Source organism: Macaca fascicularis, chromosome 15 (genome assembly GCF_037993035.2).
Source record: "Macaca fascicularis isolate 582-1 chromosome 15, T2T-MFA8v1.1".
NCBI classification, from domain to species: domain Eukaryota; kingdom Metazoa; phylum Chordata; class Mammalia; order Primates; family Cercopithecidae; genus Macaca; species Macaca fascicularis.
The window spans coordinates 85,569,176-85,839,485 of record NC_088389.1 but is presented as its reverse complement, the minus strand read 5'-3'; the positions used below and the strand labels follow the sequence as shown (position 1 = coordinate 85,839,485).

The window sequence follows — 270,310 nt, the reverse complement described above, 5'->3', positions numbered from 1 at the left end:
ATCTTTGTTTAATTCATGTCACTAGGAGAAAGCCTACTCGATATTTAATTTTAATCTAAAGTGTCACATTTTTTCCATGCCCACAAATAGCCTGCCAGTTATGCATAATTCATTGTAGTGGACAAGACCTACATCAGTTTTAGAGAAAATGCTGTTGAGAGATACGGTGTAGCAGCCAACATAGTCACCTCCCCAGGAACATTGGATTAAGGTATTTTCAAGCCGATCAATGTAGATGGTTTATGTATAGACAGAAATTAGTTGGGGAGAAAAGGAAAAACACTAAAGTAGAGTAAAAACATGTAGATTTTGGAATACACCCTTCACGAGAAACCTAAATAAGTATAGCTTACAGCAAATCACAGACAATCTTTCTGTATTTCAGATTCTTCATCAGTGCCACTGGCCTTTCTTTCATAATGTGTGCGAAATGGCTTCTAGAACAATGAAAGAGAAAGAATCAGAACTGTGCATATACGTCCAAGATACTGCATTATTGCTGCATTTCACTTGCAAATATTAAGAAATTTGAGACAACATTGGCTTTTTAACTCTCATGATTTAAAAGTGTCAAATGATAAGGAATAACTAGAACCTATATTCAACCATGACAAATCCACTATCACCTGTTTTTGTCATCAATAAGCAACATCCTCCCCCTCCACAAAACCTAATCTAATTTCTCTGCTTAATGCTATTTTAATGCTACTTTGCCAATAAAAATTTTTTTAAACAAGTGGGGAAAAGTATCTATAGAAGTTACATTTCATGTATGTAAGCTAATAACATCTTGCAGGTAAACAGAGATTACTTATAAAGTCCAGGTTAACATATAATATTATTAAAATACTACCATTCCCTCAAGCTGTTCAACTGTACAATCCATCTGACACATTAACATACTGCATAGTTAAAAAGCTGCACTTGCTACATTTTTCCCAGATTTTTGTTTCATTTAAAATATTATGTACAAAAAAAGTCATGTTCAAGATACTGCTTATCCACAACACTCCTGAAGTGCTTTGACAGCTATATGATTTTTTTTTAAGTAACAGAGGCATGTATACATGCATTTGTTCCTCCTTAATAATTCTTTTTATCACTTACCAATGTTTTCTTTCACTTTTCCTTATGGTTAGCTCTTATGTTGTACATTTTTTCTTTGTGGTAACGAACCTTCCAAATGGATGCCACTCACCAGAAGCTACCTTTCTTACCTCTGACTATTTTACATGTGACACCTTCCTGACCCACAGTAAAATTTCTTTCATTAAAAAAGGAGAAAAGGAAAGGAAGAAAAAGTAACTCACAGATATTCTTGCTCCAATTTCTCATTTTCTTCATTTCCATGATGTGCAATTCTCAAGAATCTAATATTCCTTGGGCTGATCAGGATTCTCTTTCAGTAAAACCACAGGAGGTAGCTGTTGGGCACAGAAACTAAATGTCATGAATTCAGTGCCCTGCTCCTTGGCAGGAAATTCTGGCTGCATGGTTTTTATGTAATTTTTTTTACCTCCACTGCCTTATTGTGCTAACAGAAGTTAGACGTAATAACTAGTATATTTTCACACTGCAGTTAATGATTGTAATAGTATAAGGTAAGAGGATAAATACTTATTAACACAAAAAAGTACAGTATAACCAACCCTACAATGAATAGAAAAAATTATTTCAGCAGTTAATGAAAACATGGATACATTTGACAGAATTACTTAGGGGAAGAAAATCGCTTGCAGGCCTCCTGAAGGCAAATTAACTGGGTGTGTCCACATTTAATCCTTTCAAGACCGTAAGTCTAATTGCTGTAAACTGCCACCTTTCTTGCCTCCTATCCAAGTTTGAGTAGGCACCCACTGGTTCTATCTTACCTTTTGGTAGCTAATTTGAGTTTCTCTTCCCAAGATACACCACAATGTCTGCGTGAGAAAGGAGGCTAATAATGCCTTCCTAGGAAATTCTAGATTCTGTTTCCTGGGGTTAATTGTTGATCATATAATGGACAATCAGAGAAGTAGCCATTTGGATTAAGAGGGACAGAGGGAGCAGCTATAGATAAAACAGGAAAAAAAGACACTTTCAGCAGATATTCCACAGATTATCTAAATTCATTTTTTATTCTAAATTAACACTTTCACTTAACGTCTTTTGATGCAACATTGTCATATTAACTTGCTGGCTAGGCTTGTTAAATAAAACTATCCATCTATCTGTCTGTCTGTCTGTCTATCTATCTATCTATCTATCTTTTAATGAGATTTCCATGATCATCTTCTTCCTTGCTGATCTAGCCATTGACAGCTTTCTCTGGAATATATAGAATATATTATCACAAGGAGAAGGCACTCATGATATTTAGGGAACTAATCCATCAAACCTCAGAAGGGTAAAGTAATCTTAGTTAGATGCATTAGAAGTAATTCAATAAGATTAGTAAATTGGCAGTCTAGGGCTCGAATCTGAAACTATTTTATGAGAAATGTCATGAAAGCAAAGAAATTCTCGTGAGACAATTGACTTATGAAGGAGATTAATTTTATAGTTCTTGCAATTTGAGATGAATCACTTAACTACTCTAGCCCTCAGCTAAATCATAGCATCAATAAAAGAAGAGAACAGGGTTTGCCAAGGTGACTAAAACTCTAGAATTATTAGATTTAGGTTAAATTTAAACTTGTGATTATTATTGAAGAAGGAACAGAAAGACTTAAGAAAATGAGAGCATAGATATATAATTTTGGAGTCTGTGATAATATAGACTTTAGCAAAGTAGATTTCAGTAAGTTCAGAGTAGAAATATGCAGGATTCTATGGCCAGAGAATTTAAAAATTTCACAGGAAAGATGGGAGAAGTTAATATTTCCAAGCAATCACAGAAAGGAAGAAAAAGGAAAGCATGTAAGGAGCTATGTCACTTGGAAGCAGACATGAAAACAATATTTGTATAGCAGGGAGCTTATTGGGTATATAAGGGGTGATGCTGCCTGTGAAAGACAGCAGGAGAAGGAAGCAGATTTGAGCAAGAAAAACCATCAGATCACAATGCAGATATGACCCTTGTGAAAAGAAACCAAAAGGTGCAGGATTGGGCAGGGGGCCTCCAACAAACTCTCAGCCGGCCCAACCAGAGCTGCAAACAGAAGACTGCTAACGGGAGGTGTCCTCCAAAAATGGCCACGTCCTAGGACTGGCTGGGAATACAGGTTCAGTCATTGGCTGGGGACTTCCCAGAAAGTGGCCTTGACTGAAAAGCTGAGGTGGATCCCGGAGGCACCAACAGTAGAGACTGTCAGGTAATTATCCTCCTTGCCACTAAATGACAAGTATTTCTTTGCCTGCTGCAAGAATTTCCTTTTAGTACAGATGTCTCTTTGCACGTTATGCGAGTATTCTACACACTGCATGTACAAGCTAGATGTTTAAAAACCCATAAAATAACACTAAAATAAGAATATATTTAAAAGATGGAAGGAACATTATTAACAAAGGACCAACAATGAATGGCACAGGCTTATAAGAATCACACCAAGAAGACTGAAGAGAAAGGCTTGTAGAAAATATTAAACAAACAAAAAGAAGGGCCTTTAACAATGTTCTGCTAAAAACAAGAAAGAAAAACAAACAAAGAGCTTGTAATTTATGGAGTTATGTAACAAATGATGGACTCTGAATTAACTCCCTTTCTTATGGTGTCTTATTTACTAAAAAGCAAAAAAACTGACTGATGCTGTGTGCTGTGCCTCATGCCTGTAATCCCAGCACTGACAGAGAGAGAGAGGAAGAAGAAGAAGAAGAAAAAGAAGAAGAAGAAGAAGAAGAAGAAGAAGAAAAATAAGAAGAAGAAGAAGAAGAAGAAGAAGAAGAAAGAAGAAGAAGAAGAAGAAGAAGAAGAAGAAGAAGAAGAAGAAGAAGGAGGAGGAGGAGGAGGAGGAGGAGGAGGAGGAGGAGGAGGAGGAGGAGGAGGAGGAGGAGGAGGAGGGGGTAGGAGGAGGGGGAGGGGGAGGAGGAAGAGGAGGAGGAGGAGGGGGAGGAGGAGGGGGAGGGGGAGGGGGAGGAGGAGGAGGGAGGAAAGGGGAGGGGAGAGGAGAGGAAGGGAGGGGAGGGAAGGGAAGGGGAGGGAAGGGAAGAAAGGAGGAAGGAAGGGAGGAAAAGAGGAAGGCAGACCAAATGCTTAAGAATAGAAATGTAGAGGCAACTAAAGCAAAATATATAATAAAAAGGGCTACAAAATGACTCAAATGTTCTAAATAAATTCTGTCTCTGGATCCAGATTGTTGATGTTGAACAGAGGAATTTTTCAAATCATGATTAGTTATCTTAAAGGAATATTTTTAAAAGTGAGAGATACTAGAGGATAAGAGAAATCAATATTGCAGCATTATTTTCAAAAAAGAATAAAATATATTGTATATGTCAGTATCATCCAATAGAAATATACTGCCAGGCAAACCTGATTATAAATTTGTAGTAGCCACATTTTAAAAAGGAGGTAAAATTAATTTTAATACTATATTTTAATTAATCTAATATATTTAAAACATTTTTTCATGTAGTCAATAATGAGATTCTTTTACATTATTTTAATACAAAATCTTGAGAATTTGATGTATATGTTATTATAAGATATCTTAATTCAAATGCTAAATTTCCATTATATATAGTTGATCTCCATTTATAATTCATAAAATTTACAGTTGAAAAAGAAGATTCACAAACTCAAGTTGTTCCAAACATGCTTAAATGTTTTCCAATAAGGGAATCAAGTAGTGAAAAACCGTTTTCCTTTAATATGCACATCTTTATTGACAGCACTTGTCATCCTTAACCAAATTGATTTAACTGATAAGCAAAGCATATCAGTTTTGAAGTTAAATCTGTCCAAATTAATAAATACACTAACTCTTACATCGAGTCAGTATTATTAAGATTGATACATTAGAGAAATTAAAAAAACAACTCTATTATCAACATAAATAGAATTAATCAATTTTTTTCTTGTGGCTTTTAAACTATAATTTAATTAATCTTTGAGATTATTAACAAAAAATTGTATTATAGAGGCAATTATTTGGTGGCTATGGGCAATTTTTGTAAAATATCTTATCTTTTCCTCATCATTGTATAACAAAATTTCGATAACTAAAACACTAACTTTTTTGTTACCATATATACATCTAAAACTGTTTTTTTGTTTTTGTTCAAAAATTTAAGCCATTTTTTCACTGATTAAAGTTACAACCTTAGCTCCTATTAAAAATCATTTTACAATGTTTGGTTGGAAATTTAATTCTGATTTCAGGTGACTAAATTCAGCATTCATGTATGAATATTAAAAGGAAAGTCTTATGTAGTCCACTAAGTGTTTACCAACAATGACTCTTAACATTGCCCACTTTATTATCTGTAGTTATTTTTAATAAAATTTTTATTTTGGAGTAACTTAAGATTTACAGAAAAGTTGCCACATTACAGAGATTTCCTGCATACCCCTTGCTCAGCTTCTCCTAATGCCAACATCTTAGTAACCATGACATATTTGTCAAAACTAAGATATTAACATTAGTTTGATACTATCAACTAAACTACAGACTTTCCAGTTTTTCCATTAATGTTCTTTTTCTTCTCTAGGTTCCACCCAGATACCACATTGCATTTGGTCATCCTGTCTAGTCAGTCTACTCGGATCTGGGATGGTTTTTCAGTCTTTCCTTGTTTCTCATGACTTTGAAGGATACTTTGAAGTGTGCAAGGCAAGTATTTTGTAAAATGTCTCACAGTATGAGTTGCTCTGATATTTTCTCATGATTATATTTGGGTTATGGGTTTGGGAGAAAATACCACAGCATCCTCATTGCATCATATCAAGAAATATATATCAATATGACTTATTACTAGTTATTTTAAACTTGATTCTATAGTTAAGGTGGTGTCTGCTAGTCTTCACTGTAAATTTACTATTTTTCCCTCTCCATATTCTATGTTTTGGAAATAAATCACTACATCCAATTCACACTCAAGGGTGAGGGAATTAAGCACCACTTCCCAGGGAGGGAGTATCTACATATAACATCTGGAATTCTTTAAGGAAGATTTACTTCTTATGCTCCATTTATTTATTCAATCACTTAATATCAATATGGATTCATTGATATTTATTTTATTGTTTTGATTACAATCTAATATTATTGTATTTTCTTGCTCAAATTGCTCCAACTTCGGCCATTGAAAACTATTTTTAGGTTGACTTCTCTGTCCTTTTGACATACCCCCATTCTTTGTGTGTGTCTATTTCTTACTTTCTGGCACTACAATATGCTCCAGGCTCATCTTGTATTTTCCCTGTACAAGCCATAGAATCAGCTATTTTTCCAAGATCCCTAATTATGTTTATTGGAGAATGATATTTAGAAAGAAAATTTGGCTGGGCACGGTGGCTCACACCTGTAATCCCAACACTTTGGGACATCAAGGTGGGTGGATCTCCTGAGGTCAGGAGTTCAAGACTAACCTGGTCAACATGGTGAAACCCCGTCCCTACTAAAAATACAAAAATTAGCTAGGCATGGTGGTGAGCGGCTGTAATCCCAGTTACTCGGGAGGATGAGGCAGGAGAATTGTTTGAACCTGGGAGGCGGAGGTTCAAACAATTGGCTTGAACCTCCGCCTTGGCTCTCTTGCAGTGAGCCAAGATCGCACCACTGCACTGCAGCCTGGGCAGCAGAGAAAGACTCTGAAAAAAAAAAAAAAAGAAAGAGAGAGAGAGAAAGAAGGAAGGAGGAGGAGGAGAAGTAAGAGGAGGAGGAGGAGGAGAGAGAAGAAAGAAAGAAAGAAAAGAAAGAAGAAAGAAAAAAGAAAGAAAGAAAGAAAGAAAGAAAGAAAGAAAGAAAGAGAAAGAGAAAGAAAGAGAGAAAGAGAAAGAAAGAAAAAGAAAGAAAGAAAGAGAGAGAGGGAGGGAGGGAAGGAGAGAAAGAAAGAGAAAGAAAGGGAGAGAAAGAAAGAAAGAAAAAGAAAGGGAGAGAAAGAAAGAGAGAAAGAAAGAAAGGTTGGTTCTTGGTGCTTGGTATGCTCACTGCTCCTGGAGAGTCACTGGTTCAAGACCTTCTCAACAGACAGAGAGACATAGAAAATATGTGTGTAATACCAGTCCATGTATGTACATATATATCAAATCAGTTCTGTATCTATTATCTACCTACATACATATACAATTAAAATCAAAATAAGCCTGATGCAGATATCTCAGGATCTAGTCCAGAATCACAGTGTTTGGTCTAACCTGTCTCCACTGGCTATTCAATAAATGGTGCTGAGATAATATATGTAGAAGATTGAAACTGGACCCTTTCCTTATACCATATACGTTATACAAAAATCAGCTCAAGATGGATTAAATACTTAAAAGTAAAACCCCAAATCTATAAAAACTCTGGAAGACAACCTAGGCAACACCATCCTGGACACAAGAATGGGCAAGGATTTCATGACAAAGACCCCAAAAGCAATAGCAAGAAAAGCAAAATTTGACAGGTGGATCTAATTAAACTTAAGAGCTTCTGCACAATAAAAGGAACTATCAACAGAGTAAACAGACAACCTACAGAATGGGAGAAAATATTTGCAAACTATGCATCCAACAAAGGTCTAATAATCGACAAATTTATAAGAGAAAAACCAACAACCCAATTAAAACATGGGCAAAGGATATGAACAATCTAGTTTAAAAAGACATACTATGTGGCCAACACACATAGGAAAAAAGGCTCAATATCACTGAGCATTAGAAAAATGCAAATCTAAACCACAAGCAGATACCATCTCACACCAGTCAGAATGGGTATTATTAAAAAGTCAAAAAAATAACAGATACTGGAGAAGTTGTAGAGAAAAGGAAGCACTTATACACACTGATGGTCGAAGTGTAAATTAGTTCAACCATTGTGGAAAGCAGTATGGTGATTCCTCAAAGAGCTAGAAGCAGAACTACCATTTGACACAGCAATGCCAATACTGGGTATATACCCAGAGGAATATAAATCATTCTACCATAAAGATACACGCACGCGAATGTTCACTGCAGTGTTACTCCAAATAGAAAGACATGGAAGAAACCTAAATGCCCATCAATGACAGACTGGAAAAAGAAAATGTGATACACATACACCATGGAATACTATGCAGCCATAAAAAGAACAAGATCATTTCCTTTGTGGGAACATGGATGCAACTGGAGGGTCCTTAGCCAGCTAACACAGGAACAGAAAACTAAATACCACATGTTCTGACTTATTAGGGTGGGCTAAATAATGAGAACTTAAGGACACAAAAAAGAAAACAATAGACACTGGGGGTCTACTTGAGGGTGGAGGGTGGGAGGAGGGAGAGGTGCAGGAAAGATAACTATTGGGTCCTGGGCTTAGTACCTGGGTGATGAAATAATCTGTACAACAAGCCCCTATGACACAAGTTTACCTATGTAACAAACCTTCACATGTACCCCTAAAGCTAAAATAAAAGTTTTTTTAAAATAGAAAAAAAATCATTGGAACTGAATCAATTCATCGACACTGACAAGAACAGCGATACGCTTGTATACAGTACTAGAAAAGATGCGTGCATACCACATGCATAGTACTATACGCTACAAGATGCAATGGGTAGAGTGAAATGAAGGACTAAAATTGTATTACATTGAAAACTGTTATTTACACTGCTTCAGTGTTTAAAATTCAATTAAATTTAGTTCCCCAGCCACCTAAACTGTATTTCAAGTATTTGCTATAATGACAAATTATTTTAATGAGATATCTTCACAGGCACAAATGAAGGAACCCAGGGTGATGGTGTGTATGCCATGTCACTGTTAAACTCCCTCTCTCAACCTGGCGAACTGCGAGAACCCAAAGCTGGCTCTCAATAAGAGCTAAAACTGACTCCTTGTTTCCTTGAAGTGTAAGTTTCTGAATTCACTAAACACTCCCCCAAACATCAGAAACAGGCACCCCTCTCATTTTAGAACAAACAAATGCATTCGGGAAGAATAAATATCACTGCTTCTAAGAAGCAAAGATCATTTTTTCAGTGGATGTGGTAATGTGATAACTACTTAATTTGTGTAATTATACGGAAATCTTTATTTGACAGAAATTTATCTGTGAGTAGAGGATGGAGAAAATGTTCTGGCTGACCACAGACAGAGCCTGGGGCAGGGGGCAGGTGTGACCATGGACTCATGGATCTCAAATCCTTGGTCCAGACTGGCAGGAGCTGGTTGAAACAGGCTTCCTAGGAGCACGAAGTACATTGCCTCAGTTGCTCATCCAGGAACCTCACAGCTTTCTTGTGTTTTCTGACCCTGCCTGTGACTTGCATGTTGATGCTTAGAGCATTCGAACCCTCAGAGCCTGCTTGACTGTGAGATGTGGCCTGCAACCCTTTACTTTACTCAAGGAAGGAGGGAGCTCTGTCATCACAGGGAATTCTATATTTGTGGTCTGCTGAGCCCCTGAGTTACTCTTTGAGTGAACTTTGTTTTCTTGCACTAACTCCATGCACAAATGCACAAGTCCCAGTTTCTTTCTTAGGTCTGGCCAATGATGGTCTTGTTCTGCTAAGTTTCAGCTCAGAGTGTTTGGTTCAGTTCAGAGCTGAACGCTGTCTTGGCCATGGAGCTTCCTGCCCCTTCCCTTATTTCCATAGATGAGGCCTCTAAAACAAACACCTCATCCTTTTTTTTTTTTTTTTAATTTTACTCTTCAGTAGAATCTCTGACAGGAACTGGGTGTCTTTTTCCCAGATGTTTCTGCCAAACTGTTCCTCTCTTTGGGTGGGGCTCCCCTGTTCCTCTCTTTTGTTGGAATTCTCCAATCCTGTTTAATTTCTTCTTCAAGCCTCTCTCGAGTGTCTCATAAGCTCCTTGCTCCCTCTTGAATTAGAAAGACATTCTTGTCCTGTTTGCCATTCTCCCAGTCAGAGGGACCTCAGTAAGCCTTTGGGCAAAATTAGAGAGGGTCCCTTTCGTAGCAATTTGGCTTTCTCCAGTCAAAGGTGGGTGCAGGGAAAGAGCCAACCATATCAGGGGCTGAAATTTTTGTGACCACTTTTCTCCCTGATCTGCTTGAGGGATTCTTCCGGGAGCTTTGCATCATTGGCTACAGAGTTAATCCTTAAACTATAGGTAGCTGAACAATGAAGGAAAGAAAGTGGCCAGATTGCTCACCTTCAAAAGCCTTTTGGGATTGAAATGTAGGAACCCCACCTCTGGGGCTCCCAAAACTAAATAATATGGACTTCCAGAAATCATTGAGGACTCACATCAAGGCAGGTAAGCCCAAGAGAGGTATTGTGATATCCCTGATACAACCAGGGTGCCAAATGTATGATTTTCAAGTAGCTATGGGACTTCCCAGGGTGGGACAGTGTACAATGGGAAGAAATTTATGAGGAACACACAACCACGATGAACCTACATTGATTGAACTGCTCCATCTTTTTGCTCAATGTGTGTTCTGGGTGTTTTCAGGATCCTGCTTGTGTGGATTCTCCCTCAGTCCTGTTGATAAGTCACAAGTGAGTGAGGTGCCAAGCCACATTTTGTCTCCTCTTGGAGGTAGCCCCCAACCCATTCACTAGATAGCTTTCTAAGTCCTTTAGTAAGTTGTATTTTGAGCCCTTCCTGAAGCTATGCAGGAGGTCCTTGCCCAAGTCCTTCCATTGGTAGGATTTTGCTGGGTTACTCAAATGAAACATCAGTAGGATGGAAGAACATCAAATGAATCAGTGGCATCCATGGTTGGGTCAATGTAGATGAGAGGTTAAGATCCCAAGAGAATGTGAAGTCAGATAAGGACATAGAGTCCAAAGAAATGTAAAGTGAATGTGTGAAATAGGTTGCAGAATCTATGTTCTGGGTATAGAAGGGAAAAGGCAAGTGGTGGGCATGGAAGATGGACCAATGTAGAATCCAGTGTCAAATGGGGCTCTGGGGGAAGAAAGGCACTCAGTGGCAGTGGTGAACAAAAAGAAAGTCAGAGGATGGCTTGGTCAGAGATAGGGTGGAGACCAGAAGTAAGAAGGTCAGAGTGAAGGATGCCTCAGTGAAGCCCAAAGGTGACAGGGAGAGAGCAGCATCAGTCTCCAGCTCCCCACACAACAGAATGTCCACCTCCATGGCTGCTCCATCGCATCTTTCAGAACAAGGATTTTACTGTAACTGCTCTGGAAAGCAACCCTGGAAAGAAGCTTATGCGAGTTCCTCCAGGAAGGATAAATACAAAGATTATCCAGACATAGAACAGGTTCAGGCAAGCCTGACAGGTGTCACATCCTCTGTATGATGATATCCTTTTTTCCCTTGCCCCAAGTCTTGCTCTCATGTCTCCTTCCCTATGGATTCTCTCTCTCAGATCAATGCCAGGCTGTACTGGGTCCCTAGAATTACACAAGGCAAGCTTGGAAGAGAAATATAGGAAAAAATGTAAAATATCAATCACATTTTTTGTAGAGAAACATTCAGTGTCGCCATGGAGCCTTTCAAGAGAGTTCTTTAGCAGAGAAAGTAGGAGCATGTGTTATATCAGATGAAGGAAGGAGCAAGGGATCTTGTAGGCTGTAGAGTGAAATTTTCCACTGGAAATAGACTCTTTCAGGTTAGATTCTGAAAACCCAAGGAATCAAAATCAAAGAATCAATATCATCAATAGTGAGGCTCACATATGTACAGTGTGTTACAATTTACAAAGTGTTTCCACTCCTTATCCCAGGTGGTTCTCAAACAATCTTATGAGATTTTCAGGCAAGGTGCTCTTCTGGAAAAGGATCCTGAGACTCAGGGAAGTTAAATGACTTATCCAACAATAGCACACAGAATATCTGCCTCCAAATACTCATTCCACTTGGCTGGTCCACAGTGCCCAGATATTTGGTCAAACATTATTCAGAATGTTTCTATGAGAGATTTTTTGGTTGAGACTAACATTGAAATTGGAGGACTTTGAGTAAAGCAGATGATTGCTCTTCATAATGGGGACAGCCCTCATTCAATCAACTGAAGGCCTGAATATAACAAAAAGCTGACCTACTCCAAGAAAGGATTTCTCCAGAAAATGGCATTCAGACTCAAACTACCTCATCTTTCCCCTGAGTCTCCAGCCTCCCAGCCCACTGTGCAGATTTGGACTTGCCAGGCTTCATAATTGTGTGATCCAATCCTTTAAATAAACCTCTTTACATAGACACACACATCCCATTGGCTCCATTTCTCTGGAGAACGCTAACACACACTGCATCTCATGCCACCACCCAGTAAGCAAGCTGTGTTGTCCAAATCCACCATTCTCTCATTCCTATGGATAGTCAGAACAAGGAATCTAAGAATTCCCTGGGTTCTGCTTTTCTTCTTATGGACCCCTCTTCTGATGGATCCTGAGAAGGACTTTCTCTAAAAACTGAAATCGTCAGAGATTGTGAACATGGGTCTTCGTGGAATGGAGATTTTAAGGTTAACCCTTGGAAAGCGCAGAGTTGAATAGGCAGAACGTTAGTTGTTACTATTCCACCTTTGGTCCTTTTCCTGGCTTGCTGCATTGATGCTGAAAGACAAGAAAAGAATGAAGAATCTTGGACTTAATTCTCACTCCCCTCTCTTTTGGCAAGCTGTAGACATTCGTTATTCATGAATAATATGCCTTTCTGGATTGCATTAATTAAGATCAGTTTTCCTTCCTTGTTATTCAGTTTTTAAAGTGCATAAAATAATTTTCTATTGTTCCTTCTCTGGAAAAACTCAAATAACAAAGATATCCTGCATGAGGTTCTCACTTGATATTTCTACAAGCAGTCCTTTGCTGATGAGGGGCACAGACTTTCAGGTCTTTAAAAACATCTGTGCTCTATTTAACACAATTCTGCTCCCTGAGCAGAGATGGGGTAGCATCTGATCAAAGGCCCACCTGGAGAGGCCAGCCCTAACACGTGGAGGATCATCCGAAAGACACCTAAGATGGGAAGGCAGCTGGTGAACGATATTGAGGGACTGCTTTCAAGTGTCCCAAAATCCATTCATAAGCCAATCTGACACCCTTGAGTAAGATATTTGGGATCTACCCTACGAACCTTGCCCCACTTAGGTAGATGGTCTGTGGGTTTTGCATCAAAGTCCTGGTCCCTGCTCTAACTTCCTTCCTGCCCAAATTCTTCCCCTAGAATGTATTAAATAGAGCACAGATGTTCTGTTTACAGTATTAATACAATTAATACTAGTTGTATTAAATAGAGCACAGATGTTCAGAAAGTCTGAAGTGTACCCTAATTTTTGCTAATTCTCAGGCATTTATACTCCTGAAATCTTCTCCATCTTTTATGCCAGCTTCTCCACATAATCTATTTTGGCCCTGCGTTAACCCAGACACAGACCTCAACCTCCACTTCAAGCATCATGAAAGCATGCCACTTGCAAAAAAAAAAAAAAAGCAGCATTAACCTGCAAAACCAACTTTACTGAAGGTCCTACATGGGTGATAAATGGAGAGAGGTGTATAGCCCATCCCACTACAGTTTACATGATTTTCTATGTTATCACTTTCCATCCAAAGTCCTTTTGTACTGCTTTGTCCTTCAGGTTCTCAATTCCTCCTCTTCCACTGAAGCAGTGTCTTGCCCTGCAAGTCCCCCTCTCCTCTCTCCCAGGTCCTCACACCACCACTACCACGACTACCACAGTATTTCAAATTCTTCTCTCTTTCTTGTATAGAGCTTGTCAGCTCTTCAAACTCCCCACTGCAACCCGGATAGCGAGGTTCATACTGATTTGGAGGGTAAGTGAGGCCTAAATTTTTAAGACAGCATTGGGAGCCACATAGAACCATATTCGTGTGTGTGTGTGTGTGTGTGTGTGTGTGTGTGTGTGTGTGTGTGTTTTGAACACATATATCTGTAGGTTACATCTTCAGATGTAAATTAGGAAAAAACTTTCCTAATTTTTCCCATCTACTTGGTAACTTTGCTACAAAATCCTTTCAATTTTTATTAAAAATAATTAATGGACTCACATATATCCTGGAGTATATATTTACCTGTTTTATCTACCCATGTTAGCCAAACATTTCAGAGATTTATACTATGTACTTTTGGCCTAATTATTAAGATTTTAAGCTGGTGAATTCATGCACTGCATCATTTCTGTACTTTGATTTCTTCAATTCCTCTGCTGGTGCTAATATATCACCTTGCTCAGAACTGCCAAATCTTTCCGATCCATGGGATGAGGCTTCACCAGAGTTGGCAGCTCCTCTCTTTCGCAAATTGCTTTGGCACCAATAGCTTCTCCTGAGTTGCTAACCTCAAAGGGCTTTGTCTTACTTCATTTGGGCTGCCATAACAAAATGCTATAAACTGGGCAGCTCATAGACAACAAAAAATATATTTCTCGCGGCGCTGGAGGCTGCAAAGTTCAAGATTAAGGTGCCAACAGATATGGTGTCTGGTGGGGCCCACTTCCCCACAGATGGCGCCTTTTTGCAATGTCTCACATGCTGAAAGGGACAAGGCTACTCTTGGGCCTCAACAGGGGCACTAATCCCTTTCATGAAGGTGCTTCCCTCATGACCTGATCCACTCCCAAAGGCCCCACCTCCTAATACTATCATCTGGGGATGAGAATTTCAATGTACAAATTTGTGGGGACATAAACATTCGAACCGTAGAAAGCTTACACGTCTGTCTCTGCCACACTTTTATCTACCCTCTCTTTAGCGAAAGTTGCATTTCTGACAGAAGAGTCCCTGTGCACACCTTAGCATGCCTGGCATTGAATCTAAAGGCCAAAGGACTCTCATATCTAAAAACATTCTTTAAAGTTTTAGAAAAAGTCAACTCCAGAGAAACTATTTCCAGGTGAGTAATAACTCTAAAAATTACTCATCAACTGCATTCTTCAAAAATATCAAAGTTAAGGCTGGGCGCGGTGGCTCACACCTGTAATCCTGCACTTTGGGAGGCTGAGGGAGGCAGATTACTTGAGGTCAGGAGTTTGAGATCAGCCTGGCCAACATGGTGAAACCTCATATTTACAAAAATACAAAAAAGTTAACAGAGTGCGGTGGTGCACGCCTGTAATCCCAGCTACTTGGGAAGCTGACGCAGGAGAATCTCTTGAACTGGAGAGGCAGAGGTTGCAGTGAGCCAAGATTGCACCACTGCACTCCAGCCTGGGTGACAGAGTGAGACTCCATCTCAAAAAAAAAAAAAAAAAAAAAAAAAAAAAAAAAAAATATATATATATATATATATATATATATATATATATATGTCATAAAAGACAAAGAAATCTGGGAAACTGCTCCAGATTAAAGGAGATTCATGGGGCATGAGAAGTAAATAAGTAATATGTGATCCCTACTGGGTCCTGTACTAAAGGAAAAACATGCTGTAAAGGACATTGCTAGGTAGGCAAATTGACAAAATTAGAATATAGATGCTACATAAGATAGAAGCCCTGTGTTTACGTTAAATTTACCTAAATTGATAACCATACTGTGGATAGATAAGAGAATATTCTTTTTCTTAGGAAATACCCATTTAAGGATTTAGAGGGAAAGGAGCATGATGTATGCAACTGAATTTCAAAAGTTTGAAACAAAGAATGATGTTTGTATAGATAAAGAAAGCAAGTGGCACAAACCATGAACAATAAATGCATCTGGGCAAAGGGTATTGGAATGTTCTTTAGTGTTCTTGGAGCTTTTCTATGAGTTTCAAATTCTTTCCAAATAAAGGATTCTATGTAATGGCCTGTCCATCAGTCCTACTGAGTTTTAACTCCCTTTGAGATAGATAAAGCTTGGGCCCACAACTGTCACCATCATATCCAACTTTCCAAAGTGAGAAATTCCAACTTTTAGACATTCATATTAGGTTGTGTCTCAGGCAAAAATGCTGGTAACTTCTATTAAAATGGTATTTTTAATATTGTCAATAAAGGTTTTAAAATATATTGGAAAAAGAAAAAAGAGTAAATGAAATAAAAACACTACATATAAAGATATAAAAACAAAAAGAATCACATTTGCATCATAATTTGAGACTCTTGCCTTGTTACATACCAGCTGCATGACTTGGGAAATGTCATTTTGCCTGTTTGTTTTTTCAGTTTCTGTATCTGGAATGTGGAGCTAAAAATCCCCAGTCACATGATAAATGGTAATTATAATTAAGAACCTAAATAGAATCAGTAGAAGCTTACCTGGGCTTGAAATTTCTTTTTGCAGATGATCATAATTATTATGGTGGGATCAGGTACAGCACCTAGCCTAATAATCTGTGGGACACAATCCTACAAGCCTAGAGATGATAGGCTTATCATCTTCCTGCAAGATGTGGCACTTCAGTCTTCTTATTTTTGCATGTTAATAGCACCAACTCCACAGAGCTGATCTGCTGAAGACCAACTCCAAGACAGACCCCACCCCATTTCAGCCTTTTCAACATGATTCGTTCAGGCCACACTTTTTCACCAGAGTCTTGATTGAGACAATGGAAATTTCCAATTGGAAAACTTAAGACAATGAAACATACAGCTCTATTCTACAGTCCAGGGCTAAATGATACAAAATGACTTTATGTTTGAAAGGAAAGAATACAAAGGTTTTGACACATGGCATCTGTAATTGCAAGTACATATCAAAAGATACACATGTTTTTAGAGAATTCTTTTAAGCAATTTTTTTAGTCTCAAATCCAATTTTTCCAGGTGTTTCTTTTAAGAAATCATATTCAGACTTGGTGTTTTAGGGCTTTTGTATAATAAAATAACATTTGAGGAACAAGAAAACTTTTTCAAATGGTAACATAACTGAAAAATTGTATGATAATCAATATTTCTGCTGTCTAACTCCCTTTTTCACAGAGAAAATAATTAATCACCTTTATTTCCAGGATATCAGATAAGGGATTTCAAGAATGGAACACAGGAATTATAAAAATGTGCATCAGGCCCAAGAAACTAAGGAGGAAATGAGTTGAACTCCCTATTTTATGTAATAAGAAACAGAGGTCCACAGAAGGTTTATTGAGGACTACTCAGCTCATGACCACACATCTAAGTGAAGCTTCCTTGGTCTGCACGCTCTGGATGCTGTTCTGTTCAGCGGGCCTGTACATGCCACCAACTCTGCAGCCTTTTCCTCAATATCTCTTCCCCTCCTCATGGCCTCTTCAAGGCTTTCTAGACAGGCTGCTTCAGATGACATCCTGAAACTGTTCGTATTTCTATTCTAGGTGTCTTCTCACTGCGATATGAAGATTCCTCTCAACTCTAATGGAAAATACCATTCTTATTCACTGAAATGCAATTTGATAGCTTTTGCATCTAGGGGTTCTTCCTTTTTTTCTTTTTTTTTTTTTTTTTTTTTTTTACCTCCATTTATACAACATTTGTTGAACATCTCTGAGTGAGAAGAACTATTATAGGTGCTGAGGATATAAAGAAGAGTGAGACAAAGCTCCTGCCAGAAAGAACTCAGTCTTCCTTCTGTTGTCATTACAGAGACCATAACCCATCTACCAGCTTGCATTCTTTTGGTTCTTATTCTTGTCTATTGGACACGGACATGACCTAGCTAATATTAGATGATATTTGTTTACATGAGTTCTATTATGTCTGCCCATCTATCCATCAGTCCGTGCATCTATTTATCTCAACAGCTGAGGATACCATTCTTTTCCCTAGCATGTCAACTTGCCTGATTTATTAGTTAGCCTAGCATAGGCATGTTTAGTTATAATACTGTTTCTCACAATGAATGGTCTTTTGTCCACAGGGTAAATCATTTTGAGTTATGTAAAATGAGAATCTGACAGTGTCCCCTCAGGGATGTGGTACTTCCTCTGTTATTTTGTAAAGCCGTAAAATGACATTTAAAAACAGTACCATATAATCAAATCTTCCCAAAATACCAGAAAAGAATTAGTAAACTTCTAAAACTTGAGTCTTCTTGTTCTTAATGGTTAGTCTCTTAATTAACAGCTTAGAGATCCCACCTGCTGTCAAAATAATTGTGCCATCTTCTCACTTAATTTTAATATGACCTCAAAAGACTCCCAGTTTTTTTCTCTCTCTCTTAGAGATTTGTTTTACTTTCTACCACTCTTTTCTCAGAAAGTGTTTCAATACACATTTTAACTCAAGAGGAACTGAAATGAAGGCATGTTTTAGTTTTTAAAATACAGGAGCCTCTTTGACAGGGAGGGGATCTGAAATAAAGGGAGCAGCCTTATTAAAACTTGGAGCTGTGCTTGAACACATCCTAAAATGATTAAATTGTGTGTTCTGGTTAAAAATTATAAGCTGGGTAGTTTAAAGCCACTCCCATTGACTAATAAAATGGAAAATCTTGGGGTAGCCCAGATGCTAGTTTTCTGTGAGCTGCTTCTTTATGAATTGCAATGTGAAATGTTCAGTACAAGTGGCAGTAAACAAAAGTAAGATTAAAAAATGCCTGGAGGATATGTGAGTCACAATAATTATGGAGTCAATTTCTGCCTCCTGATAAAGACTAGTAATAAATTTTAAGTACTGGAGCTACTGATATAGTAATAAATATTGATGTAAAACAAAATTCAGACTCTTTTTTTTTTCCAGCCTGAATCTTCAGCCCAGCCTGGCAGCTATGATTACTCAGACTTTAATGAAGGGAAATTTCTTTATGTTTTTTTAGATTAAACCACAACGGAAAACTCTATGTCTATCTAATAATAATATATTACAATTTACATGAAATGTAAATAAGGCATTGCAGTTACAATGAATTATTGGTGACCCAAGATATTTTATAATACTAAGTCCTTATAAAGGTCAAACAATCTGCCCCTCTAAAATAATTATTATGTCATAACAACAAAAAAGAAAATGAGCTTGCTTGAATTCTTGGTGTTTCATGTGAGCCACAAAAATTAAGAATGTGCATCTACTTTTCTTCAAAAAATGATAATAATAAAAGCCCTTTATTTCCATCTGTTGATATACATTCCTGCTCTTTGCTTTTCTCCCCAAAGTACCTCCATTTGGAAAACCTTATGGGAAAGCAAACTCTTTGTAATTGGCTTTGCTTTTTCCTTTATGCCAAAAATCTAGAAAGTGGCATAGAATAAAAAGATCCCCAGTCTAGAAACTGGACAACCCGTCCTCTAGTTAAATTCCTGCCTTGGGGGTGCTGTGAGACCCTGGGAAATTCATTTACTGTCTTTGTACTTCTATGTTTTCATTTAAGAAATGAGAATATTGACCTGGATAAACCTGTACAGTCTTTGCTGGTACAATTGTATGATATAAAATATGACTTTGTAAGCTCCAACTTTGCACCTCTAAGAATATTGCATTTGAATCCATTATATCTTTGAATTTTTTTACGTTTGAATTATTTTCTGGGTGACTTCCCTGAGAACGCTAGCAATGGAGTAACATGTGCTCTAGCTAAATGAACTAGGTTTTCATTTGATCTTAGGAGTTAACCCAGTACAAAAAAGAAAGTTTTTAAGTCCATTTACAGACACCAGTCACTCTTTCTTCCATTCATCCTGAATTATGCCTGGCCATTTTTCTTTAACCTGGTTTTTATTTTTGCACTCTTTTCCATCCTGACTTCCCACAGCCCCTGTTCCTGCCTGGCTGAGGAGCCCCATACTGCGCCATCTTCGACTGCTCAGCTCACACACCTTATTTCATGACATGTTCCCATGCCCTAAGAAATGAGTTGCTTTTCCCTACTGCTGCTCATGCCTTTCCCACTGCCATGCCTTCACTTGTATTGTCCACTTTTCTCCTCTTCATTCATCTACAGTAATACTGTCCAATGGAACTTTTGGCAAAGATGGAAGTGTTCTGGGTTTTCCAACATGTCAACCATGAGCCATATGTGACTAGTGAGCACTAGAAATGGGGCTAAGTGACTGAGAACCTGAATTCTCATTTCATTTAATTTTCACTGATTTAAATTTAAATAGTCACATGTGGCTAGTGGCTAATATATTGGACAGTGCAACTCTAGATGATATCATCGTCAGGTGTCTAGTTCAAAAGCCACTCTTTACAGGATAGGGCTCATTAAAATCACCTCAAGAATTTTTTAAAAAGAGAGAAGCCCTCAGTTTCATTCACAGATTTTCTAGTAGAATTGGTCTGCCATGAGACCTGGGTATGCATATTTGTAAAAGGTTTCCCAAATGATTCTAACATGTAGCCAGAGTTGATAACGATTGTTCCAGAAAACATGTCAGGCTTCCCGTTTCTCAATACTCGCTTGATACTTCTGAACCTCCGCACAATATTCTGAATCATTGTATCTACCATCTCCTTTCACGACTAGCTTCAGTTCTCTTCATCAAATTGTAAACATCTTTTCTTGTTTTGTCCACTGACATGACACGTCCTGAATACGTTTTTAGTGACTGAATTTCTTTCGCTTATTGTACATATTCTTGAGTTGAAAAATATTCATGTCTTTCGATTTTATAAATCCTAAATGAGGTTAGGCATGCGTGGCTTTCTATCCTGTCTTTAAAACATCACTATTCATTGTAATTAGTCTATTAATGAAAGATGTCTATGCTAGGCTGTAAGTTCCAGGAGAGCAAGGGCCATCCCCGTTCACCATTGTATCCCTAGTACCTAATCTGACATATAGAGGCATTGAATAACTTATTGTCTAACGAATAATTTAATGAAAGAAGTACTTGAACAGATGCATTTAAGGTAAAACCCAGGTATTGCCTTGTTGATGAAAAGTGAGCATATTTTCAAAAGATCAAAATACAGACCATCTCCATCTTGAGGTTGTATGCATGTTTGTGCATGTGCATGATATGTGTGCGTGCATGCATGAGTGTCTGTGTGTGTGCATGGATGTTTTGTGTGTATGTTTGAGATGCATGATTATTATGAGCATCCTTAAGAGGATCCAAAACTTGCTGAGTATTCCAAAGAATCTCTCAGCACCTCTTGGTTCTGCACAGCTGGTAGCTGTGCTCTCCCTAGCTATAGTCCTGGGAGATATGGTATTAATACTGAGTGAACAGATGGTGTAGGGTGTGTTACTTAAGACAGTTTTGCCAGGAGGTAAATTTATGCTTTATAAATGTACTTCAAAACTATGCTATTTGATTTAATCACTTAATGCAAAGACAGCTGCATACTATATTTGCCTTAACTGCAGTTATATGGGTTATCTGCCAATCTGTTAATTATAGTATTTTGAAAGACTTCAGGAAAAAAACAGTAATTATACAGATTGGGGGTGGAGGGGAGGAACATTTTTGAAGCCTAAATTCAGACATTCATTCCCAGCTAACACAAACTTATTGAAGACTTAGAAAACCTGTTAGGAAAGTGGGAGTAGATGTGATGGTTTTCCTTTGAAAGGGACTTACGTGTGTGTTCTCACTTTGCATCAGTTTTCCTGGGTAGTAACTGCTGGAGAGATGGGAGTTGAGTGATATTTCAATAGGACAGAGCTCCAGTCTACTCACACTAAGGTCTTTTAGCAACTGTTCAAGCCCTTAAAATTAAAATAAATGAAAGGAGGAGGTTCAAACATGCCCTTGACTTTTTTCTACTTTCCCATAACCTGCTTGTTCACTGAGTCCTCTGTACCTAAATTTTCTCTGCAAAACTGTTGCAGCAATGATTAAGCATGTTTAATTAATACTATATGAGGGAAAGGGAGTATTTTAAGCTTAGACTGACAGCTTCCTTTTCTTGCCAAGGACTAAATGTCACAAACTTGTAGGAAAAGTCTGGCCCATTTCCCCTATCCCCTGGGAACTCATGTTAAATGAATTTCATTGTCATTTTGAGAACAAGATTTCCTGTCTGTGGGCAGTCCCAGGATTAAAGTGTTGAATGGGATCCAGGTGGTAAATCAAAGAATTCTGGAAAGAACATTAAAGACTCTTTGGTTGAAGTCTCTCATTTGATAGGTGAAGAAACTGAGGATGCAAATTCTTAAATGATTTGCCTTCTGAAACCAGTAAAGGAAACGGGGTGACTTTCACAAGGCATCCTTTTCCATTGGTGTAGGCATTTTTAACATGCATCCCCCTGCCAATGAAGACTACAGAGAGAGAAAAAAAAAAAACGGAGGGAGCAAAGAGTTCATTTTCTTGTGCTGGTTCAATACATGACTGGCTGGAGCTACATCTAGGCAAAGTAAGAAGACAGTCGTAATAGTAATAGCTCTTCTCATTGATTTCCCATGGCCTCCACATTCCACAGCAGCCAGGGCCATCCACTTTGAGAACAGTGCCCATGGGGTGTAGCATCGCAGCCTGAGTGGTCACCAGCTACCTACTGTGTGCTAGGCAATGTATTGTGTACTTTCCCAACATCATCTCAATTACAATATCTAGAAACCTACAATTCAAACATTATTTCATGCATTTCACAGAGAAGAAAACTAGCTTTCAGAGTTTCAATGATTTTACACAAAAAAAAAGAAGAGAAAGGAATCAAAGATTCTCACTACAGAAAATCACCAAACAGCAAAGGCAGACAACAGGACAGGAAGAAAGGAACAAAAGGTCTCCCTACAATAACCAGAGAGCAAAAAATTACAGCAGATGCAGAGGTTGAGTAATTTGCTTCAAGTCACGTAGGTAACTTCTAATGGAGTTCCATATTTAGATTTGGACTTACAGATTCGGAAGGGGTTGCCTTTCCAAGAAAATATTTTTTTCTTAATATCTTTTTTCCAAACCTGGCTAAAAATACTTCTTCCAATCCTCTGAGGTCCTATTACTGAGGCTGTTCAGTACCATCTTGCAGCCTGTTACTCCTAGGCTATCCTCTGCACAGCAGTCCATCTGATGGCTATCTCATCTTCATGGATGGGCTCTATGGAATGTTCAATAAACCTCAACTGATAACCTGATATGTGCTTAAACCAGGTCATCAAAGCTGCCATGTAGTCCCAACTCTTTCTCTGCAGGAAGCACCCATTTTGAGAATATCCTGGTCATGCTGATATGAAGCTGCTTATCTGACCAGAAGAGTAATTAATTTCTTCTTGCATTAGGCAGAAAAAATAATGCCGAAGTTGGCAAATGGAGGAAGAATTGGAGGTTCAGGCTTGGCTTTTGGTACTTCTCAAATCATACTTAAGTGACTGCCGTACTTAACTATGAAGGAGTGTGAAGGGTCTTACAACTGGTCCCTAGGATTTCCATTTCCTTACAGGCATTTAGATCAAAATTAGAACAATGGTCATCGCTTTGAGCCTTTGGATCTCTGCTTTGGACCTCTTTTTTAGAACAGAGGCAGATGTTTTATTAAATTTCTTAAATGCGTGCCTATGTGTGATCCCAATTTTCATGTTTTGTGGCAGCATTTTTGATCAATATTCCTTGGCTGCTATCTATTTTCTCTATTCATTTTCTAACTTTCTACAATATCTCTAATTAAATATATATTATGTAAACCTTATATATAATATATAATAAACTTTCTTTAACTAGTAGAGGATAAACCTGCTTCTGCTTTACTCAAAGATAACTATATATATATATTACATAATTTGCATCAGTTATCCTGGGTAGTAACTGCCAGAGAGATGGGAGTATACATATATATGTGTATATATATGTGTGTATATATAGTTATCTTTGAGTGAAGCAGGTTTATCCTCTACTAGTTAATTAAATGAAGTTCATGCATTGGAGGCAAGTATTCTAAGGAGAATTTTTTTCTGTTTTATACTAAAGTTAAAAGCTTATGGTATAGATATTTTATGGCACAGGGCTGTGTGTGTGTGTGTGTGTGTGCTTCTTTATGGTGTAAAATAACTTTCAGGGAAGATCTGTCACTAGTCCAATTACCCATTTCTGTTGTTCAAAAGCAGGCATTGCTCCTAGGAGGTATGTCAATTCTGGAGAATTCCAGCTGTTTAGTTTCACAGCCCCACATAGAAAATCTGGGTTCCTCTTGGCATCCTTATTTAACCAGTACTGCATTTGGCAATCCTTTCTTAGACACTGTGATTTAGGATTTTTTTAAAAAAAACAAAAAACAAGAAACCTTCCTACTGTCATCAGAGATAAAATCTGTGTCTGTATGCCATTATACTTGTTCCTTTGGGGTGATTTCTAAAACAAGGGAGGAATAAAAATGAACTTTACTCCATCATCTAATCCATGGAAGCCCCCTCTTTACAGATCATTTTTATTTTTATTTTATTTGTTTTTAAAAATCTTACTTTTTAAATAGAGAAAAAAATCATACCCACTCAAATATAGTCCATTGGTCTTTGACAAAGAAACAAAGAAAATTTAGTAGAGAAAGGATTTTCTTTGCAACAAGTGGGGCTGGAACAGTTGGACATTCATGTGTAAAAATATAGATCTAAACACAGACCTTATACCTTTCACAAAAAATAACTCAAAATGAATTATAATCCTAAATACAAAATGTAAAACAATAAAACTTCTAAGAAATAATATAGCAGAAAATATAGGAGACATTGGGTTTGGCAATAAGCTTTTAGATACAACACCAAAAAAATTTTTTTTAAATGCAAGAAAAAATGGTAAGATAGACTTTATCAAAAAAAAAAAAAACTGCTCTGTGAAAGACACTGTCAAGAAAAACATCTCAAGAAAAATCAAGACACAGACTGGGAGAAAGTATTTGCAAAACACACATCTGAAATGATTTATATCCAAAATATACAAAGAACGATTAATACTCAACAACAAAAAAAAAAACTTGAAAATAAGCAAAAGATCTGAACAGACATCTCATCAAAGAAGATGTACATATGTCAAACAAACACATGAAAATACTTTCAACATCACATCATTGGGAAAACTGTAAATTAAAACTACAGTGAGAGAGCCAGGCATGGTGGCTCATGCCTATAATCCCAGCACTTCAGGAAGCTAAGGTGGGAGGATCACTTGAGCCCAGGAGTTCAAGATCAGCCTGGGCAGCATGGTGAGATCCCTATCTCTACAAAAAATTTTAAAACTAGCCAGGTATGGTAGCTTATGTCTGTGGTCCCAGATACTCAGGAGGCTGAGGTGGAAGGATTGCTTGAATCCAGGAGGACGAGGCTGCGGTGAGCCATGCTTGTACCACTGCAATCCAGTCTGGCAGACAGAGCAAGAGCCTGTTTTTTAAACAAAAACAAAAACAAGAAACAATGAGATACCACCACAAACCCATTAGAATAGCTAAAATCTCAAACACTGACAACACTAAATGTTGGCAGGGACGGCGAGTAACAGAAACTCTCATCCATTGCTGGTAGGAATGCAAAATGGTAACAGCACTTGGAAGAAAGTTAGGCAGTTAGTTTCTCATAAAAGTGAACTTACTCTTACCCCATGATCCAGCATTCACACTTCCAGGCATATACTCAATTAGGTGGAAAACTTACCCACACACAAAAGTCCACACCTGAGCGTTTAGCAGATTTATTCAGAATTGCCAAAAACTGAAAGCAACCAAGACATCCCTCAACATATTAATAAATCAACAAACTATGGAACATCTTAACTGAGCTATCATGCCACCAAAAACCTAGAGAAACCTTAAATGCCTATTGTCAAATGAAAGAAGCCAATCTTTAAAAGCCACATGACATGATTCTAATTATATGACATTCTAGAAAAGTCAAAAAGCTACAGAAACAGCAGAAAGATCATGGTTACCAGGAGAAGGAGGAGAGATGAATAGAGGAAGCATGGGATATTTTTAAGGTGATGAAACTACTATTTATGATGCTGTAACGTGGGTAATTGCATTATGCATTTGTCAAAACCCATAGAACTGTCCAACATAGTGAATCTGCATGTAAACGATGGACTTCAGTTAATAATAATGCATCTATAAGATTTATTAATTATAAAAACATCACATAATGAATGATATTAATGCAGCCAGGCGCAGTGGCTCACGTCTGTAATCCCAGCAGTTTGGGAGGCCAAGGCGGGCGGATCACAAGGTCATGCGATCAAGACCATCCTGGCAAACATGGTGAAACCCCGTTTCTACTAAAAATACAAAAAAAAATTAGCCAGGCATGGTGGCGGGCGCCTGTAGTCCCAGCTACTCAGGAGGCTGAGGCAGGAGAATGGCGTGAACCCGGGAGGTGGAGCTTGCAGTGAGCTGAGATCACGCCACTGCACTCCAGCCTGGGTGACAGAGCGAGACTCCGTTTCAAAAAAAAAAGAAAGAAAAAATGAGAGACTTTGACAGAGGAGATAAAATGTCAAGAGAAGGAAAATGGGGAATAATAGTGGAAGTAAATAAGAGGGAAGTATTACCTGTTTGTTTATAAGGCGTTTTATGCCTGGTGAAATAACACTATTTCCAGGTTAAATTTAACTTTATAATATGCATGCTAACATTATTTCCTTGCAGAATATAAATGATGTTCTGAAACTGTAGGAAAATTAATTACATGTATGAAACAATTTTGGGATGATCCACCCCCTGCTTTAGTATGCCCTGAAGGCCAAACTTACATATCCGTCATTCACAAAAAAACTTCCCTTTTTCATAGATTCTGCTTTCACACAGCCACACCTTCTGTACTTTAAGCTGCCCTAGAGTGTCTTTTAAGTCTTCATGAAAAAGACTTCAGACAAATGATTTAGAAATGGATTAATCGAACAAAGGGTGTTACCCAGTGTATGCCTGTGGCTGTATGAAATGCAAGCTAGGACAGAGTTTAGGATGCAGTTTGTGTCTAAGTAACTTAGTCTCTCTTTGCTTAGGAATAGTAGAAAGAATATCACTGGGAAGAAAAATGCTCTTTTTTGAAAAAAGACAAGGCATTCAGCCATGAAGGCCTGTATCATATGTTGTGTTTCTTAGGCTCCAGAAAAAGGTCCCTAACACAGTTGAAACCCACTGGATTCTTGTGGCGGTGATGTATGTCAACAGTTTTGAGTTCTCTACAAACTACACAGACCAAGGTACACTATTAACACTTTCACTCATTAGGAATTACCTGCCTTTTTCTTCTGTCTTATTTCCCCAACTAGATAGTGAATTTCTTAAAGTTAGGAAACACTGTGTCTTTTTCTTTTTCTTTTTGGATCATAACACCATACTGTCTTAAACATCATATATGCTGAAAAAATGTTAATTTTTAATTATTATTTTAAATTTCACTTAGATTTCATTTAAATATATGTATTCAAAAGTGCATGTAGCACAGGTTATAAATTTGTCATGTTTCTCCTTCTGCTTCTTGAATGTATTTTTCTCATCTTAAATTCATTTCAAAACTATAGCTTATAATAAATATAACATTTTCTCTTTTCTATTTTCTTGTTAAAAACCCAGGGTATTCAGTATTGACCCTAAAAAATTATGCCTTTGTAATAGGGTTAAATCAGCTATAGAGTAAAAGCTATGCCAGAAGAACCTTAATAATGCTTAAAAGCAAAACTCTAAAAGCTGACGTGTAAGTTACTTAACCACCTGGCAGAACTAAGTTCACCACTTTTAAAGACAACAAAAATGGCCAGGCATGGTGGCTCATGTCTGTAACCCCAGCATTTTGGGAGGCCGAGGCGGGTGGGTCACCTGAGGTCAGGAAGTGAAGACCAGCCTGGCCAACATGGTGAAACTCATCTCTACTAAAAATACAAAAAAATTAGCTGGGCGTGGTGGCGAGTGCCTGTAGTCCCAGCTACTTGGGAGGCTGAGACAGGAGAATCGCTTGAACCTGGGAGGCAGAGGTCGCAGTGAGCTGAGATCGTGCCATTGCACTCCAGCCTGGGCAAAAAGAGTGAAACTCTGTCTCAAAAAAATAAATAAATAAGTAAATAAAAATAAAGACAACAAAAGCAAATATTTACCATGTGCAAAAAGTATATATTTTGAATTTTTAGAGATAGAAACCACAATGTTGAGACGTTCAGTACGCAATAAAAAATTACTAAGGAGTCAATGAAGTAAGACATTGCAGCCATTATCTAGGAAGAAAAAAATAATCGATCACTAGAAACAGATCCAGAAATGAATGGTAGAATTAGCAAAGTCTTTAAGTTATTATATATTCACTCAGTATCTTTTAAACATTAAACATCACAAAGAAAGAAATGTGAGATATAAAAAAATGGTATTTGTAGAACCAAAAAATAACATCTTAAATTTAAAACAAATTATTAGATATGGTTAATGACAGATAAAGCAGTGGAAAAGACCACCAAAATTAAAGACATAGTAACAGAAACTGAACAAACTAAAATACAGAGGAAAAAAAAGAAAAAAAAATAAACAGAGACTCAGTGACCTATGGTTCAATAGTAAGCAATCTAATGTGCATATCGTTGGAGTTCCAGACAAAATAAAAAAACAGTGGGTGTGGGTGATTAAAAATATTTCAATAATAATGTTCAATTTTTCCAAATTTGATGAAATCTATAAGCTTAACACATACTGCACAGTTTAAGTTCAAAGAAAACTACATCAAAGAAAACCATAATCTACTTGCTAAAAAACAGTCATAAAGAGAAATTCTTAAATGCAGCTAGAGAAAAAAAATGGATACACTACATATTGGACAATAAAGAGGGGAATAATTTTAGACTTCTTGACAGAAATTATGCAAAGCAGATGTATTAGTTTGCTAGAACTGCCATAACCAAGTACCACAGATTGGGTGGCTAAAAAGTAGAAATTTATTTCCTCATAGTTCTGGAGGCTAAAAATTATTCAGAAAGTTTTTCTCCCTGGTTTGTAATGACCGTTGTATTAGAGTTTTGCAGAGAAAGAGAACCAATAGGATACACTACATATGTATGTTATGATACATATTATTTGTATGTATAATATCTTATGAAAGTTGTAAGTAGTATGTATTCAATGTACATATCCTTAATTATATATTCTCTTCATTATATAAAAATGAGGAATTGGCTCATGCATGCTGGAGACTCAGGAAAGCCAATGTTGTTATTCAGTCCCAGTGAAAAAGTCTGGGAACCGGGAGAGCTGATGATGTAAACACAAGTTCAAGGGCAGGAGAAGATGAGATGAAATGTCCCAGCTCAAGCAGGGAGGCAGGAAAATGGGGAGAATTTCTCTTCGTCCACCATTTTTTTAATCAAGCCTTCAACAGATCGACTAATACCCAACCACACTGGAGAGGGCGGTCTACTTTACTGAGTCCACCAATTCAAATGCTAATCTAATCTGGAAATACACTCACAGACACACCCCAAAACAATGTTTAGTCTGGGCATCCCACATCCCATTGAAGTTGACACATACAATTAACCATCATAGTCATATTCTTCCAGTATCTTCACATGTCTTCTTTCTGTATCTGTATTTTCTTTTGTTTCCTCTTCTTGTAATGATGCCAGTCATATTGGATTAGGGCCTACGCATATGACTTCATTTTACCTTGCTTAGGTAAGGACGTATCTCCAATCACAGTCGCATTCTGAGCTATTGGGGGCTAAGACATCAACACATGAATTTTGGGAGGAAATAATTCAGCCCATAACACCAAATAACAATGAAAAGGCATATTTGAAATGATAAATGAAAACAAAAATTTTTTAATCTCTATTTGTAAAACCAGTAAAAACATCATTAAAAACGAAGGGAAATAAAAATGTTTTTATACAAACACAACCTAAGAGAATGCATTACCAGCAGGCCTGTACTACAGGAAGTTCTTCAAGTGTTAAGAAAATAAAACCAGATGGAAATTAAGATCCACAAAATTAAGGACATTTGCTTCTGGCAAAGATGGAGTAACAGACTGGATTTCTTCTCCCACATGAAATAACAAAAAATGGACAAAATATACAAAACACAGATTTGCAAGTCACTGTACATAAAGTAACAAAGGATAATAACCTTGAGATGGAAAACAAAGGAATGTTCCACACAATTCCTTCAGCTTACTGCTTTCAGAGCGTCTCCAGGCTGCAAGTCAGAGAGGGCAAACTCACATAGAGCACAGCAGACTCCCTGAATTGAGCAGATGGAGGTGAGAATCTGGAGATTCCAAGGTAGCTAGAACTTGCAGAACAGAGTACCTGAGAAGAGACAATTACACAGGAAGAGAACTCTGGCGTCTGCAGAGAGTTTCCCTCACGTATTTAGTTCAGTACTAACGAGTGTATATGTGTGAGAAAACTACTTGAGATTGTGAAGAAAAAAAAATTACACAAAAGAATGAAGGTATTAATGTATGGTAATCATGGGAAGAGTTCCTATTCCCACAAGCCATATGAAAGCCCTCACGATTCCTGGGGAATTGGGTAAAGTGCACAAAAAGAATAGTTAGCTTTAGAAGGATCACTCTTCCTATACCAGTTAGCAAATCTTAAGAAGCAAGACCTGAAGGGATTTAACTGTTTCCAAGTAACTTATTGTGTCCCAGACAGAAATCAATAGTAATTATAAAAATGCTTGTAAAAATCATCAAGCAGCTGGGCATGGTGGTGGGTGCCTGTAATCCCAGTTTCTTGGGAGGCTGAAGCAGAGAATTGCTTGAACTTGGGCGGCAGAGGTTGCAGTGAGCCAAGATCACACCACTGCACTCCAGCCTGGGCGACAGAGCGAGACTCCATCTCAAACAAACAAACAAACAAACAAATCATCCAGCACCTCACAAGGTAAAATTCAGTGTTTGATATCAAGCTAAAATTACTAGGCACACAAAAACGTAGGAAAATGGTCAGGCATGGTGGCTTACACCTGTAATCCCAGCACTTGCACTTTAGGAGACCAAATGGGATCATTTGAGGTCTAGAGTACAAGACCAGCCCAAGCAACACAGCAAGACCCCATCTCTACAAAAAATAAAATAAAACTTAGCCAGGTGTGGTGATGCATGCCTGTAATTCTAGCTATTCAGGAGCCTGAGAGGGGAAGATCACTTGAGAGCCCAGGAGTTCAAGGTTATAGTGCCATCATGCCACTGCACTCTAGCCTAGGCAACACAGTGAGACCCCTGCCTAAAGAAAAGGTGGGGGATGGGACAGAACAACATAAGCCATAATGAGGAGATTAATAATCAGTAGGAACAACTCAGAAGTGATATAAAGAAGAGATAATTTTAAAATATTGAAATAACATTAGTAAGCTGAGGGACCTACACCTATTATCAATAACCTAGGCAAAGCCCAAAGGAGAGGAAAGGGAGGGCAGGGGAGAACAAATACTTAAACAAGAAAGAACCGAAACATTATTAAACTTTGATTAAAACTATAAATTTACAGATCTAGGAACCCCTAGGTAAAGAAACAAACAAACCAAAAAAAAAATTGCTCAATACCAGTGGTAAAGAAAAAGTTTTAGAAGCAGGAGGATAAAAAAATCTGCCAATTTAGAATTCTATACCCAATACACATACCTTTCAAGAATGAAGGCCAAATAAGCATTTTTTAAGATTTACAAAAGTTGAAAGAATTAATTATAAGCAAATCCACATTACAAGAAATGTGAAATGAATTATTTAAACACGAGGTAAATGGCAAGAGAAAGAAATATAGATCTACAGAAATAATAAAGAGTAATGGAAATTATAACTATATGGGTAAATATGTGAGATTTATTTATCATTATTTAAGTCCAAATTGACAGCTTAACAAAAATAGTAACAATATACTATTGTGGAGCTTATGGCATATGTGAAAGCATTTGACAATGTTAGCAGAAAGATCAGGAGAGAAGAATTGGAAGAACACTATTGTACAAGTTTTATACTGAAAATAGACCGGGCGCGGTGGCTCAAGCCTGTAATCCCAGCACTTTGGGAGGCCGAGACGGGCGGATCACGAGGTCAGGAGATCGAGACCATCCTGGCTAACACGGTGAAACCCCGTCTCTACTAAAAAATACAAAAAACTAGCCGGGCGAGGTGGCGGGCGCCTCTAGTCCCAGCTACTCGGGAGGCTGAGGCAGGAGAATGGCGTGAACCCGGGAGGCGGAGCTTGCAGTGAGCTGAGATCCGGCCACTGCACTCCAGCCTGGGCGACAGAGCGAGATTCCGTCTCAAAAAAAAAAAAAAAAAAAAAAAAAAAAAAAAAAAAAATAGAGAGGTATAATATCATTTGAAAATAGAGTATGATAAGTTAAATATGAATGCTATACATTGCTGAAATAAAAAAAGTAAAGAACTATAATGAATAAATAATAAAGTAGCTTCTATGGTCTGAATATTAATACACCACAGCCCCAAATTCATATGTGGACACCTAATCTCCAATGCAATAGTATTAAGAAGTGGGGCCTTTAGGAGGTGATTAGGTCATGTTGACTCTTTGATCTTAGACTTCCCAGCCCCAGAACTCTGAAATATAAATTTCTGTTGTTATATAAATTACTCAGTCTAAGATATTTTGTTATAGCAGCCTGAATGGATAAGAAATAAAATATAATTGTAAGAAATATTTAACCAATGCAAAAAAGGCATAAGCAAAATAAAAGTGAACAAAGACCAGATGGGACAAATAGAAAAACAAATATTAAGGCAATAGAAAGCAAGATGATATATTTGAAACAAACCATATAATAACCATATTAAATGTAAATGTTCTAAATACCCCAATTAAAAATAAGGAATTATCAGATTTGATATAAAACTAAGATCAAATTATACGCTGCCTACAGGAAATTTACCTTAAATAAAAAGGTACAATTGGATTAAACATATGAAAAAAAAGTGCAATGCTAGAACTAATCAAAAAGATATGGAGTGACTATATTAATACAGACATAGTAGATTTCAGAGCACAGACTATTACCAGGGATTAAGGGTTTCATTTAATAGTGTTAAATGGGTTAAATCTTTAGGAGGACATAGCAATTTTAAATGTTAATGTACTAATAATACAACTTCAAAATACATGAAGTAAAAACTGATGGAAATATGGAGAAAAAATAGACAAATCCAAAGGTTCAGTAAGAGATTACATGTTTCTCCTAAAAATTAACAGAATATGTAAACAAAACATAAGTAAAGATATACGATATTTGAACATCAACCAACTTGACCTGACATGTTTAAACCATTTCACCCAACAAGAATGTAATGTACATTAATTTCAAGTGCACTCAGAACATTTACCAAGATAGGTTATACTCTGGGCCATAAAGCAAGCTTACAAAATTTAAAAGGATTCGAGTTATAAAAAGTACAGTCATAAAACATTTAGCAACAGGGATACATTCTGAGAAATGCATCATTAGGTGATTTCATTATGCAAATATCATGGAGTATTCTTAACACAAACCCAGGTAGTATAGCCTACTACATACCTAAGCTATATGGTGGTATAGCCTATTGCTCCTACACTAAAAACCTATACAACATGATACTGTGCTGATTACTGTAGGCAATGGTAACCCAGTGGTGAGTATTTGTGTATGTAAATACATCTAAACACAGAAAAGGTACAATAAAAGTACCTTATACAAAAAAATATAAGACAGTGGTCCCCAGCATTTTGGCACCAGGGATCAGTTTCATGAAAGACAATTTTTCCATGGACTGGGATTGAAGGCATGGTTTGGGGATGATTCAAGCACATGACATTTATTGTGCACTTTATTTCTATTATTATTACGCTATAATATACAATGAAATAATTATGCAACTCACCATAATGTAGAATCAGTGGAAGCCTGCGATTGTTTTCCTGCAACTAGAAACTAGATCATCCCTTTTGGGAGTGATAGGAGACAGTGACAGATCATCAGGCATTGGATTCTCATAAGAAGCGTGCAACCTAGATCTCTTACATGCACAGTTTATAATAGGGTTTGCACTCCTATGAGAATCTCATGCCACCACTGATCTGACAGGAGGTGGAGCTCAGGGGGTAATGCTCATTCACCTGCTGATCACCTGCCACTTACCTCCTGCTGTGTGGCCCAGTTCCTAATAGACCATGGACTGGTACCAAGCAGTTTGGGGACCCCTGGTATAAAAGATTAAAAAATGGTATCCATGTATCAGGCATTTACCATGAACAGAGCTTGCAGGACTGGAAGTTGCTTTGGGTGAGTCAGTGGGTGAGTGATGAGTGAATGTGAAGGCCTAGAACATCACTGTACACTACTATAGACTTTATAAATGCTGTACAGTTAGGGTATACTAAATTTATAAAAAATATTCCCTTCTTCAGTAATAAATGAACTTTAGCTTACCATAACTTTTTTACTCAATAAGCTTCTGAATGTTTAGCTTTTTGACTCTTTTGTAACAGCACATAGTTTAAAACACGAACACATTGTATAGCTTTACAAAAATATTTTCTTTATGTCTTTATTCTATAAGTGTTGGTATATTTTTATTTATTTATTTATTTTTTTACTTTTTAACTTTTTTGTCAAAAATGAAGACATAAACATACACATTTGCCTAGGCCTACACAGGGTCAAGATCATAAATATCACTGCCTTCCATCTCCACATCTTGTCCTACAGAAGGTCTTCATGGTCAATAACACACATGGACTTGTCATTTCCTACGATAATGCCTTCTTCTGGAATTCTCCTGAAGGATCTGCCTGAGGCCATTTTATAAACAGTTATTTTTTAAATAAGTAGAATGAGTATACTCTAAAATAATGATAAAATACAGTATAATGAATACATAAACCATTAATTATTTAGTATCATTATCAAGTATTATGTACTCTACATAATTGTATTGCTACACTGTTATGCAACCGACAGTGCAGTAGTTTTGTTTACGTCAGTATCACCGCAAACACATGAGTAATGCTTTGCACTATGATGTAATGACAATAGCTATGATGTCACTAGGTGGCAGGAATTTTTCAGCTCCGTTATCTTATGGGATCACTACCATATATGTGGCCCATCTTTGAATGAAACATTGTTGTGCAGTGTATGACTGTATGTACTCTCACCACATCAGAATTAAGTTGGAAATCAATAATAACATGATCCATGAAAATTTTTCAAATATTTTGAAACTAAATAATACACCCCTAAATAACACATTGGCAAATAAGAAAGCAAATGTAAACTGGCAATTATTTTGAACTAAAAAAAAAAGAAGAAAGCACAACATACCAAAATGTATGGCATAATGCTAGAGAAGTACTTAGGGAAAAATGTACAGCAAAAAAAAAAAAAAAAATGCCTATAGAGAAGAACAAAATATCAAATCAATGACTTCAGTTTCCTTTAAAAAGTAGGAAACTAAGGGGACACTAAAACCAGGTTAAGTAGAATAAAAGTATAATAAGGATTATGACATAAATTAATTTCAAAAAATAAAAATGTTATAAAATAAGCAAAACTTGGCTGAGCACGGTGGCTCACGCCTGTAATCCAGCACTTTGGGAGGCTGAGGCGGGTGGATCACAAGGTCAGGAGATCGAGACCATCCTGCCCAACATGGTGAAACCCCATCTCTACTAAAATACAAAAAAATTAGCTGGGTATGGTGGCAGGCGCCTGTAATCTCAATTACTCGGGAGGCAGAGGCAGGGGAATTGCTTGAACCCAGGAGGTTTCAGTGAGCTGAAAATGCACCACTGCACTCCAGCCTGGCAACAGAGAGAGATTCCGTCAAAAAAGAAAAAAAAATCAATAAAACTCAGAGTTGTTTTTTTTGAAAATATCAATAAAATCGATAAAACTTTAGGCAGACACACTAAGAAAAAAAGAGAGAAGATATTATCAACTTTAGGAATAAGGAGAATGATATTCCTACAGATTCTATAGATACTAAAAGGATAAGTGTAATTATGATCTTCATGTCAATAAATTTGACAACTAAATGAAATGCAGAATTTCTTTGAAAGATTTAAATGACCAAAGCCAACGTAAGAAGAAATGAACAACCTGAATAACACCATGTCTATTATATAAAATGGATTCATAGTTCAAAACCTTTCTACAAAGAAAGCCCCAGGCCCAGATGGCTTCACTGATAAATTCTACCAAACATATAAAGAAAAACTAATAGCAATTCTGTATAAACTCCTTCAGAAGATTTAAAAGAATAACCCCCACTCTATTTTATGAGGACTATATTATGTTGATATCAAAACCATACACAAACATTTATAAAAGAAAACTAGAAGCCAGACACAGTGGCTCATGCCTATAATCCCAGCATTTTGGGAGGCTGAGACAGGCAGATCATTTGAGCTCAGAAATTCGAGACCAGCCTGGGCAAAATAGTGAGACCTCATCTCTACAAAAACAAATAAAAAATAATTAGCCAGGCATGATGGCACATGCCTGTGGTCCCAGCTACTTGGGAGGCTGAGGTGGGAGGATCACTTGAACCCAGAAGGTTGGAAGGTTGAGGCTGCTGTGAGCTGTGATTGTGCCACTGCACTCCAGACTGGGCTACAAAGTAAGAATCTATCAAAAATAAAAAAAAAAGGAAAGAGAGAGAAAGAAAGAAAGAAAGAAAGAGAGAGAGAGAAAGAGGAAGGAAGGAAGGAAGGGAGGGAGGAAGAGAGAAAAGAGAGAAAGAGAAAGAAAGAAGGAAAGAAAGAAAGAAAGAGAACGAAAGAAAGGAAGGAAGGAAGAGAGAGAGAGAGGAAGGAAGGAAGGAAGGAAAAGAAAACTATAGACAGATATCTCTCGCAAACATAGATGGAAATGTCATAAACAAAATTTTAGCAAGTTGAATTGAACAATATATAAAAAGCACAATACTTTATAGCCGAGTCAGTTTTACTTCAGGATATGTTTGGTTAAACATTTGAAATCAATTAAGGTGCTTCACCTTTATATTAATAAACTTAAAAAATAATAAGCTCAATAGGCACAGAAAAGGTACTGCACAAAATCCAAGGCACCTGATAAATACTCTCAGCAGACTAGGAAAAGACGGGAACTTCCTCACTTGATAAGGAGGAGAAACAAAAAGCCTACAGCTAATTTCATACTAGACACTGAAAAACTAAACACTTTGGGACAAGACAAACATATAAGCTCTCATAACTTGTATTCAACATTATATCGGAGGTTCCAGCTAGTGCAATACACTGTGGGAAAAAAAGATTAAAATTATCCAAATTAGAAAAACAAAACTACCTTTATTATCAACTATATAGAAGATCTAATGGAATATATAAAAAAGCTATTAGAATTAATATGTATTTAATATGTTTGCAGGATACAAGACCAATGTACAAAATCAATTGTATTTTCACATTCCAGCAACAACCAGAAATTGAAATTTAGAAAATAATACCAATTACAGTAGTATAATAATATATTAAAAACCTAGGAGAAATAAATCTCACAAAAGATGCAAAAGACTATACTCTGAAAGCTACAAAAGATTATCTGGAGAAATTAAAGTCACCTAAATAAAAAAGACTTTGCTCATAGGTGAAAAGACTCAATATTGTTAAGAGGTCACTTTATTCCAAATTGATTTATACATTCAACATAATTCCATTCAAAATTCTCAAAGGCTTATTTTGAAAATAATTTGCAAATGGACTATAAAACTCAAATATAAATGAAAAGGGCCTAGTGTAGGCAAAAGTACTTCAAAAATTAAGACCAAATTTGGAAGATTAATGTTACTATATTTCAAGATTTATTTAAATCTAGAATAATCAAGACAGGGAGGTATTAACATCAATATAAACAAAAGTCAACAGAATAGAAATATCTCTACACATACATGGACAACTGATTTTCCACAAAGGCAAAGGCAATGCAGTGGAGAAAGGATAGTCTTTTCAACAAGCAATGCTAGTATGATTTAATATCCAAATGCCAAAAATTAACTTAGATATAGATCTCACACCTTATATAAAAAGTAACTCAAAATGAATCATAGACCAAAATGTAAGACTTAAAACTATTAAACATTTAGAAGAAAAGATAGAAGAACATATTTGTAACTTTGAAGTAGGTGAAGATTTTTTAGATACACAGCAAATGCATGATCCATAAAATAACAAATTAATATCGTCTTTATCAAAATTAAAACTTCTGCTCCTTTTAAGACTCTGATAGTAGAATGGAGAGAAAACCACAGATTAGGAGGAAAAAACAAAGGACCTGTATCCAGAATGTATATAAATACACACACACAACAACAACAACAGAAAAACAACCAAGTCAATTTTTAAAAGAATGGGCAAAAGAGATTTAGACAGATGCTTCATCCAAGAAGACATACAACTTGTAAATAAGAACATGAAAGTTGCTCAACATCATATTCATTAGGGAAATGCTAATTAAAATTGTAAAGTAAAAACTGCACACCTATTAGAATGACTAAAATTAAAAAGTCTGGCCATACCAAGTGTTGGTGAGGATATCCACAAACTGAAATTATCATACTTTGATACAGTTTTTTTGTAAAACCACATATATACTTTCCTAATGACCCAGTAATTCTATGCCTAGGTTTTACCTAAGTGCAATGAAAGTGTTATATCAACACAAAAACTTTTTTTATGAGCCTGTTTAGCATCTTTATTTATAATAGCTGAAAATTTGAAATATATGTTCATCTTATAGGTATGAATAAATAAATTGTGGATATAACAACAATGCAATACTACTCGGGAATGAACCATTAATACATAGAACAACACAGATGACCTCAAAAACACGCTGAGCAGAAGCAGCCAATACAAAAAGAATGCTTACTGTGATTTTATTAATATGCAATTCTAATAAAGAAAAACTAATCTGTAGTGACAGAAAACAGGTCAGCGGCTGCCTGTGAACAGGAGTGGTGACTGGGACAGGGGAACTTGACTGGGAAGGACACAATATCCCCAACTTTTGGGGATATTGGAAATGATTGATGTAAAGATTTGTTGAAATGTTTTAAAATCTACACTTAAATCTGGTACATTTTACTGAATATAAATTGTGCCTTATTCAAGGTGATGTTTAAAAAAATCATAGCTATAGATGGCTAACTTCGCAATATGTCCTAGCCATAATACCTATTCAATAGTGAGATCTACATCATTTTCTATACTTCATGTCGCTCAGATTTGTCTTTTACTTAAAAAAAAAGAGATTTAATGGGTATCAAAGGAAGAAAAAAAAAACTTTCTAAAGATGTGCCAGCTTGCTTTCAAAACAATCATTTATATAACTGAGATGAAAATGTAACCATCCTATTTCAGCATTCAGTCTTTTCAGCTGAAGCAGATAAAGATCTGGGTTGCTGAAACTTGTTTTGCTGCTCTATAAAATAGCTGCTATATCATTGACACTTAAAAGGCATGAATCATGGCACAACCTTTCTGTTTAAAGGCTGTATGTAGCACAACAGTTGCATTCTAAACTCTAACTATGTGGTTGAGGAAACCTTTAACTTGACCTGTCTTTAAAATTCTGATTGAGTCCAGTTTATACCACCTCCCCCCACTCCCTCGGGATGCAACTACAACTACAATTCTGGTAAAAAGAAGAGTGAATGTCAAGTCAAAAGGCGTGGCTTGGATTATCACTCTGTCCCTTTTTATACTGTGTGAATTTGGACCAACTATTTAAATATATTATATTTATTTTCCTTATCTGTAAACTGGAGATTGTTGTTTCCATCACATGAGCGTTTGGAGTACCCTGTTTCATAATGTATATGAGAGAATCAAGTCATTCTATGCCCTTAGTCAATAATGATTGAATGGAAAATCAGAGCCTTGTGCAAAAAAGCTCACATGTTGGAGGCCACCCAGAAATAATGCTACAAGTAAGAGAGTATGACTGGTATGACACTATGACACACTAGAAGAGAGTTAATTGGCTGTTATTCTCCAGGGCAGGCTGGCCTTCAAATATGACAGAGGAAATCTTGGCAAAGTAGTACAAGTTGGAACGATAGTTGAACTGGATTAAACATCGGGTTAACCAAGGCCATCTTTTTTCTGATATAATATATTCAAGCGTCTCTTTTAAGCATAATCTTATCCATAAAGGAGAAGAAAAGAATCCCTCTCACAGACTTCTCCCCTGCCGCCTCAAAAATAACCTTCCTTGGTAAAAGTTGCCAAATGAAAATATATTTTCCAAATTGGGCAATATTCGTGAGATAAGAAGGAGTTCTGACAGGTTTCCACTTCGGGAAAAGACACTTTACAAATGCAGGTCTTCATACCTGAAATGCCAATGACTGCTTCGAGGTCTAAAGATTTCTCTTCTGCTCTAAAAAAAATAAATGCAACATATTTGAGGTTAACTTTGAACATCAAAGTATTTTTTAAGAAAGAAGTGTCAGAATCCACTATGGCTGTCTCCCAAGGAGTCCTTTTTTAAATCGTTATTACTGGATTGCTTTGGATTGTAACACATTATCTCCTTAAGAGCATATCCTTGTAGTTCCCTAAGAAAAGTCAATGTAAATCGAACCACTGCATGAGTAATAGTAGATTTACTCACCAAGGAGAAAGTTGAACTGAGTCAGAACCATTTTTGTCTAAAAAGTTCCTATTACAAAGCCTTTCAGGAAGTTGCTTGTCAAGCCCCAGGCCACACCTAGAATTAAATCCCTTGCAAATCCAAAAAGTGAGTTTGTGCAAACAGGACAGAATATCAAAACTACTTGTGGGAGTTACAAAAGAATATGTTGGTGACAGCATTAGAGTTTTTGTAGAAAAGCCATCACCTAAGCCAGTAATTGTCAACATTGTCTCTGAGACACTGCAATTTGCTTGCAATAATCTCAGTTTGTTTAAAAATTCCCCAGGGCAATAATTTAGTTCAGTGTACAGGCATATTTTGCTTTATTCTTCTTCACTTTATTGAACATTACAAATACTGAATTTTTTACAAATTAAAGGTTTGTGACAACCCTGTGTCTATTAGTGCCGTTTTCAAACAGCACGTGCTTACTTCAGGTCTCTGTGCCATGTTTTGATAATTCTTGCATTATTTCACACCTTAAAAAATTATTATAATATCTGTTTTGGTGCTCTGTAATCAGTGATCTTTGATGTCACAACTGTAATTGTTTTAAGGCACCACAAACTGTGCCCATATAAGACAGCGAACTTAATCCATAAACGTTGTGTGTGTTCTGACTGCTCCACTGATCAGCTGTTCCTCCATCTCTCTCCCTCTCCTCAGGCTGTTCCATCCCTTGAGATAACACTATTGAAATTAGGCCAAATAGGAACTCTACAATGGCCTCTAAGTGTTCAAGTGAAAAGAAGAGTTGTGTGTCTTTCACTTTAAATAAAAAGCTATACAGGAGCAGTGGCACATCCTGTAGTCCCAGCTACTCAGAAGGCTGAGGAAGGAGGATCACTTGAGACCATGAGTCCAAGGCTGCAGTGTGCTATGATTGTGCTGTGAACAGCCACTGCGTGCCAGCTTGGGAAACATAGTGAGACCCTGTCTCTAAAAAAATTAAAAACAAATATAAATTAAAAAATCAAAAGCTAGAAATGATTAAGCTGAGTGAGGAAGTCATGTTGATAGCTAAGACAGGCCAAAAGCTAAGTCTCTTGCACCAGTTAGCCAAGTTGTGAATGCAAAGAAAAAGTTCTTGAAGGAAATTAAAATTGTTACTCCAGTGAACATGAATGATAAGAGAGCTAAACAGCTTTATTGCTAATATGGAGAAAGTTGTAGTGTTCTGGATAGAAGATCAAACCATTCTGTCAAGCCAAAGCCTAATTCGGAGCAAAACCCTAACTCGTCAATTCTGTGAAGGCTAAGACAGGCGAGGAAGCGTAAGAAGAAAACTTAGAAGCTAGCAGAAGTTGGTCCATGAGGTTTAAGGAAAGAACCCATCTCCATAACATAAAAGGGTGAGGTGAAGCAGCAAGTGCTGATGTAGAAGCTGCAGCGAATTATCCAGAAGATCTGAGATCAATGATGAAAGTGGCTACACTAAACAACAGATTTTTAATGTAGATGAAACAGCTTTATATTGGAACAAGAGGCCTTCAAGAACTTTCACTACAGAAAAGTCAATGCCTGGTTTCAAAGCTTCAAAAGACAGGCTGATTTTGTTCATAGGGGCTAATATAGCCAGTGACTTTTAAGTTGAACCCAATGCTCATTTACCATTCCAAGAATCCTACGGCTCTTATGAATTATACTAAATCTATTCTGTCTGTGCTCCATCAATGAAACAACAAAGTCTGAATGACAGCACATCTGTTGATAGCATGGTTTACTGAATATTTTAGGCCCACTGTTGAGCCCTGCTCAGAAAAAAAGTTTCTTTTCAAAATATTACTGCTCAGTGACAAGGCACTTGCTCACCCAAGAGCTCTACAAGGAGATGTTGTTTTCATGCCTGTTAACACAATAACCATTCTGTAGCCCATGGATCGAAGGGTGATTTTGACTTTCAAGTCTTATTGAAGAAATACATTTGTAAGGCTATAGTTGCCATAGACAGTGATTTCTTTCTTTCTTTCTCTTTTTCTTTTTTTTTTTTTTTTTTTGAGACAGTCTCGCACTGTCACCAGGGCTGGAGGGCAGTGGCACGAATTCAGGTCACTGCAACCTCCGCCTCCCAGATTCAAGCGATTCTCCTGCCTCAGCCTCCCAAGAAACTGGGAATACAGGTGCATACAGATAGTGATTTCTCTGATGGATCTGGGAAAAGTAAATAGAAAACCTTCTGGAAAAGATCCACCATTCTAGTTGCCCTTAAGAACATCTGTGCTTCATGGCAGAAAGTCAAAATATGACCATTTAGAGTTTCTTCCAAAGTCCAATTTCTTTTGGAAGATGTTGATTTCAATCCTCATGTATGACTTTAAGGAATTCAAGACTTCAGTGGAGGAAGTCACTGCAGATGTGGTGGGAATAGTGAGAAAAGTAGAATTAGAAGTGAAGCCTGAAGATGGGAGTGAATTGCTGCAATCTTTAAAGCTTGAATGAATGAGGAGTTGCTTCTTATGGATGAGCAAAGAAAGCAGTTTCTTGAGATGGAATCTACTCCTGGTGAAGATACTGAGAACACTGTTAAAATGACAACAAAGGATTTAGAATATTATGTACACTTAGTTGATAAAGCAGCGACAGAGTTTGAGAGGATTGACTCCAATTCTGAAAGAAGTTCTACTGTGGGTAAAATGCTATCCAACAGTATCACATGCTACAGAGAAGTCTTTCATGAAAGGAGTAGTCAATCAATAAGGCAAACTTCATTGTTGTCTTAAGAAATTGACACAGCCATCCCAGGCTTTAGCAACCACCACCCTGATCAGTCAGCAGCCGTCAGTATTGAAGCAAGACCTTCCACCAGAAAAAGATTAGAGCTCACTCAACGCTCAAATGATTGTTAGCATTTTTTAGCAATTGCATATTTTAAAATTAAGGTATATACATGTTTTAGATACAATGCTCTTGCACACTCAATAGACTACAGTACAATGTAAAGGTAACTTATATGTACTGGGAAACCAAAAAATTGTGTGACTCACTTTATTGCAATATTCCCTTTATTGTGGTTGTCTAGAACCAAACCTGCAACGTCTCTGAGGTATGCCTGTTATTGAAAGAAAATAAGTATGTGTCAGGCAGGACTTTTGTCAGGACAGTGGAGATCTTACAAAAAAATAGCCAAATACCATCAGAGTATTAAACTTAATTTATCTTAGAGTTAGCAATAGTATTTATTAACTTAGAGATTTTTAGCCCTTATCAGGCAGGGATAAGTGTACCTAGCATAGTTTTTGGAATTTGGATATGCTCAATAGATGTTCACGTTGTTCAAAAATTGAGAATCTACTCTATGAAGAGCACTGTTCTTGGGAATAGATAATTATTCAAAAATATAGGTTAAGGCCTAACCATGTCTAATTGAGTTTTCTAAGGAAATCTCATTATGAGGCCTCATAGTTCTTCGAGATGTCTCCAGAGCATTCCATTCTTCAGTAAGTAAAAGTTACACTTCTATAAGTACGTTTATAGAAAAAATTCATTCTGAGTGTTTCAAGGCCAAAGATACCAGCTAAGGTTACTGTTTATTCTTCAGGGGAAAATTTATGCACAAAATGCTGAAGGTTGCAGTGACAGTCACAGAGTTGGAAAGGGGAACTTGAAAACTGATTTTACTTTTATCAGTGAAGTGTTACAACATAACTTTATTGAATAAAACACAAAATAAGCACTCTTAAAATCCATTTAAACTCACATAAAAAAAACCTCAACCAAATATTTCATTTAATCAGAAATGAAAACTGATTAGAAAGAAAAAGGAATGGGGGAGGGGGGGAAATGTATTTTAAAATGTCATTATTATCTTCCAAATTCCAGCAATGACACTAAATAGTAATGTCAATGAATAGCCAGGCTTCTAAATGTTGAGTACTTCCTGTGGCAATTATTTTAAGTTCTTCATATATAATTCATTTTCTTTTTGTTCTGAATACAAAGAGCCTGGCTTTTTCACTTTTATATTTTCCCACCTTAAGTTGGATTTTTACAAATGGAGGCATTCCTTAAGAGTTGACTTAAGAATTCATTGATTTAGTGCTTGATATTAATTTTTGCAATAACCACTAAAGCCTGTGCGATACCCTTCTTTTTGCCCAAAACATGTACTTTAAGAAACAGCTAATTTTCATGGAAGCAAACAGAATATAACCATATCCTCAAATCTGGAAAAAGTTGTATCTTACTTTCTACTTTTGTACAAGTTTCTGAGAAAATGTAATGCTCCAGTACTTTGGAAGTAAAAGTACTGCAATTTTACTTTTTCTGAAAAGTTCTTAGAGCCACTCAGAAGAAATGTGAAAGATGCGGAGTCAGTGGGAGGACAGGGTGGGAGCTGGCGGGGCGGGTTGAGCGGGGGAGGGTAACGGATACGGGAGAACACAGCAGAAGTAGCATGGACTCTACTGCCCTCTAGTGCTTGGATTCCAGAAGAGGATTAAGGTGTTTCCTGGCTTTCACGTGTTCTCTTGTGGGTTTATTTTTCCTTGGAGAATTTTAACCAAATGGGAAGGTCTTTAACCAAGTGACAACATTGCCTGAAGTATCAGGAACAGCCATCATTTACTTCGTCAGTCATAATGATCATCGAATTTTTTCTGTATTTACTCAGGTCAATGAGGAAAACACATCAAAAACAGAACCAGCACTTTAAAAGTATTGCTGGAAAGATTCCCCGAATAATTTAAAAGCAGAGTTTCATAATCGTCTGCACATTTTCCCCAAACTCTTGCATTTCTTGTAAGCATCTAGCTTCTTTTAGCACGTTGAAAAGCCCCAGAAGTCTGAGAAAGCTGGCCCGGTGGTGTCACTGTTGCACTGTGCGTGCACAGACGAGCATGGGTTGTTGAAACCTAAATGGCTGATGCTCCCGGGGTGTTCCACATGTTTTAATGTGGGTGTAAGCTATTTCATCTGCTACACTTACTTCTCTAAAACGTGTAGGGTAATCCTTAATTTTTTATTACTAAAATTTCCTTATAAATGGAACTTGCATCTTCTTATAAAAACATTTTAATGATGTTCATCACTAATCTAAATTTATCCATTTGTAATGCACTTCCATTTACTGAATGTGCTTCAAAAGCATATATATGTCAATTGACTACACAACATACACATGCTTTTCTAAATGCACAAAATATTAAATTAGCCACAAAATGGCTCTGCCTGGTAACTTGATATGACAGTCACTATTATACAAACATAAACATTTAATCAAGCTTGTATAGAGAACTTGTATCAATAGTAAACACAATAGTAATCAAAATATCATTTTTGTTTAGTCTTGTTTCTATGTAGTTGTCTCAAGATTTAGTAACTGGCACAATAATAAACCGATATGGTAATTTGCCTGATATTGCTATGGGGAGAACAGATAAAACTTAACTGAGCTCCAAATCACAGATATGATGTAATAATCGGTGAACTTTAATACTTGCTAAGCAAATTGTTCATCCACACTTTCCTACTCTGTTAAGGAAAGAGTTGAAGCTAAAAAATCTTTCAGGTAGCTTCTTGCTAGAAATTTGTATACCTTAGAATATATATATATATACACCCATGTACAAGTTGTAGGTGCTTCTAGTACTAAGTAAAATGTGGACTTGTTTTTCTAAGCAGTGGGGTGCCTAATATATAAATATATATTCTAATGGTTTAATGTCTGAACTTTGGGAGTACAGCTCAATAAATTAATAATAATAATTAGCTACTATTCATCTCCTTTACACCAACTTCAAGTGTGCAAGACTAATGCTTGCTTAATTTCCTTCAATTAAGCTAACACGATAAGATACTATTATAAATTATTTAAGTATTGGATTCTTGAAAAAAACATCATTTTCAAACACTTGTCTTAAATTAAAAGTCACTTATTATCAGAGAACCTGAGTTTTAGTCCCAGTTTCACCATAGATTATTGGTACCATTAAAGATGGCTCATGTATAAAATTAGGGGGTTGTATTAAATTCTTCAGTAATATAAATTTTTAAATCGTATTGAAAATCAAAACTTCTTAAGCCTGTTATTGAGTTTGGAATGATAGCATTCTTGACTCGAAGCATGTATAATCGACGCTTTGGTCAAATTTAACAAGCTAGAAAGATAATAGGTAATTGGAATATAAAAATACACCCATGTACAAGAACTTAATGAGTAAGAACAACCAACTGAGAAACATATTTGACCATGAGAGGACTGGCTTGTACTTTACACTCTAACCTTCCAATATCAACTACATTATTTTGTTGTAACTTAGTGGATTTGCCAAAAGCTGACCCAATATTTCCCTCTCCAGGTCCATGCTTCCTTCATGTTGGACAATACACAGAGGTTTTTCTTTTCACCACTCGAAGTTCAGTTAATTCCTCAAAAATAATAAACACATCCTCTCGACCCTTTCTGGCTTTCAACTCCTGTCCAGTTTCCATAGGAAAAATCTACTACACAATATGCTATCTGAAACAGAAAAAAGAAGTAGTAAAGCCTGCTACGTGACACATCTGTTACACATTATGGAGGTCAAAAGCGGAAGGAGCCCCAGGCCTTCTGGGGCTAAATCACTCTATCAGTTTAAAATTGGTGTGGTATAGGTGTGCTTCCCACAAATGTATTCCTTGGAACTTGAATCTCTCTCGATATTTTTGGTCCCCAGTGAAGATTTATGATATATTGCTATCTTTGACATTCTGATAAGTCTGTCAAAACAAATTTCTTTAACTGTGTTTAAACCAACGTTCCAACATTTTATTTTTGGAGCATAGATTTTTGTGTTTTAATAAGTAATATATAACATTTGAAAAAGACTGTTCCAGAGATAAAAATTTATGAGCGCAAAAAGAAAGATGAGCTCTGATTAATAATAGCTACGAGTTTTAAATGTTCATTATATTCTAGGTACTTTCGACAAGACACACCTTAACACATGTTAGCTCATTTGACATAAAACTTTCTGAAGGATAAGGGATTTGAGGCCGGCCTTAAAGAGTGAATAAGCCAGGAACATGTTGAGGAAAAGGTCATCCCAGAAAAAGGTAAGTTTAAATAAAAACATGAGGCCAGTATATGCCAATCATGTTTGGAAAATGGCAACATGAGTGAAGGAGCTAGAGCTTCATTAGAACCAAAATGGGGAATTAGACTGGAACATTAGAAGCTAAGTTGTAGGTGCCTCTAGTACTAAGTAAAGTGTGGACTTGTTTTTCTATGCAGTGGGGTGCCTAAGACACATTTGAGCCAGGAGCGGCATGATTAAACAACTGGTTCAAGTGACTTTTGTCAGTGATACATGGAGCCCAAAGGAAATAAAAACCACATATTTGGAAGTAAAATCAGGATGCATAAAGGACCCGTACTTTAAATTTCTAAAGCATCTGAACATGGCCAACAGTTTTCTTCAAAATCTCCACAAGTGTTTTGCTCATCACCCTGCTCTAATGAAGCCTAGCTTTCCTCAAACACTAGCATCTAGCACATCCCACACACTAGTTTTTCGATGTAACTTCATTTTATCAGAATACATTAGTAGTGCTTAATTGTTTCATTCAACTATAAAATTTTAACCCATGTTGGGAGTTAAATATTTAGGAGTGATAGAACCTATCTTATAAAGCACCGAAGAGGTGTGGCCAGTGAAACAGGAGGGACCCATCAGGAAAGAGGGGCAGCTTGGTCAGTGGAAAGCACAGGGCGCCATGGCAAACTGCCTGCCAAATCCAGACAAAGACTTTGCAAGCAGGAGGGGAAACTCAGATAAATCCCAAGTGCATTTCACTCAAAGCGTGGGCAGACGACAGTGACAAATGCAGGACAGGCAGACCACACTTGAAAATGTAAAGCATGTAGGCCAGGCATGGTGGCTCACACCTGTAATCCCAGCACTTTGTGAGGCCGAGGCAGGTGGATCACTTAAGGTCAGGAGTTCGAGACCAGCCTGGCCAACATGGTGAAACCTGGTCTTTACTAAAAATACAAAAATTAGCTGGGTATGGTGGTACACACCTGTAATCCCAGCTACTCGGGAGGCTGCGGCAGGAGAATCGCTTGAAACTGGGAGGCAGAGGTTACGGTGAGCTCAGATTGTGCCACTGAACTCGAACCTGGGTGACAGAGTGAGACTCCATCTCAAAAAAAAAAAAAAAAAAAAAAAAAAGAAAAGAAAGAAAGAAAAAGTAAAAAGAAACTGTAAGGCATGCAGTGTGCAGTAATTGGGCACTAGGTGAGACTTGGTGTTTTGGATATGGAAGGGAGGAAAAATATCTTTTCCTTCTGTCCTTGTGTGTTCTCAGCTGGGGTCCCTGTAACAAAAGGCAAATAAACAAAGAAATGCCTACACATTTATTTAATATAAGCTCTGTGTGACACAACAGCTAGATTTGATTATAGTAGGTCTGACGAACAAGAGGAGAGTTACAGGAAACTGTGATAGGACATAAAGCGGGTATGAGCTAAGATTAGTAAACTGGGGGAAACTTAGCAAGGCCTGTTCATTTAGATTCCTCTTGGCGATGCTCTGTCTTTGGAAATAAGGATTCTCATTTCCTCCAGATAAAAGGAGAAAACCTTTCACATGAGGGTCCTATATGACCTGCTTCAGAGGAAAGTCAGAAAGTCTTCCCCACACCTGCTGTTTCTCAAATGCTTTCAGCTTAAAATATTCAATATGCCATATATAGGGTAGCATGTCCTGAACACCATCAGACGGATGTGCCAGCCCTGAAGAGGGAACCCAAAAAGCATGAAGATGACAATCAAGGCAATCAAGGACAAGGACAAGAAAAATAAAAAATCTAAGTAAAAGAGATGTGAAACATGAAAGAAGTGCCTCTTTGTTTGATTCAAGGTAAGCCTGGTAGTCAAGACCACCATGCTGACCTGCAGATTGCATGGTGAGAGTAAACTCTTTCCCTTCTTGACCCTGCTCGGGGCACATACTGAGAAACAGGGCTTGCCCTCTGACAGTGACCACATAACACTGCCTTGGGGAGGGGGGAACTACTGAACTCTCTTCACAGTTTAGAGGAGGAAGATTCTCTCCTTAATAAAACAGTCTGGATCTAGAGAGCCTAACGGTTAGCAAAAACAGTGGTAAAATGGATTCTAAGTTCTCTCCTCAACCACTATACACTCCATCCCCAATTACTGCCAAATACATGTCTCCACTTGGGAGTCGGGGACATCTTCTGTATAAGGATTTAAATACCTATATGTGGAAAACAGAAGCACCATGGTTCTTGCTGCCCTGGCTCTTACAGAACTTTCCAACTGGTAATGAAATGTTTCTCCTCTCACTGCAGCTCCTGCGTCAGAAAATTTCTCTCCATGTCACCAAAGCCATCCAAGTCCTCCAATGCCCCCACTCCTGCTGGGGGACTTACAGGTCACTAGTCCTGTGAGATGGCAGGTTACCCACAGGCAATGGGGTGGGAAAGGGGCACAGTCAGGGCACTATGGGTCAATTGCAAAGGAGATGGCAACTGGGGATTATCATTCGAGGACAATTTGGCACTCAGTCCTCTCCCCAAGGCTCCTTGGTCCTAACAATGGAGGATTGATTCTTCTCTTCCTTCCCACTTGAAGGTTCCCATGTTCTCACTCCTTCCATTCGTTCTCCCTCGCCAGCCCTATTATGATATAGTTTTGAGGAGTAAGAACACTAAGGCACCCCCACTTTTTTTCCTAACGCTTTTGCCAGCAGCTATTTTGAGACTTTGCTTAGGTTTCAGTGTGGGCTGGGGAGGTGGGGGAAAAATGGCCCTTTGATAAAGGGAGAGAAAGACAGAGAATATACATGGAAAATAAACATATTTGTACTTAAAAAAAGGATTTTTTTGCTTGCTATTATCTACTTATATGCTGAATCCAGGTAATGGAATGACTTGTCAAGAAAAGGGGTCAGAGTTAGTGATGAACTGTATTTCCTAGGGGACTATTGTGTGCTTCTGTCCATGACAGGTGAGAAGTATATAAAGTTTCTGGGTCATTGAGCAGTCCTGGGTCAGCCTAACACGCCTGGCAGGCAGAAGTGGTCATTACTGTTAGAAGACAGAGGAAAGGAATGGAGCAGTACAAAATGTGAAAGAAAAAGTGCTGAGGAATGAGCCAGGAGGGGGAGGGAAGGTAACTTTAAATCCATTTTTTGAATGTGAAAAATTAGGACAAAACAGAAGTAAAAAGATTTTTAAGGTTAATGGACAAAACAACTAACATTTTGTCAATGAAATGAATGTTTAGACTACTTTAGTTATATTTTTTGGTTGCCAGACTGTGCTGCTTTGAATATGCTGTACTTATAATTGTGTTACATATAAATTATGGTGTAATCAATGATCATGCCTTTATGAAAACTAGCCTTAGATTTCAACGTTACAATATAAATGGAATACGTATGAAGGATTTGGAAAGGGCCCAGAGGAAAGCAGAAGCAATTGAGAAGTTGCTGAGTAAGCCACGGGTAGAAAGGGCTTCATCATCAGGGAAGTCACGTTCAGCTATGGAAGATGGAAGACTAGGGCATGGGGAAAACAGACTTCTTAGAACTCTCCACCCGCTTACCTCTCATAGGCTTTGGCTTCTTCTTTTGTCAAGGAAGGGTTGAAAACATGAAGTTTAGATAACATTTGGGAAATTCTGAGAATGCCTGTGGTGCTTCAGTCTCTCTAGTAAAACAACGGGTTGGAATTTAAGGCTTCCCCTTCCCCTGGTTCTTCCATCAAGTTGCCTCTTCCTACTTACCTTTGCCTTACTTTCTCAGCTTAGCCTCAGGCCATGGGCTTTCTGTCTACTCATCTTAACTGAGGTAACTAATGCTGTGATTCTTCTTGAGTAAATGCCATCACTGCCGCTTGCTCCTTATTTTTATCCAATGCAAAGACTACATCCTTTCATTTCAAAGAATTTAGCTTTTATCTATTTCTACAAAAGATGCAAGGAATCATTCTACAGTCCTGAGCAAGAGTGAAGATAATCACATAAAGAACATGGGAACTGCAAGGGAACTGCTACGACAGTGTGAATAACAGACAAATACCTTTGGTACAGGGAGAGAGTAGTTTGGCGGAGGGGGAGAAGGAGAAATAGGGGAAGATACTACCAAGGATGTCCCTATAGCCACTGGGATTGTAATCAATTATCTGTTTCTAGAAAACAATCTGTCTACAGTGTTCATGCAGGATACAGGTAAAAAAAAAATTCTCAAACCAAAGAGCACCCTGGTTATCAATTCAGAAATAAAATTCATTGTTGTCCTATGTGTTGTTTTTGGTTTATACTTATTTTGATTATACTTCAAGTCAAATCTATACTAGAGAAATATTTGGATATTGGGCCAACTTAATAATTTAATTCAGAAAACCCATTTCATCTGGAGTATCTAAAATTTGGCATTACTTCACATCTCCATCTCTAGCCATCTGTTATGATGTCTCTCAAGGGACTTTAAGATGGCTCATAAAGGACAGAGGAAATATTCTTTCTCCTTGCATGACACTAAATGGTACCACTGGACTAAACTATGTTGATTATCACTAATATTACCTAAGGAAAAAGTCAAGTAGATAAACAAAGTCTAAGTACTAATTTATATGAAGAGTTTTTGTTTGTCCAATAAATGCTGCACCCAGTTTGTAAAGTGGGTTTGATTAAATAAGATATACATCATATAATATTTTCTTTTTTATAACACAGACTATCTTGAGATTAGTTGTGATTGATGGAGAAGAATTCACATTCTAGAAAGGTTGAGATCATATTGCTTGCATCCACTTAGATACCATGCTCTCTCATGGATACCAGTCACCGGATCAGAGTTTTGGTAATGTCTGCAGAAAGCAACAGCAGTTGCTTCATACACTGGAAACCTTGAACATTTTTTTCCCCCTGGCTTCCTTAGTGTGTGAAAAATATCCGTAACTTACCACCATTCTCTGTCCCATTTTCCCAAACCCAAAAATTAAAAAAAAAAAAAATCATAAAGAAATGAGAGATAGAAGATGCAAACTAGCATTGGCCCACATTTGCATTCTTCTTGGTTTCTCTTTTTAATTGTCCAAGTCCGTCCCAAAATGATTCTTTCATTTACTTATAATTATTAACTCATATTTGTTTAGCAGACAGTTATGAAGCTTAGTCAATGTATGCAATATGTAAGATTTTACAAATTCTGGCTTTTTTCAAAATTAGAATTATAAAATTGCCCCTGCTCTTTTGTTTTCCACTAGACTCTGAAGACGTCCACATTTAACTTTCACATCGGATGGCAGAAATCTCATCAGAATAGACTGGAGGCTAATGATCTTCCCCTTTCCTTTCAACAAACTTTTCTTCTTATTTCCCTGCCTTCTTCCTTCCTTCCTTCATCCCTGCTTCCCACTTCTGAGCAAAATTCTGGTATTAACATTGTTTCCAGGATAGTAACAGAGTTCATAATGTAAATACAACAATACACTGGAACTATCTGTTACAAAACGGATATGTCCAAGACACAATGATGATAACAATGGCAGAAAGTTTATGCTAGGGGTGGGTAAGGGCTTGTTCTTTAATGGATCTATTTTGATTAAAAAAAAATATATATATATACACATATATATATTTGCAAAATTTAAAATTATATGCCACCCCATATTTTTAGGAAATTGTGGGATATATGTTATTCATTAACAACGTAACATATCACCAGAAAGGTTTCATTTCCAGGGCTACATAACAGGAAGTAGAATGCATGTTTAGACAGTATCTTGTCAATATGGTAACTTTTAACCTAAATGTGTAGTTAAGCTAATATACAATAACAATGATCAATGTTTATATAGCACTTTAAAGACTTTCACATCCTTTATATATTGTGACTTTCAAAACCCTGGGAAGGAAGATATTATCCTCATGAATAAATAGATTTAGAGAAACAAAATTTCAAACTGGGGACTCTAATCCTATTTTTCCCCTTCAAAATTTTTTGAGCAACCAGAGTTTCTAATCTGTCTAGTATTCAGAATTCCTATATGTAAAGTTCTGTTAACTTTTTCCAGTAACTTTTCTTTTTCATTTGAAAGTTGAAACATAGATAAGCCTCCTATGTATCATGGGAAGTACAGCACATCAAAAAATATGGTCCATGGTTCATAAAGGAAAAGTTACCAATGATTTTCACACTTCCGAACTTCCCATCACAATTTTGACATGGACACATATATCTTAGCATAGGAAATGATAACGTCCACACAGGTGGCTCCGCACATATATTCTTTTGGATCTCAATTCCTTAATGTTTCAAAGTGATTCTTGGCCCTTCACTGTCTTCCAATATTTGGAATGTATGATTTTTAAAATAAATATTCATAAAACACTTTACTAGCAAGTGGAGATGGAGACTGGTTTAGAAACTTAACTCATCCAGTGTGCAAACCTAAAAATTAGGCTTATGTGTACCAGTTGTCTGCCGTCCAGTTCAGAGAGGCACCACCCCTGCTTGACACCCAAAGGAAAGCATGCTACAGTATCTTAAATAGAAGCTCTATTTTCCCAGATCTTAGACAGTATGAACTTTCAGAGCCAGGTCTTTGTAGAGCATGAGGCTTATTTTATGGTCACATGTGATCATCCCTTGGCAGAAGTCCTCTTTAGAAGCAAATTTCCTTTACTTGACTGCTTAAAATAATGTAAAAACTTAACCATTAGAGGTATATACAATTTCCACCTTACATTTCTCCAATTTATTTAGTATCAACCATTTGAGAAATAATAACTAATATGAAGGAAAACAAGCATTTTGCCAATAGTATGATCTCACCAACTTCCTTCTAGAATGCTGTTTAGTCTACCAAGCTAAGTTCTTCTTTTTCCCTCCTTTTGAAGAGGAACTGTACATAAAAAGGGAATTAAAGTGGAATCTACTTATCCTAATTAACACAGATGACTGGAGAGGAGGGATTATATGAGTGATGGATATTTTGCATTTTCCCATTATCTTGTAAATTATATACTTGGCTTATTATACAAGCGCTGGGGCTTTAATTGATAAAACTTCTCACTAGGTTTAAATATCTCCCATCCAAAACATCTCTTATTTAAAATGTTAAGGAGTGGAACATTGACTTCACCAATCAATGAGACCTTGCAGTTCTCAATTCTCCTAGAATCATTTTTGTTTTTAGCTTCCTTTTCTGGCAGAAATTATGAGGAAATCTCTAGGATAAGAAAGTAGGAAGGCACTTTATAAGATTATTTTGAAGGTCGGGATACAAATTCATAGTAGTGTTAGTACACTCTTTGAGATGGCCCCCACAATTCCACTATATGTATCACCACAGCTCTTAAGTTACACTGACTTTTGTAATCCTAACAATATTTCTAGCATTTATCAGGTGCTATCATAAGCAACCACCTCATCTCATTTGATACTAAGAGTGCTGTGAGGAAAGATGTTATTATTCCCATTTTGCCAACAAAGCAGGCAGAGGCTCACAGAAGTCAGCTGCCTGCTAACCAGGAGCCCAGCCAGGTTATGAAGTCAGGGCCCTGAGCTCTGGAGGCCCAGGCCCTTCACATTACATTTCAGAGAAATCTGGAGTTCCTTCCATATACAACATTTATCAGCTATGATTTACATTAAATGCAAGAGCAAGACAGGTAAAGTGAAGGATAAAACATTGATAACTTTGTTATATGAATAACTGTAATGTACAGAAAGGAAAAGCTTTAGAAAAAATTAACTACTGTAAACCAAAAAAATGAAATTCTAAGGTCCCCCAAACATCTGAATGGACTCCTCTTCTCAGTCAAGAGCCTTCCAGAGTTAACCTGAATAATGAGTTCAGGCCATGATGAGAAGGGGGAGCCAGACATGCCTTATTATACCCTCCTCCCTTTTGGAATTACTGATAGAACACACTAGGTCTGATAAGAAACATTTACAATCTATTCTCTCTGAAGCCTGCTACCTAGAAACTTCATCTTTAAGAGAAAACCCTGGCCTACACAACCCCTTATCATAACCTAGACATGCCTTTCTGTTAATAACTCTTTCTACCAGTGTCTAATGACAAAATCTTTGAATTTGCCTATGGACTTAGAAGCTCCAGCTTCCAGTTGTCCCACCTTTCCAGACCAAACCAACATACATCTTACATGTATTCATTTATATGTCATGTCTCCCTAAAATGTATAAAACCAAACTGTATCTTGACCCCCTTGGGCACATGTTCTCAGGGTCTCCTGAGGGCTATGTCATGAGCCATGGTCACTCATATTTGGCTCAGAATAAATCTCAAATATTTTACAGAGGTTGACTCTTTTCATCAACACCGCTGAACAGAAGCAATAATAAGCAGACACTTACAAATAAATGTGGCTTACAACGATTACAAATGTAAATTTTAAATGTGAAACTTTTCTCACAGTACTTTGGGAGGCAAAGGCAGGTGGACTGCTTGAGCCCAGGAGGAGTTCGAGACCAGCCTGGGCAAATGGTGAAACCCTGTCTCTGCCAAAAAAAAAAAAAAAAAAAAAAAAAAAAAAAGCAAAAGTTAGCCTGGTATGGTGGCTTGCACCTGTAGTCCTAGTTAGCTACTCGGGAGGCTGAGGTGCGAGAACTGCATGGGAGGTGGAGGTTGCAGTGAGCCATGATTGCACCACTGCACTTCAGCCTGAGTGAGAATGCGAGACCCTGTCTCAAAAACAAAAACAAATATACATTTTCTTTATTAACGCTAGGATTAAACAGTAAAAGATAAGGAAACTACATGCTCTTTAGGCTAAAAATAAACCACTTGTTCTTAAAAATTAACTAGCATCCTTTATTATAAACACCTGACACCCGCTCTCCTATTTTGATGAAAACTCTGCCTGAAAAGTAATCATAGTTTACTGGTCCTTTATTTAAAAAAAATGGATGTAATAAATACATGTGTAATTATAAGAAATATAATAGGAATGTGTAACAAATATTAGAAATAGGATTTTAAAAATCATTCTGAAGCTAACAGCAGTAGTTGCTGGTTGTACTTTTAATTGCATATGTATCCAAATGCAACAAAATGAAGTTCACGGGAATACATTCCTTAAGTGAAGAGAACTCACAGAAAGGTTTTTAAAGCTCAGTCACGTTACTGAAATATCTGTAGCAAAATATCTATATTTTTAACTAAAGCAAAATATTTTCTAGAGAAGTTACTTCTTAAAGAATTGAACAAGTTTATAAATATCTCAGCAATGATTAACCAATCCAATTTATACCTAAAGAAAACAAATCAACTTATTTAGAATTCCACTAGTAAATTATTCTCTTTAATTCATGTGCAGCATGTGTAAATATAAACTTACACTTAAGTACTTCCTTGCTAGTTTGAGAACAATCTTTTTCTAATGGGAATGACAGACATATATTTTGATATTCACAGAAAGAACAAATCCAACAGTAATAATAACTTGTTTTAAAAATAAGTATTCAATTGTTTCATTTAACTTATAGAATTATATTTCTTTCCACTAAAAAATAAGTATGTTAGGCTTTCTGTGGATTGTGTTGCCTTACTCAAACTTTTCTGGAGCCAGCGAATGAACATATTTCATACTCAGTTGAGAGATTTTTATCAGTACACTTAAAGGCAGCAGGGTGCATAATTAGGTATGCCTGCCATCTGCATAGCCCTCCAGGTGCAAAAGGCATTAGCTTTATTTAATATTACCACAACATTAATTTTACTCCATTAATTTATGTCATTTGTCCTTCATTTCAAACTCAGATTGCCAAAACTAAAGCATTGGGCACGATGACCCAATTCTGATTTTGGTGAAAGGCTCATAAACAAAATCTTAAGCAACCTCCCTAGCTAAGAATATACTTAAGAACAGGAATTGACTGGCTAGCTTTCACATCTTAAAAAAAGGAGTCCTATAAACAAAATGTTCTTGATTTTAGTATTAATATTTTAGAGTTTTTTTCCAGAGAGGAAGAACATCATAAGATCATGATTTTAAGTGGCAATGACAAGGCACTAGGAAATATTGAATCACATCATTAGAAAGGTATGAAAATACCATTCAGTTCCTTTAAGCCCAGAAAAGAGTTTCCATGGAGTTTCTGACACTATTCTAACATTTGTGATTCTCTCTTTCTAACAGAAAGCAGGGTGCAGACCTACAGTTTTGACTCTTGGTGGACAACAGTATCTTGGTAAAATTTTGTTCCTTTGCTTTATGAACTTTTCCTTAGAGTTATTATGGCAAATGATACTGGTTTTCCATTGAAAGTAATGAGATACTATTTCTTTTGAGCAAATTTAACTTAAAAAAAATCAGTTTCCTTTAAAGAAAAATGTTTTGTAATTCATAGTACAGTTACACAAAAATATAGGAAACATCACGAAGGTTGTATATAAAACTGAAACTTTGGAAAGTTTTGTGTAAGTTGATTTGCATCCAACTTCCAAAGAACAAGACATGATTACACAAAAATAAAAATTGAAGGTTAAAGAAAGTACTGAACTTATACGATTCTATGTCTTATAAGTACAACTGCGCCAATCATTTCTTAAAAGCTTATTCTGTGCAAGGTATTAGTACTTCACATGCAGTTATCTCATTTAATTTTCCAAAACAAGATAAATCTTTAAAGTTTTGCTGAATGGAATAAAGTACATTTAGGTGAATGAAGTTCAGTGTAGTGGAACTGTGAATGCTAAATATTTTAAGATAGACTCAGGTCAAAAATTGTAATTTCCAGTACATCAATAAGAAAATATGTAAGAAGAAAAATTATGTTTTCTGAGGATAACTGTGTGTGTTTCTGTAAATATGGATGTAAAGAGGAGGAGGGTGGGGGGAGAAAGGATCACAAAATACTCAACACTTGACATAACTTTCCAAAAAGTGTCTAAAGTTAAGTGAACAAGTTGAAGTTTCCTCCTAGAAGCAGCCTAAGGCAGTCTTTTGATGGTGCTATCCTTTTGGAAATTTCATATAACTTCAGGGAGACAGTTCTGAGATCCTTACCATACATTTGCCTCCTGCTTGACAGAATGCCTTTTAAGGGCCTATTATTGAACTTTCAGTACTTGGCTGACAACAAAAATTCTTACACAGATAATATCATTTTTTTTTTCTAAATTACATTGAAATGAATATGGAATACTTGTATTTTGAGGAAAAGGAAATTTCAATGCCAAGCATATAAAAATCACCTTAAGAACATTTGCTTTCCCGTGTTCATGCTCTTAGTTAGAACTTTTCTTGACACCAACTTTTGCCTCTTAAGGTATTGGAGGCCAATCCTGCCTTACAAATAACTCTCTTTAGAAAAGCACAAAGTTAAACATGAATTCCTAGTAGTCAAAGTTGAGAAACATCTTTGTGCAAATCAAATGCATTCCAGAATATCTGTCACTGACATGAAACAACACACCAGGGCCGCTGAAAGCAAGTGATGATAGTTTTGACATTCCCACACCTAGACAAAAAATAAATAAATAAATAAATAAATAAATAAAAGCCTATTTATTACTTGTCTCCCTGAACACATCTTTTCAACCTCTCTATTTACTCTGGGATCTCAAGAGGGGCACCAAATCATTGTATGGCATTCTCAGACAATCAAGTAGCTGACCAAATCTAAGGCAGTTTAGTATTGTGTATCTCAGAGCAGGGAAGAGCTCCCTTTGCTTCTTCATATCTATCAGAATCTGCTTTGTCAAGATTCATAAAATGGAAAAAAAAACCCTCTCCTCCTTTGTCTAATCTTTCACAAATTTTAATTTTTTTATGCTTCTAACTCCATCACTGTCCTATCAATTTTGATTTGCTACATTACCTTGCTATTCCTGCTAATATATATGTGTGTGTGTGTGTATATATGTGTGTGTATATATATATATGAAATACTTTATTACTGTTATTATTATCCTTTTGGAGTGGTATGAAGAATACCAGAAATCTGTGATATTTCCAGTTTGATTTAATCAAATATTATTATATTTATAGAACCTATTACGGGCAATCCACTGTTTTGGGTGGTACGTTGGCACTAACATTGTAATATTCAAGTCTTTACTTAAACTCTTTGTTCAAGCACTTTCTTCTTTCACCACAGACAACTACTGTATTTCCAGAAAGAAATAATATAGCAAGCATAAGGCTTCGTTACTTATCCCCAGTACTTATGAATCTATATTTTTTCCTCTCAAACTTTACTTTCCTTCCTCCCTCCCTCCTTCCAGTTTCTCTTTAATGTGCTTTGTCTTTGTTAATTAATAGCTACTCATAGAGTTTCTCCTGTTAGCCAGACATAATGACAGTAGCTCAGCACACATAAACTTTTTTTTTTTTTTGAGACAAGGTTTTATTCCCATCGCCAACTGGAGTACAATGGTGTGATCTTGGCTCACTGCAACTGCTGCCTCTCAGGCTCAAGTGATTCTCCTGCCTCAGCCTTCCGAGTAGCTGTCTGGTTAATTATTTTATTTCTTTTCTGTACTTTTTGTAGCGATGGGGTTTTACCATGTTGCTCAGGCTGGTCTCAAAATCCTGAGCTCAAGGATCAGCTCACCTCGGCCTCTTGAAGTGCTGGAATTGCAGGTATGAGCCACCACGTGCAACCAACATTTAAGATACTCTATCAGTTTCCCAGTGCTTAAACAAACTGTAGCTTAAAAAAACAGAAATTTATTTTCTCACAGTATGGAGGCCAGAAGCCTGAAATCAAGGTGCCAATAAGGCCAACTTCCTTCTGAAGGCCTGAGGGAAAAAACATGCCTTGTCTCTTCCAGCTTTTGAGGGCCCCCTAGGTATTCCTTAGCTTGTTTGTCTGTTTGGTTTTATTTTGCCTCCATCTTCATGGGGCCTTCTTCCCTATGTCTGTGCCTTCACAATGCCTACTTAAATGGAAACCACAGTCATAGGATACAGCACATCCTAAACCAGCATGAACTTAACTCACTACATCTGCAAAGACCCCATTTCCAAAGGTCACGTTCTGAGGTTTCAGATGGACATGAATCATGAGGAGACACTATTTAACCTGGGCTGTTCTTGTTGGGAGCACTTAGACATATTATGAAACTTGAAGGGGTTGGTTGGCTTTCTCCCATACAGTCTGGTAGGGAGCATCCTCTATAAAAATTACTTGCTAGCTCAAACTCAGATGGGAGGTTAGTTCATGTTCCAGCAGCCTACCATGAAATAATGGCATCTTTCATTATGGAGAGCCACTAAATGATGGCTAAGAAGGTAGATGTGTCACTGGGATACTAAAATGAGTTTTGTTACATTGGGCACCTAAATTTACAATGATTGGTTAACAACTTTTGAGTTGTTGCAATATGTAGTTTCTTCTATTTATTTTGTGTAAGAATCACTGAATTCTCATATTTTAGAACTAAGTAGAACCTTTGTGATAAAATAATCTATCATTTTGCAGATAAGATGAATGAGAGGGAAATGCATGTTTGTTAGCTAATTTGGTACAAAACTAGTAGAGCAAATTTCCCCTCATTCCTTGCTCAGTGTTCAAGTTGGACTTGTCATGTTTATTAATGCAAATAATTTTGATTATGATTTTGTCCATCTGAATACACTTGAATAGTTCTTGACTACACTGAAGAGCAACTTACAATATTACTGCATTAACAGCATCTGAGAAAAACATATACAGGCAGGATACTTCTCTTTCTACAATGTCATCTTCCTCTAATCTATGAGGAGTCTATGAATCTTTAGTGTTAGAAAAAATTGTGGAGGTAAAAAATATTAAGCTTTCCATAATGATGTTGTCCAAAGTTCCTTTAGCTGTAACTATGGACACCGTATGTGCAGTTAGACATGATAAAAACCAATTTTAAGTTGTAAATCTTGAACAGTATATAACAAAGCTTTTCCACAGTAAAAAGAACAAAAAAAATGCTTGCTGCTTCTTTATTTGTGCACCACTGAAAATTCTTATTTATTCACTTTAATTCTGCATTTACACAAAAATGCTGTAATAAAATATCTGTACACTACTTCTGTTACAAATATAGATAATATTTAAAGTGACTTTATATATTCTAATGTAGGAGTTTCACGCTCTAAAATGGGAATGAACACATGATAATTCCTCACCAGTTGTCTCAATAAACAGCTCCATCTGTTTCCCTTAGTCTTAAACTATTGTATTATAAGATGTTAATATAAGGCGATGAAATGAAGTTATGTTAATCGCCTTAATTTTTCTATCAATTTACTAATGGCAAACAACCAAAATAATTACTAACACATTGTTTTCTATCATTAAGATTAATATGAATTGAAAACCAATTGCACAGCACACTAACACATTTTTAATGTTGCATCAGTTGTTAAAATCAGCACTAAAGATTCTGGGACCCTTCTATGTTCCTCTATGATTAGCAGCATAGTTGCTTTCTAGAAAAACCATAGTCAACATGGGGTGGCATCATCATTTACTTATAGCAACATGAAAATATTTTATAAAAGGTCAAAAATAAAAATGAAAATTGAGATGTGCATTAAATATAATTTCTTTATAAAATTTAGGGACATTGCTTCATATATTTGCTATTTACTCAATTATAGAAACCAATTTTAGCAGGAAAAATACATATGCATGTAAGAGGTGGGGAGATGCAATGTTTTTATTATACTGTGTTGAAAATTTTAAAATACTGACAGTATTTTTAAAGATTTTTCAATAGAAAACTTTTTTTTCCTTTTTTTAGTTTGGGGTGGGGAGAGGAGGTAGATTGCCAAATTGAGGCATTTTTTTAAAACTCCCCAAGACTTTCTTCTTTATTTTATATTTTCATTTTTCATCCTAATTTACTGAATCCATTTTTTTTGGTTAGCTTTAGAATTATCTTTCTTTATACTAACGAGATTAGCATGTAATAATTCTTGCCCATGTGACTACAAAACGTTAGATATCTTCATAAATAAAAACCAGATTCACCTACACAAATATTCCTTCTCTTTTTTAAGTTCACAAAATGCAAGAAGAAAAGAAAAATGATGTGAGGTTGTCAGTAAGGAAAGCATTTCTATATGAGAAAAACACACTTAAGTGTTATTTCCCCCCTATAGTTTTGAAGACCCGCTGAACACAGCATAAAAGAAGTCAGGACCAGTCCATTCTCCTCACAGTAGGAGGTGAGCTAGGGGTGGGGTTGGCTCAATTCTGGCAGCCAATTCAAGACAGAACCATCAAAGTGACAGTGCCTTTTGTCCGTTTAAGGATGGCAACAGCTTCTTCATGGGTGACTCCTTCTAGACTCTGCCCATTGACAGCAATGATCTGATCGCCCCTTTTCAGACGTCCATCTTCAGAGGCTGCTCCCTGCAAATTATAAGGTAGACTTGTTTATTTCTCAAAAAATGCTGCCTTGCAGCTCACAACAGAAAAAGATCTCAACAGGAATGTAAATTGCTCTGCATGTACACACACATTGCTCCCAGTGCTCCATGGGTGCTCTAAGCCATTAAGCAATGATGAACATAGACAAAGAAGGTCTTTCTCCTAAATGGTTTTAGCATTGAGATACCAATTTGAGAGAGAATTTAGCAGTCAACAGATTAGTTGGATGGGTTTTTGGCTGTTCAGCACAGCAGTTGGTGGGAACACAAATTAATAAAGAATATTTGGGAATTTGCCTAGTAGGAATGATTCAATAGAATCCAGGATTTTCTATCCTGTAAAGAAGACCTACAGAAAGAAGGTAAATGATTAGGCAGGAACAAAAATAGTTTTACAGGACAATGGCTTGAGGGATGACAAAATCCAAAGGTCTGAAAAGCACAAAGCCACCTGAACGTTCACTACGGCAGGATAAGGCGTAAGTTCTAAATTTAAAACCCACTGCTATTTCTAATTCTTTTTGTGGTTTTGAAAAAACTATGCAAGCTGTCTTAGTTCTTACTTCCCAAGGGTAGAGAGATTCTTCATATTCCTTATGGACCCTAAATGATTAAGATTAAATACAGACATTGTTGTTTGAAAAAGAATAAAGCATGCTTATAGAAGACAATTATACAATTAAATATAAAATTAAAGATATGGAAAAGTTAATGAGGAATCCATAATGATGAAATTCTTAAAATATGTTCTAACTAGCATGCCTTAAATAAATTGTTCCTAGGCTGAGAAAAAGGACTGTGGACTCTTCTATTCACTAGCAAATGCTGTTTGTATTTTTGGACATACCAATAGCTTTTTAAAAAATCTTATAAATTAAGCCTATAGCTAGCTTGTTGTAGGTAACAGCACTTTAAATTGGCTTAAAAAAAAAAAAAAAAAACCTTTTCCAAAATAATAAAATAAAACATCCATAAGGGACCATACCACTAATCCAAAGGCCCTATATCAAATTTTTAAACAGGTTTGACTAAGTTTTGTTTCTTTTTACACTATAAATTTTGAGATTCTAAATTTTTCCCTGCAGGAATCTTGTCCAATTTTGTAGCTCCTGAAAAACGACTTAACATATTAACAATAATTATATGGGTTTAAATTATTTTAATAGGTTTACCAGTACTGCAATATCTTTACTCTTATTCTAAACCTTAAGATAGAATAGGTATAATTATAACTAGACAATCTTGTTAATTGAATCTCTTGATTGCAAATCACTGACTTATCATAGATGATAGGGTTGCTGGATACTCCCTAAATTTTTTTCAGTAGTTATTTTTGTTTTAGTCAATGAAATTAAACTTATAAAATAAATGCTTATTAATTTTCATGTGTACTTTATGTACTTCTCTATAACTATTTTATACTTCACGACGACAAAAATATGCAAACAGAAATATCAGTGCTCTATAGCATACACATTTAAAATGTTCCATTTTCAAAAGACAATCATGTGCAATTTGTGTTCAAAGAAAAAAAAATAGGCTTTACTAACCAAAGTTCATTAATATTTTTATGTATATTGTTAAGAGTTTCCATGGAGTTTCAATTTGAACCTATTTTCCTTTAAATATAATGAAACCTCAAATTGGACAAAAATATTTAATGACCTGTTCCTGTAGGGAGTTTTGAAAAGAAATGATCAACTGTTAACCATTTGGCATTACCTCAGGCCATAAACTAATAAGCCAGCTGCTGACCACTATTAATGAATGTTTAGGGGAAAAGAGGGTGGTTAAAATTTGCAAGCTTACCTTTGCAAACACTGTTTTAACATAAATGGGTAAGTCTCCATGAGGGCTGCCATATCCTCCAACTATACTGAAGCCTAAGCCATCTGGTCCTCGCTCTAGTGTAATAGACTTACATTGAGGAGGTCTACGGTGAAGGAAAGGAAAAACAACATTTAAATTAAAAAAACCCTATATCTATATATATGTTATGAATTATCTGACATCCACCTAAAGCTAGCATAATTCTCTTTGTCACTGACAAGGAGTATATTATGGGTATTTTTGAGATGCTTAAATTGTCAGTGCACGCTGTGCTCGGTATTTTAAATTTACATAATCTAATGAAATCCTACTTAACACCCTAATTCTATTACTCATTTACAGTTCCCTTAAACTAACATATTCATGGCATGTTCTCGTTGTACAGAGAAGCTCATTCTTTTTCCAGTTTATTTAAAGTGAGAGGGCTAAAGTTCAGGGGACAATAACAGAATAAGTCATAAACATCAGTACACCCAAGCTCAGAGAGAAAAATCATTTATAAGCAATGGAAAAGCTGCATCAAATTATTTAAATTTTCTAATGTGCCTCTCTCTGTTTTCCAATGCTTTTTTATCCAATTGTTGTTACTTAATACCGTGAATTTTTTCAATCCAAAGTATAATATGTTAAATGAATAGGCAGTGCTGGAAATTTTAAAATGATAGATTTGACTTGCTCCATATTACATGAAGTGGTAACATCAAGATTAAAATATCCTCCGCCCCAAAATCAGAGCTGAAACCATGGGAAGGGTAGTAGCATGCCTATCTATCTAGCTAGTTATCTATTTCTCTACTTATCTTTGATCAGCTAAATCCATGCCATAATTATTTGAGTTTGGAAGCACCTGATATGTGTAATTCATACTTCATATATCCTATCATTTTACCTGTACGTAATTCCTAGAAACACGGGACAGAGAATGCAACTGTCAGGAAGACTTGATTCATAAGTAAAAAATGATAACACTAATCATCATGTATGAGCGCACCCTAAATCATCCTGAAATATACTGCTTGACGTCAGCCCAGTGAAAGAAAGACTGGAACTTGCAGGCTCCTGCTGATGACCTGTGACCACACTCACATCTCCTCCAGCAACCACCTGCACACAGGAGAAGGATAAACAGAAAAAACACATGTTCCTGGGGCTAAGGAAAGTAATTTTTCTTCAAAAAGAGCACTTGGATTAAAATGTACATTTTATTGTCCATTTAATCATTTCTGTTAACATAAAATACAACCAAAGAGAATGAAATTTCACAAGGTCCAGAGGCCTCTTAACTGTCCTGACAGTAAACACATTCTTCTAATTCTATTGTACAAAGTTTTTTTTGACGTTTTTAAAATGTGGTCTCATATGTAATTATTTTTTAAAGATCTTTGGAATACAAGCCACTTGCTAGCACTACTTAAAACTCTAGCAAATAATCATGTACTGCTAAGGCCTGGATTTTTTTCCCCTTAAAGTATAAAACAATCAATGCATCCGAGTAAAATGTTACAAAATATGTTTCATATGCACTTTCTTGGAACTCTTAATCATTTACGTTCAAGAGAAATATTAAATAAAATAATAGCAAAATATTTAATCATTTTTACTGCTTTAACATCAAAGTTCATGTGTCTTCAAGCTACCTATATTCTGAATTATGCTTGGGATAAAAATCTTACCTGCATTTCAATGGAGCCAGATGCATTTTTCAGTAGGTTAACTGCTTGGGTGTGAGTCATGCCCTCAGTGGATGTGCCACAGATAGTGACAATCCTATCCCCAACCTGCAAGGGAGAGAAAGAAACGGCCATCTGCTAAAGCAGCCATGGAGAGTGGGTCTTTGAGACCTGAGTATTCATTTCCTTCTCCACCTTGCACATGACATATATACTGCTACCAGCCACTGAAATATAACTAAGGAAACCACTAATTCCAAGAAGTCCAATAAGCAGCAACCACAAAAAGAAGCAGTGCATAATGGTTGAGTTCCATAGTGTCCAGGGGAGAGGGAGGGAGGAGAAAGTCACTCTTCCCTGCTCTTCATTTCTCTTGGGTGAGACATTACTTCCTATTAAAATAAAAAAAAAACTCACTATCATTTGGAAACTGAAATTTCTCTGGACATTACTATTATAATCATTAGATGTGACTCTAAGTCAGAGGTTGGCAGACTAAGGCCCAGAGGCCAAATTTGGCCCACTGCCTGTTTTGGTTAATAAAGTTTGGTTGGAAGACAGCCATGCTTATTTGGCTGCTTTCACAGGGCAGAGTTGAGTAGTTGCAACAGAGACTCACAGGTCCCACAAAGCCTAAAATATTCACTATCTGTCCTTCCAGAAGTTTATTGACCCTGTGCTATGTATACAATCAGATTTTAAGTGTCAGCCATAAATCTGGATATCAAAGGAGGCTGAACCATTCCCAGCCTAAAGACTATTTAAACTAAAATGTGGTTATGTTCTGAGACCTATTTTTTGAGGTATGAAACCATAGAGATTTTTGCTTTAGAGAGACTGAGTTGCCTTAATGGAATATTCATGTAATTTTAGAGCTGGGCAGTTGGCATAAATTCCATCGTAGTGCTCCACAATTTGGATAATCCCTCAGCTTTGAGGCAACTTGCATATTGTTTTGTAACATTGTAAGTCATATTTATATTAAACTTCTGCAAAATTATCAGTGAATGCAAATAAGTAATACTTTTCAATTTAACAGAGTTAAATCAGCATTTAAACCAATAAAATATATAAGAGAAAAATTTCACTTCATACTGGTGTTCTGAAAATACTTTCTGTTCTCTTTTAGCTTGTTCCACAGAATTTCAACATATAAAAATATGTATTAAGAAACAACTATAAATCTCCCTATTTCATTTAATTGCAAATCTGCATTTTCTCCTTTCTTTTAATATTCTTTATCTTTTACCCTAAGCAAGCCTTGCCGTGGTTGGATTAGATGATTTAAAAGTAAATGTAGACATTTAAAACTGCCTTGCAACAGATAGCCAAGTTCAAAGGTTTATAAAAACACTTCTGCACATTTTGCTAGGGCTTCTGGGGTTGTTAGTATGACTTACTCTGAGTTTTTGGGTCTGTGCTGCAACTCCAGTTGGGTGCATCATTGCAATAAATATAGGCACATCACCAAGTGGGCTGCCCACTCCTCCAGCGATGCTGATTCCCAGTGAGTCAGTAGGGCCCTGCCATGGAACAGATACAAAATTTTGGTCAAAGTGATATTTTTAATTGACCTTTTGTTTATTCTTTGGCATGATATCTATAGTCAACTCTGATCTTCTAAGTGGAAGGGCGAAAATGAAGTACAAGAAAACTGCATTACTTTGACGCAGGTGCTTAGTGTGGCTCAGGAAAATAAGCATCTGTTCAGGAAGTAAAATAAATCAAGACATTCTAAATGAAAATCATTTTGCAGAACTGATGAAAAGCAGGTAAACTCATGAAGTGAAAAGACCACACTTTTGGAATCAGTCCTGTGTTCAAAGCCAGGAAGTCATACTTGTAAATGCAGGAACTTGAAATAAGTACACTCCACTCAATAAATCATTAGATCTTCATTTACAAAATGGAGACAACAGTGCCTCTCACAGAGGGCTGCAGTGAATATTAAATGACATGATGATGACATGAAGTGTCTGTAAGAGTGCTCAGAACAATAGTAAAGGCTCAATAAATCACAGCTGCTTTTACTTTGTCTCTTGTGAATGGCTGTCGGGGGAATCTGTTTCAGAACTAATAAGTATCTGCTGAAGTGAAAGGTTTACTTATCAGTGTAACAAGTGAGAGGCACTGTACTATTTTGTGTGGGGTCAAGTTGATGCTATTTTCAGCAAAAGAGAGTATGCAAACTGATTTTTCAAATGAGGTACTATGATCAGGAAATTCATTAAGGACTACATTATGTTATTTCACATGTAATATGTAATAATACATACTTTTTTGAGATGAATACGTTAAAACAGTAAGCAAGTTAACAAGAAAACGCATAAGATGTCTCCGAAAACACCAGAGTTTATATTGTTTTCTCTCCCCAAGTTACCTTTTTTATTTCAACTGTTCTTAATCCCTGTATTTCAGATGCCACTGTAAAGGCAAAAAAGATAAAATAGGGTTATTTTATGTTCATTCATTTTTTATCTCATTAAAATATCTAAAGCTGGATGGGACTAAATGGAATAACCTAGGTTTCTTTTTTATTTTTTTAAGGGGGTGCTCAAAGCTGCAAGTACACATGATTAGAACTGTCTCACATAGGAACTATTTATTTTTCCAGCTGGAAAAACGTATATACCATCCCATTCTTCCATTCTTCCTTCTCATTTTAAGTGTTGATTATATAACTACATAATCCACTTTGAATGAGTCAAGGGCAAAATGTGCTTTGCATAGAAAGACACATGTGCACAGTTGACAGGAATAAAGTCATGGATGCATTAAAAAAATTCATGAACTTAAGTGCCTAAATTTCTAGAATATTAGTCACATTGCAAACACAGATTGCCATATGGTTAGTTTCTTCAATTTGAACAACTCTCAACCAATGCACCAAGCCAAAAATTCCTCTGCAGCATGATTTCACGTAATTAAAACACAGGAGGATCACATTGATTTTCTCAAATTTTTGCAATCTTCATGGAAAAAGAAGGCTTCACTTAATGGCATCTTCTGATTTACTGGTGTTACATTAAACACAGAAAAGGAATAAAATCAAATACACCAATCTGCTTAGTAAGAAAAAAAATTACAGAATCCTGATTAAAATGTTTAGTGTATCTTGTAGGGTAAACATCAAATGGGAAAAGCTGCCATAGGCACAACTTCATGTTGTTCAGACTTTTTGCTAACACATGTTTTTGTACCTATATTAGGATATGGGATGATGTGGGGGAAAAGAAAGCTCAGAGGTAAACAAGAAAAAAAAATCAGTGTTGACAGCCAAAATTCAAACCATGTTTAAAATACTGAACCAATCTTACATGCATTCTTCTTTGAGCTACTTTCCAGTGACTCTGATGTACTGGATCCAGAGAGTGGAAAAGTGAAAGATGACAGGCTGCCTTCACTCACCTACAAATACACAACTATTTCAGAATGTTTTCCAAGTAACATACTCCCTAAATACCACTTATTTCAGAATTTAATCTAGAGACACATACCTGTTAAGCAATGGTGGCATTTGATAATTTGATGAGCAATTTAAACACAGTTTCTACTGGTGTTTTTTTTTTTCTTTTAAAAGGAGAATTTGTCTAGTGACATAAATGAATTAAAGCTAAAAGGGTAGATGAAATTGATTCCAATCTACCTAAAATTTTAGTGGATAGTCATAATCTAATACAAACTAATCTTCTTTAAATTTAAACTGATGTGGTAGGAAGACTAGGACTTAAACAAAAACTGTAGAATTACGGTCAGCTAATAGGAAACTTATGGTAGTAACTTAGAAAATTAGTATCGAGTCTTTTCTTTTTTTTTTTTTTCCTTTGAGACGGAGTCTCACTCTGCCACCCAGGCTGGAGTGCAGTGGCGCATCTCCGCTCACCACAAGCTTCGCCTCCCGGGTTCACGCCATTCTCCTGCCTCAGTCTCCCATGTAGCTGGGACTACAAGCGCCCTCCGCCATGCCCGGCTTTTTTTTTTTTTTTTTTTTTTTCCAGTAGAGACAGGGTTTCACCATGTTAGCCAGGATGGTCTCAATCTCCTGACCTCGCGATCCGCCTGCCTCAGCCTCCCAAAGTGCTGGGATTACAGGCGTGAGCCACCGCGCCCGGCCTACTATGGGGTCTCTAGGGATAGATTGATGAAAATTGGCTTCCACCATCAGTAGACAAGACTGAGGAGAGGGTCAAGTGGTCTTGTCAAGAGTCTTGAAATATTTAACATCATATTTTTATACATGGTGCTGAGTATCTATAGTTCACTTATATGGGACTCTTCAGTTGAATATTGATTGATGTTGCTATAAAATATTTTAAAAATATGTTATCTTGGGGTGAGGTGCAGTGGCTCACGTCTACAATCCCAACACTTTGGGAGCCGAGGCGCGTGGATCACGAGGTCAGGCGTTTAGAGACCAGCCTGGCTGACGTGGCAAAACCCCATCTCTACTAAAAATACAAAAATCAGCTGGGCGTGGTGGGGCACGCCTGTAGTCCCGGCTACTCGGGGGGTAGAGGCAGGAGGAGAATCACTTGAGCCCGGGAGGTGAAGGTTGCAGTGAGCTGAGATCGTGCCACTGCACTCCAGTCTAGGTGACAGAGAGAGACTCCATCTCAAAAAAAAAAAAAAATAAATAAATAAATAACAAATAAAAATAAAATAAAATGAAAATAAAAAATATGTTATCTTGGTAGGCTTTACATATATTAGGTAGTTACCTTTTGAGATTATGGAAAAAGAATCATGTCAAAAAAGAATGCTTGAAATCAATTTCCTTAGAATAACTTATAAACTACTCAACAGCTACACCTTGTTTACCTGGCTACTCTGATTCTTTGTTCTTCTCTGTCTCAAACTCTTTACCTCAGTCACTATCCCATGTTGCTAGGGGGCCAGACCTTGTACACAGACCCACAGTCAGGGCCATCTATGTGTCTTCTTGGCATGCTGATTGCATCACCCTGATGCACTCCACAGCTACCCACCTGGCTGCTTTGAGAAGGCCTCCTTTCTGAATGGAATGGACCAGCTTTGATTCTTCCAACTTCCAAGGTTACTGTGCCTAGGGAACACTGGGGGTGGGGATGGAGGGGTGTTTTATGGAAATGTTTAAATAAATGCTATAATCATCTTTAGGAATACATTTTATTCTTCAAGACTTTTTTGAAAGGCATCTTCCTTTTGGAATTTCTATAAGCAAGGATACCTCCAATCCCTTGTGGAAAATGGCTTTTTTAGAAAACATTCAAACTAATAAAAATAATAACAAGTAGTAGCAGCAACACCAAGTGTCTGTCTTATCACCTCATGATTTCTATGGAGACTACTTCTACCAAAAAGAAATGGAGAATTGAGCAATTATCTCATGAAACACACTAATTTTGATAGGCCAAACAAGCTGAATAACTGAGGGTTTAAAAAACAAAGTGACTGTAATCCCAGCACTTTGGGAGGCCGAGGCAGGTGGATCATGAGGTCAGGAGATCAAGACCATCCTGGCTAACACGGTGAAACCCCGTCTCTACTAAAAATACAAAAAATTAGCCAGGCGTGGTGGCGGGCGCCTGTAGTCCCAGCTACTTGGGAAGCTGAGGCAGGAGAATGGTGTGAACCCAGGCGGTAGAGTTTGCAGTGAGCTGAGATTGTGCCACTGCACTCCAGCCTGAGTGACAGATCGAGACTCCGTCTCAGGAAAAAAAAAAAAAAAAAGCAAACACAATGAAACCACCACTACCACCACCTCAGCAACTTGTTTTGCCCTCAATAGAAGAGGTACTTAGATAATTGGGTAAATTCTCTTATGGCCACACTGGGCCTGAATAAACTTATGATAAAAAATTTAGATAACTACTACTATCAACAGGAAACATGAATTGAAGACAATCTTCTTGTACCCCTTTACAAATAAACCATAGGCATGCAAGAAATGATGCACAGTCTAATATGGAAGTAGCACAAGGAGGTGTTTGAGATCCTGTTTTGGAGTCACTGGATTAAATCCAGACTATGTGATTTATTAGCTGTGTGACCGCAATGGATGTTTAACCTTAATAAATCTTTTACTCTGAATTTTAAAAACATACAGTATTATAGGTTGTTGAGATAAATAATCCATGAACAATGCTTATGACAGTGTCTAAAATGGAGTAAGATTAATACAAACATTGGGTACTGATATTATTATTCAGTGATGAGAGTACAAAGGGATGTGTTATTCTTGAAGATGTTGATCATGAATCCTACTTTGAAAGGTCAAAACTTGACTTGTAATATCCATAAGTTTGTTTTTTTATTTGTCTGATTTGGGGTTTCTTTGCTGCAAATTTACCAAACTCTTCTTGAAACTATTTATATTTTCAGTTTACATAACTGTAAGGTTAACATGTCCATACATTAATTATTCACTGTGTAATGTTGCAACCCGTTCACCTACCTGTAACACTTCTCTCAAGTATCAAGGGCTTTATTTTAAAAATTGTTAATTTTTCCAATACAAAAGCAATTTACGCCCACTAAAGAAAATTTTGGAAATAAAACGAAAAAAGATGGGGAAAGAAAAGGACCCATAAGTCCAACAGATACCTCATAATTATTGTTTAAAAAACTTAAAAGATTGTATTTTTTACACAGTCGTATCTATGCCGTAAACACAATCCTCTGTCTTATATTCTCCACTAATTACAGTAGTCCCCCTTTATTGTAGGGGGGAATATGTTCTAAGACCCCCCGCCAGTGGATGGCTGACACTATAGATAGTGCTAAACTCTACATATACTATGTTTTTTCCTATACATACGGTTTAATTTATAAATGTAAAATAAGGTTTAATTTATAAATTAGACACAATAAGAGGATAATAGTAAAATAGAACAATTATAACAATGTGCTGTAATAAAAGTTATATGAATGTGATCTCTCTCTCCCTCTAAAAATACCTTATTTTACTATACTGTGGGCAACTGAAACCACAGGAAGAGAAACTGCAGATTAGGAGTGACTACTGTATATATTTTATCATGTTAAAATAGTTGTCATGACACTTTGGGAGGCCGAGATGGGTGGATCACGAAGTCAGGAGATCGAGACCATCCTGGCTAACACAGTGAAACCCCATCTCTACTAAAAATACAAAAAATTAGCTGGGCGTGGTAGCGGGCGCCTGTAGTCCCAGCTACTCTGGAAGCTGAGGCAGGAGAATGGTGCGAACCCGGGAGGCGGAGCTTGCAGTGAGCTGAGATCACGCCACTGCACTCCAGCCTGGGTGACAGAGCAGGGCTACCGTCTCAAAAATAAATAAATAAATAAATAAATAAATAAAATAAAATAAAATAGTTGTCATGAACATCCTTTCAAACAGATACACGTTTGCCATGCATCCTTACTATTTATACCAAAGTTTATGTAGTTTTTGCCAACCACGTTGCTTCCAATTTTCCCACTATTACAAATAACACTTCAATGAACTCTATGTGCATGAAGAACTTTATGTGAAGTTGTGTATTAAGGATTATTTATAGAAGATTTTTAAATGAAAAATTAATAAAACAAAAATAAGCAGCAGCAACAAACATGTAAGTTATACAAATATTTATGGTGTTCATTATGTACTGTCAGACTAGCTTTTTTTTTTTTTTTGAGATGGAATTTCATTCTTATTGCCCAGGCTGTACTGCAATGGTACAATGGTGCGATCTCGGCTCACTGCAATGTCTGCCTCCCGGGTTCAGGTGATTCTCCTGCCTCAGTCTCCCGAGTAGCTGGGATTACAGGCACATGCCACCACACCTGGCTAATTTTGTATTTTTAGTAAGGGGTTTCTCCATGTTGGTCAGGCTGGTCTCGAACTCCCGACCTCAGGTGATCCGCCCGCCTTAGCCTCCTAAAGTGTTGGGATTACAGGCATGAGCCACCACACCTGGCCAGACTAGCTTTTTAAATGACTGTTTTAAAAATTATTTACATTGTTTTATGGATGCTTCCATTTTTTCTCTCTTTAGGATATATAATTCTTAAAGAGATAACAATTGTTTTTAATGTGTCTCCAAAAAGAATGTATTCCTCCTTAAAGAATTCTAATTACATTATGTTTTAAAGATTGAGAACCCTAATGAGAAGTGATAGATGTTAACTTTGCTTTAATAAACAATTTATAAACAAATTCATATGTTTGGTTTATATAAACCAAGTGCCCACTTGAAAATCCCTCCATGAAGCCCAGCCACTCAGAGGCTCCCCTTAGCGTATTAGACCTCCAACAGCTCTACTGCTGCTGGGCACTGTCATGCAGGCTTATGTTAATTGCTACCCATGATATGGGTACTGATGATGACAGTTTTCTAGTTAATGTTGAATTATACTTCTTCAGGTCATAAAACACATTAGGTTAAAAAACAAAACAAGGAGATAAGCATTGCCTATTTACAGGAATGCAAATTCCCTCTAGAAACTGGAATATTCCCTGACAGAGAATATGGCTAGGTCCCAGGAATTGTCAAGTGACTTTTATGTGCTTTACAATTCATTCATTTTTAAAAATGAAACTGGTTCTGCCTTTCCAATTGGATAATGATCCTTCATGGTGAGTTTTCTTTGGAGGAAAGGAGGAAACCAATTTTATAATGTAAAATGTACTTGAGTTTAGAATGATATCTAGGGATGGAGGCCTTATAATTAGGATAATCCCCAGTGAAGGTACTGCCGAGTGAATCTGCATTAAATTACTTTCGTTGCATAAGGATGACCATTCTGCTTCTGATTTTAAATGTCAATTTCAAATAGTTCAATAGTTTTGAGTCAGATTAGTATTTGGAGCAAACATTCCCTTTTATGGAAGATAAATGATAAAGTCTTTCCATTTTAAAAGATTTGACTTTTTTTTTTTTTTTTTTTTTTTTTGAGACAGGATTTCTGTCACATAAGCTGGAGTGCAATGGCATGACCACAGTTCACTGCAACCTGTGCCTCCCAGACTCATGCAATTATATACTGTGAGTAGCAGTGTGTATTACCATTCTTATTTTATGGGTCACTCAGCTACTAAGTGGCAAAAGTAAGACTTAAGAATCAGTCTTAAGGCACGCACCACCATGCCCAGCTAATTTTTATATTTTTTTTGTAGAGATGGGATTTTGCCATGTTGCCAAGGCTGGTCGCAAACTCCTAGGCTCAAGTGATCCACCCGCCGTGGCCTCCCAAAATGCTGGGATTACAGGCGTGAGCCATTGCACCCAGCCTTGAGGTGACACTTTAAATAAAGAGAAGTCATTAGTAATTTGACTATGATAGCCCAATGTTAAAATTCTCTTTTTTCTTCTATGCTATTACACAGAATTATTTTTGGCATCTTTTACCTTTAGCAAAGCGGCAACCGCTTCCTGGGTGGCATTACGAACATCTTCCCCATTCACCATTAATATCTGGTCTCCCTGCATCAGTCTTCCATCGGCATCTGCAATTCCTCCTTTGACAATGTCTGACACAAATACTCCAGTATCGTTTCTGCACACAATTTTGAATTTCAACATTATCTTTTCCTCAACTGTAATGCAATGCTTATTTAATAAAAAGTTATGTTTTTACCCAAAATTTTTACTTGTTTTTATGACTTTAAAAGTTTTATTATTTGGAGCAACACTGGGGCAACATTAGAATTATATTTTTTGATAAATAACAGCTTATGTCTTAGAGTGCTTCATAGATTGAAATATCTCCAATAAACATATTTATTCTTCATCAATTATATACTGTGAGTAGCAGTGTGTATTACCATTTTCACTTTATGGGTCACTCAGCTACTAAGTGGCAAAAGTAAGACTTAAGAATCAGTCCTTGGATGCAAGCTCTACTGTTCTTTCCAAACAAGAATGGAGCTTTGAATGATAGTAACTTGTGGTTAAATAAATATGTTGCTATCACCATCAACATCATTAATATTGCTGAAAATCATAACAGATGTGTATCTCAAACTAAACACCATTTATTAACTAAAAATCTAAATACCATTGCTGTGATGTCTTTTATTTGAAATCATTACACATCTTCCACACGAGACAGGTTTATGCAAAATAAACACAAATCTTATTCCAAACCATTCTTTCACAAAACTTAAAAAAAAAAAAAAAAACCCAAAACTTCTAAAGATACGAAGATAACCATAAATAGAAATACATAGTAAAAGCTGAACTGTATCACTTGTTCTTGCCAAGGTCATGACATCAAACCATTTCACCATTTGATCTTCCACTTTCCCATCTTTATAAACTGGATATTGGATTAGATGGTCTTTGTATGGTCTTCATAGAGTTTAGGGTTAATTAATGGTGGTTTTTATGATGACCTGGTGACCCCACATCCTGTAGTAGCCATGTTACCCATGTCATGTTTCATAAGAACTAGGCTACTGATACTGTATTCCAAAAAAAGTATAATTTTTAGACATATTCCCACTGAGACTCAAATAATATGCTAAATTCTTTGTGTTTAAAAATAATTAGCCTTTAGCTGTCTCTGAGAAAACAAAATGGTGTAAATGCTTTTTATTTCCATACAGAAAAGTCGCTGCAGAACCAGGGGTCTATGCTGCTGGTTTGGCAATTCTGAAGAATGCCTATTTCCAAAGAAGGATATCCTGACATAAAGATCACCATTTCACAGATTTCCAACTCACTGGAAAAAATAAGCTGATTTGAAATGGTGGCTATCTGAGGCCCAAGGAATGACGAAATCAACTTAGGGCCACTGCAGACTGCAGGTGTGCTTTTTACTGAATGCTGACTTCACAAGTTTAACTATCTGGTAGATTCTGAGATCAGATCCAGATGGGCTTATAATACTAAAAGGAAGAAAGATTTATGAAATTTGCTGGATTATATATTTGTTAGTATCGCTTATAAATGAATTTGTTAATATTACTTATATGTAAATACTTTTCAAATGTACTTATATATAAATGAATTAGGTTGTGAATTTTTGTGCATTCACTATTCCATTACCACCCAGGCCCCTTGCTTTAGGTCCTATTGATGGCACACGCTTGTTCACTCTGATCCTTCTCCCTACAGTATCTTCCATTCTCCTTTAATAAACCAATTCTCACTTGTCACTTTTAGCCTCAGCTCAGACACCTCTTTTCTTGGAAATTTTCCCTAATTCACTTTAATTAAATAGGGTCAATTGGTCCCTTTCTCCTTTGCTACCATGGGTCCCCCACAAAGCATCTTTGTCACTCATCAATAGATTCCTTTGTTGCAAGAATATATTTAATTCAACATTCACCAGACGATGAGTTTTTGGAGGTCAGGAACCATGTCTTCTTTAACCGTGTTTCTGAAAACTTAATGTATTTCCTAGCACATAGCAGGTGCTCAAAAATATACCAAATGACTTTTTGTTAAGTACCTTAAAAACCTTCCAATATTCTGATTTTAAAAGTCCAAAACCGACATCTTTTTATGGTTCTGTAGTGAGGGGGCTAACAATTACCTATTGAACACTAGCCACTGATAAAAGATTCAGCTACTGCTATTACTCTTTAAAATAATTTAAGTCCCATCATTTCCAAGGGAGCATTGGGTTTGTCTTCCTCAGTCACACCTTTTACCAACAATACTTAATCCTAGGCCTTTTCCCGGCTTCTTCTGCAGCTCAATAGTGAGGGTGTCACACACTTCCTCCTCTTTGTATGGGGCCTCATCTCTGTAGAGTGTCAGGCGCACCCTCTGTGGCGTCTGTCTCAGGACATTGATTGCTTCATCATGTGTGGCCTTTCTCAAGTCAATTCCATTCACCTGGACAGAAATGGGACACTGACTGTGAGGAACATGAGAAGCAAAGGGGAGTAAGGTGGGGAAAGGGAGAGAGAGAAAGAAGCAAAGAAAGAAACACTCCCCCCAGGAGCCTTTTCTCTGTTAATTTTGAAGGTCAAAAACAGGCATTCTATACCTCTAAGATCTGATCTCCAGCCCAGAGTCTTCCATCTTTACATGCTGCTCCTTCTTCATAAACTTCATGGATAATAATGGCACCCTAAGGGCCCAAACAAAACATACCCATACTTATCCCATTCTCCTAGGAATGGTGAGCAGAAATGGAGTCCAAACACATTACACTTTGACAGACAGCAATAAGGGTTATAAACTCTGGCTCTACAGGTACAAGCCCCATATAATTCAAGGGAAAGTGTAACAACAATTTTTGCTAAAAGGCTCAAAGGAGCTTATACATTTTTCCTAATGATAGAGAACATTAAAGAAAAAACTATAAAATAAAACATGCATACACATATGAGAGACAACTTTCTTATTCATAAATGAAATCATTTTTAAGGTATTTTTGGCATTTAGAAAATTTTGTCTACAAAGTATCTAATTTTTCAAACTCTCTCTTTTTTTTTTTTTTTTTTTAAGATGCAGTCTCACTCTGTCACACAGGCTGGAGTGCAGTGGTGCAATCTCAGCTCACTGCAACCTCTGCCTCTCATGTTCAAGATATTCTCCTGCCTCAGCCTTCCAAGTAGCTGGGATTACAGACGCCACCATGCCAGGCTAGTTATTGTATTTTTAGTAGAATTGGGGTTTCGCCATGTTGAACAGGCTGATCTCAAACTCCTGGCCTCAAGTGATCCACCTGCCTCAGCCTCCCAAGGTGCTGGGATTATAGGCATGAACCATCGCGCCTGGCTCAAACTCCTCTTAAAATGGGTTTAACTCAACCTGGATATCAGCAAAAAGGAAATTAAAATGTAGCAAGGACTGGTGAACTGATAGAAACACTTTGAAATTTCAAGGTCAAAATCACCAGTGTAGCAGAATCTTGCTGAGTCAGTATTTATTGGCTTGCTCAAAGGAAAACCCCCTGTACCCAACTGAATATTTGCCTTATAAATTAAAATAACAAATACAATTTTTCTCGGCCTTCACATTTCCTTTACTAGAACTGCTAGACATCTCCCCATAATGGTCTCCGAGGCATGGCTGAAGGGCCGCCTGTGCAGAAGCACCTCTGGGTGGTGCTCACCAGCAGTGTGTCTGAACCCCCAACGATGCTCAGGCCCAGCCCTGTTCGCCCTTTGGAAATCTCGATGGTGGTTTCACAGCCAGGGATAATGGGGCAGGTTGCAGGATCAGACGCAAAAATTGCCGGTGTTGATGATCTGCTTGTATCTAAAAATAAGTTAAAAATGAAATACAAATAAAAATTAGTTACAAGGCATATCCATCAAACTCATCACACAGATTGACTCTGAGGGATCGGCAGGGAAATGGGTCCAAGACTGTGGACAAAAAGAGACTTTATATTTACCTCAATCTTTTAATTATATTTAAAAATAAAACAAATGTGATTAAATCGCCATTGTTAATTTAAGGTAGTGGGCAGAAAATTACTCATTTAATTATTTTCTATACTATCCTGCATGTTTTAAATTGCTAGAGATATAAAGGATAGGATATGAAGAAGAGAGAACAGAGTTAAATTGAACCTCAAGTTTCACTTTGATATTATCCATTTCAGTGAAGCCAAACACACTTCTTATGAGTTAAAAGATTTATAAAACTCAGAATAGAGATATGTTGCAAAGACCTGGAAGTATATTCAGGGAAGACCACAAAACACATCAATAATTTTGGTTGTGATGCCTGCTTTTCGGGGCTTTTTACATTTTTGTTTCCTTCTTATCCTAGAGCATCTCTTCTTATGTAATCAATTCTAAGCAAAAAAAAGGACCATTTGCAGTTTTCTCCTTGGGTCTCACTTGATGTTTTATACATTCAGATGTCAAATCCTGGTGCATATATGTTCCGAAATGAATAGGTAAGAATAGATCACGAGAAAAGGGGAACATAATTTCACACATTATTTTATGAGAGTCTTCATATCATATCATATGTTTTATGATAAAACAAAGAGCATACAGCAAATAGCATGTTTTGGGAAAGCTAGGACACTTGGTATAGTAGCGTATGCTTTAGACAAGATGTTCTCTTTTTAGGAAATCAGAAACAGACTATTTTCTTGCTCCTTAAATGGTAAGAACAGGTGTAAGATATTTTCTTTTATGTTAAGTTTTCATTTAGCATTTCATATTTTTATAGACAACACTATTTAGGGATCAACATAAAATTGAAAAATGAGAAAATTTCCATAAAATCTTTTAGCACTTCAGTGAATTATCCAGTCTTTCTAAATAAAGGATTATTTTCGGAGATGTATTACTTTAAGACTTTTTCATCCAAGTACATTACAAATGTTTTAAACTAGTGTTTCCTTAAAAAACTGTTAAAAGAACAGTTTGGAGGCCAAAAGAAATTTCTCCCCCCACCCCCTGTTACAGAAAAAGCCAGTGCCTTTAAGTAATTTTTTAAAGTTTTGATGCTGCAGAGCTTGAAACTTACTGTTTTATTACACATCAGTGTATTCTTTCTCGAAAAGTAACTCAAAGGAATAATGTACCTCCGTATACTAGACTGGAAGTGTAATGACACATTAAAGTGTCATCCTACGGTTCACTTAACCTAAATCCATTTCCATTATGACAAGACCCACTATTACACCTAAAACATAGAACTCAGATCTGCTATGTAGACCACGGCAATGACTAAAGAGTTTCTTAAAGGGGCAGGCAGTACTGATCCCACATATGAAACAGGATAATTGCACATTCATTCTACAGATAAGAAAGCTGAAGCTTAGGGAAGTTAAATTATTTTCCCAGTTTAAAAAAAATCATCTACAAAATGATATTTCTAATTCATTAGTCAGATGCCTGGAATCAAGGTGCCCTTAGCAACAGATTTTTGGAGAGCAAAGAATACCATTCTCTTGTTTTAGAGATGAAGAAGCTGAGGCTTTGAGTGGTAGGTTTCCTAAGATGCCACAGCTGCTTAATGTACAGCACACAGATTGCCTGCCTAACAGTCCAGTACTCTTTTTCTAGAAGTGCTCTCTTTACACCCTGCCCTCACCATAGGGCTCCCTGACTACCACCTTCCAAACAATGAGCCACAGTCAGGCAACTGCCTCCCAAGCAGAAACCCTTTGCTGAGTTCAGGTGTTCCATATGTGCGGGACTCTCATGAGCCCAGAGGCCTTACTTCGGATAGACTCTGGTTCCGGGGAGCCAGACTGTGGGACCATCAGAGACTGGGAGCTGTTCTTTTTTTCTCCACTGGCTGCACCAGCTGCTGAAGGAACAGCCTGGGAATCTGGATTCTCAGCATGGATGGTAAGTTTTACTGTCGTCTTTGTTGTCTTCAGAAGGCTAATAAACTGGCAGGGTGTATGTGTGGAAGAGAAACAAAATTCAAAGGTGAATTAGTTGACATACCAATGAGTCACCATTACCAATGGAATCTAATTCTCTCTGTGGTTGAGGGGAGAGACAGATGCAAATTATTTCTTTGTCAGGACTTGGGTAAAGAAAGAAATGGCTCTAATTTCTCTCTATCTTTTCCAAATGCCTGATGTAGATTAGGGCCATGGTTAATTTCTACTTTAACTCTAGCTCTGACCAGATTTTTCCTTACATAAGACTTTCAACTTTTTACATCTCTAATCTCATCCATTTTTCTGGATGCCCACAACCTTAGAAGATATATGGGTTATTTTACCTACTTCCTGATTCTATAGAAGCAGCTTACACAAACAGTTTTAATAAAATAGAAACACATATGTTACATGCAGAATAAGAAAAGCATGCAACAAAAAAGTCAAGGCAAATGAAAAGTTAAAACATAGATTTATGGGTTAAAGGATCTGGCCTAAATACTTATTAAAAACTGAATTTTTAAAAAGTAACTTTAAGCTTCTTACTGGACAATGAAGAAATGATTAACAGTTATATGGTTCTCCCTCATTATAAGAAAGAAAAAGCATACCATATTTCAAGGAAACAAAGCTTTTTTCTGGCACTTATAAATAAAAGGCCTCAAATGAGATACTAAATAAATATTAAGATCTCTTTTGAGGAGAGGAAACTCAAGTACGAGATATGTTTAACCCTAATAAAAGTTATATATTTAATGGTTGAGTCTTACAATCTGTTTATAAAGTAGTATACACAGTGGATATTTATAACAGCAAATATTCATTAAAAACATTTTTGCACTAACAGTCACTATTAAAGAGTTTAAAGTTTTCCTAAGGAAAAAATGGAAATATTTATCAAAAATGCCCAGTGAATATTGAATAATTTGGCAACAAAAAATACCTTAACACTACCTGGAAAATAAGAAATAGAAATTGAAGAACTTGTGAATAATCTCTTCTTTTCCTTAAGAACATGTCTTTTACAGCTACAAAACCCTAATTCCCTATGATTTGTAGACACAAACACTTTAATCATGCCCAAGGATGGGCCTATATTACCATTTGCTTTATTTTGGAAAATTACCTTTTCAACAGGGTAACCAACAACAATTTCATCATCTACAGCCAATATCTGATCTCCGACTTTGAGTCGTCCATCCTAAACGGAAATGTAGAAGAATTTGAGTGATATTCCAAAAGTAATTCCCTCCCCAACTACTTAATGACAGCAAGAAAGGTAAACCTCACCGTGGCTGCTACCCCATGCTCTGTTAAACTCTTTATGATGACTCCACGGAGTGTATCTTCTTCGCTGATAGCAATACCCAAACCCCCCTGATCCTAGAAAAGTAAAAACAAAAATGCTCAGAAGACTTGAGATAGATTAATTTTATCCAAATGGATACCAAGGGTAAGAAAAGCAATTAAAACTCTTCTAAACTCCAGAAATCTAAGACCTTAGATCTTACATCTAAGATCTTAGAAATCTTGTCTTTTCTTAAGCAAACTTTCAAATTTTCCTAATGGGCATAAATTTTTCTCCATCAAATATTCAAGTGTTGTCACTCTTCCCATATGTCTGACATCTTTAGTAACTTTAGCAAAATATCTAGACAGCAAAAATACATTCAATAATTCAATCAAAACATTCAGCATTTACAAATTTTGTCTAATGACTGAATAAGTCATTCAAAACCAACCAAAGAATCCCACCTCCTCTCTGGCCTGTCGCTTGGAAATAACAACAGGATCTAGTCCCTTCATTCTTTTCTGTCCCTCTTCTTCCTTTAGCAGGCAGACTGCCATTACTGATGCAGACTCTGTCCTTTTGGGGGCTGAACATTCAAGAGTTGTTTCTCCAGAGAACAGCATTTCAATCTGCTGCAGACTGAAAATGCCTCTCAGTCCCAAGACAAGTTCCGAGAACCTGCCAAGGCTGGGGAGCTACACCTACTTTGCTACATTTTCCACATTTCCCTTTATCAAAACCAAATGTTCAGAAATACTGGCTTTTAGCTTTCTTTAATGTTTACTTTAATAAAATTAAAATCGAGTTTTTAACATTTTCATGCTGGCCAGAGCCAGCAACCTAATTTTTTCTCCAGAGAAAAGTTACAAAAAGCAAAGAAGAGAAAAGGGAATCTTGACATGGTTTCTCTGAAATATACACATGAGTTAAATGTGCCATCAGAGATGTTTATGGTAATGGCTATGACATCAAGGTAGGTTTCAACATCATTTTAAAGATTATCAACCTGCGGCTCTTCTGAGGTAGATTATTAATGCCTGATGAGTTTGAAACTGTCACTGACCATCTCTCTGCTACCTCTCTCTTTCCAGGTAATCAGTCATGTGTATCTGCCAGAGTAAGCTGCACCTTTAGAGTGAGCAGAATTGACTTTACCTTCTACCTAACAATAGAAATTTGGATATGCCACTTAACATCTCTAATCCTCAATTTTCTTACCTACAAAATCTAGATTTTCTTGTCTACAAAATGGAATAATACTTGTCACGTAACGGTCAGGAAAGTACTTTATTGGTACAGTGGGTATTTGCTGATTGTTTACCTAATACTGCTTCCCATCTTACCCCTTTATACAAATTGATTTTTATTAGAATATCTAGCCTTCCCACCCACCCCTCTCTTCCCCCAACCGTCATATTCTCTCTCCCACCTTCTTCCCTCACCATGTTTCAGGCTGTAGATTAAAAATATGAGCAGAAATTATTTGCTACTTCTCCCTTCAAGAAGGAACCTAAGAGCAGGGGCTCGACTTAGAGACTTGATTCTAACAAAGAGAATAAAGCAGAAGTAATGGTGTATAACTTCACAGCCAGGTCAAAAAAGGCAAAGGGGCTTCCTCCTTGCTGTCTCTCTTAGATAACTTGCTCTGCAAGATGCCAGCCGCCATTGTCCTAAGAAAACTCAAGCAGCCCCATTTAGAAGAAATAAGGCTTCTTGCCAACAGCCATTTGGGTAAATCATCTTGGAAGCAATGTCCAACTCAGTCAAATTTTGAGATGACTGTAGCCCTAGCTGGCAATGTGTCGGCACTTGCACAAGAGATTCTCAGCAGATCCCCCAGCTAAAATGCTCTGAAATTCCTAACCCATAGAAACTGTGAGACCATAAATGCCTGTTGTTTAAGTTGTGAAGTTTTGTGGTAATTTGTTACATAGCAAAAGTTAAGGAGCTCCAAGAATGGGGTTTGAACAACTGAAGTCAATTCTACAATTACAGTCCCATGGTCACAGTCCCTGGCTCAGAAGTAGACACATGATCTGAACTGATTCAATTAGGATAATCTTGGAACTTTTGTTCAGAAGGCTTGAATAGCCATTCTCTCCCTTCCCCCAAGATACATATAAAAGAAGTAGTGCATGGCCCAACTATGGTTGGCAGCCATTCTAAAACCATGAGAAAGACAAGTCTTGGGATAAAGTTGACACTGAATGGCACCGTATCACACAGACAGGGAAAGAAACAGGCTCTTGATGACACTATTCAGTCACAGGACCAACCACCCTTGAAGGTTGCTGACCTGAGTCCACAAATCCTCTTCCTTGATGAAACCTAATAGAATTAGTTTGTTTTTTTCCTATTATTTGCAACAAGAGGAGTCCTAAAAGAAACAATAAGCAACAAATCTGCATGCATAATATGCCCAAACTCAACTAGAATACTACAAAAACAACTATATACACATCAACAAACAATTTATTGATATCAGAAAAGCAGGATGAGGCTGGGCGTGGTGGCTCAGACCTGTAATCCCAGCACTTTGAGAGGCTGAGGCAGGTGGATCACCTGAGGTCAGGAGTTCAAGACCAGCCTGGCCAACGTGGTGAAACCCCATCTCTAATTAAAGTACAAAATTAGCCAGGCATGGTGGTGCACACCTGTAATCCCAGCTACTCAGGAGGCTGAGGCAGGAGAATCGCTTGAACCTGGGAGGTGGAGGATGCAGTGAGCCGAGATCACACCACTGCATTCCGGCCTAGGCGACAGAGTGAAACTGAGTCTCAAAAAAATAAAAATAAATAAATAAATAAATAAGAAAAACAGGACGACAAATAAGAAAGGATAACAGCATATGAGTGTGCAATTTTTAATTTAACTGCTCAACTTTCCAACTTACTTTTACCAGAGTGCATATAGTCCTTAGCAAGAAGAGATCTGAGATACTTTGTTTGGGGCTAGTTATTAAAACACTACCATACAGGAAATAGAAAACAAATTAAGGAAATATATTTTCATGGTTTTTTTTCTGTTTTAAAATATTATTTTAAAAGTTATTTAGAGATGGGGTCTTGCTATGTTTCCCAGGCTGGTCTTGAATTCCCACCTCAGCCTCCCATATAGCTGGGACTACAGGGATATGCCATTGCGCCTGGCTTCAAGGAAATATATTTTTGAATGAGCTGTATCATTAAGCAGCTAGAAAAGAGTAATAAACAAGAATGAAAAGTCGAATTAAGCTTAACAAATTATTATTATTTGGAGGATTATTTTGAAGGTAGAAGCTTCTCTAAAATTCAAAAGAAGAAAAACTCTTAATCCTATTTCAAGGCTTTCCCCACATAAAATTGTATGGATATGAAGCACAGCTTTGACAGTCATAGAACGCTATTACCTGCTTTGATGCATGGGTACTTCCTAGGGCACACTGTGCTAAAAATCAATCTTTAATCAAAACTGTTTTCTGATCAATTGAATTTGCATTTCAGTCAGCTACTGTGGGTTTAGATTCTACATATGGGAGCTTTCTGCTTATACTTCTATTTTCCCATTTTTTAAAAATATAAAAGATTAAAAAAAAGATAATTGACTTGTCAAGAGTTTCTAAGGAGTCAAAACAGAACTAGAAATGAGCTGTTAGTAGAGCTCTCACTTTTAGACAATGCAAAAAGTATTCTCTTCCTGACTCTCCTGATCTCAACATCTTTCCCCCTTATGCATGTACAGCACATAACCGTTTATTCATTCTTCCTTCCCAGATATTTACTCAGTCTGAACTATGTCCATGACAGTAAGTAACGGGAAAGAAAAAGTGAGAATTTCTTCTCTCAACATGTGTACATTTTAGATGTACAGAAAAGATACCCACATCAAATTTCATCACAGGAGACAAGCTCTTGGGTCAAACATGGTTAAGTGACAAATAAAATGAAGACATTAATAGTAAGTACTACATAAACCAAAATATTGAAGTAATATTTCAAAATAAACACAGGTGAGATTTAAGTTCGGTCTTTAGTGTATGTAGGATTTATATAAGTTAAAAGAAGTCAGAAAGACCAAGTGATATAAACCAAGGCAAGGAGGGATAAATTCTCAAAACCTTCTCCATGAGCTCTTGATTCAAATCAGTTTGACTGAAGTACAGGATTCCTAGAAGGAACATACAGGCATTTTAGAAAGGCAGAGGGGGCCCAGCAGCAAGTTGAAATAGGTAATGGATGGGAAATGGGACTTGGAGGCAGAAGACCAGAGTTCAATTCCAGCTCTACTATTTGGAGTTATGGGAACAGTTCAAAGTGGAGAAAATAATAGCAAGCTCACAGGGTTGCTAAGAAGTAAATAACATAATGAACACATGTTACATTACCATTAAATTATTATGTCAAATAACTAACTATAATTTTAAAAAAATGTAGGATAGTAAAAATGACAAAAGATTTAAGCTGATTCATGAGTGTTAGAAGCTGTTTCTTTCTCCCTTCTTTGCTTAATTGAGTTTTATTCCCAGAGCCATATAATAATGGGGTTAGGAGTGCCAGGCTTAGTGTAATATGTCACTTAACGTCATTTTTAACAATGGCTTCCTCAAGAGATGTTTTCAAGGATATATTCCATCTGGAACTCAGAAATTCATGGTTAGAAGTATTAACAAAAATAATTATAATAACTCACACTGTGGTAAGCACTTTGTATAAATTCTTTCATTTAATCCTTACAATAGCATCTCTAACGTAAAGGGATTTTCTTCATCTCATGAGGAAAGTGAGACCCAGAGAAGTTAAACGGTATAGAAAATAGCCTGTTGTATGGCAAGAGTGACACCACCTTGAAGCGAAACTGCCATGGTGACCAGTGTTTGACTCCTGCATACCAAGGTGTTCTGTAGCGAGCCCTGTAGTATAGATAATCCTTCATAAAGATGTTTACCTAACCTCTCCACTGGTAACAAGTTTCAGCAAGAAACTCTGAGACGTGACCAGCTACATGTCTTTATCCTTGCTACGTAAAGAATACTTTCTGGAGGGTGGATGCTGGGATCCACTGTCTTGTGGCCACCAGCAACATGGCTTCTGTACATAAGTCCCTGTTAAGCATTTCTTTCTGATAAACTGGATTTGTCAGCCTCTCTCTTCAGGCTCCCAGCTCCCTCAGTCTTTGGAGGTTGGTTTGCATATACCTGCTCACCATGGAACAAATGGCTTGCCTATTGCTCAGAGAAGTTAAGTGACTCCAAAGCCCACACTTAAAATCATTAAAATCATGGTTAATTGCCTCTTCTGTCTAGCTACTTTTAAAAGATTCTTGTATCCCCTTAGTTACTTTGGCTTTCATCAATAAATACATTCTAGCTACCTGAGCTTTAGATTTGTTTGAAATCTACATATAAATGGAAGCTTTCAGTGGGCAATACATTGAGGTTCTCCAAGGTCCTGCATTCCTCAATAGCATCTAATTTAGAAAGGGAAGTGCACATAATAGACATCTGCTGAATAAATAAAAAAGGAGGCGAAAGGCAGAAACCAGCTTTTATATTGCAGAACGAAGGAACCTTGCTCATTAGCTCATCCAATCCCAACAATAACCCTTAATATAGGCAGCCCATTTACAGAAGAAGAAAGTGAGGACCAATGGGATGAAGTGATTTATAGCCGATCACTCAGGATGTGAGAAGGGCTTCTGACAGACAGCACAGGCTTCTGTCCACCCTCATTGCTAAATGCCCAGCCAAAGAACTTGAATGTATCTGTTAGGAAATGAACGTCCTTGGGAGGTTCTGAGTAGGGGATTAAGATGCTATGAACATCTATCAAGGACCTTAATCAGGTAGTCTAATGTGGAAATAGAAAACATCAGAGAAAATCACTGACAAGTAGCCATCAGACAACTCTATACCAGCTTATTCATCCCTAATTATTAAAACAATAATAATAGCAAACAATACTTGTATATGTGTGCCAGGTGCTGGAAACTGTACATATGTATATTTAATTTTCACAATATATACTTAATTCTCACTACAAGTCTATGAGGTAAGTTGGACAATTATTAAGTCCATTTTCAAAAGGCAAAACTATGTACAGGTTAAGAAACATGCTCAAAGTCACAGTCTCATAGCCAGTGAGTGATAAATCTAGGTCTCTGACCCAGGTGGTCTGGCTTTAAGTCTGTGCTCCCAACCACTACAGTAGGCTGCTCTTTATTCATCTAACATGTTCATTCCACAAACATTTCCTGGGCACTCATTATATCCTAGAATATACTACGCCTCAGATGATAAATTAAAATCCATACCATGAAAGGATATTTTAAAATTATCTAATTTTGGACTTTTCTAAAGATCAACATAAACAGATTTTTAAAAAAAATCATTCATTATAAAGTATTCAACATACATTTAAATGTTTCATAATTAACAAATTATAGGGAAATGATTGCACTGTTAAATATTATAAACTCTTCAGGATTTAGGAGGAAAAGAAACTAAGAGCGGAAATCAGAAAGGGAAAGAGGAAGATGTCATCTCTCTTAAATGGCGACAGAATGAGGGATTCTCAAACTGAAGTGTATGGACTTCTTGATAGAAAGGTAAAAAGACTTTAGTAACTTCTTTTCTTTTTAACCACAACAGAAATAGTCCATCACGATAAAGACTCCTCTTACGTGTATAGTACAAGACTAGAGCGATGCATTTTTGTATATGGTTATCACTGTAAAAAACAATAGCAATAAAAATATCAATATCGTCAGGGTACTTTTTTCCCCTGAATACTTAACAGAATCTGACCATGTGCCAGGATAAAGGTGCTCTTATCATCTTCAATTTACAAATAAGGAAACTGAGGCAAAGAAAGATCATACAAGGTGTGAAGCGTGTACTTGATGAAACAAGGATTCAACCCAGACAGAATGACTCTGGAGCTGAGGCTCTCAAGCATCATACTGCACTGCCTCCTGGTTGGAGAGTGGCAATACGGACCACTCTCTTTCCTTCTGTCTGCAGCACTTCCTATAAATATTCTCTGACCTCCCTACCCCACCTCCTGCCTTCCTCTTCTTCCTGGGCACTTCACTGCTCTTTCAGCTTATACTCATGCTCTTCCATTGTCCACCTGCTTAACTGCATGAGCCTGAAGCACCCAAAAGCATTTATAGGTTTCTGTTCAGCAAACTATCTCTTAAAGGCAATCATCTGAGTCGAAAATTCACTTCTAAATATATGAGCTTTCCTATTTTTAAAGGACAAAACTATAATTTCTATTTCTTTATTTTTATTTCCTCCATAGCAGGACCTTAGTAAAGGAATCAATGGACAGATACCTAAATTTCCTAATTTGAAATAATGACAAAAGGGCAAGCTGGACCCCTGATAAAGTATCAGTTAGCACAGTAGTTTTCAAACTTAAATGTGCATCAGGCAGGTCTAATAACACATAAACTTCTGGGCCCAATCCTAGAGTTTCTTATTCAGCAAGTAAGTTTGAGTGGGCCCAAGTATTTGCAATTCTAACAAAATCTCAGATGATGCTGATGCTGTTAATCTGGAGACCACACTTTTGAGAACACAGTGAATTAGAACACTGATGTAAAGGAACTCACATCATTTCATTCCAATTCAAAGCAGATTTACCTTGGGAAGCTCCAGATGTTGCACATTTTTAAATGAACTGAGGTCCACAGCTGCATCAGAAGTAGTAACAGTTGGCTCTGTCTGACAGAGGGAAAGAAATGACAAAAAGGACAACTGCGTGTTAGGAATTTTGATTTGTTTAAATATAAGGGCCACTTATTCAAAATTATTTTATACATTATACAAAATTATTTTAATACATTTATTTTAATACACTATTGTTATTTTAATACATTTATTTATTTTAATATATTTTTGCTATTTTAACATTCTATGGAATTTATGAACATTATATTCTTTTCAAAATACTTATGAGGTGTAACTGGACAACAATCAGTTGAGAGCACAGATAGACCAAGTGGCTTGAAGACTGCCTGGATTTACTGTATAATGAAAACTGATGGCAGCCCAGCTACCAAATGGTGAAACTCACTGACAGAGCACCAGCAGAAACACCATTCATTATTCTTTACTGCGTTATTTATCAAGTGAATTGAAAACGTTAATGTTTTACCTGAACGTTATTAAAAATTCCTTAAGAGACATATTTAGCACAAGTAATATGAAAAAAATATATTACTTTATAACCTAGTTATCTTAAATAACCACATGGCATAGTTGAATGTTAGGAGCAGCCAGAATGAGACAATGATTTGTACATCTATCTTATATACACATAAGCTCTATTTTTATATATTGATTTAGGAAAGAATGTTTCTCTTCCTACAGCTATCCCCACTGATAATCACCAAAGTTCCTCTAATTTAAAGCTTTTCATTCTCTACTAACTCCTTTTATTCATCATACACATGTATCCAAAGCTTTCCTAAATCAAAACAAAACCACTCTCCCAATTCTCTATCACTCTCTAGCCACTGCCTCTCTCTCTCCTTGATTTCTTGTCCATCATTTGCCTTCTCAAAAACCACTAAAAGTCTCCTAGTTACCAAACCCAAAGGACTCTCTCTACTCATCCTCTTGCTGGATTCTTGCTACATGGCAGCATGTAGAGCTGTGGAGTGTACCCTTAAAAGACACTCTCCTCTGCTGCTCTGCCACATGCCCTCCTGGTTCTTCATAGCCTTGATCTCTTTGTTCGCCTTCCTCCTTATTGTTGCTACCACATGATTCTGCCCTTGGCCCTCTTTCTCTCTAAATGCTTTCTCAAGACCTCAGTTTCCGTGGCTTAGAAATGCCAAATCTGCATCTACAGGAAATCATCTCTAAACTGGAAACCAAATGTCCCAATGTAAACTTCTACCAGGCTATCCAACAGCCACTTTGTTCTTACCCTGCCACAAATAGAATGTACCATATTTTTGCAAATATCTTTCTGTATTTTCTATTTGGTAGAAAACAGCCATCCCTCATATCACTAAGTCAGACATCTGAAAACCTTGTATATCCTATCTGTTTTATTCTCCAGTCCAAAGAGCAATATCTGGTATAAGGCAGAGTACTCAGAAAATATTTGTTGGTTAAACACATCTTCAACCACTCATTTTTCCTCAATGAGTACATTTAGTTGGGGATGAAGTACTACCAATTTGGGTCTTAAACATCTGATGTAACCATTCCCTCTTCTAGCTTTAGTTCAGGTCCTCGTTAACTGTTTCCTGAATGATTCCAATAATTATCTTACTTCCTCTAACTTCTCTCCCCTGCTACTTCTGATTTTTCTCTACAGTACTGCCAGAGAAATTTTTAACTATACATTTCTCATTCTTTGAGCTCCACACTGTCTCAAAGACAAGGCTGGCACATGTTAGCCTACCAGTGTATTCCATGATCTGACCCTTTCCCCTCTAATATTGACCCTTTCCCCACCAGCTCCCATTCCCTGCCCCTCATTGCTCAGTGATGCTCTATAATTTTGTTCCCTGCATTGGCCAGAGTATCCACGCCATTACTCACTCCATGCCCTCTGCTTGCAACATTTTTACCCCCCAAATCTTCCAACATACACTTCATATGTAACCTTCCCTATAAAGTTTTATTCTCAATTTCTTTTCAGAGGCAGAACTGATAACTCTTTTCCCACCCTCACTACAGGCTACAAGTACTCTTCACATAAGTGGTATGCTTATTTCCATGAGCGTCTTCTTATACTAGGATTTACACTCCGTGAAGGCCAAGGATGTAACTTAGCTACCTCTAAGATCCCTCTCTAAGTGTTAGGTGATTGTTTGATTGAATTAATAAAGTGCACATCAATCAAGTCTTCCCAGAGAAACAAATATAAGTTACATATACCTCCTTATTTTGAAGATTTTCTGAGGTAGAAGGCAAAGGTTCTACTGCATTTCCAGGACATACGGCCATTTGATTCACTGCATCTTTATTTCTGAAAGCAAAAAAACAACAACCTGTTATAACATAATGGTATTATTTTCATTCTCTTACTTCAAAAGTCAGAAGGTTATCAGAGAAAAATTTTTAACCCCCAAAACCTGGAACTATGACACTTACATATTTACAAATATTTCCTTTTCTTTCTTTTTTTTGAGACAGAGTCTCTTTCTGTTGCCCAGGCTGGAGTGCAATGGCACAATCTCAGCTCACTGCAACCTCCGCCTCCCAGGTTCAAGTGAGTCTCCTGCCTCAGCCTCCCTAGTAGCTGGGACTACAGGCGTGTGCCACCATGCCCGGCTAATTTTTCGTATTTTTTCTTTCTTTTTTTTTTTTTTTTTTTAGTAGAGACGGGGCTTCATCATGTTAGCCAGGATGGTCTTGATCTCCTGACCTCGTGATCCGCCCACCTAGGCCTCCCAAAGTGCTGAGATTACAGGGCCCGGCCACAAATGTTTTATTTTCATTCAAAAGAACTCCGAGTAGAAATGCTAACAAAAAGTATTTGGTAAACTAGCAAAAGAAAAATGATCACCTGATAAAAATTATTTTCACTTTAGAAGGGGCACATTTAATGATTGATGAGGCATTCTGATGACTTCTTCCATATAAAATCTGACCATTGATCTGTGAGAAATAAATAGCATTAGTTGGGCCTGAAATTTTAGTATCATAAATTTTTATCATCCTTCCTCATTAATGAAAAGCACATTTTTTCTTCCTTTCAAATATATTTTATATTAAATGTTATATATTTTCCTCCCCAGAACATGAACCTGACTTTTCATGGTGAATAAAAGAATAGCTCATGTTTAAAGCCAGCATTAAAATAATGCACATGAAGTCTGACATCCATGGACTGCTGATAAAGAAGCACCACTTGGACCAACTGCAGGAGAGTAGACAGCAAATTTCCTGGCAGGCACTGGGCTCCCAGGATGCTCTGCACAAAATGAGGGCTCTGTGGAAAAACTTGTCACCTGCAAGACCATCCTGGGAAGTTCCTTACTGTCGTATTTCCCACTTAGTCTCAAAACTCAAGCCCTGGAAATAGGTCACTGGGAGAAGGAATGCTGGGTAGATTCAGGATTTAGGCAGCAAACTGTGCCTAAACAGTATAGTGCCTAATGCAAATGACTGGCTCAGTCATTCGGTCGTTTAGTCCCTGCCAACTGAACCTTCCATATCTATAGGGAAACATACTCAGCATGGGAAGAACATAAAGGCAGTATAAAATCATGTGGATCCCAGCCCGGGAGGGGCAAGGACAAACAACAGAAGCAAATAAAATTCTAAACCCTATAAAGTATGGTCCACAAATTTATTTTGTTTGGCAGGCTGAGTTACTGCTTGTTATTTAGCCTTAACCTTGACCCCACCCCACCTCACCCTCATCACTTCTCCCATTAGTGATTCAAGTTCCAGAATGTCCAGTGGGTCAGCCTCTGGGGAATTACTGGTCACTTGGCTTTTCAAAAACTCCTAATAAAAATGCAGCACACAAAACAAATGCTTTTGAAGTGTGAGCTTTATTACTATCTTGGGGCAAAAATTGTTTCTGGTGCTACACAGTCATGACCTTTTAATGGATGTTAATGGGAACATGGACTCTACTTAGTAGAAATTTGGTTTAGAGCCAGATTTGCTGCAATGCATCTATTTTATTAAGCAAGCAATGGCTTTCTCAGTCGCTATAAGGTATAGGTGATTTTCTGGAAACTGACGGTTCCATTACACTTATAAAACAAGAATAAATCCAAAGTTTTCCACAAAAACTTACCTCTAGAAGCTCATCTGCAATTTGTAATCGACCATCTTTTCCTGCAGCTCCATTTGGATCAATCCCCACTATGAAGACACTCATCCTGGATCGGTCTTTGTTCCCAGCAAGACTTAGGCCCAAACCACTATGACCTTTCTCCAGTTCAATCATATGCAGCTCACCTGTTAGGGTTCCATAACGCTCTCTGATATTTTCTACATACAACAACAACAACAAATACATATTTAAAGTTAATTTACAGTCAAATGCTTTACTGTGGAAAGCTATTTAGTTTTATCTCAAAAGGGCAGTATTTAGTACCAAAATGTAATCTTTGTCAGTTAAAAGCTAAATAGACTAGTCACTTGGGCATCAGAACTGGCTTCCTGGAGGACCCAAACTTTGAGGAATTTCTTTGCATCTAGGGTGCAGAGAGCACAATGTCTGATTAATCAGTTCACCTTGGGGTGGTTATGCCAAAGAGAAGTAATTCATATTTACAAACTCTCTTTTTTTTCCTTTTTTTTGAGACGGAGTCTCGCTCTGTCACCCAGGCTGGAGTGCAGTGGCCAGATCTCAGCTCGCTGCAAGCTCCGCCTCCTGGGTTTATGCCATTCTCCTGCCTCAGCCTCCCGAGTAGCCGGGACTACAGACGTCCGCCACCACGCCCGGCTAATTTTTTGTATTTTTTTAGTAGAGACGGGGTTTCACCATGTTAGCCAGGATGGTCTCAATCTCCTGACCTCGTGATCCGCCCGTCTCGGCCTCCCAAAGTGCATATTTACAAACTCTCAAAAGACTATGATTAAACCAGAAACTTGATCACTTGCAGAGGAGAACAGAACTGAGGCATCCAGAATATCTGTGTTCACTGAACAGTGGGAGCTTTTCTCCCATTGGAATATCAACATTGTATATCACATCATGTTGGGCAGTTTCTGGGTAGATACATGCAAAATGAAGGGAATGAGCTTCCTTTTTGCACAGAGCTATCACGCCAGGACAACTTGATATATGTATCCCAGCTTTGGGACACATTTCCTAATTAGATGACACCATTTACATCTCCTACCCCACATCTTCAAGAGGTGATGGTTATTGTGCACCCTATTTAATCTATGAGGGCTAAGGCCTCACGTAGGTGCTCCAGTGCACAGCCACAGATGAGCAACCAGCCAACAGCCAGCATTACTTGCCAACCATGTGAATGAGCTGTCTTGGAAGTCCAGCCCAGCTGGGCCCAGTCACCCACTGCCCTTTGATAGATTAATAATAAATTATTGTTTTATGCCATTACATTTTGGGGTGGCTTCATAATAGAAAACCGAAACATTCCAGTTCACATTTTCCTCAAGACTACATTCTGACCACACTGATTGTTAGCAATACACTCTAGCGTCACTGAGAACAGACTGAGAAACCTACAAACTTTACCAGTCATCTTAGAAAGTGTTACTGTATGGCTAATGGGCTAATGTCATGCATTCTACATTGATTCCTAACTGCATCAACCTCATAAACTATTTCCTGATTCCCACAATATAGCAGCACAATTTTTATGTTCTGTACTTCCTAAAAAGATGTACTACAGCTTTCTTAAAGGAAATAATTTGATTTTTAAAATAAAACTTTTTAAAACAATGACATTGATAACTTTGGGCTAAATTTTAAGTATTTTTCCTGTAAAATGGTATTTGCTTAGAAAACAGAGACTCCCTATTGGTCCTAAGAACGGCTGCCTATGAAAGCCTGCTGGGCACCAGGCGCTGTGCTTAGCACTCTTTTGGCACTGTCTAATTGAATGTTAGCAACCTGAGGGAAGAACTCCATTTTAAAAAGAGAGATAATAACTAGGCTAAAGCTTACAGACAGTTAAACAGTTTAGTCAATACCTAAAGTTTTTGTCTCCACAATTATACTACATCACCATTCTGGTATAGAAAATGCACCAGAAGTTCAAGGTGTGATATCAACAGCAGCCACATTTTACATGAGGAATCTGAGGCCCAGAAAGGGGTGGTGACTTGTTCAAGACACAGAGTGGCATAGCTTCTGAGAGAGTGCCCTGTCCTTATTAATTCTCATACAAAAGGCAGAGTGAGCTTTAATAGCACTTTTAAAGGAAAGGAAGAGTATGATTTCATGCTTCAGGAATGTATGCTGTATTCAAGCAAAACAAACACCATTTCTTTCCACACAGAACTGCAGTATATATTACAAAGCTGCAACATACTTATTTATCCAGGGTACAATCCTTGAGAAACTCAGAGCTATTTTAATACCTCTTATAATTAAATGCATCACAAAAAGACAACTTACTCCAGCTGTAACCAAACTCATCCTCTTTGTCCACATCTTGTGAGGTTTTGCTTGCAGATGACTGTGTGTGATCACTACCCATTTCTGCAAAGGCTGAAGGAGGGGGTGGGGGCACACTGCACAATGGAGCCTTCTCTGGCTCTGACTCTGACTGACTGGGTGCCTGCGGGAACAAAAAGAATGCAGTGGGTTTGTGCAGTCTAAGGAAGAAAACTTCAAGAAGAAGAAATAAGATTATAATGTCAAAAACAAAGACTGGCTTTAAAATAACTAACAAATAATGGAAAGCTCATATATGTATATAATATATATATAAAATAACAAATAATGGAAAGCTCATATATATATATATCTAACAAATAATGGAAGGCTCAGATTGTTAAATATTTTATATAATACATATATGATATATATATAAAAACATATATATATGAGCTTTCCATTATTTGATATTTTAAAGCCAGACTTTGTTTTTGACATGATATTCTTATTTCCATATATATCTATTTATACATATAGATAGATAAGAAATATTAGATGGGATTCAGGCAAAGTTTAAATATATTAAACTAAGTAGTATCAAAGAATAATTCACTAAGCTTTTATTTGCTATTTTAAGCCAATGAATTAATGAATTTGAAGGCTTAAATGACTTGGTAGAAAACTGAACTTTTCCTTTTAGAAAAAAATGTCATTCAAAAGTTATAACGTTTGGGTCTGGGTAAGATTTGAGGCATGTAGAAAAATCTGCCAAGAAACTGCAGAAAAAAAAAATTAACAAAGAAGTTGCCCTTCAAAGCTTATTAGTGAAACTAAACATAAATAATTATTTATTGCTACCTGAATCCTCTCTCCACATGATTCTCTTAACAAATCCAGGACAGCAAGTATCACACATGCAGGCTTGTCTACCAGGGAGCCAGTTTGTTAGCACAGAGCACACACTCGGATCTGAGAGGCATGGTTTTAAGAACACCAGCTTTCCCTTGCCAAGGCAGATCACAAGATAAATGAGGAAACACAGAGGCTCCTTAATAGAAAGCCAAAGTGTAGCATACTGGCTGTCACTTAGGGTCATAGGTCCTATTTCAAAAAAAAAAAAAAAAAAAAAAAAAAACGACTTGGCATCATCAAGTTCTTATATTGCAAAAATAATTCCAGTTTTTGCCATTAAAACTCCAATTAATTTTGCACCAACCTAATATTATAGATGATCAAACAGAATGCTAAGAGTTTGAAAGGTCTTTAAGTCACTGAGTTCATTTTATTCATTTTGCAGATGAATAAACCTTTTGAACCTGAGGCTATAAGAAGTGAAAGTTTTTGTTTCAAATCAAACAGTGGTACTAGACTTCTTTTTGCTTAACTCTTAATCCAGTACACTTTCCATTATATCATGATGTCTCCTCCAACTTGCATAAGTAAGACAGTACCTAACTCAAAGGTCAGGGACATCCAGCTAAAGTTCTAACCTTGTTACGAAGCTGTCCCTGATGCCTTGAACCTATGGTTTTCCTATATATCTTTATTTTACTTTTTTACTGCATAAGAATTCCTCTGATACAATGTTTTATTATGTATGTTTATATCTAGAAAAACATTTTTTTAAAACTGACTTCTTATAAGGATACATTAAGTGATAAACATGCACAAATTACTTAGCAATTATTTATTGGTGCCAAGAATTAGAATACCTAAAAAGATATCTAACACTAGAACTATCTGAGACTGAATGTGACCTTTCTTTGTTGATTCAGAAAGCACTCAATTTCTGGCAAAGCAAAAAGCTGACTGATAGGGATTTAAGGGCCTAAGTGTCAGATTACAGAATCTGCTATATTGAAATGTACAGTCTATACGTCATTGGACAAACAGATGAAAGTTACTAATGTAAATGGAACCCTTGTCATCTTCCCAAATGCTGTGCCATAAATGTCTCAAATAAATAATATACCAATAAAAGCGAACAAACACACACACACACAAAACCCTCATTTGATCCAATCAAGTTTCATTATCATAGTAAAAGGAGCAATATATGCACTTTAGAATTTTTCTGGCTAAAAAAATTTACTTCTCTGTAACAACAGAAAATGTTATCAAGCATTGATTAAGTCCATTCCATTTTTTAAAAGTAGAACAAAATCTAATTTAAACTTCCCATAATTTTAACAAATCTAAAGATGACATTTTATAGATCTTGCTGCATAATTTTTCTGAGCTGTTATTTTAAGAACAAACAAACAAACAAAACCTGCTTATCTGAAAAACTGTCTGGGATCTCAGGCACAACATTTTCATACTGTGAGTAAACCAAAACCTACCTGACTAGTAAAACCAATATAAGCCTCTATTTACTTGAGGGGCAATCAGGTGTTACATTTTCATATCCCTGACACCCTCATTCTCATCAAGATCATGTATCTGCCTTGTTAGTGACACTTTTTAAAAGGTACTCATGAAAATATAGCTCTTTAACAAAGATTGCTTAGCCTTCATTGTCAAAAATGCAATGTATACTTGAAATCACTCCATGCCGTGTATGTACATATCAAGTACAGCACACACATAAAGCACACTGTAACACACCCACATACGAAAATTCCACACTGACACAAACCTTAAAGGGTATGGGAGCAAAAGGGTTAGTTGGGGAACAACAGAAGATAATTCTACTTGAATTCTGTAATTCCTATAGCAATAGAAAACATATTGCTTCAGATATAGCACCTTTGGTTATCCATATCAATAACATGGCATTTATTACAATAACATGGAAATCTGATGAATATTCATAAAGTGTTTCCTGAAAAAAAAATTGTTGACTGCTTTCTTCCTTTTCATGATTAAATTATGGTATATAAATTATTGTAAATTTTTGTTTCAATTTTGGTTTTATAATTTCATCAGAAAATGAGAAGATCCAAGTATAGATTTACGAGCATTGAAACAGTTACGTTTCCTGATTCAGGCAATTACATGGGCATGCTTCATGAATATTCAATAGACTCCTGCATGTACACATACACAATTATTTGTGCAGTGATTAACTCATGGAAGAGCTTTTATGATCACCTTGTAGAAGTCTTTAAAGGATTTAAATCCCAACACATGGTTTTAAAGAAATTATGTGTGAACGTAGCACACATTTGGCAACTAACAAAAATTTAAATATCAGAAATTTTAAATCACACCAAAATGAAAGAAAAGCATTGGACTCATGATTCTCCCTTACTCTTCAGAAGGGCCATTTAATTTCAGCAATAAAAATAAATATTCTCTGGCAGGAAAATGTGCTTAAGAAAGGATTTGCATGCCCACTCCAAACAGCTTTGAGGGTTTTTTTTTTTTTCCTGCCCAAATGTAGTAAATAGTGAACTGGGACAAAGACACAGCAATAACAAAGAACAAAACATTTGCAAAAGGCAACCAACAGCAAGACAATGGGCATTATCCAACCTTGTCGGCGTTGATTTGTAGAGAGTCAGCAAATGGGTTAGTGCTGCTGAAGTTGTACTTAGGGTAAAGGTTGTGCGGCAAGGAAGGCAAAGGGGATTTCTAAAAGGAAACAGAAGAGGCGCTGAACGCAAAGGAAATGTATTGAAAACAACTCAGTTTTAAAAGCAAAGCACATACTGATTTAAAGAACTGCCTGTGTGAAACTAGATCCTATCAGATCCAGTCATTAATAGCAACATCTTAAAACAGTCTGGAACTAAAGATTTGTTTCTGATGACCTAAATCTATACCTGAGTCTAAATCAGGTCACAAACCACACAGGAGACTAGTTGTCAAAGTGATTCCAAATTTCTTTTATTTTTGCTCAGTGACTGCAGTATTACTAACAGAGGCACATATATTTTGCCCATCTTATATATTAATACACGTTTCATGAATATCAGTAAACATGTCCAAAATTAAAACCACACAAGTTTTTAATTTACATCTAAAAGCTAAATGTTTTTTTAAAATAATCTGTCTAGAATGCAAATTATAAATTGGTCTGCTAGTTCATTGGTAACCTTCATTATTCTTTTATTTTGTCTCCCAGTAAGGAAACTTTCATATTTTGACTTGATATTGACAGTGCTTCAGAGCAATTGTATTTTTTAACTTAAAAAATCAATAATTTATTAAAAAATGAACTCCTGTACAGTGGTGTTCTCTATTTCTGCCCAGTTTTTGTGGAGGTAGGAACATGGAGATTCATGTTTTAAATAAATTTCCTATAAAATTGCCCACATTATTGGAGAATTTATGAGGCTTTAGACAATATTTGAAGTCCTGCCTTACAGTGTTTCTCAGAGGTTTTGTGGCTTGCCAGTAATAAGCCCTGAGCCAGACTGTTAGAGTTGAAAATACATATTAAAGCCAGGATGACTGCCAGATAGAATTTAGCATTTTCATAGTTAAAAAAAAAAAAAGTAATTTCCTTAGCACAATAAATTCTTCTCCTTCTTTTCACACCCGCTATCTTTTTCTTTTATTGACTGTATCTTTCAGGGGAAATTGCAGACATTTAAAATTCATTTTGGCTCCAATTAAATGTTTGTGTTACTTCTCTCTATAAAAAAGCCCCACTGGCAGGCGTCAAGTATAGGGAGAGGTTGTCATGTGACACCACCCTGTATGGGAGAACACTCTGGAAAGACTCTATCCTCAGTATGCCTGCACTAAAGCTTATGCCACATTACCCTTTCAATCTGCTCTTCTTGCAATGTTTTTCCTACAGAGGGAAGACAGGAAAAGAAATGGGCACAATGACATTTCTGCTCATCTCAACTCTCTCTCTGCTTTTCAGTTTAAAATGTCAACTCCTGCTTTACAAAAGAGAAGATCACAAATACCAAGACACATGACCATTTATTAAGGTGGAAGAAATGACTAGGCAGAGGTGACAAATACATCCTAGGCAAAACAATTCAATGCTATGGAAGGTGGAGATTATTTCTAATCTCCCTACATGGGACTTTTAGGTTTCCAGTGTACTGTATAATTCTGTAGAACACTAGAAAACAAAACTAGCAACAAATGGAATATTTAAAGAAAGCTCTAGTTTATAATTTTTTATTACTTTTGTTTTCTTTTCAATTTGCAGATCTTAGAGGATTAGAATTTGGCCCTGATAGCAAAGTGTAAAAGTATAGCATAGGCACAGCAGATACAATGGTAGATTACTCTATTATTAGGAAAAGATTTTTAGAAACAAACTATTTCTTGTTAAAAAATCAATGATGATACTTCTGTTTATAGTCTCAAGGGCTGAGAAAAGCGGAAATATTAACAATGAAGCAGCACAGGGAAGACAAAAACATTCTCTGGTCTATATTAAATAAGGCCCACCTTTCAGTGAGAAAATGCGGTCAGACTGAATTCTGTGAAGGGTCATACAGGTGAAATTATCAGGGCTACTTCTGGAAGTTTCTGATTCGTGAAGAGCCTAAGGGCCAACGCAACTGACTGTCTTTTCACCTTACGTTTAAGATTTCCTAGGAGCTTTATCCTACAACTACAGATAAAACAATTATCAGTAAGAGACTTTTAAGTATGTGCATTTGTGAGTGTCCCTTTTAGATTACTGGAGACCTAATTATTTCCATAAGGAAATAAATCATTGAAACAAAATATATCTCGTTTTAAATGCAAAATTAATTTTAATTTTCTAAAGCAAAATAAGTATGACTTGACTAAATATGTCATTTATAACAAGATTTACCCTGGAACAACCGCTATAAAATCAGGTATCATTATACCTCAGAGAGTAAAATAAGAGTATTTTCCAGGTATATGAGACAAGATCTTCCCAGCTCATTGGAAAATGTGCCTGACACTGAAAGGAATATTTGTAATTTTAAGTTTTTAAAGCAACATTGAGAATCACTATTCAGCAATTTATAGTATTGTCCCAAATGATGTAAAAGTTGTAAATTATAAATAAAACAAAAAAAAGGACTAAAACCCACCCACAAAAAATAGCTTTAACTTAAACACCCATTTAACATTATTATGTTGTGTCTATGTTTAACACACAAATGGAAACAAATGTAAAAGGATTTAGAGTTATTTAAACAAATAGAATAGTTCTGTAAAGAATGCAGCATGATGCAGCCCTACCATTTGGCAAATTTTCTTTCTGAATGGATAATTATTACCTAACAATAAACAACTGAATGATTAAAAATTGTAGATGTTGAAGTGCTTACATTAAAAACTACTAGATTCACTCTTACAGTAAACCCGGAACAGAGTTACACCTGTCTTCACAACAGAAGGGCCAGTAAAATAAATCTGGTCACTTTACAGTCCATGCATAGAATATTGATAAGTTACTTTGACAGAGTTCATCTAAAGAGCTGTTGGTTATTTTCATATTTGAACCTTAATATCTTAAATTCTTAATTTCAGAAGTTAAACTGAGCCCTAGTATCTTAAATTCTTAACTTTACAAGTTAAATTAAATGTATTTTGCAGGTAAAATTACATATTTTAAGTTTTAGATGATACCTTCAACTTCCCTCACATATGTTGATATTTTTGTTTTAAAGACAACCAACCCTAAAAACTAGTAAGCAGGTAATTCAAAGAGAATCACTATGATGGAGGTTGTTAACTTAAACCCAAAAAAGGAGCCTGTAAGTGCTTCAGGATATCTAGGAAATGGTATGCAATTTTTGAATGGATGTGTATGTTTCTAAAGAACTTTCAAAGGGGTATGTGAATCCAATATGCTTAATAACTGCTGCATATGAATTTTTTTTTTTTCCCATGAGGCACAAAGAAGGAGTAAAAAAAACAGTTTTAAACTCTTGGCATAATTTTCATCTTCAGCATCAAGTCATATCAAATCCAAAGCCTTGCTCTGTATTTTTGTTAACAACAATCATTAAATGTAACTTACATTTTCTAAAATGTTTTTGAAAGCTATTTTACCTGTAGTGACTGATGGCAAAATGGGTTGGCAGGTTTCTGTCCACCAATAGCTACACAGTGATGAAGAGCTACACAGTGATTGTGGCTAGAGTACAGTAATTATGAAATCACTTGTAAACAAATCTACCCTGTGCAAATTTAACGTTCAGTGGGATACACAAATACATGAAAGATCATTCACAGATGATTATGGGATTGCATAAGCAGGAGATTCTGTCTAGAGAATAAATTTCGAGAAAATGTCATTTATTTGGCTTCTAAGGGGCTCCACTAGAGATCACCGATGATTAATCTGAATTATGATGCCACATTCCTTTTAATAATTTGTGTATTTTGTGATTAAAATGAATACTAATAATTAACCATCTAGATACCTAGAGATACTGATAAATCCTACTTCTGTGTATATTCAACAGACCTCAAAAGTCTTTATTAAACATGGTGGAAGGGATTTCCAGGATAACTCAATTTCTGAGAAAGCAAAACAAACTTTTAACAAGTCTTCTGAGATTTGAAAAATCACTGTCTTTGCTCATACAGACAACTTGGCCCTTGATACATTAGATTCCAAGTTGAACACTGTTTGGATATGCCTACCTTGCCCTTTGTGTTCGCTTACCCTTGATCTGTTTATAATGCTCTGTACCATAAAGACTACAGGGTTGCCTGCTTTCCGAATGGCTTCCACAGCTTGTTCATGGCTTGCATCTCTGAGGTCCATTCCATCCACCTGCAATGGAAGGCCTCAGCTTAACATTTCAAGAATCTATAGAACAACAAAAAAATGTGTGGATATGGAGTTTTAGGGGTACTTGGTTAGACTCCTAGAAAATCTGTTTTAATATCAAAAATAATTGAGACTACATGTGAAGCTGCAGAACATTCTGTCTGTCCAGCAGACTTGTGGTCCCTTGCTTTGGACACATATCTCTGTCTCCAATAATTAGTTCAAGTCATAATTAGTTGAAATGAAGGCTCTGCTTCTTCATTCCTTACATTGCTCAGCTGCTCCTTCAAATTAAAAAATCAGTATCATTAACGAAATAATATGAGCGAACTATCTAGCAGCACTGTCTTCATCATGAAAGTCACCGTACTAATTTTCTTCTAATACATTATAGGGTGGTTTGGGAAGTAAGGGGTGATGCCTTGTGTAATTCTCTCTGTACAAGGAAACTTGAAGTTCAAAACAAAATTCTGATATCCAGAAAAATCAGATAATGGTAAGGTTAGTTTTGCAAAAGAGTCCTTACAGTAGATATGACAGGAGCTGGAAGCTAAGAAACTGTGTTTATTTGTTAGTAATTCTTACATAGTTTGACAATGAAAGTTATCTTGTAAATTTTGTTGATCATGGCTTGCCTGAGTAATGATCAACTCAGCTTACACACTTTATGAATAAGAAGGAAAATAGTGTAAAAAGCCAAATGCTAATCCTATCAGAAAACTATAGGATGTTAGTGTCATTTTATCATTTCCAATTACCATGTTATGATATATACAACAAAAGAGTAAACCCACAGTGGACACAATTCTAGAAAAGAACATTATTAGATCTTTGCACAGAACATTACCACCTTTAAAAGAATTATATAGATTTAAATAAAAACCTCCCTCAGGTTGATAATTAGATGACAATATTTTTTTCAGTGCATATTAAAATAGCTTCTAACTCTTTTGTAGAACAAAAGTCAGTATTCACGTCTACCATATGTCTACTATATATTCCATTCATGGAAAAATTTAACAGGATGTTAATTATCTTTCCTCAAGTCCAAAGCATTCCATTCTCAGAATGGAATGATTTGCAGATCTGCACTCACCTAGTCTACATACATTCTGAGAAACTCTTAGTAGAGGCACGCTTTAGAATCCTTGGGATTACAGAGGACTGAGGCTTCCTACATACTAGAAAAGCCCTTGCAATATGGCACAAATCATTGCTAAATTGCATACAGTATTTTAAAATGCATAAAAAAGTTCTTTCTTTTCCATTTTAAAGGGGAGTTTTAACTTTTTAAATATATTTAAACAACATTTGAGAGCAAATTATAACCTTTCCTGACTATAAAAAAAAAAAATCTCTTCTTCTATTTAGGTCAAAGGTATTTAATAGTGAGGTATGTGTAAAATAAACTTCTTAGTGATAATCCAAAATGTGAAATTTTAGGTAGTGTCCTACATAAAGGAGTTTGTTAAAACGGTTCTAAGATATCATCTAATGAAAGAATGCAGGAGAGAGAAAAAGCCTATCATTCTTCCTTATAAATGGTCATCAAAAAAAGGACTTAGTCCCTGTTTTCTCTCAGGTCCCAATCTTCTTCCATCTAAGGCTCTCAAAGACAGTCAGTCAATGAAGGAATCAATCAATCAATCATCAAAATGTTCATTTTAAAGTCATGGTTGATATGTTATAATCTTCTTCTGAACAATTAAAGTATTCCAATGTGTAAGTTATATGGGTTTAGAAAATGAGAGTCACTTGTATAAAGTAAATATAATGGTCATTACAGTGTTAATAAAATTATCTTTATTTAGAAGTTGTCTCTTTTAGTCTACTCTGTAAATCCTGAAAACTCAGAAAATCTGGGTCAGGTACTCCTTTCTCTATCCTTCTAAATAAAATTATGCTTATCCCGATCAAATAATTTATCACACTGTTCTGAAGTGACTTGATTACTTGTCAAGTCTGTCCCACTTGGCAGGCAGGCACAGTGCCTTGTTTACTGTGGGATGCCCAGAGCCTGTTATAGCACCTGGAATGCAACAGCTGTTCCAGGAATATTTGTTGAGTAAATGAGTGAGTGACTTATGAGAGGAGAGTCTATTTAAAATATTGAACTTTGCTTTGAATTAAGAGATTACACACAACTTGACATGCTTCTAACACATAACAAAATACACATACATGTGCACACACATGCACACAGGCACACACACAGAGCCTTCACTGATGAACACAGCACTGAAAAGGAGCGAGATCCTGGCTTTGACTAAGAAAGATTTACATGAAAGGTAACTGAGGTCTCAGCATTAAATATTTTACTAAAACAGACTCACTTGGGGAAAAAAAAACACACAGACACTCATCCAACAAAGTTTATCTGCAATGAAATGATAATAATAAAGTATTTCTTGAAATACAACCTCATTAATAACTTAATTATATCTACATTTTGTGTGTGTACATATACATACATTGTATGTCTATATAATCTTAATTCAAATTTTTTCCCTGAGAATTGTGCTTTGTTCTTTCAAACAGAACATAATTATTTTACCTTGGAGCCAATTTTTTTAAATGGTTGGCTTTATCTCCAAACACCAGTCTCTATATCAAAACATATAATCTGTCATTATATACATAAGAGAAAATTATGTATGAAAATAAACAAATAAAAAGAAATAATTTAACCACACACATATTTTACTCGAATGCTGGGTTGAGTAACTAGTATGAAGATGACAATTCCCTTGGTACAAAGGATGGAGCAGGTGAAAAATTTTAGCACAGAAAGCTCACTGGAGGGTACCTCTACGATTCTATCTCCAGGTTTCAAGGTTCCATTTTTGCCAGCTGGACTATCTTCCAGAACATGTTTGATGAAAATGCCCCTCATCACTTCTCCGTTGCTTAGACGACTCCCCATCCCTCGTCCACCAACAATGCTGATGCCTAAGGATTTGCTTGGTTCTCTCCAGAGTTCCACCCTAAAAAATAAATAAAATTTTCAACTCTTAGGAAAAATCGTAAGGGTAAAGCTTCATGATACTGGATTTGGCAATGGTTTCTTATATATAACACCAAATGCACAGAGAACAAAAGAGAAAATAGATAAAATGTACTTTATCAAAATTAAAAACTTTTGTTCATTAACGATACTCTCAACAGAAAGGAAAAAAAATATTTGCTAATCACATATCTGATAAGGGATTCATATGCTGAATACAAAGGGAATTTCTAAAACTCAACAACAACAAAAAAAACAAGTGGTATAAAACACAGGCAGGTGTCTTGAATATATATATATATATATGACCAATAAGTACATGAAAAGATGTTTAACATCACTAAATATTATGGAAATACAAATAAAAAGCACAATAAGATACCATCTCACATCCAACAGGATAGCTACTACCTACTAAAAAAAATCACACACACACAGAAATTAATAAGGATGCAGAGCATTTGGAACCCTTGTGTACTGTTGGTAGAAATGTAAAATGGTGCAGCTGCTATGGAAAAGAGTATATAGGTTCCTCAAAAAATTAAAAATAGAATTATCATATGATTCAGCAATTCCACTTGTGGGTATTATAACCAAAGAATTTAAAGCAGGATCTCAAAGAAATACTTATACACCCATGTTCACAATAGCCAAGACGTAGAAGCAAACCAATTATCTATCAAGAAATGAGTAGATAAAATACTATATACATTCAGTGAAATATTATTCAGCCTTAAAAGAGAAGGAAATTCTGAAACATACCATAATATGAATAAACCTTGAAGACATTATGCTAAGTGAAGTAAGCCATCTAAGTAAAATAAAGGACAAATGTCATTTAATTTCACTCATATAAGGTACCTAAAGGTACCAAATTCATAGAGGCAGAAAGTAGAAAGGTGGTTGCCTGGGATGGGAAGAGAGAAGAAAGGGGAGTTGTTGCTTAATGGGTATAGAATTACAGTTTTGCAAGCTGAAAAAAGTTCTGTAGATAGACGGTGGTGGTGATTGCAGAGCAATGTGAATGTACTTAATGCCACTGAACTGTACATGTAAAAATGGTTAAGACAGCTTAAAACAATAATAAAAATATTTTAACAAAATGAAATAAAATGTCATATATGTTAATTTTTACAAATATTACTTTGCTCAATTTATTAAGGTTTTACTAGTAGTAAAACAAGATAGTTTACCTTCTCAATTATGTGTCTTGCAGAATCTAATAATATATTAATGTCTTTCTGAAAATAATTTGTTATAAGTAAAACTGGACTCATACTCCAGGCTGTAGCACATACCAGTGTAAAAGGATGATTTTACTGGATCTTAGTATTACATATATTAAGCAATCAAAAAATTCAGCTACTGCTAAACAGATAGTAGCTTCTAACCTTAGCAACCAAATCAAAGGAAAGAACGCTCCTGGACACACTATGTCAGAAAGTCACCTCTGTAGAAGAAGTCATTCTTGCCAAGGCAGACGTGGTCACTAACAGTCAGGACATGAAGAGCAGTGACTGACAAAATCCTACAGGATATGATTTTCTCACTATCTCCCCAACCTCCCCTGCTGATATGATTTGGCTGTGTCCTCACCCAGATCTCAATTTAAATTGTAGCTCCCACAATTTCCACATATTGTTGGTGGGAGCCGGTGGGAGGTAACTGAATCATGGGGGCAGGTCTTTCCTGTACTATTCTCATGATAGTGAATAAGTCTCACAAGACCTGATGGTTTTATAAAGGGGAGTTTCCCTGCACAAGCTCTCTTCTCTTGTCCGCCACCATGTGAGATGTGCTTTTCACCTTCCACCACGATTATGAGGCCTCCCAAGCCACGTGGAACTGTGAGTCCATTAAACCTCTTTCTTTTGTAAATTGCCCAGTCTCGGGTATGCCTTTATCAGCAGCATGAAAACGGACTTAATACACCTGCAGTGGGCTCTGTACTTTTCTCTCTCCACTCTAGCTACCACATCATCTCCTCACTATTCCTTAAGTTCATCTGGCATGCTCCCCACTTGGGGCCTTGGGGCTTGCTAATTCCTCTGCCTTGAATACATTTCCCATACCCACAAAATAAAGACAGGAACTCATATGTAATAACCGCAAATAGCTATAAAAGCTATGAGTATATTTAAAGCACATGCATCTTGTGAAAAGGCAGGATGTAAGAAAGAGTAAGGTGATTTGCAGTGAGGTCTTTGGCCGAGATGAGTCAGAGCTCAGGTTGTTGGAGGAAAACAGACCAAACAGAACTTTAAGGAGATGATGAGGCCCTGCAATCTGCTCCATGCTGCACAAAGGAAGACAATGTTGGACATTAAGTAGGATAAGATAGCACTGTCAAACACGTTTTCAACACCGACATTTAAGGAGCTCCTAGAGAAGAGAAAAGGTTGAAGTAAGGACCCCTGCAAAATGATTGAGGTAAGAAGAGGCTGGGGATGAAAGAGTACCACAGAGAGGAGAGGACGGGAACCAGGTGAAATGAAAGCAGATGCTGAGGCACATCTTCCTTTGGCCAGTAACTCTTTTTTTTTTTGACTGCAAATCTATAACTCTAGAAACTCTACCTGTTTAGTTTGAAAGGATCTTACCATGATCCTTGATCTTATAAAATCTTTGTTAATAAACTAGTTAAAATCCTATTCATTGTTTTCTCTTACTCCGGAAATTCTGTAACAGAAAAGAACCAACATCCACCATCCTTCCCTGTTTTTGTTTGTTTGTTTTTGTTTTTGTTTTGAGACAGGGTCTCATTCTGCAGCCCAGGCTGGAGTGCAGTGGCATGATCATAGTTCACTGCAGCCTTGACTTCCAACCTCAAAGTCCTGGGCTCAGGAACTCCTAAGCTCAAGTAATCTTCCCGTCTCAGCCTCCCTAGGCGCTGAGATTACGGGCATGAGCCACTAAAACTGTTCCTTCCCTGTTTTCTTGAAGCTGTTCCTAAGGCAAAATGGCAAAGGAGTTAGTAAGTTTAGCCATTGCACATATAGTACATTTTACATATAGTAAGTTCAGCCACAAGTGTACATATTTAACAATCCAGAATACATAGGTAGGACTCCTTAACTCTTTTCTTAAAAATAAAAAAATAAAAAAAAAGAAGGAAGGAAAGAAAATGTCTCCAAGGGCTCTTCGTGTTTGGTGCAAATTAGAAAGTGATTCTTACGACTTCTTGAGTAATACAAAAAAACATAAGTAACAGCAAATGTTTATTAAGGGTTTTACCATGTCTTCAGTATTATTCTCTAAGTAAGTTACATATACTTTCATTTAATTTTCATGTCATACCTATAAGGTAGACATTCTTACTGGCCCCATTTTACAAAGAGAAGAGACACAGAGAGGTTAAGTAACCTTTGGATAATAGCACCTTAGGTCTCATAGGGTTTGGCACAGATAGCAAAATACTTTCCCTGGAAGTAAAGGTTGTAAATCCTTAAAACAATGAAGACGATAATCAAAGACAGAACTGCCAAAATGACACAGCAGTGAGAAACCAAACTCATTATTCACTGAACAGAGAACAGAAACACAGTGAAAGAAAAAGGAGACCTAGAAAAGAAACAACTACAGAATATGTTTGCTTCAGAGATCATTATGTAGGGGGAAAAAAAATGGCAGCCTATTTGAGATTTACATATAGGTTTAAAAAGAATGAAATTCAGGAAGACAGAGCTGTTAAACACAGCTCTGAGGCCAGATTGCCTGAGATGTAAACTGAGACTCTGGGTGCCACTCCTGCTCTTTTGCTACTTAATGATTATGTGACACAGGGCATTTACTTAGTCTCTGTGTTACTTTTCTCAGCTGTGAAATACAGCCAACAAGAGTCTCTGAACAGAGTTTCTGTGAGGATTAATTAATACATGTAGAGTCCAAAACCAAAGCTTTGGCACATAATAAGCAACCAATAAATCTTTTATTACTCGTTATGATGGTGGTGGTGGTGGTGGTGGTGATGAAGGTGATGATTACTGTGGTAATGAAAGCAAGATATGAAACTGAAACTCAATCCATATAACAAATGACCAAATGTTCACCATACCTGATCAATCCTGTTATACCTAGTATACCTTGTTTATTTAGAAAAGGGGCCATTTTCCACCCATTAGATTGATAAAAAACTTTTAAAAAAATGATCATATGATGTGGTAACAAGAATGTGGGGAAAAGGGAACACTCATATACTGGAAATAGAAATAAAAATTGGTATAGTGGCCAGGTGCGGTGGCTCATGCCTGTAATCCCAGCATGTTGGAAGGCTGAGGTGGGTGGATCACAGGTCAAGAAATCGAGATCATCCTGGCCAACATGGGGAAACCCCATCTCTACTAAAAATACAAAAATTAGCTGGATGTGGTGGTGTGCACCTGTAGTTCCACCTACTCGGGAGGCTGAGGCAGGAGAATCGCTTGAACCCAGGAGGAGGAGGTTGCAGTGAGTCAAGATCATGCCAGTGCACTCCAGCCTGGCAACAGAGGAAGACTCCGTCTCAAAAAAAAAAAAAAAAAAAAAAAATTGATATAGCAATCTTAAAAAACAATCTGACAACTGAAAGTAAAAAATGCATATAAACTTACAGGCCAGCAATTCCAATTCCACTTCTGGATATATTCCCTAGATAAATTTTCGTGTGTAAGTATAAAGAAATAAATATATTTACTGCACAGAATTATTATAATAGCAAATAACTATTAACTAATATGAATCTGACAATTAATAAACCATGGTATAATCATATATTGAAATGCAACACAACAACTAAATTGAATGAATTAGATCTTTAAGGTATCAAGCTTGACAGATTTACAAAACGTAAGAATTGAGAGAAAAATTAAGCAAAATGGAAAATACATGTAGTAGTATAATATCAATTGTGTAAAATGAAAATCACATGCAAAATAAAATATAACCTATTTTATAATATTAAAATTTATATTTTGCTAAAAAGAATTCTCTAGTTTCAAACAAATTAAATTTTTGTTGATTTCATGAATGACTGTCCCATTACATTTCCAATGCTATGAAGCATGTTAACAACACTAACTCCTAATTTATTAAAAGCTCTGGTTATTCCATTAAGCTTTCTTCTCATGCTCTATGAACTTCCCCTAGAAGTAGCTTAGTGCATCTAGGGGAAGCACTACATTAGTGAGTACAGAGTACATTCTTAGAAGGATATTTGGAAACTTTGGACATATTCTTCATGTAAGGTTGTTAGCACTTTTAGAGCTATCTTAGGATTGCATGAAGGTTAAAAGCATAAAAATTTTCCAGTCCAGAAGTTATGTTCTTCTTTCTCATAAGAAAATTTCAGGATTCCTGTGTCAAAGGCTTTCTCTCTGTTTAGGTACCAGTGACAAATATTTTATCAATATAGACAAAGCCAACCACTGACTCACTATGTGTCAGGCACTCTGCTAAGGATTTTAGACGACACTGAATTTTCCCCCAAATACAAAAGATTCTATTATTAACCTCGTTTTACAGATAAAGTGGCAGAGACCTAGCAGAAATTAGGAAACTTGTCTTAGAAAGTACCAGAGCCAAAGTTCTAACATGGCTCTTACTGACACCAACCATTTTGCATACTGCCTTCTGTTTAATCCATTTTCATGCTACTGATAAAGAAATACCCGAGACTGGGCAATTTACAGAAGAAGGAGGTTTATTGGACTTATAGTTCCACATGGCCAGGGAAGCCTCACAATCATGGCAGAAGGCAAGAAGGAGCAAGTTACAGCTTAAGTGGACGAGAGCAGGCAAATAAAAGAGCTTGTGCAGGGCAACTCCCATTTTTAAAACTATCAGGCCTCGTGAGGCCCATTTACTATCAGGAGAACAGCATGGGAAAGACCCACCCCCATAATTCAATCACCTCCCACAGGGCCCCTCCCACAACATGTGGGAATTATGGGAGCTACAAGATGAGATTTGGGTGGGGACACAGAGCCAAACTATATCACCTTCTAAAATCTACTTTTCCTCTTATAATATTGTTTCTAAAACTGACCAACCCATCTTTTTTTCTTGTGATTACTGTCCTCCTAAAAAATTCAAGTTTATCACTGTGACTACCTGCTACAAAACAGTTTCATTTAACTTATTTCCACCTCTAACCACAAATAAATATGACACTTAACACCTCAGAATATATTTTCTGCCACAGATCTAGCACTTATACCCTGTTCTCAATGTAGGCAGCAGTATAGAGAGCTTGATGGGAGTTTTTAAGTGAGCTAAGTGACTTCTGAAGAAACTGAAATAAGAAACTCATTTTAGATGGCTGAAAATCCATGCTGCTTCTTTGAAAGCAACATAAAATAATGTTTTTTATATTTTAAAAATATTTAAATGTGATGGCTACAGGTTATCACTGGTGGGCAGGGGAAATCATTAAATTGTACTGGCATTTATGAATATTACATATTCTTCTCTTGAGCATTTTATTTATTCACTATGTAACAAATATTAATGTTTACTAAACACAAAGCACCATCGTGATGGTGACCTTGAGTTTGGGGTGGATGTCCACTGATTACCTGTGTTTTACTCTAAATGTGAAATATCTTGTGTTCTTAAATTGTTTCATGTGTCTCTACATCTTGCCCAGCCAAGTACATTAGAGGTTTCTTGAGGCAGGATTTGCATCTTCTACTTACCTCCTTGTTATTCACAAAATCACTGGCTTTAAGTCTAGGTCCATAATCAGGACTCAGTAAATTCCTATTAAACTGAAATTGATTTTACTCAGTATAAACACATCAACATGCTTTAGTGATGCACGTGATACATCTAAGTATATTTGAGGATGTCATCTTATCTATTATACATGAAACTGGTCCTAGACAGATTATGACTTAGGATAAACTCGGCCTATGGTAACAAGACTACAAGGGTACTTTTACACACACACACACATACACACACATGTTTTGATATATGTTTGCCTATATAGTTTCTACAAATGCTAGGTAAAATTTAAATGAATACTTTTTGGTATACCTAAGATCAAACTCTACAGAATGTAATCCATTCCAACTATCTATGCATAATTTTCTTTAATTTAGTTCCTACTATGTGCCAGATCTCTCCATATATGTTAGTTTTAACCCTGTGTGATACACATTATTCTCTCCACTGTACACATGAAAAAAATGATGGGTTAGAAGTATTAAACAACTCACCCGATGTGACAAGAAGCAAGTTGTAATCCAGCACTTGAAACCACACCTGCTTATCTTTAAACCCTATATATCCATTGAGTGGGCTGAAGACAGAAAAAGTCCTTACCGCCTGGGCTGATTCCAATTGCTATATGCTGTGTTTTGAAGTTCACTTTCTTCGCCCTCTCCCTCTTCTCGCTCTGGTAATTCTGGGATGTCTCTGGTTAAAGAATTACACAATGAGTACCCCAAAATCCTAGTAAAAACATGCAAGATTATATGTACTCTACTATTGATTTAGCTAAAAATGCAGGACTGCTTTATATTTTCACCGTACATGGCCTTAAGTATAAAATATTTTTACATTGGGGGAAAGAAAAACCTAACCAAACAAAATTAAAACCTTGCTTTAGAATCAACCTACCATAGCGTAGAACTGAACACTAAGACTCTTGTCTAGTCTGTTTTTTCCCTGATGAGACATGGGAGCATAAAGGAAAGGAATGGGAAAATCGGATAAATACCAGGTTTGCAAAGAAAACTCATTGAACAAGCATTTCTTAAATTCCTATAATGTGCAAGAAGCTAGAAGTACTATGTAGGTTTTAAGCATGTATGCACAGCCCTGAACCCTGTCCTGAATGAATTTCTCGTCAAGTTTGCCAAGAGTTTAGTATTTCTGCTTCCTAAGGATGGACCAATGATTTTCTTTCCATTTTCAAAAAATTAAGTGAAATGCTTGTGGTCCAGCTTCACCCCATCCAGAGGAACCTGGCACAGAATACTTCTTAAGGGAAGCAGTTTACAACGTATCTGTGTTCAAGGTCACTCTTCCACTTCTGTAGCAATTTAGATTTTGCCAAATGCCAGGCATGTAACAAAATGTGCCCAGTCTACTGATTGACTGTAAAGAAAACTGTACAATAATAACAATATCAAGACGTATTTTGTTAGTCCAATGGAATACTTTGTATCAATAAATGATGCTGTGAGGACAACAGAGAATGGTTAAACTGATTATAGCCTGTGCCTCGGCTGTGGTAAAAATTGGATTGCTAAAGAAACATGTCCACATATAAAGCAAAGGCGGCTATAAAAATTCTGATTCAACAAATGTTTTCAGTCGATATTTACAGAAATTGAAGAATTAAAAGAAAGTATGTAAAATTACAGCCATTCTCCCCTGACAGGAATACTGAACTCTCTCAAATGATATAATATTTAGAATTCAAGATCAGAAGTCAGCTAATTCAGTCATCCATCGGAGCTTTAATGCGCTTTGCAACATTTCTGGCAAGCAAATATCCAGGCTCTCCCAGAACATCTCATTCTTTCTTAGACCTGAATGTTAAGTTTTTGTTTTTAAGCTACTAGAGTAAAATCTATTTGCTATTGGTCCTACCCATTGGTTTTGTGTTTGAATTTCCCTCCTGTGCAATTAAAGAATAAAGCTCTGAATGAGGCTAGGGTTCCCAGAGTCTAAGTCTGACTAGGGTAGGAATGGCGGGAAGAGCTCCAAGAGGGAGATCCTAAAAACGATGTCAAAGAGTTGACAGAGAAATATTAAAAGTGAAATCTTCATCCAGAGGATGCAAGGCAGAGAGGTTAAAAACTAGCACTAACCTTCTGGAAATACAACGGGAAAGAATATGATGAAGAAAGCTGACTTAGAAGACAGACAAGAATTATAACTTAGAAACAGTCCTTAAAATACTCAGTGACAGCTAGGGGATGTGGGGAGGTCCTCAGCCCTAAGGCCTAAGCAGTGGGAGCTATTCAGAAACAGTGTAGCCAAATTGCATCTTGCTTCTTCCTTTTTAGGTACAAGAAGATGAATATCCTGAATAATCCAATACAAGGACCCCGGTCTCTTCAGATGATTCTATAATCTTGAATCCTTTCGCAAACCCCATATATGCTCCTCTACATGTGCTGATTATTGTTTACTCATCTTAGTGTGTGGTTTCAGGGACTCCAGTGTCATGTCTTCCTGCATGCACTCAGCCAAGAAAGAAGTCAATCAACTGCTTTTCCACTGTCTTAAACCACTGAATACCAACAAAATTTTTATCAACTATAATAAGTAGATCTCTTTATATCTGCAAATATGTACCAGGTAAAGTAACTGGCAGAAAGTCACATGGTGAGAAAGATACATGATGAGAAAAACAGTATAGGTGAGATTTGGATCGAGGGCAACTTACCATAAAACCTGAGTTCTTAACTTCCATACTATATGGTCACATATTTTTATATGGTGCATGCTTCGTAGACTTCTGCAATTCCTTCCTTGCATCCAATGGTAAGAACATGGATTATGTTTACATTCTACACTTGGCTCTGGCATTTATTAGCTGTGGGAAAGTTACTTAACCTTTCCCTGATGTAGATTGTTCCACCAAAAATGCATATCTAGTTGCTCTATTTTAAGCATTCTGATATCCATAGAAAATACACTTTCTCTGCAGTGAAGCAGCTAGTCATAGCATAGGACAATCCAGGCTATTCTCTTTTCTGTGCTTGGAGGAAGCACAGTGCTCAAAGTGGCTTTCTTTCTAATAACTTTTGAGTATTTTAAGGCCCTAGAACTTAACAAGACTCAGAGCTGGTGTATTCTTTAAGTCAGTCATTTGATACAACATTTCAGAGAGACATTGAAATAATTTGTTTTACCAGTTTGATAGGAAGCACTGGGAAACTATAATCAACTCATGTCATTAACCCAATAGTGGAAATTCTGGAATGTGGCTGAGCTTTATACAGTGTAAAAGTAAATATAGTTGTCTCCTCTATCCCTCGTATCCTTGAGTCCAACATCCATGGATTAAACCAAAAGCAGACCAAAAATATTTGGGGAAAAAATAGATGGTTGCATCTGTACCAAACGTGCACTTTTCTTTTTCTTGTCATTATTTAAAAATATACATATAACAACAACTTACATAGCCTTTACATTGTATCAGGTATTATAAGGAATCTAGAGATGATTTAAAGTATATGGGAGAATGTGTGTAGGTTACGTGCAAATACTACATCATTTTATACAAGGGATTGAGCACCCGTGGATTCTGATCCATGGAGAGTATTGAAACCAATCCCCAACAGATAATGAGGGACAATTATATCCTTTCCCCATAATATTCATGAGGCCCCAAGGACCATGCCATTCCTTCCCTTTATTAAACAAATAACATACCTTCCCCTTCCCTGACACTTTCTGTATTCTGTAGTCATCTGTAATGTGCAGAGGAAGCAGTGAAGCAAGATCACAATGAATGTAAGGTCACTGGAGACCGTGGTGTTCTGGGATGTTCTCACATCCACTAAAGAATGGTAGAACTCGGCTGGGCATGGTGGCTCACGTTTATAATCCCAGCACTTTGGGAGGCCAAGGCGGGTGAATCACCTGAGATCAGGAGTTCAAGACCAGCCTGGCCAACATGGTGAAACCCCATCTCAACTAAAAATACAAAAAAATAGCTGGGCGTGGTGGTGGGCACCTGTAATCCCAGCTTCTCAGGAGGCTGAGGCAGGAGAATCACTTGAACCCGGGAGGCAGAGGTCACAATGAGCCAAGATCGCGCCATTGCACTCCAGCATGGGCAACAAGAGTGAAACTCCGCCTCACACACACACAAAAAAGAATGGTAGAACTCTTCTGAGAAGACCTCAGAGTGCTTGCAAGGCCATTTCTGCTCTACCACATGCTTACAAGAAATTTGGTAGTCAGTTGCCAGCACAACTGAAAAACACAGGTCCACAACTGAGAGTGTAGAATGGTACATTCTTCATGGAAAAGTGATTTGACATTATTTCTCTCCCTGATCTTGACTCAGTCAGCAGCAGCATCAAAACCCAGTTCCTCCCTTTCCTAAGAAAAAAGAAAATGTTCCCTTTATTATTTAAAGGCTCTTAATACATTGTATATCAAGTGCCTTTAAAAAGCCAAACACTGTTTCCTAACATGCATACATGCTAACAGGTTCAGCTCAACATTCTCCAAAAGAGCAAGAAAATTACAAACAAAAAATGTTCTGGTCTAGGCATGGTGGTGCATGCCTCTGAATCCCAGTACTTTGGGAGGACGAGGTGGGCAGATTGCTTAAGCTCATAAGTTTGAGACCAGCCTGAGCAACATGGCGAAACCCCATCTCTACAAAAAATACAAAATTAGCCTGACGTGGTGGCACATGCCTATAATCCCAGCTACCTGGGAGGCTGAGGTGGGAGGATCCATGAACCCAGCAGGTAGAGGCTGCAATGAACTGTAATGGCACAACTGTACTCTAGCCTGAGCAACAGAGTGAGGCTCTGCCTCAAAAAAAAAAAGAAGTTTCTGAATTTGTATGCTTGTTAATAAAAGAATAAATAACATTTCTGAAGAAGTTTGATAATATTTATGAAAGAATAAGAAACATCATACAATTTCTTCTGTTCTAAGAAATTAATGAAATAATACTCCTTTGGGACAAATTATCAAAAATCAACATGTTAAAAGTGATACATTGTGCAGTAGAATTAAATATTAATTTATTAATTTGAATATCTGTTTCTCAAATTTTCCATACTATATAATAATTGCTTATATAACTGAAGGAAAGGGAAGAAGAAAAGGATTCAGACCTTTTCTTTGCTCTAATCCTCCCTGACTCTGAATTCCAAATTCTCTACAACTTGCTGTATCATTCATCGCATTTGATTTAATGTTTCACTTACCTGCCAGTGTATGAAGAAAAAATATCCAATGCCATTATTTTTCCAGATTGTTGTCCCAAGCTTATTTTGAACTCTTCCAAATGTTCTGCAGGCACATAAGTAATTCTGGAAGAAACAGAATCCATGGAAGTGAAGGGAAATAATATTTTGCCTGTTAGGAAAAGCTTCTAAAATAAAGGAAACAAATCATATTGTCCTTTTCTCCCTACTTTTTCACACAGCTCATTTAATCAGTATATTCAGCAGAGAATCCAAACTTCAATAGGATAGAGTATTCTATAGGGAAGAATAACAACAGAAACTAAGTTTTTAAATGCTGCTGATTCACTATGTGTTTACCAATCAACAGGCAGGGAAGGAAAACAATTATTTATATTGTAAAATGAAAAGGCTAACAACAATTTTTTTAATATTAGGAAGATCTACAAATCCCTAGAATAACAATTGTCAGTAATAACATTAATTTTGCCCAAAGATTTCTGGGATCTCTAGCAGAAACAAATTAGGTATACTCTATTAAAATACTGAATATCACAAATTACTTTGCATCTTTCTATAATACATAATTAATTCTAGAGATTAACAAGCATTATCAACAATTATGTTAGCTCTATTAAGTTATGAACTCTCAAGTCTGAAGTATGAGACTAAACCATCTGAGTTTATGGAAAGACTTACTAATTTGTAGCAATTTTTAAAAATTCACTCTGGTCTCAAAGAAAAGTCTACTATTTACACGTGAATGGCCATCTACTAATTCAACAAGTACTGACTGAATGCCTATTATGTGGAAGACACTGAGCCAAATGCTGACTCTTGCTGTAATGTTCAGAAACTGATACATAAAAATTCAAGTTTACTGCTTTCCTGTAAGGCTTCTTACATAGTGGACACACTTTTTAAAGCAAGCTGTTTCAAGATCTTCAAGTTAATGAATAGTAACATAAGAGAAATACAGTATCTGAACTCAATACAGCATGTTTGTGCAACTAAAAATTAGAAATCACAAAGAGGTATTAAATCATCTGTCCATAATTAAGCTGTTAAAATAATAAGTATACAAAACCTCAGCACTGGAGGGCAAAGGTAAAAATATTGTCTTTTATGTTATAATGAAATAAAAAATTAAACCAGTGTCATAATTTACTGAATGAGTAGTATACATAATTTCAAACATATTGGTTATTCTATAGAAAGCATTCACTCATTTACTTCAAAGTGTGAGGTCACTTGGGTTTGGAGTCGGAAGACACAGTTCTGCTACCATACAGAGTGTCATGGGGTAAATCACCACTGCTGAACCTCCATACCCTCTACCACAAAAAGGATGCCACTTTCGTGATGCTACTGTAAGCTGAGAAGCACAATCCAAATAGAAGTGAGTGCTCTCACAGGTCATCAGCTCTCCTGGTCATACTGATCACTCGGGCAGAATACACGGAGCCTTTGGGAATCTCTTCATGACACTTTTACCTCAAAGGTCAAAAAATGAAGCAGAAAGTACAGATCAATGGATTTAAGACTAGGCTGGCTGAAAAAGTTGCATTCTAATTCTGGCCCTATTTAATTTATTCATCTATAAAGACACCTTCTCTAAGATGCTACAAAAATATATTGAATAGCAAATTTGCTTTTATCCCTTCAAACAATACATTATGTCAGGACAGAAGTCTGATTATATTTTAAACAATGAAAAAATAAAATAAAGATAAACATGAAACCTAAAATATGAAAAGGCTATTGAAGAAGACTGGTATTATTCCTGAAGATTCAGTAAAACTCATATAAATAAAACATAAGTTTAAAAAGCCAGGAAAAGGTCAGGGAAAAAAGGCAGGATAGAATAGCAAAAATAATAGCAATCAGTACAAAGTCTTTAATTTTTTTATTGGTTTGAGAAAGAAGGTAAAGATGTTTCTTCCCAAACAATGTTAAAAATGAGTTTTTCTTTATATTTGTTCAAAGTTGTTTTTTCTTTTGAGGAGCGGAGGCATTTACAAATATTTTTCTGATACTTTGCGTAGTAGTGAGAAAGAGTAGAGACGGCAGTTTTCCTAACTATTTAGCCACTACAGAGTGAGGCCACCAGAACAAGCATCCCACAATGCAACAGAACATGCAGAGCCATGCTACCACAAGCCTGGTCACAGGATCATACAAAACCTCCGAATGGCCAGCAAAAATGCCAAAGCTAAATTACGAGATGCAAAAACACACTGAAAATGCTTATTTGAGAGTTGAATTAAAAATTCAAACTAACTTTTGGTTACACATGGACTAACTTTTGGTTACACATGGACTAGAAGAAAAAAGAATACCATTAGTGATGCTGAAATGCGATATGGCTATTAATGCAGAGACTATTCCTGCACGTGCAGACAGGATCGTTCCCTTACAAAGGAGCTTGAAAGCTTCATAATTGGAAAATATGATTTTCAAGAGTTCACAATCATCAGTACAATGTGAAAACGTAACAATCTCATAGCTCTGTTGGATTTTATGTTCTTATTTAAATAAAGAAAACAATCCAAAATGTATATACGAAATCCATATCTGGATCTATCCTTGCATTGGGACATTACAAAAGCACAAAATTGTTTTCACAGACAAGTTGTAACACACAGCCATAATGAGCTTTTGAATCACTGATACTCACACATAAAAGGGGGCTCGATCGTCAGCAGGTGCTGCAGAAAATCTAGAATGTGAAGCATACGCCGCGGCATCTTTTTACAATGGTGTTAACAAATGTCAATGTCTTGTGCTGAATGTGAGATGCATACATATGTAGTTAAAAGTGGGTGCTCCTGGTTGTTTTTTTTTCCCCTTTCCACTTCCCTCCCATCTACACCTCCCCCAGAAAAGCATCTGCTCTTTACTAGTGTCTATAGCAGTGATTATTAACAAGCATGAAAAAATGTAACTGCAATCAATCTTTTATTCCTTGATCAGGAATTCATCCCACACTTTAGGTTAAGGCAGGTGAATTCTGATTCAGCTCAGTAATTATCTGGCAGATGTTATAAGCAGCTGCTGCTAAGCACAAAACCCTGGCTATTATTACAGAAATATAAGAGCTCCTGGCAAGGTGGAGTGAGAAGTGAAACAGAATGCATTCTGGTGAGGCTTCGCATCTGGTTTTCCATAGAAAATAATGAAACCTGGATCTTAAACTGGCTGTTCTTGAACTCTTGAAACTCAAATTATCTACCCATGCATGCATGAACACACACACACAAAAGTTCCTAGCTATCTATCGTAAATGGCAAAAAAGAAATCCAGTGCATTGTCTCAACAAGCAATGCTTTCCCTAAAAACCAATCAGTTATGTAACTGAACCACAGTCTCTTTTTTTAAAGTCCCTACAATACACCCCTCCACCACCACCCAGATTAAGCTAGGTTCACAAAGAAAAATAATGAGAAAGAGATGTGGATGGAGCCTAGATCCAGGTAATGAGCACAAAGCTTAATGGGCCCGAGGCAATGTTATGGTTCCATTCAGAGTAATGGAAGGACTAAATGTTCCTTTTGGGAAGATTATTCACAATGCTTTCAAGGTAATTCTAAACCTTTTGCTTCACGAAACAAGTGGTAAGAGAGGGACTGGGCCAAAAACACTTCATGCAAAATGCACAGAACATGCTGCTCAGCCCTGGTCAACCTAAATGGCTCTTTGTGTTTTAAAATCTAACATATTTTTGTTTCTAAAAAAGCATTATGTAAGGATGATTTTAGTTTATTTTTATCATTACTCAATGAGTTAAGCTATGACCATTTGAATCAGAGCATCTTTAAGGCATGTGAGAAGAAATCAATGTGTTTTGAATATCTGCATGTGTGTTTACCTATATGAGAGCAAGACTGACTGAATGAATGAATGGATGATTGATTTCCAGAGGAGGGAAGGTTGTATGATTTTTCTTCTTTTTAAAATAATTTAAGGTTCTATAGTACATTTTGCCTCCTGAGATCCTAAAGCAAGTACTTATGAAGCTAGCTCTCTAGATATCTTTGATAGTCATAATAAAGCTTCTGCCCACATGACAGGGTAAATTCTGCTGAATTGGTGGGAGAGGGGAAACGGAAACACAAAACAAAAAAATAAGGAAAGGGGAAAAAAGACTTTGAGACTGAAAATGTACCTCAAAAGTTTTCTAGAGTTGACCAGATGCATGACTTATGCTAAACTGGTGTCACAATCGTCTTATTTTTTAACCACTCTTAAAGTTCTGCAGTACATTAGAACTGAGGGGTGGGGCTAGTACCAAGTACTAATTCTGGTGATCAGAATGCCAAAAAGTGGGCAACAGAGCAGTATCAGCACACACAGCATAAATGTACATCATGGCACAATAAATCAGATGAACGGTTACTAGGTCGTCTGCATTTTATACTACATCTAATCCACGTAAACTAAAACCCCTGCAAAAAATACATAGTCTCCATGTGATCTATGCCATGGAACACTGGCCATAAGTGGTAAGGAAAACACTTGAAGTTTCTCTTTTCTTATGATAAAAGGACTGACATTTTTAATGAGGTTCACTTGTACTCCAATTATTATAAGGCAATTAAGGAAGAGTAACATGATCTGATGATCTGTTCAACTGTAAATAAAAGTCAAAAAAGCATACAAAAATATGAAAGCCCATTAGTGAGGATTTTGCCTAAAAATAATACTTCTTTTATATAAGACAGAGGAATCTGTTCCAAATGGTATATACTTTTCTTTTTATTGACCACAGAATGAAAAACAGTCTGTACAGCTTTTGTTACCTAAGACCTAGCAATACATACTTTGCAAAAGGACTGGTAATAGAGAATGTAGTCAGTAAAATAACATTAATACAAAAAAGTCTCCCACACTAGTAATCATTATATCGATTTTAGGTAAACAATCTTTCCCTGAGCTCTTATTTTATGATGTTATCCCTCATACATTAAAAACAAATATTCAAAGATTAATGCTAGAGGAAAACGTCACATTGATGAAGTGTCACAATAAAGTAATGAGCTGATTTTTATGTTGGCTCGAGGAATGTTTAGTGACTTAAAAACCAAACCACATATATGATGTGCTTTTAGTACATTATGGGATTACTGGAAATTTTAAGCACTTCCTGACAAAATATCCTCCATGACCTACTAACAGACCATACCAATATATTGGTCTATCCCCTGGGGTCATGAGGTAGCTCAAGAAAGGGTAAGTTTTGGGTCAGATGGACACTGTTTTATCTGGTCTTTTGCATGCATGGCCCTTAAAGAACTGTCTTAGTTCTAGGATTCACACAGGTCAATTAGGTAGGGTACAATTCCTTATAATGGAGCCAATCCAAACATCTTTCCAAGATCCCAAAAGTGGGCCCTCTTGCTCTGTGAGAATCATTGCATCCCCAACTTCTATGGTTGTTGTAGAAATCACTGGAGAAGTATAATTAAAAATACAAAGCAACGTTTCCAAATTTTTAATATTGCTATAGTCTCCAAGAAACTATACTTACAATCGAGAACTACTCAAAAATAGTCAATTTCTTGAGTGATTTATGTTTAAAAAAATGTGAAAACATTTGTATCTCAAACAGAAGTGTATACTGAAAAAGAATTCTGGTTAATTGAAATTCCTGAATTTCCCAAGCCAAACTGGGCTCCAAATGATACTTACTTTATGTCAGGGCCAATGAGAGAATGTCTTCTCAACATAGCTCGTGCCTGGGCATTGGTTACACTGATGGTAGACTCTTCATTAATGGACAAGATGCAGTCCCCAACGGCAATCCGGCCATCTCGACTAATGGCACCTCCATGAATAATGCTTCGAACAATCATCCCCAAGCCATCTTTATTAGCACTAACTGTCATTCCTACAGGAAAAGAGAAATGCAAATATAATTAAATACATGATTTTCCAATTCATTTTAATTTGAATTTAATAATTTCTATGATTTATATATTAAAAAATACGAGTAACATTTTAGTCAATAAAAAGCACAGCAAAAACAGGAAAAATGTTTCTAACAAAAAATATTAAAAAGTGTTTCTAACAAAAAATATTTTTAAGTAAATTTGTAAATGTTTGTGAAATTGTATATAGTCAATACATTATAAATCAAACAGGTCTACATTGTGGAATGAATGTAATTTAGACCATGTGATGTGCTGACCCCTTGAATAGAAAGGTCTCTCAGGGAAAGTACTATGATAGCATCAAATCAGTTTTACAATATTAGATCATCTCTTACACATAAAAGAGAATAAAAGGACTACAAAAGGAAAACTCATTCTATAAATTAAGCAATTATCCGCTATTACCTTATTCCTTTATCACTTGTTCATTCAAGATCTATTTACTATATGGCTAATATGTGCCAAGTACTATGTTGGTTGCTTAGGATAAAAGCATAGCACAGAATTCCTAACATCAAGAAGCCTGTATTGAAGTCTTCACACCTGGAGCCTATCACAGTGGTGTCCGAAAGCATAGTAGTTTGTTGAAATGAATTTATGTGAACTTAATCTATTTCCATTTTATCTTTGAACTTCAATAAGCTTCTAATTTGGATATTAAATTGCTCTCTTTTCATGTCCCCTGGGTATCTCACAGAAAATGCAATCTTAGCATGCATAAAATTGAACCTGCAATTTTTCATCTTACTTTATTTCACCATTTTTCTTCCCTTTTTTGGTAAATTGCACTACCACACTACCCTCCATTATTCAAAGTAGAAATATTGGGGTCTTTCTTGATGCATACCTCTTTCTTATCCCCTGTATTTAATCCAACACCAAATCCTGTCATTTCTATCCTCAAAATTTATCTTGAATCCATTTACATACATTTTTCCATTTAGATACTAACTCTAGACTAAGTCAACACCTTCTCTTGCCTGACTTTTTGCAAAAGCCTCCTTCCTAACTGGTCACCTGCCTTCCATGATTATCTCCTCCAATGCATACTTCCCTCAGAAGACAGAGAGGCCATTACAAAAAAAGACAAGTAATATCCTATTAGTCCCTTGGTTGCAACTCTTCAATGGTTTCCTGTTATAGTAACACACAACACACCTGCTCAGCACAGTCTATAGGCCAGGGGTACACTGGCCTTTGCAGTGTGAATCCTTGCACTGTGTTATGTCCTTCTTGGTTCCCTGAGTTCTAGCAACAAATACATCTCATCTCTGTCCATTTTGAAGTCTTTGCCTGACACCTTCTTTCGGCAGCTCTTGCATAGCTAACTTCCTCTCACTCTTCAGTATCAGTTCCTCAAAAAGTCCTTCTCAACAGACTCTATCTGAATTAATGTTCACTCCTCACTCTATCCTCACTCTATTCGTTGAAAAATATAAAATCTTAAAAATTATATTTGAAACTTTGCAAAAATAATGTAAGTTCACTTAAAATGAAGTGTTGAAAGTTTCTTCCAAAACAAAATTATATAATTAAACAAGCTATGGAGAGATATAAAGCTACCAGGGTATTTATAAAAACTTTTCTTTGACAGATGTCACAAATTCCTTTTTAGGTTTTCATATATTTAAAAAAATGATGTCTTTCCAAATATTAATTCTACTCATACCAAATCAGATATGATATTTCAAACATTTTAAAAAATGATTCTGATTATGTTTCTAGCCTAACATCTCATATGTGGATATGGGCAATCCAGGCTCCTACTTATTTTTTTCTGATAGAAATAAAACATTTTTAAAGGTACTTAAAACATTCTGTTGAGACGCATACTAACGATTTTTCAGTGTATTGTTAAGAATACACCTCTGCTTACCATAAAACAATAAGATATCATTTAGGAGAGAAAAAAGGCTGGATCTGAAATTTTTCAAAAGGTACTCTATTTTGTACTGTTAAAGCCAGCCTTCCCAGCAATATCCACAATACAACTGTACTTTGGTAAAATAAAAATGTGTCAGCACAAAGTAAAATTTAACTCAGTGGATCACACTGGGAATCTAACTCATTGTCTTTTTCTCATTAGCATCATGCAGACTACAATAAGGCAAGACACAGACATGAAACCTGTCATGAGCTATGGCCGACATGATCTTTGAATTCACTTTTAATAGCATATTTAACTCATGACTCTCAGCTATTATGCTGTCAGGTCACATCAACCATGTAAACCAGGAGGTCAACATCAGTTAGCTGAGTTTATACTTTCCTTTCACCAAACGACAATTTTCAACGTTCAATAACTTGGAGGTAATCTCCAATAACTAGATTTTGGTTGTAACTTGTAAGATCTTTCCATTTTATTCGTGGAAGAAGTATGAAAGAATAACCCAAATCCCAAATCGTGTGCTTTGGAAATAGAGAACCGGTTACGAATCTGAATTATTCCACCACTTCCAATCAGCACAAGCTTGGGCAACTGACTTAACCTCACACAGAGCCTCAGTTTACTTATCTCTAAAAAGGGATGACATTTGCTCTTATGGTTGTTTAAAGAATTAAGTGAGAAACACATATGTATAGTAACTTTCAAAATACCTGACACAAAGTGTACAACAAAATTTAGTCACAAAACTAAAAACAAAACAAAACTCATAAAATATGTTTAAAATGCATCTCTCTCCCAAACCAAGGTTACATTGCTCCCTAAAGACTAAATGTAAATATTAATTCAGCTTCAAAATGAAGCTTGTTATTACAACAATCATAATGTGCCCTTGGGTAACTCAAGTATTGAATGTATTGTATGGTATATGTGAAAATCAGAGACAGACAGGTTTGAGTTCTGACTCTACCTCTTTAAAGGTTGAGTAATTTCAGAGAAATTCCTGAGTCTGTCTATGTTTCTGTATCTAATCAGTGAAGGGAAGATAAGACTTCCTTTCTTTTCCCCTGAAGAACCTTGTTTTTTACCTTCAAGTCCAAACACCACATCATTAACCAAGGGACCACAGACTTACGAAAAAGCATCAAGATTAGAATTTTTTAAAGGTCACTATATGCATGTGTACATTTATTAATGTATCTGTATTTCTGTATACAACATTTTCATTCTAATTTTAACAAAATTCAAAAACCCAAATGATTCATGAAATCAAAACAATGGATTATGACAGATTTACAGAAACCTGCCATTTATTAAAACTTCTTCTGGTTATCACAAGACAAAGAAACAAATTATCCACAAAGCTAAAACTGCAAACAACTGCTTATAGCTGATTAAGGGGAGACTATGAATCTAAGAAAATGAGCTCACTGATAGACCCCTTCATAACATACTTTTCCACCAGTACAAACCCAGCCTCTATTTAGACTGCCTAAAATACTATTTATCACACTTCTTGTTACTTCAAGTTATACAGCCAACACCTTCCTACACTAAAGCTTTATTGAATGCTTTAATATTTACACAGATTTTTCAAGATTCCTTTACATTTAGTTATTCGAAGTGCTATAGAAATCTGAACATTGAGCATCTCCTGTCAAATGAGATAACAGAGTAATGTTCTTGCCTTGGCATGCAGTAAATTTTAACTCCAAAATGCCAGAGGAACCTCACTGGGTCCCAGGAAATCAAAAAGCCAGGGAGAAAGCCCTATAAACATATTGGGCATATCAATAATGGAAATGAAGCAGAAAAGTTAAACTAATTGTGATTTACAGTTTTGTATTACAGTGTGAATGGTAAACTAATGGTGCTGTGATTTCACATTTAAATGTCTTACTTTTTTTTTTTTTTTTTGAGACAAAGTTTCACTCTTATCACCTAGGCTGGAGTGTAGTGGCATGATCTCGGCTCACTGCAACCTCAGCCTCCCGGGTTCAAGTGATTCTCCTGCCTCAGACTCCCGAGTAGCTGGGATTACAGGTGCCCACCATCACGCCCAGCTAATTTTTTGTATTTTCTGTAGAGACGGGGTTTTGCCATGTTGGGCAGGCTGGTCTTGAACTCCTGACCTCAGGTGATCCACTTGCCTTAACTTCCCAAAGTGCTGGGATTACAGGCGTGAACCACCATGCCCAGCCAATTGTTTTACTTTCACTAAACAAATGACAGGGCTCTTTTACACTTAAATTTTAAAGTCAGGCTGTTGAGGGAGGTTTAAATGGATTTCTAGATGTGATAGAAAGGAAAGACAGTTCTGCCTTTCACTGTTTTCTTCCAATAACTTAATTAACCTAGTATATTTTTATATCAAAACTTAAAAACTAAGATGGAAGCAACTCAAGTGCCCATTGATAGATGAATGAATAAACAAAGTATAGTGTATACATACAATGGATTATTATTCAGCCTTAAAAAGGAAATTCTGACACATGTTACAACATGGATGAACCTAGAAGACATTATACCCCATCACATATGGACAGATACTGTATGATTCCACCTACATGAAGCATTTCGTCAAATTCATAGAAACAGAAAAATGAATGGTAGTTGACAGGGGACTGGTAGAGAGAGCAATGGGGAACAATTGTTTAATGGATACAGAGTTTCAATTGGGGAACCCAAAAACGTTCTGGAGATGGATGGTGATGATGGCTGCACAATGACGTGAATGCACTTAATGCCACAGAAATGCACTCTTAAAAATGATGAAAATGGTCAATTTTATGCTATGTATATTTTACCATAATTTAAAAAAGCAATATATCTTGACATATTAGCAGAATAAATAAGAAAATCCATATAATTCCCCAACAGATGAAGAAATGCTTTGACAAAATTCAACATTCTCACAATTAATTAAAAACTGGTAAGCAGGCCGGGTGGGGTGGCTCACGCCTGTAATCCTAGCACTTTGGGAAGCCGGGATGGGTGGGCTGCCTGAGCTCAGGAGTTCAAGACCAGCCTGGGCAACATGGTGAAACCCTGTCTCTACTAAAATACAAAAAATCAGCCGGGCATGGTAGCAGAGGCCTGTAATCCCAGCTACTCAGGAGGCTGAGAGGGACAAGAATTGCTTGAACTCAGGAGATGGAAGTTGCAGTTAGCCAAGATCATGCCACTGTACTTCAGCCTGGGCAACAAAGTGAAACTTTCTCTCAAAAAAAATAAAATTGGTAAGCAATCCAAATAGTCAGGTTGCAAAATCTGATGTGCCCAAACCATGGCTCTTACAAGAGCCTCCTAACTGCTTCACCAACCTAAGCTCAATGTTCTTCTTAAAACACAAATCTGATCATGTCACTTTCATACCCTTAGCTCCCGCTGCCTACATGAAGCATAAGGCAGTACATGGCTGCAGCAGAAGTTCTGTGTCCTGCACACAAACCCATCCAGCAGCTGTCTCCCACTTATCATTCCTTTAGTTCCAACTCTGACTTTGCTGGTCATCATACCACACTTCATCCATATCGAACCAGTTTCAGTAATATTTAACATCTCTCTGCCTTACTTCTAAGTAGCTTTCAACTTTTTCAAATTCCTCAACTATGTGGTAAAAATCTCCTCTTTTTAGACCTAAATCATACATCTCCTCTTTTCTGAAACCATTCTAAAGTTCTCCACACTTGGAGAGCAGGGATTAGTTATTCCCTCTTTAAAGCCTTCAATGTTCTCTATAAGTATCTATCATAGCACGTACAATATTCTAACGCCTTTAGGATTTTAAATGTCAATTAGCTTACTCTCTTAAACCTGCATTAAGAACAGTAATAATATTATGGTGTCTATGCATAGTGGATAGAGAATTAAAATAAATGTTTGCTACTTCAGTAAATACACTAGAATAATAGTTCTCAAATAGGCTTTGTAAAATCTCTGCCTTATCAATTATTCAAGAAAAATGAGTTCTATGGCCAATTAAATGTGAAAAATGCTACATCTGATAATCTCTTAGTGATTCACAATGCACATGGAGTATAAAAGATATTGAGATGTAAAAAGAAACCTGTCTTCTTAAATTTATCTCATTCCAAACTTTTAAACTTGGAAGTCATTTATAACTCCTATTAACATCCTACAGAACTAATATTTTGAGTAATATGGCATCAGAAACACTAAATTAGCCAATAAAATAATTCTAGCATGGCTTAGATATCTGTCTCATAATCAATGAGTTATGGAAAGTTCTGCAGTTCAAGCTTTGTATCATCCTATTAAACATAATGTATATAAGAAATATTACAACAACATAAATATTATCTGCTACAATTCTTTGTTTAGCTGCTGTTGGTAGTACCCCGCCACCATCAAATGGAACAAAATCTTGGCAACCAAGGCTGAAATCCCACTCACCAAGTAAGCACTGCTGGATTCCTCTGCCAAATCTCAAAACAAGGAAACAAGACCCTGCCATAAAATGTCAATGTAATGGGTAGTGGTTGGTTACTTCACAGAAATAAAAGGATCTCTGATACTGAATTAACCATAGAGTCTTGGGCTGCATTTGGACACTCAAAGCAACTCATCTACCACCCTATTTATCAAAAAAGACAGGGCTGAGTCACATGACTGTATAACTCAATGAGAGAACAAATATGCTCTGCCTCAACAGTTTTAGCTATTGTAATTAGGATATTTCTACAGAAAGTCTTCTTTGCCCAATTCAGAGGGTTTTGTGGTTAAAATAGGACACAAAAATCCTGCCACCTGGGAAGTCCTACTGAATAACTCACATTTACATTTTGGTGGTGGCACACCTGGTTGTCTTTTTAGTCTTTCTTTCAGCGAGTGAAAGAAATTAAATGCAAACTGACTTATACATCACTGGTTCATTCAAAGAAACTAATAATTTACTTTTCCAAAGAATTTAGAATTCCAAATTGCTGAGTTTTCATTTTCTAAGAATTCCTTTTCTGATTTGCTGTTTCACACACAAACAATTCATATATCTTTTACTGAATGTAAATGAGGCTTGTGAATACTCTGAAATAATTAAGACAATGAGGGATTTCTGCTCATACGAAGTAAACAAACCTGTAAACCATTTCAGAAAAAATAATGAGGACACAGAAAGAAAAACCATAAAAACTACAGGAAAATTTCTACCATCTGTTCTCTTATCTACAGCAAAAAAATATTGAAATTTACCATGTTCAATATTTCCCCTTGTCAAGGGGGTTAAGAAATAGGTATATGAGGAAAATGAGAAACTTACCTAGGCTAGAATTGCCTTTGGCTATATTAATAGTCCTTTCAAAAGATTCTTTAGATACATTTTGAAGCATGACACACTCAGCATTAGAGGCCAGGGAGCTCTGCTCAAGCAGGTACTCAGAGCCCTGTAAGAAAGAAAAAACAAGCCACAAGTCACATGGAAAGGGAAACTAGACTTTGGAGTGTGATTTCAACATCACGCACATTCTCTAATTGATTGTGCTTTATTCTGCAAGAACCTGCAACCAAAACAAGTTCATAGGTTGCTTTCTGAAAATCTTAGTGCCAAGAAGCACTCATTCCAAATGAAGAGAATGGCCAGAATAACCCTTCAACATTCCCTACCTCATCATAAAACACAAACCATATCTTTAAAATATTACCTTTCCAGCTGAATCGGGTAGCACAGAAGGAAGTTCTGCACTTGATATAACTTCACTTGGTAAATGAGATTCAGTCCACACTATTGTGTTTTCACATTCATATTGCTGTTCAATAGCATTTGCAGGTGTGTAGTCATTTATAGTAAAGCCAGAAGCAGACCCCATACTTATGTCTACCAAAGGTGTATTCTCATCCTGTCTTTGCAGGAGATTCTGGGTATATAGTTCCTCCAAAGACATATGCAGATCAAGTAGTGGATCACAAGAATTTTCAATAACATCCTGGTAGTTAAAAAACAAAACAAAAGAAAATGAAAAATGTGAACAGAATTACATCACTTCTTAATGAACAACTATTTAGTAAAATGTAAAACATAACATTTATTACTCAAAAAGCATTAACAAACACAATTCTTCACTTAGCAGGTTTTCTGCATATCTTTATTTTCATAAATGCTTTTAAATATATTTCCTGCAAGTCATACATCTTATGTTCTACTGCGTTATACTTGTACAAGATACTAAACATAAGATCATTGATATAATACTACGTTATATTTACAAATAAAATTATTCAGAGTTTAAGTTACATAGAAGAGCAAGTAGCATACTCCCAAATCTCACTTAAAGTGTAGTTTGTTTCCCATCAGTCTGAAGTTCCTATTTATTATGAGATCAAGAACATAAAAAGTATGACATTAATTGATTTGGACTCATAAGAGCCTCCCAGAGAAAATTATTTTGATAGGCATTTATAAGTATTTATGGAGAAGAATAGACAGCCTTACAATTCAAATTATCATAGGAAAAATTTGCATAAATACCCTGTAAGATATAACAGAAGGAACAGTAAAATGGGTTGTCATAAAATGTAGGCTCTAAATCCAGGGTCTGTTATTAACAATTTGTATATCACAGAACCTCTCTTGGCTTTATATTAGATAATTTCTACAATCCACTGAAACTCTAAAATTTTATAGTTTTATATAAATGTGTGTATCTAGTTACAACAGATATATTGTATCACTTATGTGCTCTGGGAAAGCAGTCGCTTCACAAACTGCTGTTGAATAAACATATCAGTTTTCCCTTCAATTCTTTCATTGATAATTTTAATGTATAAAAGTAGCATATGAACATACTATTGCATAAAGGATTCAAGATACAGACATATATTGTGTATGCATATAGAATACAATACGAAGAGTCTTTGCTATGGCTTCTACTTCCATTCCCTTCCCCAATAAAAATGGCTGGCATCAGTTAGGTGTTTATCCATCAAATTTTTAATGCATTTGCATAATATATACATATAAGTACACATGCACACACTCACACATACAAGCAGATATACATATATTTTTAAAACTAAACACAGCCATACAATAAATAGCATTGTTTTTCTGCAGTATCTTTTCATCTTGATGTGAGAAATTTCCATGTCAATTTAAAAACAAGTCAACTTCAATCTTCTTATGGCTGTAAGTTATTCCTAAGTATGAAAGACAGTGGTGTGTCGACTCTGAAGCCAGGATGCCTGAGTTCAATTCCTGGCTCAACACTAATTAAATGCTAGAGCTTTGACAAGTTACTTAAACACTATGCCTTGACTCTCTCATCTACTAATTGGGGAAATCAACAGAAACTAATACAGGACTGTTGGGAGGACAGAGAGTATTAATCTCCACAAAGTACTAGAAACAGGCCTGACTTAACAGAAAATGTGCAATAATTTTTAGCTACTGCTGTTATTTATACTCTACATCTTTGTCCATATGTGTGAAGATATATTCACTATGAATCACTAGAATTGCAATGGCTGGTCAAATGATATGCACACTTAAAATGTCGGTACGTGTTTTTAGTAGAGACGGGGTTCCACCGTGATGGTCTCGATCTCCTCACTCGTGATCTGCCTGCCTCGGCCTCCCAAAGCATTGGGATTACAGGCGTGAGCCACTAAAAATACAAAAAAATTAGCCAGGTGTGGTGGCTGGTGTCTGTACTACCAGCTACTCAGGAGGCTGAGGCAGGAGTATGGCGTGAATCCAGGAGGCGGAGCTTGCAGTGAGCCCAGATTGCGCCACTGCACTCCAGCCTGGGTGACAGAGCGAGTCTACATCTCAAAAAAAAAAAAAAAAAAAAAAAAAAAAAAAAAAAAAAAAGTTGATATGTACTGCTAACTTGTCTTCCAGTTTTCTCTCACAAAAGGACAATATGGGAATACCTGCTAATGAATCTTGCCAGCCCTAGATTAGTTTGGCAATCTGATTTGTAAGAAATATATTCATTAGTGTTTTATTATGTGTGTTCCTGACAATTATCAAAGATAAGCCACTTGTATTTCTTCTGTTAACAATCTCTTCAAATTCTTTATCCAATTTTTCTCAGAGTTTAAATTATATACAGAAGCAAATACCTCATAATTTCAAATTTCACTTAAAATGCAATTTAGTTCTAATCACTTTGAAGTTCCTATTTATGAAGAGATCAAGAGCACAAAAACTATGTTATTAATTGATCTGGATTCACAGGAGCTTCCAAGAGAAAACTATCTTAATAGGCATTTACAGGTATGTATGGTGAAGAACATTCTTCTCGTCATTGGCATGGTCTGAGTATAAAGTCTTTGTGATATACACTGCAAATATTCTTCCAGTCTGTCACTTGTCTTTTAGTTTTTATAGGTACTATTTTGTCATGCAGAAGTTAAATTATCTCTGCAACCAAATTTGTCATTTTTTTATGCTTCTGGGTTTTATATATTACTTAATAAGTCCTTTCACACAAAGTAAATGAAATGCTTTCTAGTATTTTTCTTCTTTTATAAATGCTTTGTTTTACATTTTAACCATCTAGATTTATTTCAGGGAATGGTGTGAGATATGGGTCTGTCATTTTTTTTTAAAGGGGTAATTAATTGCTCCAACACAATTTATGACACTCCTCTCCTTGAATGCAACTTATTATCTCTCTAGAATTATCAGATATTCCTAGCACAAAGAATTGAGGCAAGTGGAAATATTATATAAGCAATCAACATCTGTAGTATCCTCAGAAACAAATGATAGGAAGGTATCATCCTCCACACTCCCAGGATCTAAACAATAACCTATTGGCTCCCTCACCCAATTTTGATAATTTTATTCTTAGGAAAAACAATAATGTACTTACTACAGAATTGGTTAGCTTCTATATTACTAAATTAATTATAATAATTAGTAAATCATCTCCCCCATGCCTCAAAGATAGCAATCAAAATTGCTTTTCATTAGAAAAAGAGGTCAAGTCACCCTTGTTAGCTGGGGTGTACTGTAAATGGTATAACAGTCCCATGAATAATTCATGAAGGAGTTAACACAGACATGTAGAAAAGAAAGAGCTAATCAACACAGTAGACAACATACACCCACTTCAGAAACGTTTCTGGTTGCTCAACAACCAACTCAGTTTTATTTTTAAAAGTCTTATGGATCTAAAAGAAAAACAGTTCTTCCCTCATAAGAGGTACAAAAATAACCACAATTTCCCAGTGCAACTTGATATCTAAAGTGAAGTATTTCAAAAGTCTATATTAATATGTGACTTCGCTTGATATATTCTTGTCCTCACTACAAAATTAGAAAAAGGTTAAATTAAAATGTCAAATGTACTTTTTTAAAGTTCTATTTCTTAAGTGCAATGCATAAATTAAAGTTAGACTTGCGCATATTATTTACCCAGATAATATATTTACAAAAACTAACTAAATACACGAGCATTCAATAGCCATAACCTGCTTTTCTTCAATAAGCAGTCTACCAGAGAATTCTTATTATACTTTTAAAAAATATATTGCAACCACAGCTGCTCCAACTGTCCTTCTCCAACTCTTTCTGAGATAAAGTACACTTCCTTTATTGTTTTGACACTGATCCTACTAAGGAAAAAGGCAACATCCTTTAAACCTTTGAGAGTCTGCAATTTTGTCACTAAGACTCTCACAGTCACTCTCATCATTTTAATTAGAGTGATTTAGTTTTTTATTCTAACCCCATCTGCAAAAAGAACAATTAAGAAATAGTATCAACATTCTAAACATGGATGTGAAGGCAATAATATTTTATGCCAGACAATGACTCTAAGAATTTGTAAGAATGTTCAGACTACTAAAAAAAATCATTAAATCTGTTAGTTGAGCTGACGTACAAGGTGCAAAAGGGTTCCTATCTTGATAAACATCAAGTTCAATCTGCCTTAGAATAAAAAGTATTTCCTGGCAGAACCGACATTCAAGAATGAAGGATGGACACCATGTTGGTAACAATATTGTCACTGGACAGAGTGAGAGTATGGGTGTACACCGGAGGGTAGGGTGTAAAGGTGTGAATAAGGAGTAGAAGGGGAAACTTCAATAGATATTAAATCTGTATCCGTTGTATTTTTAAAGCAACACAGAAAAAAAAAAGTTCTAAAAACCATGTTAAGATTTTAAACAAAAGTCTGCAAATTTATAAAACAATTATTTCTGCATTTTGTCATATCTTTGGAGGTAACAAGGGAAAAGGAGTAAAATGATTAACCAAAGAAATAAAACTTAAAATAATAAGAAAGGAAAAACATGGCTAGAGCCATGTTGCTTTTAAAATCCATACTTCAATGACCTGCCTCTATTAAGCCAAATGCCATAGAGGCAGGTATATTTTTCAGGTTCTTGAGTAACAGCTATTTCCCATAAATCTTTACATGGTAACTAATCAAATTAAACAAACACATACTCTTTAAAAAAAAGTAAAGCAAAATGGACCCCCAAATTAGATAATTTTGTGAGGAAGAGCCCCAATGTATGGCTGCAGCCCTTTAGTGTTTAGGCTGCCCTGAAGAGCGAGGCCTCCCTCTATGAAGAGTTTGTGCTGCAGGTGATTAGCACTGATCACTTCTGGTAGTATACCTGACGAAGGCCAAAAGACCATTCATCAAGGGGAAGAGACAGGTAAAATTATTTGTTCATTTCCAGTTGCTATTTAAGGCTCCAAGATTATCACATATTTAGCAAAGTCAAAAATCTAAGGAACCGCTGAGATCCTCACACTCTATTTTATCCTTTCAAATCAGGATAGAGGCATCTTTGTTTTTCTTAAAAATCATATACTATATGGTATTACTTTATAATTAAAAAGCCTTTAAGTAAGCTCACTTTTAAGAAAAATAGTCAATTGTAAATTCCATAACAAATCACCATTGGGTCTTTTTAATATAAATTTATTGCAAAGAAACAAGGAAAGACACATTATATACTTATTTTATTTACATGAACATTTTTAGTAAAAGTCTAGGTATTAGAAAGTTGTCCCCAAAAATATAAAATGTTGCAGAGATTTTACCATGATGTAGGAACAGTCCCACATTCTAAGAAAACTAAGAGCACACAGGAGTTTCACAATGTGTTTTAAAACACCCTCATTAATGTCTTCTTTGTTGTTTTGTAGTTTAAGTATTTCAGTTGATAAACCAGCTTGCCAAAATTTGCTTCAACAAAAGAGTAAACTGCTTGGGGAAAAAAAAATAAATAAATAAAAAAGGAGGCAAACAGACTTCAGTAAGCCAATATGTTGTGCTGCATACAGCCAGCATTTGCCCTGTAAAATATATGCTTCTCAGTATGCAGATTGTGTAATCCCTTTAAGTAACAATTACTAAGTTAAACAATGCAATCTGTCCACTGGCAAGAAGACGTGTGCTATGCTGTGGATTAGGAGATTCCATCAGGAGATGAACTCAGCTTCCAGCCCTGAGGCTAGTAAAGACTGAACACATTCCAAAACACATTCCAGACAGGACACAGCCAGACAGACAGTCTCAGGTGTGGTGAGAGAGGAGCATCTGCTCCACTCAAGATTATACCTTGCAAACCAATTCAAGGAGATTGCCCAGCATCACTTGCAAGGGTAACAGGTGCACCTTGAACATAAAAGAAAATGCTTTGAAAATGTTCTGGCTAAAAAACCTGTTAATCAGGAAAAGAGCAAAACAGTGCTAGACCTATGGAAATTCTACTTTCCAACTTATTCATAAATACCCTTCCCACTGACTTCAATTTATGCAGAAAATACATACTTCATATATTAAAAAACATTGTCCAGTCTTTTCAACTTAATTTTAAATGTATGTTTATCGTATATTTCCGACATAGAAAAATAAAGAAAATATATTCATATATGAACTGTTTGCCATGATTTAACATATATAAACATTCTGCCATATTTTCATCAATCTTTCTTCATAATATGCTATAATGTATTAGACACATAGCTAAATTCCCATACTTCCTTTTTTCTCCAAGGATAACTTCTTTTTTGAAGTTGAGAAGTATCCTGCCAACACATTTTTAGATTTTACTATACATATGTACACAGATATTCATAAAAAATATATGTTGAATTGCTTTGCATATCAATTTCCAAAAAAACAACTGCAAAAAATCAAAAGAAAAATGAGCAACCCAATACAAAATGGCCGTAAGATATGAAGAGATCTTTGATTAAAAGTGAAAAACAAATGGCCAATATTATGAAAAAATATTCATTCTCATTAGTAATCAGGAAATCCACATTAAAATGGCAAGATACCATTTCATACCCAAAATACTGGAAACATTTTAAAGCATTACTTATTCAACATCATAGAGTATGTCAACAATAAAATTAATATAGTTGGGGCATTTATGCCAATAATCTATTTCTAAAATATGAACGGCACAGATATGTCAAATAGTGACTAAACTCTCCATTCATATCCAGTGACATAAACATAATTTACCATTCACTGTGTTTTTTTATGTACAGTATTCTTTGGCATCATTTTGTATGAAAACATATGATAGCATTAAGTTTAACTTAGCTAGTAAATGTTAAATTAATGCAAGAAATATTTTACTATTCAACTCTGCATAGAAGTCAGTTTTAAAACCATTAAGAAAATAAAGTTATTCTTGTAATTTTTCCAAAGTAGACACTGCTAAAAACACAACTTGAGAAATATATGATGTTAAATTTTTCTTTCTGACATGCAAACCCTAATCAAAGTTTTGAGTCTCTGCGTCTATCATTCTCAGACACTAAATTTAAATAGTTTCTAGTAATCTGAAAGCTACCCGACCAACACTGGCTAAATGAAATTGTACTTTAATCCAATAATGAGTCCACAACTGGAGAAACATAATGTCTCCAATATGTTATTCACACAACTCCCCATAAGGACGGACCTCTGGAAAATTATACACAAGACTTTCCTATAAAAGAAAAATGGGTATTTCCTTTGTACCTTAGGAGAAGACGATGGAAGGGAAGAACCATAGTTCAGGCCATCACCACAAGAACTGCCATGAAGAGATAAAATAGAGGTTTGAGTAGAGTAGATGCTGTCATTATCAGGAGAGTATTGAGACTCGAATGTGGATTCATCTACTAAGTCAGCATCATTTGTGTCCACCTAGAAATAAAACAATAATGTTAGCTGGGAATTCTGTTCTATTACATATATGACAAACTCCACTTGAGACTAAACGGCAAACTGGTAACATTCTTTTATCTATTATATTTTCTGTATGCCCTCTTCACCCTCAACAGAGACTGCTAATGCAGCAGAAAAAGGAAAAATAGCCCACCTGCAGTAGAAAGTGCTGGCATACAAAGTTATTTTATTTCATCAATAAAAGGGCTAAAGGCAACAATTAACAAAGGGCCTGGATCAAGTCTAAGTTTAAACAGTTCCATAGTTAAGTAAAATATTTACTTTCTTCCAGTTCCCACGCCCAACTCTTATAATTTTATAATAAAATTATGTCATAATTTTTCCTAGTCAACTAAAATAAACTGTTATTCAACGAGGCAGCTAGGCAATTATATATTTGTAAGCCACACTAAAACTATATATTTTGTTTAAATTATCTTGAACTAGATTTTAAAACCATTCAAGTTGCAGAAACCAAAAAGAAAATCTGTGATTTCATGCTAAAATTATACTAACAAACAAGGGGCCTAATTATGATCTGGTTATGGTGAAGCTTTAAGTTATAAACTTGTTAGAAAATGCATAAAGAGTGAGATAGAGAATTTCACTACATATGCTCTAATAATCCTATTGCTGTCTTCTGTCACAGAGTCAAGATTAATATTTAAATCAAGATGAGCTTGAAGTTCTTTTTGCAATTCACTCAAAGTCATACCTCAGAATAGGCAGAACTGACATATATACTACCTTTCTCTGATATTACCAGCATTTTCTGTCTATCTTGGCAAAATCCCATATGTTCTATTTTTTTTTCTTTTTTCTTTTTTTTTGTAATTTCAACGTATTGTTTAGCCAGGAGAAGTTAGAAGAATTGTAGCATTGTATCAGGTCACGTTCTTACAAAAAAACTATTAAAAATACCTGTGGGCCATTTTGAAATGATTTTCTCTTCAAATATATTTCATAGGCCTAATAATTTAAATACATGTTCAAATTCACTAATGAGTCACTATGTGGAGGTTGACCCTTACAAATATACATAACATACAACAATCTAGATAGATGGTATTAACTAAGCCTTGTGTCATAGATTACAATACATATTTAAGTAACATTAATGAGAGAATACCTCAATATAATTTGTATGTATACTGCTGGTATCTTAGGATCTTAGGAGAGACATTAACAATCAATTCATTTATTTACCGTAGAGATAAAACACTAAGAGTCAAAGAAGTTGAGTGACCAGTCCAAGATTACTTAGCTGGCTAGGGAGAAGACCCAGGATGCATACTACCATTATAAGATGCCAAGCTCACATAAAAGTGGAACTAATCTGCCTTTTGATTGGTATCCATTTAAGGAGGTTCAAGGAAGCCATGTAAACTCCAGAGAATATTTCTTCATCGGTACTTTAGAAACAATCATATATAGTATTTGTATCCTGCGACATTTCAAAAAGTATTTGCTATGGCTGGGTATTATTTAACACCACAGTACCTTACGTAATTTGTTGTATATACTAAGCTCTCTAGTTTTGAAGTGCTAACATAATACTCCCGGAGAGCAGGGCCATACGTTACCTGGTATGTTAAGTATTCCAGTGTGAAATTGTTGCATTTATTATAACACATACAAAAACTTCTCAAATAGCTATTTCAAGAGCTTGCAATTTAAAAATATTAACGAAAGGAATCGTCTCCCCCAAAATTAGAATCAGCAAATTGTATATATAGTCAAAGAAATAATTCACTCTGTTTTAAAGCAAGATGTGTGCAGTTATAAATACATAATGAAGAATTTAACAGGTTTTAAACCTTTCTCCAGTCTAATGAAACTAAAACAAGTATTTAAAAAACAAGTATATTCCTTTTTAGCAACAGTGCACAATGTCTGCCCCACAAAAAAAACGTTGAGTAAGGAACCTAGCTCTAATAGTAGGGGTAATGTGAACAGGATGTACAATTTGTTGTATTTATATTGAGTAAATGTCATATGTATATTTATGCTTGGTATTTAGCTTTATCCTTTAGTTATTGATATAGCATTGTACCCTCTACCAGAAAAAAAAGTTTCTTAAGGGCAGAGTGGCTCCAAATACTTTTATTCCAATGGATACTATTTTAAACATCAAAAAGAAATGAAATTTTAATTTATAATTTTTCTGGCAAATCAGTATATTTACATATATGTATTTATAGAAAACATGAGGTTTACCTTTCCTTAAAACTGTGGTGTTCTTAATAACTGAACCAATTCATATGATTTTCAGACTATAAATATCTAATGGAAAAAAGATACCTATTACCTCATTAAATAGAGCCAAAACAGTGCTTTGTGACTGAATACTGAACACAGTTAAAGAATGCCTAGAGATATCTAAGCGTGAAATTGGAGCAAACAAAAGCTCCACCAACTTTAGGTATGGCACAAAGACTGACTCTACACACTGCTACAATGCAATGTTAATTAAATTTTCCTCACAAATGTTTTTCATATTTACTGTGGTTTTTCTTCCCATTTTCAACTATGAGAACTAAGTTGGAGAAAACATGTTTATCTTTCCAAAATATAATAATGAACAAAGAATATAGTAGATTTCTTCAGAATATTTTGAAAGGCAAAGTAAGACACATCAGGTTTCTGAAAGAAAGCTTGGTAAGTCATAGCCACTAACCAGAGCCAAGTCAGCCCTAAAGAGGGGTTTGTCAGCGAGCCCTTCTTCCTCACAGGAGTGTGGTGGGTAGAGAAAGGAATCCTCCTTAGCAGAAACATAACCTTCTTCTGGTGAAAGCTGTGGGGAAAATGGTATTCAAGGAAAAGAGAGAGAACAGCAAAGAAGAAAGAAAATGGAAAAGAAAGGTAAAGGCAGGAAAAGTGAGGGGGGGAAGAGAAAGAAATTGGAAAGTTTTCAAATGATATGACTTCAACATAGAATGTAAGTATAAAATCTGATATTCATATTTAACATTCATTTGATAAGACACAATGAGGATTATTTACTCTAATATAAAAATCACCTGTTGGATGAGAATCCCTTTCTACTAATTTTTCATTCTTCTTGTAAGATTATTTTTTAAATGAATGAATTTTAATATTCTAATAATCTTCTGGTTCTTTTTATCTGCAAAATATTCTGGCCAAACAATGACTTCCTAATATAGAAATGAAGCAACTTTTAGGTATTAAGAAATAAAAGAAGTTGCAGAAAAACAAATATTAAAAAGAAATATCAACTTCAGTCATCCCCCTACAAGAATATTATTTTAAAGAATTCAATTTACTTGAAAAGGAATGTTAGTGAACTCTACAGTGAACTCAATTTAGCATGGCTTATAAAACAAAACAAAACAAAAACCAAATCTCTACATGTCCACAGTCTGCTTAACTTGCAGTTTAGAGAGATTATATTCCAAACTTGGTCACACTGACAGAAAAGCTACCACATTTATTCCACTCTCAGATGAAATGGGCTAAAATATTTAGATAATCAGCCTGCCTACATCACCTGGTATCAGTAAAACATACAGAAGAAGCATTATAGGGGAAAAAACCGTTTTTCTTCTCTGCCCATATATGTGAGCTTAACATATATTAAGCCTCTATCATATTTTGCAATGCGTACTGAATTTAAAATATCAAATACTGTCATAAAAGAAATTTATTTTGGAACTATACAGAAAAAAAAAGACTGCTTCTGAATAACTGGTATGGTTTCACCTTAAGGACAGTAAAAATAAAAGGTATATTGAGTCATATTTGCCATTTCTCTATGTCCAACAGAAAGACCAGAACCAAATTTATAATCCAATCTCAAAAATACATAGAGTCCCTGATAGCCTATCTTTATTCTTACATTCCCGTCCATAGTGCTCTTTTGTCATGATTTTTACAAGCCTGGTTCGATTTCAGATTGGATTACCATATTCTTCAATCATCTTGCCCTCCTTCTCTTTCTTTTTTCATAAATACATTTTAATAGGCTACTGAAATCATTTGTGAACTAAAAAGTGGTGCATAAAACTTTAACTGACACTTAAAATACATTGACAAAGCTTACTGTTTTAACAAATTCTTTCACAAAAATCAACAAACTCATATTGCTACTTATGAAACTATATTTATGTGTTTGCATTTTCTTAAGAAAATGTGTATCTGCTTTTTCACTTCAAACTATATTCACGTACTGGAAAACAACCCACAAATATTGAGAACATCTCTAATATTTAACGGCAATACAATAAGTGCATCTAATACAATATACTGCTTTATGTAGCACAGATTCATAAAGTTGTTTCTATTATTACAGTAATTTATGATTTGGGAGCTATTCCCTGCCAGGAGAGCCACAAACTGATGAACCCATTTTGGAAAGTTTAATTTCCTGCTCTGCAGTAATTAGACAGCAAATGTGTTGAAGTCAACTGAATTTAGCAACTTGAAGTCACTCTGACAGAGATTCTACTTTATTCCACTGTGATTAAAGATTTTGTTGTTAATGCTATTAATTTATCTAATACCCCACTACATTGGTATAGATATTGTAAGCCATATTCCTTTTAACATATTTGATTTTGCATTCATCGTGACCTTATTATCAAATATAAAATGTCAAGGCTGGGCACGGTGGCTCACGCCTGTATTCCTAGCACTTCAGGAGGCTGAGTGGGGGGGCAGGGGGGGATCACTGGAGGTCAGGAGTTTGAGACCAGCCCGGCCAACTTGGTGAAACTCTTGTCTCCACTAAAAATACAAAAATTAGCCAGCCATGGTTGTTGTGTCCCAGCAACTCAGGAGGCTGCAGCAGGAGAGTCGCTTGAACCTAGGAGGTGAAGATTGCTGTGAACCGAGATTTCGCCACTGCACTCCAGCCTGGGCAACAGAGCAAGACTCCATCAATCAATCAGTCAATCAGTCAATGTCAAAAGTGAACCAAAGACCAATAAGTTAGAAGTTTATTTATAAACTTCCTGGCTATTTTCTTTCTTTCTTTTTTAAAATATTACTCAAAATTAAATCTTTATACCCATGGAGCTAGTAATCACGTTGATGAAAAGTACTAAAAGTCATGATTCAGTCATGAGAACACCTAAAAGTAGTAAAGCTAAAAGTAGACCTATGAACCATTTTGCTTATAAAAGGAAGCAATAAAATCTGAATTCTTACGGGTAAAGGCTTAGCAACTCCTATTCTCACAGTTCCTGATGGTGCTCCCTTCAGTGCTTCTACAGCTTCCTCAAGACTGCTATTTTCCAAGTTAACATCATTTACAAACATGAGTCGGTCACCAGGAAGAAGTCGTCCATCCTTTTCAGCAATGCCGCCAGGCACCAAAGAACGAATTATAATCACAGTGCTTGCTGGATCAATTGGATCCTGACAGAAGGCAATAAAGAAAGAGGAGTCAGCTCATTTTACAAAGAAAATTCTTCTACAGGTCGTCCACTCTAAATTGTAAGGAATGAGTAACTGTTTCAAGTGTGTTTAAAAATTTTCATGCCAAAAAAATTTCATACAAAATTTCTAATTAATTATTTAGACAAAGATTATCTCCATTTTAGAGGGTTTAGGAAGAAGTCACCTTAAACAATGGCACTCTCACTTCCTAATATTCCTGAGTAGACCTCTTAAATTGTACAGATAACTTTAAAATTATAATTTTAACTTTGATAAGTTATCAAATTTTGTAACTATTATTGGAGGCCAGATGTTGGGTATACTAATTATTAACAAAAGCCCTTGTTAAACAGGGTGTTACTATACGGAACATCAACTCACTACTAGAATATAAGTGCACTGAAGGTAGGACACATTGTTTTGAAATGAAAGAACAGAGAGAGAGAGGCCATAAAGTATGTGGTACTGAAGTATTTTCAGACACACAGCAACCTTAATGTTTTAACAAGGCTCTAGAGTCAGGCCCTATGAACACAGCTTCCTGGAGTCATCTACGGTGGCTTTCTGATCCAGTGTAAGGAGCAACAGCTGCACTCCATCAGACAGGCTAACCATCTCCTTGCTTAGCCAAGAATGCAATGCAGACAGGGACACAAGGCCAACTTGACCAACTTAAGTATATTCATAAATTTTGTCAAATGATTGGAACAGCAGAAATATTAATTGGCATATCAGATTATACATTAGCATTCATGTTATAGACAAAAGAAATATCTACTTCTTTATGACTTATCATTAAAATATGAGTCACCAAATAAGTGCATGGAAGTAAAAATAATATAAACACTCCTCAAATAACAAAAAAAAAAAACCCACTATGATATTCCTAAAATGTGTATTCCAATTCTCAAGAGGTGAAATAAAAATAGCTCAATGAACTCAATATTAAAAGAAATCCTTTATGATAATCAATGAATCATATAAATCACTATTGTGAAAGACTGACTGGAAAAAAGAAATTGTCTTTGATGGCTGTAAACTATCATCATCTGCTTTTTCTTTGATAGCAACAATATGCCTTTAGTATACAGCATCTTTAAAAAAAAATTGTTAAAAGCAGTATATACTTACCTGATAATCTAAAATGCTAAAACCAAGTCCTTTGCTCCCTTTCTCCAGCTCTATGTGCTGAATGCCAGCCTCCCACATGGCCAAAGGTGCTTGAACCTCCTCTGTACTCTGATCCGCATCAGTCATCGCCAGCACTGGATCCTCTGTCTCTGATGACCCGATGAACTCACCTAGATCTACATGAGGCTGGATAACATCAGACAGCTCTTATTTCAGAGGCATTACATTTGCTGACACACATACCAGCACTACAAGAAAAGGGGTATTCCCAGCGCCTGTCCAGAACAAAACATCCTCAAACAAGAGTAGCAACAGCTTTTCATGAAACCTTTAGGAATTAAGGTACTAATTATTGAAAGCTGTTAAAAAGGAAGAAATACCTAAGTTTTAACAAACATTAAAAATATATGATTCAATGGTTTATGAAAATATGCAATGTTACATCTCGACAGCACGACTGTGGGTGACTGTCACTTCTTTCGTCAGTGTTTCAATCATCTCTACAGTCAGAAAAAAATGTAAACCCATTTTGATATTAAATAAAAGGAATTCTTAAGATAATTAAAAACAAGAGAAAATGGATATATACAAAAGTTATATACTCTATGCAAATAAGAGTTCTAAAATGCTGTGACTTGTGCACATGGTTATTTCATTAACAAATTAACATACACAGTGGCAAAACATAAGATTTGAAACCAGATTTGCCCCAGCTTGAAGCAGCTTGAATATTTAAAATCTGAGTTACATTGAGCAATGTTCATAACCTGGGCCCCAGAGTTACCCATCTCATAGAATTTTCTGAGGACTAAATGAAGTAACATTTATAAAGCATCTGAAAGAAATAGGGATTCAAAATGTTCGCTTCTTTCAGTAAAAATAAATTAAAGAATATAGGTTAATTCAAACTTTGTTCATCTATACGAACATAACTTAAAGATGTGTTTATGAGGATGAAATTCTAGTTTGTACAGTATCTTTGCTTCTAATCAATTATTGCACGGCCTAGGACCACAAATGCAAATGACGCCTATCTGCTTTATTGTAATAACCCCATTATACACATAAAAACATGGATGGATATATATAGGGTGCTAGACTTTGAGTGCTATAAAATTTGGAATTATGTTTCTTGTTCTACCCTATTCTAATCACCCATATGAATATTAAACTATGCATTTTATTCTTCAAATTTTTCAAAATTATTCCATTGTACTGATTCATTCAATATAATATAAATCAAATCCTAACATCATCTCTCAATATACCTTAAAGGAGATTTGATTAGACCACAAATTATGCAAAGTCCAAATTCTAACTTTAGGTATGTATTGTGTATCCTCAGAAAAGCTGATTAGCTCCATTTCTTGACATCATGATATCAATGAATGAAAAATAATAAACAAACAGGAAAATGTGACTTCCTGAATGTCACAGAGAATTATCTGACATGTAGCATTATGGACTCAAATTTACGGTATTTTAAAAGGACAGTATGTAAACAAGTAAGACCTATCCACACAGAAATGCTGTGTCCATCCATATTTTAGCCATTCACTAAGTGGTAACTGTGTGCCAGGCAGAGTTGGATAGGTTATTCAAAAATATTTTTTAAAACTTATGTACTATGTACACACTATTTATATACTTCAGTTTTCTCTTCTGCAAATGGAGATGAATATGAGCATCTACTTCATAGAAATACTGCAAGTAAATTAAACAAGTATGTAGTGTGCATTAATATCTAACATGATTACATAATCTTATTTAACCTTCAGGGCAACTTTTTGAGACAGGCATCATGACTGACATTTTACCAAGGAGAAAACTGAGGTTCAGAAAGATGAAGTGATTTACCCAATTTCCCACAGCTAGTGTCAAGTCTGATTCAAACCCAGATTTGTCTGACTTTAAATTCTATACTCCAAGCCATGGGCTATGTGAGTAAATCAAATACCTAATTAAAAAATGCTTAAAAATTTTTAAGTCATTTAGCCTTTCCATTATATATGTAGGTTAACCTCATGTATGCAAATCTGATACCTTTTCTGTTAGCTCAATATCACATAAGTCCAGGCTATCCAATTCTGATTGGGTGGTGGGTGGCACAGTTCGACGACAGCACACCATTGTCACTTCTATAGGCAATTCTTTTAAGATATTCACCACGTCTTGGTGATTTTCCCCAAGTAAAGTTATGCCATTTACCTGTGAAAAAAGATATATTGTCCAAGAAACAACACTTCATAATATGAACATTCTTTTGAACACCTTTTTTATTAAATATAAATTTTACTATAGTCATTACCATAGTTTACTGTGCTCAGAACTATAGTGAGACCTGTGGAAATACCATCTAAATTTATGTGCAAGTTTAGAGTATTGTTGGAATTACAGCTTCTAAAGCACTCAAAGAAAAACCACTAGCTTTCATTCATGTTTGATCTGCCAGTGTAGTGGTCTGGGAAAAAAAGACAATAAAAATACTTCCAAAGAATGAAAGGGACAAGGAGAAGAATATTATAAAACGTTGACATTTTATGTAATTATAAAGTAAAAAAAAAATTGGACAATGACATATATTGTATGCTAGTGTGTTTTGAAAAGTGAGGGAAAATAATATATTCAAACTTTCTTATTTATGCATTAAAAATACTGGCAGATTACAAAGAAGCAAATATGTTAGTAGTTACCTAATGAAGGGTGATGAGAACTGGATGAATGGGGACAGGAAGGAGACTCTTGGAAACATCCTTTATCTTTGTATTCTCTGTGATTTTAAACACGTGAATGTATTACTTATTCTAAAAATTAAATAAATGTTAAACAATTTTCAGACTGTTTTTATAGTTTTCTGAACCTAAATAAAAAATGGCGTGGAATTAGGTCTAAAGCTAAATGTACACACAGATACAAAATTTCTGCTTTGGGTTGTTTTCATCTGTAGATTTTTCTCAAGTCCCCTTTGGAGGGGAAATTTAAAATGAGAATTTATTCACCACATTAAGCCTCCTGCAACCTTTTCCACGTCTCGTTTAAGGAGGAGAAGGAACAGCATAGCTCCTTACTTCCAATAGCTCGTCTCCACTGAAAAGCTTCCCGCTGTGTCCAACAGGACCCTCTGGCAGAACAGATCGGATAAAATGATGTCCCACTGTTGCTTCCAGGCTTATCCCCAATCCACTGTTCTCACTAAACTTGCTCACATGGGCCACCTGAAAAGAAAAAAAAGAAACCATCACAATTTTTATATTCTTTCTTTTTATTTCTACTCATGCACACATTTTACGTTTTATGTTTACCTAAAAGTGGTCATCTTTCTCACAAAGCTTCAAAAACCATATGGTAAAAAACTGCAAAGCTTTGGGGCTTTTCCTTTGAAAGAGTACTGGTGTCTTTTGATTTCATGAACTAACAAACTGAACAGAAGCAGTGAGCTGCAAGCACCCATTACATAGGTCTCATTTGCTTCTCATAAATAGGTACAATTTTTCTCCTTGTTTCCCAAGTAGAAAAACGAGGTTCAGAAAAGTTACCATGACCAGAGTTGCACAGCTAGAAAAGGGTCTGAATCTAAACAAAGAACCTAGAACCACATTCCTGGTTTTATGCTGTATCCAGAGACAATGGTCTTTAAAAATGATCAAAGCTTAAAACAAAAGAATGAACTTCCAATTTCCTACTGTTAAATTAAATAATGAAGAATGTTAGAAAGCTGCTCGTTTTCACACAGAATCCAAAAAATATAATACTAAAATCAGAAGGTATGCCAAAGATGATCTACTTTATCCCTTTCATTTTATAGTTAAGGAAACTGAGGGATAAAAGGACTAAAAAAAGTTTCATTAAAAAGAGCTTTTTCAACTTTTAATGATAATGTGCAGAAGTCAGTTTCAGAGGCGATATCATCTGACTTTGAAATCTAATACTGGATGAAATCCTTCTCACTCCTGAAAACCCAATTTAGACATCACTTCCTCTGAGAATGTCCCATCCAATAATGTCCATTAGTCAGTACTGTTATACTACTTCCCTTATGATTTCATTTATGCTGTATCACTACATAGCAAAAAATTTGAAGTCAGATCTATGTCTTATTACCTTTATCTGACCACAGCCCATAAACAACTTAGTCCTTTTTCATTTATTGTACACTTTTGCCCTTGACAGATTACTAGGAATGCCACCAAGAAAGCATGAGCACAAAGGGTAGCTAAAAGTTCAGCCTCTGGATAAAGAAAATGTGGCACATATACACCATGGAATACTATATAGCCATAAAAAAGAATTAGTTCATGTCCTTTGCAGGGACATGGATGAAGCTAGAAGCCATCACTCTCAGCAAACTAACACAGGAACTTATGAGTGAGACCACCATATGTTCTCACTCTTAAGTGGGAGTTGAACAATTAGAACAAATGGACACAGGGAGGGGGACATTACACACCAGGGCCTGTAGCGGGGTGGGGACAAGGGGAGGGAGAGCATTAGGATAAATACCTAATGCATGCGGGTCTCAAAACCTAGATGATGGGTTGATAGGTGCAGCAAAACACCATGGCATGTGTATACCTATGTAACAAACCTGCACATTCTGCATTATGTATCCTAGAACTTAAAGTAAAATTAAAAAAAAAAAAGAAAAAGTTCAGTCTGAGCTCTGACGCCTATGACAAAAAGGCTAGTTAAAAGGTCTCCTTCATTATTCAGTTACCACCCAAAGAAATGCAGTCTCAGTTATGCACACCTGCCACATTAACCCTATCCCTCCATGAAAATAATTTCTGAAGTTTCATGTTAAATTAACCACTGTTAAGATGGACCTTAATGTATTTTTCCTTAAGTCAATTCAAAATGGTAGTAACAGCTATACTTACTCAATCCATATTTGACTGTTAATCATTTTGAATGTTTAAAAAAAAAGATTATAGCAAGGTGCAGTGGTGCATGCCTGTAATCCCAGCAATATGGGAGGCTGAGGCGGGCAGACTGCTGGAGTCCAGAAGTTCAAGACCAGCCTGGGCAACATGGCGAAACCCAGTCTCTACAAAAAATACAAAAATCAGTTGGGTGTGGTGCTGCATGCCTGTAGTCCAAGCTACTTGGAAGGCTGAGGTAGGAGAAGTTTGAGCCCTGGTGGTCAAGGCTGCAGTGAGCCATGACTGCACCACTGCACTCCAGCCTGGGTGACAGAGCGAGACCTTGTCTCAAAAAATGAGAAAAAAACCCCAGATGATTATGGTCACGAGGATTAAATCAAACACTAAGAACACTGCTGCTTGGCACAAAGTACTCTATAAATGCTAGTCATTAATATATGTCATCTGTTGTATCTTCTCCCTTCTAGTCCAGAGGCATACAAATTTACAAGAAATATGAAAAATTCTACCTAACATAGTATTTTATTCTTTCTTTTGAAATCCGTGAAATTTGCTGGTATGTATCTTAAGATTGATCATTTATATGAATTTTGTTAGACCTCCTTTTGGAATGGTAGATCACAATGGCTATGCTAGATATACAGGCTATTAATAAACATAAAACATTCACCACAGCATAAGAGGTATGAAAAGAAGTATGCAGAATTAACCTCTTCAGGAAGGTAAATACATAGGAGGGGAAAAGAAAGAGTAGAAAAGAGTCCTTTTACAATTTCGTTCATAAGTCATGATACATTTTGTTTTATTTTTAAATAAACTCATTCTATTTTCATTCTTTCTATAAATCATAGGTTTAAAAATCAGAAAAACCCTTCCTTGTGTCTATATTATTCATACTATTACTGGAAATATTAAAATACTGATAAAATACAAGTTTCAAAACTTCTATCCCATTTATTTCAGTTCCTTTGTTACTATATACCTTTTTCCAACCTAAATTTTTTTTATTACCTGAATCACCACATTAGGTTGTCTAAAAAAGTCCTGTACATTTGGTTCTTCTCTGGAACTCTAATGATTGCCTCTATTATTCCCTCAAACTGCCTGCTGAAATACAGTTACAAGTTGTAAATTACAGAAGGTAAGCTAACCCACCACTATTTCATAGTTAATTCCCATAATCCTTTGCCACTTTGTCAGCAGGACAGCTTCTTGTTTTCGTGCATCTTCTATTTCTTCTATCTCAGCTGACAGTAATGGATACCCTGAAATAGTCAAGGCAATTAAGTTAGTAGCAAACTACAAAAATCTCCATATCTTAACATCCTGTACCAAGGATTCTGTGATCAGATCCCATTGTATCAAATCAAATTCTTCGCCCAATATATGGGCTATTCTCATCTCCATAATTATTTTAATACTTCAATTAAGAACCCTATCATTTCTATGTTTGACACTACTCACTTTTAACAGATTTATTTTAAATCTTAACTATATTTCTATTAAAGTGTCCATGTATTATCTAATTTTTATTTAAAAGAATAAGGACTCTGAGTAGTTCCAGAATTCACTTTGTAGTCCTCTGCTAATGCTACAGTAAAAAGTGATGTCATCTTCAATGTTGTCTGTTTTATTTTCATTTAGTTCATCAGGGGGAAAAAGGACTAAGTTATTACTTCACAAAATCAAACAAATGAAATCAACAAACAATATATATAACTCCATGTACAATGAGAAAATATAAAGAAATAATAAACTAAAGCTATACATTAAAAGCCTATAATTGATATCTCAATAATTTACAAAAAGAGAAATTTTTAAAAGGAAAGAAAAACACTAAACAAATTATGTAAACAATACTGAATTTAAAATGCTTACCTAAAACAAGAAACTGGTTGAGAAATTTAAAGTCATAGTCAAAGATTTCCATATTTCATGACAGTTCCTACTCATAAGAGTTGTCTTTTTAAAATCTCTATTAGGCACTATTCTCTAAATTAAATTTCAATATCCTTTTTAGCTTTCAAATTTCAAAGTTAAAGAGTGTTAAAAAATTCAGATTTCTTATTAGTTGCCTCCTCTTTTAGTGGGAATATCCAGGAGCTTTCATTTCAGGCATATTTTGTAGATCTGTTATGCTTTAAGCGAATAAGATGATTCTGTTTTCTCCTTAAAAGACTAAACAATAAACTATAATTTCTTTTTTGGTTTGAAGACTAGCCTCCCCAAATAAGTGTTATTTTCTCAAAATTAAATTCAGTCCAGAGGTTAACAGATATCAAAGTACAGCTAGATAGAAGAAATATGTTCCAGTGTTTTTGTTTGTTTATTTGCTTGTTTTTAAATTAGATGAGGGATCTTGCTATGTTGCTCTCAAATTCCTGGTCTCAGTAACACTCCTGAGTAGCTGGGATTACACCAATAAGCCACCATGCTGAGCAATTCTAACATTATCGGGTGACTACAATTAACAAGTTATTGTATATTCTCTTTTTAAAATATTTTAATGATACATAATCATATATATTTATAGGGCATATATGATATTTTGATACATGCATACAATGTGTAATGATCAAATAAGGATAATTAGGATATCCATTTCCTCAAACATTTACTATACATTTTTTTGTGTTGGGAGCATTCCAAATCTTCTTCCTATTTTGATATATACAATAAGTTATTAATTATTGCCACTCTACTGTACTGTTGAACACTAGAACTTATTCTTTCTCTTTAACTATATTTTTGTACCCAGTAACCAATATCTCTTCATCCCATCCCTCCCCAAACTCTTCCAAGCCTCTGGTCATTCTACTCTCTATGTCCAGAAATCAAGTTTTTAAGACCCCACTTGTAAGTGAGATCATGCAGTATGTGTCTTTCTGTGCTTGGTTTATTTCACTTAACACAATGTCCTCCAGTTTCATCCCTGTTGTTACAAAAGAAAAAATTTCATTCTTTTTGTGGCTGAATGATATCCCATTGTGTATATATACCACACTTTCTTCATCCATTGTCCTGTTGATGGGCACTTTGGTTGCTTCCGTATCTTAGCCATAGTGAACAGAATGGCAATAAACATAGGGGTACAGATATTTCTTTGCTATACTGATTTCCTTTCTTTTGGATATATACCCAGAGTAGGATTGCTGGATCATACGGTAAACTGTTTTTTTTTTTTGGAACCTCCATATTGCTCTCCCCAGTGGCTGCACTAATTTACATTACCACCAACAGCATATGAGGGTTCCCCTTTCTCCGCATCCTTGTCAGCATTCATTATCGCTTGTCTTTTGGGTAAAAGCCATTTTAACTAGGGTTAGACGATATCTCATTGTAGTTTTGACTTGCATTTCTCTGATGATCAGTGATGAACATTTTTTCATATACCTATTGATCATTTGTATGTCTTCCTTTGAGGAATGTCTATTCAGATCTTTTGTGAATTTTTAATCAGATTATTTGTTTTTCTATTGAGTTTTTTGAGCTCTTTATATATTCTGGTTATTAATCAGATGGATAGCTTGAAAATATTTCTCCCATTCTTTGGGTTGTCTGTTCACATTGTTGATTGTTACCTTCGCTGTGCAGAAAAGCTTTTTAGCTTGATGTGATCCCATTTGTCCATTTTGGCTTTGGTTGCCTGTGCTTTTAAGGTATTACATAAAAAATCTTTGCCCGACCAATCCAATGTCCTGAAGCATTTTCCTAATGTTTCCTTCAGGTCTTATATTTATATATTTAATCCGTGTGTGTGTGTGTGTGTGTGTGTGTGTGTGTGTGTGTGTGTTTTGGGACAGGCCTCTGTAATATACTTGGAAGTCTGTTGGTGTGATGCCTCCAGCTTTGTTCTTTTTGCTCAAGACTGCTTTGCCTATTTGGAGTCATTTGTGGGTACATGTGAATTTTAGGGTTGTTCTCTACTTCTGTAAAGAATGTCATTGGTATATTAATAGGTATGGCATTGAATATATAGATATCTTTTGGTAGTATGGATATTTTAACAATATTAATTCTTCTAGTCCATGATCATTGAATATCTTTCCATATTTTTGTGTCCTTTTCAATTTCTCTCATCAGTGTTTTGTCGGTTTCACTGCAGAAATCTTTTACTTCTTTGTTCACATTTATTCCTAGGTATTTTATTTTTCTTGCAGCTGTTGTAAATGGGATCACTTTCTAGATTTCTTTTTCGGATTATTTGCTACGGCGTATGCTACTTATTTTTTATGTTGAGTATGTATCCCGCAACTTTACTAAATTCATATCTCAGTTCTAACCATTTTTGGTGAATTCTTTAGGTTTCTAAATATAGGATCATTTTATCTGCAAATAAGGACAATTTGACTTATCTCTTTCCAATCTGGATGCCTGTTATTTCTTTGTCTTGCTTAATTGCTCCGGCAAAGACTTGCAGTACTTATGTTGAAGAAAAGGTGGTAAAAGTGAGCATCCTTGTCTTATTCCAGATCTTAGAGAAAAGGCTTTTGACTTTTCTCTGTTCGGTATATTAGCTGTGAATCTGCATATATGGCCTTGATTATTTTGGGCATGTTCTTTTAATTGCTAGTTTGTTGAAAGATTTTATCATGAAGGAATGTTGAATTTTATTGAATGCTTCTTCAGCATCTATTGAAATGATCATATGATTTTTGTTCTCTGTTCTGTCAATGTGATGTATCCCATTTACTGATTTGCATATGTTGAAACATCCTTGCATCCTTGGGATGAACGATACTTTATGATTAATGATCTTTTTAACGTGTTGTTGAATGTGGTTTGCTAGTATTTTGTTGAGGATTTTTGCAACTATGTTCATGAAGGATTTGTAGTTTTATTTTCGTTGTGTGTCCTTGTCTAGTTTTAGAATCAGGGCAAGGCTGGCCCCATATAATGAGTTTGTGAGTATTCCCTCCTCTTCAATTTTTTGGAATAGTTTAGTAGAACTGGATTAGTTCTTTAAATGTTTGGTAGAATTCAGCAGTGAAGTGTCAAGTCCTGGGATTTTCTTTAATGAGAGACTTTTTATTACCAACTCAATCTTGTTACTGGTCTGTTCAGGTTTTCTATTTCTTCATGGTTTAATCTTACAATCTTGGTAGACTGTAAGTGTCCAGGAATTTATCCCTCTCTTCTAGGTTTTCTGATTTACTGGTGTGCAGTTGTCCATAATAGTCTCTAACAATCCTATGTATTTCAATAGTATCAATTATGATGCCTCCTATTTGTCTCTGATTTTATTTATTTTAGGTCATCTTTTTGGCTTAGTTACTACGGCAAAAGACTTGATGACTTCGTTTACCTTTACAAAACCAACCTTCTGTTTTCTTAATCTTTTGTATTTTTATCTCAATTTCATTTATTTCTGCTACAATTATTCTTCTTTCCTTCTGCTCCATCAGTTTGGTTTGTTCTTGCTTTTCTCAGTTTCATAATTAGTTTGTTTATTTGAAGTCTTTCCTCTTTTCTGATGTAGGTATTTGTTGTTATAAACTTCCCCCTCAGAACTGCTTTTGCTGTAAGCCATAGGTTTGGTATGCCGTGTTCCCATTTTCACTTGTCTCAAGAAATTTTTAAGTTTCCTTTTGAATTTATTGATGTATTTACTGTTCAGAAGCATAGTATTAAATTTCAATGAATTTGTAGAGTTTTCAATGTTTCTTCTGTTATTGATATCTAGTTTTATTCCATTATGGTCAGAAAAGATACTTAATATGATTTTGGCATTTTAAGATTTATAAAGACTTGTTTTGTGTCATAATATATGGTCTAGCCTGGAGTATGTTTCATATGTTGTTGAGAAAAATGTGTATTCTGCAGCTGTTGGATGGAATATTCTGTAAATGTCTATTGGGTCAATTTGGTCTACAATGAAGTCTAACTGATGTTTTACTGTTGATTTTCTGTCTGGATAATCTGTCTACTGCTGAAAGTAGGGTGCAGAAGTCCCCTGCAATTATTATATTGCAGTAAATCTCTCCCTTCAGGTTTATTAATTTTTAAATATATTTGGGTGCTCTGATGTTGGGTGTATATATATTTACAATTGTTATACCTGCTTGCTATATTGAACTACTGATGCTTTTCTCATTATATAATAATCTTGTATTATTTTTTTACTGTGCTCACTTAGTCTATTTTATCTGATGTAAGTATAGCTACTTCTGCTCTTCATTTTTGTTTCCATTTGCATGAAATATCTTTTTCCATTACTTCACTAGAAAGCAATGTAGCAATATTGGGGCTCCTTTGAATGTGGCGTTTCTTTTCTCTTGATGCTTTCAGTTTTCTTTTTTATTTTGCTAGTCTGATTATGATGTGCCTTGGGGATTTCCTCTTTGTATTGAATATATTTGGTTACCCCTAAGCCTGTAGCTGGATGGTGTTGTCTTTCTCCAGATTTGAGAAATTTTCAGTTACTATTTCCTTAAATGTGCTTTCTAGGCCTTTTTCTCTCTGGTCTCCTTCAGGAATTCCTATTACACAGAGGTTAGTTCACTTGATGGTATCCCACAATTCTCATAGGTCTCCTTCACTCTTTTAAATTATTTTGTCTTTCTGCTCCTCTGATAGGGTTATTTCAAATGGTCTCTCTCCAAGCTCACTAAGTTTCTCTGTTTGATCAAATTTGCTTCAATAAAACTTTCTAATGAGATTTTGGCTTACTGTATTATTTATTTCTAAGGTTTGTATCTTTTATTTATAAAAGATAAAAATAAAAGATACAAAGATAAAAATAAAAGATACAGTGAAATAAAAGATACAAAGATAAAAATAGAAGATACAAAGAAATAATTCTTTATCAAATTTCTCATTGTGATCCTGGATTTTTTTAAATTTCATTTTGTTTTCTACCCATATTTTCCTGTGATTCCCTGAACCTCTTTAGCAGGATTATTCTGAATTTTCTGTACAACATTTCATAGATCTTCAATTCTTCTGGGTCCACTGCTGGAGCTCTGTTAGTTTCTTTTGGTGGTATTCTACTTCTCCATGTTTTCACAATCCTTGTATTTTTACACTGATGATGGTTCATTTGAGGAGCTGGCTACCTCTTCCAGTTTTTGCAAGTGCTCTTTGGTGGTGTCAGAGCTTTACTACTTGGTATCAGAATTTAAATGCTGGGCTGTTGTTTTTTCCCATTCTGGGGAGGATTTATATGAGTACTGGAACTGAAACACTTCCCTGGAACTAACTCCTTGATGTGCTATTATTTCCCGTCTAGGGAAGGCTTACAGCGAGCACCGAAAGTTAAACATTGCCCTAGAATTGCATTGTTGCCCTGCTATGGGTCCCCGGTCTGCGGAAGATTTAAGCTGGCACCAAAACTTAACCCCAACCTTTCAGTTGTTTCTAGGCCAGGAGACGGCTCCATGAGAGCACCCGGATTTTGTGGAAAATCCAATTAAAGACAGCATCTTCCCACAGATTGTACCCCAGCAGCAACATGGAACCAGCCAGTCTCTTCAACATGGCGTACCCACTTATCAGAGTGCAGAATACCTGCCAAAATGCATGCCAGTCACTGTGATCAGTGCCTCTGTCTTTGTTCCCAACTCACCCCAAGTGCTTTAGCCCTCCCAGAACTCCCAGTGGTTCACAGGCAAGGGACCTAGGTGGATTTCCAGTGAAAGATTACCAGACTAGTGGAGAGACTGAATGTCTAACTCCAATTTCCTCCTCTCATCTTGGGAACTGTGGGTCTAAAGCAATTCTCTTTGAGCGGCATTATGCCAGCTTGAGGAAGGGGGCAGCTCAGCCTAAAATTACCATTTATCTTATCAGTCATGGCTTCTCTCAATTCCGTAGGCCTAAGAAGTTTCTCTGCTTCTCCCTCTAGTTCTGGTGAACTCAGGGCTGAACTCTGGTGAACCCAGGGTGGTATTTTTGTCTTTGATAGTTTCTAGTTGTATGTATGTAGGAAGAAGGATGTGGGAGGAATCTTCTAATCTGTCATCTTGTGATATCACTCTTCAATTTACTGTATTTTTTCAAATAGCCAGAGGAGCAGGATGTTGCATTGAGTGTTCCCAACACAAAGAAAAAATAAATCTATGAGGTGATAGATATGCTAATTACTCTGATTTGATCATTATATACTATATACATGTATGGAAATATCAGACTGTACCCCAAACATATGTACAATTATTATAGGTCAACTAAAAATAATAAAAGCAAATAAATTCAGTACAGAGGGAAATAACTATGCAAGGATGAACACAGATTACAGGGAAGCTTTGAACTGATTCTGCAAGAGAAATAGGAGAGTGTTCAGAGTCCTATCTCTTTCCACACTTTCTAAGTCTGCTGTGTTTACACAGCTAGGCAGTGATTTAAGCAGGTGAGATTACGAATGGAGAAAGTAGGGAATCATGCTGCTGATAAAAATAGTCTGTAATTCATATTCAGCCAACCTTCAGCAGAACAACTCTACATTCTTACCCTCTCACAATTGCCCCAAGACTGGATTTCAGGCATATATTTAAAAATCATAAAGTCTAAACCTCTGATCTGGCTGGGAAGTCAAATGACTCGTCCAGGCTTGCATGACGTGTAAAATACCTGTGGAAGAGGCAATAATATCTTATCCCTTTTCTGAGGACTGGTACTAGGGCAAATGCATTAAAATCACTTAGAAGTCTGTGCTTTATTTTGTTTTAAAAAGATTCTGGGATTCCTGATTCTAGGTCTATAGTCACCCCCATGTATCCTGCCACAAACACACATACACATACACACACACACACACACACACACACAGAGAGAGAGAGAGATTTCTCATTAGCTACCTTCACCAAAGCAAAATAGATGGTTCTGCACCTTGGTGATAACTCCCACACCCATGCCCACTTAATATCGCAAGTATCATGCTCTAAACATTTTTATCCTTCCCTACAATTCTTGATATTCACTTTAGCCTAAATAATTTATTTACTTATTAGTGTAAAAATGGCAGAATGTTATTAGTACATGTGAATTCTACAGATCTAACTTCTGGAATATCTCTGCAAACATAAATATCCCTTTAAAATAGTAAAGCTCATTCAAAATTTTCAGCAGGAAATCCAATAATGAAGGAACAGATATGTTAAAGAACAACAAAGCTTTGGTGTAATTATATAGCAAAAAGAATTCACACGAAGGGAGGGAGATCAGTCTTGTATTCTGTTCAGTGGGTTTAAGTTATCAAGTACCTAAAGCAATCTGAAAGGTAAAAGCAGCACACAGCACACAGAATAAAAAGAGGAGAGCAACATTCTGGCAAAACTATGTATTAAAATAATGCTACTGGCCAGGTGTGGTGGCTCACGCCTGTAATCCCACCACTTTGGGAGGCCAAGGTGGGTAGATCATTTGAGGTCAGGAGTTTGAGATCAGCCTGGCCAACACGGCAAAACCTGTCTGTAATACAAATAATAATAATAATAATGCTACTCTAAATTTTTAAAAATAGCTTGATGGGTCCTATGTTTATAGTGAGAGAATTCCCAGAAGGTGTGATAATTTCTCTGCAATTACCTTCCAAACCAACTTCCCAATATTAAATCTTGGAACCCCTGAAAAATTAAGAAGTGAGAAAAAAGCCTCCCAAAATTGAACAGTCTCATTCCCAAGAGCTTATATGTTAATGATTCTCCTGTGTTTATTTTTAAATACTTTATAATTTTATAACTGTTAGTTTATGTTGGCTGTATACAGACAAAGAGATTAAATTAGAACCACATATATAACCAGTTAATTCCTAAGGAGTTCTAGTCAAAAAAATATGGAAGAAAGAATAGACTGACTCAGCAAGAAAGTATAAGTGAACAATAAATGAAAGAATAATTTAGCTATAAATGGAATGTTTTAATCTGTAAGACCACTTAGTCACATTTATAAATAGGGATTTACAAACATCACTTTTTGAAATTTTTTTTAGTAACTTACAATGTATCCATAGAGGCTTAATCACATTTGTAAAAATCATTTCTAAAAAAGAAAAATAATGAAGTACAAAAGCTGGCTCTAGGTGTTTACCTTCTTCTTCAATTGGTAATATGTTGGTGTTTCTCCTCGAAGATAAAGAATCCTCATCTTTTTCATAATTTTCTTAAAGATAAAAATATTTTAGTAATTTTATCTTTAGTATAATCAAGCACTTGAATTTTTCTAAACCCAGTATATTTATTTGAACTCCTACATGAGAGTCTGTTTTTTAGAGATAAACTTCTTAATAACTATATGTACTTAAAGGCAAGTTCTGTTAGTGGAAAAGAAGTAATACATTTCTCCTGTGATTTGCTCCACTGTTTCTTGATAGTGCAATATGTATAAATGGCATAAATATCAGAATGGTCCACAATTTTAGAAATGAAACAGCCAAAAGCCTTTTCAGCCAAAAGCCTGATTTCTACCAATAAATCACTGAGCTACATAGGGGTTTCAGTAATTTGCAGACATATTCATGTACAAACAGCTTATGAATGACATTTCTAAATGTGGAAGTAAAGTCAATTCCTTCAAGGAAAGGCTGGGCATTTAGAATTATTATGAAGGTCACATAAATAATCCAGGTGGACGAGCACTCCCCTAAAGTGAGAACATTGCAATGACATCCAAGAGTAAGGCAGAAACAGAAAGGTAGATGACTGCCTGTTTCCAACTGAGAAATGGTGACAATGAATAAGACAGAAAGAAATCTGCTCTATTCAGCAGCCTACTCTATAGTTTATAGACACATTGCTGGTCCCGATTAATCCTGACTTTATTAAACTTCCTTTCTTGCCTTGGTTTATAATGAATAGTTGAGGGTAAAAAGCATTCTGAATAATTTAAAACCATTCTGAAATAGTAAGTTACTTTGGAATTTAAAAAAAATTGGAGACAATATAAACGTCTAACTAAAAACCAGATTAACCTAGGATTACCTTTGATTATGCTGGCATTAACAGGGGACAAATCTGCATCTTTTGTGACGTCTTCCCTTGACATGAGCTCGGCTTCCTGCTTCATTCCTCTCCTCATTAGTGTCAGGAGCACCGTTTGTCCTGTGTGTCGCAACACCTCTACTGCTTGTTGATTAGTAAAACCCTGAAGATTTGTGCCATCTACCTGCGATTAAAAAAAAGCATGTTATGTGTTAAATAAATGGATATTTGTATTACCAATTCACAAAATGTGTATGTATAGTTTATTAGTGTGAAAAGAATGGGGAATAAGTATTCCTCTCATTAGGGAATGGACAGGAAGACCCTAATATCTCTTTGGGAACCAGTATTAACAGGGATGCACTAGAATCACTTGAGAGGGTTCTGTTTATTTTAATATAGATTCTGAGGTACCATATTCAGAAACTGAGTCACTAGTTCTAGGGTAGGACACAGGCTTCTACACCATTTTTTTTTCCTTTTTGTTGAGACAGGGTCTCACTCTATTGCCCAGCCTGGAGTGCAGTGGCGCAATCATGGCTTCCTTCAATCTTAACCTCCTAGGCTCAAGCGATCCTCCCACCACATCTTCCCAAGTAGCTGGGATCACATGTACACACCACCACACCTGGCTTTTTTTTTTTTTTTCTTTGAGACGGAGTCTCACTCTGTCACCAGGCTGGAATGCAGTGGTGCAATCTCAGCTCACTGCAACCTCCACCTCCCAGGTTCAAGTGATTCTCCTGCCTCAGTCTCCCGAGTAGCTGAGACTACAGGTGCACGCCACCATGCCCAGCTAATTTTTGTATTTTCAGTAGAGATGGGGTTTCACCATGTTGGCCAGGAAGGTCTCGATCTCCTGACCTCGTGATCTGCCTGCCTTGGCCTCCCAAAGTGCTAAGATTACAGGCATGAGCCATCGCGCCTGGCATACTTTTTAAAAATTTTTGTAGAGATGGAGTCTCCCTATGTTGCCCAGGCTAGTCGTGAACTCCAGGGCTCAAGGGATCCTCCCACCTCAGCCTTCCAAAATGGTGGGTTTACAGATGTGGGCCACTGTGCCCTAATCTACTTCTTTTTAAATATGCTTTTATATTCCTCAGGTGATCTCAATGCACAGTTAAGTCTGGAAACCAAACTATGCAGGATTAAAAGGAATAGAAGACAGTGATGAATGTGCTTATCAAGTGCACTGACGTATCACAAGGTCATATTTATAATGCCTTTCAAAAAAGAAAGAAAAAAAGTGTCTTTTTATTTGTCTTTTCAAAAAAATAAATACATTTGATTTTCCCCTTTTCACAAATGACAAAACATTCAAAAATGTCCCTGTGATCTTTCCAAAATATAGATATTATCGTATCTCCCCAACCCTCCCTTCTACAGATAACTCCCAGGACAATGCTCCAAATTCTCAACGTGGCTTAGAACGGCCTGTGTCAACTGCCCCCATCTCCCACCAGCCCCAACCTCATCTCTCATGATGCAGTCCATTACTCTCTGCCCCTCAGCCACAGAGGGCTCACTTTCATTCCTCTGACTCGCAGTGCTCCCTTCAGCCATGGAGTCTCTGCAATTTACCTCAGCCTGGACTCTCTGGATAGCCCACTCTAGACCATGCTCTTTCTCAAGAGCTTACTTAGAGAACACTTATAATTGCTTTATATCTCAGTTCAATAGTTGCTTTCATAATAAACTATCTTGATGTCTTTGACTGCAATCAAAGCCCTCTTTTACACATTCTTCCTCATAGCAGTTTTCAGAATTTTAATTTTACATTTTCTGCCATTATGCGGTTTATGACTATATGCTCCAAGGACAGGCTCTGTATTATTTTTGCTTACAGTAGTGTCACCAAAACATGGTGCTGTCCATACTATAGATATTAAAATATAGAGCCATTGGCTCATAGGTCAAAAACTTATTTGTAAAGTAAATTATATTTTGAGGAAGATAAATTTTAACATGTTGTTCAATTTATAAAATCACAGTAAAAACAATTTGAAAAATCAGAGCAATAAATTTAATGCTGAAATTCAAAGTCATTGATATTCCTTAGAATTGCAAAATGACTATAAAATGACTGTACATGTAATCTTTTCCAAGCATAGTGGGGCCATATTAGGCATTCAAATGTTTACTAAAGTAGAAAAGATCTGGATTTTATAATCTAAATCTCATAATCCAGATCTTTACTAACTTAGTAAATATGTGAAAATCATAAGATCTAGATCAAGGCTGGGCACAGTGGCTAATGCCTAGTAATCGCAGCACTTTGGGAGGCTGAGGCAGAAGGATTTCTTGAGCCCAACAGTTTGAGGCCAGCCTGGGCAACATGCTGAAACCCTGTCTCTATAAAAAATAGAATAATTAGCCAGGCGTACTGGCACATGCTTGTAATCCCAAATACTTAGGAGGCTGAGTTGGGAGGATCACTTGAGCCCAGAAGGTTCAAAAGGCTGCAGTGAGTCATGCTCATGCCAGTGCATTCCAGTCTGGGCATCCGAGTAATATTTTTTTATATTTTATTTTATATTTATATTTTACATTTATAAAAAAAAAAGAACGAGATCAGTTGTCTCCAAGATGGAGTACCCTTACTGCAAAGGTTTCTGAAAGAATGTAATAAAACTTCTAATTAAACATTTTAAAAACTCATTTGCTTTGTAAATATGTGTATATGTGGATGTGTATATATATAATTATGTATATGTACACATAGGTAAATACCATATAATGTCTGTTAAGTATATATATGATATATATAATATATATAACAATATATATGAATACATAGTGAGGAGGAAAGAGGGAAAATGAGTAGTTAGCTATTTTTACTAGAGGAAATATTCAATCAAAAATCCAGAAACCTCTGATCTAGTTGAAAATCTCATACTCTGTCAGTTCCTTAAACCTTCTACGATACTTCTGAGCTGGATGGTAACTTGAACATAAGTATCTGGCTCTGTTCTTTCTCCCTACCTCCACCCTGCTGATTACCTGTTACAAAAACTAACAAAACAGAACAGAGAAAATACTGCAACAAAACTGGAAACCAAAGAAGCACCAAAGTCCTTAGACCAGCAACCTGGAGGAATTTCTACTAGAAATAGTCTGCGCATGGCCAGATCAAAGGCAGGCCAACTGAATCTCTGTATGTGTGGGAATAGCCTGTCTGGCAAGAAGAAACTTCAGCAACAAACAAACAACACCCTCTCATTAAATGAGGCAGTCAGATGGTATATGTGGATCCTAATCAGTAACTCCAAGAAACACACCAAGTACTAAAGGCCATACTAAGCTGGGTTCCAAGTAGTAGCACAGAATTACTTTATTTGTAATAAAAATTACCTTATCCACACATGTGTGCACACAAGCACACACACAACTCCAACTAACTCCTGGCTATCACAGCAAACACAGAAAACAAAAACAGAGGCAAAGTCTCCCAGTGTGATCCTCTACCACTGGTTTCCTCTTCATTTTGTTAATCTACAAATGAATCAAATGAAGCTACAGTAAATTTAAACTTTCCCCTTCCCTGTCACTTTGTCAATTGCTAAATCATCTGGGAAAAAAAACATACAATCTGCAGCAGAACTCATCTCAACTTCTATCTGTACAAGCCCAGTTATTTTTGAGGACGACCAAGGGTCATGGGATGTGAAATAAGATATCACAGTCCAAAAGCAGGTTGTATATTGAAGATCGGTGCATGTATCTTCCTATGAAGTTGTTATTGCAGTGAACAGGAAAAAAGATATTTCCTGTAACTTACTATCAAAGTAATTCACATTTCCTTGTATTTATGGAAGCAGGAATTACAGTTACAAGAAGACACACGTATCTACGCAACAAAAAAAAAGAAAAAGAAAAAGAAACTTACAATGATGGCAGTCAACAAGATTTTAAGTACTGCGAAAACAAAGTCAGCACATGGAAGACCAGGTCATGTAATTTTCCCGTATCTCAGAGGAAAAGAATAAACAGATAAAAAATGATCAGAAACAAGGCTGGAGACACATAGGCTGATATAGGAAATTCAACACACTAATAAAAGAAATTATAAGAAGAAGATGGTAAATGAGGGGGAAAAAATCAAAGAAATGATCAGGGAGAAGGGAAACTTACCCAAATCTACAGATCAAAGAGGCACATGAAAAATCAGAAAATGATGAGAAATAAATAAATAAATAAAACCTCACACCTGAATGTACTCTGATAAAATTCTTATATTTCAAAGATAAAAAGAAAAAAGATCTACCAGCCTCTAGGCAGCAAAGAGAGAGACTAGGTTATCTGTACAATTGTGGTAAAGAAATTACAAACCAAGAATCTTATACTTAGTGTGATGTATGAGAAAACAGAAATTGTGTGATGTATGAGAAAACAGAAATTGTGCTTGAGATGCTATGATTATTAATATCCTATATCAAAGCAAGTTGTAAAAAGGGCCACCATGCAGAAATTTAAACTAGGTGGTAAAGAACTACAATTCAGGGCATAAAAGAGCTGAGTGTTGTTAAATGTTAAGAAAAACTTAAGAGGAAGATTTTTCTTTAAGAGGAAAGAATGCTATACCTACTCAGGTATTTCCCCCTTGACTTCAAGTCCAAAGCCACCTGCAGAAGGGGCAATGCAGTAGATTGTGTCTAATGCCACCAGGAGGACAAGGAAGAGGCTGTTTAGCTGCTTTGACAGTGAAGCCAGAGGAAATTTCTGTTATGTTGGGACCTGCTCACCTCCCTAGCTTTGTCTGGGCATAGACCAGGGGAGGACCACACACAGGAGTGAGCCAGGCTCGAGTCTCTAGGTAAGCCATCAGTTCGTAGTGGGCTTCTAATATTCCAGGGGGTTCATTTGAAATTAGACTATTATTTAGTATGGGAAAATTTTACTAATTTGTAACTGTGTCTGATTATTTTGATTGGCCACAGGATAACTTATTCTATAAGAATACCCTAAGACATGAAGACTTGCCTAGGATTTCTTCTAGGGGAAAGGGAAGAACCTTCCCCATTAAAAATTAAAACGGGCAGTTGATGACAAAATTTTTCAAGTTAAGATTATACCTAATAAATCCTCTTTGCCCAACATAGTTGTTATCCCCAGCCAAAGAGTCAAAATATAAGAAGTCAACAGAAGAAGTTCTCAGAAACAAAAAGTTTAGAAAGTCCACTAACACCTTCTCTTCCTGAAAGTTTACTCAAAACACTCTAGCCAAATGCGAGATTAATTAGATTTAAAATTCAGTAAGAAAACTGTAGTATACAAGATCCACTGCTGAGCAACAAAATAAGTAAAATTCAAATCTAAATAATAGTATTACAGCAACAAAACAGAATTTAAATGTTTCATGTCCTTAAAAGAAATATAAGGTAGTATGTAATAATCTGTCTGTAACGACAAACTGTAAACAATGTAACTATCCATGATTAAGCCGGCCTCAATATATCACAACAGACCTACATGTGCTTACATAACTACCTCTCCCAGGTAAATTTTTAAGTAAAATAAAAAGGTATAGAAAAATATAATATGATGCTATTTAAATATAAATATATGGAATTTTTCTAAATTTTAAACCATAAACTAGTGGTTTCTATGAGAAAGCTTTTTAACCATGTTCAAATTTTATATTCTTTAAACCTTAAAGACAAAAATTAATCTAAAATAAATGAACTTGCTATTTACTCTCACACTAATAAAGGAAAAAAACAGCAAAAATCTCCACGTTGGGGCTCCATGAATATTCATAAAATACATAGAACTTTAGGCTCTTTTTATCTGCAAAACATTTGTATTGTTCAATTCTATTAAAAGTGAAGTTTTATTAAGAAAAATCTAATGTGTATGATTTTAATAACAATAAACTAAAAGTATGTTTAAAAATGCATTTTTTTTCTTTATCTTCTGAACTTGATGACTTGGATTTCAAAATGGATTCCTTACTCAAATGTCAGAGAATAATACTAGCACAAAAGAAATTGCTATAATGGAACAGTCATGAACTTTTAAACCTAGACTTCTGTTCAAATGTCTTAGTTATCTTCATCTGTAACATGGAAATAAGAAGATCTATTTTCCAAGAATTATACCACTTGGCACTTTGTAATGGGAAAATACTCAGAAGCTGGTATTATTATTAAAAGAGTAAAGAAGTGAGTAATAAACATAAAAATCTCCAAGGCTTTCGTGGGAGAGGTTTCTCTTCAATATAATCACACCCATGCTATATATAAGCCAAAGTCACTGAAGCCTAAGAGGTCCTGGTTAGCTCTGGTTCCACTTTATCACAAGAGAGTCAAGAAATCAGTTCAGAACCCATGGTACCACAGAGAAGAGTGCAGTAGAACTAGGTAGTATAATGGCAGCAAATTGCCTATGCGCTGTCTCATGAAAAGAAGAGATCCAGGCAGGGTGCGGTGGCTCATACCTGTAATCACAGCACTTTGGGAGGCAGAGGGGAGAGGATCTGTCAAGCCCAGGAGTTCAAGACCACCTGGCCAAGACTAAAATTAAAAAAAAGAAGAGAGCCAACATCCTCATAATGTGCACTGCAGACACCACAATTAACAGGAACAATTACAGGGGAGAAATACTCGTTGCAACAACTTACAAAATCTGGCCCCTGAGCATACTCAACCCAGCTTGCCAGGGCCTCCTCCAACATATCCTATACGTATAGAGAACTTCAATCTATGAACACAGTCACAGAAAATCAAAGGCAACATGTGATACTTTTCCTTATTTATATGCTTATTTAATAATTTTTTATCAATTATAATTTCCTACTGCTTTTAGCACAGATATTGAATATCAAACTAAAAAGAATGAGTGTATGTTTTCATCTTATGACAAGTTTGGTCAACTTTTGAAAACACAACAGGATCCTTTTGTCAAATAATCAAGTTATTAACAGAATATCAACATATGAAATGGGAAAAATAGAAATTCAGTCTATTCCTTGTCACTGTAATGCCTATAGTGAAACCCTGTGGATGTAGGAGTCCACAGAACACAATGTGTAAAACAAGAACCTTGTAACAAAATATTTTTAAGTTACAAAATAACACTTCATCAAAATAGTAAGAAATAATTTCTTAATCTCATCACTTCAACAACCACAAAATAAAAACAGATTATACTTCTAATAGCTGCTGTCCAAACAAAAATCAAACAAACAGACAAAGACTGCAGTTGTGAAAATGCAACTAAATGTGAAGAACATTGCTGCAAATATCTCAAAAGTCCACAAGATGGTGATATTTAGTAAAAAATTAATACATGATCAAAAGCATTGCATGATATTCTTCAGGATTTTAAAATGTTTGTATCTTTGTAGTAAAAGAATGTTCGCTAAAAATTACAAATCAGAATACTGATGAGAGTGAAGTCAAGTGATTTTATTGAAAGCAAGAAAACATTTCAGAGAAAAGATTCTTCCACCTTTGCATCAACAATTTCTTTCATCACTGACCTTGCCTAAGAGGAATTATATTTGAGATTCCACTTGTACAAGAATGAAGATAATGACAAATTTAGAGGGAAGTTATCATGAGACCCTTCAAATATGTAATCATTTTAGACTCTCTAAATAATTAATATCGGCTTAATTATTAAACTGCTAACAGGTATTTTCAATAAAACACTCATTTGATTTTCCTGAACATCACACAAGAGAATTTTCCTTATCCCAACTTTGTAAGTGAAGAAACTGAATCAGGAAGTTTGATATGTAGTAAAATACAGAATTATAAGATTCAGCAATTCCACTCCTAAGTATACACCCAAGAAAAATGAAAACATACACCTACTTAAAAGCTTGTACATGAACGTTCACAGTAGCATTATTCATAATAGCCAAAAAGTAGAAACAATCCAAATGTCCATCAATTGATGAATGGGTAAAAAAAAATATGGTATATCCATATAAAGGAATATTATTCAGCAATAAAGGGAAATGAAGACTGATACATGCTACAACACAGATGAAACTTGAAAGCATTATGCTAAGTGAAAGGAGTCAGTCACAAAGAACCACGTCTTGTATGATTCCATTCACATGAAATATCCAGAATAGGCAAATCCATAGAGACAGGAAGTAGACTGGTGGTTGCCTAGAACTGGGAGAATGGGGGAGAAAGTGAATGCTAAGGGGTACTGAAAATGTTTTTAGGGTACTGAAAATGTTTTACAATTCATCGTGGTAATGAATGCAAACTCTGAATATACTAAAAGCTATTGTACTGTACATTTTGAATGGGTGAATTGTATGGTATCTGAATTATATTTCAATCAAGTTGATTTTTTAAAAAAGCTTTCTAATTGATTAATATAGATAACAGGAGAAAAAAGAGTAAATTCGCTATGCTTTCAATTTGTAATTCAGCATCAGATATGGATTTAGACTCCGTAACTATTCCTTCTCTCTTTCACTTTCCCCCAAAACAAAAAAAAATGTACAGTAATTCATTTACATTGTATGGTAAAATGAAGATACATAGAGAAAGCTCATTTCAGGCATATAGCCAGATGAGGTGGCAAGCATAATTTGATCTTTAGTATAGATTTGAAGAGATGAACAGGTGTAGGCAGGAGTTTCACAGAACTAAACCCAAGAAGACTCATGGAGCTACAATGTGGACTTAAAGGGAGAGATAAAGGATTCCTTTATTTTTTAAAATAGTGGTAGGAAAACACACAATATTTACCATCTTACCCATTTTGAATAGTACAATTCAGTAGTGTTAAGTATATTCACATTATTATGCAACAGGTCTCCAGAATTTTTTCATCTTGCAGAACTGCAGAAGTATACCCATTGAACAACTCCTCATTTATCCCTCTTCCCAGTCCCTGGGAGCCACTATTCTAGTTTCTGTTTCCATAAGTCTATTTTAGATACTTCATGTAAGTGAAATCCTACTGTATTTGCCTTTTTGTGACTTATTTCACTTAGCATAATGTCCTCAAGGTTTTTCAGTGTTGAAGCATGTGATAAGACTTCCTTCTTTTTAAAGACTGAATAACATTCTATTGGAGAGATATATATATATATCACATTTTGTTTATCCATTCATAGTATTTGGGTTGCTTCCATGTCATGGTGATTGTGAATAATATTGCTATGAACAAGGACTCCTCTATCTTAATATCCTACTTTCTCACTATTATTAAGCATAAACAAATACCTATTAAGATATATCAGCATTCCCTCAAGATGTCTTTCAAAGAATATGAATATATGTTTGGAAGAATAAGGACCTCACAATTACAAAAGTTTAGTAAACACTAAGGTAAAACAGATAAACAGGTTTCTCTATTGCAGAACTCTCGTGTGTGTGTGTGTGTGTGTGTGTGTGTGTGTGTGTGTGTGTGTCTTTTTTTAGAGACAAGATCTCATTCTGTTGGCCAGGCTGGAGTGCAATGGTGCAATCATAGCTCACTACAGCCTTGAACTCCTAGACTCAAGGAATCCTCCCGCCTTGGCTTCCCAAGTAGCTGGGACTATAGGCAGACACCATCGTTCTCAGCAATTTTTTTTTTTTTTTTTTTCAGAGATAGGATCTGCCTGTGTTGGGATTACAGGCATGAGCCACCAGCTCATTGAAGACACCCAGTTGTCTTCAATTTTTCCATGTGCACTGTGAATTCATAGGAGACTATACTATAGGCGGTTTTCCCCTAAACTTATTTGATCAGGCAGTTTTGGTGCAGGGTCTCTTGAATTTCTGTTTCAGGCTGCAGTCTGGGGAGTCCAGTATCAACTGAACACTGAAATTAAAGTTGGACTCTTTTGTACACTGCCTTGAATAGCCATATGTTTAAAACACATTGATGTTAGAATGATAACAATGATAGCTTGATCTAATTAAAAGAAGCTAGATTTTTTTTTCCATTCTTATATACCCTTAGGGCTGAAAGGAGCCCCGGCCATAAAGCCAACAAGAACAGTATCATTTTGCTGATTAAAAAAAAAAATGCAGGCATCCCTAATTCATATTGCAGTACTCTAAAGGTACTGGACATCTGGTCTCTACCTCTGGAGTATCTGCAAGGAAAGTATAATAAGTGTAATATTAATATAATAACTTCATTACAACCAGAAATTAGATATATCAGGAATTATTCAAGAAAGAAGTCTCCCCTTCCGAACTGAGACTAGTAAAGCTTATATCCAATGCCCTTACTTTACTTCCACAAAATAATAAAAAGGGTAATTGTAAAAAGAGCCTCAAGTCACCTAAAAAGCTTAAGCTTTTTTTAGTACAGAGGTATTTTTTTAGTAGAGAGTTAACTGTAGCTCTCAAAACTAAGTAAACTAGGAGAATGCAATTCTCAACTATGAAAATTAACAAAGGTATTGTTAAATGTGTAACTTACTGCTATAATTTGGTCCCCAATTTGGATTCTGCCATCATGCTCAACAGCACTGCTTTTTGTAATGCTCTTTACAAAGATTCCTGAAGGTTCTAAGATTAGAAATAGGTTATTTTTCACAATTTTCAAAGCACATTCAAAGAATATCCATCTTCAATTCTCCAAATATAAAGTTCTAATTTAGAATAAATATGTATCATCTAGTAGAAACATAGGCTAAGGAATAAAATAATTGTTTTGTCTGTCTTAAATACAATATAAGAGTCGCCTACACTAAATTATTCCTAAGGAAGTTTTCAACCAGTTTATCCAACAATGTGAAACATGTAATATCAACTCAATATTCTGTAAGAGATATCAGAGGTAACTGCCAAGTTTAAAAGAATATTTAATGTTTAAAATTACCCAATTTTTTATCTCCAATGTAACCAGCAATGGTAATTCCTAATCCTTGGACATTTTTAGTGAGTTCTACATCAAATGTCTCACTTTCTTCACCTTTCTGAGTAGAAGCATCAACCTAAAATAAAATCAATAAATATACAGTGAAATAAATATGTAAAAAGAAAGCCAGGGGCCTACTTTAATTCTCTAGCAGAGAATTATAATAGAGATGATACCTTTAATCCTGAACACAGGGATAGGCATCATCATATTTTTTCTCAGAAAGGGATGTTAGGAATAAGATTGAACCTTCCCTTATCAGAGAATACATTATTGTTTGTGTATACTAAATTTTAAATCAAACAGTTTTTTTTTAGCAAACTCTATTTTCAGAGATGGCTCATCTTAATTTCTGAAGAAGTTAGGATGCAGTATAGCTGAAAAACTAATGTTATGAATTCAGATCAACAAGTTAAATCTAGCTTTGCCACTTAATCTAGAAAGAAAATATCACTTTTGTCAACTGTCTATCAGGAAAAGAATAACAACAACTAGACAAGCTACCATTTATTGAGCAGTTTGTGTGTAACTCAGAATTAAGACTTTACATGTCTTAATTCATTATTCCTCATAATTCCTCATAATTCAGCATCCTGAATGATAGCTGAAAGTGGGTTTCTCAGATGTCAGCCTTCTCTAATAGAATTGTTACTAATTCTATGTTGGACAGAAGAGCAAGTCTCCCTAAAATTAAGCACTAGTTAATTGGTACAATATATCATTGATAAGCTATTGGTACTATGTATTAGTATGGTGTCAGCAGATGCTACAGAGAACTGTAGGAAGGGCACAACAAAATCAAAGCTATAGAGTCTAATGGACAGTCAGGTTGGGGCTAGCTGATGTTTTCTAATTTCTTTAAACAAACTCTGACAGTCCACTTAAATGAGATATAATTTTACAGTAAAGTTTGATTTATTTTTTTCATTGCACATAATTATCTGTGCAAACTTAGCAAAAGTTTAAAGTTTAGATAATTACAAGAAAATGACAGGATGAAATCTGCTTCAATTGAAACAAATGTGTTTTCTATTTTTAATAAGACTTATGCGAGTGCTATTTTAGAGAGTGGCAATTTGACTATCGAATGGTTTTAAAAGGGGCACAAGCTTCAGAAATGATGATATGCACAGAACAGATATTTTTCTAAGCTTTCAATTATATCAAGTGGTTTTCGGTATTGCATTCATTTATATATCGCTGAATAAAATGTTTTGTTTACCACAAAAGAATGCCATTTAAACACTTTCATAAACAAGCTTTCTTTACTTCTTTCTCTTTGCAAAAAATAGCAACCAAATTCAATTCCTAAAAACAACAGAATCATGGAAATTACAAGTGTTCTAATAAAGTTTTAAAGGGCTTGTGGAGGAGGTTAGGATATTAAAAAAGAATTTGTAGCAACTGCTTAGAAAAAACTTCAATAGAACAAAACAGATTTTTTTACATCTATGGGAAAAGAATATAGGACTTGTATTTACTATAAGGCTTACCTAGAAACTGGGTGTAATTCTCTTCTTAAATATTTAAGAGATTTCTGGATAAATTATTTTGTTAATATTTATCTTCTGTAGTCTGGTGACCTATAAATCTGCTGATATACCCACTGCTTTCCAATAATTTCAAAATTTTCTAGCTTTTTCCATATCAAGTTAAGGACAAGGATGGAATACTATGCATATGAATAGAGCTTTTGTTATAACACCAAAAGAATAAATTTTGTTTAAAAGTATATAACTAGGTCAGAATAATGACTACTTATTACAAATCTGATAATAGTTCTAAGATATACTTTAAAACAATAACACTAAAAGGTTTTAGTAAGCCTTTTTCATGCCCACCAAGCCTGCCCTCACTCCTCAACCTCCACACATTCAAAACAAAAACAAAAATACTAATGGAAGGTTGATGAAAGAGAATGATTAGAACTATGACCCACCTTACAGAGAGTCTTCTAACTGAGAAAAAGACAGAATTAAACATTTTAGGTATCAGTACCAAATAATTTTTAAACTTTTATCCATACTTTTAAACATTATCCTCACAAATGTGCTGCTTACATAAAAATGTAAAATAATCTAGCATTTTTAAACAACCTGTTTTTCATTTTACACATTATTCCTGATTAATAAAATATTATTAGCGCTAAAGCATCCCTACATTTGAATTTCATTACATTATTTAGCACTAATATATGAACATTAGTAAGTCTAGTTTCTAAATAAACATCACTGTCGTCATCTAAGTGCTATTTCTCTGACTTTCACATTAACTATTCTTAACTACTTACCCGCAACTCTGGAGTTGAAGTTGGGGATGAGGAGAGGGTGATGCCCAAAGCAGTGGGTGCTGTATGTTCTTCTATGGCACCTCTTGCAATCATCAACTTAACTCTATTTCCACATTGCCTAAGGACTTGTGCTACTTGCTCACTGCTCATTCCTGCTAGATCTGTGTCACCAATCTTTAGAATGTGGTCTCCACTGCATAAACGCCCATGCTGAGTAAAACAATATTGACTAATTAGACTATTATTATTTTAACTGCATCAGAAAAATCGCAAATGAGGAGAGGGGATTAATTTTTAAAAAAGCAATAATATGAGTTACCAAACAGGACATAAAACACACGGTTATAATATGAACTGTCTTTTGAAACATCTTAGCATCATTCGGTGTGATGCAATAAATGAAATCTACAAATATTCTTTAAATCAATAGTTCATATCAACTTTCCATTTTGACTTCTACCTACCAAGAGTTCATACGAACTTTTCACTTTGATTTCTACCCAAATGCCTTTTTGTGAATTTTTTGGAGGGAAAGAAAAAAATGCCATTAAGCAAAGTTGTATATAAGTCACTATGCAAATATATATTACCTAAAATATGGTATAAACCACAAGAAAGCATTATATTAATATCACAACTTTCTGCCTGGCTATTTCTATTATAAATGTCCCAAAAGAACTCATGTGCAGGTGAAATACTTGTGTAGTGAAAATTCTGAAAGATGTGAGGAGTGAAAAGCAGTCTATGAGCCTCCATACACATGCAGTCCATTAACTTTCTGCAATGATGGCACTCTTCTGCACTACTCAATACAACAGCTATGGAGCTCTTGAAATGTGGCTAGTCCAACTGAGAAACTGAACTTGTAATTTCATTTAATTTTAATTAACTTAAATTTTAATTTTAAAGGTGATATGCAGACAGCTACAGTATTGAAGAGTGCAGCTCCATACTGAAGATAAAGCATGTAAATATCACATGCTAGTCAACTAGAGACATTTCATTTGATGCTGCTAGATGCTAGCTAATGTTTAAAAGGAAGAAAAATTTGCATACTATTATATTACTGTTAATACCCCTACTGACAAGGTTATCATTAAACAGGGATTTCATTTATGAATACAGGAAATATTTGATGAACTGGACTTCCTAGTTTAAGTTCAGACACACATGTATGAACAACCACTTTATTTTTTAAAAAGTTATAATCAAGGCAAAACTTACTTAAACCAGTAAGCCTTATCAAATTAAAATATAAATCATAACAGATGTGTTAAATCTTTTCTCACATATATTGCAACAATATCACATATCATATATGAAAATGCCTCAATAAACTACTTAAGTGATAAAAAAGGCTGTGTTTCATATACAAAGACGGTATCAGTGACCCATCACTAAAGCAACAAGTTGAATTTTTTTGCCTGAATAATAAAGTATATTTTCCCATAATACCTTGTGACTACAAAACAGCTGACTAGGTTTATAAATATGAATTATGACTATAAAATAGTAGCTACCTCCACAATTATCAAACCCATAACCTTGGCTTTAGTCTGAGGTTCAAAAGTGTTAAGCCCATTGTCTAAAACTATAATTTAAGATTAATGTCCCTTTTCAAAGGTATTCCTCCCCTAGGTCTAAGACAACACTTCAGGGACACTCAATAAAACGAAAGATTCTAACTCAATTTCTTTGGCATCATCTAAGGCCAAAGTTTCTTCTCTATAACAAAAAAATGTAAAAGATGTACCCATATTATTTGATAACATAGCATAAAAGATCTATTGATGTAGCCTACCTGATCAGCTACTCCTCCAGGCAGAATGGTTTTTACTATCACACCAGTTGCTTTTCCTCCTATGATGCCAAATCCCAAACCAGATCCGTCATTCACCAATTCAATAGTTTCCACGTGTTGCCAGTGAACCTACAAACAAAGCTCATATATGAATTTGTAGAAATGTATAAAGCACTAACATTTTATATTACAGTAGAAATTTTTGTGGTTATTAAATAATTAAATTCAGACATAATGAGTCCTAACAATGTTCCTTTCACTTGGTATACTTCCCTTTCAACAGAATGTAAGCGCTACTGACAGAACCATTCTCGAAATTATCAATATATCATCATAATGATTTCACTTCAGCAGTTAAAGACAGGCACTGATTTGCAAGATCTTTTGTAGCACTTCTTACAAAAAAAGAAAAAGATCAAGGGAAAAAAAAAGGTCACATGTTAAGAATGTCTTCTGCACAATCCTGCCTTGAGGCAGGATTCCAAATTAGATGACTTCTTAAAAGTTACTGACAGCTAACTGTAACAATATAATTGTATAATTTTAAAATCAAAATCAACAATGTATTTGTCTACAGATAAAGTCAATTTTTGTCAAAGGACTACATTTTCCATTTTTAAGGAATGCTGTCAAAGGAAAAAACTACACAAAGAAAAGTAATGGTTGTTTCAGAACCTAGAAGCTTTATCATGCTTAAAGAACAAATATTCCAGGCTAGGGAAAGATAATAGTCAGACAAAAACTAAAGAAGTGCAAAGACCCTACACAAATTAGAAACTTGGAGATAACCAAAAAGAACTTGAAAAATACGTTGTTCCTTTTGAAAATTTTAAGTACTCACTGGATTAGAGTGAGCTGAAATGGTGCTGGCTGCAGATGGAGAACGGGAAACTATGGGGCTGACGAGCTGAGGCAAAGAGCCTCTGGCGATAACTAGCTGGACAGTATCCTTGGCTTTCTGCAGGATGCTGACAGCCTGCTGATGTGTAATTGTCTGATCAAGAGCCTGTCCATTGATAGCAAGAATTTGATCAGTTTCTTTCAATCTTCCATCTCTATCAAGGATGAAAAAGGGGATAAAAGACAATCTGAGAGTTCTCAAGGAAATGACAGCTTCTTTAGCATGTATGTTCAAGTCATTTTTAATCCTAGTTTTAATTCCAATACTCTAAGCTTTTTCCTGCAGTTCTACTTTTAAAAAAATATACGCTTTGGCTGCAGGTCGTCAACTCTCGTAAGGTTATTCCACTGCTACTCCTACTCAACTCCTCCCATTTAAAAGTACTCTTTATTTCAGCTCCCCATTCAGCCTACATGACATCTTGGATATTCCCATCTTCTAAAAATGAAAGTGGATATACCTATACAGTTGGCCCTCTGTATCCATGGGTTCCACATCCACAGATTCAACCAACTGGGGATCAAATATACTCAGAAAAAGTAATGCCACAACAATAAAAAAAAAAATCACACAAATTTTAAAAATACAGCATGACTACTAATATTTACATAGGATTTGCATTGTGTTAGGCATTATAAGTTAAAGATGATTTAAAATATATGGAAGAATGTGCACAGGTTATATACAAATACTATACCACTTTATATAAGGGACTTGAGCATCTGCAGACTTTAGTATCTGCAGGAGTCCTGGAACCAATTCCCCACGGATACTGATGGACAACTATATTAAATTATTGCTTTGGGTATATAAACAAATGCAACTCGAATTATTTTGGGTCATTTCCAGTATAGTGATTTTTAAAATCTAACCAAAAAGAGCCCATTTAATTAACAATCAAAATAATGTTATCCTCAAATTTTTCTTTCCTTACCAAAACTTAAGTAAGTTATGACTATATTTAAAAGCTACTCCCATTTCAAAGGACTTGCTATTTTATCACAACAATGTTAATGACTTCTAAAAACTGGTTAATAACCAGATTATGTTCAATTATTTGTTTCTATTCATTATTATCTTTCTAAATTCCCGCACAGTGACCAAAACCTTCAGAATGTGGTATCGAAAACAAAGTAGACGCTGTGACCATCTCACCTATGAGCCACACTGCCCTCTTGTATCTCTTGTACAAATATTCCCAGCTCTCCTCTGTTTTCACTTCTTAGTCCCACAACACTAAACCCAAGGCCTCCAGATGGAGGTTTGAGGAGCTCAAAAACTTCTACATGGCGACCCTGTTTAGGAAACAAAAAAAGAAACAAAATTAAAAGCCAGGCCATGCATGGTGGTTCACGCCTGTAAATCCCAGCACTTTGGGAGGCCAAGGTGGGAGGATCACCTGAAGCCAGGAGTTAGCGACCAAACTGGGCTACATAATGTGACCCTATCTCTATAAAAAATAAAATTAAAACTTAGCTGAGTGTGGTGGCACACGTCTATAGTCCTAGACACTCAAGAGACTGAGGCAGAAGAATCCCTTGAGCCCAGGAGTTTAGAGCTGTCACAACACTGCACTCCAGTGTGGGTGACACAGCAAGACATGTCTCAAAAAAAACTTAAATTAAAAGCCAATTATTGCAATAACAGTCATCTTATTAGAACCATTTCTTTGTTTAGAAAAAAAAGAAACTGAAAAAAATTTTTCCAAGGTAATTGTTAGCACTTTATCCTGAAGAATACTTCTATAATACAACATATAATACTCAAATTTAAATGATGATAAAATTGTACTAGAAAATCTCTGAACCATCTAAACTCCCACAACTTTTTGTTCCAATTGTTTCAGATGTTATAAATGTCACTATATTCTCCAAATTATCCACAATTTGATCACATTCTTAAATTATTAAAGGTATTACAATAACAGAAAGAAATGTTCTTACCTGGGCCATATTTTTGATAAGCTGATCAAATTCATCACAAGCAGGTTTCCCATTAATGTGTGGAATACCAGATCCTGTAAGCGCTTCCAGATTCCCATTGTTTGGGGATAATAAAAACGATTCATTTTGCAGAGTAGGAATCACAGCTGGGCTGAGATGAGGAATGTGGGCATATTCAATATTTGAAGTTGCTGAAGTTGCAATATTTACCTAAGAGTAATACAGGGAGTATTAAGAATTTTGACATTCCATAAACTATTTCATAGGAAATATTCCAAGGGTACAAGGAAGTACATATGAAATTTCAAAATGTCCAAATCCTTTGATCCAGCAATTCTATTTTGGGAAATTTATTTCAAGGATAAACATTAGGATAATACACAAAGATGTGTGTGCATCACTAAATGTTCAATGCAGCACCATTTATTAGATGGGAAAATTTAAAAACTAATTACTTCCAGGGTTCAACTTCAGGGTACTCATTAAAACACACCCACAAATACATCCAGACATACATTTTTTTGTCCTCAGATCCTATGAAGTAACCTCTGAACTCTCAGAATTTCCTCTCTCAGAATTTCCTGAGTGAAGAGGTATCTTTCTCCTTCATGGTGGGCCCCAAGGCCACATGATATAAGCCCAAACTCGGAGTTGAATTTTAATCATATGGGCAGGGCAATCAATCACACCTATGAAATAACACCCCAATAAAAAATTCTGAACACCAAGATCAGGTAATATTCCTGGGTTTGCAACACAGTCAAACACAGCTATACATGTGCTTGTGCTTTAAGCTAAGTGCTATTATGGAGTCAAAAGTTTTTTTAAAAAAATTAAAACTTTATAAAGCAAAAAAAGTTACAGTAAGCCAAGGTAATTTATTATTGAAGAAAGAAAAGTTTTTGTAAATTTAGTATAGCCTAGGTGCACAGTATTTATAACTTATGTATAAACTCTATGCATAAGTTTTTTACCTGTCCTTAAAAATAAAACAGAAAACTCATTAAGTTACCAAAGTTACCAATAACCCAATCATTATAATGGCTATCTAGTAGCATACAGTATATTGACTATTTAGCAGTGTTCAGTAATGTCCTAGGCCTTCACATTCACTCACCACTCACTCACTGATTCACCTATAGTAACTTCCAGTCCTGCAGGCTCCATTCATGGTAAGTGTGTCCTATACAGGTGTACCATTTTTTATCTTTTAACCACATTTTTACTGTACTTTTTCTATATTTAGATACACATATAATTACCACTGTGCTACAACTGCATACAGTACTCCATATAGTAACACGCTGTACAGGTTGGTAGCTTAGGAGCAACAGTTGTTGCCTAGTTGTGTGGTAGGCTATACCACCTAGGTTTGAGTAAGTATACCCTACAATGTTTGCACAAGGATGAAATCACCTAATGACACATGGCTGTACTCTATACATATTGTCACACATAGATCAAGCACAAGCTTGTCACACAAGCTTTTAGTTTGGAATCCTCCCATAATCTGCACTATGCATCTCTTCCTTTGGCTGACTTTTAACTGCATCCTTTCCCTACAAGAGATGATAATCATGTGTATAACAGATTTCAGAGATTCTCGAAGACCCTCTAGTGAATTATGACACCTCAAGGTGGCTGGGGAACCTTGCAAACTTGCAGCTGATATCATAAGTGAGGGTTTTATGTATCCTTATACCTTTAAGTTTGTAGCTGGACCTTAACTTGCCGCAGTTGTTATCAGAAGTGTGCGGCAGCACTGGCAGTCTGGAGGACTGTGCCCTCAAATTGTGCTGACTGGCTAACTCTAAGTACAACGACACACGTAACAACAATGGAAAAGATCATCCCATTTTGGGAAATGATTTTATAATTATTTGTGTGTGCCTGTTACAAAGAGTTTGAAGTTAAATATAAATAATAATAAAGCAATGCAGTCAATCCTAATTTCATATTTATGTTGGGTGTCTGGATTGTGACTTTTTGTCTATAACTACTTAACAGAAAGCTTACTTCAATGATGTTTTGGGGTCACTCTCTGACCTCATCTCCTAGCAGTCTGTCCCTCACCCACTTAGCCTTAGCTGTGCTCCCCTCCTCACTGTGCCTCAAACTGCCAAGGATATACCACTCTACCAGACAGGTATATCCTTCTCCAAATATCCACATGCTTCCTTATTTCATTCAGGTGTGCCCAGCCTCACCACAGAAAAATCCTCCTTGGCATCCCTATCTAAGACAGCACCATTATACTTCACAAACTTACTCTGCCCTGTTTTAATTCATGGCACTCATTACCACGTGATCCACACCCTGCTGTCATGAAGCTTTCATCCCAGTCAGTGGAGATAGACTAGAATGCAAAAACTCTCCAGCGGAAATTTGTGACTATTTTGTTTTTACTATGCCCTCATTCTCTAGAAGAATGCCTTATACAGAGTTGATGTTCAACATACATTGGCAGAAAAAAATGTTTATCTATTTTTTAAGGATCTAATTCTGATCCAATCTCCCGACCAACCTTTCAAGTATCATCTCAATTCTAAGGATGATGAAATCATGTAAAGTCACACACCTAAGCTGTTTGTGACCTAAATTTTTTTCATCATGGTGTTCCTATCATCCTTGTATTATACACAAAACATACAGTCCTTGTATTATACACAAAACATTTTAGATATCATTTTTGAAATAAAACATTAGGCAAAGAACATCCCCTGGCAGAAGCTATCAAAATATTTCACAATATGTCACCAAAATCTACACATAAGAGTTACCTATCCTTAAAAATAAAACAGAAAACTCATTAAGTTACCAAAGTTACCAATAACCATTATATTGGCTATCTACAATCACAGATGAAAAAGAGATCAATGTGATGAGAAGAGACTTTTGGGAATCCTTTTAAATGTTTATTTTAAAATCTATAGCAGACACGATCAATTATTACTTTTTCAAAAGTAAGCTTCTTATGCCAAGACTGATTTTTTTTTTATCCTGAGCCATGACAACTTCAATAAAGTCTGCCAGCAGAAGATACACAGCTCAGGTTGAAGCAGATGGCATAATGAAATTTGTGACAGGCTGAGGATCCCACACACCAAGACCTAATGGCTATGGTATGTTTACATAGGAAAAAATATTTGGACTTATGCTATGGTAAGCCAGAATGAACAAATCGCATTCAGAGAATAGAGAATCTGTCTATAAGAAATTCACAGTAAAAGAGAAGCTCTGATGTTATGAAATATTAGGTATAAAGGCATTCCAAGAGTAAAGTCAGTGGGAGCAAAACAAGTAAAATACTATAAAATGAGAACTGTATAAAAGTATTTAATATCAATTGTCATTTCCTAATTTGTTAAAGGTTTGAGGAAGTTCAATGACTCCTCCTACTTCATCCCTGACCTTGAGGTCTACATAAATGTAAAAGCAAAGGTTACAGAGATCACATATTTAAAAACTATTATTTAATTATACCACCATACAAAAGTCTTATTTATACATTGGCAAATTTATACTCATAAGAAAAAGCAGAAAGGCACCTTTGATTATGCTATAATTCTTTATTTAAATGGCTTTCTGAACTATAATCTCTTTGAGGAATAGGAATGTATCTTATTTGCCTTGATAGGTCTGTTCATAGCAGTCATGCTATAAATGTTTAATGAAAAGATCTTGATTCTCATCAACAGAATATAAATTACACAAAATATAAATTATTTTGAGAATATAAATTAAACAAAATATAAATTAAACAAAAGAAAACATAAATATCTGGCAATTTTTATATACAGATAAACATTCTGTATAATTTACGGAAGTTGTTAGTAAATGGGCAAGAGTCACCAAACAATTATCTGTTTTCTGTTTAAGTTCTGGCTGAACATTTCAGTCTAAAAGAGGCTTTTATGTATTTAGTAAATAAACACATTAATTTATGGATTTTAGTTAGTGCTATTACCTAAAACATAACCTAAATACTATGCAAATTATTCAATTTAAAAGTCTGCAAATTCTATGTGAAAGGGCAAGCTAAAACATCTTCTAAGTATTTAACAGTATAGGAAAAGTCCTCTTATAAGATGCAGTTAGAACCAGTATTGGTTCACATGCTACAAAAGGTCAAATAAAGCAGAAATCATAACAAAGAACAAATATGTCCCTTACTTTTACTTAAAAAAATGCATGTATATTCATCTGTATATAGGATTTGTTCATACATGCAATTTGTTCAATCTGGCTTACCATAGCATAAATCCAAATACTTTTTACTATGCAAACATACCATAGCCATTAGATCTTGGTGTGTGGGATCCTCAGTCTGTAACAAATTTCATAATTCTAAATATCTTTTATCATAAATATGTTTTATAGTTTGATCAAACATAACTAACAATTTCACCAATAACTGTTTTATCAATTCACCTATATAGTTTTTCAAAATAATTTAAATACTTTTTCACAGAAAAATAAACTTGTCATAAAATTGTATATTATATAATAAAGTTGTGCAATTATAAAATAAATACAACTGGTACAAATAGCTTTAAAAATGACTTTTTGAGAAATGCACATTTAGCTGGTACAAGCTAGCGAAGGACACAAACTAGAGAAGGTCTGAGTAGACAAGTGTTTAGTGCCCTAGGTATCATTCAATATGCCTTCCAGAAGAAATGGACAGTATCTTCTTAGCAAGTTCCTCATTTGCAGGTGTGTAGGAGAGCTGCTTCTAGAATAGCATCCAAGAAAACATAATTTATCTTTAGTTCTATATACAATGAAGGTCATTCTGTGTGAATAACTGTATCAGAGTAACTTTTCCACTGAGAACAATTAAAAATGTGTATAAGAGCTGTTAAAATATAAATAAATAAACCACTTTAAAGGTATCAAAAAGAAACCAACTCTTCTGCCATACTCTATTGAATGCAAAGCAAAGCAGTATCCAGCCCACATCAAAGAAGAGGGGAATATACAGAAGCATGAATATCAGAAGGCAGGAAATACTGGCCATCTTAGAGGCTGACTAGCATGGCATATCATAGCAAAACAGCTAAAAGCCAAGATAGAAAGAAAATCTTAAAAACCACTAGGGCAAAAAGGTATCTAATCTTCAAAGAACAATAAGACCAACAGCTGACTTCTGAAGAAAAACAAAGGCCAGATGTTGATGAGATGATTAAAAAACAAAAAGATAAAAATACCTGACAACCTAGATTTGTCACGCCACACACCACACACACACACACACACACACACACACACACACACACTCCACCCACAGTTACCTTAGATTTGCATAAAAGAAATACCAAAGTAAAATCTTGGGCAGGAAAATAATTAAATCTCAGATGATCCCTATGCAGAAAATATTACAGTACAAAAAGGAGTTTAAAAATGTAAATCAGGCCGGGTACAGTGGCTCACGCCTGTAATCCCAGCACTTTGGGAGGCTGAGGCATGTGGATCACCTGAGGTCGGGAATCAAGACCAGCCTCACCAACATGGAGAAACCCCGTCTCCACTAAAAATACAAAATTAGCCAGGCATGGTGGCGCATGCCTGCAATCCCAGCTACTCGGGAGGCTGAGGCAGGAGAATCACTTGAACCCGGGAGGCGGAGGTTGCGGTGAGCCGAGATCGCGCCATTGCACTCCAGCCTGGGCAAAAAGAGCGAAACTCCATCTCAAAAAAAAAAAAATATATGTAAATCGGTATGAATTCCTTAAAACAGTAAATAATCTAAACTTGTGGAGCTTTAAAGATATATGTAATTAAAGTACATACAGTTGCACAAAATGTAGGAGTAGGGTAAATAAAGTTGAAGTGTTTTAAGTTCCTTGCACTTTTTAGAAAGTGGTAAAAGTACTAATTAAAGTAGAATCAAAGAAGTCAAGGATACATATATCTGACATATGACTCATATCTAGAATATATAAAGAAAACCCAAAACTCAATAGTTAAAAAAAACCCAACTAGAAAAGGAGCAAAAAACAGAGACATTTCATGAAAGAGGATATATGGCTGGCAAGTAAGTACATAAAAGAAATTTAGAATCATTAGCCATTAAAGGAATGCAAACTAAAATCACAAAGAAATATCACTACGTACCTATCAGAATGGTGAGGATGTAGAGAAGCTGGATTGCTCAGACATTGCTGGTGGAAATGTAAAATGGTACACCCCACTGAAAATAGTTTGGCAGTTTCTAAAAACAACTAGACATGCCTTTACCACACAACCTAGCAATTGCACTACTGGTTATTTATTGTAGAGAAATAAAAACCTAGGTCCATACGAGAAATAAAAACCTAGGTCCATACACAATTGCTCACAGCAGCTTATATATAGTGAAAAAAATAGTGAAAAACTGGAAACAAAATGCCCCTCAATAGGTACATCCAATAAGAAATACTACTGAAAAATAAAAAAAGAAAAATATTAATATATACAACTTCAAGATATCAAGGGCATTATGCCGCATGCAAACAAGCCAATCTCTAAAGGTCACCTATATTATGATTTTGTTTTTATAACATTATTGAAATGACACAATTATAGAGATGCAAAATGAATTAAAGGTTACCAGGGGTTACAAATGTGGGAAAGGGGTTAAGTATGACTATAAAAGAATAGAATAAGGGAGATCTTTGTGGTGATCTTGATTGTGGGGATAGCTAGGTAAATCTACGTAAGTTGAAACAAAACAAAACAAAACAGAAGGAGAGGAGGGAGGGAAAGGAGGGAGGGAGGAATTTAAAACAAATCTTGAACTGAATGATAAGGAACATACGACACACTGCATATACTGCAAACTACATCCAGAATTGTTGGATATGCAGCTAAAGAAATGCTTAGAAATGTAGACTTAGATGTAAGAGGGAAAAAAAGGAATGATGAAATGTCAATGAGCTGAGCATCCGAATCAAAAAGCTAAAAACAGAAAACCAAACTCAGAAAAGGAAGAAAATAACATATATTACAGCAAAAATCAACAAAACAGGAAAATGATACAATAAAGAAATTCAAAAAAGTCAAAAGTTGATCTTTGAAAAGAAGATGAGATTAATGAAACTGATAAACCTGTAACAATACTGATTAAGAAAATATAGCAAACACAAATTTCCAGTATTGGGAATTTAAAAAAAGGAACATAGACTCTACAGGCATGCAATAACCTTATGCAAAAAAATGGGGAAAAAATACATGAAATGAACAAATTCCTTGGAAACACATTTATCAAAATACCAATAGTGTGAGGCGGACTACTTGAGGCCAGGAGTTCGAGACCAGCCTGGCCAACATGGCAAAAACCCATCTCTACTAAAAATACAAAAAATTAGCCAGGCATGGTTGTGCGCGCCCATAATCCCAGCTACTCGGGAGGATGAGGCAGGAGAATTGCTTGAACCTGGGAGGTGGAGATTGCATTGAGCCACTGCACTCCAGCCTGGGTGACAGACAGCAACTCTATCAAATAATAATAATAATAATAATTTTATATCTATCAATGAAATTGAATGCACTATTAAAAATCCCCCCTCCCCCCAAAAACAGAACAAGAACAGGTTTAGAGTTTCACTGGTAAATTCTTCCCATTTTTTTTTCCAAATTAAATCAATTTTTTGGTGACAAGAAAAAGACGGAATTGCTCTCTACTTTTTGTTTGAGGCCAACAAAACCTCAATTGCCAACTCCAAAAAGGATTATATTAGACAGAAAAGCTATAGATCATAAACATAAATAGAAAAATACTAAATGAGAATGTTAGCGACTCAATTCAAAGATACTTAAAGAGGAAAATGATTATGACCAAGTTGGGCATTCCAGAAATGTAAGGTTGAGTTAACATTTGAAAATCAGTTAGTTTAATTCACACAATGAACAGAATACAGGAGAAAAACAGGATCAGCTCAAAAGACGGGAGAAAAAAATAATGGATAAAATCCATGCTATCACCACTTCTATTCAATATTAGACCCAAGGTTTTAGGTCATCCAATAAGGCAAGAAAAATAAGTTAAAAGTATAAAGACTAGAACTGAAGAAACAAAAACCATAATTATTTGCAGACCACACAATTTTGTATACTGAATATCCAAATTAATCTACAAATAAACCATTAGTTTTAATAAGTGAACTTAGTAAGTTGGTGGATGTAAAATCAATATCAAAAAATACAGTTTAGTATTTCCCAGCAAAACAATTAGAAACTAAAATGTTTTCTAAAAATACATATAAAATATGATAAAATTTTTTTAATTGGAACACAACATGGAGTTTAGAAACAGACCCACACATATATGATCCCGTGATTTACAACAATAATGACAATGTAAGGGAGAAGGGATGATCTCTTCAATAAATGGTTCTGGATCAAATGGATATTCAAATGGAAAATTATTTATAAATATACACATGCACATAAATACTTTATTTCTACCTCATATCCAAAATTTAAAAGGTAAAACTTTAATAAAGCTTCTGAGAGAAAATCTCTGCATTTTAGGAGTAGCCAACGGTTTCTTAAGTAGGGCAAAAAAGAAAAAAAAAAGCAATAGCCATGAAGAAAAATTTTATTTTTAAAATTTAAAATTTGTTTTTAAAATAAAAACAACTTCTGGGGTCATTAAAAGATACAATTAAAGGAATGAAAAGCCAAAATACAAAGGAGAAAATGGTTACAATACAAATATCCAACAAAGAAGTTGTATTCAGGAAATATAAAGAACTCTTGTAAATCACTAAGAGAAAGACTGAAAAATCAATAGAAAAGTGGGTGAAAAAAAAAAACAGGAAGTTCCCAAATTTTGAGAAGATATCCAAATGACCAATCCCACATGGAAAGGTGCTCAGCATTATTATTCATCAGGAATATGCAAATTAAAACAATAAAATGATAATATAACATATCCCCCAGAGTCACTAAAATTGGAGGAAATAAATTTAAAGTGGGTAGTACTAAGTGTGAGCACTGATGTGGAGCCACAAGGACTTTCATACACTAAATATCGTGAAAGAGTTGGACTTATAATTGCCTTGGAAAACAGTTTGGCAGAATCCATGAAAGCTGAATATATACCTTAGGACCCAGAAATATCACTCTTAAGTGAACATCCAAGAGAAATACACACTTATGAATATTAAAACATAGGTACTAGGAAGTTTACAGCAATTTTATTTATAACAGCCAAAAACTGCAATCAACAGAAGAGTGGACAAGTATATTCTAGAATATTCAAACAGAAAATGAAAAAGAACTACTGTTACACATACAATACAAATGAATCTCACAAAGACAAGACAAAGAAGTCAGGCACGAAGCATATATGCTCAGACTGTATTTACATAAAATTCAAATAGTAATACTTATCTCTGAGATAAAGTCAAAATAGTAATTCCTAAAGAGGAGGATTAGGACTGAATGAAAGGTGAAACAAATTATGAGTGCTGATCATTTTCCATATCTTGATTTACATAAGGGTTACATGTATATCTAATTTGTTAAAAAAAATCCTTGGGCACACCTTTTCCCTTTAATGTATGTTATTTCTCAATTTTTCAAAGTTTGCAAAATAAGACATATAATCAAAGCAAAAAATCTGGGGCATTCCAATGAAAGATGTAAAAACACGTCTCTTAAAGAAGGCAAGTAGTAGCAACGGCCTGTATACAGAAAGCTACACCTTGTCTATCCGTAACTATGAATTTAAAGTTCATTGACCAAACATTCACCTTAAAATGAGGAGAACAGGAACTAAATAACTGAAGACGAAGTTTGGTCTACCACTGTGACATGTGGCCCTCCACCGGCTTGATGTGGATTAAATGGGCTAATTCCCACTCCCAGAAGGAGTCCTTTAACAAGTGCTCAGGTAAAGATGAATCCTCAACAAACATATTTTAACCTCTGTAACACATTTAGATTTGTCTTCCACAAATATTATAAATTTTTAAAACTTTTAATAATTTTATTGCATACCAAATTATTTTTTGGAAATAACAATTATGCCATACTTCCACACTATTTTGATACATGCTGGGACAAGGCTAATGTAATTATGAGATTTCAAAATTATAAATTACTTATACCTCTTTTCAAAAACATTTACAATATTTTCACCATAACTACATGATAATGCACTCAATTTTAAACCAATAGAAGATTTTCAAATACATATATTCATTTAACTAAATGTACTATAAAGCACTAAAATATCACTTCTTATATTTCATCTATTCCTTCTGAGTTGTTAACTGAAAAGGAAGTTAATATTATTAGCTCTGTTTTAATGGTTACCATCCATCTTTCCAGAAGTATTTCTGTAAATACCTACAAAAATGACTGCTTAGGATCAAACTTTATTTCATAAAGCATTTTTTGGTAGATTAGCAAATCTGTTTTATGATTGTTATTTTGACTTATTCTCAATACACAGTATACCAGCAAGAATGACCAAAATACTTATATATGTCTGATGGATGTTATAATCTATCATTTAAAAGCTAAAATATACGTCATCTTAAATTAGGTTAGTAAGAAAAAATGAGTACTACTTTTGCAACCCTAGTTTTGGTAAATTGTTTAAACAGACATACATTGCTAGTTCAATTTCCCATATTTTTTGCTTATTTGTTAGACACCTTAACATAATGAGAAACAAGAAATAAGCCATTCTTCAGGGAATTTGCCATAACAGACGCACCTCTTATAAACGCAGACTTTTTTTTAAATCATGCACCTTGTATTTTCTTCTTGCAGAACAAAAAAATGTGCTTATTTTCTTGTGAATTTACCAAAAATGCTGTAAAACACTCTCTGGAAATGATTCCAACTATGAAATGCAAAGATTGGATGCTGAGAGCATTCAATGAAATACAGCACCTAAAATGATAGCAATCACAAGAAAAATTTTTTATACATGATAGGACTCCATTTCAAGTTTGGAACCTAGAGAGGCCTCCTTTTCCATAAATCTTTCAGTGAAATACTGATTAAAGCACAGCTCTGATGCATTATTGAACAGGCAAACCCTTGCACAGTAATTGATGGTGGCACTCTGATTTAATGATCCTTATTTTTAAAGCTAATTAAAGAAATTGAACTGCATGTTCAAAGGGGATTAGCTTAATGTGACGAAACTATTTTAGACATAAGGTAGCTCCTGGCTCCTGAACTAAATGAGACACAAAACGGAGCAATAAGTTATAAGAAGGGAAAACAATATTTTCAAATACAACAAACAAAATTTTACATTTTCTATGAGACCTTCCTTTCATTTATTCAAGTATTTATTGAGCATCTAAAATGTCTTAAACATCACTAGGTGATAGGGATAGTAATTAAAATGACAAAATGCTTTCCATAATCACTAATATGTTAAATATCCTACAAAATTATTCTTCTAGGCTTAGCTCACTCAGCTACTGAGATAAGATACCTTTCTGTTCACAGCTATGAATTCTCGAATACCAAAATAGATAGTAATTGAGAACACACATTATAATTTGCAGATATTTTTAAGTAGCCTTTGACTAACATTTGCTGATAAATTTAAAAGATAAGGGTATTCAATTGAGAAAGTAAGTCCTTAACACAAGAATGTTGATAGAGTCATTTTAAGTAATCAAAATGTAAATTTTCTGCACCTGCCCCTATATAGGTACAAATGCGTATTTGTCTTAAAATTCCCTTGTGCTAAAAAAGTTAAACTGTGAACTATAAAATTGAAGACAGAAAGCAAAGAAAGCTTAAAAACTAAACAAGGAAATAAAGTGTATGTTAAGACTCTGCCTTTTCCCTTTTTATATTTGGGAAGGTGTTCCTGGATGATCAATAATCTACCCAATGTAACACTGATTGTTATAATCTGTTAAATGACAAAACCAAATACAAAACTATAGACTTTAGCTTTTACACAATGCTGTCAATTTAAGTGGATGAATGAGGAGTTAACAGACTATTTTAATATTTTAGTTTTTATTCAAACCTGCAAAGATCTTATTTATTCTTTAAACTACATAATAAGAGATTTTTATTAAAATCAATCCACAAGGCATACTGCACTAAATACTGAGCTCTGTGTGTGTATATATATATATATTTATATTTATACATAAATATATATATATATTTTTTAAGACAGAGTTTTGCTGTTGTTGCCCAGGCTGGAGTGTGCAATGGCGCAATCTCGGCTCACCGCAACCTCTGCCTCCCAGGTTCAAAGGATTCTCCTGCCTCAGCCTCCCAAGTAGCTGAGCTAGGATTACAGGCATGCGCCACCACACGCAGCTAATTTTGTAGTTTTAGTAGAGATGGGGTTTCTCCATGTTGGTCAGGCTGGTCCTGAACTCCTGACCTCAGGTGACCCACCCACCTCAGCTTCCCAAAGTGCTGGGATTACAGGCGTGAGCCACCGTGCCCAGCCCTCCATGTGTATTTTATAAACGCATTTTCTTCTTTAAGAAGGCCTAAATGACACTAAAACCTTTGGGAATACACTTAGGTAAAAAAATTAAGACTCCCACTTGCCCAAATTTCATAAAATATTTATGAACACTTGAATAAAGATTGGAAAATAACTTGAAGTTAAAACATAGTTTTGTTTTAAACTCTTTTCGTTATTGTTATCAAAAAAGTGTTTAACTTCTTTTCTAAAAAGTTGGCTCCTACAATGAAGTAAAACATACCAGGATGTTTTACCTCTCCCCTGAGTTCCCACTGAGATCCTAATTTCAAAAATAATGGGTTATTTTTTCAAATTCGTTTGATCTTTTTTGATAGTATCTTTATTTCTTATTATTGTCATTGGGTGGGTAGAGGTGTCCGAGGTACGCTGAAAAAAAGACTACAAATTCCTTTCAGCACCTCTCATAAAGAGCAATATTCTATTTCCCCATCCTTTAAGTTACAAATTCTTGATACAGTAAAACTTGTTGATTTTATTAAATCTTGACCCTCAAGAACATGTCTTTTTTATGTTCCATGTTTCAAAATGGTAAGCAGACCAGGTTTCTGAGTGTTTCAAGGCCAAAGATACCAGCTAAGGTTACTTTTTATTCTTCACGGGAAAATTACAGGTGGTTCATGCCTGTAATCCCAGCACTCTGGGAGGCTGAGGTGGGCAGATTGCTTGAGTCCAGGAGTTTGAGACCAGCCTGAACAGCATGGCAAAAGTCTCTACAGATAGATAGATAAATAAATAAATAAATAAATAGCCTGGCTAATGGCACACACCTGTGGTCCCAGCTCCACAGAAGGCTGAGGTTGGAGGGTCACCGGAGCCCAACAGGTCGAGGCTGCAGTAAGCCATGAACAGGCCACTGCACTCCAGCCCAGTCTACATGACAGAGCAAGACACCGTCTCAAAAAAAAAACCAAAATGGCAAAATGGTAAATATAAAGTGTTTATGCTGCACAATAAATTCAATGGTTGTCTCACAGAAAAGCACTAATTTGAGTTGCAAGCTGAACTAGCCTAGCCGCTTTTTTCATAAGTATCACATTTGGAAAAAAAAAAAATCAAACTGTGATTATATAGACTTGGGTATAGAAAAGACATTTTCTCAAAAATAAACAAAGTAAGCCCGTGACTGCAAGGAAAACAACAAACAGGACTTACTGCCCATAATAAAATGTGAGCTTTCAAGTGAAAATTAGAATTTTAGAACATCTGTATCTGCCACCTTGATCTTGACACCTTTCCATAACTGGAATTTGTTGATAAAACTGCAACTGATACCAGCAAGTATAACTTTTTTATATTATATAATGAAACGGGAAATGTGATTTTTCCATTTTTCAAATTTTCCAAATGACCAATGTAATATAAACGAAGCTTTAGTTTAAAAAAAAATTCAAAGACCAAGACAGACAAATAGAGTTTCCTGTAATAGAGAGTGAAATACTTAGTGATTTGGTTTCAGATTTCACAGTGATACAGGAGTTAAGAAGAAATTACTTAGGCTGATAGTGAGGGTATAGTCCTTGGTAAGGTTTTCCAGAAAAGCAGCCCCAAAATCATTTTCTTCTCTAACAAAGAGCAGCCTGTGAAATTGAGCTGCAGACATAAATAAGCTGTAAGCTTGCACAGGTGAATGCCAGCAGCTGTGCCCACTGGAATACACTACCTGGGACTAGGCATGTTCGAAATGGTGGCTCCATCTTCTCTTTTTGCCAGCCACAGGTACAGTAAGGAGCAGACAAGATGGCAAGAGCCAAGTGGAAAGTCCACTTGCACAGTAAGATTAGAGCGGGGCGACCAGCCTTCCCTTCGAACTGGTCAAACCAATCTGTGTGCCCTACGTAAATCAGACACCCCCTCCTCAAGCCTGCCTATAAAATCTGCTGTGGTCTGCTGCCTTGCCCCTTCTTTCAGATGCCTCTTTCTGGCAAGGAGCTGTTCTCCTCTCTCCTTTCTTCTGCCTATTAAACTTCTCATTCCTTAACCCACCCACATGTGTCCATGTCCTTAATTTTCTTGGTGCAAGATGACAAACCCCGTATATTTACCCCAGACAACGATGCTGCTTCAACAGTGCAACTAAACTTTAAGAAACCGCCACAAATTTTGATGCACTACCAAAGAAGGATACCACAATTATCTGAAAAAGCTATATCCCTCCCTTTCCCAGCTTACATATCTGTGTGAGGCCAGATTTTCTTCAAAAACATCAACTAAAACAGCAAATCCAAACAGACTGAATGCAGAAGCTGATGAAAATCTAGTATTCTGCTATTAAGCTGCACATTAAATATATGTGCAAAAATATAAAATAATGCCACTCTCCTCAATTTTTAAACATGCAATGGGGGATTTTTAAATACATAAATATTTAAAACATTTCTGAATTCTGATTTCTAACATGGCATATATTGATAGATAAAACCATATGAACAAAAGATTTTTGCAAACCTTAATAATAATTTATGACTGTAAACTGATCAGGAGACCAAAATGTTTCACAGGATATATGTACTGAGAATAAACTCTTACTTAATATCACCTACTAATAAATATCAGTACCAGAATACAAATCTGGATCAGGTTTGTCTCCAACTACTACTAGACCACTCTGCCACAATCTGAGATGAGATAATCATAAGAAGTACTCAAATCACCCACAAATCCTTAAACTATATTCACTATGCTGTTTAAGAAGAAAATAAAATAAAATATATGGAGTTCTATGATTAAGACCTAGGGTCTGGAGTCCAGCCTGCCTGGCTCTATTGCTTAACCTCTCTGTAACTCCATTTCCCTATCTACAAAATGAGGAAAATCATATTACCTACTTTATAGTATTGTTGTAATGATGAAACCATTAACTACAATAGAACTAGAACAGTTCTGGGCACATAGTAAGACTTGATGCTATGATAATTGCTATGATAATGATAAGTGATGTACTTTTTCAATGTCATCACTAAGAGAAAAGGTGGCATCTCCAAAATAACTTCAGTTATTTGGTTAATTTACTTATGTTAAAAATTAGTTGTCTGTCAAGGAAAGATAAATAATGAATGACAGTTTTGAATATTTAAGAATACTCATGCATTCATTTATTAAGCAATCAGTTTTTGAGCTTAAGTATCATATAAGGTACAAATATTTAAAGATGAATATGGCATGGATTTTGTGCCAAAAGTAGCAAATGGATGTCAAGCAAACCTGAAATACAATTAATTATAAAGCTCCTTTTTACGCTTGTTAAGAACAAATGGCAAGTGGAATGCAGCATATACCACAGTCTAGGCATGTGTGTTTATGCATATTTACAGAATGTCTTTTCTTTATTTAAATCTCAACAATTCTGTGTTTTCTTAGCTAAATTTCCAAGAGAAAAAAATTTAAAAAGTGTAGCTTGACCTAAAATTATATTCTTACCAAGGTATGCTGAAATTTTCTACGTCAAAGTGGGGAAGGTATCAAAATTAAGTAAATTAATCTATTTGAAATGCCATGGCAAATAAGTAATTTAGAAACTGAAAATTTAAACAAACAACATGTTAGAATTCTTGCAGTGTTTTTCCTATCAGTCCCACATTTCTAGGAGACAAAACTGACTCAGTGTTCACAATCTGCTTAGAGGAAAATAAAAATAAAATAAAGCTTTACAGAGAAGTATAATTATATAGGAATGGACACACGAAGATTGATTATATTTTGCCATATTCTCTCTCCATTCCACTATTATCTTTAACCAGATCATTCACTTTACCTTTAAAATCTAGCAAAATTATTAATATAACCAGACTGAAAGTACTGGTTTATGTCAAAAAGACTCTATGATTAAAATTTGGGAGAAGAATTTACAGGACATGGCATATTTTAACTTAATGAATTTGAGTTTAGATGATGTTTAGCTCAAGTGCATTTCTCTTTAGGGATGCTATTAACTGTTTTTCCATCTTATTTGCTCTTTAATAGAGAACTAAGGGTTCAGAAACAGTGTAACTTATAATAAAAGTAAAAAAAAAAAAAAAGACTGGCTTCAGGGTTAGACAGACCTCAAATTCTCCTAAGTCTATCAATGAATAATTTTGTGGGTCAGATTATGTTATATCAGCTAACCCCCAATTTCCTCACTGGATAAAATGAAGACAAAACCTACCTTATGGAACTGATGGACTAGCTAAATGAGGCAGTCTATAGTACACAAGGGCTTCTTGAAAGGTAATTGTTGTAGCTTTAAATGTAAAATGAGGCCTATTATTCTTAAATTTGGAGGTTTAAAAAAACTCATTTAGGTTATAACCAGTAAATTTCACATTTTTTTCCTTCTTCTCCAAAGACCATTTAACATTGTCACAAAAATACCATACAATTATCACCATTTGCTGTTTTAGACACACATGCATAGCCAATAGCAAGATGGTGTTGCATTTTAATCCAGCACTGTATAAAAAGCTTGAACAGTGCCTTCTTGCCCACGGTAAAACAAAAATTTTAGTCCCTTCAATGGCTCTATATTTACAAACTTTTAGCTAAAGGAACAAACATTTAAAAGCTGTTATTGTACCAAAAATAAAGTATTTGAAATTCCTACAGTAAATAAACTTTACGGTAAATGTAAAAACATAAGAACCACTCATTCTCTTTTAACTTCTCCTAGATAATGCACACTAGAGTCTCAAGAAATAGATACTTCGCTGTCAGGTGGCTACAAAGCTCTATCGTAAAAGTAAAACTATTTCAGGTGTAAGAAAGATCATTTTCATTTTCACAAGCAACAACAGCTGGGAAGAGTTCTGCTCCATTTTTAGATAATTCTTGTTAATGAAATCAAAGCATATTTCTTCCTTTCTGTCCTCCTTCCCCTACCAACACCAAGTCATAACTTAACCTAGACATTCTTGGAAAGACAGTAGTCGTCTTCCCTTTACTGATAGCAAGCCTACAGGTGAATCATCCTCCTTTTGGTCTCAAATTAGAAACTATAGGGAAAGGATCATTTTTTTTTTCGTCATTTATATAAGTAATAAAGAGAGGGAGACACAAGCACTTTTGTCCTTTAAGATATGAATCAAACAAAACAGTATCTTTCTGACTGTCAAAGTCAAAATAGAGTAAGAAAATCCTCAGTTCACAAAATTTCTCATTTTCCGTCAATCTAAAATAATAAATGTAAGAAATTATTTGAGCTGCTGCTGTTGCTACTTTAAGTAGCAACATACCTCATCACTTTGGCCATGAACTCTTCGCAGTCTTACAAATCTGTATCTACAGAATAAAGACTCCTCAGACACGTCCTGGTACAGTGTGTGTTCCACCTAACAACCTCTGCTTACCTCAGATATTTGAAGCTGAACCTCTGAAGTACACATTGACTACCAGACTACCTACATCTCTAGGTTTCCTAGAATTTGCTCCTGTTTTGAGCATCAGAAGAAAAAAAATTCACACAGAGTGTACATTACTTGTGTGGCCTTGGGCAGAAAAACCATTAGTAAATTAGGATGTGATGCTGTATTCTTAGAATTAGTAAGACGAAAGATTATAACTGAAGATCTTACTCATCAAAATGTCATTAAAATCACTACCTTAATTTTATGTTAGGATGCTTTTTTTTTTTTGAGACAGAGTCTGGCTCTGTCGCCCAGGCTGGAGTGCAGTGGTGCAATCTGGGCTCGCCACAAACTCCACCTTCAGCCTCCCGAATAGCTGAGATTACAGGTGTGCACAAGCACGCTTGGCTAATTTTTGTATTTTCAGTAGAGACAATGGGGTTTCACCATGTTGACCATGTGGTCTTGACCTCCTGGCCTCAAGTGATCCGCCCGCCTCGGCCACTGCATCCAGCCTGTTAGAATGATTTTATCATGTTAAAAAATGTGAAGAAATAAAAAACAAAATGATTGCTAAAATAATGTATATAATAGAAGGGTTAGAAGACAAAGTTAATACAATATCCAAAAAAAAAAAAAAATGCAAAAGAACAAAGGTGATTAATCAACCAACAAACAAAACACCTTACTTGAAAAGGTTCTTCACAGTCTGGCTCCATAGTTTCCTCTCCTGCCAATACCCCTCATATAATCTACTGCTCTGATAATATAGGTCTGCATGGGGCTCCACACCAGGGTTTCTGAACCTCAGCAATGCAGACATTATAAACCCAATCGTTTTTTTGCTGTAGGAGGCTATGCTGTACACTGAAGGATGTTTAACAGCATCCCTGAACTCTACCCATTACCTGTCAGCAGCATCTTCCAGTCATGACAGTAAGAACTGACTCCAGACACTGCCAAGTTTCCCTTGGGAAGGGAGAGCATAAAAGAATCCTCAGTTGTGAACTGCTCTGTATCCCTGTAAACACTGCTCTCTCTACCTGAAATCATTTCCCCCACCTCTGCAGAACTCATTTTTCAAGCCCATTATCCATGCTATTGCCTCCACTGTGAGGTTTTCTTCTAGTCAAAGTTACTCATTCCTTCTTTACTATTCACCTTCTTCGTTTTCTTTTCTATGTTCTATTTTCCCCTCTAGATAGTGAGAACCTCCATCTGATTATTCTTTGTATTTTTATTAATTTAGATGTTCAACAAAGGTTGATTATTAAATGAATATGAGAATATGAGCCTCCATGAGATAACCCGCCCATTGCCAAGGGAAAACTGGTTCACTGAATCCTACATTGTCCTTCAGTTCTGTCTGTCTCTCTCATTTTTTTTTCTTTTTTTCTGTTTTGCTTTGCTTCTGGGAAACAAATTAAATGACATACTCAATTTTAGTAACCCAAGGTCCTTGGTATATCTAGTTCTGTGATATTTTTATTTGGTCTTTGTTTAGGTTTACATTTTAATCATTCATTATTTAACAAGTTTTGCCATCAGAAGTTGCTTCAAATTCTTTTTGAAATATAATTAGTGAAAACTTACAAACATAGAAATATAAAACCAAAATTTTATGTCATGAAGACCTCATTTCATGAAAAAATTTCAAAAAAAGATTGTTCACTGTAGGATTCAGTGAACCAGTTTACTCTAATCAACATTTAAGAGTAATTTTCAACCCTGATCCTATGTTAACACAGCATCTCTGTAGTTATTTCAAGAGTTGTCATAAAATTTCCAAAGAAAAATCTGCCTTAATTTTGTGTGCATATACATTATGCATCTAGATGATATGTGTGTAAGCCTACACTTTTGGGAAGGAAAATAAATGAACTAGAACCCTGGAAACATTAAACAAACACCAACAACAAAACAATAGAATGTCACACTCCAAAAAGTCTGAAGGTCATTGACAAGGAGAGACCTCCTGAATATTCTGTGCTGAGGCTTATTTGCTGTCTAAGCAGCTTTTGCAGCCTGAGTTATCCACATTATTTCTCCAATCTTGGAATTGTTCTCTGTTGCCGTAGCTTTAAAAATAATCTTAGCAATGTCGATTTTTAAGTATTGGTCCTAAATTTCTATTGAAATTAATCATTTTAATTCTCAGTTTTCCTACAGATAATTCAGGGTAAAAAGATTAATTTAGTGCCACTGGTCAATTCTTAAGGCAAAGCAATTAATTAATCAAAAAAGTAGCATCCACCTATACTGGACTGGAGAAACTTCACAGAATAAATATGCAAATCCAATATCCTCAAGGCTGACAAGTTTCTATTATTAAACTGCTAACGTGTTTATTTCCCCCACAATAGCTGGATTTTTGTCATGAATACGCATTAAGCCCTGTAGTGATTAGCAGTGATGACTAGGTGACAGTGAGGACACTACTTGAGAATTTGCATTTGACAGATCATTGACATACAGTCACAGTTCTTTTTTTTTGTTTTTTCCCTTCACTTAAACAGGAATCATGCAATAGGAAATGAACCAGAGCTATTAAAGATTATTCAGGTTTAATAGCATGCATCCTTTTAGCTGGCATTAGAACAATACACAATGTGGCAGAGTTAAACAGAGACATCAATTATATTCTCAGACCTGCTAATATTTTTGACAATATTTAAATAGCACATCCCTTCAGGGCATGGCTTTTTTGCCCTCTTAGTTACACACCTGTCAAGTGTTTAATTTGCCAAAGGGAAACAGTTTGATTTCTAAGGGCAGTCTTAATACTGAAGAAGCAAATTGAAAAAATTAAACATTATTGAATAGAAGTAATGAGAAGGATCTGAGGGAAAAAAATTGTAGGCTTAATTCAACATGGCATGTCAGCATCTGTCATTAATGCAACAATATGATCATGTTTTCCAATATGCTGCATATACCTCAAGCTTTTCAATTATTCAGTTCCTTTACTTCTAAAAAAACAGGAGGCTGATGGAGAGGGAGAATCAGAGGGTCGTATTTTCTAGTAATAGTAAAAAAGATGGAGATAGTAAATTGTACCTGTCATGCATATAAAATTATACATTTGAAAATAGGGAAGGTATGAAGTAATAAATATAAGCTAGCCATTGGTCAGATTTGTGTAGCCACTGGTTTAAAATAATAAATTTCATTCCTCAAATTCATTATTAAATTATAAATATTAATAAATCAGCAGTTGGTAAACTACATAGAAAATGTAAATCTGACATGACAAAAGTCTAGAGTACTTATATTTAAATTTTAGAATAGAAAATAAGTTTTTAAATTTTTAGTCATATAAGAAAGAATCTGGTAAACAAATGGAATTGAATTAGTAAAGAATGGAGATTAAAAAAAAGAGTCACAGACACTGTAAAAAGTTATTAATGATTTTAAACAAAAGAAAATTCTTGGCATCTAGGCACCAACTTTCTACCAAAAAAAAAAGGAAGAAGAAGATGTAAGACAGGCTCCAAAGAAAACTGACTTCTAGTTCTACTCTACTCTTACAATCAAGTCACTTAACCTCTCTAAGCCACTGTAATCTACAGGGTATAAACTAGGTGTTTTTCTTGGTCCCTTTCAGTATTAGTTTTTCACTGTACATGAACATGTGGCCAAGAAGCCCAAAGTCCAAAAACATGTAAGGCATGCCCCATAGAATTCTCAGACCTCACAATTTTTGTAGTCTTAAAATATACCAGTGTCTATCATTAACAAAATAATAAGATTATGCTGTAGTTAGTCTCAGTCTCAACAAATTTCCAAGTAGGTTTCATCTGAATCACGTGGGACCCAAATAGTCTTAGAGCCCATATCCTACCTCCATATGGAAATGGTAAAACAAGCTTAATAGGCAGGCCTATTTGTCCCCTCCTTTAATGGGACACTGTATGCACAAATACTATACCTTTTATATAAAACTGTCTGCAAGGGAAATTTCAAGTTATCTCACTGGGCCAGTGGTATGTCCCAACACACTTGCTAGCACTCTTTTTGTTTCAACTTTTCTTCTCATTCTCATCATGTTTTCACATAACATAATAAGAATAGAAAATATCTGTTCAACTTCTTTACACTCTCTGAAAAAGCAGATAATTTTCCACAACATAATTATGCTTTTATTCAGGATATTGGTTTCTCCAAAAGCTTGCCAATCCATTCTGAAAACCAGTACTGAAAATCAATCTTGCCAGGTATGGTGGCTCACTCCTGTAATCCCAGCACCTTGGGAGGCTGAGGCAGGTAGATCATTTGAGGTCAGGAGTTCGAGACCGGCCTGGCCAACATGGTGAAACCTCCATCTCTACTAAAAATACAAAAATTAGCTGGATGTGATGGTGGGCACCTATAATCCCAGCTAGTCGGGAGGCTGAGGCAGGAGAATCTCTTGAACCAGAGAGATAGAGGCTGCAGTGATCCAAGATGGTGCCACTGCACTCCAGCCATGGTGACAGAATGAGACTCCGTCTCAAAAAAAAAAATAAAACAAAATCAATCTTTTCAATAACTTGTAAAGGAGACAAACACAACTACATATAACAAAAACACCTTAAATTCATGATCACGACTTAAAACCATTAGATAGAAATTTACTATAGAAAAGTATTTGTGAAGATTCTTCTTGATTTACTTTTTTTGCTACAAAATATCTAGATTAAGAAGTTATATGATATTAAACAAATTCATTCTCTCTTATTACTTTTTGTTCTTTCGCATTAGCCACATTTTGGTTTTTTTTTTTTTTTAACTGAAGCTGTTTCACTCAGTTATGAAACTAATCTTCAAGTTTCATTTTTAACCTTAAATGGCAGAATATTTGCTAGCAAGTCATCTATAACCGTTAAATTAATGCTAAAGACATCAGAATGAAAACCAACTTGGATTGAAGGCATAATTAGATTGATTTCAAACCTTGAAGATAACAAACATTTTTAAAATATTTTTTAAAGCATAGAAATGGTGATTAAATTAAGTAAGTTCAAAGAACATCTGACTTCAGTTTTCATTCTGTCATTGTGAAATGTTTCAATTTTAATATAAATGCTAGGACTTTTTAATGCTCATACTTTTTACAGAACAAAAAAGCACTGTGTTACATTTAGAAGTTCTAATGTTTATCACCATCTGAGCTGTCATGGAAGCAATTGCTACTTACACTCTTTAAAGAAGTGAGAATTGCAATTCCTCTAACTGATGACAATGTAATTATTCCTTTTACTGTCAAAATAGAGGTGATTTCCCTTCCTCATACACATGATTACACATGCAAATCCAGGCTTATCTGAAATCTTGTAAGTATACTGAATGTCCGAATCTGAATGAACGATCACATGAACAATGAGCCTGAGTGATGATGGAAACCAAGTCTACAGCCAACCATCCTAAACATATTTTTATCATCCGTTTTTCCTGTAGAAACTCATTCTTCAGCATCCACACAGCTTTCAACACAATGTCATATCATCTACAATATACAGCAACAACCATTACAAAAATAACTAGGAGGAAAAAAGCCACATTGAATCTGAATGTCTCATTTGGAGGTTTAAATGACTTCATTAACTATTCATTAACACATAGAAAAATCAGCCTTTCAGAAAAACACCAGCCTTTCACAAGATCTATGCCATGTCGTGAACGCCTGCTTGGGTGAATGATGTCCTACCTGGTCTTTCAGCTGCTGTACAGAAGTCTGAAGGCTCAGAATCTGACTGAAGAGAGGGCTCTGCAGGACTGACTTCAGAAGGCTCAGTTTGTCTTCATTTGCTACATCCCCACGTTCTCGCAGCTTGGTTTGCAAGCGCTCTGCTGCCTGCAGGGCCCGATTTTTGTCTATACCAAAGAGCAGCATTTGTCAATAATAGGATTCAAAGGACACATGTCCAGCCTATGAGGACTCCATCTAGTAGAAATTCTAAAACTATTTCTATTGAGTGCATAAAATTGTCCCTTTTAAATTGAATAAAAAACTGCAGGCCGGACGCGGTGGCTCACCCCTGTAATCCCAGCACTTTGGGAGGCTGAGGCGGGCGGATCACTTGAGCTCAAGAGTTCGAGACCAGCCTGGCCAACATGATGAAACCCTGTCTCTACTAAAAATACAAGAAATTAGCCAGGCGTGGTGGTGCACTCCTATAATCCCAGCTACTCAGGGGGCTGAGGCAGGAGAATCACTTGAATCTGGGAGGTAGAGGTTGCAGTGGGCCGAGATCAGGCCACTGCACTCCAGCCAGGGAGACAGAGCGAGACTCCATCTCAAAACAACAACAACAAAAAAAACTGTAGAGAAAGTAGACATTTTTTAATGGAGTACAAAAACACAAAAAATACAAAACTGAGTACTTTTTTTTTTTTTTGAGACAGAGTCTCGCTCTGTCGCCCAGGCTGGGATCTCAGCTCACTGCAAGCTCCGCCTCCTGGGTTTACGCCATTCTCCTGCCTCAGCCTCCCGAGTAGCTGGGACTATAGGCACCCGCCACCTCGCCTGGCTAGATTTTTGTATTTTTTAGTAGAGACGGGGTTTCACCGTGTTGGCCAGGATGGTCTTGATCTCCTGACCTCATGATCCGCCCGTCTCGGCCTCCCAAAGTGCTGGGATTACAGGCTTGAGCCACCGCGCCCGGCCCTGAGTACTTTTTAATACTTTAAATATCTTTCTCCAAAATTAAATAGCAAATAAAATAGCATATTATATTCGCTTCAAAGCTAATCAATTCAAATAATTACTGAACACTGTACAAATCAGGCACAAAGTTGCAAAAAGTAAATATATTCAGTAATTATGTCCTACTAGTCCTAGTGTCTTACAATCATACTTACGCCAGAGTTTCTACCACAAATAATAGTTAAAAACCTTTCCCTGAAACACAAACACATACACTTACACACTCTTATAAGTGAAGCCAAAACTTTTTTTTAATGGAGATTGTTCAGATGTATTACTTAGATTCATCATGGTAACAAGTATATCTATTTAAACATATTTCCCATATCCCAGTAATGATAAAAAGGGTGAATCGGCAGGGCGCGGTGGCTCATGCCTGTAATCCCAGCAGTTTGGGAGGCTGAGGCAGGTGGATTACTTGAGCTCAGGAGTTTGAGACCAGCCTGTTCAATATGGTAAAACCTCGTCTCTACTAAAAATACAAAAATTAGATGGGCATGGTGGCATATGCCTGTAATCCCAGCTACTCAGGAGGCTGAGGCAAGAAAATCCCTTGAACCCGGGAGGTGGAAGTTGCAGTGAGCCAAGATCATACCACTACACTCCAGCCTGGGCGACAGAGTGAGTGAGACTCCATCTCAAAAAAAAAAAAAAAAATGGAATCATCACCACAGACACTTTCTATAGCACCAAATCTGAAATTGCAAAGAAATAGGGTGATTAAAACATGAATTGATGTTGATCATAAGTTCACACACACACACACAATATGAGTAAACAAACAATATTTACTCATATGCAGAATTTTAAAAACAAATAATGATAAAGATACACATGAGCATCTTATTCTGGGTTATATGTCCCATGGTATCTCAGAATACAAATCTAATATTAATTTCCACATCAATTATTTGGAAAGTGTGCAACTCAGCACAAAACAAAATAAAGACTAGAAAACAATGGTTTAAATAATTCTGTATTTGCCCTTTCCTTTCCACTTTCCTATTAAGAACTTTCCCATGTGGACTAGGAGTCTTTACAGCATGTGCGTTTAGTATAAAATGGGAAGTGAAGGAAATGTACATACATACATTTTCATTACCAGCACAGTACCAGGAACAAAAGCCATCATAGAGATCCCCACGATCACAAAAACAGGTCCTTCTCTCGTTACTGCCACTGACTCTCACTCTATCCCTCAAAACCCACCGATGTCAAGGTATCTGCCATAATGATTAAGGTGCCAGAGTGAAATCCAAACACTTTCCATTTAGTCATACCCAAAGAGTTACCTGGAATAGGGTAAGGAACTAGAGTGTCAGATAATTGCATGTATTGTGCCATACCTGATATATCTAGCTATAAATGGTTCTACTAACTAGTTTCTTTAAAACTAAAGAGCAGTGGGAAAAACAAATTATTAACACATGAGTCTGGGAAATGTAGATATTTCGACCTAAAGTATCTCATGTAGAAATTAAACTGCCTTAAAGCATAAGACTAAGTAACATTTTTCTCTTTATCAATTAATAGCAAGAGCTCAGCAGTACTTCACCTGCCACAAGTAACATCTTCTTTCAGTATTAAAAATACTGCTAAAATTCCAAATGCTTTCCAGAAATAGATATTAACCAGAATTGGGCTCATAAATCAGAACTGGGCTTACATTAAGCTTTATTAAAATCCATAACTGGAAGAATATCTCATATGTTTTTAATTTTTGCTTATATGTAATGTGTTTTTTATAACACTTCAGATGAAATTGTCCAAATACAGAAACATATTACCTTAGTACAATGTTAGTAGGTAAACACTTTTTAAATCTAGATACTATAGACAGAATCCTGCTATGTTAAACACACCATATGTCAAAAATCCCAATGGGAGGAGTTACAATTCTTATAAAAGTAGGCAGAAAAGAATAAGTCTTACCAATGGCTTCTAACATTTTTTTCAAAGTTCAGTGTTCTTCTCTAAAATGATTAACAGCAATTAAAATGGAACTCTGCAAAAAAGAAATAAAATAGAATGGTTATGTTTTATCAGAACTTTATATTCTAAAGCTAAATACTCTAAAATTTTAAACACTCGATACAACTCAAATTCTTTTGACCATTAAAATCTTGTTGATACAACTTAAGATAGTTCTCTTTATAGACAATAAAGTAATCATTTTAGGACTTATTCAAAATAATCTTCTATGTATATATTTACCCATAATACTTGGATAAGGTAAAAGACATAAATTCTGTTTTAAATAAGGTGGCAGAAGTTTCAAACATATTTCCATAAGAAGTTCCACTTACAATACAGACCACTATAATCTTGTATTCACTTATAGATCTTTAAGTGTAGAATAAGAAGCTTACTTAACTCCACATAAGAAATTCTGTGGCAAAAAAACATAAAAAGTAGAAAATGTGATCCTGCCCTCAAAGGCTCACACCCCTAACTGAGGAGACAATGCATGCATACCTATTAGAAATGAACTGTGGGCTGGGCGTGGTGGTTCACACCTGTAACCCCAGCACTTGGGGAAGCCAAGGTGGGTGCGTCACTTGAGGTCAGGAGTTTGAGATCAGCCTGGCCAACATGGTGAAACCCCGTCTCTGTTAAAAATATAAAAATTAGCCGGGTGTGGTAGTGCACACCTGTAATCCCAGCTACTCAGGATGCTGAGGCAGAGGAATCACTTGAACCCAGGAAGCGGTGGTTGCGCTGAGCCGTGATCATGCCATGGCACTTCAGCCTGGGCCACAGAACAAGACTCCACCTCAAAAAAATAAAAAAAGAAAAGAAAAGAAAAAAGAAATGAATGTGACACTCAAGCAGTACCTGAACTACTGGAAGATAATATATTAAATCATGGATGAAAAACTGAACAAAAGGGAGCACATAGTGTTAAATTTTTCAAAAGTTCTCAAAATACTCTCCTGACTATAATGTTCTGCTCTTTCTCATTCAAAGAAACCTTCTCAACTCCTTCAATCCACACATCTCATCTTCCTCTAAGAATACTTAACTAGATTCTTTTAAGTACTGGATACAGATCTGCAATGCTAACATCCACGTCACTAATCCATCTTGAGCCTTTGCTGCCAAACAAATCTGCACAACTATCCCCATAGTTCCATCTCTCTTTTGCCTCACAGAAAACCCTGAATCATGAAGAAGACAGTCAGTCAGTCATTCCTTCAATAGAAAAAAGAAATCTACCACCACACATTCTCATTTTTCATCTGGAAGATAAAATGGGATTTCTCTTAGAAAGAACAAGTTGCCTCCTGTTACCTCTTTCAGACAAAATTCATTTGGCTAAAAAGGAAGTGTGTGATGTAGATGAGCAGATCTACAAAACATCAATGCCTGCAATTAGCTCTGTGTAATAACAAAGAACAGTATGTATTGACTTGTCTTATCCCAATTTAGAATATACTATTTGAAACATCAACTCCATTTCAAATGTCAAATCGTTTAACTACTGGCACTTGTTTTAAAAAGTGTCTTTGTGTCAAGAAAAGAGGATACTGGCTCTGACCTGGAATTGAAACCTAAATAGAAGTGTGGCCTTGAGCAAGGGACCTATCATTTCAACATCTGTTTCTTTTAAAACACACTTACTCATTGGGTATATTTTGAAAAATGAGATAAAGTATGCCAATTTCCAGCTCATAGCATAACTTGTAACTATGATACATTCATTCAGGATTAATGCCGAGTCAATATATTCCACATAGATAGGAATTCCAATGCCAAGCAATACATTATTTCATGAGGCCTAATATAGGGTAATATTAACAAATAAATTGGTGACTTTTTTACTCTTATTTACAAGGAGAATATAATATTCCTTCACAAAACAGCCTACTATTAGCCACCCCGCCTCAGAAACAATTAACTTCTGGTAATTAAAAAACAAAAATAGGCCAGGCATGGTGGCTCATGCCTGTAATCCCAGCACTTTGGGAGGCTGAGAGGGGTGGATCACGAGGTCAGGAGATCGAGACCATCCTGGCCAACATGGTGAAACTCCGTCTCTACTAAAAATACAAAAATGAGCTGGGTGTGGTAGAACATGCCTATAATCCCAGCTACTCAGGAGTCTGAGACAGGAGAATCACTTCAACCAGGGAGGTGGAGGTTGCAGTGAGCCAAGATCGTGCCATGGCATTCCAGCCTGGCAACAGAGCGAGACTCTGTCCCCTCCCAACTCCAGAAAAAAATAGGGCTGGGCATGGTGGCTCACGCCTGTAATCCCAGCAAATAACCTGAGCTCAGAAGTTCGAGACCAGCCTGGCCAACACGGTGAAACCCCGTCTCTACCAAAAATACAAAAATTAGCTGGGCGTGGTGCATGTGACTATAGTCCCAGCTGCTCCAAGAGGCTGAACCAAGAGAATTGCCTGAATAAAGATACCCCAATATAAGGAAGCCCAGGGCTACAAAAGTATATTTAATCACCCAGGAAGAAGCATGATAGCAATAAAAAAGCATGGACTAGAGAGTCTGATGACCTGAATTTAAATTTCAACTAGCTATATGCCCTTGTTAAGTCACTTATCTTTTTCTGAATCTGAGTCTCTATTTATAAATGAATGATGTTTATAACGTTTTGAAAGGATAAAATTATACATGTTTTTGGTATGCACATGAAAAATTAATTCTAAAGATAGACAGTGTTCCTGACATACATGGGAGGTAGACCTCGGATTTAGAAGCTCACTGATTTATGGGAAGTCTGCAGAGAAAGTACAGCGTAGGCAGTTCCTAATTGAGAAAAACACTGTTGTCCGAAAGTTCATCTACAAGTCGGTTACAGTAAAATAGAATTACTTTTTCTTCCCCAAAAAATTACACAAAGGTTAAAAAAAAAAACAAAAAATAGCTCCCAGATGAGAGAGCTCTACTCTTTTGTATTTCAATGATTTTTTAAAATTACAGTTTCAGAGTTTCTTTTCTAGGCTTGGATGTCCCTAAAATAAATGCATAGCTTTTTTTGAGATTTTTCAGGGGATTTCACCATTAGCAACCCCGACAAAAACATAAGAACTTTTAAAAACTTGTTCCTTTCTGTGCCTGATATACCTGTCCTGAGGATTCAGTTCTAATTATAAACAAATTCATTTATAATCACAAAATTTTTGAGATAGATTGAGTCTACTCCCTTCAAATTGCAGCCATGAATTCCTCTTGTCACCTTTTCACCACCCTACCATTTCCTTTCCCTTTTTGCCCATTTAAATACTATATGGAAACTTAAGAATACCTGAGTGATAACAGTGGGTCATGGCCAACTGGCATGACTTAAACAAGATCCAACGTGTCAGAAGAATGGCAAGTTCTGAGGGATTTTCTTTTTTTTTTTTTTTTTTTGTCTGGACAATTCATGCTAAGCAGTGACAATAAGGAATCAGAGAGGCAGAAAAGAGATGAGCTATGGATAAGAAGGAGATCAGCACTAATGCTGAAACAGAAGCAGAAATGATAACAGCAAACACACAGCACCTACCACATGCTAGGTACTATTTGAATCATGCTTCCAATTAAGTCCTTTAATACTTACACAATTCACTCACTTTATAAACAAGGAAAATGAGGTACAGACAGGTTAAGTAACTCTTCTAAGTCCACACCACTACTAAGTGATAGAGCAAGGATCTTAACACAAGCCATCTAGCTCCAGAGTCCACAATTTAATTTCTACAATATGCTGCCTCTAGAAAGCAGGAAGATTCGACTTCCCTGTTTCCAAGTTCAAACAGACCATGCCCTACATAAAGTGAAACCAAAGGAAGAAATAGAGACCCAAAATGAATGAAGTCTGAAATGGAATAGACTGCTGTAGATAGTCAAATCAGCCAACTGTTCAGACAAGGTATGAAGAAGTCAGAAATATATATGTTAGAAACCAGCAGTGGGTCTATCAAAGAAAGATCAGGAATATTCACCATTTATGTAATGTTAATGTCCATACGTCTTTAAACAAATCACTTTTAAAATCCAAGATTTTAAGAAAAACCCTTAAGAAGCCTCTTTAAATTGATATTCAAAGTATATTCAAAAACACTGCTTTTACATTTCAAGGTACTAAATCCCTCAACACAAAGAGAATTAAGAATACACAGTATATTGTTGTAATTGTTCTATTTTATTATTAGTTGTTGTTAATCTCTTATTGAGCTTAATCTGTAAATTAAACTTTATCATAGGTATGTATTTATAAAAGTAAAAAAAAAGCATATACTCAGAGATATTGTAGGATCAGTTCCAGACCACTGCAATAAAGTGAATCTCTCAATAAAAGGGGTCACACGAATTTTTTGGTTTCCCAGTGAGTACAAAAGTTATGTTTAACACTACACTGTAGTCTATTAAATGTGCAACAGCATTATGTCTAGGAAAACATTCTATACACCTTTATTAAAAAATAGTTTACTGTCAAAAAATGCTAGTGATCATCTGAGACTTCAGTGAGTCATAGTCTTTGTGCTGGTGGAGAGTCTCGCCTTTGTACTGATGGCTGCTGACTGACAGGTGGTGGCTGCTGAAGGCTGGGGTCGCTGTGACAATTTCTGAAAATAAATCAACAACGAGCTTTGCCACATTGATTCTTCCTTTCATGAAAGATTTCTCTGTAGCATGGGATGCTGTTTGATAGCATTTTACCCACAATAGAACCTCTCAAATCCTGCTCCTACTTTATTAACGAAGATTATGTAATAGCCTCAATCCTTTTTTTCATTTCAACGATGTTCACATCTTCACCAGGCATACATTTCATCTCAAGAAACCACTTTCTTTACTCATCCATAAAAAGCAACTCCTCATTCATTCAAACTTTATCATGAGAGTACAGCAATTCAGTCACATCTTCAGACTCCATTTGAAATTCTAGTTCTCTTGCTATTTGTACCACATCTTCTGTGACTTCTTCCACTGAAGTCTTGAACCCTCAGCATTATTTGTAAGAGTTTTAGAATCAACTTCCTCCAAACTCCTGCTAATGTTGGTATTCTGACTTCCTCCCATGAATTACAAATATCTTAATGGCATCTAAATTGGTCAATCCTTTCCAGAAGGTTTTCCATTTACTTCGCCCTAATCTAGCAGAGGAATAATTAAGTACAGAAGCTATAACTTTACAAAATTTATTTTTTCAATAATAAGACTTGAAAGTCAAAATTACTCTGTGGTCCAGGGACTGCAGAATGGATGTTGTGTTAGCGACATGAAAACAACATTCATCTCTTTGTAAAACTCTATCAGAGCTCTTGGATAACCAGGTGCCTTGTCAATGAGCAGTAATGTATTTTAAAAGAACCTTTTTCTGAGCAGGAGGTCTCAACAGTGGGCTTAAAGCATTCAGTAAACCATGCTATAAACAGATGTGCTGTTATCCAGGCTTTCTTTTTCCATTCACAGAGAACACAGGCACAGCTGATTTGGCATAATTCTTAAGGGTCCAAAACTTTTTGAAATGGTAAATAAGCACTGGCTTCAATTTGACATCACCAGTTGCATTAGCTCCTAATGAGAGAGTCAGTCTCTTTAAAGCTTTGAAGCCAGACTACTCCTATTTAAGTCCCTGATAGCCTCTTCTTTCAATATAAAGCTGTTCCATCTACATTAACAATCTGTTGTTTAGGGCAGCCACCTTCATTAACGATCTTAGCTAGATCTTCTGGATAGCTTTCTGAAGCCTCTACATTAGCACTTGCTGCTTCACCTTGCACTTTTATGTCATACAGATGGCTCCTTTCATTAAGCCTCATGAACCAACCTCTGCTAGCTTCCAACTTTTTTTCTGCAGCTCCCTCACCTCTCTCAGCCTTCACAGAACTGAAGAGTGTTAGGGTTTTGCTCTGTATTAGGCTTTGGCTTAAGGGAATGTTGTGGCTGATTTGATTTTCTATCCAGACCATTACAACTTTCTCCATATCAACAATAAGGCTGTTTTGCTTTACATGTGGTCACTGGAGAAGCTCTTTTAATTTCCTTCAAGACCTTTTCCTTTGCATTCACAACTTGGCCATTTGGCACAACACACCTAGCTTTCAGTCTATCTCTACTTTCAACATGCCTTCTTCACTAAAGTTAATTATTTCTAGCTTTTCATTTAAAGTGAGAGGCATGCAACTCTTCCCTTCACTTGAACACTGAACAGCCTAATTTTAATACTGCTCTGTGTCAGGGAATAGAGAAGCCTCAGAGGAGGGAAAGAGAATGGGAATGGCCAGTTGATGGAGCAGTTGGAAAATGTGCAACATTTATTAAGTTCGTCATCTTAAATGTGCAGGGCTGCAGCACCCCAAAATAATTAAAATGGTAACATCAAAGACTACTGATCACAGATCACTGTAACAGATGTAAGAATAATAAAGGGCATGAAATATTGTAAGAATTAACAAAACGTGACACACACAAAGTAAGCGCATGCTGTTGGAAAAGAAAATGGCACCAATAGACTTGCTTGACACAGTGTTGCCATAAACCATCAATTTGTTTAAAAAAATTCAGTATCTGCAAAGCACAATAAGGCAAAATTCAATAGAATAACAGGTCTGTACATATGGGGTAAGGTACTATGTTTGGTTTCAGGCAACTACTGGGGGTCTTGGAATGTATCCTCCACATTCCAAGGGGTGGGACAACTGTATTCAAACCTGGCACAGAAAAATTACCAGTTTCCCTCTAGTTGCTGTTCAGGTATCCTGCTTGTGGCTATATCACTATTTGGTCATAAAAACTGAACCTAAAATCTGTTCCAACAGCCTTAGCTTTTAGAACCACAAGACATATCAGTAATAGCTCAATGAATTCAGTATCTGTTAGGCACCAGAGTGCTAGGCAAGTGCAGTTTATCCACGCTCCATCATGCGTGTGAGGACTCTGACCACCTTGCTCCCCATAATATCCTCCAGTGCTTGACACATTATTCCAGATAACACAACAGAGAAAAGGAGAGGTCGGGGTCTTAATCAAGGTGACACAGCTAGTAAGTGGGAGAACTTGGAATTGAACCCTACTGTCCCTTATTTTAAAGCCCAAACTCTATCACACTACCCCCTATTTTCCGAACTATCTCGCAAAAATCACATGGTGAAAATATATTGTCGAATTTATAAAAAAGAAGATACAGAACAAGGTATGAAGTTGTTATACTTTGTACAGAAGAATAGGACGGCAATTGTTTAGGTAAGTAAAAACTGATGTGTGCGTGTTTATAAAAGCATAGACTATTCTGCAACTTTTTCAAAGATACTGATAGTGGGATATGGCAGGCTGAAGGACGCCGAGACAATCTTACTTTGCACTGCATTACTTTTGTGTTTTTCAAACTTTGTATCTTAATAGAGGGCTGCCAGATTTATCAAATAAAAACACAGGATGCTAATTAAATTTGAATTTCAAGTAAATGAATACTTTTTTAGTGTATGTCCCATGCCATACTTGGGACATATTTATACTAAAATCCAATCTTATTTATCTGAAATTCAAACTTAACTTGGGCATCTGCTATTTTATCTAACAATCCTACTATGTACATGCTAGCTTAGAGAAAAAAAAGACATATAAAATCATTTTACCTTTCACGCTTCCTGTAAAACTTTAACATCACGAGAGAGCTGCCTAATCCTCAATACATCTCAAAGATTTTACCTGTGACCATATGATTCTCCAGCAATTTGTTGATAACATTAGTGTCAGCAAGGGATAAAAATAAAACAGAATATTTGGTATTATTTAGAAGTAGGAACGGATTAACTGAGTAATCATTTTACTTTTCAACAAGTTGTAATGGTAACATGTAGGCACAGCTTTTACAAAGTAGAGAATCAACGTTTGAAACATAACACAAATCATTCTGCTCAATGCAGATTATATGGCAACTAACAAGTGAAAATATGTTTTATGCTAAAAATAACTCTATGTAGAGAAAATGCCCCAAATGCATACAATTTTCTAGTTATCTTAAACAATTCTGACTGAAAAAGGAATACAACATTAAAAGTGCTTGTTTCAATGGCTTGCAGCTTGTCAAAGTTGCTCAGCATCTGTTATTGCATTTAAATTTACCATTTCTATCATTCATAGTTGCCGCAGCAGTACCTGAAGTTAGCAGACAAAGGCACAATTGTAGTAGTCAAATGCAAGTAGATTTTCATAAATTCAATTGTCCATAACAGCAATACTTACACTTTCAGTCATAATTCCTACTTTTGGGTAACATTACTGAACTATAGCTCTAAAAGTATAGAAATGTCACAGTACCCACCAACATCACGCAGTCATCCAACAGAAATCACTCAGCCTTTTCTTAGCATCTGTTCTTCTGAACTGCTCCCTCATTTTTATAGGCTTTGATCAAAAAAGCATTCATGAACACAATTTTTATTTTCAAGTTGACATTTATAAACCTTCCTAAATTTATTCAATGAAAATAAGATGTATTAATTCCACTTTGCCCACCAAAATGAAAGAAAATCAAGTATTAAAGAACCTTAACTTCACAACATACTTCAAATATTGATTAATATTCTTATTCTTTATTTATAAAAACTGCCATACAAATTACCTGAAATGGAAATGCAGTAGTCCCAGCTACTGGGGAGACTGAGGCAGGAGAATCACTTGAACCCAGTGCAGCCTCCGCCTCCTGGGTTCAAGTGATTCTCCTGCCTCAGTCTCCCAAGTAGCCTGAGATCGAGCCAGCACACTCCAGTCTGGGCAACAGAGCAAAAGTCTGCCTCAAAAAAGAAAAAGAAAAGAAAAGAAAATGCAGGGAAGGTCAAGGGATTAGAAAAGGACTCAAATTCTGTCATTTACTGATTCTGCAAACACACATGGGGCACTTACATGACTGGCATGTTGTCTAGTAGCAGAATTGGAGAAATGATGATACAATCTGGGAACTCACGTACAAGTGAACGAAAGGAAAAGAAATAAACAATTAAAATATAAGAACACAAAGGAGGGACACCCAAGCTGAACTGAGAAGTCAGGGAAACTTCCTGGAGTCACAGACTCCTGCACAGAGTCTTAAAGAATAGGTGGGGGAGAAGGTCTGATGAAAGAGCTCCCCACATAAACGCAAGAGTGCATGGTACCTTCTGAGCACTGCAAGTAGTTTCTTATGTAGTACCTGGATTGGGGCTGAGGAAAAACGAGAGACAGAGAAGATGAGGCTGGAGATGTGAGTAAATGCCAAATTATTCAGGGCCCTCCATACTACTCTTAAAAAGTTGACATTTGTTTTTTGTTTTGTTTGAAACGGAGTCTCGCTCTGTGGCCCAGGCTGGAGTACAGCAGCACAATCTCAGCTCACTGTAACCTCCGCCTCCCAGGTTCAAGCTATTCTCATGCCTCAGCCTCCCGAGTAGCTAAGATAAAAGGCCCCCGCCACCACACCCGGCCAATTTTTGTTGTTGTTGTTGTTGTAATTTACTTTATTAGAGACACAGTTTTGCCATGTTGGTCAGGCTGGTCTTAAACTCCTGACCTCAAGTGATCCACCCACCTCCGCCTCCCAAAGAGCTGGGATTATAGTTGTGGCCACTGCACCCAGCCATTAAAGAGTTTAGATTTAATTAGAAGTTTATTTTGGCAAAGTGATCTTTAGAAAGATCACTCTGGCAATGGTATGGAGGACATACAAAAATCAAGAGAAGCTAGGGATAAGGAAGTCAGGTAAGAGGCATTTTCAAAACTAGAGAAACAAAGGAAAATGGGAGATAGATTAAGATTAGTTAAGAGACATAAGTACTGTGACATGGTAATATGGAGGTAAGGAAGATGAGTTTAGGATAAATCCCACCTTTCCTGCTTTGGTTATTGATGGATGGTAATACTACAAGGAACATGTCAGTGTTGTGAGACTATTCTAGAAATGTCTGCCCTAATAGAGTTTGAATAGCTGAGTATAGTACCTTACGATGTTGCTATGGAATGAACTGTGTTGCCCAAAATTCCTATGTTGAAGCCCCAACCCCGATGTGATTGATTTTGGAAACAGGTCTTTTAGGGAACAGTTAACATTAAATGAGGACATAAGGGTGGAGTCCTGATCCAACAGAATTGGTGGTCTTCTAGAAAGAAGAAGAGAGGAAAACCTGTCTCACTGTCTACATGCAAGAACTGAGAAAAGGCCACATGAGGACACAAGAAGGTAGCCATCTGCAAGCCACAGACAAAACCCTCATCAGAAGCTGAACCCTGCCAGACCTTGATCTTAGACCTTTCAACCTCCAACACCATGAAAATAAATTTCTGTTGTTTACACCTCTCTAAATAATTTGTTATGGCAGCTCAAGCTGACTAATACAGAATTCAACCTTCCCACAGGCCCTCCTCCAAGGACTATGCTATCATGTACTATGCTTCGCCCCCTTCTTCCAACCATAACCAAGGGAACCACGGCTAGGCTCCTTAATTCAAGGGAAGCCAATCTAAGTACTGACATGAAAAGCATGAATGGACTAGAGTGTCTCTTAAGAACTTAAGAAATATTGAGAGAATGAGCCAATTAATGGTAGAACAAGAGTTGAGAAGACAGAAGGCAGCTGAGTAAGAGATGAAGCAGCTAAAATGAGGTACACACAAGCCAGAGTTATGAGACAGCAAAAACAAGTCTGTTGATAGAGATAGAATACAACCGACATTAAGAGATACAGGCATTCCTTGGGAGATGCAGCACAGCCAATAAGAGGAAAATAGAGTAACTGGTCCCTACAGATGCACAATCACTGATCTCCATTTACAGTGAACTCCATTTTGCCAGAGGTATGTTGTATGAGGCTCTGTTTGCTCCATTTAAACACACCTATTCATTCAAACACACTCTGCTTTGGTATGGTACCATATCATCATATCCAAAAAAAAAAAGAAACTCCTCTCAAGTACCCTTGCTTATGAAATACCCTTGTTCCTTTATTTCATTTGGGCACTGTACTTCCAATAAAGATTTGAGGGAGTTAACTAGCAAGACAATTTTAGTAGGACCACTAAATAATTAATAATCCTACAGAAGAGATAGTTACATCAGAAAAACAAAGTGCAGGGAAGCTCCTACACTTGGTGGGTGAATATAACACTATAAAGTTCTGTTTTGCTCAGAGCCTGAGAGAAGCCATTAGCTGCCACCGAATAAAACATAAATCCACTGTTAAAACAAAGGTAGCTGACGGAGTATGGTGGCTCATGCCTGTAATCCCAGCACTTTGAGAAGCCAAGGTGAGAGGATCACTTTTAGCCAGGAGCTCAAGACCAGCCTGGCCAACAAAGTGGGACCCTGTCTCTACAAAAAAAAAAAAAAAATTCTTAAAATTAGCCAGGCGTGGAGGCACATGCATGTAGTCCCAGCTACTTGGGAGGCTGAGGTGAGAAGATTATTTGAGCCCAGGAGATTGGGGCTATAGTGAGCTATCATTGTGCCACTAAACTCCAGCCTGGGCAACAGAACAAGACCCTGCCCCTAGAAAATGAAAATTAAAAATTAAAAAAAAGGAATGTGAGCTCTCACAAATTTTCATTATACAAATGAAATCTGAGTAACTGTGAACAATATTTACAAACAGTAAAAATATTTCAGACCAAAAATCTCCATTCAGGCCAGGCATGGTGGCTGATGCCTGTAATCCCAGCTTTGGGAGGGCAAGATTGGTGGATCGCTTGAGCCTAGGAGTTTGAGACCAGCCTGGGCAACATCACAAAACCCCATCTCCACAAAAAATTTAAAAAAAATTAGCCAGGAGTGGTGGTATACACCTGTAGTCCCTGCTATTCAGGAGGCTGAGGTGGGAGGATCACCTGAACCCAGGTGGTAGAGGCTGCAGTGACATGTGATCGCACCACTGCACTCCAATCTGGGCCGACAGAGAAAGACCCTGTCTCAAAAAAAAAATTATAAAAATTAAAGAGTTCCACTCATAGGAGGATAGAAATGTTCTTTCTTCAAACTCTACTAGAAAAATTAAGCCAAGTATACATGTTAAAACCTTAAGGTACCACTAAAAAAACAGAAGTAGATTCTACATAATATACACACCAAAATGAAAGAAGATGAACTAAAAATACTCGAGCAATTTAAAAGAGGTTAGGAATGGGAAAACAAGGAAAAAGGAGAAACCACAGTAAACAAAAAACACAAAACAAGGGCAATGAAATAAATCCAGATATCCATATTCACAATAAACACAAATGGGTTAGACTCATTTTTTAAAGAACAGACTCGGAGTCCAAACCTCAACAATGAAATGGAGATTTACAGAATAAGTAGTTTATTTATATTTTAAAAATATAAAAAATAGTATATGGGCCACATAAAAATATGTATACACATACTTTCCTCATATTCAACAATGGATTAAAAGGACACATTCTAAAATGACAGTAGATGGGAGTAGACAGATGGAAGTAGTAGCCTCATATGTGGGGACTCAACGTGGGAATTTAGCTTTCTCTTTTTTTTTTTTTTTTTTTAAAGGAAACTGTATTTTTATAACGGTTTTAAATTATGCATGTAAAAAGCAGTTGGGCTGAAATATTTATGCATAAAATAATATAATATCCACAATTTGCTTCAAAAACTTCCAGGGAAGGGACAAGGGAAATGTCTGAGACAAGAGAAGAAACAAGACTGACCATGAACTAGTACTTGTTAAAACAGAATGATGGGTATATGAGGATTCACGACATTTATGTACATTTGAAATTTCTCATAATAACTATTACAAAAATAAGACAGCCAATATGTGAAAATGTTAGCAATATCCAGTTTTAGAGGCTAGGACTAGAGATGATTAGTGTAATATTTTTCAAATCCTCCTTATCCTTGTTTGGCAAAAAAAAAAAAAAAAAAAAAAAAAAAAATTTCACCTAAAACTATAATACTAAGTTTTTTGGAAAAAAATAATGTTACCATTGGTAAATTCTCCCAGAACAATAATTTATTCAGCTAGACTACTTAATTCCAGCAAAACTAAAGGAAATATTATGAAAACATTTCTTCAAAATATAATATCTCATAAGGAATCATTTTCAGTTTTACTATTAAAAACAAAGCTTCATTCTCATTTTCTGATGCTATTCTGCTTCTAATTTTACCAAGCTGTTTGAGATACAGGCCTTAGAAGCAGATACTTATTGCCCTGGATTAGTCAACTTCTCATCAGAGAGCAGGAGGGCAGGAAGTGATGAACAACTATTGCTGTTCTACTTTCGAACATATGTTCAAAAACCCCACCTTTGTGAATTATAGGGGATCCCAAGAAAGTATAAACATAAACCTGTTTCAGTTTAAATAAAACTTATTTATCTTCCATGAATATTCAAATGACAATATAATGAAGAGTCACACAATATATATAAGCTAACACTAAATTATGGAAAAAAGGCATGTTAATCCACAATTATATAAACATACACAAATCAAAATCACTACATTGACCAAGAATCCACATACTCTAAGAAAGTTTGGTGAAAATAGTATCATATCGTATTTTCCTGTTAATTTTCTAATGGAGGGGATGAAGCCTACTGAAAATGAAAATAAATATAATATGGAAATTGAATATTTTCTTACAAGTATTCTTACATAACAAATGTATTTATACCAAAAAACATGTTCATTACATTTGCTTTGGCTTTTGAAAGTTAGTTTTATTTTTAAGATTGTTGGTCTGAGGCAAAATGCTCTTTCAAACAGTATATATGTTCTTAACTTATCTGCAGATTCTCTAAAACACATACACAAGTTTTATAAAGAATATTAGCAGATTCATATCCGCTTCCATAATTATGTATTTATATTTTATGATACTTTGAGTTAAATACCCTTATTTACTGCTTACACTCATCTATAAAGTTAAAGTTGAAAGGGGCCTCAAAAAACACATGGGTCACAGAGAAGCTAAAGCTCACTGAGAGTTGATTACGTAACAAATCAGTGGTATGTCTAGGATCAGAACCCTGGACTGCTGGACTAACTCAACCGACCCTCTGGAAGGCTAATTTTCCTTTTCTAAAAATATTTAGACCAATCAATTCTGTTTATAGCCCATTGCATTATATTTATTTCCTTCCCTATTAACCTTCACCCATAATTTAAAAAAAAACAAAAAACAAAAAAAGAGTCCAGAATACACATTAGAGAACTATGGATTCTAACACTTTCTCTCCGAACACCCATTTTGCATACTTTTCATTCATAATGTTCTCTTCATGTATCTCTGTTGGACAGGGTACCCTCCCCTCAAACTGTTAACTCACACCAAACATGGTGACTGAGGGGAAAGATTTAAGTTCTTCTCAGAATTAAGATTTGGCCTCTTCTGTTCTCTCACTCCTCAGTTAAACTCAAAGGAATTTAGGTTGTTGGGCAGAATGCCCCTGTTTGTATCACATTTTCAGTGTTAAGGGTCAAGACACAACATGCCAGGCATATTTCTTGCATAGAACCAGGCAGGGGGATTCTTCCAAGAGCTGCCCTCGCAGGTGAACACAACAATGTGTCAATGCCAAACTCCAGAGGCAGCTAGCTGCCCACAAAGCACTCACGGTAGCCACATTATTGTATTGGGGGAAACCTAAAACATGCAGAAGACTTAACTTTGTGCCATAGAATTCTTCAGTGCAGTTCCTACACTGGCAACAAATTCTCCAGGGAAATTCAGGCTCTTACCTCCTGCCCTTTTCCCTGCCTGGAATGAGGCAATTCAATGAGTCCAGGTCGACTGTGTCCTGGTGCTTGTAAAAAGCATTTGGGCTTTCGCCTGTCATCCCAGCACTTTGGGACGCTAAGGCAGGCAGATCACCTGAGGTCGGGAGTTGAAGACAAGCCTGACCAATATGGAGAAACCCAGTCTCTACTAAAAATACAAAATTAGCCAGGCGTGGTGGCACATGCCTGTAACCCCAGCTACTGGGGAGGCTGAGGCAGGAGAACCACTTGAACCCAGGAGTCAGAGGTTGCTGTGAGCTGAGATTGCACCATTGCACTCCAGCCTGGGCAACAAGAGTGAAACTCCATCTCAAAAAGAAAAAACAAATTGAAAGCATTTGGTACTCAAAAGCGTACCCATGGGACCCAGAAATATAGTTGGCAGCAGGTCTCTGTTGTTAGAACCTATCAACTGCTGTCGGAGGTGATAGTACAAAAAATGTCTCATTTCTCAGCTGCCCTCTCACGGACAGGATCTCCATTGAGTTTGTGAGATCTTGATGACACTGGGGCAGAACAATAGGTGGCTTGTCAGTTGTGACTGAGTGGCTCCTCAGGGGAAAGTGTTAAATGATGGAGACAATATTTCCAATACAGAGAAAACTGTGGAACTAGGAGGTAGGAGAGAAGACCATAATATTACAACCATGTGCTTCAACTTATCTCCCCATCCAACTTCACGTTCTACTATTCTCCCAAGATCATTTTCTAGGACTTTCCCAACTCTTAAAATAACTCTACTTCCACAATTTCTCTATTACTGTTCCAAATGGCTTCTCCTGGAATCTTTTCTACAAAAATTATGAAAAGCGTTGTATATTATATAAACTCCTTAGGTATCACTGAGCTATAAGTACTATACATAATTAGATATTTTTATCCTTCCCCATCCATCAGCACCTCCTAAATTCAGTCAGTGGCTTTCATGACTTCCCTTTGCTGAACGTGGACAGGAACAAAGTTTACAAACTTTACTCAGGAAAGGGCAGGCTCAAATTTCTCATCAGAAGTCCTCTGGGAAGAAAACAGCATTTTGGAATAATATTTAATGTGGCTGTTTTTCTCTCCTATACTGTGCTCGTGGTAACTAGTGGTTTGACGCCTGTTGGTTCAGTTTCAACTCTGCACAGAGAAGTACAACAGATGCATGTACTGAGAAGGGCTTGTGAACAATCACATTCTCTCTCTCCCTCTCTCGGCCCATTCTTTGCAATACTTTTTGTGGAGTATTTAGCAATTCAGAACCCTTAAATTCAGCAGACAGAAGAAATCAACACTTTTTTTTTCAATTATCAATCTTAATTACTTGAAGATGTAAGAAAATTTTGTAAGCTTTTACTCTTTCCAAACATGTAACTTGTTAAGACCACATTTAATAGATTCAGTAGAGAGTCAAAGAAAATACTATAACTTTTCCAGGGTTCCCTAACTCAGACCTTTTATTAAGCCATCCCATTTTTCCAGCCATTATTAGGTGGGGTATTGAAAAGTCTATATAATGAAATGCCAATAATTATCTGAACAGTTTCATGCAAAAGTAATCTCATTCAGCTACTCGAAGATTTGGGGTCAGAGAAAGAAGGAAGAAGGATTTAAGGAGGACAAAGGCTTAAAAGCCTTAATCAGAGGGGATGTCTACCCTGACAAGAGTCCCTAAGTAACAAACTAACTTTCCATATCATTTCACTGATGTAAAAAGGCAACTTTCTTCCTCAGGAACATAACCACCACCAAATACTCCAAGAGGCAAAACTTTCCAAATATATATTCATCACTAGAATGTCTAAAATGTAGGCTTGGTTGCAATACACAATTTAAAGCAACAATCTGTTATTTGGGGTTCTTAAAAATGCTATTCAATAACAACTAATAATAAAATTGCATTTAAGAATTGATTGCTATTGCATCTGTTATAATAATGACTTTCCCAGAAAATAAAATAGGCTACATAGGTAATTTTTTAGGTAATGAAATTGGCATCAGTTTTAGTGTTTGAAATGAAACCATTTGTTTATAATACCTTCCATATATCCTATCCCTGTTTTCTTAAACAAAACCTATGTCCTTTACAAATATGTATTTCTTTCAATCCTACCAAGAGCTCCATACTTTATACCCTCATTTTCAGGTAAGAAAATTGAGGTTCAGAAAGATAGTGTTTTCTCCTACATTCATGAAGCTTTTAAGCAACAGAGCTGTCTTACCTATGCTGTAAAGTACACAGTTTTGTGATACTTTCTTTTCCATTGCTGAAAATTAGGTGTAATTTTTACACTACTGAGGATCCCAAGACACACCCCATAGTACTTCAAAGAAGTAGAAACAAATTTGAAAATTGCAAACTACAAAATTCAGCTTATTCAAAGTAATGACACTTAAAAGTATCAATTCATCTGAGAAAAGACATGGAGAAGAATGTGTTTGATGTATGGCAAGACACAAATAACAGGGGAGGAAAGGAAGAAGAAATAATTGAGGAAGCTGAAAGGGAGAAGGGATGGAAAGATGGAATGACACTGAGATGATTTGGAAAACTCTCAGAAAATTCCTTAGCATTCACCAGGCTAACAGAATATAGAGCAAAGTGGTGATGACTGAGGTTACAGACGCAGAGGAAGAATTGTCATTTCTCCTACCAAAGTGAAATCTGATCTCAAAGGAAGAACTTCAGCTCCCTTTTCCTTCACTCACTAAGTAGCAAAACACAGAGTCATTAAGTCTGAGTCACTTCCCTTGTGACTCAGTTGTCAAAATCCTGTAAGATAAGGTATTCAGAAGTGTTTGGAAATGGGAAGAAATATGGAAGTATTAGACATTTATTATTAGCAACAGTATTAGCATCAGAATGGCTAATCATGTTTCCTAATTTTAAAAAATAAACAGCAAAAAGAAAATTATATACATATATATAAATATAGATATTCAGATGATACTTATAACGCATCCCAAAAAAACCACACCAATTCATCAAGTATTAAGTGAGCACTTACATATTCCTAGCCATGTGTATAGGAAGATTTAGCATGTGTATAGTAAGATTTAGCATGAAGGTACTTGCATAGGATTCTTCAATTCTCAAATAAATTTTTTTCATATCTAATTTTGTAGTTATAATTTTCTATTATTTTTAAGAGAACCACCCCAAATTCCATATACTTCAGGCCCCCATGTCTTTATCCACCTCTGTCACGGAAGCATATGACAAAAGAAGAATGAGGACAAGTATCTAACTTCTGAGTTCCCAATTTACTGGAAAACAGTAAGTAATTACGGGGCAACATGATAGGTAAAGTTCTCAGTACAGAGGAATCCAATACTGCCAACATGAGTCAGAAAGAATTTGTAAGAGTTATGACAGATGAATCATCTTGAAGTATGAGCCGATCAGGAGAGTGCGGAGGAGAGCAGTAAAGGGAAAGGCATTTCTTATGAAGGGAAGGACATCTGCTAAGGCAACAAAACCATCAAGAACCCAGAGAACTTGATGACAGTGAGGCTGCAGCACTTGGGTCCAGAATGACAAGAGCTATGAAGGTAATGTTTCCATGGCCTCATTGGGGCTTTGCCCTGCGAGCAAGCTGGACCATGCAGGGACACTGGGGAGGGAGTTTGGAGGGTACAGGGATTACTAAAATTTATTTTCTGATAAAACAATTCTGATAATAGTGTAAATATTTCAACAAAGAGGGAAAAGAACTAATGATAATACAACCAGATGTTAAGCTTTTAAAACAACCTAATCAAAAAAGAATGAGAGCCCAGATGAAGGCAATGGCAAGAAAACAGAGAAAAGATACAGACTCATTAATTACAGGCAATCAAAAGAACTCAGTGACCACTTGGTGACTGTTAGGGCCAGGAGGGGTGAATGAGTGACAGAAATAGAGGTTGACTCTCCCAATGATTTTAATCTGGGAAACTACAACTGTCAGGACATCATTTAGCTGAAAGAACAAGAGCAGAAAGATAAATATATGGTTTTAGAGGAAAGAGAAATATGGTTATATTCTTTTTGGACATACTGAGCTTGAAATGCCTCTAGAAAACAGGAAATAATAGAATTTTAATTTCATGAAGGTAGGACGTTTTGTGTTGCTGTTGTTTTCTTTTTCTCTTGGGGCTATATCCCCAGCACCATAAATAATGGTTGTGAGATAAATTAAAAATCATAGTGGAATCAATAACATTCCTGCAAGTTCCAAGATGGAACAGTGTACATATATAGATGAGCGTATTATCTAAAAAAAAAAAAAAAATTGTCATGATCCTTTCTTATTCAGCTCCATACTAAACCAAAACAAATGTACCTTTGGTGTTTCTGTTAATTGAACATGCATACACACAAGAAAAAAATAAAATTTGTTCACGATAAAAAAAGTATTTTTCATAATCTGTACCAAATAATTCCTAGAGAGAACCCTGTAGTCCTCTGCCAGCAAAGAGGTGTTACTGTCTAAATCTGCTGATAAGCTTGTCGGTCACTGATAGTCTACACAGTTGAGAATATACTGAGAAAAATTCAGCAAGAAATGACAATTTACATGTTGCTGGCAAGATTCCAGGTAGTTCAGATGAGGGAGAACTGCATAAAGGAATCCAAATTATTATGAACCTATCTGAACACGTACCTTAGCCATATAAGAAAAATAAGCATGGAGCAATTCGATCCCCTAATTACTAATTCACAGATAATGTAACAAGCTACACTATTTAGTTACCATACGTAATTCTATAGGATTCATTGGGGTTATCTTGATAAGTGATATTTTCTCCATGAAAGCATTTTAAAAAGGCTTATCTTTCAATTAATATGACTATTTGTTTCTTAATTAACTCATCTACTATTTAACTGCCTCCATTAACTACTTTTACTCTGGCACTCAAAGGACTAAATGTTAATATTAACAGCATAAACCAACTTTTACTTTTGTAATAATCTAGAGAGGACATCTGCTTTAAATGTAGTTTGATTTTGTTTGTCACTTCAACTAAGTGATCAGAAGGTACAGACAATATATAAACATTACAAATGACCCAAAAAAGGCTGAGTGGTTCCAGCCAACATAACAGGTTTTCATAACAGAATGAAGACATCTTGTTTCTTGATTTCATCTGACCTTATAGCTTAGCTGCATGAGGTAAAGTTGTGTTGACCAATACAGTAGCCAGGAACCACAATGAAACAAGCCACTACCCAGCACTTATACCTTGGCCAGTTCTAAAGGCAATATGATGTAAGGGTAAAAGACATAGCATATTTTGGAGAGCTTTTTTTTTTTTTAAGAAAGTAAAATATCTCGATAATGTTTATACTTATTATACGTTGAAATAATAATTTGAAGAAAGTGGGTTAAATAAAATATATCATTAAAATTAATTTCACTTACTTCTGCTTTTTTCTTTACTGTGGTTACAGACAACTTAAAATTACATGTGTGGCTCACATGATATTTCCACTGGCCAGAGCTGATCTAGAATGATGCAGATCATCCCCTCTCCGACTCTTGGTGTGTTTGATGATCTGAATTGCAACATATACAGAATGGCAATTATTTGAATAATTTCAGCACCAAATTACTCCTTTGTTATCCAATTCACTATATGACTATCATATAAATTTGTCACAGGAGTGACAGATAAAGCTATCAAAAATGATAAGAATTACAAAAAATATGCAAGTGGGTGAGGAATATTTAGCAAGCAGTCAAAATAAAGCATTGGGTTCAATACTGAAACTACTGTGCTGTGCTTAAACTCTTCATAAGGTAGGATACAAAAGTTTATGGAAAGCCTCAATAATCTCCTGACTTTTTACTTAATCATCTCCTATCTTTCAAAATTAAATATCTTTTACATCTTTTTTACAATTACCAGTAGTATTTTTTAAACTACTGACTTACGTATTTTGAAGCTCCAACATTTAAATAAGGGCATTTAAATTTTCTGTTATGTTTATCAAAATGAGGCATGAATTTAAGAAGACTGAGAAACACTGTCAAATACAAAAGTCAGACGCACACAGTTGAATCCAAAGGGGATCAGAATATGCCACTCCAAAATATGCTACTTTGGCATCAGGATTATTTTGAACTGAAGGCAAATAGGAAATGGAAGACAGGAGCACTCCCTGCCCTGGCCCTTTCTGCGTAAAAGTAGAACACAAAATTTCCTTTGTAAATGCGACATAAGTAAAGATGATCATCTCTCCCTTACCAGTGAGAACAACTTTTATTATGAAAATGATGCAAAAACCCCAAATCTATCCTCTTCTTTGGGTCTCTTTTCTGTGTAGCCCCCATGCACGTAAAATTAAAAAGATCGATTAAATGTTAATCTGTGTTTTGTTAGTTTTAATTAACAGGCCTCACTTATAGAACCTCAGAGAGTAAAGTTTTTCCTCCCTCACAAAAGCAAGAATGAATATGTACCATAAGACAATGGACAAAGTGCAGGAGAGTTCTAAATGACTTAAAAACTCTTTAATGGTATATCCATGCAATGACTACTACTACTCAGCAATGATCAGTACTAAACTATGAATACAGGCAACATGGATGAATCCCAAAATAATTACATAGTGAAAGAAGTCAGACAAAAGAGAACATACTGTATGATTCCATTTATTTAAAGCTCTAGCAAATGCAAACTAGTCTATAGTGATATAAAGCAAATGAGTAGTTTACTTGGAGATGGGAGGGGTGGGTAGAGGAAAGGATTACCAAGGGGTATGAGGAAATTTTTGGGGGTGATGGATATGTTCACTATCTTGATTGTGGGGGATAGCTTCACAACAGCCAAAATTCAACAAATTGTATACTCTCAATATCTGCAGTTTATTGTCAATTATAACTTATAACACAATAAAACAGTTAAACAGTCCCTCCCACCTCCTTGAGAAAAGGATAGGGGCTGAACAGGTTGACTTTAGCATCCAACAGATGTTCACTGAACATCTTAATAAAGCTAGCTAGGGAGCAATAATCCAGGCCCCAGGGCCATTTCTTCTCATTTTCCTACCTCAGCCACAAAACAAAGCTAAAAATACTTTGTGACTTAGTCTAACCCAATATATAATCAATAGATTATATCAGAATGAAGAGCCGTATCCAATGCTGTAAAACAGCATAGGATAACTACATTTCCTAGCCCAGAAAACTGAATGTGATGGGAAAGGGGAGGAAGGGTCAGACAACACTCCACTGAATCATACCGATGAGGCCCCTGTAGTCCCAAATTGGAATATGAGGCCAGGCGCAGTGGCTCACGCCTGTAATCCCAGCACTTTTGGAGGCTGAGGCGGGGAGATCACCTGACCTGAGGTCAGGAGTTCAAGCCCAGCCTGGCTAACATGGTGAAACCCCGTTTCTACTAAAACAAAATACAAAAGAAAATGAATGCTGTCCAGAAGAGGATTCAGGCCTGACTTATTAAAATGCAAAAACCTGGGAGACTTGTGGGGAGTGAGAAGCAGAGGAGGAAATACATAAGCTTTATGAAATTTATCTAGTAATGCCTTAGACAAAGCAGGACCTATTAAGGGGGCTGTTATGGTCTGAAAGTTTATGTTCCCCCCAATTTCATATGTTGACATCCTAACTCCCAAAGTAATGGTATTAGGGGGTGGGGCCTTTGGGAGGCAATTAGATCACAAGGGCAGAGTTCTAATGAGTGGGATTAGTGCCCTTATAAAATAGGTACCAGAGAACAGCCTTGCCCTTTCCACACCACATGAAGACACAGCAAGACAGCATCATCTACGAGGCCCTCACCATTCACAGAACCTACCAGTGCCTTGATCTGGGACTTCCCAGCCTCCAGAACTATGAGAAATAAATTTTTGTTTATAATGGACTCACTGCTTGATATCTTGTTAGAGCACCCCAAATGAACTAAAACAGGGGCCTAGCAAGGTATAAGAGAAACTGGACATATCTTAAATATATCAGAGAGGAGTTTTTAACTTGTAGAATAATCATTAATCTTTATGACTCTATCATCATGGTTTTGTTAGGTTAGTGGTATCTCATGAACACAGAAGGATAGCTTCTCATGACCATTTTCTATGACAGTTCCCTGAAGCAAAGTATCCTATGGGGCCACCTGAGTACATAATATAAAGTTATTGTGAAATTAACAATATGACTATTAACGCTTAATTTTAAGCAGAGATCAAAATTTTTAAAAATACATTCTCCACTGGTGTCCTATATGCCATGTGGTAGTGAACTGTATCATACCTCTTCAAAAGACCTGAGACATCAGTTCAAACAAACGCTATTAGTATCAACTCAAATTATATGAACGTTTAATAATCTCAGATCAGATTATGCTTACTGAGAAAGACAGCAATTGGTGAAATCTATTGATCAACAGCTCTATCTATTCATTTGTTATAACAAAATAATGTAAGTATCTTCCTTTTCAAAATATGTGTTTTGGGGATTTTCTTGTGGGAGTGGTATATGGGTGATCCAATTACAGGCAAGTTTTCTGTCTTCTTTTCACTTGTACCTTCCATACCTTTTTAAATGTGCTATTTACTAAAATAAATAATTACCTTGTGTATTTTTAAAAATAAGCAACAACAGTAAGTTTTTCCTTAAGTTTTGTGTTTTTCTTTTTTTTTTAATAAGTGTTTCATTTTTCACTTTCTCCTCATACACTTATTTATAACACCTCGGATCTGCAAGTGGTTTACAAGAAAATAACAATGAATGTTGCTTTTGCAGACACAAATAAAACTAAAAGGTGGATAAAGATAAGAATTCCCTAAACAAAACAAATTTAACCACTGCAGGCAGACAGGCCAGAAAAGAAAAAAAAAGCAAGAATTTGTCTCTTTTTATCTTTTTTTTTTTTTTTTTTAAACTTAGTTGGCCAGATCTGGAAGAATGGTTCTAATGGTTTCGTTAACTCAACAAATACAACTGCAACACCTAAAAAACATAAAATAAAAATAAAAAGTTTTTATTTTATGTAACATAAAATCCCTTTTATTAATCATATTTTCCCAAAATGGGGAAACATTTCTGAAGGAAAAAAAGATTATGCCATATATTACCCCACAAAACATGTATAAGAAAGTTTTTAGATCAATGGAATTTAAAGAATAAATTCTGTTGTTTTAATCAGACTCAAAAACCACTGAGATATTTACAACACAATGTTTCAGCTTTGCCAAATTTAGCGCTTTACTATTTTTAAGAACCATTAAAAGAAATATTTTAAGAAAACAAATGCTTTTATAAAACACTTCAAAAGAAAATTAATGCTCTGTCCACAAAAAGGAAGGTCATAGAGGCACAATTTCCCAATGAACACCCAGAGAAAGAAAATAAGTGGCCTCAGGCCAAAGATAAAATACCTTTGTCCTCAAATAGCAGTTTCCCTTTCTTGCCAAACATCAGATTACCCCAGTAATGATCAGACTATGCACTAGCCTCCAATATGATCTCACTGCCTCAGGGTCTCACTAGCTTACAGACTAGGTCTCTTTGAGAACCTTGTTATGGGCTAAATTATGTCTCCTAAAAATCCACAGGATATCCTAATTCCCTGTACCTCAGAATGTAACTGTACTTGGACATAAAGGTTAAATGAGGACACTAGGGGTGGGCTCTAACACAATATGACTGGTTCCCTTATAAAAAGAAATTAGGCCATAGACATACACAGAGGGAGAGTATGTGAAGAAACAGGGAGAACTCAGCCATCTACAAGCCAAAGAGAGAGGCTCGGTAGAAACCAATCCCACCAACACTTTGATTTTAGCCTTCCGGCCCCCACAACTGTGAGGAAATAAATTCCCGTGGTTTCAGCCGCCCTCCCACTCTGCGGTATTTTGTCAAGGCAGCCCTATCAAACTAATACAGATTTTGGTACCAGGAAATGGAGTGCTGCTGTAACAAACACCAAAAATGTGGAAGTGGCTTTGGAACTGGGTAACAGGTAATGGCTACAAACGTTTTAGGGTGCATGGTAGAAAAAGACCAGATTGCACTGAAGAGGTTGTTAGAAATATAGACACTAAACGTGTTTCTGGTAAAGTCTCAGAAGGAAATGTGAAACGGGTTACTGGAAAGTGGAAACTTCAAGAGATAAAATTCAGCCTATACTTCATTGCTCTCCATTAATTGCTCTTCCCCATCCAAACTTTTCCCCTGGGCACAAACCCTCTATCGCACTCCAGAAATATACAAATTGAATACGCTCTTCAGTACCCCTGCCCACTCACATCCAAGCCTCTTCCATACACCATGTCAATTTTCAAGGCAAAACCACTGACTTAAGCTCACTTCATACCAAAAATCTTTCATTTCCACCCTCTTATCTCAAGACCAAAGCCCCCTATGTGTGTTATTTACTAACCACAATGATAAGAGCAAGTAATCCCTATACTTAACTACTTTCCTAGAATCCCTGTAACATTTTTTATGTGTAAAACCTTTCTATAATTTCTCCCATTAGATTCTTGCAACTAAGACCCTACGCTACTGGAGCAGAATCGTATTTATTCTGTGTTCTCCTCAATGCCTAACCCAATACAACAGTCTTCCTAATCCACCTATTACTACCTATTACATGAATACCTCGGATCTTCTCTGGAAACATATCACAGGAAGGCAATGGATTCCTCACCACTGGTTTCCTTTATTGAGAAGTAGTTATTTATCTCCTTAGTCTTATTATCCCACATGGAATCCCACTAAAATTATTTAATCACAATATATCAATGTTACCATGCTAAATATCATTTCCGAACTGTACTTATATAAATGTTCCCCTTTGTATGACACTAATTTACAAGAAAAAAATGAAACTTTTATTGTTATAAATATGGAGTTGATAATGTATGTAACAATATCAAATGAAATCCTACTTCAAGCCAAATAACTATTTTTAAAAGTACATGTAACTGTTTCGGACATATATCATCATTTATAGGCACCATCAAGCAGTCCTAAATTCACCAGGAAGTTGTCTGCTTCTTCACTTTAAAGTGTAGGATCTTTCTCTGGCAGATGTGCTATTCGCTCTACCATATTTGGGGACATTCTGGTCCAACTTTGCCTCAAAATATTTCATGAAATTCAGAGTACTTTGTATGTTTCCAAATATACAAAATGTAGCCAACCTGCAACTCAACCTGAGAGACAAGACTATGTCGGATCTGGGATGTAATCTGGAGAAAATAATCTGCCTCTAACTCAGGATAGCTACGTTCCGGGCAATTCATTGTTCTTCTCCAGCTTTTAAATCCCTTAATCCCAATTCTAGACAATGGATTCACTTCATCATTTGTCAAGCAAAATCTCTCCATCCTAGCAGTTAAAAACTAAAAGTGGCCAACTAGGCCTAAATCCATGAAAGTTACATTTCAAGGATTTCCAAGAATCTCTCTCAATAGCTTCAACTTGTAGAAATAAACTAGACTCTGAGAACAGCTTCTATTCCTCACAGTTAGGTGCATTTAAATGCATCTGAAAAGGAAAGATGTCTTTAAGGGCCAACCAGAGCAATGTCTAGGTGATAGGACTTTGAAACACATTAAAAACTGACTAATGATACCTCCCTTTCCAAGCCACAACCATCAGGCCCAGTCAATAAAAAGAAGTGTGGTAAAGAGACAAAGAAAACCAGAACTAGAGAAGGTACGTGAAAAGAATAAACACAGAAAGGAACAAAGGGAAAAAAAGAAACATGTAAGAAATAAGGTACACCATAATCTATTAGTAATACGTTGAGAATAATCTTCCTAAGTTTGTTAGTTTTGGCAAACGAGATAGGAAAGAGGAATGGAGAGTCAAAGGGTACCCAAAACTAGTTTTGCCTACGTTGCACACAAGGGCACAGGTGCATCCATCCAAAGCGCGGTATTGTATTAGAAGATCAGGTCAAAGAACTTCAAGTTTTGCTAGGTTTTTATTTATATTTTTTATTTACTTATTTATTTATTGAGTCAGAGTCGTCTCGCTCTGTCGCCCAGGCTGGAGTGCAGTGGCATGATCTCGGCTCAATGCAACCGCCGCCTCCTGGGTGCAAGCGATTCTCCTGCCCCAGCCTCGCTAGTAGCTGGGACTACAGACGCGTGCCATCACGCCCCACTAATATTTGTATTTTTAGTAGAGACAGGGTTTCATCATGTTGGCCAGGATGGTCTTGAACTCCCGACCTCAAGTGATCCACCCACCTCGGTCTCCCAAAGTGCTGGGATTACAGGCGTGAGCCACTGCGCCTGGCCAAGTTTTGCTAGGTTTTTTAAACACTATTGTTTGCCGAAATTCCATCAAGTGCTAAGGCATACATTATACAAATTTAGATGGTTCCAACATTACAAGATGTTCACTGTAATCACTCACACCCAAATTCAACATGTAAAACTCCCAAGCCCGAAGCCATCACCTCCTCCTCGTTAGTTTTCAGATAAGGTGTTATTCTATAAAAGGTAACCTAAACCAGGAATTTCTAGGGAAACACGAAGGGGATGTTTACATCAAACTATCTACAAGGCAGGTCAAGGCAGTCTGGTCACTTATCAGATTCCTTCTCTATGACATCAAAAGAACATGGAGAAGTTTTCCTTCTAGGCTGGTGAAGTCATAGTCCTCTTATCTATCTGGTGATACCTACCAAACACTAGCCTCCAACCACAGCCCCCACTGCACAAAGACAGTGCCCATTGCCGGGGTCTTCCCAAGCAGAGCACCTCAACAGCGCCACCGCGGAGGAGAGGTCCCCGGGGACCCCCCACTCGCCCCCAGTGACTGCGCAGTGGCCTCCACCTCCCGCCGGCGCCTGGCCACTTCTCCTCCCCCGCAGTCTCCGCTTGGATTTCCATGTGACTGCAGGGAAGAATAGCCCGGCCTTTGTGCCTCTACAAAGAATGCAAGCAAAAATGTACACCATCACCACCCGACAAACGCGGTACTCCGCAAGGCACAAAGCGTCTCCCAAACATCGCTTCCCTAGGAACATCCGGCATCCTGGGGCTGCCAAATCACAGACAAAGGCGCCCATCAGAGCGGGGGGTGAGGGCATTAAGGGAGAGACAAGACCAACATGCTCCCACCAACGGGAGCTGCGGTTAAAAGGGCATGGGCGCCAGGGGTGGGGGACGGGGAACCGGTACCAATTAGCGGCTTGCCTTGGGGTCCCCGAGGCTAAGGCGAGAACGCAGGACCGGGAGCATTGCTGCCCACTCTCTACCGCACCCCGCGCAGCCCGGCACCGCGTAACGGCGGACAGGGCATTCGGGCGCGGCCCCGGCAGCGGAGAGCAACAGGCTCCCGCGCCCCGGAGGCCTGGTCTGCGCTCCGGACCCCCAGGCTAACACCCCACCCCCCGCCCCCCGACACCAAGACTGTGCCCCTCTGGGTCAAGGAAAAGGAAGAACTTTTAAACCTCTTAGAGTCAGCGAGAGCAAAAGAAAGGGGTAGGGGTGGCTGAAAGGTCTAGGATTATCCATCGCGGGGGTGGGAGGAGTGGAGACTTGCGAGTAGCAAAGGAAACTTCTAGACCCCATCCTTTTAAAAAGCCACAGCAGCGGCATCCGCGAAGCGCCTGGCCGCGCGGGGTGGGGCAAGCGCACCGCCCCACAGCCCGCCACCACCCCCACCCCCGCGCGCCGAGCCCCGGGCGCCCGCGCACCTTCCCCGCCGGCGCGCGCGCAGGGCGCGGGGGCGCGCCTCGGCCTCCGGGCCTGGGCTCACGCGCCGCTTACCCGGCTCGCGGCGGCCGCCCAGGGCCGGGACGCGAGGGGGCAGAGGGCTAGGGAGCAGGGGTCGCCGGGGCCTCTGGATGCCTCGCTTCGCCCACGCTCGCTGTCTTCTGAAGTAACGGCCCGGCGAGGAGCTTCGGGATCAAAGCGCACACTCACGCGTGACTGAGAAACTTAATCCCGCGGCGGCCCGACGCCAGCCTCGCGCTCCGCCGCGCCCCCTCCCCCAGCGCGCGCCGCACTTGCGCCGACCGGGGCTGCCGCGGAGGCGGCGGCGGGGCCCAGGCTGCTGGGGCTGCCGTGACGCCTGCGACCGGCGGGGCGGCGGGCGCGCCTCGGCCAATCAGGGGACGCGGCCTAGCGGGCCGGTGCGGGATTTTAAACTCGCTCCTGGGCCGCTAGGCCTGGGGTGTGGGTAGTGGACTTATGAGGTGGTCAGATAAAATACAGACTGGCCTGTTAAATGGGAATCTCAAAAAAGGAATAATTTTAGTACAAGTATATCCCTTGCAATATTTGGGACGTACTTATACTAAAAAGTTCTTCATTGTTTATCGGAAATTCAAATTTAATGGCAGTCTTGAGTTTTTATTTGCCGATTTTGTCAACCTGCGGAAACTGATAGCCTGTTTCTGGTTCCTCAGATTTTTCTTATGTGCACTGCCCTGAGGATGCTTTCTGCATGGGTAGCTTACTAAGTGGCATAGGATGCTGATGAGAAGCGCTTTAATCAGAAAGCGGGGCGGGGGTGGGGGGCAGTCGTCTCACTTTCTAAGAAACTTTTCGCACATCAGGGTGCATTCTTAGTCTGATGATCCAATTTAAAAGCAAAAACAGTAAACATGGAAAAGTTATTAGAGTTACATGGCCCCAGGAAGAACAGATATTCATTTTTTATTTTGTGCCACTTAAGATTTTCTTTCTGTTATCCTGAATTTGGAAGTCCCACGAAATTTTTTCTGCATAAGAAACTCTTTTTCAAAACATCTCTCTAATATTATAGGACCAAAGGATACTCAGAAGTCCAATTTAGAACATTTAATAGAATTTCTTTTATTATTCTGAATAAAAATACTCTTTTCCCGTATTCCTTGGCCTTTCAAACACAGTCACAGCTGTTGACCTCTCTCTTCCTAGAGCCCTCCCCACCCCACCCCTCCTGTAATTCCATGCAATCACACTCTTGGTTTTGCTCCTTCCTCTTAGTCAAGGGCGGAGGTATGGGCTCTGAAGCTTGTACAATTGGGGGTCTGCTTTAACAAAAAACAAAACAAAACAAAACTTTCTTTTGAAAAATCGAAAAATAAACGTCCCTGTAAACACATTGCTAGGGTTGCTCCCAGGCAAGAGAAGGACCCAGAATGTTAAACTACTTCAGTTTCCAGGTAGATCTGCACCTGTCACTAGGCCACTCTTCAGTCTTCTTTGCCACCTCTCCCCCAACCTTTAGATGCTGGAGTTTCTTAAAAATCAGTTACGGGCCCTCTTTTCCTTTTAACTCTTACCTCTAAATACGTTTTCACTTCTAGCTTATCATCTAGTAGCTATGGAATCTTTCTTACATTCATACCTTCAGATTTATCCATATATTCAAGTGTTTATTCGACTTCCCTCTTTGCTTGTCTCAAACCTAGATTGCAAAAAAAGAAAAAAATGCAACCATGATACTTCTGCTCAAGCCTGGTCATCTTCCACAGTTCAGTGTCCCAGTGAATGGAACTGCCATAGATACATGATTCCCACAAACTAGGATAAACCCATTGTGATGCATTCTTATTGTACCCTATGCTTTTGCTTCATAATATTTATCCTATTTTGTAAATATGCATTTAATTTTGTAATTATGCAATGTCTCTTCCCACTTCAACCATAAACCCCATGAGAACAGGGGCTAAGTCACCATTTTATCCTCAGAGCCTAGTAAAAACTTCACACTTGGTTGGCACTCATATGAAATAGGATGAATATACAACTGCAAGAATGAACAATTTGTCCATATAACTTTTGTGTTCTTGTCATAGAGTCATCTCAAGGCATCCCATTTGGAAAGGATTTTCTTATTGCTTAGAAATTCCAAAGGGCTCCTCCTCTTTGAATAGCACTTCTACTTGTCAGTTTTCAAATCTGGTCATTCTCAAATACAAAGGAAGTATGTGCATGAAATGTTAGCTGCTGGGATAGTGTAGGAGGAAAAGAATTTCTTAACTAGCTACTGAAGGAATTCCGTGAGTCCTAAAATTTTAAATGGCGTTTTTTTATATTGAACCATAGGGAAAGAGCCCATAAAACTGAATTAGAGGAAAGTTTTAGAAATTTAACTCTCTGATTTATTGTGGATAAATGAGATTAAAACAAAGGATTTTACCTTGGTTTAAAGGTGCTATTGTTCTAGTCTCCTTTAGCCAAGCAAAATCCATGTGCCCTCTTTAAACAACAGTGTATCAGAGGATAAAAAAAATCTTGTTTAGATTAGTCCTTGCATAAAATTATCCAGCGTTTGGGGATAATTCCACCCAGAAGTTTCTCCTTTTGAAGTTAACCTGCAGAGCTATTGCTCTATTCTCTGTAACTTGTTCTAATCCAGAAAACCTAAGATTTTCTAGAAATCCACCAGGGATATTGCACTAAAAAAAATACCTAAAATAGAAGTTAAAAACATTAAATTAGTTGAAATAAAATCTTGCAGAGAAAGACAAAGTGTAAAGCAGATAGACTCTGTGGGATGGGTTGAAACTTACCCCGTAAGTAAATGGATTAATAATGCTTTCTATTTCATGTCAATATAGCCTCTGGGGTCATTCCACCTGTATCCTCAGTGAGGCATTCTCCACAATAATTTGTTTTTCTCAAATTTGAGTTATATTCAGAGGACTTTTATAAGGGAAAAAGTCCTGGAAACTTCTGAGATTGGTTTAAATGATTGGTTTATTATTTATTGTTCATCATAATTGAACAAGTACAAATATAAACTATGTATATGATATTGTTTTACATTTGTGGCTTCTCTACAACTCTAAAACTAGTGAAAGGCCCAGGTTGTCTACTCAAAACCTTCAACAGCTGCTGAAAAGACAGATCCTGGAAATTGAAGTTTTGATCCATCACAATAACAGAGGATTCTTTTAGTTGCCTGCTGAGCACACAGTCTTCATTCTGCTTTTTAACAGCAGATAGCCAAGGCGTGGGTGAGACCCCCATGCTGGGAGATGTTACTCCAGAACTGCAGGGTTAGAACTCTGTATGAACTAAATCTTTTCCCAAGGACTAAGTGATTTGGGGTAATCCTAATAGTGGGATGATGGGCTATTTCCATCACCTTTAGCCAGCAGTGACTCTTAGTAATAATGCAGCATTTAAATGCAAACTAGATGGCATGCTTGCCAGTCCCTCTACCTAAGGGATATCTAATACATAACAACTGTGCAGTTTTAGTTTATTATAGTTTGTAGATTTTTTGTGTTGTCTATTGGCTGACTGACTTTATGGTTTCAATTTGCCTCAAATGTCTCAATTAAAAGAAGAGTTCAGATAAATTTTTTTTTCAGTTTGTTCAATGTTAAAAAACATTTTAAATCCTTAATTTTTTCTCTCCATTGAAAACAAGTCAAGGTTGAAAAAAGAAGAAAGAGAAGAATGTTAGGATAATGGATATGTATGTGTCTAGGAGAAAGCCATTAGGGGGGAGAGAATGACTAAGAGAGAATCCCAGGAATGAGAAAAATGTAAAAATTATTTCTCTTTTGAGAACATACAGAGTAATCTGTCTCTCTTCATATAACAAACTGTTTATAGAGAGATAAAGGCTCTGAAATCTCCAGTGTGTCTGATTAGGCCTCATCTCTCTAAGCATGAAAGAAAGGGCATTGGGAGGTCATGACCTTCTGACCTTGAATTCATCTGCATTTGTACCCACAAAATTCTAACTCTATAAGGAAATTCCAGGAGAAAGCATTGGGACCAGGTTAATTTTAGGGAGAAACACATCCAAACTGTTCCAGAATCTGCGCCTCAAGTTTATGCCAGCTAGAATGACATTTTGAAATATCTTAAAAAATACCTTCCCTGTTATGCATACTCTGAGGGCATAAGTGAGTTATCCAAAAAAAAAAAAAAAAAAAAATCAAGAAAAACCAACAATAACAATAGTGAAAAGAATTTGTTCAAGTTGCATAGTATCTTTTAGGTAATACTCCCCCTTCATGATGGCAGAAAGAATAGAGGGGAAAAATTAAGCTTCGAAAACACCAGTGAGTCACTGGATCACATGTTACCTGAAGCCCACTCCATCTCTTGTCTTTCCACTTGTATGAGCCAATAAATTTTCTTTAGTTCTTAAACTAGTTTGAATTGAGTCTTCTGTTGTTTGTAACTGAAAGCATTCAAACTGATGAAATACACATATTAAGCCATTCACAGTGAGCTAGACAGGTACTTTGAAGTTTCAAGGAACACACTGAGATTACCTCAGTTAGCTGGAGCTTATTAAAGGATAACTAGAAATATAAGGAAAACATGAGTTTCCATTAGTGAACAGCCAGGTCTCACAGAGAAATGTGACATCTTTCTGGTCACAACACAAACACGCAGAAACGAAAGGTCGTTTCAGAGGATGCAGCTCTAGAGATGAGATTTTCTTACAGTCTGTGTGATTCTACCATAATTATAATCCAGTGTACCTCTGTCCCTATGTATCTAGCTTTTCTTCTTCCTCTAATGTTTGTTTATATTGGGTCCTTAAAAGTCTGGTGATCATCGATGGTCTGTTGATATTTAATAATGAGGCAGTGAGCAGTGTGGGGCTCTGTGCACACCTCAAGGCTTTGTTGACTTGTACTTCACTTCTGAGAAAGCATTACACTCAGGGGCTCCTCCATTCCAGAATAAGGAAGTCTTTACTCCGTAGCCATTTGATGTTTTTAGAGAGGACATTTCTGGATGTTTGCCTGAGAAATAGATGCCTGGCTGCCAGGAGTTACGTATGGAAGCTATGTGTGCATGTGTGTGTGTCTAGAATGTGCATGTGGGTGTTTATGTGTGTGTATCTGTGCATGCGTGTGGTGGTGGTAATGTCGGTTGTTCCAATACCCAGATTTTGCTCCTAACATTTTACTTCCACTCTCCGTTGTACCTAGGATTTCAATGTTACCAGCCTCTCTGAAGTTTTAGTGGATAGAATAGCTCCCTCCTCTGCTGTAGTATCATAGTCCTAGGACACTGCTTCTCTAAATGCAAAGGGTCGGGTGATTTGTTTTTTAATTTCCAATGTGTCGCTGACCAATGCACTAAAAATAAATTACTGGAAAAGTGATGACTTGCTTGGATGTTGTGTCAGTGTTCAATTGCTATAAAGATTTTTAAAGGTTAAGTTTTAATTTTCGTGTGTGTGGACCAGGCTCAGACCACACTGTGGGGAGGATTACTCCAGGTGTAATGCATACAGAAATAATGCATCACATGCACGCTTGTTAAAAATGCAGAATTTCGGCATCACCTCGACCTACTGAATCCGAATCTTCATTTTAAGCAGACCCCCAGGTGATTTATATGCACTTTAAAGTTTTTAGGGAGTTTCCACTCCATCTGTTTTTTATCTTCCAGGAATGTGCTGCTGTATCTCTACCTAGAAAGCCTTTGCTTCAGAGCTTTAGACAGCTAGCATCTTCTCCTCATTCAAGTCACTGGTCAGATGTCACCTCTGTAAAGAAGACTTCTTTGGCTCACCAGTAAGTTAGTAGCCCCTTCTCACCTCACATTGCACTGTATTATTATCTCTGCATCATTTATCACTATTTAAAACTGTTGCAGTCTCCCTCCTGTCTCCTACCACCATCCAGCTAGAATGTAAGCTCAATGAGAGCAGAGATCTTGTCTGTCTCGTGTCCTGTCCTTTCCCCTGTGCCAGCACTGTGCCTGGCAGGTAATAGGTGCCCCATGCTGCCTCCACTCTGTTTCTGCGTTCCTCAGGAATTCTGCTCACTCTGAGCTTCTGCTGCCTAACTGCTTCTGTGTATTGCTTTCTCTGTATGTCTCTGAGTCTGTAAAAGAAAGCCCAACTCAAACTGGCTTATAAAATTAAAAAGATGTGGGCCGGGTGCGGTGGCTCAAGCCTGTAATGCCAGCACTTTGGGAGGCCGAGATGGGCGGATCACGAGGTCAGGAGATTGAGACCATCCTGGCTAACACGGTGAAACCCCGTCTCTACTAAAAAAATACAAAAAACTAGCCGGGCGAGGTGGCGGGCGCCTGTAGTCTCAGCTACTGGGGAGGCTGAGGCAGGAGAATGGCGTAAACCTGGGAGGCGGAGCTTGCAGTGAGCTGAGATCTGGCCACTGTGCTCCAGCCTGGGTGACAGAGCAAGACTCCGTCTCAAAAAAAAAAAAAAAAAAAAAAAAAAAAAGATGTTGGCATATGTCACAGGAAAGGTACAGAGTAAATGCAGTGATTAGGTATAGTTTACTGAGGGTGCAGGACCCAGCTCTGATTCTTCTGAAATAATCAGAAAGAACTTCTGATTCTTTATGTGTCAGCTTTGGCCAAGCTGATAACTAGATAACCATCTCAGTTCCAGCTCTCAAATGCACAGAGAGTGATGTCCAGAGACCATACAATGCAATCCCTCTCTTTTTAAAGAGTAACTCGGCCAAAAACCTCCAGCAGTATTCCTCCAGCATTCCTTAGGCTGAATTGGATCATAGGCCTGTTCTAAACATATATGCACGTGGTATAATTACAAACAATAAAATGCGCAGAGCTGAAGTGCACAATTCAATAAGTTTTGACAATTGCATACGCTCCCCCATAGACAGTAACCAAACCATGATGTAGAATAGTCCCGTCACCCCAGAAAGTGTCCTTGTGTCCTTTCCAATCAACCAGGAGTAGTAACAGTGCCTTGCCATGCCATGTTGAAATCTGAAGCAAAAGGAACAACCAGCAATACTGATCCTGTCTTTATTTAAGATGTTGATGTTTTATTCATTGTGGATTTTTTACATTTTTTTAAATATGACATTAAAATGCAATTCCTCTTGATTCCTGGGGTTGTTCGGTATTCCCTCCTTTAATTTTGTGCCCAGGAAGAGGCCTCATCCATCTCACTTGCCTCTCCCTAGTTCTAGCCCCACAGCTTTTAATTCTCTCCATATGATCTCTTTGTGTGGTCTTCTCCATATGGTGGCCTTCCTCATGAAAGCCAAACTTCTTTCATGGCAGCTGAAGGCTCCCGAGCAAATGGCCAAAAGAAGCCACCAGGCCAGCTGCATGCCTTTTCTAATCTTGCCTTGGATATCACACAATGTCGCTTCTGCTGTAGTTCATTTATTGAGGCAGTCACAAAGGCCCACCAGGCACACACAAAAAGGACGTAGACCCTATCTCTTGATTGAGAAGTGTCAAAGAACTTGCAGATGTATTTTAAAACCACCATGAACCCTACTGCTTTTATAGCCATTTGGGGGGTTTAGTGAATAGCCCTCATTTTTGAGGGTTAAATATCCCTGTATAAATTTTTGGGAAAAAAAATGTATCTTGCATTTAATTTAAAGCAGCTCCTCTTTGCCTTCAGGTTTAGTTGATTGTTGGTTTTATTCACCCTGACTTCTCTCAATTTACTCACTGCTGTTTCTAACTCTTCTAAGTTTAGGATAAGGAGCTGGGGATGAGATGGAAAGGAGTAAAAATATCTTTTTACTTGGCTGAGTGTTGAAAACTGTCTTCTATGGCAGATCTCCAAAGGCTGGCACTTTCTCTTATGGGGAGATTTAGTGAATTGTTTGGAGACCTTCTCCACTCTGGCTTCTTCGACCTCTGCCTTTTATGGGGATGATGTAACATTCCTGATGACCTCATAAGACTCCCATTCAAATCCTGATTTCCTGGTACACCCCACACAGAGTCTTCCTGATAGAGTCCACTCATCCAAGTCGGCAGTTTTTCTGGGAAGTCCTTTCAAAATGGTGCTAGTCTAGACATACTACCTTCCAAGTTACCTATAGGTGTCACAGAAAAACTCAGCGACTCAGCCTTACCCAAATCTACAGATTTTTCTTGGAATTGCCATCTTAGGCAATTCTTGGAAGCTTCCCTCATGCAAACCTTTCTAGGATAGAGTCAGGTGATAAACTCTGTGCTCTCCAAACTCTAGGGGATCCAGATCAACTTTCTCTGAAGACTTTCTGCCATGCTGTGTTTCAATAGCTGCACTCAAAATTTCCTTTCTCCACAGTGAAAACAGAAAAAAATAATTGGTGAAATTGGCTATAGTTTCTTTACTGCCTTTCTCCTTCAACTTGATCTGCTTCTGACTTACTTTTCCGCGTGTCTTTTTGCTGCTTTTTGCATCTTGCATTTAGTGCTTTTCTTCTAGGTCCAACATTTCTGCAAGTAGTTTGTGAACTTAGCAACCCACTAACCTTGACCCAACCACCAAAAACACACTTTTTCAACTGCTCTAAGGTCATCTTTACCCAAATAACTTTTACACTAGTTTGCCTGACTTGATATCGTTTGGATACAACAAATATTCTCACATAGTTTCTTCTTCTTGATGTTTACTCTTCTCTTGGATTCCAAGTAATTATTCTCTCTTACTTATTTCCTCCCAATCTTCTTTCTGCATTTAAAATTTGTTTTAAAATGTTTTATTATTCTCCACTTTGGTATTACTGTTATTTTTAGAACCTTCTGAGAAAGAAAAAAATATTTCTTATCAAAATGGTTGTACCTTGAAATCTTGACATTTTGATTGTAGCCACTTTATCAAAGCAAAATTTTTAATTTATACCTTTTGTCATTGCTCAGATTCCCTAGGAAACATGAAGTTTACTGGACAATAGCCTTGGAGTCAACAACTGGTGAGGGGATTGTGAAAGCAGGATTGGGCAAAGAGAGGCATCAAATGTTATAGTATGAGGCAAAGGCTTCAGTAGATCCTTTGTGGTACTCTGGAACTAACAGGACCCTTTAGAGTTATCCCACCTTGATGAAAAGGGTTGGCCTTTGATAGGCCTACAGAAATTGCCTAATTTATTAAAAATTATTCCCAAAGATTGTTTCAACATTATCATCCTTATTTACATCTTTGTGGACTTTGCTTAAACTGCATTTCCTAATTCTGTAGTTGATTTTCAAGAGTTTTTCAATTCAAATGTAATTATGTTGAGTGGATTTGTTACAGGTGGTTAGACAGGCATGAGCGGGGCAGGAGAGGCCTCTTCCTCCATCCACTAGGAGTGTTGGGTGATGGTTCAGCAATTATTTCATTGCCTCTGTAAGTGTGATACATTGGCAACAGGGAGAGGCTGTTTCCTCATGGTCCACACCTGTTACACTAGAGCGTTCATTGATTGCAGATGCCAGGTGGAAGCAACTTCCCAGGTGTACACATTAAGAGACAAAATAGCAGAATAATGACTTTCCAGGAATACTCCAGCAGGAAAGGGAAGAAAGCCTCAGAGGGGCATGCATACAACTTCCTAAACACACTGTGCATGCTCACTTCCCAAGGGTAAGGAGGGCACTGCACATGCAGGCAGCCCGCCCTAAGGAAAGAATCATGTGAAACAATCCTATCAAGTCCTAGGATAAGGGTTAAACATCACATTTAATCTTCAGGTGCCCGCTTGAGTCTCTTCCAAGTATACTTTCCTTTCTTTCCTGTTTTAAAACCTTTTCAAATACTCTTCCTGCTCTGAAGATTTGGATACACGTGCTCTAAAATTTGCCTTGGTCTGTTTTTCTGCCGTATGCCCCTCAGTTTAATTCTTTCTTCTGAGGAGGCAAGAATTGGTTCTTGCAGATCTGTACAAATTCAACAGTGGTAACTCAGATACCTTCCACCAGTAACAGGTTCTGCCAACTTTCCCTCCTTTCTATGCACAATGCACTAGGGCAAATCCCATCAGAACATTGGTTAAATGTTGCAATCTTGAGTACAGCAAGATTAGGGTACAGTCAACTCATAGAGGTGTTTTCAAGTGGAAGGAGACAAAAGGATGACTGATTCAAGGCTAGGAAAACAAAAAGATCAAGTCCAAAGGTACAAAGAGGGTAATCAACAGGAAAGGTAGTTGGATGTCAGGAGCAAGACAGAAACTGGAGTGGGGAAGAAACTAGGGCAGAGGAAGAGTAGGACACAAACAATGCTATTGCTACAAATAGCACCCAGTGACCACAGTTTGCCTGTATTGGTCATTTAGCCTTGAATATTTGATGAATGAACTTGCTAGCATGGCATAAAAGTATATAAAAAAGAGGAAACATTTTCATACTTGGGGTTATTTCAAGAGAAAAAGTATAAGCCAAATAGGAAATCAGACCAATATTCATTCTGTGTAAAACAGGCCACAATTAGAGAATCTAAGAAAGCAAGCCCTGGACTTAAAAAGCCTTAGTTTGATGCTGGAGTCAGGACTTACTCTCTCTTGGGCAAATTGCTTAACTTTCCTAAACTTGTTTCCCATCTGCAATGACAATGATATTATCTCATAGAATTGTGAAGAGTCAGAGAACTAACCCTTGTAAACTGTAAACACAATACCTGGTATGTAATAAGTGCCCATCAGTAGCTTGATATGATGATGGTAATGCTAATGGTGATAATGCTAATGGTGATGATGATGAAGAAGACAGGGTGATTATTATTATTATTATTACTATTTTTGAGACAGGATCTTGCTCTGTCACCTCAGCTGGAGTGGGGTGATAGAATTATGGCTCATTGTAACCTAGACCTCCGAAGCTCAAGTGATCCTCACAGAGTAGCCTCCGGAGGCTCAGCCTCCAGAGTAGCTGGGACTACCTGCATGCACCACAACACCTGGTTATTTTTTTTATTTTTATTTTTTGTAGAGACAGGGTCTCACTATGTTGCCTAGGCTGGTTTCAAACTCCTGGGCTCAAGCAGTCCTCCTGCCTCAGCCTCCCAAAGTACCAGAATTACAGGCATGAGGCACCACACTGGGCCTAGAGTAATTTGAATGGCACCTGTAACATACTCCTGTCCCCAATTGTCTACCTTATTGTCCTGTAAATGCTAATCATTTTCTTCTGGATTTAGGTTGTAAAAATGTTAATGGACCTTGTAATGCAGCATTCTCATAAGCAAAACATTTTTATTATAGCAGGAAATTTGCTTCCAGATCCTTTCCTATATGACAACTAGGATAATGATAAAGATAAAAATCCAGGCACAATGCCTGAGTACCTACAGCCTAAGAAGTTTAATTAACTGAACCAAAATCTCAAAGTTACAAAGTGTTAAGGTAGGAGCTTGAACCCCTCCAGTCTGACCTTACAGCAGTGGTTTGAAGTCCTCATTGTGAATCAGAATGCCATGAATGATTTTTTAAATCATTCATCTAAATACGGATTCCCAATTCCACCTCAGATCTCTCCTTCTGTTTCATTAAGTAATTTCCCCCAAATGATTCTAATGTGTAGCAGTGCTAAGATGTACTGGAGGAACCCAGAAAGAAAAATAAAGGGTGAATTATAGCCAGTTTTAATTTGAAAATTTTTTAAAAATATGTACTCCAACATCTGTCTTACTTAGGAGACCTAGCATGGCTGCTACATTCTGGCAAAATTCCGTTCTAGAAACAATAGGAAAACATGGAATTGGAAGTCAATAACAATGGTAGAGGGGGCAGTGGTCCCTGCTACTCCAGAGGCTGAGTCAAGAGGATTGCTTGAGCCCAAGAGTTTGAGGCTAGTCTGAACGACATAAGGAGACCTCCTCTCAGAACAAACAAAAACGGCAGCAAAGACTTGATATACCACTGGTGTGTGGGAATTGAATTGCAGAAGCCTGGAGTAAATTAGCTACAGACCAACGTGGAAGATTTTTTGTTTGTTTGTAAATCTGCAAAGGAGAAGAAAAACATCATAATAAATACTCATGTACCTATCATCCTGATTTATCAACTGTTTGTACCTTGCCACACCCATTCCATCCCCCGCAATATGGGCACATACACTTTCCTTCTGCCAAATCATCTACAAGTAACTATAGACGTCATGAAACTATATTCTTAAATACCTGTGTAAGAACAGTCTCTTACACAACAACATCCTCATTGCCACACCTAAAAAAATCAGTTCTCAGACTCCTGGGCTCAAGTAGTTCTCCTGCCTTGGCCTTAAGTATTAATTTGATGTCAGTATCCAAAAGATAGTCACAATCAAATATAGTAACCATATTAAAAGTGTCATTTTTAGCTGTGTTTTAAAATTCCAGCATCCAAACAGGATTTGCATTGCATTTGATTGTTTTGTCTTTGTAGTGTATCCACATGACCACCACCACCAATCCTACTCCCTGATTTCTCTCAGCTTTTCATTAAATTGAATCCTTTGAGAAATCCAGGCCAATTGTCTGTGGAACATCCCATATTCCAGATTTATCAGATTTTTTCTCATGATTAGACTGGAGTCAATGTCTCTGGTAGGAATATTATAAATGATGTATATTTTCAACTACATTATATAAGGAGGGAATACCATCGGGCTCTCCCATTATTGACAGTTCCACGCTTGACCACTTGGGTAATGGAGTAACCCCAAATATCTGCATTGCAAATGCATATTCTCCTCTTGATAATGATTGATAAATCTATGATATGATAATTGGAGCCATGTGAACAACCTATTTCCCAACAAACTTCAATCCATTAGTTTAGTCATTCTTGACTGAATAAACTATTAAATTGTAGGTACTCCATTAAATTAAAAATTGTGATTTTTGTAATTATGTTATTTGTGTGCTAGCTAGTGCTTTTTTTTATTATTATACTTTAAGTTCTAGGGTACATGTGCACAACGTGCAGGTTCGTTACATATGTATACATGTGCCATGTTGGTGTGCTGCACCCCTTAACTCGTCATTTACATTAGGTATATCTCCTAATGCTATCCCTCCCCCCTGTCCCCTCCCCACAATAGGACCTGGTGTGTGATGATCCCCTTCCTGTGTCCAAGTGATCTCATTGTTCAATTCCCACCTATGAGTGAGAACATACGGTATTTGGTTTTCTGTTCTTGCGATAGTTTGCTGAGAATGATGGTTTCCAGCTGCATCCATGTCCCTACAAAGGACATGAACTCATCCCTTTTTATGGCTGCATAGTATTCCATGGTGTATATGTGCCATGTTTTCTTAATCCAGTCTGTCACTGATGGACATTGGGGTTGATTCCAAGTCTTTGCTATTGTGAATAGAGCCACAATAAACATATGTATGCATGTGTCTTTATAGCAGCATGACTTATAATCCTTTGGGTATATCCCCAGTAATGGGGTGGCTGGGTCAAATGGTATTTCTAGTTCTAGATCCTTGAGGAATTGCCACACTGTTTTCCACAATGGTTGAGCTAGTTTACAGTCCCATCAACACTGTAAAAGTGTTCCTATTTCTCCACATCCTCTCCAGCACCTGTTGTTTCCTGATTTTTTAATGATTGCCATTCTAACTGGTGTGAGATGGTATCTCATTGTGGTTTTGATTTGCATTTCTCTGATGGTGAGTGATGATGAGCATTTTTTCATGTGTCTGTCTTCTTTTGAGAAGTGTCTGTTCATACCCTTTGCCCACTTTTTGATGGGGTTGTTTTTTTCTTGTAAATTTGATTGAATTCTTTATAGGTTCTGGATGTTAGCCCTTTGTCAGATGAGTAGATTGCAAAAATGTTCTCCCATTCTGTAGGTTGCCTGTTCAATCTGATGGTTTCTTTTGCTGTGCAGAAGCTCTTTAGTTTAATTATATCCCATTTGTCAATTTTGGCTTTTGTTGCCATTGTTTTTGGTGTTTTAGACATGAAGTCCTTGCCCATGCCTATGTCCTGAATGGTATTACCTAGGTTTTCTTCTAGGGTTTTTATGGTTTTTGGTGTAACATTTAAGTCTCTAATCCATCTTGAATTAATTTTCATATAAGGAGTAAGGAAAGGATCCAGTTTCAGTTTTGTATTAATGGCTAGCCAATTTTCCCAGCACCATTTATTAAATAGGGAATGCTTTCCTCATTTCTTGTTTTTGTCAGGTTTGTCAAAGATCAGATGGCTGTAGGTGTGTGGTATTATTTCTGAGGGCTCTGTTCTGTTCCATTCGTCTATATCTCTGTTTTGGTACCAGTACCATGTTTTTTGGTTACTATAGCCTTGTAGTATAGTTTGAAGTCAGGTAGCATGATGCCTCCAGCTTTGTTCTTTTGGCTTAGGATTGTCTTGGCAATGTGAGCTCTTTTTTGGTTCCATATGAACTTTAAAGCAGTTTTTTCCAATTCTGTGAAGAAACTCATTGGGAGCTTAATGGGGATGGCATTGAATCTATAAATTACCTTGGGCAGTATGGCCATTTTCACAATATTGATTCTTCCTATCCATGAGCATGGTATGTTCTTCCATTTGCTTGTGTCCTCTTCTTTCACTGAGCAGTGGTTTGTAGTTCTCCTTGAAGAGGTCCTTTACATCCCTTGTAAGTTGGATTCCTAGGTATTTTATTCTCTTTGAAGCAATTGTGAATGGGAGTTCGTTCATGATTTGGCTCTCTGTTTGTCTGTTACTGGTGTATAAGAATGCTTGTGATTTTTGCACATTGATTTTGTATCCTGAGACTTTGCTGAAGTTGCTTATCAGCTTAAGGAGATTTTGGGCTGAGACAATGGGGTTTTCTAAATATACAATCATGTCATCTACAAACAGGGACAATTTGACTTCTTCTTTTCCTAACTGAATACCCTTTATTTCTTTCTCTTGCCTGATTGCCCTAGCCAGAGCTTCCAACACTATGTTGAATAGGAGTGGTGAGAGAGGGCATCCCTGTCTTGTGCCAGTTTTCAAAGGGAATTTTTCCAGTTTTTGCCCATTCAGTATGATATTGGCTGTGGGTTTGTCATAAATAGCTCTTATTATTTTGAGATGCGTTCCATCAATACCGAATTGATTGAGAGTTTTTAGCATGAAGGGCTGTTGAATTTTGTCAAAAGCCTTTTCTGTATCTATTGAGATAATCATGTGGTTTTTGTCTTTGGTTCTGTTTACATGCTGGATTATGTTTATTGATTTGCGAATGTTGAACCAGCCTTGCATCCCAGGGATGAAGCCCACTTGATCATGGTGGATAAGCTTTTTGATATGCTGCTGGATTCAGTTTGCCAGTATTTTATTGAGGATTTTTGCATCGATGTTCATCAGGGATATTGGTCTAAAATTCTCTTTTTTGTTGTATCTCTGTCAGGCTTTGGTATCAGGATGATGCTGGCCTCATAAAATGAGTTAGGGAGGATTCCCTCTTTTTCTATTGATTGGAATAGTTTCAGAAGGAATGGTACCAACTCCTCCTTGTACCTCTGGTAGAATTCGGCTGTGAATCCATCTGGTCCTGGGATTTTTTTGGTTGGTAGGCTATTAATTTTTGCCTCAATTTCAGAGCCTGCTATTGGTCTATTCAGGGATTCAACTTCTTCCTGGTTTAGTCTTGGGAGAGTGTAAGTGTCCAGGAAATTATCCATTTCTTCTAGGTTTTTTAGTTTTTTTGGCGTAGAGGTGTTTATAGTATTCTCTGATGGTAGTTTCTATTTCTGTGGGGTCAGTGGTGATATCCCCTTTATCATTGTTTATTGCATCTATTTGATTTGTCTCTCTTTTCTTGTTTATTAGTCTTGTTAGCAGTCTATCAATTTTGTTGATCTTTTCAAAAGAGCAGCTCCTGGATTCATTGATTTTTTTAAGGGTTTTTTGTGTCTCTATCTCCTTCATTTCTGCTCTGATCTTAGTTATTTCCTGCCTTCTGCTAGCTTTTGAATGTGTTTGCTCTTGCTTCTCTAGTTCTTTTAATTGTGATGTTAGGGTGTCAATTTTAGATCTTTCCTGCTTTCTTTTGTGGGCATTTAGTGCTATAAATTTCCCTCTACATGCTTTAAATGTGTCCCAGAGATTCTGGTATGTTGTATCTTTGTTTTCATTGGTTTCAAGGAACATCTTCATTTCTGCTTTCATTTCGTTATGTACCCAGTAGTCATTCAGGAGCAGGTTGTTCAGTTTCCATGTAGTTGAGCGGTTTTGATTGAGTTTCTTAGTCCTGAGTTCTAGTTTGATTGCAGTGTGGTCTGAGAGACAGTTTGTTATAATTTCTGTTCTTTTACATTTGCTGAGGAGTGCTTTACTTCCAACTATGTGGTCAATTTTGGAATAAGTGCGATGTGGTGCTGAGAAGAATGTATATTCTGTTGATTTGGGGTGGAGAGTTCTGTAGATGTCTATTAGGTCCACTGGGTGCAGAGTTGAGTTCAATTCCTGGATATCCTCGTTAACTTTCTGTCTTGTTGATCTGTCTAATGTGGACAGTGGGATGTTAAAGTCTCCCATTATTATTGTGTGGGAGTCTAAGTCTCTTTGTAAGTCTCTGAGGACTTGCTCTATGAATCTGGATGCTCCTGTATTGGGTGCATATATATTTAGGATAGTTAACTCTTCCTGTTGAATTGATCCCTTTACCATTATGTAATGGCCTTCTTTCTCTTTTGATCTTTGATGGTTTAAAGTCTGTTTTATCAGAGACTAGGATTGCAACCCCTGCTTTTTTTTTTTTGTTTTCCATTTGCTTGGTAGATCTTCCTCCATCCCTTTATTTTGAGCCTATGTGTGTCTCTGCATGTGAGATGGGTCTCCTGAATAGAGCAAACTGATGGGTCTTGACTCTTTATCCAGTTTGCCAGTCTGTGTCTTTTAATTGGAGCATTTAGTCCATTTACATTTAAGGTTAATATTGTTATGTGTGAACTTGATCCTGTCATTATGATATTAGCTGGTTATTTTGCCCTCTAGTTGATGCTGTTTCTTCCTAGCATTGATGGACTTTACATTTTGACATGTTTTTGCAATGGCTGGTACCAATTGTTCCTTTCCATGTTTAATGCTTGCTTCAGGATCTCTTGTAGGGCAGGCCGGGTGGTGACAAAATCTCTAAGCATTTGCTTGTCTGTAAAGGATTTTATTTCTCCTTCACTTATGAAACTTAGTTTGGCTGGATATGAAATTCTGGGTTGAAAACTCTTTCCTTTAAGAATGTTGAATATTGGCCCCCACTCTCTTCTGGCTTGGAGAGTTTCTGCCAAGAGATCTGCTGTTAGTCTGATGGGCTTCCCTTTGTGGGTAACCCGACCTTTCTCTCTGGCTGCCCTTAAGATTTTTTCCTTCATTTCAACTTTGGTGAATCTGGCAATTATGTGTCTTGGAGTTGCTCTTCTTGAGGAGTATCTTTGTGGCATTCTCTATATTTCCTGAATTTGAATGTTGGCCTGCCTTACTAGGTTGGGGAAGTTCTCCTGGATTATATCCTGCAGAGTGTTTCCCAACTTGGTTCCATTTTCCCCATCACTTTCAGGCACACCAATCAGATGTAGATTTGGTCTTTTCACATAATCCCATATTTCTGGGAGGCTTTATTCATTTTTTTTCACTCTTTTTTCTTTACACTTCTCTTCTCACTTCATTTCATTCATTTGATCTTCAATCACTGATACTCTTTCTTCCAGTTGATCGAGATGGTTACTGAAGCTTGTGCATTTGTCACGTAGTTCTCATGTTATGGTTTTCATCTCTATCAGTTCTTTTAAGGTCTTCTCTGCATTGATTATTCTAGTAATCCTTTCATTCATTCTTTTTTCAACGTTTTTAGTTTCTTTGTGCTGGTTGCGTAGTTCCTCCTTTAGCTCTGAGAAGTTTGATCGACTGAAGCCTTGTCTCAGCTCATCAAAGTCATTCTCCATCCAACTTTCTTCTGTTGCTGGTGATGAGCTGCTTTCCTTTGGAGGGGGAGATGCGCTCTGATTTTTTGAATTTCCAGCTTTTCTGCCCTGCTTTTTCCCCATCTTTGTGGTTTTATCTGCCTTTGGTCTTTGATTATGGTGACGTACTGATGGGGTTTTGATGTGGGTGTCCTTGCTGTTTGTTTGTTTTCCTTCTAAGAGTCAGGACCCTCAGCTGTAGGTCTGCTGGAGTTTGTTTGAGGTCCACTCCAGACCCTGTTTGCCTGGGTATCAGCAGCAGAGGCTGCAGAAGATAGAATATTGCTGAACAGTGAGTGTTGCTGTCTGATTCTTGCTCTGGAAGCTTCGTCTCAGATCTGCCGAGTGAGGTGTGAGGTATTGGTCTGGGGGATGGCTCCCAGTTAGGCTACTCAGGGGTCAGGCACCCACTTGAGCAGGCAGTCTGCCCGTTCTCAGATCTCAGCCTCCATGCTGGGAGACCCACTGCTCTCTTCAAAGATATCAGACAGGGGCATTTACCTCTGCTGAGGTTTCTGCTGCTTTTTGTTTAGCTATGCCCTGTCCCCAAAGGAGTCTACAGAGGCATGCCGGCCTCCTTGAGCTGTGGTGGGCTCCACCCAATTCGAGCTTCTGGGTGGCTTTGTTTACCTACTTAAGCCTCAGCAATGGTGGATGCCCCTCCCCCCCGCCTCACTGCAGCCTTGCAGTTAGATCTCAGACTGCTGTGCTAGGAATGAGGGAGGGTGCGTGGGCGTGGGACCCTCTGGGCCAGGTGTGGGATATAATCTCCTGATGTGCCGTTTGCTAAGACCCTTGGTAAAGTGCAGTATTAGGGTGGGAGTTACCCAATTTTCCCGGTGTTGTGTGTCTCAATTTCCTTTGGCTAGGAAAAGGAATTCCCTTCCCCCTTGTGCTTCCCAGGTGAGGTGCTTCAGCTCTCACTGGTCAGGCTGCACCCGTGGACCAGTGCCAACTGTTTGACACACCCCAGTGAGATGAACCCGGTACCTCAGTTGAAAATGCAGAAATCACCCATCTTCTATGTTGCTCATGCTGGGAGCTGGAGGCTGGAGCTGTTCCTATTCGGCCATCTTGGGTGCACCCCTCTTGGTTTTTTTGTAAAGATGAGTTTTTCCTTTTTTCTCCTTGTGCACTCTCACTTACATTTTTATATGTATATATATAGTGCTATAATATCAATTATATTATTTATTCTATAGAATTTTATGTTAATATGCATTATATAATATTTATTTACAACTAAATGTTGGTATCCATTACTGTCATTATTCTTTTTTTGGTTGTCAAGTTGTCTCAAATTTGTCCAATGATAATCCCTTGAAGATGTTGACTGCATCTTTTTGAGATGATACAATTAATCTTGAGCCCTTTTTATTTCCTGAAATAAGATATTCCAGGCTTATCTTTTACTTTCTTTTTCTTTCTTTTCTTTTCTTTTTTTAAAGACAGGGTCTTGCCCTTTTGTTAAGGCTGGAGTCCAGTAGTGTGATATCGGCTTACTGCAACCTCCACCTCCCAGGCTCAATGATTCCTCCCACCTTAGCCTCCCAAGTAGCTGAGACTACAGGTGTATGCCACCACGCCCACATTATTTTTCCAATTTTTGTAGAGATGGAATTTTGCCATGTTGCCCAGGTTGGTCTCAAAATCTTGGGTTCAAGCAATATGCCTACCTCATCCTCCCAAAGTGCTGGAATTACAGGCATGAGCCACCATGCCTGGCCTTATCTTTTACTTTCTTTGTCCTAGTTCTGGAATTGGCCATTTCTCCAAAGGGGCCTGTTTTCTTTTATGGGGGAATGGTATCTAGAAACAGTCTAGGTATTAGGTGTGCAGGAGAATTCTGTCTCTCAACAATGTGTTTTAGGGACAATCGCTGTCTGCTTGCCACTTCATTACAGAAATTGGCAGCAAAGCTCAGCCTGCCAAGGACTACTGGTAATATTTCAGCAGCACAAAGAGTTGATGAAAGCAGATAAGAATGGTCCAGGCTCCCTCAAGCATTCATGTCTAATCCTTTTCCCTCTCCAAAGCCTCCGGACTGGTGGATTATAACCTAGCAAGACTGTTTCTGTCAGTGTTGTTTATCCCTAAGGGGTTAAGTGTTGAATCTTGATGAGGGTTTTGGTTGGTAGAGGGATCGCAAAGCCTATTGAGAAACAGACTCTGTGGTGCCTAAGGCACTCTGCCTTGGGGATCATGCCCTTCCCTCTTTTAAAATTTACTGACAATGATTAGAATATGGTCTTCTCCTTTATTTTTATCAGTAGAGATATCAGTCAATTGATGCGTCAAGGGAATATAAACTCACAGGGCAAAATAACTAGACAAAGGAGAAAGAAATACCTATTAAAACAACAACAACAACAACATTAAAAAGACAACAAATGATCTCTGAATGTATTTAAGAAGATAAAGGAACATATTTGCAATACGTGACAAAGATAAGACATTAGAAAAAATGTAAATATTAGGTATAAAGTATACATTGATATAAAAAGAATAGATGGAATGAATTTTAGGATGAATATAATTGGAGAACAGATTAGTGAGATGAAAGATCAAATTAATAAACTGTCCTGGAAACTGGCAGGAAGGAATAAAGCAATATAAGTTCCAGATCAGCCTGGGTGAGACACTGTCTCTACAAAAAAAAAAAAATTAATTTGGAAAAAAAAAAAAAGAGTGGATTAAAGGGATAGAAGACTTACACAGGAAGGGCATTATAAATAGGTAATTGTAATGAATGTTCATTGAGTTTACACTAAATACAAGGCACTGTGCTAAACTCTGCATAGGTTACTGAATCTCAATTAAGAGGCTGTTGTAGTAAATCAGGTGAGACATGATTGGAACCTGAAGTTTGAAGGTAAAGAAAAGGGGATTTATCTGAGACACATTGGAAATGTGACATTTGTAGAATTTGTGTTATTGATGTTGGGGAATGTGGGCAAGGATAATAGTGGAAGTGAGAGTTAAGGGAAGGTGAAAAGAGGATAATGTGTATGTTTCTGGTTTGGGAGATAAAGATGATGTTACAGACATTCAGGAAAAGGTTGAAGGAGAGAGATTTGGGAGAAATTAATGAATTAAATTTTGAATATGGGCCAGGTGTGGTGGCTCACACCTGTAATCCCAGCACTTTGGAAAGCTGAGGCAGGTGGATCACTTGAGGTCAGGAGTTCAACACCAGCCTGCCCAACATGGTGAAACCCTATTTCTACTAAAAATACAAAAAAATTAGCCAGGCATGGTGGTGCGCAGCTGTAATCCCAGCTACTCAGGAGGCTGAGACACGAGAATCGCTTGAACCTGGGATACGGAGTTTGCAGTGAGCTGAGATCAGGCCATTGTACTCCAGCCTGCATGGCAGAGAGAGACTCCGTCTCAAAATAATAATAATAATAATAATAATAATAATAATAATAATATGGCGAGTTTGAGGTTTCTGTGAGACATTCAAATAACATTGGCTTGTAGCTGGCAGAATCATATGATAGAGAGTGTTGACAAGCTAAGGGCAGGAAAGACATACTGATCTTAGAAAATATATTTTGGCCTCAGTGGGGGTTTTGTGAATCAGTGTGAAACTCCATTGTAATAAAAAGGTTTTCCTATTGCTTAGGGTGTCCATCTTCTTATTACTTCATCAGTATAGAAACTGAAGAAATAGTCAATGTTGGAAAAGAGGTTGGTATGTTAAATGGCTCATGTTATGTATAGACTTAGTGCCCTGGTTGAAAAATTCTATATGCTGTAATCACACTGGTGAAATACATTAGAAAGTTGGGGGGTGGGTATTATATAAATTAACTTTCCTATACAACAGTGATAATAATTAGCATTTAACAATACCCAAACCACTTCTTATTTTAGTTTACAAGACAGACCCAAAAACTTGTTGCTATTTGATTTAAAGATTAGGCAACAGATTTTGTGTAGATAGCTGAAGTTTAAATATCTTTGTTACTAAATAACTCTTTGGTTTGGGGAAGTTTTTTGTGTTTGTTTTTAGTTTTTCTTTGAGAGGGATGAGAGTAGAGGCTAGTTTGTTTTCAGCCAGAGTTTAGAGAATATAATGGCCTTAATAATCTAGACATTATTATTGATCCATATTGCTCCAATTATAACCACAATTTTTAACTTTACTAGTTAATTATATAGAGAGAAACATACCAGTTTGTTTTTCCATTTGCCTGTGTTCTCTGGGATGCATTTCTTACCTATCTCTGCAAATACCATTTTTTAGGTTCCTTGGCCAACTGGCTTTCAGTGAGGTTCCACCAATGGATGGGTAGAAAAAAGAGTGAAACCAGTTTTTGCCCTCTTTCTTTTAACTTTGGGCAGCCTTTGCAGTATCTTGTTTCCTTCATGACTCTTGCTCCCGATAAATAGACCTCCTTGACCCTGCTTTTGAGCTCTGGTAAACCTACTTTAACCTTTGTCACTTCCTCCCTGGGAGCACTAGCGGCTTCCTGCAGTAGCTGTATCTGGGAGGTCTCACCATTCCTTCTTTGATTTCCCTATTTTTCTAATACCTTTGTAGCTAGTTCCTCATACTAAACTCCTTCTGTTAAATTAGCTGACACAGGCTCTGTTTTTCTGCCCAGACCCTTATATACCCACTCACTTGTGTCCCCTTGCACACAATGAGAATCATATGGAATTCTAAGGTTCCTTTCAGCTCTTGTATTGTAGACTGCTTCCTGCTACTTTCTCTATGATCTTATACCTATTCATTCATGCATTCAACAAACATTTACTGCACTGCTCCCAAGGGCTAGCCAGCATATAACAGTGAAAAAACCAGTCTTGCTCTCATAGAGCTTGTATCCTACTGTGTGGTAGAAAAAGCAACTGTCTCAGTCTGACTAGGACTGAGGGGACTCTCTGGACACAGGATTTTCGGTACTAAAACCAGGAAAGTCCCAGGCAAATTGGGATGAGTTGGTCATTTGTGTGTTGGAAGATAGATAAAGAGCAACAATTATAAGAAGATGTCAGATGGTAATAAGTGCAATGAAGAAAAATAAAGCAGGATAAGAAGAAAAGGAGGCTCTGCACATGGTGAGGTTTCTTTTTTGATAGTCTGGTCTGGAAGACCTTTTGGATGAAGTAACTTTTAGCAAAGGCCTGAATGAAGAAACGAAATAAATATTGCAGATATCCCGACTGGGAGGCCAAGGCTCTGAAGCAAAGATGTATTTGACATGTGTGTCAGTCACGGTTTCAGTGAAACAGACAACATCATAAAAAGTAGGCAGGGACCTCGTGATCCACTGCCTTGGCCTCCCAAAGTGCTGGGATTACAAGCATGAGCCACCACGCCCAGCAATCATGATGAAACCCTCTCTCTACTAAAAATACAAAAATTAGCTGGGCGTGGTGGCGCGTACTGTCGCCTGTAGTCCCAGCTACTCAGGAGGCTGAGACAGGAGAATCACTTGAACCTGGGAGGCAGAGGTTGCAGTGAGTGGAGATCGCACCACTGCACTCCATCCTTGTGACAGAGCTAGACTCCATCTAAAAAAAAAAAAAAAAAAAGGTAGGCAATGAGTAGGGGTACTTCGAAGATAGTATGGTACATTTGGGTTAGTAACTGTGGGGTTTTTTTGCAACCCTTAGTTCTGAAGGGGCAAGAGAAGGGAGAAGTTTCCAGATCTTGCAGACAGAGAGACATGTAGAATGAGATGCCTGGCAGCAGCCGAGGACTTCAGTGGAGGCACACAAACTCAGACCTCACGTACCTTCTCTCAGTGTTCCTGTCCATCCTTCCCATTACTGCAGGGAGGGAGGTGAAGGGGAGAAAGCAGAATAGAGAAAGAACAGATGAAAATAAGCAATAACATAGTGTTATTGAGGAAAAAGACAGGGCAAGAAGTAGGAGAAATTTCCTTGTTGTGGAAGTTTCAAGGAACATCTGTTCCGTGGAACACATGTATTAGTCCATTCTCACACTGCTATAAAGAACTACCTGAGACTGGGTAACTTATGAAGAAAAGAGGTTTAATTGACTCACAGTTCCACAGGTTGTACAGAAAGCATATCCAGGAAGACCTCAGGAAACTTACAACAATGGAAGGGCGAAGGGGAAGCAAGCATGTCTTCACATGGTGGCAGGAGAGAAAGCAAAAGGGTAAGTGCCACACACTTTTAGGCCGTCAGATCTTGTGAGAACTCAGTATCATGAGACTAAAAGGTGGGAAATCCACCCTCATGATCCAGTCACCTCCCACCAGGTCCCTCTCCCAACACTGGGAATTACAATTTGATATGAGATTTGAGTGGGGACACAGAGCCAAACCATATCAGATGGTTAATGGTCATTTTGAATTACTTGCCTTATTGTGATGTAGTCTTTTTCTCCACCTTCTCCCCAACAACAAATCTCTGGTGCACCTATAGTCACAGATGTTGTGTGTATGTGCACATATGCACACTGTGAATGGGGATGGTTTTCACAGATGAACCATCATGATGTGGAAGAGTGACCAGCACGTGCAAAATAAGCAGAGATTTAAAGACAGGGGTGACCGAAATCAAATTCCACCAAAGAAATTGCAGACCTCCTCAGGAGGGCTTTGAACATTCACATGCTATGAAATTGAGGATTTGAGATAATCCTATATAAATCATAAAGAATCAGCAGATCCCAGTAAATATCCTTAATCTTTTATCAACTCTAGTAGTAGTCATTATTACCTACATTCATGGATAAAGAAACTGTTTTGAAGAAATGAAACTACTTAGTTCACATAGATTCAAACTGAGTAATGTATTTCTTACTTTGTTGAGTAGCTGGTTTTCTTTTTTTCCTCCTCAGTTCTATTGAACCGAGCAAATGATTTTCCAACAGTGAGAATAATCTAGATAGGTTTCTTTAAGAGAATGTATAATTATAAAATGGGAAATGAAAGCTTTATGGTTTCCCAGAGGACACTTTCTAATTTTTGATCTCTAATATTGACTATTTCTTGGGTTAATATGTTATCATGTTTGGAAAACTCAGTATTCTGCAAATTAGAGATATTTCCTTGAGTTATTTCATTGAATTGAATAATTATATTTGGTACTTAATGGTTAATTTAATATTATTAGTCCTGAAGTGACATCTACAAAATCTACAAAGCATGTACTCTTTCTTTCTTTTTCTTTCTTTCTCTCTTTCTTTTCTTTTCTTTTCTTTCTTTCTTTCTTTCTTTTTCTTTCTTTCTTTCTTTTTCCTTTCTTTTTCTTTGTCTCTCTCTCCTTCTCCTCTTTTTCTCTTTTCTCCTTCTGCTTCTTCCCTCCCTCCTTCCCTCCTTCCTTCCTTCTCTCTATCACTCTCTCTCAATGGAGTTTCACTCTTGCTGCCCATGCTGGAGTGCAATGGTGCAATCTTGGCTCACTGCAACCTCCGCCTCCCAGGTTCAAGTGATTCTCCTGCCTCAGCCTCCTGAGTAACTGGGATTACAGGCACCCACCACCACGCCCTGCTAATTTTTGTATTTTTAGTAGAGATGGGGTTTTGCCATGTTGGCTAGGCTGGTCTCTAATTCCTGACCACAGGTGATCCACCTGCTTTAGCCTCCCAAAGTGCCGGGATTAAAGGCGTGAGCCACCACACCTTGCCCACTTTTTATTTTTCAATGCCCTAATCTATTTCACATCAAATGGTTCTACAGAAATTTCAGGTGAAAGGCAAATTGAATTTGCATCCATGGTTCTTCCAAGTTAAGCTTCTTAAAGTTGTAGCAGACTATCAAGGGACTTTATTCCTCATTTTAAAGAGGCCTACAAAGATGCCTAAATATGAGCTAGGTTTAAAGTCAAAAATACTTTCTCCTAGATCTTCTATGTATGTCTGTTAGTGCACATCAGTAGAACTGTCACAAATATACTAAAACAATGTAACCACATGTGAGTCCCAACATATAGTGCAAATATTAATCCAACCCTTTTGCTGTGACACCACTGATACAGGAACTGTGATGGAATAAGCTGCCTGATACTTCACCAGCATGTGAGTATATGCTGACACACAAACAATACTATCAAATTCAATGGCCCTTAGAACTCACCTACTTATGTAAGACCACAGCCTTTCCCACTATTTTGAGTTGTCCCCAGCCTAGTTGTGAGCCATTTGTGTTCAGGTACGTAATTGTGTGTGATCTTCTTTCAGAACTTCTTGTCAGTGGTCATGGGTACCTCCTGCTGATGGTGCTCTATGTGAGAATGCTACTCTGCTGGACATAGATATTCTCTGCTGTGACCACCTGAACCTTTAGGGCACCTTGAGTGGTTGCACTGTGTAAGTAGAAAGAATGACCTTCATCCTAGGTCTTCCTGCCAGTACTACTTATTGCGCTTGGTCTAAAAGGGAGTTTCCCAATGGAAGATACACTGCATATAATGATAAATTTATTCCCTCATGGCTTTGGGTTCTGGGAATGACCTGTGGGCAGCAAGAGCCCCTAAGATAGTTTCCATAGTCATTAATAGTTTCATCTATTTCCTCTAGAGCATTCAATTTTTTTTTTCTTAAGACAGTTTTGCTCTGTTGCCAAGAGTGGAATACAGTGGCATGATCTCGGCTCACTGCAACCTCCGCCTCCCAGGTTTAAGTGATTCTCCTGCCTCAGCCTCCTGAGTAGCTGGGTCTATAGGTGCACACTACCATGCCTGGCTAATTTTTGTATTTTTGTTAGACATGGGGTTTCACTATGTTGGTCAGGCTGGTCTTGAACTCCTGACCTCAGGTGATGTGCGCACCTTGACCTCCCAAAGTACTGGGATTACAGGTATGATCCATCGTACCCTGTCTCTCCAGAATATTCAAATATTATTCCTTTCTGTGTGGTAATTGTATGAAGTATACTGGGGACTGCTGGATAAGAAAATCTTTGAAGAACTTAGATCCTTGAGGTTCTTCTAATCTGTTTTATGGAGACACTAATTAGTGAGACTGCATATGTGAGGAGATGCCATCCCAGTTTTTCCATGATACTCATCTCTTATCTGTTCGTTTCAAAGACCTCATTAAAACAATCCCTTCCCACAAAATAAAGGAAAAATGAACATAAAAAATACTTCTTCTTGCACCAAATCAAAGACTTCATGAATCAAAGGTTCTTTAGGAAATAAGTATCTTCCCATACTATAAATATCCAAGTTCTAAATGCAACCTAGCTAGAATGCTAGACTATATTAAAGTATATTATTGTAATGCTTTAAAATACATTGGATTATTTAAAGCTTCATTAAAATAAAAAGTATTATATATAACATAGAAATACCAGAAAATACAGTAAGCTGGTGTGATATAGTCTATGACATTTATATTCAATTTCGTTCTTTTCTTCTTCTTGGTGACAGGACCCTGAATTTGTTCAGGGTGGTAATGTGTGTTGGCAGAGGCAATATACCAAGAGCCTTGAGCATACCTTCTGGATCTTGCTAGGTATGTCAAGAATGCAAGGTCTCAGCTGCTCTTGATCCAGGCCGTTTTTCAGGGTTGTTTTCATAGCATGCAACCTTGAGGGATGAAGTATTGCTTTCAGAACCAAAAGCATGTTTGCTTACTGCTTGCTATAAAATGTTGGGTTTCCCCAAACTCAGTGCTCTTCTGTAACATACTTCATTGCATGTGCAGGCTTTCATTTGGGCCCATGATATCATTCCTGTGGGATTTGGGGGCCAAGGCAACCTACACAAACATGCTGGAGCTCATTTGGCTTACTGTGCCATGATAGGTAAAGATCCAAGTGTCTCTTGTCTTCAGACAGCATCCATATAACATTAACTTAGTAGCTTGTAAGTTAGGTAAAATCAAACTCCAGACTCAGCTTGTAGGAAATTATATTATAGCTATATGTGAGTATGTAAGTTCTGGCCAAGGACGGTAAGAAGTTACTTGATGGAACCTGTGTGAAGACTTCTTAAAAGGGAAGGGGTGGCTGGGCTGTACTTTCTCTTTTGTCCCATTTATTCTCCTTTCTTATGTTGTTGGAATAAAAGTAAGATTGACTTATCTCTAGTAGCCATTATGGACTATGTGATGATTTTGAAGATGAAATCCTACATCAAGATGGTAGAATAGAAATACAGAAAAAGCTTCCACATAGTTGAGCGGTTTTGATTGAGTTTCTTAGTCCTGAGTTCTAGTTTGATTGCACTGTGGTCTGAGAGACAGTTTGTTATAATTTCTGTTCTTGTACATTTGCTGAGGAATGCTTTACTTCCAATTATGTGGTCAATTTTGGAATAAGTGCTATGTGGTGCTGAGAAGAATGTATATTCTGTTGATTTGGGGTGGAGAGTTCTATAGATGTCTATTAGGTCTGCTTGCTGCAGAGATGAGTTCAATTCCTGGATATCCTTGTTAACTTTCTGTCTCGTTGATCTGTCTAATGCTGACAGTGGAGTGTTGAAGTCTCCCATTATTACTGTATGGGAGTCTAAGTCTCTTTGTAAGTCTCTAAGGACTTGCTTGATGAATCTGGGTGCTCCTGTATTGGGTGCATATATATTTAGGATAGTTAGCTCTTCCTGTTGAATTGATCCCTTTACCATTATGTAATGGCCTTCTTTGTCTCTTTTGATCTTTGATGGTTTAAAGTCTGTTTTATCAGAGACTAGTATTGCAACCCCTGCTTTTTTTTGTTCTCCATTTGCTTGGTAGATCTTCCTCCATCCCTTTATTTTGATCCTATGTATGTCTCTGCGTGTGAGATGGGTCTCCTGAATACAGCAGACTAATGGGTCTTGACTCTTTATCCAGTTTGCCAATCTGTGTCTTTTAATTGGAGCATTTAGTCCATTTACATTTAAGGTTAATATTGTTATGTGTGAACTTGATCCTGCCATTATGATATTAACTGGTTATTTTGCTCGTTAGTTGATGCAGTTTCTTCCTAGCCTAAATGGTCTTTACATTTTGGCATGTTTTTGCAATGGCTGGTACCGCTTGTTCCTTTCCATGTTTAGTGCTTCCTTCAGGGTCTCTTGTAAGGCAGGCCTAGTGGTGACAAAATCTCTAAGCATTTGCTTATCTGTAAAGGATTTTATTTCTCCTTCACTTATGAAACTTAGTTTGGCTGGATATGAAATTCTGGGTTTAAAATTCTTTTCTTTAAGAATGTTGAATATTGGCCCCCACTCTCTTCTGGCTTGGAGAGTTTCTGCCAAGAGATCTGCTGTTAGTCTGATGGGCTTCCCTTTGTGGGTAACCCGACCTTTCTCTCTGGCTGCCCTTAAGATTTTTTCCTTCATTTCAACTTTGGTGAATCTGGCAATTATGTGTCTTGGAGTTGCTCTTCTCGAGGAGTATCTTTGTGGCGTTCTCTGTATTTCCTGCATTTGAATGTTGGCCTGCCCTACTAGGTTGGGGAAGTTCTCCTGGATGATATTCTGCAGAGTGTTTTCCAACTTGGTTCCATTTTCCCCCTCACTTTCAGGCACCCCAATCAGACGTAGATTTGGTCTTTTTACATAATCCCATACTTCTTGCAGGCTTTGTTCATTTCTTTTTCTTCTTTTTTCTTTTGGTTTCTCTTCTCGCTTCATTTCGTTCATTTGATCCTCAATCACTGATACTCTTTCTTCCAGTTGATCGAGTTGGTTACTAAAGCTTGTGCATTTGTCACGTATTTCTCGTGTCATGGTTTTCATCTCTTTCATTTCGTTTATGACCTTCTCTGCATTAATTACTCTAGCCATCAATTCTTCCACTTTTTTTCAAATTTTTAGTTTCTTTGCGCTGGGTATGTAATTCCTCCTTTAGCGCTGAGAAGTTTGATGGACTGAAGCCTTCTTCTCTCATCTCGTCAAAGTCATTCTCCGTCAAGCTTTGATCCATTGCTGGCCATGAGCTGCGCTCCTTTGCCGGGGGAGATGCGCTCTTATTTTTTGAATTTCCAGCTTTTCTGCCCTGCTTTTCCCCCATCTTTGTGGTTTTATCTGCCGCTGGTCTTTGATGATGATGGTGACATGCTGATGGGGTTTTGGTGTAGGTGTCCTTCCTGTTTGATAGTTTTCCTTCTAACAGTCAGGACCCTCAGCTGTAGGTCTGTTGGAGATTGCTTGAGGTTTAGGACATAGGCATGGGCAAAGACTTCATGTCTAAAACACCAAAAGCAACGGCAACAAAAGCCAAAATTGACAAATGGGATCTAATTAAACTAAAGAGCTTCTGCACAGCAAAAGAAACTACCATCAGAGTGAGCAGGCAACCTACAGAATGGGAGAAAACTTTTGCAATCTACTCATCTGACAAAGGGCTAATATCCAGAAGCTACAAAGAACTCAAACAAATTTACAAGAAAAAAAACAAACAGCCCCATCAAAAAGTGGGCAAAGGATGTGAACAGACATTTCTCAAAAGAAGACATTCATACAGCCAACAGACACATGAAAAAATGCTCATCATCACTGGCCATCAGAGAAATGCAAATCAAAACCACAATGAGATACCATCTCACACCAGTTAGAATGGCAATCATTAAAAAGTCAGGAAACAACTTTTCTGACTTTTTAGAAAAGTTGGAGAGGATTTTAGAAAAGTGCTGGAGAGGATGTGGAGAAATAGGAACACTTTTACACTGTTGGTGGGATTGTAAACTAGTTCAACCATTATGGAAAACAGTATGGCGATTCCTCAAGGATCTAGAACTAGATGTACCATATGACCCAGCCATCCCATTACTGGGTATATACCCAAAGGTTTATAAATCATGCTGCTATAAAGACACATGCACACATATGTTTATTGCGGCACTATTCACAATAGCAAAGACTTGGAATCAACCCAAATGTCCATCAGTGACAGACTGGATTAAGAAAACATGGCACATATACACCATGGAATACTATGCAGCCATAAAAAAGGATGAGTTTGTGTCCTTTGTAGGGACATGGATGCAGCTGGAAACCATCATTCTTAGCAAACTATCACAAGAACAGAAAACCAAACACCGCATGTTCTCACTCATAGGTGGGAACTGAACAATGAGATCACTTGGACTCAGGAAGGGGAACATCACACACCGGGGCCTATCGTGGGGAGGGAGGGGGGAGGGATTGCATTGGGAGTTATACCTGATGTAAATGACAAGTTGATGGGTGCTGACGAGTTGATGGGTGCAGCACAGCAACATGGCACAAGTATACATATGTAACAAACCTGCACGTTATGCACATGTACCCTAGGACTTAAAGTATAATAATAAAAAAAAAAAAAAAAAAAAGAAAAAAGAAAAAAAAGTGCTAAAAAAAAAAAAAAAAAGAAATACAGAAGAAGCTTAAGTCCCTGCTGAACTTTGTGGAGTTTTAATACTGTTTTGGCCTACTTCTTGCCTGCCTCTATGTAATTATTTTTGGCGAGAGAATAAACTGTTATGTCTTTATATTTTTAATTTTTTAAAATTTTTTATATTTAGGCAGATTCTCGCTCTGTCACTCAGGTGGAGTGTGGTGGTGAGAACATGGCTCACTGTATCCTCAACCCTCCTGGGTTCAAGCGATCTTCCCACCTCAACCTCCTTAGTAGCTGGAACCTTGACCTCCAGGGCTCAAGTGATCCTCTCACCTTGGCCTCCCAAGTAGCTGGGACTACAGGTGCAAGTCACCATGCCTGGCCAATTTTTGTATTTTTTGTAGAGACAGGTTTTTGCTATGTTCCCCAGGGTGGTCAAATAATTTTTATATAGTATGAATACCTATTAAACAGAATATCACTAGATTGATTCATTTATTTTAGAGACAGAGTCTTACTCTTTTGCACAGGCTGGAGTACAGTGGTGTGATCATAGCTCATTGCAGCCTTGACCTCCTGGGCTCAGGCAATCCTCCCACCTCAGCCTCTTGAACAGCTAGCACTGCAAGTGTGCATCACCATGCCTGGCTATTTTAAAAAATTTTCTGTAGAGACAGGGTCTTGCTATGTTTCCTAGTCTGTTTTTTAATTCCTGGGCTCAAGTAATCCTCCAGCCTATGTCTCCCAAAGTGCTCAGATTACAGGCATAAGCCACTGTGCCTGGCCTGATATTAGTAGTTTTAAATGTTTCCAAAGTATTAGTAATTTATAAGAAGTACCCTATGGAACCTTCTGAAAAACTGATTGATATACTGAGGCTCAGAGGGTCTGTTGGTCAGGCCTCTGTGCCCTTCTCCCACCAACCTTCACTAGAGAAGGCTTATTTTTTTTAAAAAATATGCTTTGTATTAATTGGTCTTCTGGTTAAGATTTCATTTGAGGAAGGGCCCCACCTCTGTAAGAAAGTTTGAAAACTACTGTGTTAGATAAATAGTTTATGAAACACCATCTATGTTATTATGTGAACTTAAAATTAGGAAACTTAATCTTAAGTTTATTACTTGGAATTCATTTGCTATCTTTGTAATTGTATTTGCAAGAATGGAAAATTAGTTTTAGTTGTGATGAAACGCATTTTGGCAGTACCAGAACATGGCTTTTCTGTTTGTAAGTAATTTTAAAAGGTTATATTCTTCCCTGAGTACCCATTTGTGAGTACCTATTATTACTATTCTACTTTATGTATTAGTATCTTGGGAAGAATATGCCCCTTAATGTAGAACCAGGGATTACAATATTATTTTTTAAGATTTTTAAAACAACTACTAAAAGGATGATGCAATTACAGCTCATTAAAATGCTTTTACTGTTGTGCAAAAATTATAACAACTGCTTTAGCTTTTACCATAGTAAACACAGAAAAACTTCTGATAAAATACATAGAGAGTGAAACAAACATGATTTTTTAGATGCTAACTATCTGAAGTAAAATCTGATTTGGTTCTATTTTATTCTTAAGTAGTCATATATGTATATTTCCTTTGAATTCAGATCTAATAACATGTATAATAATAATGATAGTTGTTAAGCAGTACATATGCTAATTAGTATTGAGTTTAAACTCCAAGTTTAAACACCAAGGTGTTTTCTGGGTAATAGATGTTTTTCAAAATTATAATAATGTAAAAGTTGGTCTACTAAAATCCTTCAGTAGCAATAATGCTATTTCTTATGTAGATAGCCAGAAAAAAATGCTTCAATGAACCATTCACTATGGTTTCATTTCCTTCCAGTAAAGGAAGATTATGTAGCACAGGGATCCAGAATCAACAACCAATTGAGGCTGAATAGCGGTTTGAGTAGGGATCTATTCAAAATGTTTAACAATTAGGGAGGGATAGGCACTAGGGAGAGGAGGGAGATGAGATTCCTCTTTATGGAAGGAGTGGCAAAGTCACATGGCATTAAGTCGTGTGATATGGGAGGAAAGTCTGTGACCATCTTTGGAAACAATCTACTACACTCCCTTTTTGTCTGTTTGTCCCTATTGGTTTACATCGCAGAATTAGAAGTCTCTCATGGGTTGGCTAGGAGGAGGAGGCAAATCATTTTGTTTTCTTTTAGAAATATTAAGCACTCCTAAGATTCCACGTGAGCTGCATTAAGATGCACTAGAAAGATCCAAGAAAACTCAAGCCACAGTCCTTAGAGTCATGAAAGATCAAGAGGCCACAGTGTAAACGTGTGACTGTGTTCTAGTAACTTAAATAAGGTGTTAGAATGGGTGGCGTGCTGGAAAACTCCTAATGTGACTCCTGTGACTTTTATGTCATTTCTCAAATGTCACCTATATTGTACCCAAGATAAAAGATCCTCCTACTTCTCTAGTGAAGACATTCCAATTACTGAATAAATTATGATCAGTAAGACATCCAATTGCAAAATGAATATTCCAAACTCTCTTCCTTTTTTATAAGCAAACATATTTAGTAAATATGATGAAAGAAAAGATTCCATTGGTAAAATCAACAGAAAGTGTAAAAACAAAACTAGAAATAAAATTTGTTAAAACAGAACATACAAGATTATTACTCAATTAACATACAAAAAGAAAACTTGAGTAAATAGAAAGCTATGCTTTGTTGTTAAATAAGACTTGGCATCATATCAGTTTCCTTATGTTAATTTAGAATTTAGATGTATGCCAGGCGCGGTGGCTCACGCCTGTAATGCTGTCACTTTGGGAGGCTGAGGCGGGTAGATCATGAGGTCAGGAGTTTAAGAGCAGCTTGACCAACATGGTGAAACCCTGTCTCTACTAAAAGTATAAAAATTAGCCAGACATGATGGCACACACCTGTAATCCCAGCTACTTAGTAGGCTGAGGCAGGAGAATCACTTGAACCCGGGAGGAAGAGGTTGCAGTGAGCTGAGATCGCGCCATTGCACTCCAGCCTGTGCAAAAGAGCAAGACTCTGTCTCAGAAAAACAAAACAAAACAAAACAGAGTTTAGATGTAATTCTAATAAAGATTTCCATAGAAATATTTAAAGGAGAATTTGAGTCACTAACTATAATGCATATATAGAAGGATAACTATTTAGTGCTTCTAATTAAAGATAGTTGAATAAAACATGCATATCTCCCTTTACTCGTTACTTCACTCCTTGCTAAAATGAGAGTAAATGAATATGGTCATATTTTCAAAAGGCATAAATAAGGGTAAAAATATTGGGAGAGGAGACTACAATAACAACATTCTGAAAATTAGAGATGGAAAGCTGCAAAACCACTTGATTTGTGTTGGGCTTGGAAATTGGTAGCACCAGGAAATCCTAGAAATGGGAGTAAGAGTAGTGCGAAAACAGTAGAATTGACTGAAAGTATGTGTGTGTATATATATATATATATAGTTTGTTTGTTTGTTTGTTTGTTTTTTGACAGAGTCTTGCTCTGTCACCTAGGCTGGAGTGCAGTGGCACCATCTTGGCTCACTGCAACCTCTGCCTCCTGGGTTCAAGCAATTCTCCTGCCTCAGCCTCCCAAGTAGCTGGGGTTACAGGCTCATGCCACCATGCCTCGGCCGCCCAAAGTACTGGGATTATAGGCATTAGCCACTGCGCCCAGCCTGAATGCAAGTATATTTAAGCAGAAGTAGGCTCCAAGACTCCATAACCCATTCCACACAGCTAGATTGTGAACTCTTTCCTAACACAGCAGAACACTGGCGCGGGGGGGGGGGGGGGGGGGGGGGGGCGCGGTTATTCTTTGTGGAGGGTGATACCAAACGTCTTTGGCCTGTAGAATATTGTGCACAATTGGGGGCCAGGATACTGTACTGAAAACAGGGACATTAAAGTGTAGACTGGATAATTAGTTGTTAATATCCAACAGTCTT

The 270,310-nt window shown here is 36.6% G+C and overlaps 1 protein-coding gene across 33 annotated transcripts; it reads right to left on the bottom strand.

The window, feature by feature from the left end:
- Positions 1 to 61,297: 61,297 nt before the first annotated feature.
- On the bottom strand, positions 61,298 to 235,620 carry MPDZ (multiple PDZ domain crumbs cell polarity complex component). 33 transcript variants are annotated; one of them, XM_074015754.1, is made up of 48 exons: positions 235,337 to 235,620; positions 207,375 to 207,672; positions 206,832 to 206,904; positions 203,901 to 204,067; positions 180,422 to 180,631; positions 179,634 to 179,773; positions 178,419 to 178,632; positions 177,578 to 177,706; positions 175,777 to 175,986; positions 173,448 to 173,562; positions 173,046 to 173,134; positions 162,660 to 162,843; positions 161,770 to 161,841; positions 152,899 to 153,008; positions 149,932 to 150,078; positions 148,907 to 149,071; positions 146,864 to 147,049; positions 145,502 to 145,711; positions 143,013 to 143,129; positions 140,147 to 140,314; positions 132,845 to 133,126; positions 132,463 to 132,586; positions 125,058 to 125,256; positions 119,391 to 119,495; positions 114,802 to 114,894; positions 107,302 to 107,479; positions 104,388 to 104,498; positions 100,298 to 100,396; positions 96,839 to 97,001; positions 94,538 to 94,734; positions 93,293 to 93,384; positions 92,662 to 92,752; positions 90,409 to 90,489; positions 82,784 to 82,876; positions 82,620 to 82,694; positions 81,322 to 81,496; positions 79,247 to 79,392; positions 78,173 to 78,256; positions 77,825 to 78,018; positions 75,583 to 75,730; positions 71,218 to 71,304; positions 69,550 to 69,640; positions 68,613 to 68,656; positions 67,633 to 67,755; positions 66,236 to 66,340; positions 65,554 to 65,666; positions 64,542 to 64,665; positions 61,298 to 62,715 (listed from the first exon to the last, which is right to left on the bottom strand). In XM_074015754.1, exons 3-48 carry the CDS (start codon positions 206,845 to 206,847, stop codon positions 62,569 to 62,571), a joined length of 6,213 nt encoding a protein of 2,070 aa, XP_073871855.1. In that variant the 5' UTR covers positions 206,848 to 206,904; positions 207,375 to 207,672; positions 235,337 to 235,620; the 3' UTR covers positions 61,298 to 62,568. The 33 variants fall into 33 exon arrangements, with proteins under 33 accessions (XP_073871855.1, XP_065386591.1, XP_065386592.1 ...); XM_065530519.2 differs by having other exon boundaries at positions 207,551 to 207,672; XM_065530520.2 differs by having other exon boundaries at positions 207,375 to 207,508.
- Positions 235,621 to 270,310: the final 34,690 nt, after the last annotated feature.

Coding starts and splice junctions, on each gene's coding strand:
- MPDZ (XM_045373236.3), bottom strand. Junction 153,009..161,769: donor ATTACCAATTGAAGAAGAAG/GTAAACACCTAG, acceptor TGACTATTTCAG/GGTATCCATTACTGTCAGCT. Junction 119,496..125,057: donor CTCATTGGCCCTGACATAAA/GTAAGTATCATT, acceptor TGTTTCTTCCAG/AATTACTTATGTGCCTGCAG.